The sequence below is a fragment of the Temnothorax nylanderi genome, unplaced genomic scaffold, assembly GCF_030848795.1.
Source record: "Temnothorax nylanderi isolate EJ_2023f unplaced genomic scaffold, tnyl_v1.0 TNYL_tig0204_pilon, whole genome shotgun sequence".
Classification (NCBI taxonomy): Eukaryota; Metazoa; Arthropoda; class Insecta; order Hymenoptera; family Formicidae; genus Temnothorax; species Temnothorax nylanderi.
This window is the reverse complement of record NW_027249266.1, coordinates 83,569-331,381: the sequence shown is the minus strand read 5'-3', so window position 1 is coordinate 331,381 and position 247,813 is coordinate 83,569. Positions and strand designations below refer to the sequence as shown.

Here is a 247,813-nt window from a genome sequence, read left to right as displayed (position 1 = left end):
TCTAGCGCGGCCAGATCCCCTTTTAAATGCGGACAGAACGCGGCGGGGATTTTTATCGCGAGCCGGGCGAGCTTACTTACGTTAATCTACACTGAGAAAAAAATTTACTAAAATAAAAAAATTTAGCTTAATTTTAGTAAATCGCGTGTTTGCATGCAACTGTGAACGCGTTTTTTTTAAAATAAGAAACTGTATGTATTTATTTGAACAACATAATTCTTTTATAAAGGAAATAATTAATTAATTATAACAAGTATTTACTACAATGCAGTTAATAATTATTGAAATATAATTTTATTTTTACTAATTAGTAATTTTCTAATTATATTATTACTTTCAACAAAATGCATTTTTCATTAAATAAAGAATTCATAAACTTTAAGAAGTATTTTGTATACAATATAGTCAATATTTATAGAGATATGAATCTTATGTTTTATAAGTTAACAATTTTCTAATAATATTTATTTAATTTAAAAAAATAATTTTTCTATAAATTATTTTTACCTATAAGTAAAAACTTTAAAAATTTTTTCTAAAACATATATAAATTGGCGTCCAAGCGCCAAGAGATATCCTTGTAGAGAGAGAGAGAAGGGATTCTTCCACTTATATATAACGAGTCTTCCGACAGTGGACTCTGTGGTTTTCGCCTCGCAGGGAGTCTGCTTATATATTATGGTGGATATATTTTAAATTTGAGAAACGTTTCCCATCATACGCCACCTAGCAGCGTCGCGCGTCGTTGCGAACTTATAGGATTCCGTCGAGTTAAAAATGCTTACAAATAAATATTCTTTTCCTTTTTTGTCGAATATATAACTTTATTTCAGTATGCGTTTCCTTAAATGTAATAAATTGCACTAAAGAAAATATTATTTCTTATAAGTACTCCATTTATTATTTTTATAACTTTGGAAACGTGAAATTAAGTAAATATTTATTAAAGTGCCATTTCTAAATTAAAAGATTCGGATTTAGTATTTTTAAAAATTCATTTACTATATTTCAATAACTATTACACTGTAATATAGTAAACCTGAATTTGATTCAAGTAAACGTTTCAAGAAGAAAACATTTTCTGATTTTAATGCTTTAGTTTACTATAATCAAATTAATAAGTTTTACATTTTAACATTATTTATTTAAATTAAGTAAATCTAATTTTAGTAAATATATTTACTAAAAGTAAGCAAATTTTTTTTTCAGTGTACTAAAAATAACAGAGACGCCACCGGAGTGGTTTTCGCCTTGCGTATCCTTGCCGCGCGCATTAGTATGCGGCATGGGCAGAGATACCGAGCCTCGAAAATGGGACATTAATCTGTTACATTACCTATGACAGTGAGAAACAGTGCCTTAAGTAGCTCCAAGCTGCGGGCAAACGGTGCTATTTATTACGTAGAAGCGTTCCCTGTTGAAAAATATATAGTAATCCAGAGACACGCGCGCAAAGGAGAGAAGTTATCCTATCATTGCTTTCTTTTATGATTACTGATGTTATTTGGTTACTGTGACTAAAATGGCGTGGCTTTACGTTCTCTGCTGTATAAAGGAACGCCAGTCAACATTTTAGAAGATTTTATCGTTTTAAGATTTTATTTCGTTACAATAACAGTTATCGTATAAACAAATTATTTCTAAAGAATTTAGAAATTTATTCAAATTCCGAAAATAAAGCGACAACGGTATATAATATATTTATAATATTACGTTTGTGTGTGATTCTTTTTATTTTTATTTTCCGTAATTTAACGTTGTTGTATATGGTTTAATGAAAATAGACAAATATTTCCAGAAAGGCAGGAAATAAGTTTATTTATATTGTAAGATCTATTTCTCCGAGTTATCCGAATGAACTTTAAACATTAAATTATAGAACTGAGATTTCTAAATAAAGTACGGAATCTTATCGGAAATGTTATTTAAATAATTGATTCTTTTCTAAATGGAAAATGCTGAATAGCCTTCGCTATAATAATATAGCCACAATTATTATTTCAAAACAGTAATGAAAATTCATGTAACATAAATTTCTGCAATTTTTTATATCTGAATATTTCAACGAGACAAAAGAATCTATAAATTCCTTTCTTTTATTCCATTTTTTAAATCTAAATTCCTGTCTCTCGATTTATGTTTTGGTTTTTCGTTTTCGTTCTTTTTATCGCTTCAAATATAACTCCTTGATTGCGATTTTTCATAACAAAATCTATATTGTTGGTTTGCACTTTCCGCACTAGTTCCATTTGCGAAAGACGTATTAACACACTAATGCTCTGTGATTGATTTTCTATACAAACTGTTTTATATAGATAATATAAAATTGATAAGCTTATGGCTGCATTCCAATATTCACTGTCAGTACTGAAAATCTATATTTTTCTATATTTTACGTCACGTTTACTAGATTTTTAGTACTGACAGTTGCTGACAGTAAATATCGAAATGCAGTCAATATAATATAGTATAGATATAAATAAGATTGTTCTTCGTATGTTTTTTAATAGTATCTTTTGGACCTCTCGTCACTTGCTGTTTTTTTTCACAATTTTTGTCATTTGTTCTATTACCTTGTTTATTACTTTTATATGTGGTATTACTGCTTACGAGAGATATTCACAGCACACACTTCTTTATTTTTACTCGCGTACATTTGTCTAGCTTATCTCGTTACACGCGAGTCAGAATAGCATAAAAATTCATATCTAATGGACGTGCTACTGATAAGTATTTATTATTCAGCAAGTACATAGGGATACACAAATAGATGCTATCAATTATTGAGAAACAGATGATATTTTAACTTTTTTACTAATATGGCGCGGTTTCTATCTTACATATTAATTTGCTAATTATACATCTCTCACTTCTGTAACTTTTTTCTCACTGCCATTTTTCAATTTTATTCTATACATACATTATTGACGAAAAACTTTCTCTTTAATTGATACTTTCTACGATAATTTTCCATTATTTCGCCGCAGGTATGTCATGAAAATGCAAGCGAGCAGCTTTTTATCTGCTAAGCAAAACTGATGCTAGCGCGCAAAGTGTCCTTTGATCCTCGGTCGTCTCGAGGCCACACGCTCGCCAAATTTAAGCGAAATTGGGTGGAAAGAGGCTACAGAGATCGGTTTTAATGTAAATATTTTTGACAGCTTTTGAGAAGAAAAGTCGTTTCGCATTTTCTTGTTTAATGACGGATATGCAACCAAGTTTACTATATCGATTTATGAAATGATAATTTTTAAAGGGATGCTTGTCTTTAAAGAATGGGATTTTGAAAGAGAGAGTTGACGTAAAAAAAGATATACAAGCAAAAAAAATAAATAAAAAGAGAACACTTCCGAATAATATTTATTTATTTATTTTATTTCTAGTAAAAATATATGACACACGTCTCTTTTTGTCTCTCTATTTTATGTAGCATTCATTGTATTTGATGAGACATTTTATATGTTAAATATGCACACAAATTCGATTCTATATATATTGAAATATTGTCAATACGATCGTTTACGCTCCGTTAAATGATTGATACGAATGGATAGAATATAGGTATGTGCGCGATGGTAACTGGTAGGGTAATGCTGCTGCCAGTTGTCGTTACGGAGATAGTTTGTACCAGTCAAGTTTCATGATACTGTTAAGTAAGTTTGCGAAAGCCTTGGTTTCCGCGATGAAAATCGCAGCAGCGCACCCCTGCATATGCTTAAAACAGATATGCATATAGTGATGTTTCAGCAATTCACGTAATCATGTTAGCGATCTTGAAACACAACGTTTCCCTAAAAGTTTTACACTCGATACACACAGAAGTTAATATTACTTTTACAAAATTGTTGATTCATAATCATAAGTGAAAATAATTGCAATTAAATATTGTAAAAAGAAATAAATGCATATCTGGATTTAATATTCTTTATAATAATTTCCTTTTATAAGTAAAATAATTTTTAAAAACATAATTTAAAAACATAACAAATTATCTACTTCACAGATTCTAATATCAAATGGAGATAATTATAAAATATTTATAATTATAAAATAATTATAAAATATTTATAATTATTAAATAATTATAATATAAAATATTTTAACACTGCATATATAATGTGCCATAAAAAATATGAATTATTTATTTTACCCACTTTACTAATAAAATTAACGGAACTTAGACTAACATAGATCGGCGTTGGCGCAAAAATGTACCTTCAAAAGATATGTTGCACAAAGCGATACTTTTCGCCTGTAATTAACACCGCTGCGTCGATGTTAAGTGGAGCAGTAAGCCGGCGAGCTGGTTCTGAGCTATGCGAACCCTTCCTGCGGCTTCTCCTCGTTAAAGGCGAAGACACTCCGAGCTAAATCGGAGAACCGTTCCACTACCTCGTCTTGTCCCACCTTCCCACCGCCTTTCGCCCTCTACCCCATCTTCCGCAGCCGCGTTTTCGGTCCTTATTCAGGCGACCGTTTGACATCTGAGAGACCAGGGACACCGGTGCCGAATACCAGTCGAATTACCGTAAATCGAACTGCCAGCTACCTTCCAGCAAGCGTCCCGAGAGACGGTTAAGTCCTAGCCTTAAGTCCGTGTATTAGCGCTCACTGAATTCCCGCTCTCTAAAACGGGGATCACAGATCATTGCGTGTCGGGGTACATAGTCTACATGCCCGAATATAAATGCAAACAATTATCGGATCCGACTTTATTCGATCCTGCGATGAATTACGAATAACCTTTACGCATTCGAACTGTTATTAATCGATACGATTTTAGATCCTGCCTTTTTTTAAGATATCAATATGCGGAATTAGATATCGCCACACTTGGCGATAACAATTAAACGATCTATTGTCGACGGCAATCTTCCGACGATCGGTCTCTTATAGGTGACAACATCACGATAGTGGACGAGGCGATTTGAAATCACACCTGAATAATACGCACAATCTAGAAGGAAGGAAAGCCATCAGCCGGATTAAAGGCAGGACCAATAAAGTAGAAAACGCTACAAAATCGCCAGTATGAAAACCGACGGTACAGGGCCGCGCGCTTGCCGTGATAAATCGATTTCGTGTGAAACGAACCGTGAAAAATGGCGGGCAGTCGCACGTGGAAAATGTGTTTCGGCTGATAGCGCTTTCGACGCACTCTCCCTCTCTCTCTCTCTGTCTATCCGTCTCTCTTCCTTACAGGCCCCGTTGGCGCCAGTTAATGCAGTTGACCCTATGCAACCGTAAATCTAATCCCGCTGACTGCCGGACGCCAGTTAGGCTGGCTAAACGATCTCTTAGGGGTCGCCGAAAAGGGCTAATGTAGCGTTAAATTATTTATAAAAAGTAGGTCGAAGAATCTTTCTCAGGTAGATCAAGTTTCGTAGAAGTTGCCTGCGCACTTTCGGATGCAACTCTCTTTTTCCACGTTAATTTTTCCCCTTCTTCTTTCTCGGCTAGCGTCGCTCGCGTCGCTCCGCAACGATGAAATTCATACTACCTCCAAACAGCTTGAAACGTGAAGAAGGCAAGCTATTTGTGATGTTGAGCAACATTGGTTATTAATCCAATTAACATCTCATTAGGCAGAAAACAGAGGTTTTTAAAACAAAATTTTTCATTAGGCATCAAAAATAGTCGGGAATGAATTCGTTGGGATTATTAACATCTTTCTTAAACAAAATTAAGGATTGGCCGGATAATCTTTCTTTAGCTTTGCTATTATCGAGCGTATGTGTCTTGGTTTTTAAAATTAAGGATATTTTATATTGCACAATGATAAATGGATACAGGAATCCATATATACAGTAAGTTATATCGCGTAAGTTGTATACTTTCTAAATCTGAATTAGTGAAGTCACTGGAGTGGCATACTTTAGACTGACGCATCAGTGACTATTCACTGATAATAGTCACTGATGCGTCAATCTAAAGTACGCCACTCCAGTATATCAGTAAATAGTCACTGATGCGTCAGTCTAAAGTATGCCACTCCAGTAACTTTTCACTAATTCAGATTTGGAGAGTAATGAAATTAGAATGTAGATTATAACTGCGTGGATACCCTTTTTTAGAATCTAAAATTTAAATCATAAAAGTATCTAATGTATGATAGTAAAAAGTGTTTGCAAATTAAGACGAATGATTATGCAGGAAACGATTACAAGCGATTACAGCTTGAAGGAACCGCTGTTGTTTCACACGATATAGAACGAGGTCAGGAGAGCCTCAAGATTGACGATGCGGAAGCATTAAGGAAGGGCAAGGTCAACGATAATGTTCTTATCGCGCTTGCGAAACAGCTGCTTGCTTATCGTGGCTCACAGGTTCTCTCTCGTTAGACGTTATGCGCAATGCGTTCAGCCAGATAATCTGATCGAGCAAATAATCCTGCGATCCGGCACAATTTCACGAATGTCTTGAACGTGTCTCAGTAGCATTCCGCATACAGTTATTTTTAATTCTACCTTGGCTAGAATTGTGTTACTTTGAGTCTTTAACGCGTGCCGAAAGTACCAACTTCAGTACGGACTTAAAAACTGTTAAATCGCTGGCGTGAAAAAAGGAGGAAGTATACGAGAAGGTAAATGAAAAGTGGCATCCGATAATTAACAGCTTTTAATCGTTTTATCATTTTAATTATTTTTCATCGTTTTAAATTTCAAGTGATATTATTCGGCGATATTTTACAAACGGATAATTGCCTTTTAGCCCCCGAGAGCATTGATTTCAAATCTGTCACATATTACACATATTTTACATACAGGACGTTTCATATCCGATAATATCTCAGAGAAAATATAATGATTTTATACACAAAAAGAGATAGAATAAATTTTCATCTTTGTTTTTGATAAAAATCACTGTTGAAAACTGGAAAATTAGTAACGTCTTTTTCTTCCTCTGAGCGTACATGATCTTCCTGTTACGAGGTTACGGTCGTGAAGCATGTTGGAAATAACGGGAGGTAAAGGTATAGTCTTGAAATTCGCAATTATTTCCCTTTAATATAAATTTTCATAAAGTTAGAGAAAAATTTTCATAATTGATAAGCGTACGCGTCTATTTTCGTTTTCCTTTTCTTCCCTCGCGCGGATAATTTGACGGGAAAGCAGCGCGTAGCGGTTCGGCTGGAAACATTGGGGCAAAATTTTATGCGCTGCACACTGCCTGAGCAAGCCAGCAGCGCGCGTCCAGCCATTCTTTATTAAAGGGCATACCGATCTTCAGGCTTCAAGGCCTCTTGCGTGATGAATGTAAGGCCAAACTCTCGTAACGTAACCCGTCTCGACCTAGCCTCTGCCTACCCTATATATACCTAAAACGTACCTACGTACCTTTAACTCTGTTTAACTTCCACCTGAATTAGCTTTCATCTACCTTGCGGGTCGTTCCACACATTGTTCTCCGCAATCTAACTCGACGTCGTTTACATTTCGCAGTGGCCCGTGCTAATGTTTAAACCCTTCACCGTTCACCGCGGATCACTTTGCTTGGTAAAACATCTATTACCTGTAAAAATTTCCCGCTTGAGACACGTATTGTTATAATATGCCGAGGGTTGATGAAATAAAATTCTGTGAGATGATTATATGATTCTTTAATTTCTTGGCATCGAGCAATATCTCTCTTCTGTTTTAACAATAACGCAATAATTTTACAAATGTAATTACGCGTTTACTTCTGTATCTACGCCGTTAATTAAAATTCCGATAAAGTGGAACGTTTCTTCGGACTAGATTAAAGAATAGGAATATTTTAGTAGCTTATACCTAAAGAAATGGATCGTCGTCGCATTCTTACTCACAATAAAGTAAGAAAGAAGTATTTCTAAACTAATCAATGAATACGAATGTAAAAGGAGACGCAAAAACGTTTCAAAAAAGTTTATATCTCTTGCAATTAATTATATGTAAAGCCCGTCAATGCACGCGAAGAAGTGTCTTACGTTGAAAGCACTCCGCTTCCATCGATCGAATTTGACATTGCGCGCAAAAGACAATTTGAGAGAAAAAAAAAAGAAAATGAACGTAGGACGTCCAACGGCTCCGGTCAGAGGCCTTCGTCTACCAGGAAAGCCCGAGCTTGTCTGCGCAATAAGGATCCGAAGCATTGCAGACAACCTAGGTTGGTCCCGTCCCTTCTCACCCTCAGACGGAATGTTTTGCATTTTAAGAAGGTGTCGGATATCCTTTGCGTTATCCGAAGACAGGCCTCCCTCGTTGCTTCGCGCTCGTTGCGCGGCAGGGGGGAAAGAAGGGAAAAAGGGTGCGGGGAGACGACACGAGAGGCACAAGAGCGATCCCTCCCTTGAAATCCGTAGTAATTCACGGTCCTGTATTACGTGGCAAAAAGAACACCCACCCCGGCGAGACGACCGATGCTAGCGAGGTCGCTTTACAGTGAACGAACGGGGAATCCGCGCGAGCGTGTTTAGTAGAAGCGTCCGATGTTATACATTTAACGATATTTATTTTACTTGCACGTTACTTTTTTTTCGTCACTAAGAATTATAGTTGCACGAAATTTCTCGATTTTACGTAACATATATAAATGCATTACTTATTTTAAGAACAAATTCAACTTTTTGTGTAAAACACTGATAGAATAAGTTTTTTCTTTTTTTTACAGTTGATTTTGATTCCTGCATTACAAAAAATGCGAGAAATTATGGAATTTTTCCCCAATATGTTTGCTTACAGCGTTAATAATTTTTTATAAAAAAATAGACTTCTAACGTTTTACAAAGTATAATCGTGGATAGGAATTGAAATAATAAATCATACTGTTATAAAAGAGAATATTTCTCAAAGAGAGAGTTTTAAGATTTTTGGCATATTCAAGACTCCCGAAATATTCCAAGATTTTTAAGACTTCCAAAAATTGTTTAATTCCGAATAACATTCGAAATGATTTGAGATTCTCGTCACATATTCGAATAGATTTATATTTTGAGTTAATCACTATTTGCAGAATGTCTCGCCTAATAAATAATGAAAGAGAGTAATATTCTATTCTATAAGCAGAAATTAATAAACGCTTAGAGCGACGAAAATTCGAAAGAGTCGTCGCGAATAAGCGAAAGAGTTGAAAAACAGTCGCCGGAAAACGGATTGGTTGGACTCTCGTGTGGTCATTTTCTAGAGGACTCGAAGGACAATCGCATTTAATCGAGTCGCCGTTTACCGAGGCTCTTGCTTAAAGGAGATCCCAGATGAAACGGGAGCAAACTCGATCGTTCCGGTATCCAGGATCCGACAAACCCTGTTTTTCTCTTTTTCTAGGGAAACTGTTAAAAAAAACAGTACTTTCTCTCCTCCTTAAAATACATTTTTCAAGCAGTTTTTTAATGGCTTTTATTGAATAATTAAAATTAATTGTTAATTTGCGGATTGTGGATCGTGCAATAATTGTGCAGCAAATTATAGAAAATTACTGAAATCGAAGAAAAAGATTGTAAGACAAATCTTATTCCGAAAGTTGTTCGAGAGATTTGCGACCGTACCGAGAAGAAGTATCTCGTAAATCAAGAGATATGATGTATTCGAGGAAAAGTAAAAATAGAGATTTTAACTCATTGATAATTAAGTTATATAATTTCGTAAGTACAGCTTACAATTAGTAAGTATGCGAAATTTATCTATCCGTTATATGCAAAAGTCTTTTGTTCTATAAAATAGAACTTCTATTTTTAGCATGAGAGAAGAGAGGAGAGCGCATTTAATTCTCTGTGGAATTTGTGAAGTTAGTTTCTCCATCCCTGGCCATTCAACGAATAATCGATATTATTTAAATGCTGAAATTATTTACGCCGATTTTGAGCGTTGTACGCATCAAATCAGATTTTTCATGCACGATTTCAAATCGACATCTTCTACTTATTGATCTCTTCCGCAGGAATAATAGGTTTGAACAAAAATAGTTTGTTCGGGGAAACGTAGTCGTTTGCCCTTGTTTATATATTTTTATCGCTTATGCAATCAGCTGTCATTTGTATTCGGCTTGTTTTGCGTGATATTTTTCTCGCGAATATTGTGGCAGTTTGTGAGAGAATATGGGTTAGGGGTTAGGTATATTCTTAGAAGGTTAAGTTAAATTGAAGCGCTCTTACCTCGAGGAAATGTTATCACCAGCCCTGACAACAAGGGGCAGGGGGTTGTTCATCGAAATGGGATTACTTTTTTATTAAAGGGCCGCGTGATACGCATTTAGGATTCACGATATATAGCAAAAATTAAGCCCAGCTTTCCATGTTATGTTTGTGTAAAACTTTAAAAAGTGCCTCTCTCTCTCTCTCTCTCCTTCTCTTTCAACTCATAAAAATGCGAAGTTTTGCGCCCATTTTTTATGTACGTAAAAACTTTTTATTTTTTTAATTATATTTGTGGGACATTGAAAACATTATCTTAATCTCGACGTATTAACTTAAATTATATGAAAAATAATTTTTATATTTTAATATTTTATATGCATATACCACCAACTCATCATTTAGTATAATTTCTTTTCAGTAATTATTTTATATTCATTAATATAATAATAGAGAGACTGAAAAGGTTCTTGACCGTACCAAGAAAATAAAATTTTTATAGGAGAAGAAGAGATAATAAAAGAACCGGAAGACAATATTAATGCGTAAACATTTTTATCGATATATATTATGTATATAATTGTTTCTGTAATAATCCTTCATTCCGTTTCTATAATGGTTAAAGAGATAACGATCGCAAAGAAGATGAAATATCTTAATATAAATATTTTCAACATCCACATCCGCATTCTGGCGCCTTTTTCTCGTACGTATGATCGAACAGATCGTTAGCGGACTGATAGTTAAGGCCACGTGCCACAACGTTCTGTTATCTTTATTGGCCTTTCCTATCGTGCAATCACCAATACAAATATTTAAGTAATAACGTCGTTAAAACTCCGATCCGAAGTTGACAGTGCAGAGAGTCTTAAACTTGGTGTCTTTATTCTAAGAAATGTAATTCATTCAATTAGTACATCGAAAAAAAAAATTCGCAATCGTCTCGAGTTATCCCTTCGCACCGGCTCGCAGCGCGCTCGTAATCGAGCCGGGCGAGCGAGATTTATAGACGCGTGGAAGGGATATCGATCGTAGGCCCATCGTGTATTGTTAGTAATTGGAACATTTATGAGCCAATCAATCACTTCTGCTGTTGCAGTCCCCCCTATGCTCTGGATACCGCACCAATTGGTCGGCGCGCCCCTGGGTTACTCCGTTACGCTGGAATGTTATACCGAGGCTCATCCGACTTCTTTGAATTACTGGGCGAGGGAGGACGGCCTAATGATTCACGAGAGCAGTAAATACAAGACTGTGTCGTCGCCGGACAGGCCACCCTACAAGACGCACATGACGCTTACGATATGCGATATACAGGTGAGTGAAGGCATCATCCCTCGTGCATCTTGCCGATAATCAACAATTCCATTTGTTTTTCGAAAATAACCCATTTAAGAATTCTCAAATAATTCTTCGCGTATTTGCAATTGTATAAAAATGGTTTTCGAGAAAAGAAGAAAAAAAGGATTTCTTCTTTATTATATATATGTATATATAAGAATTTATCGTTAATTATATAAACGGTATAACAATATTTTTAGTTCTTCCAATACACATTACACGAAAATTGAGCGTAAATTTTTTTGCATATTTAATGAATTAAAATTGCACGATAATCGGAACACGAAAATCGCGACGTAATCGCTGTTAAAAAAGCGCGTGACTTAATCATGTATACCGCGTTAAAATTCACGATTGGGTAATAGCGCCATATCGTAAATCACGATCGTTGCAAATGGACGATGAGCGCGACAGACGATGAACGTAATAAAGCACTCGTCTAGAATATCCGTACAAAATAAAAATGCATAATACACGGCGCTATACGACTACATAGATATCAGAATAATTTACGATTATTTAGTAATAACGGTATTAACATTTCAGAAGATACAATAACAATAACTATCGATTATCATTAAAAGAAAATACTTTGTACATTCGCGTGATTCTATTATAAAAGAATAAAATTCGTAATGAGCAAATAGTCATGAATATACGGGGGAATTAAAACGTTTCGGTTTTAAATATTAAGTTTGACAATTAATAAAGAATATTTTATTGTGATTACTTCATTAAAATTTCCATGCATTTTAGAGAGTAATTTGCTTTCACCGGTTTACTTTCAGAAAGAAGACTACGGTAGCTACAAGTGCATCGCCAAGAACCCACGTGGAGAAACCGACGGGACGATTCGTCTGTACAGTAAGTATCTCTCTCGGTTTGCCTGCATGCGCCCCGAGCCATCTCCCCTCAGTATCGTTTACTAAGGTAATGACGGTTCGTCGCGAGCTGTTTGGCGCGTTTATGTCGTTCTGTCATTCCCCGGTTGTTTACAAAGTCGACGAAGACGGTCGGTTCTCAACGAACTACGTAATTTCTACGGCACACCCGTTGACGGATACCGTGGTTTCTTCGGGCAACGCGCGCTCAGCGCACGGTTTGACACGGTTAAACTCCGCGACGAACGCGCGAGCGTCACGCGATCTTCCTCCTAGACAAATATAGCCATGTTAATTACCTCTGCCTAATATTTGCCAACAGATCGCGATTCGCAGTGGCACTTTCCTTGAATTAAATCGCAACATTAGTTGGCTGCAGTTTAACGCGGTTTGTATAAATACTGAAAGCAGCTCCACATACGTGTATATATATATATATATATATATATATATATATAGGAAAGTATATATGTATATACTACTGTTTAGGCTTTACCCCTGACTGGGTCTCAATGCTCCCACATTTTTTATGTGACACGCGTTCCTTTTTCTCTTTTTTTTTCTTTTCGATTCGTTAGTTTTCGCCTGCGCTTTACGTTACCTTCGCCGTGTGAAGGAATATAAAATGCATACAATCAAGGATTTCATCTGCGGCTTACAGCCACGATAAAACTGGAGATATGGATGAAACATGGGGACGAAGTACGACCGTACGTACCTCATGAAAAAGAGTATGAATCGGGATATGTAGAGAGCAAATAGAATCGACGGCGCTTACGAAAACGAATGCGGGGAGATCACTCCATTAGTATGGATCGGTTTTTCGCATTAGCAATATTCAAATGAAGCAAACATTTAGCATAAAAGACTACCGATAAGAGAAAGAGTGGTGAAATGTAAACCTTCCTAGTTCGATAAAAACAAAAGGCGAAAACGATTGTTCGATATATATAGAATTTTTCTTTCTTGCCGTCAATCTCGCTACGGACCTCCGCGCGTAAATGTTTAACAAATTATATATTTAGAAACAAAACGCGCATCATACATTTTCTAGATATTTTTCAATTAATTACATATATAAAAATATCCCTCTTTTAACTAAAACGGTCTCTTTGTATTAAAATCGTAATTGATGTTACAAGCATAGCTATGCGAAACTGGATAGTTGCAAATTCGCGCGTGCCGCGCATACTATCCACATTGTGGCGCAGACAAAATTAAAATTTTTTGAAAGCACCTCTTTTTAGCTTTGCAGATAAGCGACGTCTTTTTTAGAAGAAAAAAAAATGATTTTTTTTTCTTTTGCGCGAAACAAAATTAACCGCGATATATCGCGATGGTAAATCATGGCGAAAAGCATTTTCGACGGAATCCCATATTCCGACCGGATGAGTCGTTGGACTATTGGTGTGGCGCTAATGCTGAATTATTGGTATCCCCGAAAGGGATGCGGGATTAACCGCGCGCTAAGAGTCATGCTCCGCAATCAAATGCGATGCGGAGTTATATACGAGCGTCGTTATATATTCTATTCTAAGACGCGTAATTATTGATAATTGCGAACGCTTAAGGCCGGGACTATTGTCTGTACGATATGCACAAACGATTCTCACGATGCATTTTTGCCTTTATATTGATGTACATCATAACGTTGAAATTGAGACGAAAAAAATATAATAAGATATTCAATAAATTGACATATCTTGAGATTTTAGAAATTGAACTCCTTTGATGGGGATTAACGTTCTCGCCTTGCGCGGAAAAGTAAACAGCAAATAAAGAGAGGATGTGTGCGCCCTTTTTCCGTCCATTTAAAATCGTCGATTTAGAATCGACTGTGACCATCCCCATTGTTCTGTCTACGAGCGAGAGGATGAGAATACGAGGAAAAAGTCAGACCAGAAAGGAATTCGAATTTCTCGGAGCTCCTCCAAAGAGGAAGCGGAGAAATAACTTCGAAAAGGTCCCGCGAAGGCTTGGCGGAGGTACACGACGGCCCCGGGGAGAGAAGCAAACAAACCTACTTCGGTACAGTCAGTAACAACCGGCAGAAGTAACGGAATCCGTCGCGTTCCTTGAAGATGGTCGGGCGGGCTCGAAATTAAGTGGCGGCAGTTAGAGATATGTCAGACAAGTTTTATTAAGCGACATAAAAAAAGAGATTTGTAGACTGACTGAAGGAAACGAGCGATGCGGGAGAAGAGGGGGGGGGCAGGACCTTACCTCACTCCGCGGGGGTAAGTCGTCCCGCGAAGCGAAGAGGATGCCTCGGTTGCGGAGCTACAGCAGCAGTAAAGAATAGGGGAAACAGACGAGGGGTCGAGATATATGAATTTATTATTAAGGCCTGCCTAAGGGGCAAAGTACCCCTGTTTCTTGATATCCGAGCGCGTTTCGTGCCCTCGTCTTTACCCTCTTGAGGCCCCTTTTTTCCTTCGCGACAGAGATCCATCCCCTTTCCCTTCCGATTCCCCTCCGCTCTCTACTCGAAAAAGCTCGAATTTCCTGGCTAATTTATTCCGCGGTCGAGTCAAACTGCTATTTGTAGCGGTGTTGAAGCGCGGGCTTAGCGCGCGAAGAGTGACAGGTGGAACGGGGCAAAACTTACGGCGTTCGCTCGGATAGTAACAATATCGTATTCATTTGGCTCCTCGTCTCGTCCTTCGTCTCCCTCTGCCGCCCACCGCCTCTCCCCTCCCTCTTGTGATTTCCTCAGCCCGAGCGTCGTATACATAATGCAACGTCCACCCCTGCTGCATCCACCGGTTCAACCGCTCTCTGTGTCGCTGCTAAGACGCGGATTTAATAAACGGCCGTTATGCGGCTGCTTTGTCGGCGTCCATAATGTCATTTTTCACTCCCCTTAATTCGGACATGCTTGTGCATGGGACATTATCCTTTTACACGGGGTCTGCCGGGAAAAAATGTGTAACACTAAATTAGTATAAATAATGTATCTAATACTTAAATAGATACGAACGTAATATTTTTAACATCGTAATATTTTTTTGAGATAGTTGGTAATTATTATTTCTTATTGATTTTACACGATATACATATATTATATTAATAAGTTACCTCTCTCTTGATACGAGTTTACAAGGATTATTGGGTCTGTCGCTATATATGTTGCAGCATCATATTCATCGCTTTGTCGTGATAATTTGATTGTTTCTATCAAGAGTCAATTAATCATGATTGTATATATCTAAATTTTATTATCGCACTTTTTGGCAAAGTACATCGCTTCAACGATTGATATGTTACACTCCTAAAACCGTGTTTTTACATCTTGTAAATTTCGATACCGTAAAACGTCCTCGCAAGGTAATTATAATGCGACTTGCGACAGTAAAAATCTCTTAACGCTTAACAAGCTCTTGATAAAATTCTTGCAAACGGAAAACTTCTTGTTGTACTCAAATTCCTCCTGCAAATCCATACTGAGTTGTCCGGACTTTGAAAACTTCCGCGGTCGCGTGGTATCGTGGCTCGCAAAGTTCTACGAGCTTTTCATTTGGATTTGAGAATTTCACTAACGAATTCTTCAGCGTAAGATGCAAACGAAGTCGTGGCCCGGCGTGACTTTGATAAATTTGTTGTGAAACTCTTTCTGCACATGCATTCCGGACGCTGGTAACGCAGCGGCACTTAGCAATTTTGCCATCGGAGTTACACGGAGGAACGAGTTTCACCGAAAATCTCGTTTAGATTTTGAAACGTTGCCGGCAAGCATTTTCTCGCTGATATTCACGCAGATAGTATCTCCACGAAGTTATATTCTTAACTTATCCGAGAGGTGTGCTCCGAAGAAATATTCATTTCCAGCTGTATTAGTATTCCTATTTCTCGGATAATTTTGGAATATCATGAATATTACAAAATGCAATTGTTCTATAAATATCAATCACTCCTTGCTACAATATTAATGCAATTGAACACTTTTGAAAGCTTTTAGCGAGAGGTGTTAAGTTATTGTTACTCACTTATCAAGTAATAGATCCGTGAAAAAAGGTGAAGCGAGAAAGAAATATATCATTTTTGAATAATTTTTAACAATTATAGTACTACATATATATATATATAGTATTTTATTTCTACACGGAAAGGACGGTTTTGCTGAAGTATCTAAAAATTTAGCTAGATACAGATCTGAAAATAATTTTGTTGTACCATCAAAATAATTATAGTAGGTCGCTGAAGTATGATGATAATGCTGTCAAAAATATTGACATTTTAGCAATCAGTTTGAGTGTTCTACATAATTATTTTGACGCAACAAAATTATTTTCAGATCTGTATCCAACTAAATTTTTAGATAGGTACTTCAGCAAAACCGTTCTTTCCGTATAATATTAAAGCTAATTGGTACCTGCTTTTTATAATACACTTTTTAACTATGTTTTTAAAAGAAGCAAGAATGAATTTCTCATTTTTGAAATGGAGCAATTTTTAACAATTATAGTGCTGCATATATATATGTACCTTAGAAGTAAAGAATCGTGTGTCCATTTTTAAACATTTCGAGAAAGAAATAATACATTTTTTTAGATATAAAATAAAAGTAGCAACTTGATTTATTAATGATATATTTGATTTATTAAGTTTTGAATAAAAGTATCTTACATGTACAATAGTGCAACTGCCAATAACACGCTGTACCTGGTTTAAAAATTAAGTACTATAAAAATTTTCAATACGACATTTTGTAAACATTGTATCTTAGGAACTAATAATAGTAAACATAAGACGTTTTCTACACTTTATATTATACACTTTAAGCCCCTGTTATATTGAAAAGTGAATTAGCTCCATTTTGATAGAAACTGGAGATACGATCCTTTACTTTTAAGGTACAGATATAGTTTTTTAATTTATAATATTAAAGCTAACTGATATCTGCTCTTTATAACACATTTTTTAAACTATTTTTAATAGATTCGTCGTTTATAACGACGGGCGAGTAACTCGAAATTCCGTGTACATATCGTGTACTATAAATTCATAGGTTTAAAACTGCAATTCTCCTCTCCGCGGAATGGGTCTTGCAGTATAATTTACAATAGAAATCACATGAGATTTCACGTCGAAGAACTCACCGTTGAATTCTTCATCTCGAGAGGCGGGCGAACATAACTGCTTGCACAGTGGGCACTTTTCGACGGCGTGATATCGCGAAGTTCTCTATTACCTCCGCCGCTTTAATTATGAATTGATCAGACTTCCGCAAACTCGGCAGACACAAAACGGGACGTCCCACCGATGGCACACCTTTCTATAACTTCGTCAGCGCGCGGAGGCGTAAAAATTTTGTACCGGGTTGTATGGAGACCCCGCTGTCTACCTTCGGGGCATGAGTTCGTACCGCACGGCCGAAACTTTAACGTGGAGAGCCTCGGGGTCGCTTCGAAACTTTTGTCCTCCTCGTTGAGTCGCGATTCTTAGTAACCCCCGATTCAATAAATTATTTATGATGCAATGGACGAGCAATCTTACACCCCCGTTTACTATACCTGAGATACGAAACTGCGTCTCGCTCCGGCAACTCTGTATCGTAACTTTGCCGATATTATTCCCGTCAACACTGATATGTGCGTGCACTTCTTCCCTCTTCTGTCTTTCGTAAAAACGAGTTTAAAGATAAATTAATATAATTCATTATTTCATAGAGTTTGTAGAGCTGTAAAAATTTTTCAAGACCTATGAATTGTGCTTCAAAACGCGATAACGAGACACGCATTAAAAATATTCTGTATTCTGAAATGCGGAGATAATGATTGCGAAAGAAATGTTTTGCGCATGTAACGGTGTAACATATATATATTGTGTAACCTAAATGAATTCATTTACGCAAGAGATTACGACAGAAAAATAATTTCACGTTATCATAATGCGCTAATGCTGCATAATCGGGAATAATGTGCGCCGTTGTTACGGTACGGTGTATTCTCGTCGCTGCCATGCTCTGGAAATTGAGAGTCTATTTTTAATGGGCGCATTTCTCCATATATGTGAAATAATTATGGACGGCGCGACCTTGTTACCCAAATTCATTACATGTACTTCATTCTGATTGCGGAACAAAAAAGAAGAGAGCCTGCGCTTACAGCGTAGCTTTCGAGCTCTATAAATACAGATTGAGTCGCTCACAATAGCGGGAACGAGCGCTCCGCGGGATGAGCTTAAAGCTCGTAAAACTGAATCCCGAAATCTGTTAGTGCGTCTCGAACGATTTTCCACATTCTCAGAACGAATGATGAATATTCATGGCAACTTTGTGGCGTATTACGAAAGTGAGAAAATCTTAGAGCGCCGGCGAAAGGGTAATTAACTTCACGCCTCGATGCCGGCGCGACGGAAAGAGTTGCCGTTTCCCGACACATTTTTGTCTCTTTACTGTGCAAATTTCGCGTGGCGTATTTTTAATGGCCGCACGGTTGAATTAATTGCGGAGTAGCGGACACACTGCTTCGTTACTTCCTGAAAGGTAAATTCGTTAAATGTCTCGTTCTCTCGCCGTACACGCGGACAATATGCGTGCACACATATTTGCCTATGTATAAGCGTGGGAGCGGGCGACAAGTACTTTTTATGAGAGACCATCCCAGATTTACCGCCATGCAAAACCATCGTGAAAATAGGTCAGCGGAAAAATCGGCGGGGAATATCTTCGGAAAATAACAATTGCCTTGAATGTATCAATACGTATTTAGTTGTGTTTCGCGTATATCTTGCTTTTTGTTAAGCCATCATTGTTTCTGATATCTAGACTGCGTATTGTTTGTACGTTTATTATTCTTTACAATATAAAAAATTCAATGCGTATACACATATATCTTTTATTAAAACTTTTTAAAGGAGAAAGATTGACACCTTCTCGCGATCGAAATATTGCAATTATTCACTGCGAAATTTAGCGATCAGTTTCTATGATTTTACAATCTTAAAATTTAATGCTTTTTTAAATTTTAATTATTGGAGAGATCTCGCTTTCGATAATAGTAACAAAAAATTCTGAAATCTTATAATTAAGTAACCGAAAATGAATCTGCTAATTTGTTATTTTGATTAAATTAGCGTGTTAATTCATTTATTCATTATCAGAACGATATTCGTAAATAATAAAAACAGTTAAATATACATTTTCGATGCGATATCATCGCTGGATAAATCAGACTGGATAGAGAAAAAAAAACAAATAACGACGAGAAAACGGGACTTACGTTCTATTGCGGCGAGTTTCACGCAAAGCGAGCTAATACCTATAAAAGCCGTTGCAAACGGCCGAAACTCATCAATCTAGGGATCCTGTCTGCGACTTCTATCAGTTTGTGTGCGCCGCCAACGAACGTGCGCCGGGGATAATGAAAGAAAAAGTGTCGACGTCCGTGTCAAGCTTTAATTGTCATCCTTTATTGGATGGTCACTCGTTGCCATGTCAAGGTAGTCGCAGTGATGTGTAAGCTCAGATCACTCTGGCACGCGTCTGCGTCTTTGGCCCTCCTCTCCTCCCTCCCCATCTCTTTTCTTCATCGCAGGGAGGAGGATTTCAGCTACCGCTTCCTCGTCGTTCGTACCTCTTGTCGGCACCACGGGGGATATCTCTGAGAAAGAGATGCCAGATGAGAGAGCAATAGAGAGTCGCTTGTATAATTCATGGGACCGCCCGGCGTTCGTGGTCGATGGCTCAACCCCGTCCGTGCCGCTACGCCTCCTCTCTCGTTCTCCCCCTCCCTCGTCCCCGGTCTCCCTGCGATAGTAACCCCCGCAGCATCTCAATGCTGACCGACCAGCAGATTAGCCCAAGGAAATTGCCAAACTTCTCTTCGCTCCGGCAGGAAAGTCGATTCCGAAAGTCGTCCCTCAAACGGCCAGTAACATCGGTCCGCCGGGCGACTGCGCTCTCCCTCCGGCGTCTGTCTCTTAAACAAACTAATGCGCCGTAACTTTGTCGCACTCTCTGTGCCGATGGGCTTTTGCGCGTCTCCTTTTGCGTTTGCGCGAGCGCTAATTCGGCTAGGAAGATCCCTTTCGGTATTGAGACCGAAGGAACAAACAATAATATTCGATTTGTGAGACGGGAGAATAAATCGCTCGCCGAAAGTTTCTACACTAATTTCATAATATTCGAGCACAGCTTGATAACACGCAATAATGTAATATTTGGGACAATCTTTTTAAAACCTGGTTTAAAAATTTAACAGCGATACATCGATTAATCAAAATATCAATCTAAATAATTAATTAACAATACCTTCGCTGTTTTTCACTAGCATTCCGATCTTGCGTAACAAAGTGTCCCAACAGCACTTTGATTTGCATTATAACGAGATAAAGTATACAATTAATGCGCAAACGATTCAGTTATGTCGGAGATTTGCTGCGAAATTGCCTTCACGCTCATTTAATGATACCGGCTTCCAATTACCATTGGTAACGGCGAAGGTAAGCAAGCGGAAGATGAAACGCCACGAAGATGGTAAAAGAACCGCCTCAATCGGCGTCGAACGAATGGAACAGTTCGACGAATAGAAATATATATATCTACGTACGGTAATGCGATTAAAGGGGGTGGTCTAGGAGGGCGCGAGAGAGAAGGGAAGGAAAAAGGAGAAAGAGGGAGAAAGAGAGAGAGAGAGAGAGACGGAACGCGCGTTAAAAAGAAAATCCCGTGAAGGAGGAGAAAATATTTCCATAAAATCCGCGAAGACGATGCCTTCGAGGGAAAGCCAATGTTAGTTCTCGTTCGGTGGATTCGTCGGAATCCGAAATCCGTCCTTGCGGTTTGTCGCAGGCGGGTTTCAGACGTCAACGCGATTTCATCCCGCCGTAAAATATATAACTGCTCCACAGACCCGCCACGAGAGGAGTAGCTCTGCGAGCTTGTCTTTCGAAAACTTTGAGATTATAACGACACGTCAAACCGATGAATTTCTAGCCGTCCATTAACGTTTATTAACACATCATCGTAATAAGATTATTGTTAATTCGTACCTCTAAGATCATATTGAGAACGCTCCGCGATGTTATTCATCGTATTTGTGATATGGGGCATGAGAAAACTTTATTGAATTCGAACAGCGTAAGCAAAGAAACTCGAGCTGTTTAGGTCTGGTCGGGATGAATAGTTATCCCAGTAGTTAAATCAGCCATCTCGCCGACGTACTTCATTAAAGTCGGCGTTCCGTTTACGCTCTTGCCGATTACGCTACGTGTTGCGCGAGTCTTCACGACAGGATCCGCCCCGAGGCTGGTGTCGAAAGCAGATAATATGGATAGGAAACTCAGACAGTAATAATTCTCAATACGCGGATAGAGAACTCTCGCAATTGTTATTCCGAACGGGGGACGCGACGGTTGCTTAACTGAAATAACGAAAGTAATTCGTCGAATTACTTGAATTTCAATTAAAATAAATTAAAATTGAATTAAAAAAGAATAGTATTATTGTATACTTTAAATGTATACTTTAAATATAGTGATACACGTAGTGCTTAAAAAAATGTTCTGCGCTTAAAACAAATCTAAGAACTTTAGAGATTGGTTTTAAATCTGCATTCAATAGAATTTAGATTTTTACATAAATAACCTATTATTCGCAAGGATTAATGTATTTTTAAGAGTGTTAAATTTACCAATTTAAAGATAATTACGAGATAACAGATCGGCAATAGCATAAAAAAGTTAAATCGATTATCGATTTAAGTATGTGAATTTACTGTTCCAACAAAGAGCTGTATTTTAAAGACCGACAAAAAAATCGGCACACAGTTTACTGAGTTTGGAAAAACGTATAAAATTTACAACATTATTATTAGGCTATCAAGATCCAGCTCGAACCGTAAATGGCATTTTTCCCGGCAATAATTATAACAAAAATAACGCGAAACTCACACGGCGATAAACATGAGAATGAATATCAGGATATAATTTATTTGCAACGTGAATAATCTCTAACAAACGAGACAGATTTTTTTCTTTATTTTTTGCTTCGGGTAAACGCATTATGGATCTCGGGAAAATTGTTGAAAAATTAATTTCTCTGCAGACTCTAATTATGTCGATTCGAGATCTTTACTGGTTGCCGCGATTCGACCGGACGCTCGGCTACCGCGCGCATCGGGCCTTTCGCGTAAACGACGGCCCGATGTATTTAGTAGTCGCACATCGGAATCGGGAAGCCGGAAATGACAGCGGCTGGAATCCGAGGTGGCAGACGGGTAACGTATCGAGAGCCAAAGGAGAGAGAAAGGGCCACGGGGTATCGCCATAAGGGAGACTCGCTGACGGCGGTAAGATTGATTGGAGTCACGGGATGGAAAATTAACGGTCTAGCCCGGGTGGTCCAGGGTTGGGCAAAAGGTGCAGGAAGGCGCCGCGCCGCAGTCGAGGGATGGCGCCGTGACAGCCGCCGCATACTAATTCCCCACTTCCCCTCACCCTTCCTCGGTCTGTCTTTCTCTCGGTTTCCTTCACCCTCTGTCTCTCTCTCTCTCTCTCCGTCTCTCCCCCTCGTCACCCTCGGCATCTACGAGCTGTTTTAGCCACCCTTAACCGCGCGCATCCACGCCCTCCCGCTCGGACGACCGCGCCGCTCCGCGAGGAAATGCCTTCCGGCGAACACCATTGGCTACTTTATCGAGATCACCGTTTGGAAATACGGTCCCGAACAAAGGCAGCTCTGATAGAATTATAACTATGTTATACCGGCCACCGTAACCCTTTCTGATCGTTACGGGATCTAACTAGAGACCCGGGGCAAGCGCAGGAAGTGAAATGATTTCGTGGAGAAACTGCTCTCGGAGCCACTCGAAGATCTGTCGAGAGAAAATTCGCAAACACAACACACCTTTTGTGCTCTTTTGTCACGTGCGGCACGTGCGGCGACATGCCGCGCCGCGCCGGTAGGAAGCCAAAGATGGTTTGGGAGCAGTTCCCAACCAGCGGCATTGGTAATCCCCACGGGATATCAGCGCGGATCGTCGCAACATCCGCCTTGAGACTTGCCCGGTTGGCGCGTTAATGGATCGATGCGTCACAAGGCGCGTTAATGTGACGAACCGTAGGTCGGTAATTATCAAAGAGGGCTTTGACTTCGTGTTTGCGGAAGACGCGCAGGGGCAAGGGTCGACGGGGGATCGAAGATATATCGGCCGGAGAGCTTGCTAATACGGCCTGTATATCTGCCTCTTCAATCGCTAATTGAATCAAACGGTCGAACGTCTTCGATCGATATGCTAGTGAGAGATTTCGGCGCGAGTAATTACAGACATGTAGCGGCAGCTGCTGACAAAAGCGGGTCGGCGCCCGCTACTACCATTGTTTCGCGCGGAATTGGGTTACGCGATCGTAACCCGACGAAGCCTGGCAATTTCCTGCTTGTCGTACCGCGCCGAGATTCGATGACGCCTACGGCAAATTATTTCCTACGGATCTGTCGTCGATTTAGTTAATGATCGCGGTCCGACCGCAATAATGGCAGCATTGACGATTGGTGGCCATCGGCCTGGTCGCCTGTTCGTACCGTCAACGATTTACAATTCAGACCGCGTGTAGTTTAATTACGGCGCGCTGGGACACGCGAGATAAAAAATGTACGATACGACGTTACGTGGGTTACGGGGCCCGAACCATCGAACGTTTGTTGCCGATTTTTTGACTTTCTTTTGGAATTGATCTTTTCTCGTATTTCTCGTATCAAGGATACTGCTACAATAATTTTTGATAAATTAAAAATTGAATATATTGGAAAACTTTTGGCAAACTTTAAAGAGATCTTGAGAAAAGAAAGTAAATAATTTGATTGAAAAATATCATCAATCATATTCTTCAATCAATTTTAAATGAATATTTATTAAAATATTAGCTTAAATTAATGTATATTAACAGATATTAATGGATATTGATTAAAATATATAAGCTTAAATTATTTTCAAAGTTGGGGAAATCAGAAAAATATAATAATCACGGTCGATATTTTCGCGAAAAAGAAAAAGATTCTAAAATGATCTAAAGAAGTTGCATTGACAAAGATATTCCAAGTAGTTTTATTCTTCTGGAGTACCCTGTATTTTAAAATAATGTTGCGTATTGCAAATTTTATGATTCAAACATCACTCTTGAAAGCACTCGTTCTTATGGCTTTGAATAACATTTCGTTGAAATTCACTGTCGTCATTATTTAATTTTCAATTTTCTAATGTGTGTCTTACTCTCCTGAATCAACTTTGATACTTTAAACTTATTGCATGCCTCGATATAACTGACGTTCTACGTTCTACAAATAGATTCATTGGTTTTCTGATTGTATGTCATTCATACTGTGCTAGGATACGCTGCCAATTACCCGCGCGGTATATAACATGAATAACATTTACACTAGACAATATATGAAGATCTTGCATACTCATCGCACGATGGAAGGAGAAATTGGATGGAAGGTATAGATGAGCGAATGGGGGAAACAGATCGTTTAGTGACGTACCGATGAAAGGGGATGATGCTATTAGGTTAATTAAGGCGTCTTAAGATTTTAATGAGTTCTCCTCGCTCACCGACGATGAAGCTAAATCAATACATTTCGGGATGCATAAATTTGGCGAACAATAGATTGCAACATGTTTCGTTTCCAATATCGCTACTAGATTTTATTTACGATTTTTCTTTCGACAGAATGCTAAATTGAAAAGAAAATCTCGACATATCTACATCTACAGCTAAATATTTTTTATTCACGGTAAACTTTCGTAATAATTTTTTATAATTATTGATGATCAGCGAATTCTTTCTTGCAAAGTTGCAGCAGTCTCTCCTTAAATTAAACTTTGATCGGGTCGGCTACCGAATCTCCAGATTTCAGTACGCTACAAACACATATATATTAATCGGGCATAATGAAAGAGTTGATTTGTCGGCGAAGGCCGGCGCGTTAACCGGTCCAATCATCAATCAGCCCAGTGAAGCTAAATGGTCAGGACAACGGGTTTTAATATCTCCTGAGGAAAATAAAAGTTAGCGCGATAAATCAAAGGTGAAAAGTCGCTGCCTTACTTTCTCTCTCTTTTCCCCTTGCCCTTTTTTCTTCCTTTCTCTCCCCCCCCTCTCTCTCTCTCTCTTCCTCCTCTTTCCTTCCTCCCTCCCTCCCCTCTCTCTCTTTCTTTTTTTCTTTCTCACTTTCTTCCACCATCTCGCTTTTTCCTCATTGCGTTCTCAGCTTTAATCTCTTCGCCTTCCATCGGTGACTTGCAAAAATGATAAATGAATTTCATCCACCGCGCGTGCCATATTTATATCTATAAAACTGGATGGTAACCTCATAATAACCACGATGACGAACGACGACAATTTCTAATGATAACATTCGTATTTTGTTTCGACACACAGATATCGAAATATTGATCTCTATAGGTGTAGAGAAGCTTATGGATGACAATCGCAAATTTAACGTCTCGCCGTCCAATTTTCGACGACAGAAGTTTTATTGATTTACATTCGCATCCCCTCGTCTCGCGCGTGTGTACGGCGACAAACGTCGCGAGATAAAGTTGCACGTCGGGATGTCGTTGTTGCAATTTTTGCGGCAAACATTACCGCACGGGCGAGTGAAACGGGGGTTGGAAGTCATTCAGGTATTATCTTACGGAAAAGACGGCGGGGCTACATATTTGCATTACATTCGCGTGTGTAAACACGTCTGCTGAGGCGCATACTTTGTCATCCTATCCTATTTACCTTGGGGAGAAACGCACCTCCGCAACGTGCATCGCGTGCACCCTCTCTACAACCTTGCCACTTAGTAATCGCTCAGGTGCTTGTGACAAATAGCAATGACCTCTTTCGCTGCGGGCACATCCTCCACATCGAGGCTATCAATGGATATTACCCTTTTAAATTATGCCGTTGGACGCGCAACAGAAAGAAACACGGAACACCGCGGGAGAGATAAGCTATTTAATTCCATGAACAGCATTTAACCTAGAATTTGTGTTCGTGTTCATATTAAAGGGATATATTTCTCACGCAAAATCTAGCTTTTAATCCCTTTGTTCTGTTCCCTATTGCGCACAACCTACATATCTCGAGTACGCTCGAATTGAAATGTATGATACATGTTTCAGCATAACTTTGTTTTTTATACTCTGCAAAAAAATTTAGAAATGGAGAATTGATAATATTAAAAAAATATTGTTTACAGCGCCTACAGAAGGAATATATAAAATAATAAAAATGGACTAACAGCGCAAGTGAATTTTCTGTGATCAGATAAACTTATTATAACACTGCTAATGCGACAAAGCCAGCGATAAACGTAACAATTATAACGAAGTCATCAAGTAATACTAACTAATTTTAATTAATGCCACATCCTGCGAAATTTTTAGCAGATATTTCCGCAGTGAGTACGCCCAGCCGCGGACAGCGGCGGTCAGTAATAAATCCGGCCTACGAGGCGTTCGCTAAAGACAAATTATGAAATTACGAATAATTATTCAGGTATATATCCCCGGATAAGTTACGCGTGGAGGCGCGTGTAGAGGTGGAAGGCGCGGATGTCGGTAGTACCGGAGTAAAATATGATGTAGAGTTTGGCCGGCTTGGCCGGCGCTACGGCAGCTAATACGTTCCGGGAGAGAAGTTAGTAACAGGTGGCGCGATCCATAATATCGCGCGGTGTAGAATTCGCCCAATCTGGGAGGACAAAAGTATTTTGTCCGGTTGCGTGTAAATATATAAGTGTAACACGTAATTCCACACGGTACATTTTAATTTCATGTTTGTTTCATGTAATTTCTCGAATTATCTCAAAAGTACACGAGGATTCAAAGTGATGCACATCATCGTATACCTTCCTTAGATTCGCATAAAAAAAATGTAAGCAATCGCAGGCGGCCTCGGTAACAATAGGAATGAAAACAGAAAGAAATACGAGCGGTACTATAGATTGGAATCGAGGGTGAGGGCTTGAGAGAGAGAGAGAGAGCACATCTCTCTGAAACACTGAAAATAATTGTGTTTTTTTTCCACGAGAATTGCGAAAAAATGATGAATGAAGAAAGACTGAGCCTTTTTGTACGATTGGGAGATATATGAATACTTTGCCACAAAGCTCTGCAAATAAATTTCGCGTGAAATATGCGACGTCAATGTAGATCCGATTTTTGAAGATGGAAAATTGTTTTGTTGCAGTGTCCGCACCGCCAAGCACCAGTCCTAGCCCGTCTACCACAGAGGTCCCTAAAAAAGGTAAGATATTAAAGACAGATGATGATACCTCATGATGATTTTATGTATATAATATATATATATATATAAAATCACGCAGTGCAAAATTAATAAATACGCATATATATTATAAACTATTATAAAGCATTGCAAAATTAGTAAATTACTGCGTATTGCGTATTGCGCTATTAGAACTACGTAATAAGATTTAATGCTTCCACATATATACCACAATCGATATTATTCACGTCGTACTCGCTAGCTTGAATCTAATTTTCCCACGCGCGTTTACTTTTGCAGATTGGGAATTCATGGCGGAGATGAATAACTCTGTTTACGGAAATCCAAGTTCGCTGACAATTCAAAATGAGAAGAATATCAAGACAGGTGAGTACTCGAAGTGGCATATATCTTCTTTTTACGTAATTTTCCAACGTACATCATCGCAATTTCGCGAATTATGGGATTGATTCTGCAACTTCGCATTTCGACGAAGTGATGCAGTCGTCGGCTGTCACGCGAGCGTATACGAAGAGTAACAAGCATTTTAGATATATTTGGAAGAAGTATTCTCTTGGATCTTTATATATCTCTATCTGAAGAAAACACATCAATCATTTAGATCTTTCTCACACGTTCAAAAAAAGAAAAGTAATAAGATACGGAACAGAATTTAGACGTGACAATGTCAGAAGTAATATAAAGGAAGAAATCTATTAAGCAGAATATTTTCCACGAGTTTTGGAGAAGTATTAATTTCCAATGAACATTAAATGCAACGTTAAATGCGTGTAATCAGAACTTTTCAGACGTATTTACATATCGTTATTATTAGTATCGTTATGAATCATTCTTGGCGAATATGAAGAAGAGTCAAAGGTTTCAACTGCAACCTGTATACTCTGTACGTTAGTAAAATCTCAATCTAGTTGGAGCGGATTTACATATTCAATCTAGCATCACGTATAGTCAAATGCCATCCCATAACTGGATTTTCCAGCAACATACTTTGAATCTCCGGTGCGATTAACTTCGATGTTAACTAGAGCCAGGGGACCCACCAGAGAATCCCGAGAATCGATTGCGGCTTTAAGAGTGGTTTGAAGAAGGGTAAGCAACTCGCTTTAAAGCTCTCTATGGAGGGCGAAAGAGAACCACGGAAATGAGGTCTATAACGGTATAACAATTGGAATTTTCCGACGACGCGGCGACGGATCTTCCTTTTGTAATGTAAAATTATATCGAAAAATAGACATTACTGTTCACATAATGAATTACGTCAAATAACACACGCCCATTATCATATACGTAATTATGAATATTATTGATATCCGCATAATCTCCAGCAAAGGAGGATTCGCAACATTCTAATTGCAAAATTCTATAGAGATTAAATCTATTAAAAATTGAAGACAAAAGATTTTTATTTGATGTATCACGTTACCTTGGAAACCAAGCGTTTACTTAAGAAATCAAAACGCAGCGGTAACTGTCAAAAAAGTTTAGACAGAACGAGGGTGGTGAATAAAAAGAATGGAAGAATAAACATAAAGGTAACAGAGAGGCAACTGAAGTGCTGTTCGTAACAGAAACACATGAGTGGTGGTTATGTGAGAGAAAGCGAAAAGGATAGATGAATAGACAGAAGCTAGAAAGAGAAAGAGAGAGGGAGAGGGAGAGAGAGAGCTGGGAACAAGGTTGACTGAGGTAGAAGAGATCCGTGTAACATCAATATTTCATGTATGCTAACACGCCGGAACTAATAATGCTCCAGCGAGGAAGACCCAAGAATAATATCAGCCGCCGCTGTGTAGACCGCGGCTTCTCCGTCCCTATCCACGCCTTTCCCCCCTCGCCCCTCTATTTCTTTCTTTGTCCTTCCCTTTGCTCTATCACCTAAAACAGCAACGTGCAGCGCCCTAGCGTCCTTTTGCGCCCTGTGTTAAATTTAATCGAAAATTCGTGTCTCGTTGAGCTTCGCCGTTTCTCTACCGTCTCTACCGTGTCTACCGTGTGTCTCCACCCTTCCTTTCCTCCACGTATAACCAATGTCATCGCCCCGGGGAGCGGGTTGAGAGACGGCGGAAAGGTGAGAGTGAGAAAAGATGAGGGCCGAAGGGGAGAAGCGAGGAGGATGGTGAATGCGACGGGATGTGGTAAGTTTGAATACGGCATATGTCTCCTTGTCTCTCCTTCTCTATTTGCGAAGGCCGAGAGGAAGGAAAGGACGGGCTGCGAAGGAAGGATGAGGTTTGTAATTGGTGCAACATCTGCGGTCTGCAAGGTGGCATTAATGTTTGCTCCCTTCGTGCTCTCTCGCCCTCATCTCTGTTCCCTCCTCCGTTTCCCCCCCCTCGATCTCGCCGGGGCTCCGAGAGGGAATCGTCTTTTTCCCTTATCGCGTTGTTTCTTTTTCTCTTCTTCCTTATCCCGGTTACATTTAACCGTGTCTGCTTCCATTTCTCCCTCCTCCCCTCCCCCCAGTTCTTTTAAGCACTTTATTTTTATGTCATCTTCTTTCCTTAACATATCTGTTTGACTTATTCCCTTTTAGTCCGCCAGCGTCTCTTTTTATATCCACGTTACGCTCGTTACGATTCCAACAGTTCTCTCTCGTATATTTCGCAGTACATTTTTTCCCGGTTAATTTATCTCGATCTCCTCCGCCTACCTTTCGCCTTGTCTTTTTGCAATGCCCTCTTTAAACAATCTAGCGGTCGCCGCCTATTTGCGCCGTTGTTTCTCGTTATTCATATCGTTGGAAATTCAAGGGCGCAAGTGTACGCTTAAGATTAAACAGAAGATTTGCTTGAGTTTCCTCCATGCGGACGGGAAACTCAAGCATAAACAAGCCTTATTTGCTCGCAGTAACTTACGACAATCTGTTGTTGAGAATATCTAAACATAACGCGGCGCGTTTTAACTTTCCCTAGTGTGAGGTGGTGTTATTTGTTATACAGAAAGGCAGGTTTGCTTGCAAATGCCACAATATAAAGCACAGACAACATAAAATTATTTTTGAGAAAATATTTTCAGAGCTTTCTCTCCTCAATATCTTCTCTTTTCTTTCTTTGCGCGTGGATACTATGCGATGCCGCGGGTTCTCGCATATTCGTGTGTGTATCGGTGTTAAGCCGCCGTGTAATTGCCATTGCAGGCATTTGTCCATTTCCGTTTCTCCCTTAAGTCGCGCCGCGCGCAGCTCGCGCGAATGGCAAATTACATACAGAAGCCACGGTACACGCGGCCTATACAGCGATAAGTCACTTTGAGGCTCCGATGGGAAACGGGGCAAGTATTGTCGCGGTATCGTGACATCTCCCAGAGCACATATGCCCTTAGGTGTCGCTTAATTCCCCGGGGCACCGTTGTCCGCCTGTAATTCGGGGAGAGTATGTATAGCGATTGGTTTAGCCGCGTGCTTTCGTACGATTAACACGTCCCCTATTCTACCGTGCGCGAGCACGTACAGAGTAGGAGCGGAGGCGCGTAAGAGCGCCGTTCAACAGCGCAGCCCTTGTCGCTCCTGTTGTCGTATAACGTATATAAAGCGAGATCAAATCGCTTCGTCAAATCGCCGAGTCGAAAATCATTTTATCACGTTTATTCGACGATGCGTCCCGCGCGTCGCGCGTCGCTGTCGCTTCCGCGTGAAATTATTTACGACCCCGAATTAACATCGTAAAGGCGCATTAATTAGAACGGCGCTCGTGACGCCGCCGTGACAATATTGCGCGCCGCGTGACACGGCGGTATAAGTTTAGATCTCAGAGCGTGCGAGACGTTAGACCTCTGTTAATTTTCTTGGGGCACAGTTAGCCGAGCCACCTGGGACAAGGAGTATCATTGACTTTGTCGCGTGCACGGCCAACATCAGTCCGCCTGATAGCGCAAGGTAAATTGTATACGTTGACGCCCCCGCGCGCGCCAACACCGAGACAGTTTGATATTAACGGAATGCAGAACGGAAAGCTAAATTCACAATCTCAGCGAAAATAGTTAAATGCGTCTGCACCGAACCGTCAGCCTCCGAACCGCGCGCGAACGTGTGAGCAGGAATATCATGACCCACCGGACGTAAAATCAATGAGGGGTAACTGCGCGAAACGGTAACTTTTTATATGGGGGACTTATTTGTGCAATGTCCCCGACAACAGTTCCTCTTTCTGACAGCAGAGTCGCGAGGATTACCAAATCGAGGATTATCAAATCCAAACGGAAAGTCGAATCAATGCGTGGGCAGTTGGGCACGAAGCTTTATCTTCTATTTCTCTCTTTTTTTTTAACCAATACAATCTTCTGTACGCACGATTCAGTCAGTCTCGAGTGAAGGACCATTCTGGACAAAACATTTTTGTATAACAATAGTGCCCCGCAATATTTTACTACCGAAATGTCCAGTCGTGGGAATCTTATTAGATATCAATGCACCCCCTTCATCATCTCGTAAATGACGAATTGAAACCTGATATCGAATGTATCGACAAATTAAGTACAAAATGCGATTCGTCCTCTTCCCACTTTAGATATTTCAAAATCCGTATTTTGATCCGAATGGACACTGGTGCAGATGGACGTAATGCAGATGACGTTGCAGTTTTATGTGCGATAAACGAATTTTCGATTCGGATTTTCTGAAAGCGTTTATCAATATTTTTATCTTCTCTTATTCCAACCTGTCGCGCAAGAGCATCGGATTTTCGCGCCAGTTTAATAGCCACCATGTGTTGATCAACTTCCAAATAATTACGTACGTTTCGAGCACGTTTATTTTTCACGGGCAGTTAATGGTGGAGCGAGGATTTTAATTTGCCCGACCATTCGCAGGGACCAACGATGTCAGGATGCAAATTAAGCATAAATTTCATCGCTATATTCAGTTCTATTGATATCTGCATTTCTGCATTAACCACGCTGCGCTTTTCTCTCTTTCTCTTTTTCTCTCCCTTTCTCTCTCAACCCTTTTTTTTCTTTTTCGGAAATTTTCTCACGACTAACTCTTGCTCGTTGCTCCGCAACGAAATCCTGAACTACTACATATAACGAAGCTTACGCGCTCCCGGTGGAGCTTATACGTGTCCATACTCGCGCGATGACGGCGGGCTATACGTCTGGTTCCCTAAACACGTCGTCGCCCCACGTCGTCGCCCCACGTATACAGAAACAGCCGCATCGCGATAGAGATTCTCGCATATAGGAAACTATGGAACCGGCCCGGGCGCATGGATATACGTATAGCGCACGTTACACATTGTCACTGCTAATGTTTGGTCGAGATTTGCATACGTCTGTCTAACCTATCCATTGCGTCGCCGTACAACGGTTGTCTCACCTCGGTTGTCCGGAGGGTGTATCCGGCGGTGGCGGCGGTGGCGGCGGCGACCTTACTCTGTACTATCAGCCTTGGTATTATACACACGAGGGTACAAGCGGCCTACGCAAGCGCGCTCGCGCGCGCGTACGCCGTCATGATCACCCATTACCTTATCCGAAATAGGCTATCGTGCCAAGATCGTGTGCCTCCCCTTGCGCTGCCTCACAACCCTCACCTTGTCCCTTACCTAAACTGACTGGCACCGCCTCGGGGCTACGAACTTACAAATCTAATCGCGAGGGAACGAAGACACAAAGCGATATTCACAAGCACCTCGCTCCGTGGGTACTCCGAAATTAAGCCGTAAGTACAGGTTGCCAGGCTTCTGCGGCTCCTGCTACCTACTGGTTCTCCACGTTAGTGAAGCTGCGTTTATTAGCTTCAGTCAACTTGACGTGCTATCTGCGAATCTTACGCATGTTTACGTAGGCTTAGAAGAATAATAGAATGCATATGGATACGCAATAATTGGTTATAGTTTTGCGATGAGAAATCCGCGATGTCTATTCGAGTGCAGAATATGGATAAACTTGAAAAAATTATAGAACTCTGGTGTGTAACAATTGTTTATAATTGGTAATATAATGTGCTATTGACAGATATTATAACATTTTAGTAAGTATAACAAAAGAATACGATTCGACTGTACAACTTTAAATAAATTTGTAAGTTAGTTATTATTATTATTTCCAACTAGAATGAAGAGAAATAAATCAACTTAAACATAAAGATGTAAATTTAATAGATATGGAGAAGCGAAAGCTTACTTATTAAAATCATAAAAGAAAGCATTATTTCTTACGCATTACTATATATTTTAAATAATTACCGTGTAAAGAGGTAGATACTTATATTCGAGCAATAAGATATGACTATTTATTTATGTATGTCGTGAGATGCGCTTCACGCGACAAGCACGTACACGCTATAACATGACATACATAAGGTCTGGTTGTGTAATTTTATCAAAATATATACTCATCACGAGCTGTTTCGCTGCAAGAATGTAATCCAAAACGCGGTCGGGCTTGCGACAAGCGTGTGTCGTGACACGGATAAAATCTACTTGGCGCGGATAAGGGAATTGTGTTTACTCGGAGTTTGCATACTAGTTAACGCGTTTGCCACCCACTTTATGCGTAACAGGCTCGTAAACATCTTCAGTCGAAAGGGCCACTCGTTGTACGTCCCTTTGTCCGTGGTTCCGCTATGTGAACCACGCAAGTCTCTCCTTTCGCTCCTTCTGTTCTCTCAGATCTCATCTCCTCTGTCTCGCCGACGGCTTTGCGCTATAATGTCTCGAAGCGAGATTGAATTTTTAATTTATTCCCATAACGTCCGGGATTCATTCCCATAACATCCGGGAAACAAATTGTCGCCAGTCCGCGGTGGACTTTTCAACGCGGAAAGATATTTTTCTTGGGGATATCCTTGTACATTTCATTTATTATTTATCATCGTCTACCGTCATGTCGATATACGTAATGTTTTCTCACAAACATGCGTTTCGTGTTTTTCTCTCAAGGTACCAAGTTCCAGTCGAATCTAAACGAAATTGGAAAATCGGAGCAGAAGTCGTCTGAACTGGACAGAAAAAGAAATTACAACTGGCCCCCTGATAAAGGTGAGTATGACATAAAATTTAATTGAAGTTTTACGTATGTATAGTTATGTATATACATAAGTAAATAAAGGTTTCATATTAAATTTTAAAATCTATAGAAGAACAATACACTCGAGATATACATATTAATAATACGTGGCATATATCTGGAACAGAAAATTAATTTTTTGTATAACATTTTGAATAACTTATCGTGCCAATCGCATTTACATTTTTTACAGCATATTTGCTTTTTATACGACACAAATAGAACGGCATTTCGCATAATATAGTGGAGAAAAATATTCCGCAAACGCCGTACATTCGTGTAATGTGACCGTATACGCGATAAAATGTCCGATACCGGACATGCGTTGAACAACAAGCGCGACCGTTCGTTACTTTATGAATTTGAGATTCAGTTTCGACGAGCCCCCGTCGTCGCGGTGGGCAAACGAACTTCGCACGAGGGGGGGGAGGCAAAACGCGAACGAGTTTTCCCGTCGAAGATGCGGTTTATCCGGCATTTCGCGGCTCCGCCGTGGCATTTGATCGGCCGCGTCTACCGCATTTCCGAGCGCGGCCAGGTGTGTAGCACCTTTCATAATTCCGCCGAGCCTTCGGCATTATCGGATAATTCTTTTCCACCCTCGCATTTTTTCCTCCTTCCACGATCCGTCTTCACCCCCCGCGTCTCTTCCGTAATTCGATCCCTGTCCCGGCCGCCCTCCCTCCCTCCCACCCTTCTGTTCTTCTGCGCTACCGTCTCTCTCAATATCTCGCTCGACCGCGGTTACTTTTAAGAGGAATTTGCATAATGGCGTAGTGTGAAAATCCGTTTTCTCCGCGGGGACGATCGCGATAGTCTCGGGGAAGTAAGGTAATTTCGCATGGAAAAAGGCGGGTTGAACTAGTAACGAGGGAAACTGCGTTGCAAGCTGCCACACGTAAGTGCGACGGAAAGAATGCGACAGAAATATCGGGGCGTTTCTATGGAAAATTCTGCTGCGAGATTAACGTTAAATTGCTAATGGGAACTGTTCGACGAGACAGCGATACGATTGCGATGAGTTCAATGTCCGATGTTATTTCGATATCGAATGATACAAGAGACTGTATACGTCGCGCGCGTCATACGTTGATTTTTCATTATGCCGTGTAATCGTAGACGCGATATCTCTCTCTCGGAATCTGAAAAGCGTGTAAATCTGAAGATCGTACCAGCGCGAGTATGGATCTCGAGTTACAGATCTAATGAGACGAGACACAGCAATTTACAATTCTCGCGCAGCAGTGAAATATAAATATTGAATACAATAAATACATAACACATCTCCCTCTCGCAGAGATGAGGAGAAGACGAGCAGGGGTGAGGAGAGGGAGAAAGGGGGAGGGGGGGGAGAAGGATGGGGTAGGGCGAGAAATCGCGAATTGAAGGAAGGTAAGATCGCACAAAAGTAGCGAAGCGAAGAATTCTCCCGGGGCAGCGCCAGGGACCGGATAAAAGAAAAGGGGAAAGGAGGGGGGAGGAGAAAGGGGGTCAGGGAGGCAAGTTACTGCTTGCGAGCCTTTGGATGAGAGTCGAGAAGACTCTAGAAAGGGCCGTGGAGAACAGAAAAGGGAGTGAGAGGAGGGGGGGAGGAGGGGAGCGATCCAGAGGAGGCGACGGCTCACCAGGTTGTTTCTGATTCGTAATTAGAGATGAGTGAGGCCAGGAAAAGGCCGGAGAATACATTTCTCTCCAAGCGAGTAATAGCTAACGGTACGGTGCAAGCCAACCGGAAGAATAACTGACTTCCCATTTTTTCCTCCGTTTTTTTTCTCCCTCTCTCTTTTTTCTTTTTTTTTTTTTTTTTGCCTCCTCCTCGTCTACCCTTACTTCTCCCTTCTGTATCTACTCCGCTTGGACCGTCGACTAATCGGCACTCACCCCTTTGCACCCGTCTCCGTTTTCTCGGCATATCCTCCCTCGAAGGGAGAGAGATTCTTCCGTGGCAACCTTCCTGCAACGGGGTAACGACAGATTCTCGTCGTCCCAAGCCCCTTGATTGTGCATTGACCTCTCGAGACTACCGAGAGAGCCCTTCCCTTCTTGTCCCGTAGCATCGCGAAAATGAACGTTCCATGCTATGGTTTTTTCGATATATTAGAATCTGGTACTATATTATGTTCTAAAGGATATATTTCATATACACTGTTAAATTCGTAATGTCAAATTATACTCAATTTGAGTCATTTTCAACCATTCCTATAATATAAGTCGCCACTGCTGCTACTCAATATGTCGTTAATTTAACTAAACCAGTGAAGGTAAAATAATACTGTTTTGTGTTAAAATAATCGACACACATGGTAGTTAAAAATAACAGATTGTTATTTAACTCAAAATATTGATTTAAATTTTATCCTTTAATATTGTACAGTTAAGCTGTTTGGAAAGATTTAAATGATTTGTGTACAGAGAATTATTAATGTAAATGTCGAAACTTGATGTTTATTCTAAAAACGGAGCAAAGACATTATAATATCTATAAGCAAATTATCGATTCATACAAATTAGGTTTATTTAAATTCAGAAATGTAACTTCTGTAAAAAATCCTTATATTGATCGGCGTTTTAATCTTAAACAATGAAATATTTTGTCTAATTTCAGATTCAGCAACGGGCGTGATGACGACCGTGACGCTATTACTAATTGCTCTGGCGGTAACGATAATTCGATAAGCAAGACCCGAAAAGAAAAGAGAAAGCGAACGACGACCTCGTCATTGACACGCCGTCGGTGTTGGCTTCCCTAATTAACGGACTCAATTAAAAGGAGAATAAAAGGAAGAAAAAATTAGAACTCACGACATGAAAGACAGACCACACTCACACACAATACACGTGCGCACGTGCACGCATACACACACACACACACACAATTACACCGCGGTTACACAAAGACTGACTGGAGTAGTTAGCGTCCGTATTAAATGACGGAGAGTAATTTACGCGTGCCAAGTTTAGTGTAGCGACGACAGTCCACGAGTGGCCAAGAATTACAGGAGCACGAATCCTCGCCGATCTCCCCTTCACCGATCGTGCGTTGTGTGGCCCGAAGGGATGAGGGGCGAGACACACGCCTGGAGGTGGAACAACGAGAACGAGAGGAAAGGGTATTAAACAAAGTGCAACGACTATCGCTTTCAGTGTAATATATTGTATAACGCCGTAACATAATGACGCTAATAACAAATACCAGTGGTCTCGTCTCCGCGAGAGAGAGAGAGAGAGAGAGAGAGAGAGAGAGAGAGAGTCCGGAACGTGTGTGAGAGAGTGAGTCGTTATGTTTTTTAACTATATTATACGGGAGTATTTTAGTCGCGCAACTGACATTTCCGGAATATCAAAACGAAATCGTTCGAGTTTAATACTGAATTAAAGTTTCACCGAGCCAACTAGTTCTCCAACATTTTTTAAACTCACATGCCCCTCTCGAAATAGTTTTCTTCCCTCGTTCGTACGATCGATGCATGAGGGTTCTCAATTTCGTCAACAACGTAAAAACTCTTGAGTTCGAAGATTCGCCATGACGATACGTATATCTCGAGGAGAATCGTGAGTGTTTGTCACCTTTCGAGCAAAGTTAACTCTCCATCGACATCTGAATGAGAGTCCACCGTAGTCACGCGTCTCAGTTTCGACTGCATGCATCCCTTAAACATCAGCCATTTCTTCCTTCTTTAATTTGAAATGCATAAAAGTGCGAAAAAAGTGCGTGTATTATCTCGAGCATCGATTCCACTTCTTTATTCCGTGGCAAACTTCCGCCAAATACATTTTAAATTTCTCGCTTCTTTCCATCCCGTTCCTACCCTTACCTCCTTATGTACGAAATCATGGATCCCATCTGGATACTTGAGATTAAAACGTCAGATTCGGTACGGAGGAATTGCTCTCATCTGGAGAGGCAGTCGAAGGAGGTACGGACAGCGAAGGGGGGAAAGAAGAAAATGGAAAATTTGCGGCGGAGAAAGAAACGCGGATATATCGTAACAAGAAATCGAATACTACTTAGTTGCAAACGTTTTCGAATCAATCCGGCATTGCTCCGGGTTTTCTGATAATAACGCAATTCTTTCTTCACATTATATGCAGGCACGTGTCCTCATTTTATTTAATTATAATTCCAATCACTCGCTTTGTGCGCAATTATATAGGACCAGAAAATGTCGAGGTTCGTCTTGAATAGAAAAATATTTATTGAATGTATCGAAAGCACAGTTTTCGGCCTGTGAATTAATAAATAGTCCTAAATCTCGTTCAATCGTTGTAAAATCCATTTTTTCTCGAAATATTACATATATTTATTTATGGCCAATTATGGCATTTTATGCAATATTGCAAAAGGAAGTTTTCATATTTTACTATCAACGTTATATAGCGGTGCTGTGGCAATTTGTGAGTAGTGTATGAAGAAAATTTATTTATATGCAAGCGCGATCTACGTGTTTCTCGCCTTTGACGTGATAATTCCGGATGACCGGATGGCAGCGGCGATCAGAAGCATATCATTAAAGCATTTTTTTTTATTATCGGTTATCTTTTATTCTTACGCGTGTTAACGATAAGCGATTTATATAAGCAGAAAGAAATGTGCGCTTTAAGAAGTAACTTTTCACGTGCGATACTATACGCAGTATAGTAAAACGTCGCATATAGCAAAACGTCAACGTGTGTTCATTTCGTAATCAGATATCAGATTCATAAATCGGCATCAAAAATTTTCCGGCTGACTGTCCAGACTCGACAGAATCAACAGGAAATAATTGCAAGGTAAATTACATATTTGCTCGAAATATCGGTTCCGTTTCACGCCGTTGCGTCGCGCGATCAATTTGTTTACGTGTTAATTGATCAAATCGGGATTTATTCGTAGGCGGTCGCGGAGAGGCCGGCCCCGGCTGTGCCGGGTTTTAAGCGGACTTCTAACTACTTAGGAATATCCATTATTCAGCGTACATCTTGTTTAAAGCAACAGGTTCGAGAGAGAGTCCCTGCACTCGGCGCGCAAAGGAGTTAATGCCCGCCATGGATTAAAGAAGGGAACGGGTCGACTTAGGGATTACGCAGACTTACTCTGATGAGGTCTGTAATCGTATCATTCGCGAGACTAGCGATCTTAAAAGTCATAAGCATTTAACATGAGGGGATCACGCGTCTTTGCAGCATCGCAGCGTTCGCAATCTGTGGAGATTACGGCAACGAATTCAAATCCCGATCTGGTCAACGCTACGAACGATTGTTTCTCCACTTGTCGGTTGAAGCGTATTGATCGCGGGCATTTTGATTGAACGCACGAACGATTGACCAATATTTCTCATTAAAAAGCATTTCCATAGCATTTCCACATTATAAACAGTTTCTGTTCGGTGAAAATAAAATTGTGAAAAAATCTATTTAAAAAAGCAACTAAACGCGATATATTGCGTAGCAATATATCGATTGCATTCGACGATACGTCGATGGTGCTTAAATGAATTTTTAGACCAATACTGATACTCGCCATCAGAATGATGCATATATATCCTGAGTTTTTTTTATTAATATTATTAATTATTACTGACTTTGGTAATTATTCAGTTGTATGTCAAGGTCAAGATCTGAATAATTACTCTGACGTTCTTTATCTTAGAATGGTTTAATCTAATCATACAAAGTTCTGTTTATTAATTTTATATAATTTTGCAGAGAGATAAATACGAATGGTTTCCTTTCGCGAACACAAAGCATGATTGAACTCATCTATTATCTTGATGCAGTGAATCTTTATTACAACACTAATAAGCACAGTCTGGTTAAATAACGCTTAAAAGTTTTGTTGTGCAATGGCTTTAATTGGTTAACACAAGCACACTCTGTATTTTATATGAAATTTAATTTTATGCGAAACTTAAAAATCCAAAAGTATTATTTTAATATCTCGAATAGTTTCGTCTACTAAAAATTCAGAATTAAGCAACAAAGTAAAGATCGTTCTTTCCGGGCACGCTCAAGAACTCCGAAGCTATCCGCCTACTGAGAAGCGATCACTGCCCATAATGCAAGTAGAATCTATATTGCACATGTGTATGTACGCGTGTATGTGATTGCATGTGAAACAACTGTGACTTCTTGTCTGTAATATCGGTGCGTAATGCCATTTTCCGTTAGCATCGTAGTCGCGATAGAGTTGATTTTCAGTTCTTTTAAATCTCAATTTAGATCCCATGAATTTAATAAGAATAAAAAAATATGCTGTCAGACTCACGAATCACACGCGGAATCAATGAAATTGAGAGACAGTAGATTAGTCAAAGGTTAAAAAAAAAGGAAGAAGAAATAGTATTCGAGAGTTACCTCTAAACTCTTGCTATAATCAAACGATTTTAGTGAAATTTGTGAACGGCTAAGGGAAAATGGTGACGCGGATTATTCGAATTATCGGTCTAAGGATGCTCGAACGTTGATTCGCCATTGGCGAAACCCTTGTAAATAGAAGTACACCAGTGATAAGAATTGCACGTAGAGTAAGCTTCGCAGCCAGCGATGATAGTGTACGACGTGTCACGTACGCTACCGGCATCATTAATCCGTTTTTCCGTTTCGCGATTTTCCGCCTTTAAGTTCTTTCGTACTTTCGCCGTCGTCGTTTCTCACGCGCGGAGAAACGCGCAAGAAGGGTAAATCTTAGCGAGAGATATTTTGACCGTAGCCTCTAAAGTAAAAAAAAAAAGAAAGAAATGCGGATCGACGTGTGTGAAGAAAAAGAAGAGAAGAAAATTCGCCGTCTTAACGTTGTAAGTGCGTGATGAGACGTATTAAACGCGAAGATATATGTATACATAACGCAAATTATAAATATGAAAATACAAATATATAAATACAAATATACGAATTACGGGGGACTATATTGGGTATACATATATAAATATATATATGTTATATAATATATATATTATTATAACATTTATGCTTTGCGACGTTGATTTGAATGTTGTTATTTACAAGAAAACCAAAAGAAACGAGACATTCTTATGAATATGCTCGACGTATGTAATAAAAGAAGGGTTACGTAAGAACTCTATGAATCGCGATTATCTTCTCACCCAATGCCCCATTCCTCATCCGCCTACGATTTTTAACAGATCCTTTCTTTTCATAAACATATCGTATATCGACATAAGCGGAGTCAAATATTTCATTTTTTAATTTATCTTTTATTGTTGTTTAGGTAGGATACAACAAGTGAAAGGTATATAAATAAATATATCGCGATCGAAAAATGAAGAATAAAGCACCACTCTGCTTCTTTTGGCAGAAACGAGAGGCAGCTATTCCTAATTGATGATAAATTAATTGATTCGTTATTAACAATCGACGATCAATAATATTCATTTATTGTTAGGTACAATTTTACTTTCCTATTCTGGTTAAGCACCCAACTCTGCTACCAACCACAGGTTGAAACGCAACGGATTACGCGGGGAACTCCGCAAACGTTTCATCCCCCCAACGCATGATTCTGTTTGCCATGGGTAAGCTAAATAGAGGGATCGGCGGGTGAATGCGGGGGCGTATGCAGCGAGGTGTTGAGGAAAAGGTACCGGGTGCTCGTAACATTTAGGTCGCGTGAATCCGCGAAGTGAGACGCTATCTACCATCGACGGATTAAATCAGGCCGACTATGTGTTTATGCGGCAGTCATAGGAGGATGGCATGAAAGTTCAACAACGTCGGGATACGTCGGTAGAGCGAAGATAGCGGATACACGTCGCTCCGTATAACGGGGATCGGAGGGGGCGCGCGGGGACGGGGGGGGGGAATGTGTCAACCTTTGCGCAATATTTCGCCGTTTATTGTCGCGAGTGTTGTAACAAGCCGCGACTCGCCGGTCGGCATACTAACCGGGGGATTAATTACGTGTGCGGCCCAAGGCAGCCGGCGGAATCATTTTACGCGTAACACGGCGTTCCCTCCCCGTCGACAAGTTACTATCAGTTTATAAGCCCCGTAAGCTCGCTCGGTAGTCGCTAATTAAAACCACGCTATTCCGTCCGAGAATTGGGACGGGACGGCGGCGAAGTTTAGCGGCGGGCGCTTAATCGGCACCGTTCGTTTCGTTCGGTTTCAATATCCCGGAATCCTTACCACACGCGCTGTGTGTTACACGGTTCTCTTTCTATCGTCCGTCATTCCACCGTGATTACACATCCATAGACGTAGATAGCGTGGATTTGCGGGAGTATTGATTCAAATGCAAACATTTCCTAACAGCCCAATTTTAATGCAAAAACTTCACATTATATTATCAGAAATCAGATCTAATTCTCTCAGCAAATATCGTAATGTAACGTCTTAACGTTGGGACGAAGAACAAGCTGGCAATACTTATCTTACACAGCCGTTTAAGCATTGCATTATTTAAAAATTATACTAAGATTCAAAATTGCATTGACTATATTAATAAAAAATTGTTATAAGGACAATATTGTCATTATGTATGGCGATGTTGTAGAATAGATTTATTGTCATATCGATTTTGCCACAACGAGGTGAAGTTGAAAGTCTATAAGATATTCAGAGAGCGAACTTGTCACGGTTTCGAGAAGGAAAAAGAGAAAGACATTTTTGAAATCTTGATGAGCTGAGTTGCCGGCAAGTAGGCATTGCAGCAGATTATGAATTAAATTCACTCTCAACTTGTACTCTCTTATTCTCTCTCTCTCTCTCTCTTTCTCTTCCTCTCTCTTTGGTCTCTTTTACGTTACTTCATAATAACTACGGTCCATGGCGAACAGCCGCCTCGCCAGGCATTTTCGTCGGCCATTCATTCGAGCTTCTCTTTCCCCCAACGGTCTGCTTCTCTTTCGTTCAGCCGCATTGTCGGGGGGTGTTCTTTTCTCCTTGAGAGAATTGCCGGAAAGTATTCGCCGTATCACGAAATGAATAAGTATGAATTAACCCGGTAAATTTTAATTAATTTCCCAAGAAAAACTTGCTATTAGTAAGTAATACATATAATCTTAAGTTAAAATTTTTTTAAAGTTTTTATTAAATGCTGTAATATTATGTAACAAAATCTTCATTTATCTGCACATTTATATTTACAGCAGTAATTGCGTGGATTAAGAAAATTAAATACTAAAAAGAGAAGATTCTGATTTTTTTAACTGTTTTATTATATTAGCGGGAAGATAAAGAAATATTTATCTGTAAAACTTAGCTTTGTTAATTAATCTTAAAGATGGATGAGCAGTAGATTTTCCTGATAAAAGCCAATGGATGAAGGTACAGGAAGACGTAAAGGGGCAAGGTGCACAAGACACGAAGTTACCGCATGTCACGTACGATGAAATGATCGATATAATCGTGCTCCCTCAGCGAGGATTCGTTATCTCGATTATGGTAGAGGGAAAGAAAATGTCTTTACCGTGGACGACCGAAAGTTTCATATACTCCGCTATATTTGATATCAGAAGAAGTTAGCGCGCCATTCCATACGGATAGGCTACATTTATTTTCCGGACAACGAACAAGTTATTCCTAATGATACAGCAATCACCGCTGAGTGAACAAGAATGGCCTTATCTAGGGGGATAGTCTTCTTAAATATCAGAAGATGACGAAAATAACTCGTATTATATCTTAATACCTATTGTAGTGTTTAACATCATAGATATTTAATAAAATTCTAATAGAAATAATTTAATGAAATACGTTTTCTTATTGTCTAATATTAATACATCGTTTACAAATCAAAGAAAAGCAATATATATACCTACATACATATTTCATTATTCACAATTATATAAAGGACTTACAATTTTTTAACATAGGAATAATTGCCGTTCAAAAAATGTTTAAACCAAAAATCAAAATGTCACACTTATTCGTGTAAAATTATGATATAAATTATTTTAAGAACAATTATTAATTTTTCTTCAAAGCAACTGTAGAAAATAATAGACAGATAATGTATGTGTACGCTGATTTCTTAAATATTTCTTGTATTAAGAATGTATATGAAATTGGAAATAGATTTTTTGTTGCAAGTTATAGATTGTCTAAAGAGAATATCATAAATATAAATATTTACTTAACATGTATCTCATAGAAGATCTATCCGTTGTGTATGACGCGAATATAAAATTATTAATATCATAAGAGAATTTCTTTTTTTTTAATATCACAATTGATATGACGATTTGTTTGTTATTTTAGCGAGTATTCTTGATTGATATAATTACTAAAGTGCCGATCAAATGGCTCGTAGCTCTGATAGTAACTCTGATATAGCAGTGAATACAACGAACGGTATTAAATAATAGGGGTGCCATTAGTGTGATGATTGGCAAATAGCTACGTCACATCAGTGGGGGATGTATTCACGACCTGAGAACGATTTTGAGCACGGCGATGAATTCGCCGGGAAGCATCTCGACGGGGGCAATGACGCAAATACGAAATGCCGCATCGATACAACTCGAAATATGACACAAGGCGAGCGATTGCCCGAACGAAAAGCCCCGGTTCTCGGGCGGCACGTATCATGCATATTCGGCACGGAAGCCCCGATGGGATGGATTCTTAGTGCGAGCCGCGTGGAAGTCCGGGAATCCGCAATCCGTTTACGAATTTCGAACGGCAAGGTAATGGCTCGTGCGTAGTCGCGCGGTTAGAAATTACAATTCGAATTCCATTGCCGTAGCCGACGACGGGGGTGAATAAGAGAGAGAGAGAAAGAGAGAGAGAGAGAGAGAGAGAGAGAGAGAGAGAGAGAGAGAGAGAGAGAGAGAGAGAGAGAGAGAGAGAGGGAGGAGCTGGACAGGGTGAAGTCGCGGAAAGGGGGTATATAGGTACGGATATTGGAGTAAGGTAGGGCGCCAGCAAACGGATAGAGAAGCGGAGAAGTAAACGGAGCTAGCTCTCGTGCTGGCAGTTGACCCGCGTGCGAGCGGATATAACCGGTTTTCGACCTGTTCGGCAGCATTCTGGAATTGTAATCGCAATCCTCCCATTCGACCGGGGATGTTCTACGCACGTCGTAGTCACCCCCCTCGACCTCCGCCCCCTGCCTCCGCGGGCGGTTACGATGCGGTCGGATTCCATTTTAATTACTTACCTTCGATCCCTGTCGCCGTACCTATCCTGTACCCCGGCGCGGGCGCGGCGCCTCGCGTCGCTTCGCGTCACGTTGAGCGTGATGTGCTCTCTCTCTCTCTCGTGATGTATTACTCTTTAGTTAACAACACATAATATCTGAGGAATCGATGCGCTTTTTGACCGTAAAAACAGCGGCAGTGTCTTCCAACGGTCGTTGAAAATAAATCATTTCTTTCGCGAATTGAATTCTGCTAGGAATTCATAGTAATGAAAATGTACGAAAAAAATCTTCCATTTCTTGCTTTCCAATTCAAGCGTAACTTGATGATTTGTTCATTTGTGATTTGAAAACTATTATTGCGGGACAATTTTGAAAAATCGCGAAATATTACTCTTCGATATTTTTACTAAATAACAATTCTGACCTTTAAAAAATTATTGAAGATTGTAATAAGCAGATGAGATTATCTATAATGTACAGCGAGAAATCAATCTATATGAAAATGTTATTTGTCTTCGTAGCATCTCGTATTTAATCCTTAATCCTTTCGGTCACCTGAGGAATCTCTTTTCGAGGAAGATTGTTTTAGAACGTGTCTTATGTTAAATAGAATTAATGAGAGATAAAAATGATATATTTCTCTCTTTTAACAGCAAAAGTATCAAATTACGATATTCAGATTATAATTTCCAGATGTAAAATGGAAACGGAGGAAATAATGAAAAGCCTGCATGCAGAGACTGTAACGTTAATTGAAGTAATGTACCATATATAGCGTACAACGAGCGTAAAAGAGTTGATAAGCCGGCGCTTTTTTAAATTTCCTCCGACTTGACGTTGCGCTGGATCTTCATAGAGGGTGAAAACCGGCGTATTCTCGCGAGTCGGAATGAAAATTGCAGAGCTATGATGCCGAAATAGCCACTATTTGTATACGTGACGCAGATTTTCCGTCCACGAGAAGTGAGAAAATGAGAAAATACTTGGAAAGATACGCCCGCATAGAATCGGGTCCATGTATGCCGGCAAAGAGAGGCGATACTGTAATCAAACTCGGTGAATTTTTGAAGGTCTGCTCGACTTACGGCATTATTTCACTCGGATATCTCGGAGAGAGGTAGATCGCAAAACGTTATATCCCATGTACGCGTGTTAATTTAACGCGCGCAAAAAAAATTCGAGCGATACGCGATTGAAGGGGGCCGCGTGAATAATAACACACCTCGAAATTTTAAAATAATGTAAAAATTCCCGCATTCTTGATCTCAAATAATGTCATACACATCCATCATGCGCGATTTATGATCGTACAGATAATCTCGACGATAAGATTTACTACATCGACATAGAAATTATTGGCAACGTTTATCTTTCCTGGAAATTGAAAACATTGTACAACGATTATATGTTATAATCCAATATAATGCTTGCACGTGTAACTTCGAGCTTCTTCAAAAGAGTGAAGTACAATATCAATAAGAACTCATCTCGGCGGCAAAACATATATACGTGTAAACGAGAGAATATTTATCAAATTACTAAAATACGGCTTATATCGAAATAAAGATCTTTCAATCGTTCAAGCTACTTAATAATTGGATTCTATTCCAGAAATCTAATTCGTTTGTTGTAAAAGATGTGCACGCATACAAGCAAATACGTGTACTTTTAAATCACATTAATACATTTAAATAGTAAAGATTTTATGCAAAATTCCACTTCGTAGTCGATTCTTCTTTTTAATAAAAAAGTTAAGAATATCAAAAATAATTGAAAATAAGTCATCTGTGACGTAGTGGCTAGAATGTCGCGGATGATGGAGTCGGAAATTCTTGAGAATTCTATTATAATTACAAGAAAATACGAATTCTCGGGAACACGATTAAGACAGAATTTATCAGAGATAAAACGGTTTAAGGCGAAGGAGGATTAATTGTATGCGGGGGAGGCGAAGAGAAGTGCGTGGAAGTTGGAAAACGTGCGATATATACTAATGTAGATACGATATATATAGTCAATTGATAGCACAGGTCGTCAAAGAAATCGTCTATCTTGTTACATGAAAAGTGTGAGAACTCACAGTCGTAATTCTCATCATTCTCGATCTCACCAGTGTTAATCTCTCTTCAATTTTCTTCAGAATTTTGAGGTAAAGACTGAAAAGACGCTTAAAGATGTTTAAATAACTTAATCGTCTCGTTCGATGTATTTAACGAAAAAAAGCTAATTCCGCTAATTTTTTTCACAGCATATTGTACCCTACGTGGCAAATATCGTCAATTTTAACACTGACAGTTTTATTAAGAATTTTTATTTTATTTGCTGAAAATAATTTCGCAAGATTCTGTCATGGATGGCTCTATTTAATTCGTTTTAGCGGCAAATTAGATTTGCCTTACAAGAGTGCCTTACAAAATTAAAAAAATTTGGAAAAAAATTAATTTAAGCTAAAAATAATGTCAAAGTATAAAAAATAACAAATTTTTTATACTTTGACATGGAAAACAACTGTGAAAAGTTTGAGAAAAATTAACGTCTGACGTTCCGCGAGGTTTACCTGTTAGTAGCAAATTCGGATTTCTGCGAATATAAATTTATTCAACAAGATTTTTCAATAAAACAAGTGTTACTATAATATATGATATAATTGATTAATAATGATGTTTGATTGTTTTTACATTGAGTATACAATAGAGCATTGGCTACGTTTACACCCAGCGACCTGATCGCAGCCATTGGCATTCAATGAATAACAAAGACAGAACGACACTTGTGTCGACTTGTGTCACTAAAAGGAATTGGCCTATTGTGATCCGAAGTAGGTCATCGTTCGTTTACACCGAAAGAGACCTAAAAATTGACGGGATCGTATTTGGGATCGCCCTGAATTGCAGCAAATCCGAATAAGCAAATAAAGCTTTTAGGATGCGTTGCGCGTGATCGCGTGTTTACATCGCAAATGATAACGGCCTATTTCAGGTCGGGTCACTAAAATACGCGGCCTGACCTGAAGCCAGATCCGATCGCCTATCAAGTGTTTATAGTTTATAGCAGCCAGCCTAAATAATTTAGGTTAAATTTGAGGTATAGGCCGCCTAAATTCAAGGTGTAAACGTAGCCATTAATATGATGTCTCTGCGACAGCAAAATCTTTTGTTTCCACTTTTGTATTTCATTTCGAAGAGAAGGATACTTTTTTATGTGTGAGTGCGGTTAACTATTTTTTTATCGTCACATTTCTTGTTTCTTGTCTTTATCTCTCAGCTTTTTAGCTACTTAAGTCAGTCGAACGTCTGCAGAGTCTTAAGAAACTCGTCGTATTGTAGAAGTGCGACAGTCAATTCGTTGCAAACAAGTAGTCGTATCGCTAAAGAAAATTCAACTTTTTCTTTCGATTCTTTGTCGTTAATATTAAAGTGGTAATAGAGCAGACATCTTTATGAAGAATAAATTATTATAGAGATTCTGAATATTAAAAAATTAAAAATTTAATATTGCAAGTAAGTATACACAATATAAATGAAATATTATTCTATGTAATAGCGATAATGTTTTGTGAATACCTTATGTATATTTCATTCTTGCTATATTATTTTTTAATAAATTGTAATTAATTTAAAAATATCTGCGTGTTATTAAAAAATAACACAATAAATGAGATTATTATATAAAGATATAACGATAATTAATTAAATCAAAAAGCTAACAAGGATAATTATGCTAATAATACTCTATCTATCTAATAATACTTAAATTTTCATTTTTAATAAAAATTAAGATTAATTAATAAATAACAAGCAAAATAAAAAAGATCAAGATATTTTAACTCTTAAAGTCGTCGGATAAATATGGAGCACATTGATTTTCCAATGATAAATTAGTAGATAGAATCGGATAAGAGACATATATAAATTTACTTTCACTAGACGCTAAAACGTTCTCAAAATAGTGCAAAAATGGAATAGTCGAGAAAAGAGCTTTAATTAAAAATAATCGACTTCATTGTCTATCTCTATATAAAAAAGACAACGATTTTACTTTTTTTTGCAGTTTTGCCGCGTATTATTATTACTTTTACATTTTTTTTAAATCTTATTGCAGGTACGTGTTCATCCATTTATTCGGTATTCATATTCTTATTCGAGCATTCGCGTAGTTCATCAGTATTAAACTTCGAAGGAAAGTTAGCCACTGTGCGGTCCGAAACTACTTTATACTTTTCCTCATTCGCTTTTAAACTCCTTACACGATAAGTTCTTCTAATGAGAGGTGATATATTTTAAATTCATTGAATTTAAGTTCGATTCTTTTTACTCTTTCGAACATTATGCGCTTAAAAAGTTGTCGGAAGGACTATTACGTCGTCGCTGCCGGTAGTGTGACCTCAATTGTAAATTGTCGCTTCCAAGTTGTCGCTACTAATAACGTGAATCTAATTTTCTATTGTAAGAATTCGTATGTTAAATCTGAATTGAATATCTCTCCAAAGGCACTTTACACAAAAAATTACAATTTAAATATTCTTTTCTTTGAAACATTTGTGAGGATGATCCAAGTCGAGTGACAGGTAAAATTCGTGCATTATTTAATCTAGAGAAACCATCAAGTTTTGCAAATAATTGTTCCGTTTTCACTGGATAAATCTAATCCACGAATAACCCTTTTCTCAAAACAAATTGAATGCTTAATCTCAAAATCAAGGGAAATCTCTTTCGTCTTATCTTAATACGGTTTTTCTCGCGACAATAACAATTTCATCATCGACGCTATTGTGGGATATTGTCTCGAGAAATCTGGCATGACGACTGTGTAATCAGATTAAGTTTATTTTATTATCATGGACAAATCTGTTTGCACATGATCTACGTAGTGTCTGTGTAGCATCACATTTAGTTGTACAACAGTCAGATAATACACTTCTGGTAAACAAAGCATTTTCTTAATACGTTCAAGATATTTTTAATCTCTCACAATAACATTAGAATGCGATATCTCATACCTCGTTCTAATAATAATATCTCGCTCTCTATATGTGTTAATGCTAAACAGACTCTCTTTATAGATATCAAACGAGACAGATAAAGACTGCCTCGTTACAAGTTCATCAACGAGAATTATTACACACATTACATTAATTAATACAGATTGTGTGTGACAAAACAGTAATTCTACAAAAATAACTCTATAACAGCAATTCTAAAAAAAAAATCGGCATTAAAGAGTTTACGTTAAAAAAAGTTACATGCGCTTCTTACGGACATTAGTAATTATATAAGTTACACTATAATTTTTAACTTTTATATTATAATTAACATTTTGTAATTACATTAGAGAACAACTCTGATGTTCTGAGATGAGAATGTTGCATTAATTTTGAATTAATCCGCGGCTCGCATACAGTTTTAGAGATACATTTATTAATAATATTATTAGTAATATTATTAGACATTAGTTTTTAAGCAATTATACTCATGTAATTACTAAAAGAATTCCCTCTCCGTCTTTTGTAAAATTTAATGAAAATCTAAACGCTAATCAGCAATAAAGATTAGATGCTTGGAATTTTTGGACAAGAACTTTTAGCACGTGCAAATCGACATTCGCGCAAAAACATAGGTTAGTGGAAGGTGAACCATTTGCTATATAATGTTTATATATTTCAAAATCCACGTTGATAAGCGCCAGTTGAAAGCCAACGTCCAACCCGATATCATTACTTCTGCAGTCTATGCTAAGATTATCGGAAGTGTAATGTATAAGTGCCAAGAACAATTTTAGTTATAGATTCGTCGCCACGGAATATCTGAGTTTGATTTACGCCGTTCAGTCGAGAAGATGGGAAAATTTCAACGTCTCGTAGACATTGTCCTAATATTTTATTTCTGTTCATTAACGACGTCAGGGATCTCGACGCCGGCTCCCTCCGAGCCGAAAGATATTGACGCAGAAAATGATTATTTGGAGTTACGATTAGTCAGCGCGGTAATGATGTGAAAATGTCACAGTACTTTACAAAAGATATATCTCCTCGAGTGTATGTAAAACTAACACAATTGGAATTTGGAATTTTTAGGTGTTTAGACACGGCGATCGCACAGTAGACAGGACGAGTCGAGAATCTTATCCAAATGACCCATATAAAAGTAACAATTTCTATCCAGATGGCGACGGGCAGTTAACTAATGTAAGACACGTAACGTAAGATTTACATGATGGTACAGCATAGACATATTACATTGTTTTGTTAATCCCTTTATCATTGAGACCATCTTAAGACCATCTTAAGACGTGATGCATTATGCGTATTTGCAGAAGAAATCTTTAAAAATTACTATCTAGCTTATCTGTCTAGCTTATCTCATTTTTCACAGATTTTTTAACGATAGATTTCTTATCAATTCGGAGTTAATTTTTGCATAGCAAAAGAGTATCAAGAGATAATTAGAATTTTCTGTAACTTTATAATTTTCAACATCGTATATGTTTTTCAATTGAGTCTCAAATTAGAATTCCATTCGGACTCCCTTTGAAATTAAAAAATCTAATTTTGTTATTTATTTAAAGTTCAATTTGACAAAAATCCATTCTTTCAATTACTTGCAACACGAAAATTGTAAATATATCTCGACATAGTCGCTAAGAAAAAAAATCCCTCGTTCGAAATATAATGCGCGAGAAGTGAAATATTCTGTATATATAAATTAATATTAATGCATGCACATTGCGCCTTCAGCTCTTCGTAAAGCTTTTCGTAGTGTGTCATAGCGAATGCACGGGTAAGTGCGCGAGTAAGTGCGCCCGCGACAACGGGAAGATTGACATTTTTCTCATTTCTTCGTTTTCGCGTGGAATACATTGCCCCGTTATTTTCAAGTTTGCGCTATCTCTTCTCGTAAGAAATATTAATGCGGTCGCAGTTCCCTCTTCCACTTCTATATCTTTATTAACGACGTTCAAGGCCGGCAAGAAAAGAGCGTACAAGTTAGGGCTGATGCTGAGAGACAGATACAACAGTTTTCTCGGGGATGTGTATTATCAACCGAATGTCCACGCACGTAGCACGTGGCTGACTCGATCCAAGATGACCCTACAGTTAGTTCTCGCGGCGCTTTACCCGCCTGTTGACATTCAAAAGTGGAACTCAGAGCTTCCTTGGCAACCGATGGATTTGATATATATCCCACAGCATGAGGATGATTTACTGGTTCCAATTGGGTGTCCTACGTAAGCAAGCCTCTTCTTTTAACGAATATTACTGTTATTAGTCATGTGATTGGATGCAATAATGATTCCGGTTGCATTCGCATTCGCATTCTCAAGAATATTTTACGACACGAATGAGTCGTCAATTATTTTTATTCTTTGTGAGCGTGAAGCAATTAAATAATTAATACAATTAATCTATTGTGTATAAAAATATCTTTTTGTATATATTTTTATATTATTTCAATGCTCCCCTGCTTTGGTTATAAAAGATGCACTGTATTTTGAGAATATGTAATGTAAATTGTATCATCTATATCGTCTATAAATATGTTACAAATTATTGTAATTATTATGTAGATGACATATTTCTTGTTTAAGTTAATTCTCGACAATAATATTTAAAAATTCTTCTTGTGTGTATATCTCTTTCCAATAGATACGTCGAAGCTTACAAGAATCTGCTACAAAGTCCAGAAGTGAAAAAGAAAATAGGAGAGTTTAATAATTTGATGGAGATAGCGTCAAATTATACAGGACGAAACATCACTAATCTCACCGGCCTCGTTCTCTTGTACAGTACTTTATATGCGCAATCATTAATGGAATTGCCTTTGCCTCAGTGGACGCAAGACATATTTCCGGATGGCAAACTTTTTGATGCGGCTCTCTTATTCTTAGACCTACTTAGTTACGACCAGTTAAATAATCTCAATGGAGGCACGTTTAAATCAAATATAGATAAATATTGTTTATAAGTTATCTAATTATTAAGAAATAATCTCAGATTGAAAAGTCGGAAAAAGAAGCCTAAATCAAAAGGCCAAGGCTCAAATTAGACTATAAAGACATTAATTAATTTTTTATTTATTTTCAATCCCAGATTAGTGACGTGCATAAATATTATACGTTTTAGCTAATAACATTTGTTATTCCTTACTCTTTTTTCATTATGTTTTTTGGAATAACATGACTAGAGGAGAATTAAAAGTTCTTAGAATTCAAAATTAATAGAGTTAAAATTTTATTTCTACTGCACTATATTAAGAGCACACGTAACAATTTCGTCATTATCAATAATAGCAAAGCGAGTCATTTAAGTCTAACACAAATAATTCTGACTATCAAGAATTGAAGTAAATTATCCCAATTATTAGAAAATAATTGGTTTTTCTAGTTGTTAAAGAGCGAATCACTTATATTTAATATATTATTTATCGTTTATGAACAGTGCTTTTATATATTTATTATAAGATATACATATAATTTTTTGCAGGTGTATTATTGAGGAGACTAATTGACGATATGAATAAAGTGATCAACGGAACTCTGGGCGATCGAAAGATTAATCTTTTCTCCGCACATGACTTAAATGTGGCTGGAATATTACACGCTCTAAATATATCCGAACGTCGTTTACCGGCATATACGAGCAGCGTTATCGTAGAATTACATGAAAAAACCGGGATGTATTTTGTCAAAGTAAGTGTGTCATTTCCATTTGTCAATACGTGACGACATAAATAACATCACTTGATTAATAAATAACTGACAGAAAATGCTCGCTTTTTGCAGGTGTTACATTACTTAGGTATTCCAGGGGAAATACTAGAAATTAGCATTCCCGGTTGCGAAATATTATGTCCGTACAATAAGTTTGTCGAATTAACGGCGTCCACTAAAGCATTTGAACATACATGTCGTCCAGCGAATGCGAAAATAAACAGAACTTCTAAAGCGTTTGCTCTGTTTGAAATTTAACGGGACATCTTTGACTGGAGCTTCAAAGCTCCAAAAGCTTTTATAACTCACAAAACTGACTATCCACAGTGATTTTTCATTTACAAAATACATGCTACTCGCTTATTATAAATAGAATCAAAATCAACCGAGATTACATTATGTCGAATGGAAAATGAGGAATTCTATTTTAGCATATTATCATTGACAGCTCAATTTTATTTGAATTGACATAACAAATAGTCGATAAAGCAAGAACGTGTTTTGTAATGTCTCGTTTTAAAATGTCTTGAATTTTACAATGGGTAAAGCGTCACGACGAATATCGTCTCCTATCTAACATAATAAAATCGGCGTGGCAGACGGTTTTATTACATTTTCCTCATTATATCCGGTATCGTACCGTCGAAAACTAGATGCCCATACGATCGCGGAAAGTTAAGTTCGTTAAGTATGCTCAGAGCCGTGTCTTATCGAAGACACGGAGCTCAGATCCTCCGCCTACCGTGCCGTAGCATAACAATTACCCTATTATTTCGCACACACCACCGCGCCGCGGCGATTCGTTGGGCCTATACACCGCACATTTCCGTTCCACGATATACTTCCCCAACTTCCATTAAGGCTAAATCTTTTCGGCCGTCGCGTAAGCAGATATCAACGCTGAAGTTTAATTAGCTCTTCTACGTTATTACCACTTACGGCCGCCGACGAACATTATTTTAATTTGATTTTATATAAAGAGTCGATCTCCTATAATGCGAGGAAAATTGTTACTAGAATAGATATATTACTTTTATATGCATACATATAATTATAATAGATATAATTATACGAGATACACCGTGTAATATAAAATATAAGATTTAAAATATTCTTTACGTACATGCTTAGCGATATATTTATATTATTTTACCTGTTGTATTCAACATGATTGTTGTGAATCTAAATTTTGCAAATAAAAATGTATCGATTGACCGATATATCTCTTTTTCTATTTACAAGTTGAGAAAACTGCTTCTACAAAGAAAAATCGTATTGAGAGTTTAGAGAATTTTTGCTAGAGAGGTAGAAACGATGCCAAACAACGTAGTTTGTCGTATACCGAATTAGCCGCCGTGTTCTTTCAATTTTGAAAATCATTGCCGAAACTTGTCGCCGGAAAAGAATAGGGTGGTCTCAGCTATTCTAAAGACAAAGTTCATCTTTCCTTTTTCCCCTTTTCTTTCGTGCCGGGCCGTCCTTTTCTGTTACCCCTTTTTCTCCTGTAATCCCACCCACGCTCCGTCGGGATAAACTCTTGAAATTTCCGAGAGTTGCCCGGATGAGAGAAGAACCAGTTCCGCACTCCTAATTCTGCGGAATTAAACTCGCGAAATCGTTCTAATTGCGGATACAGAGCATCGGGGCACTTGCATCGAACCGAACTTGCATTGTACTTTTAACGATGTAATACCACGATTGAATTAATCACTGTTCAATTTCCATTACACGGCCGTTAAATTGCATTTATGCCGAAACGTCGTGATTATGATCACGTTAATTTATTAACCGATGGAAAACACGTAATTTTATCGGATACATATTGCATGACGCGCCGCACCGCGAGAAAATACAAACCCCCTTTCAATAAAATTAATTTTGTCAGTCTCTTTATAATTAAACCTCGAATTGCAAATTCGTTAAAAGTATGAAATTATAATGGATTAACTTACAAAAATTAGTTCTTAATTACGAAATTACGAGTTTGCGCTTTCGGGATGTAAGTACACGAAATGTGCGTGGGGAAAAGGTTGAAATAGAGCATTCCTCAAGTTCCTAGACGGGCGCGCGTGACACAATGGCCGAGAAAATGCAAAATTTGCCGAAAAGACCGCGGGTACGGAAGTTAGTTTGAAAACGCACGATTTAATTGAACATTCGTAATAATTTGTCTGCGCGAGAGAGGGTGCTAACTGAAACTCCTGCGGTTCGCGTTCGCGTGCGATTCGTCGGCGGCAAGGAATTAGCACGAGCTGTCGAGTAGACAATACGGAATTAATTATAATTAACTGCCATTCACAAAAGTTTCCGCGAACAATTTTGTGGTCGCACCATGCCGGTTATAATGAACTCTCCTCCTGGCAGCTCCTATCATTTACATACTCTTACATTCAAACTGGGTTTTCGTTTGGCTGCCGCGCTGGTTCGCGACAACCCCAAGAGAAACTTCTTTAAATTATGCCCTTTGGAATATACCCTCGGCATGACGTGGAATATAACGTCCGTTGAAAACTTTCCGCCGGGGCACGAAGAAATATTGTTGCAACATCGTAAAAATGCATACGACTGATTCTTATACCGTCATCCAGCAGGGATTACACATTTCGAAAGAAAAGCTCTTTAGAAGCAGAAAAGTTTGAGAGAAAGGAGCAAATATGACCCGATATCATCCTAATTTTGTTATTATGCATTTATATTACATAAATAGTAACCACGCGACTATATAGTTAATATTTATTTATTATATCTCCTGCCAAATGTATCGATTAATTTAGGTAGTTACGTAAACTTACAAAAATTATTAGATTAAATGATTAAAAGAATTAATCCTTAATTAAATTTTTAATATAATTATAATAGAATAATAGATTTCTCAGAAATCTTTATTAATTGTTTTACATATTATTCATGTACATTGCCATGCATTTATGTGTGACAACACTGAACACTTGAAAAAGCTTAAAAATAATTAGCTTAATAATGTTACCATTTGACAGTTTGATATTAATATTGCTTTAACGTCAATTAAATGACTAACACTTTTTACAGCTCGATACCCTCGCATGCGTATCGTCGTCCTACGTTGCAGGTTTCCTTTATTTCAAGAAGTAGCGCGCTGGCCATGTGGTCCTCGTATTTACGACTTTGTCCTACATGTAATAATCTCTCCCGTATTGCCCTACCGTGTTAATCAATTTCGCGCGGAGGCTCGTAAGATCGTGACGATGATGTGTCAGCTGTCATTAAAAGAACATGAAACAGGAGACACTACGGTCTCGTAAAGAAAAAATAAAGAACACCCACGTGTGGGCACGAAGAATACCAGAAAGTCGAAAATACGATTCTTTCTACTTGCTGAAACATCGATCTCGGTTAAGCTACGACCACCACGGTAATCGTTAAATTAAATTAAATCGGCTAGTGTCTCAGTTTGTGAATAACGACGATTTGCAAACCACCGTGAAAGCTTCAAGGTACACCGAAAGAAAGTGATAGCCTCTCTCGTTTCCGCAACGCAATCCGGATTTTACCGACTAATTTGTGAATCCCGGGAGGGGGGGAGGGAGGGGGGATAAAAAAAGTCAGCGATTATCTCGCGTGTGTGTGAGCGCGCGCGTGCACGTGCGCGCGTATAATATTAAGGGAATGTAAGTGTGGCACCGCGAGCTGACGGTTCGGCAGTGCATTATCAGTTCGCCTCGCGCGCTCATAGGAAACCGCAATTTCCACAAATTACACGGATGAAAACTGACTCTTGCGACTGTACACCATCGGCTACAGCGCGGTGGAATTCATGGGTCGCGGGTTATGCCGCATTCGGTGGTATGTAGTAATTAGCAACATTGCTCCCAGGATCTCCCCGTGGATGGGAGGATCGGAGCGAGGACCGTGAGCGAGGGGGGTGGGGGCGCGGAGGCCGGCGAATCCGCCGGCACAGATTTCATTTCGAAGGAGTATAGAGCGCAACGGGCGGCGATATTATCTTGCCCTTGCTTGACGTTTAACGATCGGTCATGGCCCGGAGACCCTCGACACCGCGTCGGAAAATCGTGAACAAAAACAGAACGCTGTTTCGCATTCTTCAGCCTATAGACATCCCGTCTGACTATTTGCGAAATTTTTGGCGAAGCTCGTGTAAAAATTGTCGTAATTTAAGGCTCGAAATTCTGATTCTGTTATAGTGCGAAATGCATAAGGAAGAAAACTCGTTCGGGTCAGAATGGATCGAGCGGTTAAAAGAAGATTGATCTTTTTTTCTCTCGTGACTGACGCATCAAGATGTTTGGCTGAAGATCCTCGAAAACGAAGTATTCTTCTCTAATTTTTTTCTCTTTTTGACATATCGACTGCCACATCATACGTATCGTTCGTATATAAATGACACTCTTTCAAAAGCGTCCCATCCAAATGGAATAATCCCAGATAGAACAGCTAGTCACAATGCTGTCGAAATGACGGTAAAATGACCTAACAATCATCATTTTGCCGTCATTTGGACATCATTTTGACTTTATTGTGACCTGCTGTTATACACCTGGGATACTTTATAATTCTTGTAATGATCTTCTCTGACACAAAAGAAATAAATTATATTTGGCTCCTGGTTATTTGTGAAATTGGATACCATTTGTAGTATATGAACGACGTGGCGATCAATGTTTCAATACATTTACATACTAAAATGTATCAACGTCTTGGGAGATAATAATAATCGAATGTTCATCGCTGGGATATTTTTAATCGTCAAACATATTGCTGCTATCGAGCACAGCGCAAGAGAATTGATCAGTGAATTTTGTTATCGACGGGGGACGTAATATCATTAATAATTGAAAACACAATTGTTATTGAAGAAAGGAACGTATCGATACGTTCCTCGTGATCAATTAAAGTGCGGCTGCGCGAAAACCGTCGCGACTTCTCCACAATTTCTCTTCCATACGACAGAAAAGTCGAAACGAGACGCGCCTCGAGTTTTGCTTCTGCGAAACGTCTTCCCCGCCGAGTTTATTAAAGCGTCGTGCAGCTGCAGCTGAATTATCGCCGGAGTTTCCTGTCACGGCTCCCCCGCGGCAAAAAGCGCGCGCGGCGCGCAGCGGGAACGAAACAATTTGACCGCCTTATTCGAATTTACTTTTCTCCCGCGCGCTCGCTATCTGCGCCGTAACTTTCGCCAGACGGTGCGAGGGGGGGGGGGGTTGCGCCATTAACCCCGAAGCTAATGTACCCTCACAATGATCATTATGTAAATTCAAGTGTGATAGAGCGCCTCGTCGGCTATAACGCGAGCGAAACTTTTTCGCGGAAGCTGGATCAATTCATTTATCGTGTACCCGATGTGTCCGCCATCCGTCGAGTACAATTAAATATCAAAAACGTACGTCCGTGAGAGATTGAATTTCCCGGGGAGAAAGAATCCGCGAGGGGTGCCACATATACTTTAGAGTCACCTATATTTTTATTCAGAATCTTTGCAGATAAAAATTCAACTCGATCAAACAGCTTATTTCCAGACTGTCTTAAATTCACGTAGGAATTGAAGCGGAATAAAAAGGGACAGCCATAAAAAAATTAACGCTCTCATAAATATCCATAAAATTAAACTCGCCGATTTTCCCCATCACGCCGGAAGTGCGCGCGCGTCCGTCTGACAGGCCGGTAGGCCGGAAATCTCGTTATCCATCCGCATCCGCGGTTCCGCAGAGCGGACAAAAGTGCGACAGCGGCGCGGCGCGGCGTCGGACGAGCGCTCGGCTCGATAGCGCGGCGAAACTTTCCGCGTTAATGAAATTTCTTTGGGCGAAAACTTCGTTGCGCGGGGGAGAAGGAGGAGGGGGGAGGAGGGCAGCGCGAAGAAGCCGCCGCAAAACCGCGCGCAGTTAACCGCAGACGAAATAAAGGAGAAGGCGGGGAACAAACGGCCGATTATCATCCGTACTCGCGCGCGCCTCAAGTTGACTCGCGCCTGTTTTTCAACCCGTTCGCGCCGCGGCCGCGGGGAAGGATCGATTTCTCGCGGCGAGGAATCGAGTCGTCGCGCGTGCGCGTCGCGACTCCCCCAGTCGTCTGCTACTCTCGCTCCGCGAACGTCGTGTTTACTTTACGTTCATGGACAGTCCTCCGAGAACGTCCGGCGGGGAAAGAACGCGATAAGGTGAGAATATTTTGTGATATTTTGCTGTACGATAAACCGCGATGATAAGGGACCGTCCGAAACTCACCGACAATTCCTTCTTTAACATCATTTGCGTAACCTCTCCCCCTCAAGATGTACTGTTTGTTCTGTTTTCTTACAATATTACTTGTTCTACTTACAGTAAAGTAGCACAATGCAGGAAAAACGAGTCATGTTTAGTTCGTTTTAAAAGCGCAACGTGCGATACTTAAGAGAGCGTTTTGTGTTATTACTTTATTACATACATGTCTATGTTTTGTTCAGGTTGTATCAACATTTACAATGGCTCAAAGTGCTCAAAGCGATCCCAGAATCCCGAATTTGCAGGACACAGCTACTCCTTTTGGTGTGCGACTGTCTGGAATATATAAACGGTAATTTGCTGAATTGCTTAACCCTGTTCGCTCGTTATCTACTCACTGACCTTTGACAGGAGGATATAGAAGTTGTATCTTTTATTTGTGTTCCAGAAGTTACGCTCATGTGACAATCAAAGACAGATTGCCAGTGATATTAACGAAAGTCGTTGATACGCTCTGTCAGAATAAAAGCAAAATTACAGCTACGTATAGTGCGGTAATTATACATATACACATATATATGTAGGCCGATATTCATAGTCAGATCTTATATTTAAGACCATCTTAAGTACAATCTGAAGATGTCGTAAAACCAATCACAGACTTAAGACTTGAAATAAGATCCGACTATGAATACCGGTTGTACAAATCAATTTGTGTTCTATGCCGTTGTACCTTAGCGCACAAAATATATTATTAACTTACAGGATGCCGAAGAAGATATTAAAGAGATCATAGGATTCATAAGTCAATTGAAAAATGAAATGGTTACTAACAAAGTCCTAAAGCCACTGCGTCTAAACAAAGCAGTTACTAACGACGCGGAGGAATGGAATAAATATTTAGAGTACAGAACGTCCGTAGAAGGCGAAACACCTACATGGTTCAATACAATATGGTTATATTGCGAAACCTACATGTATCGTGTATTAGCTCAAGAAATTAGTTTGATGTAAGTTTTGATATATTGAACGAAACTTAAATTTATATAGAACAAGTACTAAAATATCGTTTTGCAACACTAGGAACACCATACACGGTTACGATCCGTTCGAGTGCCATAAGCAAAATGATTTTATTAACTCCCTTGACTCTATAGACTTAATAATTACCTACGTAAAAGATATAATATGTAATAAGGAATACAATATGGAGAACTCGAAGAATGATTTTCTGAAATTTTTGGAACTGAGCTTGTGGGGCAACAGGTTGTACTATTTCTATCTAATTCTAATACATCTATCTTTTACACAATGCATCATGAATAAGCAATGATCCCTATATTTACAGGCATGATCTATCTGCAACTGCAGGCTCCCCTTATAGCAAAACTGGTAATCCACTCACGATAGTGGATCTTTTAAAAAAGAATGTAGTAGTAAACGATTGGGAGGTGGTGTGGGATATTGTAAACAAAAAGATGAAAGAAAGCGATGATATTCATATAGTACTTGACAATGCAGGATATGAGCTCTTTACTGATTTATGTTTAGCAGCTTTTTTGATTACTATCGTACCTACGACCAAAATAACGTTTCATGCAAAGCTATATCCATGGTATGTGAGTGATACAACTATTCACGATTTTCTCTGGACGTTAGATTATATGAGTGGACTAAATGATCATCCAAATATACAATTATTGGGTAAGATGTTCGGAAATTTAATGGACCGTAAAGTTTGGTGCGTTAAGGTATTTAATTTCACATTTTCTGAAACCATTTAAACCATCACGTAAAATTAGGTTAAATTTAATTTAAACTATTTTTATTAAATAGGAAGAGCCCTATTGGACAGGACCGTATGACTTTACGCAAATAAAAGAAAAAGCGAAAGATATATATGCCCAATTTTCCGACGCTAAATTAGTAATATTTAAGGGAGATCTGAATTATAGAAAACTTCTGGGTGATATGAATTTTGAATATAATACAAGCTTTGCAGCTGCACTGGGAAATTTTCAACCTACGAATATTTTGAGCTTGCGCACTATGAAATGCGATATTTGTGTTGGATTACCAAATGATATGGTTGAATTCTTTGAAAAGGATAAAACTAAACTGACAACTGGAGAATATGGTCTTATTCAAGCAGCTATATTTAAAATTTAAAATATTAGATCTTTTTGCAAGACAAAAATAAAAGTACTTTTGAATTATGATAATCGTAATTGCTTATGTTTGTCACTGTATAAATATATAAAGTTACATAGCACAATATTTGTACATATACAGAGATGCACGAAAATATATATGTAAAACTGATTTATACAAAAAGAATCTTTATATTTCTCGCAACATATCTATATTTATTCGGTATCATGTTGTATATTAATTATTTAAAATCTGTTATGGCCTGTATATATTTCTATATACATAAATAAAATCTATATCTAATTACAACTTTTTTCTGGTATTTTATACTGTAAATTTTCATATATTTTATTAGTGTATATTTTGTAGACTGAACTATTCTGTGATACTACTCTGTAATATATATGTAGTTACCTTGAATTAAATTTTCCTATGACAAATCCAGTCATTAAAACAAATATTGCTGATTTGTAACTGAGTTATGTAGTATAATGATTAAGACACAATAAGGATAATCTCTTACTAAAATGCTTAGTGTTAAAATTTTGTGTTTTATCCTCGTCATAATTAAACGATACGCTTTTATATGATTATTTAAAGTTATCTTAACTCGATTGTTGATTGCCTATTCAGTAAGTTATGATACGCTCTTATACATCAATTGTTATACAATTTAAAACACTGTGTTCAATCTTATTTTATATCAATTATTATCAACGATAAAACTATACTTTTTTATTTGTACATATTACACACATAAGTCGAAAAAGAAGTTTAATAAGAAGTAATAAATGTTGATTATTTCTTATTTATTGAACTTTAATCGGCGATATATTACATACCTATGTGCACATAAAATTATAAAGCAAGCCTGTAAGAATACAATACTATGTTTATACAAAGTATTCAAATATATAAAATTAAATTCTCTGCGTTTGGATTTAAATAATTTGACATTAATTTGACGCTTCATACATATACTTTAAGTATAATAAATTTATCACACTAGGGCCTGGTTGCACCAACGTTGCAATAAGTTTTAAATTATAAAATGTAAGAAAAATAATTTTAACAAGTATGACCCGATTTAACGTTTATCTAACCGTATAACGATTAGTAAGACAATCTTTTAAATTGATAATTAGACATTTGCAAGAACTCGATAGAATTTTTGATTCACAAATTTTTGTAACAAATATTCAGATATATATAAAGATATGTTTTTTTATTATAAAACTGCAACTGCGAATAATGCCATGTACGTTTATAATTGATAGAATTCGAGAGAGATTTGGATCTCGCACATAGCATTAGTGGCAAATATTTATTTTATCATTATTATATATGTATATATAAAACATTGTATACTCTGCTCCATACTTAAGTAGAACTTATTTCATTGTATTCGATTTTCCACATCAGAACATCATGAAAGAGATAGGTGTTTTACCAAGTGGCAATAGAGTTTCCTCATCAATGGATTTTCACAGACTAAATATAATAGAAATATATGGTTAGTATATATGTATGTATTCACAAAAAACTTTTCATAAAACTTTTCTAGTTACTTGTAAATGTATCTGTTGGCTGTAGTAAAAGCTAATAATATTAACAATAATTGTAATAAATTATAATACATGAATAATGAAGTAATAACAATAATTATATAACTATAATACATTTTAAAGCAAACAGCTTATTCAAGTAAATTACTTGAATGCATTATAGTTTATTATTATCATTATGAATAAACTTGATTCATGTGCTGACATATGCTTGTCCAACAAGCTTTTAGATGAAATAGCAATGGATTAATAATATATTTGACGATTTCTCCACAATTTTTAATATCCATTATAAAAATTTATAAAGGATATATATGTCTGCATTACTATCCAAGAACAAGTGACAAAGAATTAACATTATTAGATATATATTATAGGTATTAGAATCAAATAGTAAAAATTGGATCTTAGTTAAAATTTGATGATAGATAAAACATTATCTATGTAAAATGATGATTGCAAATCACTTGATATCCCACCATATTATTGTAATCCAACATCTTTCTATTCATGTCAATCTAATGTGCATTCTACAAAGTTCATTTGGAAAGTAAGTGCCGAGATCGTAAAGAATTAAAAATACTTGAAAAAGAATTAATTAAAAGTGATTTTGACTATTACTCTGAATGACTACAATTCGTTCCCGTACTTTATTTTTAATAAAGAATTGAAAATAAAGTATAAATGTGAGAAGGAATTTTTCTATAAAATACGCCCTTTTTTCTTATGGCCGATTGGCACCTACTTCTCAAATGATCTATTCATGTTCTTACTATATCTGTACATTTTACATGCATATCTATATATCAGCGATTAATAAAGTACATGAATAAACAGAAATATTTGAATTTATATTACAATTATTTTATGACAAGTAACTATAAGTCTTTTTCGATACATTTTATGCTGTTCTTATAATATACAGGTATATATTATATCCAACAACAGAATCCAATATTCATTGTAAATCATCATGAAAATTTATTGACAAATAATAATCTGAGAAATTATTTTCACAATAATTATTTACAAGAATTTACAGTGATCTATTCTTGTTTGGAAATAAAGATAGAATTATTTAGATAATGCTTTCATGTGTAGGGTATTTCGCATATTTATTTTTATAAATTTTAAAAAATGTTTTAGACACGTTCTTTTAAACAAAAAAAAAATGAAAAATTAATCTTTTAATTTAAAAATAAGGAAGCTTGACCCCATGCACTTTTGGCCCAATAAATATCTCAGTTATTGCACAAAGGACATTAACAAATTTCAACTACCAAAAGTTGATTTTGTTATTATATTTAATAGTCTCAGGACAAGCAGCTGTAACACTATACATGGACTAATTTATATATTCAACTATCAGATTACAATAAAATTATCACTTATCTAAGAAATTTTGAATAACAAAAAATATCGGTAATCAATAATAAATAATTCATCACTTTTTCCTTTTAAATCTGAATACTTTACTGCCACATGATAATACTATCAGTACAATCTGTTTATATATATATCAGAAGACATTGCATCAATATAATGGTATGAAAAGCGAACATTTCTATAAAAGCAATTGTGCAGAGAATTTCTTACAAAAGTTTTAATAGTTAACAGAAATGTGGCACTTCGCGTAAAATCGCATGAAGTCAGCCATGTGTAAAATCATATCTATCAGTATTATTGACATGAGTGAAATAATTAACGGTTTAAAAATATCTAAAATTCTTTTCTGGAGAAAGATTTAAAATGCATGTATAGATTAATTAAACTTAAAATATTTAGAAAAATGCTGTTTAACCTAAATGACTCGCGGATGTAACGCGAAATTCTATATGACATAAACAAAGAGGCACATGTATATACTATATTAAAAATTAGGATTTAAAGGAATATATGTACATACTTGTATATTTCACAAAATTATGGCTAAGAACATATAATCCAGATTTCTTCAACACTACCACACCCAGTATCCATTTTGAGGCACCCCGCATAGTGTCCTGCGTCTTATGTTTATGAACAGATACACATTCGTAAACACAATGGATAAGCAAGAAAGTACAGACTTTAATACAATGTGATCATTCTTTCCTAAACGAAATAGTGCTACCCAGCACAAGGCATACATTCACGCTTCTTATTATTTCATAATATTTAAATACGAATATTCGTTATTTAGCTATATCAAATATGCATTAAATAACAATAACGGAAATGAATAAAATTTCTTAAAAGTTTCCTATGTAGTCGAATATGGATTATTTGGTCTGAATAATTTTATCATGTAACAAGGATTGTATCTATTTTGCATAATTGTCGCGACTAAAAGAAATCATTAAGTTCATTATTCACATTAGTATAAGAATAATAGTATTGTATAATACATAATAGAATTTAATAGTATAAAACTATTCCGCGTCCACGAAATTTAAGAGTTAGTAACTGTTACTTGGTGAATGTAGCAAATACAGCCCAAAGTACCGGATTCGCGTTACGTTTAGCGGCTTCCGCCTCAAAGTCGAGGTCTAATAATGTCCGTACTCTTCGCATCGCTACTTCGTAATCGTCGTCCGACAATGGCGCAAATGCATTTTCTAGTACATCAGCTGCATGAGCTAAAATAACTAATGCCAATGTTCGTCTATCCATCCGAGCGGCATCATTCACCCAACGGCCTAATACAGCTTCTTGGATCTGGAAAACAGAAAGTAACATATACTGTTGTTCTATTCATATATTATGTAACTCAATTCAACATCAATATTCTTTCATGCAAAATGTAGAACATATTTTTATCTTTCCCCATTACCAATTTTCATTTCTATACTCTTATACTCTTATTCTAAAAACACCTTAATATCTTCTGTTTAGCATAATTAATAAAAAATATAGAAATATTTAATACCGTTACAAAGATTTGTAAATTAAAAACTTTTATATACAAGTATTTTTCTTTTCCAATTAACATAAACTAAAATTTATATAATAAATTAAATTTATGTAATAAAATAAAATTTATTTATACAAAAATTTCCTTCAAATATATATATTATTATTTTTATACGTATGTTATTACAATAGTAATAAATGTGTTATAAAAACAGATAATAAATATATATAATTAGGAGGCATGAAAGAAGATAACAGCCCGTAAATTGAATACATATATATGACACCATTATGTGTATATAAAATCATATTGTATTATATACACATAATGGTGTCATATATATGTATTCAATTTATGAACTGTTATCTTCCCACATGTCTTCTAATCAAAGTAGGATATAAAGCATAAAGATAAGATATTACTTCCGGAGATGATAACATTACATTAAACATAGAATACTGTTGAAATAAATCTCTGAATATTGAGAAGCATTTTGTAAGTGTATAAGACAATAGGTCATATCACAAGTTAAGTGAGTGATCTTTTCTTTCTGAGTCATAAACACTGCTTATTTTCGCAAGAATGTGGTAAGAAGGTCTAACAAACTTTCGATTTTAAACAATAATATTTATGATCCGATCAGGCTTAATACAATTTAAGTGATGTCACAGTAAATATATACATAAATATTTTTATCAGTGTGAGATGTATTGTGTTACATGCACAGAATATATTCTTGAACATATCTGTATTATCTAAATCTATACTGTACGAGTCTCTCATCCTTGAAATAAGGATAGCTCTCAAATTAATTTCATAGGCATGCTATTCATGTATCGATAACCAAGAAGTAGTACTGTAGAAAAATATGTAGAAGATAAATAATTCACCTTTTTCACGAGACGACTTTTGGCAAGGTTATCGGTAAGAGGATGAGTCGTCATATCAAACAGTAAGAAATTTTGTTTCTCCGTAGTTAAGACACCTTTCTCGACAAGATTTTTCGCTAGCCGTTCTCTCACATTTTTCAATTGATACCTTAATTTCAAGGGATTCCATGTTTCTCCTGCAACCATACGAGACATTTTAGGATCAACATCTCGTACACGAGTACAGCGATAAAGGAACTAACCACTGAGGTACTCTATCCAATTCTGCACAGTTTCAGGAGGGTCTGTGTCCTTTAAGTGTTTCAAAGCTTCGTCCAACAATACGTCACCCGTAGGCGCGTCGTTTTTCAACAGAAGCTTTCTGGCCAGCAGGCTCTTCTTACGCATGCCAGCCTTCTCCAGCTCCACCCTACCCCGAAAGGCAAGTTCTGCCAAGATACATCCTCTTAATCCGGAACTTATGCAATCGTTCCAGAAGGACGTGTATCCCTACGAAAGAGAGGACAGTGTCAAACGCCAAGTGGAGTTCATAGAGGAAAGGGAGTTTCTAGGATGGTAAATAAACCTCTTTGTCCTTGAGACCGAGCAGCAGGACCTCCTCCATGAGGGTCAGACGCGTCTCCTTGTCGGAGTCGTCGTCGGTGGTGGGATTACAGTTGAGATCCTTCTGGGACAGGCAGTCCGAGTCCGGGCTTTGCCCGGACACCTTGTCGTTGTGCACGAGGTCCGCGTTCGGGCCGTCCTGGCCGTGGCCGCTGCCACCGCCGCCGGCGCCGCCGCCGCTGTTCACCACGCGTCGTCGCTGCACCAGCCCGTCACCGCGATTCATCGTGCGGCTCAGGTACCACGACGGGCCACCACTTGGGGGGAGTACGTCCGCGTGTTCCCGGGGTGCGATACACCCACCACACCGCGAATCACTTCGGTGCTGACGGTCGATCGAGCGCGGGGGATCGCCCGTCTCAGACGGTGTCGTTATTAGAGGGAGCCAGCGCGGGCGTTCATCGCACGGTAAACACTGTGCCGTTGACGTTTACCCCAAAGCGACATGTCTCATCCAAGATGGCCAGGCCCTCTCTCTCTCTCTCTTTCTTTCTCTCTCTCTCTCTCTCTCTCTCTCTCTCTCTCTCTCTCTCTCTCTCTCTCTCTCTCTCTCTCTCTCTCTCACTCTCTCTATCTCGTTGACTCGTTGACCTCGTCAGGCTCGCGCGATTACTCGCGGCGGGTCGAGTTGAAGCGGCGAAAGACGCGCGGCGCGACGCGACGACCGACGTGACGAACGACGGGGATGTCGGGGGTCGACGTGCGGAGTAATGCACTCGTCCTCGCTCGTCTCCGAGAGCCTGCCTTCTGTCGGCCGCGTTTAACGTATCACCGACTCACCACGAGGAACGACATGTCCGCGGGAAAGACATCGGGGCTTTGAAAAACACGTGCGAGATCGCGTGAAAGATACGGGACGGATCGAATCCGTATCGGTGGTCCAGCCACTCGTGTGCCCACGGCAGAGGCCAGAGAAACCGAGGAACGGAAAGGACGAACGTATATCGCACTCGCGGCAACAATCACGAATCAGCGAGCAGCGAGCGGAGCAGTCAGCAGTGTCGCCAGGATGCAGTGGTACGTCTCCCGTACCAACCGAGCGCGACGAGGATCTATTTACCAGACTCCGAAATCGCACCGGCTGATCATTGGCTCTCGCGCGCGGCACGTGACCGCCGCTAGAGAATTAACGCGAGACGGCCAATCGGCTCTCCGCTTTTCCGGAAGTGGCACATTTCCGGTGTTTGGAAAGCGCTGTATCTAAATACTTGTGCGCGCTGTGTTAATTGGAAAATTAAAAACTTCCAATTTCAAGGATTAATTAAATGTCGCAATAATCGATTGCTTGTATCATTTATATTTAATTTTTTATATGAGAAATTTATTTGTCAAATTTTTGTGCTGGCATTGTCAGCGATATCTAGTAAAAAAGCATGTAATTTTATATAATTAAGAAATTTTAGATAGTGAACAATTTTTAACTGAAAACTTTACTCTTTCTTATTCGTTAAATAATTAAGTATATACGGAAAAGTGAAGAAAGTCACAATAATGAAATTTAAACCAATACTTTAAGTTAAATTAAATAACATTTTGTTATTTTTAACTACTATGTGTGTATGGCAAATGATTTAAAAATCATTTTGCCAATATTTTGACTTTATTAATTGTAATTTTGTTCTACCTGGGTTTCGATTAAAACTTTAATATTGAATTAATTTAAATCGGTCAGATTATTTCGGTTGTCTCTTTAACAATCAGGCACATTATATAATTTCATATAAGACGATTATTATAGAAAATATAAATATACGTATTTAATTGAAAGCTTATAATTCATTCTCCCGTATTTATTAAATATGGGACGCTTAGGTTTGATTGTTACAATCTCTCAATAGAAGACTTTTAAGCATCATATGTCTGAACACATATATCGATCTTGTCGCCGGCAATCGATATATGTTATAACTTGAGAATATTTTATTACACAACAACACGATAAACGAGCTATACTATTACGGTTTTAATTTCCGGCCACGAAGCAGGGGATTCTCCCGATACTTGATCGAGATATATTCATATTTCATTACTTATAATTTGTCTCTTCTGCCTGCTTTTCTTTTAATGTAACACAGCGCGCTCCGTTCTATTATCTTTACAATTATCGCCGAACGTGCGTTCACAATTGGAAACCATCTGCGAAACATGTTCAGGTGTATCATCGCGAAGGTCTTATCTCTTCTGTGCAAATAACGTGCTTATCAAATGTTTAAGAAAGAAGTTAATATGATTATCAAGACAAACGTTGTAAATGCGTGCGAGAATTTGCTGTTGCAATAATTTATGTTTAAAACCAATAAATAAAATCTGTCAATCCTAGAGAGCTATTCCGATTAGAACAATTCCGTTTCTTATCAGTTATTCCATTATGAACACTCGGACGTTAGCAGAAACGATCGAAAAGGGCACTTTGTGAAAAATCTGATTCCGATCGGACGCAGTTGTTCGATCGGGAAAAATATACATCGTTAAATTTGTAGTGTCAAATTTATATTCAATTTGTGTCACCATAACTCTTATAGGTCGCCACTGTTCAATATGCTGTTAATTTAACTAAACCAATGAAGTTAAAATAATAAATTTCGACATGATAGTTAAAAATAACAAAATATTATTTAACTCAAGATTTTGGTTGAAATTTCATCCTTTAACATTTAACAGTGTAAGACATAAAATAAGATAATGATAACTACAGATCTATCTGATTTTTTATTCCGTTTTGAAGCTGCGATCGAAAATTCGCAATCGGGAAGAAGAAAGAGACCGTCTCTTCGGTTTGCGGAGTAGGAGACCGACTCCGGAAACTCGGACGGATTTCCCGGAAGCATTGCGTGTTTCGGAAATAGCAGTCTATTGTCGCGATCGGGACGTAGAAAACGGAGTAGCTCGGTCGAGGGCGCCGATCGGGCTTGTCACGGTTCTGCCCCGCTCCTTGCGTCGACTGTCGAGGAGCAAGACGCGGTTCGGACTTCGGCGTTCAGTTCAGTTCTCCGTGATCGCTCGATCGGGTGGGATCGAGCTGGATCTGCTCGCGCCTCCGTCGCCGTCGCGCTCTCGCGATCGTACCCGCGTCAACAATAAAAAAAAAAAGACGAGGAATAAAATAAATCGCACACGTCACACCGGACATCGCGACGTTGTGTTCACCGAGGGAAACGAGGTTGCGGGATAATCATCGGGAAGGGAAATCGACGATAATGATTCAGCGGATTCCTCATTGAATAGATCAGTACGTCGGATCGGCTATCAGGTGAGACCGGCGAAAGGAATTTCTACGGTCACTACCGTCGCGCGAGAATTCCTCTCCGCGAGTACGCGACGCGCCGCTCGTTAATATCCTGGGATTCTGGGATCCTGGGATAGCGTAATTGCCTAGGAATGAACGTCCACGAATGACTTTTAAAATGGTCTTTCGGAGCTGAACGGCGCTCTCGGGTTCGTTCAAAAGCGACTTTATCTGCGGGAAAATTCGGATTTTCCGGTGCCGCGCAGTTGCGCAGGCGGAACGTTTTGCTATCGGTACATTCGAAGGTTTTTTTATTTTATTTTACTACCGTTCAATTCTGTGACCCCACGCATGAAACTCATACTGTATTAAATTTGAGAGAAACGATAATACGTTTAATTTCAGAAATAAAATCTCCGAACTAAATAATTTATTTAACGCTGTCCTAGATTCTTGACATTATTATGTTGGACATTGTGTAAAAATAATCACCTCCCTTTTGGGAAAGTAGAAAACATTATTAAAAAAGTTCTGACTATGTTATAATTATATTATACAGCCGCGATTTTTTGATATACTTTAAGATTTCTTCCACGTCTCATTATTTGACATAAAGCGATGAATTAATTTATTTTTTTTTAACGTTATTACTGTTTAATTCTGTGGCATAAGTGAATTCTCCATTCAATCGATGTATTAAATTTGAGAGAAACGGAGTAACACATTCAGAAATAAAATCTCCGAACTAAATAATTTATTTAACGCTGTCCTAGATTCTTGACATTATTATGTTAGACATTGTGTAAAAATAATCACATCCCTTTTGGGAAAGAGAAAATATTATTAAGAAAATTCTACGTTATAGTTATACTACAGTTGCAATCTTTTGATATATCTAAAGATTTCCTTCACGTTTCATTATTTGACATACGAATACGATGGATCATTACGTACTATTTTTTTCTAAACATTACTACTCTCCAATTCTGTGACCTCATGTAATCCCATCTAATCCATGCATTAAATTTGAGAGAAATGGAATAACACATTTTATTTTAGAAATAAAATCTCCGAAGTAAATATAATTTATTTAACGCTACTCCAAGATTCTTGACATTATTAGAGATTGCGTAAAAGTAATTGCATCCCTATTGGAAAAGAGAAAATATTAAGAAAGTTCTGACTATATTATAGTTATATAATACATCCGCAATCCTTCAATATATTTAAAGATTTCCTCCACGATAGATTATTAATATGTCTATTGATATGAATAAAATATTACTTCATTTATTTTTAAATCCTTTTAGACAATATAAGCATTGTTTATTTAAAAAAAAATTGCATGCAGAGAAAATAACAAATAATATGAGTCAGATACTAGATACGAGAGGAAAAATTATCAGATTAGCGAGATGTTATCGGTATCGATATCGAATGATATTATTATATTGTTAAATATTTCCTGAATTCAAATATTATTGAACAACTTCTAAATGTATTTCTGAAACTGTCACGCGACTGCGTGAGAGAAGAAATCGATTTTTAACTTCCGGACGCCTAGATTTAAAATTCTAGAGCGAAGCGACACGATCGCGGGCACGGTCGATGTTCTGAATAGGTGTCTACAGGTGTCCACAGTCATGCAGCAGCACACTTAAGAATTACATCACGATTACATGTCCCCCGGCTGACACGATTCTAAATTTCACACGAGCTATTATTTCAATCGCGCATCGCTCGTCGCCGGCGCTCGATTCTCCCCCTCGCGCGGCCGCGGTGAATCGTCGTTTCGTCGGCCGCTCGCTCATTCCGCCTCATCGTCGATCTCACACAAAAGGGAAACCATGGGAATCCCGCCTAATTATATTATTCATAATTAGCTGGGATTCGCGCGCGGAGCAGAGCGGAGCAGAGCGCGGCGCGGCAGCCGAACGATGCAGTCCTAACGATGTGAAACGACGGATTATCACGCGGTTATCCGAAATGCACTCGGCTGTTCCGAGACGAAGTCTGAACGCACACGAGCGCGCGGTCGGCTATATTTTCTTTCCTTTTTTTTTTCGTTTTCTTCCGAGAGAACGTATTTACCTTGCTACCGGTATCCGCCGCGTAAAGTAGCAGCGAAGTAGTAAAGTGAAACGGATAACACACCTGTGCAGTTGTTTGGTTCACGGATGCGATTTGGTTAACGGACTTCAAATTACACGGTTCTGTTGGAGATGGAAATACTTCGGTCGTGCTTGTACGAGTCGCGAAGCGCATTCGCTACGATCCCGACATATGTTTGCGCATCGCTCTTTTTATTGAATTAGTGGGACAGCGACAAATACGCGTCACGCAGTAACAAAATCTTCGATTAGTTTTCTCGAGTCGATTTCACGCAGCTATTTCGCCTCGAAGAATAGCCAAACCCATTTCGTTCGCGTGATTACCGTTTGCTATTAAATATCTCGGTATTTAAGTGCTGGGTATTAAAACTTTTTTTAAACGGAACACACTTAGAATTCAAATAAGCGAATAAATAACTATAAAAACTTTCGATAATGAAATTAACAATAAGTAAAGTAAAAGTGGGCTTTCAGAGTAAAACGCGGTTAATAGTAAGTTAATGTTAAAACAATTTTTAATTACTTAGATAAGGTATATAATTATAAATCGGACGCGATAGATCGAATCGCTGATGATGACTCAAAGCAAAGTCGAAACGTCCGATTTATAATTATTTATATTACCTTGTTAGTAATTAGAAATTGTTGTTACATTAACTTACGCACTGTTAACCGTGTTGTACTCTCAAAGAACATTTACTTTGTTAAATTGGTAGTGTCAAATTATATACTCAATTAGAGTCATTTTTAACCATTTCAATAAGTCGCCACTACTTATTCAATATGTCGTTAATTTAATTAATACAATGAAGTTAAAATAATACTGTTTTATGTTAAAATAATAAATTTTGACACACACGGTAGTTAAAAATAGCAGAATGTTATTTAACTCAAGGTATTGATTTAAATTTCATCCTTTCAAATTTAACAGTATAGAATTGACCCGTTCGTCTTCACCTAATTTACATTTTAAGAAGCTTCGATATTTTTGCAAACAAAAATTCCCTGTAAATTGATTACGGAATACTATTGCGTGGAACATGACCGCGAAACGATTTGTATATGCGTAATAATACCGCGCGAACGCAGTTTTGAATACCACGGATTTACCTCTGTGTTAATTTCTGTAAACACGCCGTCGCATCGATTTCATAATGAATTTATTCGCGGCAGAGTTGTTTGGGAACGCTCGCACATATTCCCGCGAGTGCATATTTCTCGCCCCTGAAGAGACTGCTCCCTTCAGCATACGCGCGGGCACGTTTTAGGACGTACTTAACGTACGACCAGGAAGCGGATTTCAACAGCGTTTTTAACGATGTCTCGTAAACCACGTCGTCGATAAACACCGCTGCTTCCAGCCGCGTAAGAAATTACACCGCAATTATATGTGGGTTAAGCGCAAATTTTAAACGGTTACGAATATAGTAACATTCGGCAATGAAAAAGCGAACGGTATCTTTAACATTCCTCACCGAGATACGTGTTCGAAATAAATGTGTAAAGGACCGGACTGACAATTTGACGACTGAGGGGATTCGACAGTTCTCTTTGGTCTCTCGAAAAACATATATGTCCCTGAGACTGCATCTCTAATGCTCTTAGGTAATTCTTACTTTCAAAAAAGATTTTTGCTTTTAACCGTTTCGCAAACACGTCCAGAGTCCATCAGAATCGTAGAGAGACACATATCTTTCTGCATAAGTAGGTATATTAACATTATTAACTGATTTGATCTGCGATTTGACTCGCTCGTGCAACGCGACTTTAATGCAGTTCATGCCTTTCGATATGTAAAGAGATTTGCTAAGATAAGTTCCTTTCTTTTCTCGCGCCCGTTTAAGTTTACGGAGCTACGTATAACATGATTTTGCAATCGGGATATTAACGGGGCATATAGGCCGATCGCTTTTTTTCTTAAGTCGCAGGTTTAAACGCGTAAAGAGCATGTACTGGAGCGCGTATCGCGAATTCGGTATCGCACGCTTCATAAGTCGAGGAAGAGCTTTCGAAGCGAAAGTACAACGCGGTGTCCGCTGAAAAAAGATGTAATTTGATAGCGTTCATCACGGATGACCGACCACTTTCCAGCCGCTTAACGCAAAAAGTGCCTTAACGACAGCGAAGGGGGCACGGAACATTCTCATCTCAGCTTATAAAAATTTCAATCCTCGAGCGAGATCGTCAACGGAGCGTCCTCCAGATTCTGGCGTTAGAGGGTCGATTGTTATTTGAAAGCAAAAATCAGAATCGCGAATTAACCAAACGCTAATTAATTGCGCGAATAAAATCGCATCGTTTGTTTATATCATCTAATAAGTTTAACAAATTTTGGTTTTTTTTTTTTTTAAGTAACCCCGTACGACGAGCGCATTAATTACGTATTAATTACGCCTCGCGTAGTCTTCTTTAAGAATACTGAATGAGTCACGACAAATAAAAGTGACCGCCCTCCTCTCCCCTCTGGTCGCAAAATGTTATGTATGCGAAACGACATTAATTATCTGGAATGCATAGCAGGTATCGGCAGCGAGCGCACTCGTTACGTTCGAAACTTTCACTCCACGCGCTACTTGAACGATATTATCTTTTCTTCTTTCTTTTTTTCTTCTTAAATGTGCGTAAGCAACCGTGGCGAGCGAACAGGCAAGTTGCGTATATACGTTTTTTTCATGCATGGTATAAAATGCACGTTTAAATCATTTTCTATATCCGGACAGCGAGGTAGGTAAGACAAAAAGGCAGGTAAACTTTTTTTTACAGATAAACCCCGAGTATTCTTGCATGATAATAATATTGCATAATAAATACGATTTCGTAAGCGAATTTTGATACGTCGCTTAATTCCTGTTATAACTTTGTCATCAGAAACGTAAAATAAAAATTGGAATATTTATTGCTGTTTGAAATAATTATTTTATTTTGTATCGTGTTTTATTAATAAATATGTTCTCGATGAAGGCATCGATGCCAAATAAATGTTATTAATACAAGATCATAAATTGTGAGAAATTCTAGCTATTAAGTTTTAAATATATGTATATAGTAATATTATTATGCACATCTGGCACGCGCCTTTTATTCTCAAAAATAACTATATACTGGAATTCTTTGATATAAATTTGACATTTTTATGTTTTCCCCATTATACGAACATACCGGATTAATTTATAAAGTTTTCGAATTCTGTTACGAACGTGTAAAATGTAAAAAAGGCTCTTAAGATTTTTATCGGGCGTCCTTTTGAACATCTTTACGTACACGGTTTATGCCCCGAAATTCCTCAGCGATTTATTCCGCGATAGAACTTTGAAAATATATTTATATCGGTCTAGTTGAAGCGTTACGCTCGTTCGAAACGCGCTGGGGCACGAAATAGCTTGTAAGCTGCAATGAATTCTCGATGAAAAATGCCATTTAACTCAGCACCAACCCGGACTAGTTCTGTATCGTTCGATTCGATCTCGATCTAAGATGCCGTCACGGTAGAAAGCACGCAGATACTCGCGGTATCGCGGTATCCCACTGTGTATCACCCCGTCGTGCGTCGTGGTGGTGTGTCTCGCACACCGGGTCTGCATACGCGCGTGCACACGACATTCCTCTTACGCTCTGATAGTGATCCGACGCGACGGACAGTTCAACCTCGAGCCGACCGACCGGGGAAGGCCACGGCTGACGGACACGGACACGCGGGACACGTTCTCGTGTCCTGACGCGTGAATTTCGTATGACGTCGCACGAATTACGCAATCGAGAAAGTCGAGGCATCGCCGGCCCTAACAGTCCGCTAAATTCATCGCCGACCTCGCTTCAACGATCAATCGCGTCAGTAAGAAGCGATTATATTCAGAACCGGGATCCGATGTATCCCGCGGCCATCACCTGTCCCGATTTTCTCATCTTTAAAATGACGAACTCCGAGACTTGAGCCGCGTGTGTCAGACTTGGGTCTCTGGATAGAGACTTGGTCTCCGACGAGGCGAACTGCATCGCGTCGTACGTAGCCCAGGGTGGGGTTTAACCCGGTAACAAGTGAGCTTTCATGATCCCGTCCCTGTTCGCGTGCGACCTCAATCGCTATCAGCGCGTTACCCGGCCATTTGTCTATACGGCGGACATTCTCCCCGGTACAAAATTCAGGTGTCGACGACATCGCGACGTCGCCGAGGGACATCGGAAAAGTCTCATTGGGTATTCCGTCTTGTCGGCAACACGCGACCGCAATATGTAGCAGCTCCTGGACGCGAAATGTGGACCGTCGACGCGGATATACGCTCGAAACGCTCCGTATCGTATATTGGCGATCAAGCCAAGGCTGCGCGATTCGGTAAAGCGGAAAAGTTAGAAGTACTCGTATCCATGCTGGACAAAAGTTTTGGACAGGGAAAATGAAGAGAACTCTTCGAGAGTATATAAAATCGCGAGAGAGTAAAAACCCGATTGCTGATTGACGATCTCGCGTTTCAAAGACCGAAATAAAATTGAGTTAATACATTCCAAGAGCAGTAATCTGTAGTTTTCAATTACGACCCATTCATGAATTCGCTACATTTCGAAGAGTTATGCGATGACACGAACAAAGCAAAAAGCGCCGGAAATCGTTTTCGTAGATCGCGAAGCGGCGTCCTTCCCCGGATCTCGCGAAAACGGCTTCAACGCGGTATAAAATGGCTAGGGCTCGCGGCTCGCTGGTGGCTACGTCTCCAGGTGCGTATGGAAGACCAAGGACGAAAGGGATCGACCGACAGGAAGAGGAGCGATTAGAAGAAGGAGCGGTTAAACCGGAAAGTCGAGCGCGCGCGGCTGAAGAGGGTCGCCGGAGCAAAACTGCTACATCGGATTGTGCTCCGTTGTGGCGGATAGGCCGGCCTCCACGAGCGGCCGCGATTAATCGCAGCCCGCCGGGCAATTGTCCGCGCACGTATCCCGCTTCCGGTCCTGCGACCCACGGCGAAGGCTATTCCGATATCCCGGGGATGACGTGCCTCCGCGAGTGTCGGGTCGCAATAACACGACCGCGGCGGTGTCAGATTACGCGCATTTTAGGGCGCGGATTTAGCGTCGCGGCGAATCGAGCCGACCGCAACCTGGGTCGGTGACACGCGACCCGACGTGAAAACCAAGAGGATATTATCCTTCTGGTGAACGTCCGATCGTTTGCCACTCGGATGACATCGGAATTTTGAGATAACAGAAACGACAACATGGTATCAGAAAAGTGCACAGGCTTTCTAGATAAGTTTTCACTATGACTAGATGATATAATAATGTCCAAGCTACTTGACAGAAGATAGGAAACTCAACCAGAGTACCTATAGCTGAAAAAAAATTCCTCTTTGCGGTTGAAGAAACGTGACAATCGGCGATATCGTCACTGGAGATGTAAGTCAGTGCTGAAGGCAATCATTACTCAGAAATTGTCTGAAAATCGTACGCCAGATTTCTCCGGCTCATTGTCTCTCCCTTTCTCTTTCTCCTTCCGTCCCGAAGCGAGCGTCTCTCGAAGTAATGGCGGAGGAAAGGGTTGGCCAGTAATCGACCTTGGAGCTCCGTCCTTTACGCATACGCGCCGCGCGCGTGTGTCGCGTGTCTTATTTATATGAGCGCGCGTGCGTGTGTGTACGTACGCCGGTACGCGCGTATCTAGTACGTATATGCACCTATACACACCGTCGTGCATGCCACTTGGAGCGCACGCGAATAAGCGGCGCGCGTTCGCCGCGACCGGGGCCGCGGCCGCGGCCGCGCGGCGCGCATCGGCCCGATAGCGTACACGCTCGAACACACACAGGCGGGCCGCAATGCCGAGGGCATAGTTACACGGCTATTCCGGCGAGGAATGCTCGGCATGTCGCTCTCGTCAAATGGCCAGAAAATAAAAGGACTACCTCGCCCGCGGCCTTGATAGAACGCGCCTAGTGGACACGGGGCTCTTCTCTCTCTCTCTCTCTCTCTCTCTCTCTCTCTCTCTCTCTCTCTCTCTCTCTCTCTCTCTCTCTCTCTCTCTCTCTCTCTCTCTCTCTCTCTCTCTCTCTCTCTCTCTCTCTCTCTCTCTCTCTCTCTCTCTCTCTCTCTCTCTCTCTCTCTCTCTCTCTCTCTCTCTCTCTCTCTCTCTCTCTCTCTCTCTCTCTCTCTCTCTCTCTCTCTCTCTCTCTCTCTCTCTCTCTCTCTCTCTCTCTCTCTCTCTCTCTCTCTCTCTCTCTCTCTCTCTCTCTCTCTCTCTCTCTCTCTCTCTCTCTCTTCCTTTGACCGGTTACCCGCGAGTTACCCGCGAGATACCATTCAAAAGTCATTTCAGGAGATTAACTTGATGTCTGACGATCGTTGAAAGTGGTCCGTGTCGCGAATCCACGGGAATTCTGGACTTGTTCTGTATTTTGTCTCGTTTCTCTCTAGGCGACACGCGGAGTATAATCTCGAGTTAATCCTTTTGGTGCAAGAAAATGGAATATTTAACTTTGGCTTCAACATATGGTAACATATGGCACTGAATATTTCTTTCCTTTCTCACAGAACGTCGTTTGCATGAAAATAATTAATACTTTCCGAAGAAAGTTTTGCGTTATAACAAAGATTAAAAAATTAATGCTACAGTAGCAGTTCACTTTTATGAACTATTTCGTTTATAATGTATAATATTATCCTGCGATAATATTATAAATCATAAATGAACTAGTTCACAAAAGATGAGAAAAGTTTGCAGAGTACTGTTTGCAAACTGCGTTAATTATAAAAAATGAACCGGCTATAGCTTATAAATTATGGATGCTATTAGTACGTCGAATGTACAACACTTGGACGCTTCTTATTAGTATCGAGTCCCAATTCAGATTATACGTATTGTTAATAATAAAACACGGCGTTTAATTCGCGAGATGACATTTACCTTTTATTTCGCTATAAAACATTCATTAAAGAATTCCCGTCGTAAAATCCGCGTTGTCGTCGGCCAAACTGAGCCATCAAGGTAACGTTATGCCGAACCGGTCCCCGAACATTTTTTTATCGCTATCTGATTCCCTAAATTACGGGTATAGACCTCTGTACACACACGCTTCTTAATGCATCGTCGGACTCGGGGTCCCGAGGAGCATTCCTCCGCCAAATATTATCGCGATACACGCCGCAACGTTACGTCGTTACGACCGCGGTATAATTTATTGCATTAATTGCGCGCATTAGAAAAATTTCTCGATAAAAGGCAAGGATAAAGTTTGTAGAGGGATTCGAAAAAAGCATGGAACGCGCTCGAAATCAAACAAGTCAGATCGCATCTGCAAACAGATAAGCGAGGAAACATATACATAACAGATAAGCGACGAGTCTCGAGATAGCGAGACTTGGGATGCTGAGAGATCTTGGCGAGATTTTTGCTATCGTATTCAAAAAGGATACATGTACGATACGAACACGAAATGTTTATGTATATACGTGACGGATGCTCGTATTTTCTCGGAAACAGATTGGAAAAGAGACAGGGTCGATAAGATTGTCTCCCGAGAGAAGCCTGTCTTTAAGCGGGTCTATTTATAAGTGATCATATCCGAAAATTCGTTTTCGTGCTCCAAAGAGTACGTGCGGATAAGCTGCGTCGTTCCGTCCGTAATGGGATGCAGAGCCCAGAATCCCCCGGGTACACGATAACAATACCTAGGAAGCGGAGCGAGTTACGACTCGATAGCCACGCGGCGGAGAATGTTTTTACGAGCATCCGGGGCACGTCACGCTTTACGTACGCGTTATACTTTGCCTCAAATTGCATTCACCATACAATGACGCGCGCGCCGATTCCCGTCGAATGATAAATTCTCTGTCCGGATAAATCTACGAGTCTCTGTCGCTGTTTTGTCGTTGTGTTTTAAGTCGACATCTCAGTTTAACTGTTAAAGACGATTGACATCTAATCGGTATTTTTCTAATCGCTTTCTAATACTATACATATACATATACATAATATTAATAGAACCAGAGATTTGTAAAGAGATCAGAATTATTTTATTTACATTTTGAGAAATAGAATATATATGCAAATATTTTTCATCATATTCTAATAAAAAAATTGTAATTGAAGCAGATTCATCAACTTATCTCACTAAAGTTGTGTGCGTGAATTTAAAAAGAAAAAATGTTACGGATTTTCTGATTTAATTTTCTCCAAGATAAGGTGCGTCGCATTCAAAATCTTCTTTCCTTATTCTACATTTTTTACTTATTTTTTCCACATAGAACCAAGACCAATTCCTTCCTGGTTACACCAACAATAATGGCATTGTATATTCAATGTATTGGCGACTGAATAATGTTCTTCACGTAAAACGGTAGTTGATCGAAAATTCACCCGTCGTCTGAATATAATTTGGCCGAGTGCGTTACACCTTCGTGCGCCTAATTGCGCAATTACTGTAAAAGTACAAGTTTTAAGGCGAAACGCAGTCACCGCAGGCATTTTGTTTTTACCGTTTATTGCGAGACATGCTCGACAGTATTTTGCAACTGAATCACTTGTAATTAGAAAGAAAACGCTGACCGGCAGCTGCGAGTGCAACTCGGATTCGCATTGTTGCGGTTACGATTTCCAATAAAGGAATACAACTCAATCCGATCGACAAAGAAACACGCAACAAATAAATAACGATCGAGTACAAAACGTTAAAATTGCTCTGTGAGCTTTGTAGGAGATGTATATGAAAAAAGTTATAATTCGGTTCGTAAAAGACGAACTTAAAATACACGCGCATTATTTGGTCGCACGACATTCACGTTATTAATTCACAATTCGTCGGTTCAAGAAGTATCTGAGTAGGTACCGTGCATAATTACAAAACTGTCTCACGCATCTCTTTTCATTTCTGGCGAGAACGAAGCTGTCGAATAGCGCAATTGATGCCAACGAAAAGTTACGTCTCTCAAGAAATTAAGTATTGAGGCATCGGACATTATTACGAGTTCTGATCTCTCACTATGTGCCCGCGTTGGATTACGATGTCGGGAGCGAGAAATAATATGGATCTCTCGAGCGAGGAGCGGGTGTAACGCGCGACGATAACAACCGCGTCTCGCCGCGCTGCGAAGATTTACAATCCGGAGCTGCAACACGGCGGCCTAGACTTGCCAACGAAGTAAAGTCCGGGCTGCCGCCGCGCCGGCAGCCGTAGCCGGAGGAACAGATCGGCAGCCACGAAAGTGGAACGATAAATCTATGCTGGAATAACTGGACGCTTAGCTCCCGCATTCTTCGAACGTTTAACAACCGCGACTTTTCTGCAACATTTATCACGACGCGCGCGATAGATCCATACGTTCTGGTCAAATTGGCAGATTGTATTAACGGCAAATCTTATCTTCTGAAAAATTGTATAATAAAAATCAAACAACATGAAATTGCGGATTGATAAAAGTTGTATAAAAGATAAAGAATTAGAATTAAATATTTTCAGCAAATAAGCAGGTAATCAATGTATATTGCATTCTGTAAATACATATAGATAAATCTAAATAAATGTAATAAATGTAAATAAATATAAATAAATGTGTCACCGAACACGTATAATTATAAACTTCTTGATAGACAGATCCGCGAGCACGTTCCGGAGTGATCTTATCGCGTCTCGCTCTTGATTGCGAACTTAATTAAGTCTGACGGTGCGCCGTGATTGCGCGTGGGTTGGATCCACGAAAAGTGAAAAGGTGGAGAGGCGTAGCCTCCGGAAAGGAGCTAAGAAGGTGATGGCACACATATTTTGCATCGGAGAAAGTCGTACGCATACCTCCCCACCCCTAATTTTTCTTCCTTCTCCTTCTCGTAGCTGTCCTCGTAGTCAGCGGTTACGCACACTTACGCAGACAGGTATAATGATTACCGTGCATTAACATCTTGCATAACGCACCGCGATTTAATTAAATGTACGAGGTATCGTATGAACCCCGTCTGTCGCTCGTGCAATGAAAGATTGCTCCGTTCAATATGTTCATATGGCCTTTATCTTTCTTGTAATAGCTAAGTACCTTAACATTAAATCATAATAATGTAGATATATAACCACCCATAATTATATTATTCTATGTGTAATTATATATGTGTGTAATTATTATTACAAAGTATGTCAATTCAATATTCCCTTTCCAAATTTTTTGCAATGCAACATTGCAAGTGTCGCATTTTTCGTGGTTTTAAGGTCATATTTTGATTAATTTGTAATTTCACACATAATAATTAAACGCATATTTAAATTAATTATTATATATTGTACTAAAATAACGTATGAATTTCATTGACAGTTTTATATTGAATATTTTCAAGTTTAAACCACTCCGTGTAAGATGTAGCATGTGTCTCGTAACGGTATGATTATGGAACATTTATTGGCCAATGTCCACTATTTTTCTGAGTGCCAATCGATTCTATCTGTGCTTGTGCAGCGGATAACATATTGCGCGAAACGGAAATAAAGTTGTGAAATGTACAATCGAAAAGATATCTAGAATCGCGCGACTTAATCCGCGACATTGTTTACAATTGCACGTGATTAGATAAAGTTCCACATTAATTATAAAATGTAAGTTTTAACGGTTATATAGAGATGGTATTTTCTTTCGACTGCGAATTCCTCGATCATCTTCAATTTAATTTTTCCTTTACGAATGCATCGATCGAGGCTTTCTAGTACTTTATGGGCCATAAAAACAAATTAAAAATATATAAACTGATTGTAAACTCCTTTTTCGAACTAATGAATAACCAAAGAAAAAATTAATTCAAGTTAGTCAACGAATCTACAATTAAAAGAAAATTGATTTTGGACACCGTGTATAAGATTAGTCTAGAGAAATGCACATTTTCTTTATGCAAATATATTCGACATAAATGTGCACCTATGGTAGAATATTCTACTCTTTTGCGCGTTTTGTAGATAAGCGTTTTCCAATTGCGTTTGGTCGTTATCAGCATTTCTGCCCACGTAATTTCATCGTGCACGCATTCCTCTGGTCTCAAATTAACTCGATTCGACAATGTCACACATTTACAATATTTACAACTATATCCTATTTGCCGATTGGTAAGAAAAATATTATGAATGCTATACAGGTCAGACGAACGGTATTGCATTGCCTCTCGCGAATATTCCAACGCGTTTATTGGGGAAAAAGGTGAACGAATTACCGTTCCGCTGCTCGCAACGGTATCAACGGATTAATTTCTTTATCGGTCCAACTGTAGGCAATAAAACGATATTACAAAGTACCGCTTCCCATGTATTCAAAATCAATCCGATTTGCAAATTAATAACAATTAGCTTGATGTTATAGCGTAGTAATTGCACTTATTACAACTACACGCGGTGATCTGTGTACATACCGTAAATGACATGCAGCACAACATTTAGTATAAGATGTATGTAAAATCCTTCGAAGAAATCCTTCTAAGAATTTCTCTTCAACTGTACGCGTGCAGTTGGCATGGAATGCGCCCGGCAATTCCGGTCGCCGACATTCTTGGAAGATAGAAAGATCCATAAACTCGAAAAAATTTGCACGAGCGTTCGTGCGAAGGGCTTGAATAAACGTCCCTGAAGAACGTAAAATGTTTCTTACGGAGATAAAAATTTATTGCCGCGTAAATATATAAAAAAAGTAATAAGAGCCAAGAAATCTCTCATTTGTACTTCTCTTTTATTTCTTATCGTTCGACATGCATATAAAATTTCTTTTCTTTGTACCGCGAAGGGATAGCGAATGATTGAAAATCTTCAAGTTAAGATACTCGTATCATATAGTGCCGCCGGCATGAAAAGTTGTGAGCTAGACGACGTAGATGATGCGGCCTCCTTGTCTTGGAAGTACCGTTGGGAGAAGCGACGGTGATGCTGGATACTCACGTACCACTTCGTTCGAACGCACAAGCATAAATCTGGCATCGATATTGAATGTCATACGTATATACGGTGGCTAAAGAAAAGTACCTACATTTCGCATTTTTTAATAATAATAATTATTATATAAAAAATAATGTAATAATCTTCGCAAGAATTGCAAAGAGTTTTATTCAATACAAACAAATGCAATATATATTAATAAAACCTAATTTGCAATGTAATATTCTTCTTTCCTGTAAAATTATTTCAAACAAAGATATATAAAATATACATCATGCTTTATTTCTCTTTTGTGATTGTTTAATACCTGCCGTTAAATTAAGTGTATATAATGTATTTATTTTTAAATTGTATTATGTTCAAGCTATCCTACATTTTTTTCGACAGATTCAAGTTGAAGTATGTTTTTTTAAACAAAACTTTGAAAGAGAGATTATTTTCCACAAATTTTCTACTTCTAACATTATATATTAAAATATTTGTGATTAAATCTCAGATTAAGATTTTATTAGAGTTTGCGTGAAATTAACGGAGGAATATGCTCTCGCTATCTGTTAAATTTATCAGCATTTCTATCACATGTACATCAATAGAATCATCACGATGCGATTTTCTCTATCTCGTTACTAGATCGTATCAGAAACAAGTGCAACATAAAGAAGTGAAAAGAGATAGCCTGGATTTACAATGATTGTCGCCATCGACATCCACAGTGAAGTCCGTTCACTTCTCAAGATTTACCGTTTCACTTTTACGCAGTTAATCTTCAAAGCGCTTACATCTCACATGTAAAATCTTGATAAATAGGAACGCTTTCTGATTGCTGGAGAATGATAAATCTACGGAATATTCCATTCACAATTTTAATTTTAATAACACATTCCCTGACGAATTCTCGCCAGAGGATTCTTTTATTCCTAAAATTGAAGTTGTAGAAGCATCGTTTATTTGCTTGGCGAACATCAAAAGAATTACTTGCTTATACTGATGAAATATTCATCGGAATGCTTTCACGTACGAAAAAAATCACGCTCTGACTACTTTCCAATTTGTTACAGACATGCGTTGGTTTCGCGGCCACGCCGAGGCACCGAGACTCCTGCGCCTAAGTCCCCTTCGAGCCGACGAAGACGTCAACGAAACGTCCTACCATTTCCACGCGAGGTCTCGATGCAGAGGTAAGAGTCGCGTGAAATGGCGGTGCGATCGTCCGATCATTATGGGAAGAAGTAAAGTACACGTCGCCGCGCGAGAGAGTCGGTCCAATTTTTGCAAAAATGTCGTATCGTCTTGCGTGCCGCGAGTATACACGCGTCTTTGCGTGCCGTCCGGCCGTGTGCGTGGCGTTGGACTTGAATCGGGATTCCATCCTGAATGCAGGGATTACGACTCAACGTTCCGTCAGGCTGAGTTCCCGAGTGACTGGCTGGAAAGCGAGAATAGAAGCAAATTGACACTACGCCGGCCTACGCGAATGCACGTTAATATAAAGGATCATTGTCGAGGACGCGCAATCCGTAGGCTCATATATGCGTGACCGTGTGTACGCCGCGCGTCCTGTGGGACCGTGCGGTGAAATTGACGGTAACGGCGACAGAGACGGCAATGACAATCCGCAATGAATCGTCCGGCTAATTATAGTAACCGCTAATTGAAACGGTAGCCCGGAAAACGAGATTGTGGGCCCTTAATTAAAAAATTTCATCCACCTTCTGTACGATACTCATCATGCACCAATTTGCTGTGACGTATCATTGTAAAGGAATCGAGTTGTTCTGCCCTCACTTCTTCACTTTTGGAAAAATTGAACATGTCAGTTTTGTATTTAATTGGGACGCAAGAATGAATTTGACGATCAATTTTTTTTCTATTGTAGTACGCAAAATGTTAAAAATCTAGAAAGTATTTCTCTTTCTCACGTTCATAAAGTACGGGATACAGGCAGTTAACAACGCGGATAGCGATATATTTGTTTAACCACATAATTATGAAACATTTTACATCAGGAAACACAATCCGCTTCTAAGAACTTACACGTGAGCTGAGCGTAGTTGCGGTTTCAACGTCAGACATGACATAAAGAACGATAAAATGTTACTCGAATGTCCGATCTATTTTTACAGTATCCGGTTTACGCATTCCGTACGATAACGTACACACAAAATTACTCACTTCACCAGCTGTTTTCAGCCTTGCTCGACGAAAGGCAAATCTTATCCTTATTCGTTGAGAACCTTCTTGCTTCTTACTTGTTAAGGATAGTCGATCGAATGATTTGACTGTTTTCCGTGCACGATGACGAACTAATTTAAAATGAGCAAATCCCGCGTGCTCACCTTGGAGACCGAGGAGTCTAGTCGCGATAGCGACTGTCGTTACTGGCTGCATTATCTCGATTGCTGTCAGGGCCTCGTTTCGTAAAGCTACAGCTTGTAATACTAAGGAATAAATTAGTATCAGTGTAGTCAACACATATTTTACAATGACACGCAAATCCGTGTTCTTACTTTCGCATCGGTTAATATTGCGAGACTTGCGTTTTTTATCGAGTGGAGTCGGGTTCGAACGAGGGAAAAAAACATGAATAATGATTTTATACATTCTACTGATTATTATTGATTATTATTAATTGCAAGAAGTCTTTGTTTTATTTTAAATATTATTTTAAATTAACTTGTAGGGCTTTGAATTTCTTTAAAAAGTATTGTAAAACTTTTGCATTTCTCTCTCTCTCTCTCTCTCTCTCTCTCTCTCTCTCTCTTTCTCTTTAGACGAAAAAAATATATTGATGTCTAAGATATAATTACTTTAATTAATAAATAGTTTATTAATATTGTGTAATTTGATTTTCAGTTTTATTTAATGAATGCGATAAATCGCTGGCTTAATGTATGTAAAAAAATATATTGTCATTTTCTTAATTAAAGGCTACCGCTACAGGGCGTCCTTAATTGAACAATATATTAGTATTATTAGTAGTACAAACAAATTGCTCATAGGCGCATCCTGTTTTACGCATATCCTGCACAAGACGAGTCATGCTTCACGGAACCCACAGATTTGTCAGCTCTGTCATCAGTATCACCGCGGCTGGCACCAAAAATGGTCACTTTCGATCTAGAAGTCGTAGAGTTCGGGTCTCATTGTGTTCTTATTCGTAAACAGACCGGCAAAAATGAGGATACGCAATCTACTGTATTTTATTACCCATCTGAAATTTTGTACGGTGCTCCATTTATAGAATATACTATATCTTTTAAAAATATAAAGATATATAATTTAAAAGAGTTCATGTAGAGCCACAAAAGTTATAAGTCTATTTTAAACAGAGTGATCAATTATTCTGCTATACAGAAACTATATATCTTTTAGCTTAATATTTATTCTACCGCCTGCTGTGCGCATTTATTAATACCATCATCCTTATCTCTCAGACATATCGCCAGTGCGATGGGCCCGGAGAAAATCATCGAGTTCCGAATCCGAGAGGAACTGCTACAACGTGCAGACCTCCCAAGTGACGACCGAGCGAGCCGCCAACAAGAAGGATAAGAAGAGGATCCAGGAAGAACGGCGGCGAGTGTGCGAGAAGCGGAATCCTCTGCTGGACCGCGTGAAGAGCACCAGACTGAGCTTCTTCAAGGATCGCGATTCTGACGAGGACGAGAACGAGAACGAGAACGATGGCGACGACGAGGAAGCGAGACGGGTCCAGTTCCGTTCGATGTGCGAGCTGAGGCATCGCGGTCTGACCAGGAACGAGTTCCGGCGCTCGGTCTGCGAGTCTGACCTGAAGGACATCACGGAGGAGGGGAACGGCCACGCGAAGAGGAAGAGACGCGCCAAGTCGCAGAGCAGGTTGTCGTACAAAAAGCAGCAGGAAGAGCGGTTCTCCTTCTTGGGCTTTCGCACCTCGGCGCCACGGAAACAGCCCGAGTGGCGGCCGAAAGAGGGGGATTCGGTCCGGGAGGACGCGATGCCCCACGACTACCGATGGGAGAGGACCGATCGGAGCTTCCTCGAGGCGAGCCGCGCCGCCGATCGACCCGGCGTCGATCAGGTGACGATGGTCGACACGGGGGTACCTGGACACGCCGGCGAGACGATTTTCAAGAAGGACGCGACGGCGTTCGACAGCATCACGCCGTCCAGCTGCCTGGCGGCGAAATTCCGCGCGATGCAGGACAGGTACCTGAAGAGCTCGACGAACAGGCTGATCGCGAAGATCTACAGGAAGGACTGCAAGGACCGGGAGAGGCGGAGGCTGCGCAGCTTTTCTTACGGTACGCTGCCGGGTCTCGAAGAACTACGAACGAATCCGCTGTACGAGGATCAGGATCAGGACGACAATGACTCCGGAATCTTGGACAACGATTCCGCGACCAGTTCCCTCCTGGACGACAGGTGTAGCAGCGGCGCTTCCGGACCGCTGAACAACGGTAGCCACAACGACTCCTGTTTGGGATCGCCCCCTCAGCTTCCGCCCAGAAGACCCTTCTCGTCCGCCACGGATGTCGACGGAACCGCGCGACTCTTCGCGAGTTTGGACGTGTACTACGACAAGACTAAGGACAAGGATTCCGGGATGAGTCTTCTTACCGAGGAGTATTCGAGCGTCTGTCAAGCCGCGAACGGAACGTTGATAGATCGTCAAACGGCTCGAGTCTCCGCGGAGAACAATACGGATCGGGAGAGAGAGGGAAAAACCGTGGAAGAGGACTCTAAACGGAAGCAACGTGGTGCCGGTTTACAGGCAGTGAGGAGTAGAGCCTACACCACGGAGACGATGGTCGTGAAACTTCTCAAAGAGACGTCCGACCAGTGTCTTGGTATTTTTATCGCGAAAACCGCGGAGTCCAGTCCGGGATACTTGGTGGCTCACGTGGTGCCGAACGGACTGGCCGATAAGGAGGGCACTCTGAGAATCGGCGACGAGATCCTGATCGTTAACGGGAAGAGACTACGCGGTCTAAGTATGACGGAAGCTAAGAAGATCCTGGGTAGCGGCAGCGGGCCCGGTGACATCGACATCGTCATCTCGCGGTTCTCGGACGTCGATCAGCAAGCGAAGAAGCTGAAGGAGAGCAGCGTGGATTATGAGAACGTCAGCATGGAAGACGGCCACGGGGTAATCGTCGAAAGTTCACCCGGATCGCATCACTTCAGAAAGCATCAGAGCAGGTCTCACCGGGACAAAAAGGACGAGTCGAACAGGTCGATCTCGTCCGAGAAATTTACGACAAACATGGATACCGGATTAACGCAGAGTGTCTCGAAGTTCTGTACTCTTCCCAGAAGACCGAGGAGTACGGTGTCTACGTTCCTTACGGTGCTTTTCGAAAAAGGCGCCGGAAAGAAGTCCTTAGGATTCACCATAGTTGGCGGAAGAGACAGCCCGAAAGGAAGCATCGGTAATTACGAGTGTATTTTTGCTGTATACTTTTTTCAATTAGCTAAACGTGGATTATGTAATAAATTAGAATATTTCAGCTTCGTTGTTCCCCATAAAAAACATTTATAAGTTCTAATTCTTTCCTAAACAGTTTTGATTTATAATAAAAAAAAATTCTATATTCGTTCTCTATACTTATTTCTATATTCTATATTCTTTAATTTGTCGCAGGTATCTTCATAAAGTCGGTACTGCCCAGCGGACAGGCCGCCGAAGATGGCCGTTTGCGCGCAGGAGACGAGATTTTGGCTGTGAATGGCCAAGTCTGTCACGATTTGACGCATCGCGAAGCCGTACAACTTTTTCGCAATATTAAAAGTGGGCCGGTCGCTTTGCACCTATGTAGACGCGTGAAAAATCGTGAATCACAGTAAGTAATTCTCAAATATTTAACATTTTATCGAATACATAAACCAACGTCATTGCATTTTTAAACGCAATTAATTTGAATAAAATATTAATTTAATTAACATACATGATGTATTTAAGTATTTGAGATAACATTTGTAATCAATATTTGATTTAAACTAAAATAGCTATTAGAGATTTTTACAAAAGAAAGTAAATATTATTTATTTATACGTTTGAATTAATTACGAATTCCTTTTATTTCATTTTTTGCCTTTCTGTTTCAGAATATTAAAAGCCAAGTCGTGCGCAGATCTTTTGCTGATAGACACGTGAGAGCGACGTTGAAAGAGAGGCAGGGGACATGGCAAATTATGTAAAATACGAATCGTGTATATACTGTACATTTTCAGAATTCGCTAGAAATAAAACAGTTATTTAATAACAATTATTTAATTAATAATAATCTGGATACGGTACCCCGTTCGGTACCTGTAAAGAACATTATCTTTATTGTCCTCTATGATTAAAAAATGCATATAATGGATTCTACATTGTCGTAACGTTATTCGACGTATAAAATCTTATTGTTAAAAAGACGTGGTACTTAATAACAATTATAATACCACAAAATACGCGCGCGCGCACGAATATAGTCTATAATAATAAAACCTATTAATCTACCAGACGGTTGCGAGATATACCGCACGAAATAAATTACGTAAGAGAAGAACGTCAGAGAGAAGTCATAGATTTCTTTTGATAGACTAGAATTCTAAAACGCCGTTTTCTCCATGCGAACGATAGTAGATTAGGCCTAAATCTAAAGAGCACTTCCGGTGGGCAGTTTCTTCTTCGTCCATACTGTTTAGTACGGCGCACTTTTTACAGTACTTTTGGGATATCTGCAACAATTATTAATAATTTTCATTAATCACGTCACGTCTACAATATTTCATTAATACAATGCTCGCGTCTCCTTACAGATAAATGTTAATTTAAATTTTTACCTGTGTCTTCTCGTAATCTCTAATTCGACCGTACCCTCTCTCACCGTCTTAAACAACTCGATGACTTCTTGGTGCGTGCGGCCCTTCAAAATTTGCCCGTTTAGGCTCAAGATCTCGTCGCCTGAAAAATCGAGAAAATATACTTCTTCGGATATGTTCAATTTCTCCGAAAATCCTTGGCTAATTTGATAATAATTAATGGAGGAATGGGAAAAAATACTCTCACAGTCTCGCCGCTTGAAGTTATCGCGGGATTGCCCTCATTCAAAAAGCATCCTGATAATATCAATAAAGTTTAACGACCAAAAAGTAACCCTCGAGGCTGCCAATGACCCCGTGACGAGGACGTTCTTGCGGGATGCTATCTCCTGCGCTTATGCAAGCCGATCAGCTACCAGCCCGTTACTCAAGTATGCGGTAAGGAACGGCGGGCAACGAGGAAACCGCGATGCAGGCGTAAAAAGCGGTGGGATCGGTTGAAATTCGAGACATGAGAACGCGAAACGCGTCTAACGACCTTCCTGGTTATCGGCACGTCAACTTCCCGCGAATACCTGGCCGTCAGCGTCGAACCGGACTTCTCTGCCCACCCTTAATATCCATCAGGACGATCCCTCGCGACTAATACGACTCACGATAAATGTGAAAAAGTACCAAATGTAAAGAAAAAAAAATGGAAAACGATATATATAAGCATCTTGTATACGTAAAACGTATACATAGACTATAATAATACGATGAAGATATCAGGAAATGGTGTATTAATACCGGCGCTGTCAATGACACGAGGTATTTCACCGTCTTCCGATGAAAGGAACCGAGGACGGAAAGGGGAAAAGAAAAGAAAAGAAAAAAACGCAGAAGAAAAACGGTGGAACATGCCGCGACTGTTTAGATATGCACGCGGCGTTAGCTGTCGGATTAAAGATTCGACAGCTGTCTGGCGGGATCCTCGCATCGTCGTGAATACACGAGGCCGTCCGTCGAACCTGCGTTCGACGCGTCGTCATGCGCGTTCCCTTATCCCCGCGATTGATAGCTCTCGAGCGAAAAGTATTTGAGGCACGTCGACGTGTGAAACGAAGCGCGCGATATTACGCCGCATCGAGGCGCAGCAAAGTGACAGGCTTGACGTCCCTAATTACAATGTCGCTAATTGCAAAGTAGGTAGGCCATGTAACAAATATCGTACGACGGTTTAATTGCCATTAATCTGATTTTTTCACATCCAGATTATAACGACGGACGATAAATGCATACGGCATGTTAATTGAAAGCTACTCGATCTCGCGTACGGTTATTACGCGTGGAAAATGTTTTTCTTTTTTTTTTTTACGGAGTCTAGAGTCTACCTTGAAACAGCGATCTGGAAATGTCGGCCTGCCCGCCGGGGAAGACCCTCCTCACGAAGATCCCCATGTCACCCCGGGGACTATCTCTGCCACCTACAACGCTGAAGCCCAAACTGGGCTTGCCGTAGCCCTTCTCGAACCTGGCCACGTGTCTCGACAGGTAGTGTTGCGATTCCGCAGCGGGCTCCACTCTGCTGCGGATGTCCTTTTGATTTTCAGATAAGCACGAAAGCGGCAGGCAGTCCGGCCTCTTTCTCGGTTGAAGTAGCTCCGCGTCGCCGTCGGTTGCCTTCTTCTTCTTCTTCTTCTTCTCGGCCGAGGAAGAAACGTGATTCGTTTCGGCGTCGATCAACGACATGCTGGACAGATTCTTCGCGTTTTCCAGGTACTCGTACTCGCCGGGCACAGCTGGCGGTGGATCCTCGTATACTTGCGGCACCGTCTCCTCGTACGCCGTCGTCAGTCGTACTGTGTTGCAAGTAAAAGACCTCAGAAACTCCTGAACTTCCTCGAGGGTTTCCAACGTTTTTAGCTCCTTGCCTTCGACTTCGACGATCTCATCACCTAGTCTCAATCTACCGTCCCTACGATCGAAGAATAATTTGTTGTTAGACAAAATTTAAAAATAAAATCTACTAGAAAATAAACAAAAATCAGATAGAATAATTAAATGCTAGATTTTCATTACAACACGCATTCTTAATAAGTTGAAAATATCTACGATAAACTTCTCTCACCTATGAGCGATGCCATCGCTTTCGAGTTGTACGACGATGTACCGCAGATCTCCCAGTCTCTGCTGCGCCAGTCGAATCCCCAGACTTTCCTTGGGGTCTCTTTTGTGCAATTCTATCAGGCAACATCGCCGTACCCTGGTTAACGGCTGGATAATATCGCTCAGGAACCTCGTTTTATCTTGCTGCAACCTCATGCGGTGGGGCAAGACGTCCAGCGTCTTTGCCGTATCTGACAGGAAGTTCAATCTATCCTCGCAACTTGGAAGCGGAGTGTCCTCCAGCCGTGACACGGCTTCCTCTTCGAAGGACGTTCCGTGAATACTGGGCAACATCCGTCCGGATCCGCTCCGGTGCCACCTGAGACCATCTAGACCCTCGAGATTCATCCGAGAAATCGCGTCCGGCCTGTTCTCGTCCGCGTCGGAATTCTGCCTGATCCTGCCGGCGTTCTGGGCGTTCTCCTGATCCTGGCACTCGCTCGGGGTCGAGCTTCTTATGGGTTTGTCCGCCTCCGAGTCCACGACGCTGCTGGTGTCCGAGCTGCACTTCAGCCCCTCGTTCTCCAAGGCCGCCACGGATTCGCCTCGCGGCCCGTCGCTGTCGTAGCCGGACTCGTTCGAGCTCACGTAGTGAGACGACAGTCTTTGCTCGCAGCTCGATATCGAATTCCGTCGGTTGCTTCTGATGGCGGTCATCATGTCGAGATCGACGTTGCAATTCTCCGTTATCCCGGTCTCGATTCTGCCAGCAGCTAAGTCCGCCTTGTCACGCGTGGCATCCTCGTTATGTCGAAACTCGTTGTTCTCCCGAAGGGACAGCAGACTTCCGTCGAACAGGCTGTAGCAACCGGCGATTCCGTCCCGCTGAAGTCCGGCTTCGATTCGCTCGAGGCGACTGGCATTCAGGCTGTATCTGTCCGCTTCGTATCTACTGGAATTTCTTTGGAATTCCGCGTAGGAAGTCCGACCCGGTCGCGAGACATTTTCCTGATTCCTCGCGGTGTCGAGACCGCAGCCGGTGTTCCCGATCCTCGATCTTTTCCGTCCGAGGGTCGTGGTGCTGATGTAAGAGTCCTCGATCTGCAGGGTCGGGAAGTGCTCCTCCGACACGGTCTTGAAGAGCCTCTCGTCCTTGGAGACCAACGATCCGTGACGTTCTTCCGGCAAGACGGACAATTTCGATCGCAGGAAGGCGTACGGGAAGTTGGATTTCTTCGCCTCTTTCAGGTCGCAGCTGCTGCTCTTTCTCATAAACGACTCGTTTTTCGTTTTCTCGAGGTCGCAGGTACTGAAGCTCACCGAAGGACTACCCAACGAATACGTGGAGGCGCAAGGATCGCCGCGCGCGCGAGCCTCGAATATCCCTTGATCGTTGCCTCGGTGTCCCGCCAGATCGTCGCAGGACATCGTCTTGTCCTTTCGCGCGGCTATCTGCAGGTCTATACCTTCCGACGGATCGTCTCCCTTCACGTAAGTCGGGCTGTTGTTCAATTGACTGGTACTGCAGCTTCTGAACAGGCTCTCCTTGTCCGGCATCGTCGATCTCTCCTCGATATTTTGAGATCTTCTGTTGCTTCTAGTCGAGTTGAGCATACCGGTGGAACCCATCCGGATGAAGAATGATTTGAAGGGAGACGGGGATCGCTGACAAGCTGCCGGTAACTTCCTATTCGTTCTCTCGTCTAAGTGTATCTTATTTAATTGGTGAACGTCGATATTATTATTGCTGGTACTAGTATCATTATTGTTGATATTATTATTATTATTGATGCCGTTGTGCTCGACACCGTCGGACCTTTCCGTAATGGAGCAGATAGTCTCGCGAGATCTAGTCCGCCGAAACGAATCGATCTTCTTGCCCATCCTGCGACCCCAAATTCCTAGACCCAACACTATAGAACGAAATAATATTAATACAATTATTGACAATTATTTAATTAATTATTACAATAAATATAATATTGTTTTGAAAAAAATCTATCAAATTATTTATAAGTCAGCAGAGTATCTTATAACTTAATTCTTAAGAATTTTCGTGCGCTTTCAAGATCAACGAAGATATTTCAAACCCTATAAGTAGTTCGTCCTGCATAATAATAACAAAGATGATAAAATGTTACCTTTTTGTTACCCTTCAATAGTGTAATACATTATTAATATGACAACGCTGGTATATAAATTATAACAATAATAAAATTTATTTATTTACATTTTTTTTATTTATTTAATTTATTTAACAACTATTCGATAATGAGTCGAACGGAATCGTTTTTCGCGTCCCGGTCCTCAATGGGAATGGGCGGAAGGTAGAAGGGAGTAAGACATTGAAATGGCAGCGTGCCATCTCTCGCAGAACGTACAACGAAAAACCGCCCGGTGCCCACACCCGCGTGCGACATATGGTGGTTCTCGAGAGAGCCGTCGCCATACACGAGGAACTCGACGGCAGCGGTTCCGCGTAGTTTGGGACTACTTTTTCGAGGTGTCACCCCCGGCTAACGGGCCCGCAACACGGACACGTCGCTTCTACATAACGAGAAACGATTAAAAGGCTGCTCGAGTATCGGGCACACGTGTTTTGTGATCGCGCGTATACGGCGTGATGCGCGTGCAAAAGGCGGGTTTATATCGCGTCGCGTTGTAACAGCCTTATTTGTCGTCGATCACTATAATCCGTGTCCCCGTAATCAAAAATATCACGCATTTAGAATATCTCAGCATCTGGCATGTTTTACTCGCTATCGCTATTGCAGGTGCGTCGTTGCGTCTGTGGGGAAAAGAAATGACAGGTAAAGGAAGACAGGTATCATTAAATAGACGTCTTGAATTTTTTAATAATTTTTTCTGCTATCAACTGTAAAAATAGCGTTGTATGTTTTATTTTGTACAATAGCACATTTTTAGAATATTTTATATAATTTACACGATAAATAAAAAATAATATTCCTAGGTAGAGATTACAAGATTCAATAATTATAAATTATATTAAAAAATATATTATATAAATCGGAAAATAGAAAATGATATGCTGTTAATATAAATGTGAAAAATTAAAGTTACATTGCCTATTGCTGATTGACCTCGTATTCTACACTGAGAAAAAAATACTGTTGCTTCAATTAAATGTGGAATCCCGGGGTGCCAGAAACATAAATAGTTGATTCAATTGTATAAATAGTTGATTCAACTATTTAAATAGTTGATTCAATATTTGAATTATTAAAACGACTACACTATAGAAATATTGAATCAACTATTTATACAATTGAATCAACTATTTATGTTTCTGGCACCCCGGGATTCCACATTTAATTGAAGTAACAGTATTTTTTTCTCAGTGTATTAGGAAAGGGAAATGTAATCATTCTTCGATGTTTCTCTTTCCTAAATATTGTGTAATAGAAAATAAATCTATTTACGTACGTTCTCTAGCAAATGTATAAAACATTGGAGTTTAATTTTTCAAAAAGTGATAGTAAAACAACCGTAGCTAATAATTCCACGAGCGAACTTTCTATTAAAATACAAACAGGAAGGAGCAAAATTACTTCGCTGTGATATTATCATAGCGAGTAGCGAACGCAAGTCGGCGTTGGCAAGTATGTCGGACGACGGGGGCTCTAACGAGGCAAGTGCGCCAAGCGAGTGATTAGTGAAAGGATGCGATGTTTTCCTGGATTAGCGGTAATTCGCGGCCGTTCGGAATAGGAGCAAGATCAGTGACGCCGACAGCCAAGTGGCGGTACTTTTTTGCGCATTTCGTTGACTGACCGGCGGGGGACAGGAAAGTCACCGGAGCATGGAGTCCAGCTTGAAAGTATTGTATTTAGACCCGCTACAGGATGATGTCCGCGTGTGCTGTATTGTTCGACGCAGCAGTTTATACAAGCTTTTTTACGGTAGCGTACTCTCTCGCTCGCAATACGCACAGCTGTTCGACGAAATTAAGACTCCGATGTTCTCAAAATCAACGTTAATAATTTTATATACATTTTTGCTACCCAATACGTAAAAATTCGCTATATTTTGTAAAGGAATGAAAATAAGTAGGGGAGACCGGGGCTAAGCCGACAACGGGGCAAACTTGACACTAGGCTTTTTGCCAATTTAAATCTATCGTAGAAACTTGCCTTTCCTACTGTAAATGCGTCTTTATGTGCCAGTATTATCAACGGAATTTGGTAACATTCTGAGTTATAGTGTAATTTTTAACGCGACATAAGCGTTTTTGATAGTGAAAAGTAATTTTTCTGATCTCTCGAAAATGTCTACTCTTTCATCGAGCTTTACTCTTGCGAATCTACCGGTAAGTGATTTTGATGGGAAATTTGATGCTCTATATGAATCCGATAATCGTTTTTGCATATTTTCAAAATTTTCATGTTTTTGAAGTGACAAAAGTGAAAAACGACGTCCGGGGCAAAGTCAACACCACGCCGTTTCGTCGGCTCCCAGTAACAAACGATGCTTGTCATGCAGCCGTATGGCTCATGACAAATGTATGCGCACGTCCGATCGCGAGTTTACCTGCATTAATTGTTTTTCAGACATGAGTTTAGATGAAGATAATTGAAAGTTCAACAATTTTTGTTCTCATTATTTTAAATGATTGTTCTAGCTACTTTATTCCGAATTTTTGTACTTTTTAAATACACAATAAACAATGTATTTTCATTTTCAGACAGTAAAAAATAAGTTCCAGATTAAATTGTGTCGATCAGACAAAGTGTTGAGTTTGCCCCGGCAGGGTGTCGAGTTTGCCCCGGCATTTTTCAATTCGAAAATTTGTCTTCGCGTCACTTTTCCTTTCCTGGCGGCAAAACAAAGCGACGTACAGCAAAACTTCCTGAATCAATTTTGTACCTGAAGAAACACTCTTTAAATATGTACCATTGAATTTGCCTAAAAATTTTAATTAAATATTAAAAATTGCCTTTGAAAAAATAGTGTCGGCTTAGCCCCGGTCTCCCCTATTAATGAATGATCACGTACATTTTCGGAAAAAAGCTTATTAAAATTTATTAAGTGTATAACGTCATAAATTAAACATCTTAGTGGATTTGATTAATGTGAGAAAAATAATAAAAATGTAGAAAGAATGAAGAAATCATTGTTGAAGCGCGACTTCGAATTGATTAACGCACCTCATTGTCGAGACACGATGGAGATTATCGATATAACTTACTTCGTTGCTTACTCGGATCATGCTCGACGATGAAGGCCGGCACGGCCGTGACCGTTTGATAGTCAGCCTCGATGACATCCTGCTCGTTGTCCTGCTTCGTCTCGAGCAGCGTCTGCATCGCGGCCGCGTCGCCGCAGCTCCTCCGGGTGTACTTGGCCCGGGAGATCTTCAGCAGGGTGGCGGTTTCCAGATCCCGGCTGTTTGTCCGCGGCATTGAAGTCGCCGATAGCTCGTCCAGCGGGGCCGCCGAGCTCGACAAAGAAAGGGCAACATCGTCGGCGCTGTGGCGCCTCGACTTCGACAAGCGTTTAAACATCGTCTAGCTGTGAAAATACAAAAAAGATGTGACGATAAAATTTGTGCGGCCACCGATGGCATGCCTATATCGGTATAAACGGCTGAAATTGATGCTAAATAACATTTACTTGAAGCAAAGCTTTTTATAGTCTTTTTTGCTATCTCTTACTACTTTCTAGATTATTTTATACTATTTTTGTACATCATGATTAGCCTAAGTAGATCACGGATCTCATAAAATTTCTAGAGAAAGGATAAGATACATGCTTCAAAACATCCTCGTAACGAGGACGAGATGCGATAAAAATGTTACGATCCTCCGCGTTGGAGCATGATTGGATGTAAGAGAGGAATTACTTACATCATCCTTTATCCGCGCGTCGAAAAGAAATGTGAAGGATTCGTTATAAAGTGTACAGCCGATGCGATGCGACGTACCGCGCTCGGCAAGTTTCCAAGTACGATTTACCGTTCAATCTCTGGCGATCGGCGTACTCGGCGAACGTTTTTGCAGCCGCGAAAAGATACCGGTGGATGTATCACGATCTTTCATTTATCACACGAATAATGATATCGCGATTCTCTCGGGAGAGAAACCGACGTCCCGCCAATCAAAAGTAATCGCGATATCGAAGAAATGTACTGACACTGTAATATTATGCACTGATATAATTGATACAGTCGTCGTTTTCTGACTTCATAATATCTATTAAATAAGCAGTTATCGCTCTTAACGATCTAAAAAGGTATTGGATACATCATAGAAGATGCGCTCGAGAGAGAAGAGACGAAGTGAAAGAAAAAAAGAGAGAGAAAGAGAGAAAGAGTAGAATTAACTTCTCTTACGCGGATCGGCCCCAACGAAGGCCGCTTGTTATTATTTATTTTTTTCCTCGTCAAGGTTCCCGGATTTCAGTCCCATACTCTGGCGGTGACGTGTACGTGAATGATTTACACACACGGGTAGCAAGAAGTAGGCAGGCGAAAACAACTTTCTTGGAATGGACGTTGTTGCATTTCAACGCCTTCTATCCTCTATCCTTATCTCTATCTTTCCTGCTTCAAACTTTTTGCAAGCTTGCTTTTTTTCCTCGTTCGGGTTATTTGTTGTAGTATTTTAGACGGTCACTCTTACTGTCGGAACTCAATGTAGAATTAAATTTGCCGTTTCACATTTTCCATCCCACAATGACGCCGCGATATTGAATATTTTAAATATATTAAATTCGATATTCAATATCGAATCATTCATTTATTCCGCGCGCGTTTAATTTCGCGTTTTGCGTCCCGCGCGGACGCGGCCGTTCCGTTATTCTCCACCGCGCCGAACGCTCGTGAGATGTAGGCTCGACGGAAAAACGCGGATTACGTCGTAACGTTACAGATCCCCGACGCAAGGTATATTAAGCTATCTAAGCCAAATTATCAGAACACAAAAAATTTTATATGGAATTAATTTGCTATTTTTTGCTTTTAAAAGTAATTTTTTTGCTCCAGCTATTAAAAATTTACAAAGGGCTGGATAACTTAAGATTAAGAAGCTGCCACGCCATTGTAAAAAAACAGCATATAAGTCAAAGCAATAAATTAATAATACCAAAATTATTTGCTACTTTTTTGCTATTTTTTGCTTGCAAAAATAATTTTTTTGCTCCAGCTTTTAAGAAGACAATCAAGATCAAAAAATAGCAAATAATTAGCAAATTAATTCCATATAAAATTTTTTGTGTTCTGATAATTTGGCTTAGATAGCTTAATATACCTCCCGACGCGATAGGAAGAAAAATGCTCGCCCCACGCGGGCGAATAAGCAAAACTTACGATAGACACGTGTGCACGATGCATATGCTAAGAGTACGCGATATACCCGAGGCATAGAGAAAGTCTCGTGGCGCGTGCAGGAACTGCACGCTCGCGTATGCATTTTTGCAATCGTCGAATATCGCACGATTTCACGTAATGCATATGCCACAGCCGCGATGTGCTCGCGCCATGTTCGCGCTGCATCAGCATCACCGGAGAGGTGTTCGGCGAGGATTATCGCCGCCGGAAGAGGAAAGATCGACCGACATTCCTGATTTCACCGCCGCTGACAGCTGAGTGCTTTCTAGGACGTACTTGCGATATGTGTAACAGATTTAGCTGAATAACTTTTGCTAATCGAAACGACGAGATTCTTATCAAAACTCGAATTTTTTACTCAACCTCGAATTAGCGCTTTTTAATTACGCTCTAACCGACGTACGATATAATATCTATTTCTTAATTATAGAATGTAATCGAATATGAGTCCTCTCTTGTTTCCCTTTCATCGGCGTCGCGACATTTGGGAGATACCCGGTCGGGACGGATTTGCATTTCATGAGCTGCACTTCCGCAACGAGCCTCGTGTCATGCAGATACATTAGAGGAATCCAGGGGTATTTCCGGCGTACGCACGCGCGATTAAGTTCTCAATGAGGTTCACATAGTGAAGCGGAAAGAGACGTACATATGTAGATGGACGACATCGCAGAATAGGATGCGTGAAACGTATATGTCTCGTCTACTCTATACATATCATCCATTCTATTCTCATCTGTCTGGAATTCAAAACATAGAATTCAGATGCGGGACGCTTTCTGAACTATTCTCATGTAGCTAAAACATTTAAAGTAAAATATAAATGTATAACGTATACCATGCTATGTAATAATGTAATAATAATAATTGCAAAAAGTACAATTTAATGACTAGATATTAAGGTTTATTATCGCGGATATCTGCTACGTTAAACGTTAAACGTGCAACTAATTGGTAGTAGAACGCTATTAACTTTAACCCTTATTTCCTCCATCCGGCGTAATAATCCTTCCGTTTCTAATAAACAGCTATTCGCATCGTGAAAAGGTGTTATCGACAGTACATTATTCATACTCCTCTCTCACTCTTTCTCTCTGTGTTTCTAGAGTTATATTTTTGTAACTATGTACGGAGTTTACGTCCTATTGCCGACTTATGCACGCCCGTTATGTACAACTACGCGTCTGTGTTTCATGCTCCGTTATGACTTCTGCTTCCGTGACTTTTTATTCGAGTCAGCGTCAAGTCGGAAGCTATAATCGGGCGTCCAAATGACGATGCATTCTCTTACGCCTTAAGAGAACATTCTTCTGGTTTCTATTTTCAGCGGAGATCGGCTCTCTCAAGTTTTTTTACATTCAACATTTTTAGGGGTTGTCCGTGAACTGCATATGTGCGCGCAGGACGCACCCGTGCTGATCGCCAACGCGGATCGCTTCATTTAAGCATCCTTACTATATCGTGGGTGTTACATTACATTGTCCACGTACAAGCGAGTAGCCGACGGAAGGGTATACGTTGCGCGGCATAAGGGCGATGTTACGACGGCTTATATTCGTTTTTCGAAGAGGCTCGCCCTTTGACAAGTATCGGCTATCTTGGCTCGAGCACTTCGCTGCTCCTCTCTATCGGCGTGATAAAAATTTTGGTAAGACAGTTTTGATAAATATATACGCGCCGAGCAGATTACCGTTTCTTTTTAACATTATTCTCTTTACACGAAGATCTCGTGTTCTCGGCGTAAAGTAAGTCTTGAGAGTGAAAAAAATAACACAATCTTATTATAATTAATTCTAACAGAATAACTGAAACAATCTTACTTTTTAATGTAATTTTACGCTTGATCTGTTAGTGGGATATGAAAAAACAAACTCAATGAGTAATGAGAGATGTTGACTCCACACACACACACAAACACACACACACACACACACACACACATTTGTCGTAGCGTTTGTCGGAGAAACACGCGTGTTTCGCCGCTTTGAATCACCTTGCGCATGTTTGTGCGAACGCAAAAGTGTCTGTAATATTACTTAATACAACTTACATTCCCGCAGCCAAAGATACTATACTTGTACGAAAGAGATCAAAATGCTAATAACATGCCCGTTACGCTTTCCACGTTTATATCCCTTTTTATACTACCATAAAATGCCGGAGGTAAGCATTTTGAGGATTTCGCGTAATAGTACGGCTCGTGTCGTAATGCCGCACACGTTTCACGCGCGACGTAATTTTCAGAACGATTAAAGCCTTGTTATTTTACTCGTTCGCGCCCCTTAAGAGCGCACACACATACACTCCGGCCGCGCCGCGGTTCTAAAAAAGGTGCGGGAAAAGTATCGACGTAAGATAGTATCTTGCTCAACGCGATAAACTTTATCCCGCAGTGCTTGCAGTTCCGCCGAGGGATTTTCGTCGGAAAAGCGACGGGGATTCCCGACACCGAAAAAATTGTACTCTTATTTTAAGAGTATCCCACTTATTTTAAGAGTATTTTACTCTAAAATAAGCGCTGAGAGGATTCCTCTTATCTTAAGAGGGAAATCCTCTAAAAAATACTCTATAGAATATACTCTAAAAAATATTCTTAATAATAAGAATATATATTCTAAAACGGTTTGTAGGTGTGTGAATGTGTGTGTGTGTGGTATTATTGAGGTTATTGGGGTTATTTGAAAGAATTTGACACATATATAATTATAATTAATTACAATTTTATTTATTACATGGAATATAAAACGAGTTTTTCAACGTTACATATATCGTATTTAATATTTCTAAGTGTATGTAGACCAAAATAATCGTTTTGAACAATTTATAAAGATATAATTATTTATCTTATAAAATAAATTATAAGAAAAATATGCTTGTGAGAAACAATGAAAATAAATTGCCTTAAATATAATTATTTATCTTATAAAATATGTTTAGTAATGATAAAAAATACTGATATAAAATAATTACTACTCTTTTTTGGCTAACAATCCATTTAAAGAACTAATTATATTTGTGACTCGAGAAATATTACAATCTTCTTCCAGATATAGATCATAAAAATACCTTTGAAGAAACAACCAAACTGCTCGGCACTCCTCTTGGTACGCAGCATCTAACGCAAAAAAAGCTTTGAAACACGTGTCCAAAGCTGTTAATGGTGTGTGCAGTTGATACCGCACAGTATCCACTTGAATGTAACTTGCAATAATATTGCATAAAGATGGTCCAACAAATATTAATGTCGGCTGTAAGTTGAAGCCACGATTAGCTAGCCACTCTCTATGTGCCTTGATTCTTCGATTTAAGTCTCCCGGAATCTGTAAATATAAATATATTTTTAAATGCAATAAGTTTAAGTACTTATAGTAATTTGTAAAAAAAGTAAATATTCATATTTAAAAATAATTATTACAGGAACGTGAATGATAAAAGCTTTCCTAGCTTCTGCAACTGACGGCATGCCGCTTACCCCTCTTGTTTTTTTGCAGCACAGTGATGGTAATAAATTAAGTAATATAACATCATTTTTGTCTAAAAAAGAATAATTACAATAAAATAATGAAAGTTTAAAAATAATGACAAAAGATGAAAATGTTACAAATACAATATAAATACCTGATTCTGTTGTAGTCAAATCAGCGAGTAATTTTTTACCATATTCATCTGATTGAGCGACTTCGATATTAAGAAGATCAATCAATACATCTTTGATTGAATCCCATTTTGCTATTAAGCCATCTTCTCTTCCAGGATATAATTCCTTAAAATCCTGCTGAATCTGTGAATCAATTCACTCACCATGTCAAAATGTTCAACAAAATAAAAAATAGAAGACCATTAATTAAAAATAAAAAAATTCAATTTTCTCACCAGTAAATAACCATTAGGCAATGTAAGTACAGGCCAATTCTTGAGATAATTATTTACTAAAACTTCGGACTCTTGCGATTGCACAGAAGACGTTGTCCTTTGCGCCTGCAAATCCGGTCTGCTTTCTTTAAGATACAGAAAGCGTAATGGATGTGTTACTGACCAATTTCGCAAAAGTTCTGGCCAAGAATCTGCAGAATCATACTTCAAATGAGCAATTGCAGTTTTAACTGCAGAGTTGTTTGGATCACTGCTTCCTGTAAAATGGAAAAAAAAACCAATTAAGAATTTCCGTATATAAAATCTTATAAAAATAGAATAAAAAGTTATTTGTATAATTTCGTTTATTTCTTACATATTTCCTTTACCTGTAAGTTTTGCAGAACGAGTAATTCGATTTTCACTCGGGACAAAAGATTGAGATCGAGATGTTACCCAAGAACCAGCATTTCTTTTTTTGATCCGATATTTTATATTACGTACTTTATCAGGAAGTTTTCCTGTTGCATTTCTGTGCTTACCGACTGGCGGGCAATGATACGTTTCCTGTAATGCAGATAAAAAACATGTATCAACAATTTAAAAAATCAAATAAATATAATTTTAAGAATATTTTTATCGTAGACATTACTTTTTTCTCGCATGGAAATAATTCGCACAATTTAGTTGCTGCAATGTTGTATTCTGCACCTGTAGGCCTATTTAAAGAAAAACATAGTTAAAAAAAAATATTAAAAAAAGATATATTTTTATTTTATAGCAAAGATTAAATAAAACTAATATTTACATGTGATTCAGCTGAAGCATAGCATTTGCAATAGCTTCTGTTATAGCACACCTATCTGTATCGCTGAGCATTCCCCTTTTCTCAAAATTAAGAACAGCCGCGTTACTTTTTAAAGAGTAATCTTTAATAACTTTTTTAAATTCCTAAAAAAAAGATAAATAAAAATATAGAAATATGGCTGCTAGCTTCAGCGACATCAATTAAGAATAGTTACCTAAAATAAGAATTACGAACCAAAGCTGCTAAATCTTCAACTGATTTGAAGGAAAGGATGTGTCGTCCCAGCTTTCGATTGTGTGAATCAGATTTTCCCTCAATGGAAACGCTTTTTTGGAACTGGTTCTCTCGATTTTCTTGAGTAGAATTACTATTTGATGTAGACGGTAAAGATTGTATTTTATCCACATCTACATCCGTCTGCTGAAAAGAATGGTTCTGAAAATAATAAAAATCATAAATATAAAGTTTTATTTCTATTGAAAATAGAAAAATCGTTGATTTGAGTAAAAAGTTTAAACTTACCAAAGCAGACTCCTCAGAATCAGACTCAAATGGATCAGATATCTGTAATTGAGGTGTTTCAGATAGAAGATTAACGGTTGCCTCACAAGCTTCAAGTACAAATACAGCTGTACTTGAGAATACAGATACAGGCTGAGATACAGATACACAAGATAGCGGTGATGAATTTATTATTACAGGCGTATCATTCGAAATCGTTATCAAAGGGGTTTCTTTACACAATGCACGATCCAATACACGCGAATCAAATTTTCACTCGAAGCACACAACCGCACAGTAAAATGGATGTTTTCACCAACAAAATGGATGCTGATGAGTCCTTAGCCTAGCCCGCACGCAATCACACGCAATGGCGATAGATCATGTCTTCGTGTCACGTGTCACCAGGTAGATCGTCAATTTGCTACATAACCGCTGCGCCGGCTGCGCGCGACGGTAACGCGCAACAGTAACGCGCGCCCCGATGCCACTCGCGTCGGTAACGCACGCTCCGATTAAGAATATATTCTTAATGTAAGAGGATATTCTAAACAACCTTACGTTAAGAGGAAAATATTCTTATTTATTAAGATTATTTATTAAGAAGATTTATTAAGAATGATTCTTGAGAATATAATTTTTTAGTGATCTCGCGAGAGAGGGAGAGAAACGCGGCAAGAATCACGAGAAACGGGAGACTTACTGAAGCTGGAACGCCGTGTTTCGTTAAGATGCTGATAATTGAGTTTACTGCCGTGTTTTATATCTCTAGTACAGAATGCCCGACGCGTACTTCCTGTCCGGAAGGTTCCCCATCCGCTATCGCGTCTTCTGACTCACGTGTAGAGAGCAGATACGTGCTTTCGTAACACTAATCCAGCAGTGAACAAAGTCCACTTTTATTTCCCAAAAGTTTTCTCACGAATATATACGGCTTTGGAAAAAAAAAATGAAGACGGAGAAAGGAACGCCCAGTAAATCGCGTGGTATATCGACGGGAAAATGATTCCTCGTAAAAGAGCTTCGAGTCAGCGATTCAAATTCTAAGCGCTTCTGACGTATGTAAATACATAAAATTGCACAAACGTATCGTGAAAGTATGACAGTTGTCTTAACTGGCAGTTTCTTCTTCTCTTAACGCTGCTACCAAGTAGTTGCGGTTAGATGACCCCGCTTTCAAAGAGAAAAGCCCATCAAAGATTTACAATAGAAAATGATGGCGTATTCCACGTCATTACTATGTCCAACGTCCGTGTTCAAAGGTCTTCCTGCTTCCTTTCCTTATAATACATTTGAATAGCGTCGTAGTATAAAATATCTATCGTTTATTAATCAAATTCGCGGTTGGGTTCTTTTCATGAAATCCTATTTTAAATAAAGCTAAAAATTTTGACAGATTTAAGAACTTTTTTCTTAAATAAATATGGAAGTATACTGAAAATAACAGCCATGCGGTTTTAATAAATATTATTTCGACGTTGATTTCGCTTTTTAAAAACACCCGATGAATAGGATCTCTTGTATCAATCTAATAACATTTTTTCCTTCCCTGCACATGCTGTTGCTAAACAAGCTGGTCTGAGTACCGAGTAAGGAAATACAAACAATGAAGTATTTACGATAGAAGATAAAGGCGTATTTCACGTCATTAACACCGTCCAAGGAGCGAAGCCCTTCCGTCTCCTCATCCTCTCTTCTTACGGCGCGTTTAGATTCGCGCGGTGCAGCACGACGCGGCGCGGCGTGGCGGATATAATCGTATAAGGTGGAGGGTAGTCCGATGCCTTAGATGGCTTGAAATACAGCAGCAGAGGCCAGACTCTCTCGTTGCGACTTGGTCAGGTCTAGGCAAAAACTAGGATAGGCTTAGATGGCTCACGTACCTCGGGAACGGCCGACAACGGCGGCGCGTAGAAAAACGCAGCGGTCACGCGGTGGAGGGACAGAGGGAGAGGCGAGAGAGGAGAGAGAGAAGAAAGGGAAGAAAGAGAGAGAGGCGTAGAGAGGCTTCTGTCTACGTGTATACGTGCGTACACGCGCGTGTACGCGCGCACGCATGCACGCACGTACGCGCCGCGGAAGGGAAACCGGGAGAGGATGCGGAGAGAGAAAAGCGAAGCACACCACGAGAGAGAAAGAAGGAAAGAGAGAGAAAGACGCGGCTAGACCTTGGAAGGAGAGACGCGAGAGAAGCAAATACTGCCGGGATAGGTATATTCAGCGTAGTCGGCCGGACAGTGCACTGAACTTGGCAAGAAACCCAAGGTTGCATGGCTTAATGATCTAGTTTCTTCGGCGAAGATATGATTCACCATTATGCATTCACTCATCGCGCGGCATACGCCTGTACCCGCATCCCGCGTGGTGGCGGGTCCTCTTCCTTTTTCGCGGATACGACTGCGCGAAAAATCCGCAGTCAGTATATCTCACCTAAAAATATCCGTGTGATCTATGATGGGGATGTCGGACTCGGTCGGTTCTTACCTAAGGCCGTCCGAGGGCGAAAGCAAAGCCCGAGAAAGCCGCGTTTGAAACAGTCAAATTGCTTACATATGAGAGAGAAAAAGAGAGAGAGAGAGAGAGAGAGCAAGGATCAAAGAGGATATATTAGATTCATGTAATAAAACAGATACATTTTAAACACACTTAATTACACACTAGACGAGGGAAAGCGTCGGCATCGATGATTAACACCGTTCGAAAATGGAACGCTTTCCAAACCGATCGTACGAAATCCAATACGTCAGAAATTTGTCATCCTTTTCGTGAAACCAGTTTGATAATGTCAGGAGCTATATATTTCTGCGGTGATGCAATTTCGGCGCATACCACATCGTCGGCAAAGTATTGCATTCCGAAATGTATGTGGTCGCGCAAGTTGGAGATTGGTCTACTGTCATTGGATTACAACGTTATACAGTAACCAGAAAGTTGAAACATCGAGTCGCACGACGAGTTACTAATGTCTAACTAATTATAATGTTGTACGGTAATCAGAAAGTTGAAACATCAAGTCGCGCGACGAGTCAGTAATTTTCAGTGATAATAATAACGTTTAACTAATCGGTGTATGATCGATCGACGAAAATGATACGATACTCTTTATGATATGATGCTCTTTAAGCACTCATTTAGAACGCATATCTCGATAGAGAAATTGTCGCTGAATGGAAGTGATGACGGCTTTTCTTATCCAAAGTTGACCATTATCGAGGCTTATCGAGGTACACCGGATCGCAACAGTCATTGTAACTGTTCCCTCTAATCCACCAGTGTACCGCGTACGGCTGCATCATGCACGCAAACACCTCGAGGAAGCTTCTTACGCGTGTATGAATGCGCGATTGCGAGGATGCAAAATCAGGTGAATCAAAGACAGTGCGGACCGAATCCTTTGTGCAACGGTGCGAGGAACGCGCTGCATCATCCATCTGGAGTATACGCAGTGCGCGAGGAAAAACCATATACCTACACGCACACATACACACGTGTACATATATATATATATATATATATATATATACACACACGCGCGCGTAAATAAGCTTTTCTATTCCATGATGTAAACCCAAGTGCGTACATGTAATAGTGAAAGATACATGAGCATCACGCGTCTTTTTATGTACGTTTAATACCGATAAGGTTTTATTGGCCAGCGTTATCCGGTGTTCACCGGACCGTGCCGAAGCGACGTGCTGAAAACACACCTTGTTAATCCCGGGAAATAGTCGAAAACAAATGTTCTCCTTCGATCTGGATATCCTAGAGGTAGTAGGATCGCGTTTTTTACGCTTTAGAGACAATTGAGACCTCCCTGCGTCGAGTAACGACAATGGAAATCGATGCGAACTGATATAGGAGATACGCTGGATACGTGACAGACTCGCCGAGAGGCAGGCGCATGTTGTTGCGCAAAGCAATTCCGACGGTAACGATACGAGCGAGCGCGAGGATATATCACCCGGTGGTAGATACCGGGCACCGGCGCGGGCGCGTGCCGGTTGACCCTGCGCGTGGGGGTCAGCAGGTGGAACGCGTGTTTGACGAAAGATCAGGTATACGAGATGTGTGGAAACGCATGCTGCCTTATTTATGCGTACACGCCCCTGCATCCTGCGCGCGGGCTATTACCCGCGGCTCTCTCGCATGAGGTAGACTGGTAAGATTCACCGCGGCCGGGGCCGCCGCGCCGCTGCCGAGGAATATTTCCGACACGCGTGACCTGTTCGGCGCATTTTCTTTTTCTGAGTAAAACAAGTTTGTCCTTTGCTTCGAGAAAACTGATTTTAGACCGAATGACGCAAGTAGGAATATTCCAGGCAAGTTGACCAGCTTTGAATACATATCTGTTTGTTAATGGACCGATGCGCTCGTCCGTTCGTTTCGTAACGTCGAAAAAAGATGCGTCTTACTACACTGTTGCCAGCACGCATGTAACATCAGATTATTCAGGACGACAAAAATTTGCATCGGTCCGCTAACAACGGAAATATCCAGGGTGGTTAAATTATACGGTTCACCCTGCATGTATGATGAATGGAAGACGGGGAGAGGAGAGAGGAGAAGCGTGAGAGAAAGACTTGGGAGGAAGGGTGGTATTGTGTTCCAGCAGGGGCGGATATCCATAATAAAAGGGAAGAAAAAAGGTTGTATGATACCACTAAAGTTTCCGATCGAGCACCATCGATGCGGATATGCCAGGACTGGATAACTTAATTCTGACTTCTATTGATGAAAAGTAGAATTGCGTACTAAGAAGGTCATAAAAAATAATGTTGCTGCAAAGTGTCGGGGCAAATATTTCCCTATACGTTACGGTTAATATAATCCATATTTAATTACAAATTACATAGCCGCGGTATGTAACGATGAATAAATTAGACCTTTCGCAAACGGCGGATAGCGCGAAAAATTATGTCAAGGAAAATAATCCGCGCAAGAAACATATTATCACTTTACGTTTTGCAACTGATCGGGTTGGGTAGTTCACTACCAGATCCAGTATCCGCGAGCGATGATTAGTACGGAACGGTTACCCATAGCCGGTTTGCGTGATATCGCAGATTCTGTCGCGACGTCGGTCAGTCTCGAGGAAGGCATCCCGATTTGCTTCGTGTTATACGTTTTGTTGTTAACAACGACATCGCGTTTTAGAAACGCGTGGCGCAACCGAGGCGCGTCGCGTCGCAGGCCGGCGGAAAAGTAAAGAAGATTTGCTGCCGTGGGAAGGAAGACAAAGGTCCCGTGTCCCGTGAAGCGAGAAGGAGGCTCTCCCGAATCCGTGACGATCCTCTCGGCATTTATAGAGAGAGAATCGAGAGCGACTGAAATCGGCCCATTCGACGTCTGCTCTCTCCGGTTCGCGTACGTTCCTCCTCGGCTCCTCCGGATCGCTCCTCCCTCCTTCTCGCTCGGTTTCCTCTTTCTTTCGCTTCTCTCGCCGTCTCGACATCAGCTTCGCTCGACCTCTAATTCTCGAGCGAACAAAAACTTAATCGGTCGCTTCCTCCGTTCGCTCTTATGGTTACGGCGAGAGGAAGAGGGAAGGAAGAAAGAAGGAGAGAAAGAGAAGAGGAAAACGAGTGAGAGGAAGGGAAGACAGGACGAGGGCTGGCCCTCGAGGGCTAGTGCGACGATAGCGCGAGGGGAGGAAAGAAAATCGAGGAAAAAAAGGATGGAGTCGAAGGCCGGCTTTTCCTGCAGAATACGATCGGGATTACCTTCGGCGTAATCTCCGTATCCAGTAGCTATAACCGTCTGAATTCATTTAGCCGCGCGGCGATACGTGTAGGTGCAACACCGAGAGAGCTGCTTATACCAGCCGGTTTTACTTCGAGGCGCGCGCGAACTTGAATCCCCCGTGCGTGTAAAAGTACGCCTCTATCGAGGCGTGTAGGTACACCCTCGGATCGGCGGTAAGAAGCACGAAGAACGAGCGCGACGAAAGAGTTGATTCGCGCTCGGAACGATCGAGGAAAGCAGACGCGGCTAATTCATAAAAGCGAGCTCTCTGGGCAGGTAGGTAGGTATAAAATGGCCGGAAGCTGCGATAGTGACAGCGTGAAAAATAATGCCAGATGTTCACTGCTTGATTGCTCATCCTCGACCGAGAGAGTAAAAGATGATACTGTTGGTTCCGCTTGATTGCCGCCTGCCTTTTACACGGGATTGCAAATTTCTAAAATTACGCATCCAGAAAAGGCCGGTTGTTTTTTGTACAGTATTTCAAAAAATCGCAAATGTTATATAGAATATTATTCATAACAAATATCGATTCTGCGTGATGAAAATAATTTGTAATAATAATTATATCGCAGTAATAGTTATTTTCTATGAAGCAAATATTATTTCTGTATAGTACGTATAGATTCTTCCAAATATCAATAGTATAAAACATTTTACATGACATTTACATTAATTTCAATTTAAAAAGAAAATTTTTCAGCAATATTAATCGACATTTTTCCGTCCGAATGATTAATTCAAACAATACTTGTACAAAAATATCGATACTTAGGTAAATACCTGAGTACCAACGACGCGAATAGATACAGCCGTACGTGCGTACACTTTGGTGCATCATGGAGGTGTTAAAGGCACGACGTTGATTAAATTTATGTCTCTGTCGGTCATGATAAATGCGATAGTTCGATCTGGTTATAATTTGGGCCCGAGTAAAAGGAGTACTTAGGAGGTGTACGAACCTTTTAGTACGTGTCACGCTGGTATCTTCCCGCCACGATTTACGACGACGATAAAGCAATGACGAAAACGAAAAGAATGGAACGAATTTACTTCTCGCGTATTCCTGGCTAATCAATTTAAATACCGCCATGTAACGCTGCTTGATTAATCACCCTTGTAATACTTTGGATATAATTCTCGAAACTCGCAAGCACGATATTAGCCGGGAGAATTATTGAGGTGGGCGGTTGAGTCGAGAGTTGCTGAAATGTCAATTCGCAAAGTTAATCCTGCCGTAATATTTTAAAGATAATTATATAACGTATTACATTATATTTTACACTGTGTACTACACATTATATTAAATTATATATAGAATGTTGATATTAAATTAGATAAATTAATTAATTTTATTAAATAACTACAGAGCGAAGATTTATTTGCTAAACTCATTTTCCTTAATAAAATATGCCGTTTGAGTAGCAACGATTAAACGTTAGCGATTATTTATTTCGTTAATAAGAGTATATATACTTAATAAGCTGGGATATTTGTTTGTTGCATGCAGTAGTCGATACGAGGACGTATTATTCACGTCGACGGGGAAACACTTCACCCGAAGCGAATTATATTTAACTAACGTGGCAGCCAATGAGGCGAATATAATATTTAGCGGACGGGCGCATGAATGGTCATCTATTTATGTAAATAAACGACGCTTCGCGAATACTGCCGGCGGGCGGTAGGATGCGCGGTCCACTTTCCAGCATCCGACCGCCGTAGTCTCGGATGGATGTCCGTCGCATCGAGAGTACATCCACAGCACGTAGATTTGCTTTTCCCTTCCCCTCCCGACCCTCCCTTTTCCTGCTTCCTTTTCATTTCCTCCCTTCCTTCCCGCCACGGGATTCCGTTACTGCGCGAGTTCGAATCGAGAGAGAGAGAGAGAGAGAGAGAGAGAGAGAGAGAGAGAGAGAGAAAGATAAATATTCGCGACGACCGAAGGAAAGAAGGAAATATAGACACAGTGAGAGAAAGAGATGAAGAAAGAGAAAAATCTATGAGGTCTAGAAGCGAGAATTAAGAAGAGGAAGGAGTGAAAACGCGCGCGTGCGTTGAAATGAGCTCAAGCAGAAGGAAGAGGAAAGAAACATACTCGTTTCGCATTCTGCAGCGCGCTAGTCAGCGGCTAACTATAAGAGGAGCTAACTATAACCCGAAGTTTCTACCCCGCGGCGGCTATTTCGAGGTTCCCTCGCGTGCGTTGTCGCACCGCCAAATCTTGACCCCGTCCCGAGAAAGAGAGAGAGAGAGAGAGAAAGAGAGATCCGAACGTCGGGAGAGCCCGACGACGCTCGGTACTCGTAGAAAAGTGCGAATACGTCACAAAACGCGGTAATGGCACGATTCATACGTAAATGCGAATCCGTCCATCGCGGCGTTAACGTATAGGGACCCGTTAGGAATGTAGCTACAGTGTATTAACGCGTAATTAACCGCGTGGCTGACGCGACGATTTCTACCTACGTAACGCCCGCTAATCTCCGTTAATAATTCACCCAGCGAACTCGAAACACACGCCTCGCAATTTAAGGAAAGAGGCTCTAAGCGGTGCGCGTTTATACCGTAAAAACTGCACGAAATTATCGCGGATTGAAATTATCACGAGTATTATTAGTAATTTAATGGCGCGTTACTGTATATCATTAGCGAGAAAACATGATGATTTAACGTCCAGGTATTTCACAACATTTTGCAGTCGGAGCGTTTTGCACCTGAGCGTACAGTTACGTAGATATAATCGTGCACGGGCGATAATGTACATATATATATGTATATATAATTCTAAGCCGGTTCGCATCCAGTTCTATATGCGCTATGTTTAATTACGTTTGGTTAACGTCGCGGCGATTAAGCGCTCGCTCGCGGATAACGACAGGGGGTCAATGCACGGAGCCGTTTCGATGACGCTTACCGCCTCACCTCTCATTGGCTAAATCCTATTATTTATTTATGAACTGGGAATTCTGTTTGAACGAACAGGACCGGCCGACATTTTCTTGGCTTCGTATAAAGTTACGCTGTTAATGGCAGCGCAACGAGTGTCTTCGAAGTACGGCGTAAAGAAAATACACAAGTGCCTCTCACCCACGTAATAATCGCGGTTTAAATGATCTAAATATAACGAGCTGGATATTCCGGATCATATAGCGATAAGGAGGATATTGATATTGATATTAATACGCATACGTATTACAGCAGCGAAGCGATTAAAACAAATTATATCCCGTGACATCTAAGAAATCTAGAATTGCTTAAAAGTGTTTCCACGAAGAAAATCTCGAGGTACGAGTTTGAGTGAGCAGTTTTGCACCTGCGATCAACATATCGAGCGATTTTCGAGCGATTAGCGAACGAGCGAACTGGATTAACCTTGCGCTCTCGTCTCGCTTGAAAACGCAAGCTTTCTCGCTTCACTCCGCTGCGAAAACAGAACCGAGCCACATGCTCGATGCATGTCGAACGAGAGCCGCGCCGCCGCGCCGCCGTGATCGCGTGCATCCGGTGGATCAGCGGAGTATCCTTTTCGTGTCTCCTTCGAGACTCTCGGATCGCGCCACGTTTAACCTTGCCTGGTTTCCTGAACCCGCGTGAAAAACTGATCCCGTTTCGCGTCCCTTTATCTGCGCCGCGCGATGTATTTATACCGTGCGGCGATCGTAACGACGCAGCTTTAGCAGCCGCGTCCTCGCGAAATCGTGTAATCGTGAAATCGCCGTGAATTAGCCCGAAAAGATTTCTACCCGCGCGCATTTTTTCCTCCGAGCGATGTGTCATCGTCCTGACGAGCGTACAAACTGTAACGTTAACTCCCGATCGCCGCGGCGGTGGCGAATATCGAGTTTCCCGAAGGTGAATTTCACGGAGGGATGCCTCTCGACGCGGATATTCGATTATCGACGTTTGGTTACGTCTACACGGGGGTTGTTTACGACGGTATAATTTATCAATTACGCGCTGATAACTCTCTCGTTTCCGAGGTGTCTCGCGTCACGTAGCAGTGGTGGTGGTAGTAGTATCCGTTCCGCCCGTGAGTACAAACGACCTCTGGATCCCTCCAGACACGTTATTGCACATGCAATACACCTGTTACCCTGTTACTCTACGGGTTGCGTAAGTCTCCTCGGTGGCGAGCCCGCGAGTCAAACTGACCGCAAGAATTCCGAATACTTTCACTCGTTTCATGCGCTGGCGCGGCGCACGAATGTCGAGAGACGCGAGACGGGCCCGAGAAAGTATCCCAATATGTGCAGCACGATCTGATAACCGCAGCATGAGAGCAGCGGCGAAGACCACGGAGAAGGAGGAGGAGGAGGAGGAGGAGGAGATGGCGAGAAAAGGCGACGAAAATAAAATTCCCGACTTACGCTCGAGCCTGAATCGTTACGTACGTATAAACAGATGCATTAATAAAATGCACTCCGCGTTTTTCTTCGCCGATCGTGAACAGGTGCGACGTTATGTCGTCGCGGAGGCGTTATTGTCCAAGTGTCACGCTTGGCAACGACTAGGGGACGAAGGTTGACGAGATCTCGCCGTGGACCGCCCTACTCGGGTGGTCCGAGATGCATTTAGGCAGAGCGAATTCCTCTGACAACAATAGCGAGTGCAGGGCGGACGGGAGATTTTGTTTAGATCGAGTGACGCACGCGAAAACGATTGCACGTTGACCACTCGTATAACGTTTCTAATGCCATGAGCGATTCTAAAAGAAATGATTTTTATTTCGTTAGATAGAACTTTTAATCTATATGAAAAGTCTTTCACTCGCTTCTTGATTTCCTCATTTAATTAATCAGATCAAAATCTGATGCTAATTAAGTAATAATAAAATTATCATTCTATATTCTGTACAATATACTGGCATTAGACACAATAACGCATAAATAATCTCGATAGAAGCAAGAAATAATAGATAATAACTATAATTACACAATAATATATATTGATAGCAATTCTGAAAATTGGATACGCTGCTTAGATACCTGCTTAGGATAAACAAGACAAGCCGCTATACGTATATGCGCGTGTGCAACGCGATCGCGTTCTACAGTTATGTACGCTATGCAAACCAACTCGACCACGCTAACTAATTCACTGATATTATCAATTTATGATCACGAGCGTGCGTGATTCGGTACAGGCGGGACTGCTTCGAGCGGGAACAAAAGCGAAAGCTGGCGTTTGAAGCCAGGCGCATTATTCATATAATTATTTGGTGTGGTCATATCAAGGCTACCCGAAGCGTAAAGTGCTAAACAAGAATTTCTAACACCAACTTTGTAATATAGTGAAGTATCAGACAGTATATCTCGCTAAGTAATAACACACAATCAAAATCAAATTAATGAATATTAAAACACTTATGGTAAAATATCGCTTATAATCGAAAGTTTCGATATTATTTCAACAAATTGATCAATATTTCGTCTGTATAACAATTTCTGTTAATTTCTAGATACGTCTCAACCGTGAATATCAAAATTTCAGGACGATCCGCCCCTCGAGGCCATCAGCGAGACGATGCGCTCTGCATATATCTAGCCTATTATCTCTCAAATCTGCGGAACCTTGGGGGATATCTCAGCGGACGTATCTATTTAAAATTGCAAACCGGTGGCCCCGCGTGCACGATAGGATCTGTCGAAAAATGCATAAAGCGACCAAAATGTGTCGCACAAAAGCCACTAAAGAAGGTCAACCGGACTCAAGGGTCAAGCCGGAGTCAACCGATGCGATTTGGTTTATGGCGCGCGCTCGTATCCCTTCCCTCTAGTATTATTGTATTTTCGACGATGATTTACGATAGGGGCGACCGCGCATTTGTGTTTCCCTCCAATTTTTTTTTCTCCCTTGCTCGAGCAACGTACTGCGCTCGACAGCAATGCAGCGATGCGTCGCGGGACGTCATCAGCAACACTCCGGAATTTCCGGAGCTGACGGTCGTTTTCGCGTCATTCAAAAACGGCAGTATTTTTTATCGGATGTAAAGCGATAAACAATATGTCAAACCTAAAGCGATATATATATATAGATATATGTATAAATTAAAATTTATATATCGTTTTAGGTTTGACATATTGTTTATTGCTTTATTTTAATTTATTGAATATAAAGCAACAAACAATATGTCAAAGCTAAAACGATATATAAATTTAAATTTCCTCTGCTTTAAGCATTTATGTTCCTGCTATTTATTTGCTTTTTTCATATACAAAATAAAGATATCGCTAAGATATAGTTCGTTTTACACTCAAACTCATTGTTTTTTAAATTTTAGAGCTTTCTTCACGCTTACCTCTGTGTTCACTTTATCCCATATTAAAGTTTCCAGTTCATTACCGTGAGCATTGACTTGTTTCACAAAACGTTATTACTTTTATTTATGCGCTGAATTTATAATACGTTTCCCCATTTACACTTGGTATTTAATCATTTTCACTACTGCCGGAATTGAGAAAAGATATGTTGCTTATACATTTTCTTCCAACGACATTATCTGTACGGAAAGTTTTGCACGAGAGCATATATGACGTAATCCGTAAATCGTGTAAGATTAGAAATACGCAATGAGGCGTATAAGGTTGTAAATCTCCCGCCAGTGGAAGAAAGTAACCCTCGTAAAAATCTCTATAATGAATCCCACACGTAACAGTGACCTATCGTTGCGCTTACTTTCGATGCGCTGAGTTCGATGCACCCGGGCTTCGCCCATCTCAATGGATGATGCTAAATTGCCGCTCGCAGAAGGAAAGGAGGAAGGTTAAAAAAAATAAGTAAATTACCGCAGAAAACGGTTGCAAAATCTGTTGCATAACTGAACGCTGTTGCATAAAAAAGGGTGAAGTCACCAAGTAATAATTTTCGGTAAATTAAATTTAAAACGCAAAATTGCCAATCCAGGTCGCATATCTCAAGTAATTTTTGTAATTTACGTTATTTGAGATTATATCTTGAATTCCCTTGTGCGTGATTATATATATATGTGCTTATATGTTACATAATGTCATAATATTTTACAAAAATACTATAATATATAAAAGACGCGTATCTTTCTCACATTGTATTTCATAATGCATGAATATGATTCGTTTCGTTCAATGATCAGGTTGAGGCGGACAATGTATCACTGATGATATAAGGTCTAATTTTATTGAGGCTAATGGGAGGGCATGCGTTGATTTAAACGATTTCAAGGATTTCTCGAACCGATTAAAACCCTCGAGAGATATTGCCTCATCGTAATGTAAATCGCGATTAACGCAATTAAAAACTCGAGAACGCGTCGAGCAGGTTTAACGCGGTTATCGCGACCTAGCGAGCGGGGCGCATCGGGGCACACGGGAGCGGAGTGCCTCTGACAGATGGCCACCAGAGATTTCCGCAAGAAAATAACGTATACAAAAACGTTGACGAGAGAGATACAGCGTGAATATGGCGCCGCGCGCTTTGGAGGCTGTGCGCGGCGATTCCTAGAGAGCGACGGTAATCGTTAAATCCTTGCGAAAGCGACTCGTCACGATTTAAGTGGGACCATTCGCTACCTTTGCATATTAAACACGAGATACGCTCGTACGTTAACTACGCTGTTCCACACGAGTCTATTAGGCCAGGCCTTGTCGATGGGGATTAAAGATGAAAAGATAATAAGATTTCGCATCTAATTTGCATTTTTACTCGAGAATACTGACGTATTTAAATTGCCCCCGTGAAATTATCGCGCGACGTAAAATCGACGAATGCGCGTTACATATTACACGGTACGACGTCGTCGTCGTGCGTAATTTCGATACCGGAGGATCGCGATAATACTCGTATTGGAACAAGGAACACTTTGTCGAACAAGCCTGTATACACGCATACTTCGCTCCAATCCGCCTGTAACTTCATCCGTTTCTTTACTCCTTTTCAGATTCACGTCTGGCAGCAGCAGCTTCTGCATTCAGCGGAAACCCTTCCACAACGCTTTTATATATTGCTACGCAATAAATCTAAATGTACGCGGGGACGATTACATTGGAACGTAAACTTGCTAAATTACGGTAAATTAATATTACACGTTCTGGGACGTACATGACGTTTATATGGATGCGCTGAGCGTGTGAAATAGCGTTACGATATAGGTAAAAGCGAATCGACCGCTTTCACGTGCTTTGCAATTTATACGAGCGCTTATAGTTCAGTGAATGCGTCGCTATCGATCTTTCTGTAATTCTACCTTTATTCCTAGTTTAGCGTAGGACGTGTGATTTATTAAACACGAGTTTGAAGCCCTCACGACGAATGTGTAACGCAGTGAAAATACATTGTGAGACATTGCGTTTTAAGACACTTGCAGGAGACCGAAAACAGACCGGCAATGTAACAGAGACGAGCAGAGACAGAATTTCTAGGAAATAAATCTCGAGTTAGAGATCAAAAGTCCCGTTCTTAACTATAGGCAAAATTTAGAACGACAAGCGTGAACTTTCGTGCGCCTTGGGACAATTGCTTTAATCAACTCTTGTAAAATAAATCTTTTTAGATGCAGATGATGCATGGAAAGTGGTGGTTTCGTTTTAAAATGTGTAACTTTTTGCTCTTTCAGCCTTGCTTGGAAAATACAGCCAACTTTTTATATCAATTTAATACCCCTATCTAATGCAACAAATAATTTTTTGATAATTATATACTGTTAATAGAGTGATTGTTTGTAAAAATGGGGAAATATTTTTATCTAACTCAGATCGTCTTTAATATTCGCAATACGTTCTTCTTGCGCTTCTCGAAAAGGCATAAACGCACACGCTCCCGTCTTATTGCAGACGTTATTATCAATTAACCATTATTGTCGCATATCACCAGTGCTAACGGAGCCGTAGATGTTTCGTAATCATGTTCGAGGTTGCGAGAACGTTGAAATTATAATCGTTCCATCGCGGCAAAAATATCTCACTTACGAATTTTCACGAAGGCGTTGCGGTAGATGCGATAAATTGCGGAATTCTGCAGTATCGTGAAAATTTGCCCGTCGTTCCTTAATGACGCCATTATTCTTAGTAATTAATTTCGGCATTATTAAGACGATGTACAAGTTGTCGCAGCAATACGTCCTTTAATCTGAGATTCATGTCTGCAGTTCTACACGCCATCAGTTGACGTGACATTAACATTTACACGAAACACATTGTAAAAGAGCTCCGTCACTGTGGCATAATAGAAACTTTAAAGAGACTATTAAAAAGGTTATGAAACAACTATGTTTTATGAAAGCGTATTCAGAAACAACATAATTGCTGGCGATCGATTCGATTGCTCTAAACTGCTGTTACGGACACTCCAGCGATAATACTGTATTGCGTTAATAACATTTGTTGACACTGTTAATTATTATATAATGTAATCTGTGTTAACAGTTGTACTGTTATTGTATTAAGGGCAAACTGAAATAATTGCATTACGTATATATAATTCTGCAGTAATGGTTCATTGTAATTGGAGTAACGGAAGGGGGATGCAAAGTTGCATTAATTCACTGTTGCCAGCGCGGTGTTTAAATAATCAAAAAATAACGATAGGTGGTAAATTAATCGACACAATAAAATACCCCTTTTATTTCGGACACGCGATCGTTGTCGCGGATGCACTTACCTCTGCCGAACACGAAGAAGACAGTGGCGAACCGACGTCTTCCGGTCGCTGTACAAAATTCCTATGGTGCGGCGCGGAAAAACACCCCCACATCTGCAGTACTGACGGTTCGTTCCTCTCGGAAAGGCACAGGTGTCATCGCACTGTCACGGCGCACGCAATTCACGATTGCCGCATAGGATACCGCGGTGTGTGTCTCTCTGTCTCTCTCTCTCTCTCTCTCTCTCTCTCTCTCTCTCTCTTTCTCTCTCTTTTTCTCTCTCTCTTTCTTTCCCCCTCCCTCTCTCTCTTTCTCTCTGTTTCTCTCTTCCCCCTTCTATTTTTCGTCTTGCCGTACGTGACGTATCGGTAATCGCGACTCGAGAAACAATCGGGAATTTCGGGGAGTGGATGGAACGTGAACCTCGATCGATGTCCGTGCGCAGACTGCCCGCACCATCGTCGCCGGTTGCCTCGCGTTCGTCATACTACTACGGTCCCTCGTTCCGTCTTTCTCCCGCGCGTGTTTCCGCTCTTTCGTTCTTACCCCCACCGCATGCTCTCTCGCCTCCCGTCTCGCTTCCACATGCGCGCGGATTTCCCTTTAAAATTAATTAATTAACAATACGTTGCATGAGGAAAAAAATCACGTAACTTTACGTGCCTATGTATTTAATACACATTCATTTATAGAAATCTCTAATAAACGTTATATAGAAAGGGAAAGCAGAGAAGGAATTGTAATGAAAAAATGTTTGGCATTATCTTTTCTGCTAAAATTTTGTCAATGTTAAATTTGATAAGTCATTTATCAAATTTTTTATGCCATTGATAATATTACATGTTGCCATATGGCAACATAAAGAAGAAAGCCATTCAAGAAGGTTTAGGAGTAATTCATTGGATATTGCCATGTGGCAATAGCAGAGATTCACTGTGGGTTAATTGCATTAAAATATAATAGCAATCGCACAGCTGACAGTAATTTAAGCTTCTTCACGTACCTTTTAAGCCGATGACACCTACAGACTTTTCGTAGGATGTCGCTTCTTTCATCATTTTCTTCCCCGGTATTCAGTTCACCATTCTCTTCGTAAATACCTTTATCGATGTTAAATAGCAACGTTTATATAGTCATTATTTAATGACGTTATTCATTGTTTCTCTTGTATAATAATGTCACAAAAATTTTGCCGATTTTTAAGTTATCAAAAATGCAGATACAAATATGAAATATAAATGTGCCGCATTTTATTTAATGCAAAACTGATGTGCGGCATATTTATATTTCATATTGTACCTGTATTTTTGATAACTTAAAAATCGGCCAAATTTTGTAAGTAAGAAATTAACTTTTACCTGTCTATCGTTTATATATTCACTTAATGTAAAAGTTTCTTTTATCTGCTCAGTGTAATACGTTATTAAAGTATTAGTTATATATCGTACTCATAATTTAAACACACCGTTTAATAAATTGTACGGTCAGTTTATGAAACACCTGAACCGAGAAACATCTGTTTAATTAATAATGTATAAAATAATTACGACCAAAATTTTCATTTTTAGCGAAATTAAACGCATCATCGTTACGGACACGCTTGAAGTCAGTAATAAATTCATATAAAAGTTAGTAAAGAATCCACATAAAAAATTATTTCGCCAGCGTCTTTCTTTCTGGAAATTATGTAATGACCAATAAGTGAATCGGATGATTTTCGTAATAGTACGTAAAGTGCTTTCATAATCGAGAAAAGTTAACTTAAACTACACGGTAAATTTCGTGCCACTTGGAACTCTCGGAGGTCCAAGTCCGCCGAAGTCCGTTGTCGAATATGTGACGAGACGTCATTAAGATTCCGTGCGTCGGTTTCAAAACCAACTGGCATTTGTTCTCTGTAAGTGTGAGATAGAAAAAGGGCAGCACACCCGAGGCTGGCGTTTTCCTTTTACACGGCGATCGATAAACTCCGTCTGTGTCCGAAAAACTAACTAAGTATATTCTTTAACGCGCCATTATCCGCGCTGTTCTAGCGTCGATAATAATAGAATAATTAACGCTACAATGAACGAACGTTGATAATAGATTTAGGAATAGGGTATTAATTAGCGTAATACGATGCAACTTCCGCATCGCAATGGAAAGATCGCAGAAACGATTGCTAAAAGATATTTCATCGCAAGATCACAGTACAATAAGTACATTGCGGAATAAACGCTTGCGAAATTTTCGGCCTCAGTCTTTATAGGAACTCACAAATCTTTCGGAGATGAATTTTCTATTACTTTTAAAAACCTTAAAGCGAATCACGCTTACGATAAAGATAGAATAATTTCGAGAATAACCCGAGAGAGAAATATGAGAGGCGCGGACAAACGATTCCGTGGTCAATACAAAAACAAATGAAACGAATTAAGGACAAATAGCCGGCGAAATTATGAATAGGGTTTGCACTTGCCGGCATCGCAATTACGTTTCGTTCGAGAGTGACGAGAGGCGTCGCGTTTCGTCATCTTTAGAAGCGGTCGCGAACTAAGGATCGGAAAGCCTCCGCTATTCTATATGAGAATCTTAGCTCGTTTAAGGTAAGTAACTGCCACGCAAAAACTGGACATTCCGCTGGTGTTTGTCCTTTTTTCATTCCACCCGTGTGTTTTTCCCCTTCCCACTTTTCATCGCTCCGCTCGAAGAGCGATGGTGACACTTCAGCCTCCGCTAGATGCACGTTGTATATAATCCCGATGCAATCATCTAAAAATATGTGCGCGCACGTTCGTAAAGCTGTTAAGAGATAATTATCGCGTCGCGAGTGCACGCGAAGTGCAACTCAAAATGCAACGAAAGAAGATACATTGAGATAAAGTAGATGGCACTTCGGATCCGAGCTTTCAATTTAAAAATACTTATACTTAAGTATTCGGTCAAGTAAAACTGAAAGGAATTTATGGTCTTGTGAAACTGAATATTTTTCAAATTTTCACGAAATAAGAAATCGCGGCGTATATATTTAAAATTTTAATATATCACACTGTCGTTGTACTTTAATTTCGGAATTTCAGAATATATATATATATATACATATACATGTGCTGCATAATTAGAATATTGAGAATGTAGTTAATCACAATTCATTTTTTAGCAACCTTAAATTAAAATTATAATAATTATTAAATAAATTTTTACTGTTCTTGTGGACGTAAAAGAATTAATTTGAATCTAATTGAGAAAAATTGTGTTTTATTTTTAAAACATTATATGTAAAAATATCTAAAATTAAAGAAAAATTTCACGATTAAATACATATATTTAAAGGAAAAATGTATATAAACGCCTACAAAGTGATTACGAAGTATACATATACTTGTATATATTATTGAAAACTATAATAGCCTCGAGAGAAACTTGACTATAATTTTATAATTATCAAGTGTCCCAACGCGAGTCCGGGGATAATTAAAGAGTACCGACTTTATCGATTATTCTCGATCATATATCCAATATAAATATTTAAACATTTAGCGTACAGCGCAATATTAATTTTACAATTTATAGAAATGCAATATATACAATTATGTTTTTACAAAATTGCATTTCTGTATTTATCATCCATGCTAACTTGGCTTCCTGTTCCTTTCTTTATCCGCAGTATTTGTGAGAGGGCGTTAGCGTACGGTGGATTTTTTAAATTATACAAATTGTAAAACTTTCGGTTTTACGAATTGCTGAATTCAATAATAAAACGGATGCGCACGTCTTTGTTTTGTTTCGATCAAAACCGCGCGAATAATTATCTAAGGTCAAAATTTTTTTTGTGCTTGATTAAGATATATCTACCAATGTACTATTGGTTCTAAAAACATTTATTTTTATTTGTTAAAAGATTTTTTACTTTAAAACTTAACATATCTTCAAATAAGATTATACTCTTAAAAATTAATACACGATAAATTGTAATACTGAAAAATTAAATTGTTGAAGTGTTTAATTTATCAAAAATCTTTTCAATATATTTTAAATACTAAAATTGATACAAGATTTCGCAAAAAAAGGGAAAGAGAGATTACTTTTTAATACTGTATATAATTTTCATAAATGCATTGCATACGATTGAAATAAAAAATAATTAAACACTCACCGGTACGATGCGCAGCGACGAAGTTGTTGTTACACGCTCTAATCTGTAAAATATAAATATATCTAAATTAAAGTCCCGTTCAAAATAATTAATATTTCAAAAAATAATTACTGAGCGCATCTTATTTTTTATTTAAAGAATATCCCTCTATTTAATATCCCTCTATAAGGGATATTACATTTAATAAAAATATTACTCGAAATACATTGTTAGTAAATTAGATTTAAATTCTTACAAAAGCATCTGATAAATATAAATATTTAATTGTTATATAAATAATCTAAACAATTGTAATTTAATCATTATAAGCGTAACGAAGCATTATATACAACAAATATTTTAAGTATTTTATTAAATATTTAAACTCTCGAGATAATGTAAAATTTTATTACATTGTATAACATAACGTTGCAAAACGGTTGCACAGAAACGCGCTTATGCGGTCGTTGCGATCGAATTTCCGCGAAAACGATTAATTAGGCAAATAAATAATAAATTACTCACCCTACGGTTGCCTCGTCGTTGCCGGACGCCTCCTCCCGGGCCCCCTCCTCCTCTCTCGTCCCAACCATGGCTGCTCCTTCACGGCACTCACTCGTAATTAACACTCGCGAGATTAATTGAGATCGCGCACTCCCACCGCGCACTAATCACCAAAGTTCAATGATCGCACGGCATTATACTGTCGGCACTCCCGGCGTTATAATCGCACGCGATCCGCGCTTTGTCACGTCGCGATAGAGGATCAACGCGAGAAAAATACGTTCGCGCGAAGCGAAGTCGTTGGCGATCAGTGCGCGAATCTCGAGTAGCGGAGGAAATTCGAAAAGCGCGCGGCTAACTTCACGCGTCAGGAGCAAACGATGCTGCACCTGCTGCTTTCAGACTGCACTTCCGTGCACTCTCGCGTTTTGCCCAACGAAAATTACGTATGCTTATGTTTCGATGCTGTATTGTAATATATACAAATATAAATACATACGTGAATTAAAATGGAAAAATAACATCCGCGGAATGCGAAAGTATATAATCGCGTCGACTTTTGTCGATTATGTTCGCGCTCGACGATCGGGCTCAATTGTCTCAATCTCGCGAAACGCGCGTCTCAACACGTCGCTGCAATAATGCACGAGCGCCGAGTACTCTCAACAGATCGATTAAATACGTACGGTTCTCTTGATTATGATAATTAACTAATTAAACGCGTCGCCGTGACGCCGCTCGATCTCATCCATTCCATATCCACGACGCTCAATGACCGAAGTTAGTAACTAACTGTTCGAATTCGGACATGTAGCGTCGGCATGAACTTCGCTCTGATCGAAATAGGCGCCAAGTGTAATATTCTTTCAGAAACAGCGTTCTAATTTCGAAGGCACTAATAGTTTGTTATTCAATAATTTACAAAAATATTCAAGTATTTAAAAATCGGAAGGAAGGAGGACTGAATCATTGGTAAATTTTATTAATTAGCTATTACTGAAGATATATATGTACCACGCAAGCAAAGCTTAAATCTACAATTTCCCGCCGCTGGACACGTGATCCACTTTTAGTTCAATGCTTCCGAGAATAAAGCTAGAGGGTGCTGAAAAAATTGTGAGGACTCTGTATGTATCCCATCCCCTTTAAACTTTACATGCATGATATGCGTACGATAATATAAACCTATTAATATTTTTATCGAAACGCTTAATTATTACTGTTACTATATGTTCACGCGAGTGTTACTTCTGTATAACTTACGATAATTCCTCCGCGTAAACGAGTGAATCATCGTAAGTTACTGCAGAAGTAACGCTCGCATAAACCGTAGTATTGTAGTATATGTGTCTCTGGGCGTATATGTGTATATGAATATATATCGTTGCACTTTGCACTTTTTAGATAGTAGGTTTAGATAGTTAAATTTATGTCGTGTAATATAGGTACAGTAACGCACGTTCAGCTTTATACTTCACGTTCAGCTTCATTTCTGTCTGTCAAACACTTGGGATGGCAATAAATATTATGAAGAATAGATTATCGGGATCAATTGGGAAATGTAAGCTGCATAGATGCCTCATCCTTTGTTTTCAAATCTGTTTAGCGTACTGTTTAAAAACTTGCATATTTTTGTACATCTTCAATCAATTATATGATCAGATGTTCCTCTTCCACGTCATATTTTTTTAATTAAACAGTTTTAATCAGTTGAGAATCTTAGTTATAGAGATCTAGTTGTTATGCGATAATTATAATCTCTTTTTTATTAAAACATCCTTAATTGCAGATTTACAAGCTGCCACCGCGCTGAGATACTCCACAGAAATGTCGCCGACGTACAAAACACTAGCAGTATCTACTCCAAAACCGTTTGTTTACATGGTCAAGTTGAATAGGCCGGAGAAACTGAATGCAATGAATCCGACTATGGTGAAGTAGGTAATCTCTTGTCGTCTCCCTGTTGTTTCATGACTAAGCGCTTATGCTCTCATGGATTGTTTTCTTTTAGAGAATTTAAGGAGTGTTTCAAGGAATTATCAACGAATCCAGATTGCAGAGTAGTTATTCTGTCAGGTGCTGGCAAGGTGTTTTGCGCGGGTAAATTGTGAAATAAATATAAGGATTATTATGTATGTATTCATCTGAGTGCCGAAAGAATTTCATTTTGTAATCCGACAATCTGACGTTGCAGGAATTGATCTGCAGGGGATGATGGAAATAGGTCAAAGCTTAGCGGAACACGAGGACATCGCGCGCAGATGCAAACTTCTAGAGCCTAAAATTAAGGATTTTCAAGATTCATTGACTGCTATAGAAGAGGTATCTCAAAGTTATTCACAAAGATATATATATATAGTAAAAATGTATTACGATTTGCATTTTCTATAGATCTAGTTTTCACTGATAGATTGTTTTATTGTGCTTCTCTTTTTAATTTATATGATCAAAATAATGGACGCAATATTATTTTGACAGTGCTCAAAACCTGTGATAGCTGCTGTGCACGGTGCATGCATTGGCGCAGGTGTGGACATGATATCCGCGGCTGATATACGCTACGCTTCTTCCAATGCATATTTTCAAATAAAGGAAGTTGATATAGGTATGGCGGCTGATGTAGGTACGCTTCAGAGATTTCCAAAAATTGTGGGATCTGACAGCTTGGTAAGAGAGCTTGTTTATACGGCGCGAAAGTATCCAGCTACTGAAGCGCTGGAAAGTGGATTTATAAACCGCATGTTGGATAATGAGGAGAGGTAAGATAACAGATACATTGAAACAAGAAATATAAGCTTGTAATGATTATTCGAACAGAATGATATGAATTAATATGACATTTATATTTTCTACTTAGCTTATTGAATAAATCAATAGAAGTTGCTGAAGATATCGCAAGTAAGAGTCCAGTTGCAGTGCAAGGTTCAAAAATGAGTCTGGTATATTCCAGAGACCATTCTGTTCAAGAAGGATTGGATCATATTGTGAGTGCTTTTTTTCTGCTTATTCCACCTGGAAATTATATAATAAAAATTTATTATTTGCTATAAATATATGTATGAAATAATTTCTCATACTTAGAGGGTTGTTTCGATAATACGTTTTTGGGATTTATTTCAATAGGCGATGCAAAATAAGGCAATGCTTCAAAGTGAAGATTTTTTGAATGCAGCTATGGCTCAAGCTGTTAAAGGTGATCCTCCAATATTCTCCAAGTTATAAATTATTTTCATTCTTGGTTTTAATATTTCTAATATTCCTGATATTCCCAATATCACATAGATATTATATCAATGTTATATTAATGTTAGATATAAATGGGTACATGTATTTTTTGGAAATATATTTATAAACAAAATATAAAATAAATTTATATAACTTTTCTAATCACAGATTTGAATATTTCTTATATTGATATCATATCCTTTTCATATAAATTATTGCCACTAAAGTAATATATTTTGTGTCAGGTAATATCTTCCTTAAACAAAATGCTTTCCCATCTGCGCCTTTTAGGCAATTCTGCCAATTTTGCAGTTTCCATTTCATCAACAATATTATATACATTAATATTTTCGGGAATTTTTACCTGTAATTTTTATATCTTGAATGATGATTTCAAACAATATATTTAATAACGCGACGATTATTTAAGATAAAATGTATATTCCTGTTAAAAAAATTTTTTTTGTAATATTGCAAATAAATTTATATTTTTACGCACAATTAGCAAATTGATGTAATGCTCATAATTAATTTTTCCAGTTTCGGCATCGCAGGCTACGGCCATCATATCGGCCACTTCTTCCTTTGTAAATGGTTCCCCAATTTCCATAATTGATTTCTCTAAATCATCTTTCATGATATATCCGCGATTTTCAGGATCTAATAATTGGAACGCTTTCAATAATTCTTCTGGTTCTGCTGGTTTAAACCTAAATACCGAGCAAGTTTATAGTTACTATGTTATATTATCCATTTTCTGATGCATCGACTACTTATTTCGATAACGAAAAAGGTTTTACTTAAACATACTTGCGTTCGTTAATCGCTTTGCTCATATATTCCACAAATCTGTTCAGTGGCACGCAATTATTTTCGACATCTTCTACTTCTACTTGTATTTCTTGTAACTCAGCTTCCGTGATGACACATCCTGTTAAATAATGTAAAAGAATTTGAATTGTGTGTTCTACAAAAGAAACTTATTAGAATTTTTATAATGTGAACATTACCTAATGCTCTAATTATAGTTCCCAAATCTCTAACATCTACCTCTCCACTCCTTGCATTATCAAACACATCAAACGCTTCGCAAAGTCTTCTTTCTAACAATGATGGTTCAATAGGCACTGAGTAATAACATTAAAATTGTTAAATATTGTTTGTTAAATAGACAGAAATTAATACTAAGATACTTACTGATACTTCACAAAATCTAACTTAGAAACTTTTTTAAAGAAATATGAGAAAAAGAGAAGAACGATTTTCAAGGAACTTGACAATACAACTAGCTTTCAAGAATTGTTTGATCAATAAGTAATATGAAATTGTGTAATCTCAGGGAAGTTTTAGTCTATAATAGAGCTTTCTCATGTAACTATCTTTATATGAATCGTTCATTTATTTAAAAAATTGGTAAATTTTATTTTACATCTGTACATATTAATTACAAGATCTTTGACTAGTACGTACATTTTTGAGTCTCTCTTCGTAAAGTTAACCGTCTTTCGACGATACTCTTTCTGGCCAATGATGAAGGCGACATAAATGATTGATGCATTTTTGAAAAGATATGTCGTCACAGTGACGCAATATATTTCTATTACTTAATTTAATTGTGCATAAATAAATTCATGAGCCTATGTGGCAAAAAATTATCATAAAGCACTCATTTTTTATGTAATAAAATACAATCAATTATATGTCCGTTTGGTATTGTTTGATATTAAAGTGCAATAAATTTAGGTTCAATCAATAATATAACATGATGTATGAGTTAAACAATTGCAAGATAATTGTGCAATGCTGTGATCATTTCAGGATGTACATACTATTCATACATGTAACATTTAATAATGCTACAGGCAGAGTTTTATATCTTATGCTATTTTCAATATAAAAATAATAAATTGGCTATATAAATATAATACAATTGCAATTAAAAATGGGCCGTTTGTCGATCAATCTCAGTAATATCTTCAATAATCTCTTGAACGCGCGTTCCAATTTTCTTTGCCAAATCTGCTTTCTCATTGTTGGGTAAGAAAAGGTAACGCCAAACCAAATCGCCATCAATGATGCCCCTTGCCGGATTCCCTTGATTTCGTACGTAACTTTTATACGTGCTGAATAAAAGAAAGGATTTCATTTATGTTAATAATATTCTCAAATATTCGAATAATTAAAGTAGCAAGTAAAGTAATTAGCAAATGTGTAATGTCTATATAATTTTAATTGAAACTTGCCGATAAGCTTTTGGATTCAAGCCTGCAATGTGACAGATATGTGTGACCAGCACGTTTTGTAACATAAGTAATCTCCGATATGTTTTTTCTGGTACTGGTAGAATGTAACCAAGGCTGCCGTCCAACGATGCTAAAATGTAAGAAGAGATATATTCGCATGCAAAAAATACTTGAATATTTCAAAAATATTCCATTAAAGGGTTATTGCTATTTCTAAAATACACGTTTCGACTTACCGTACATAGTAACATGTCTTTTATCAGCACCGGAAAACTGTTTCTTTTCATTTGCAGGATCGGTGACTCTACATCTAATACGAAAGAAAGTGTTTACTTTTTGTCCTAGATGAAAATCCGCCTTTCTAATTAGCTTTTGACCTCCCAGACTTTCTCTGGACTCCGGTTGATACATAAATAAAGCTAAATTGCTCTCCCCATCAGCCACAACAAAACCTAAATTTGTATTATCAATTAAATACTCTATTGTGTATACTTCCGCAGGTCTAAAATCCTGTAACAAAATAAATTATATATTTTGAATGCATTCATAAATATATAATTTATGTACATTCAAAATAAATCATACTCACTCTGCTGACAAGAGAGAGTGTCCTATATTCTTCCTGAAATCTCAGCAAACTAATGGATTTGTAAACGTCGGCTATCAGAATAAGACTTTTAATACTTAGCATTTGATGGATGTAGATTTGGGTATCAATAAAAGCGACTCCAACAAGATCGTTATCTTTTAATTGCCAAATATATATCTGCAACAAAACAATGTTTAATGCCATTTACAATGGACGCAATTCTTGTAGAATTGAATCAAAAGGGAATACCTTTTGTCCAACAGCTGAGACTAAGAATCCTGATACTTGTGTTATAGCAGTTATAGGTCCCTTTTGTTCCTTCGCATAAATCTGTTTAAATCTATTTTTAGTTAATGGCTGGCCAGGCTCAGGTACTACTTCAATTATGTCGAATATAAGTATCTGAAAATTTTAAAAATAAGATCATTAACTGATAAAACTTGAAAATATTTTCTATATAAATATAGAACTCACTCGTCCTCTGCTTGTGATATCTTCGCCGTAATTATAATTTGTTCCTAATACTATGTAACCTTTCAAACCAGATCTTGTTCCTTCGTAAGCCAGAGATACATTCTTTAAACAAGTGACATGTTCCCATTGGTCCAGCTCGATTTTTGTATTGGGAATAGTTTCCCATGAAACCGGAGAAAATAGCACAATGGAAAATTGTTCTTGAGATGGATAAAGAAATCTTTCTGGACGTTCCTCTTCCGTAAATTCCTAATTGATAAAAAATGCATTTGGCAATATTAATTTTTAGTGTCTCTAAATTTGGTACTCTAAATATTTGATACGTAGATATTGATAAATATTCTGAAAAATTGAAAAAGATAAAATTTATTTGTCAATACCTTGTCTTCGCCGTTAAATCTGTAGTAACTTTTCAAAGGTTCAGCTGTGCTTGTTATAACGCAGTAGGTCTTGCTTTCGAGATGGTACGTAACAAAATGCGGGGTACATCGTAAGGGAACTTTTCTAACTGGCCACGGAGCGTCGTACGATAAATGAGTTGGTAAAACGCATATCCGTAGCTCTTCCTGGAAAATGAGATCTGTGTCATCTTATCTTACTTATTATGAAATATATATATTGAAAACAACGTTATATACCTTTCTATTAAAGTACAGGAAACCTTGAGGGCAATTAATATTATTAAAAGCAGCGAAAGATGTGACGGAGCCATCAATGCCCATTGGATGCGTGCGTAATTCACCACGTCCAGTCAAAAATATCCAATGTGGATAATCGCTGCAGATAAATACTCCATTATACCCGGCGATATTGCTAAAGTAACGCATCACGCAAATGCGAGAGTCGCTCGTGTTCCTTGGGATATCTTCCTCCTTGGGTCTTGGACTGTGGAGGAAATTCAGTTAAAAATTGTTTTACTTAAATAATTTAAATAAAAGAGCTTTTTTTTAAATACAAGCTCCATTTTAATGGAAATAAATAGTACAGTAATAGTTATTTTTTTAAAGATGTTGTATATAATGTAGTAATTATTATATTAAAATTACTATTCTATATTATATTAGAAATGATAGTATCATATATGTTAAAATTACTCGAACCTTAAACGTCCCGGAATTATTCCATGGTCCAATTTCTTAAACCTCAGTTTTAGATATCCCTTTGGATACCTGTAAGCTTGATATATTTGCAATTCTGAGTCGAGACGTACTAAGAGCATCGGCCGACTTCCATGATGTCCTAGAGCAACCATCAGAATTTCACGGACCTATAAAAATATATATTTGTTAAGAGCACAAGATTTTTAAGATTTCCAATACAAAGAGACACATTTGTAGATAAATTACCTGCATATCAGGGTGGGGAATTTCATTGAGTGGCGTTGATTGCAAAGTTGTGGATTCCATACTGTCGTGCAATACATACTGGCCGAAGCCAAAGTTGCGAATAAGATAAGATAATCGTAAATCAGGTAAGGAGTAGATTTCCAGCGTCCCACTGTCTCTATATACAAGTAGCCAGTACGTGGACTTAATTTCTTGCAAATGCCTTTGCCACCTATTACAAAAATTCGTATCACAAAAATGTATATTGATACGCTATCCTTTTTATATCAGAGATATAGGATGTACTTAAAAAATATTTGGCCGAATATTTCGTCTCTTCTAAAATTCTAATTTAATAATAATAATAATAATAATAATAATAATAAACGTTTAGAATATAACAACTTCAGCCAAATACTTTAGAAACACGCTGTGTAACGAATAGCTAAATAATTTTACCAAGGTAGTTTTTTAGCAGTTCCATCTGATGCTTTTGGATATGATGGTGCAGGCATTTGGAATGCTGGGGCATCGCCGTACAATAGATCGTCTTCATTATCGATATTGCTAAGTACGGACGGTTCCTCTACATTGTATTCTTCTTCAGTCTGCTCATCGTCTGCATTCTCAAGTAATTGCGTTGTAAAAATCCCGCTTACGTCTCTATAAGCGCATAATGCCTCTATCTGCGGCCGCTAAAGATATACACATACAAGTAGTATAGATTTCAAGAATAGTTCGTGTATTATTTATGTAACATTAATTATAAAACTCAACTTACAAACAGTAGATTGGCAGTTTGAGCATGCAATCTTGCTGTGCCTCTGACTTCTCTAAGTGTCAATAACATCACTTGTCCGTCTTCCGAGAGTAACGCTACGTATGGATCGGCACAACTTGCATGCACAATTGGACAGCCAAGATCTATAGGCATATGTTGAATCTGTAATTAATAATAAATATATAAAAGTTAGTATTGTATAAAAATGCAAATGTATTTATTTAACGGTAAAATTAACGAAGAAATAAACGCATAAATCAAAGAAATAACATAAAAATATCATTTACTTTGCTTCTACGTTTGCAAAATTTGTATTCAATGAAATATTTAAATTCACAATAAATTATATCTGAGGATTGTCAATTAATAAAGATATTGAGTATTCTATTTCCAGTTTATAACAAAGATTTTATACACAAGATTAGTTTTCTTCATTAACAAAATGATAAACAAAAGCAAAAACCGCTCAAATAAAATCAACCTAATGAATATGAGGATTAATGTGCGTACTTGTTCAATGCCTTGCAAAAGACGCACTCCCATTTGAGTCACTTGTACAATGTATCGGTTAGCACCAAGATTACCGGCGAATACTGTACTCCCCTGTGTACTGAATCCACTCTGATCTACCTCATTAATCTCTTGACCGGTTTGCAGAATCTGTGAATGAATTATATTACAAATTAAGTATTAATTATCATCTAAGACATAAAGCAACACTTAAATGTTATATTAAAAATATTATTATACCATAGTTGAATCTTCTTGACTCAATATCAAGAAAGCGTGAGATCCTTCTGCTTCCGTCTTGATTTCATCGTTATTTAATGTGCCAATGACAGTCCACATGTCTTCACAGCCAGGTAGTTCAAATGTTGTCACAACCTATTTTTATTAAAGAGATTTATTAGAACACAATTATACTTTCAACAAATGTGGCGTCTTATAATTTGTAAGATTAATTTTAGTAATAGATAATCATCAACTTTCTCTGGTTAATCTAGAATTGTTCTTTCCTAAAAATGTACACAAGTTCTACAAATTCTATAATCAAATGTTTTCCTCTCGATTAAAGCAAGCATTAGCTTTGTCTAAATTAAATATTCAAGAAACTTGAAAGAAAAAAATGTATAATAAATAATATAAATTTAATTTTACTGTAGCAATCAATATATTAAAATTTAGAATAGGAATTGTCTACACATATAATATGTAAGTGTAAGTATGCTTTAATATTACCTGAGGACGTATAGAACGTTGCAATACGCAAAGTGCACCATTCTTTCCATATCCAGATGTCGTCACAAGTTCTACATCAGGGTCTTGATTCTGTAGAAATTCTTCCGACAGGAAGGCTGGTTCTCCCATAGAAATATTTCCACATGGTCCAATGTTCAATAAACTGTCACATACCTACGAATAAAAAATTAATTGCGAATGATACAGAAGAAATAAACAATTGAAATTAATATACAACAGAGGATATATCATGTATAATAAATAAGAAAAGTTGCTGGTATACCTCAAAAATATATGAAGTGATCTGAATAGATGTATGAGTTTCGCTACCATACACTTCTAACTCTTCTGGATCTTTGATATCCAATACATCCGACGCCATCCAGTCGCCAAGAAAGTCTTGCTTCGCCTTCTTAGCTGGAGTTTCTTCGCTTTCATTTTCTTCAATGGTAATCTCACCACCATTCAGAGTTTTCAAAGTTTCCGGTTCCTTCTCCGTGAATCGCAATAGTAACGAATTACCAAGTCGAGAGCCGAGGAAAAGATAATTATCATCGCACATACATACCTAAAATATAACAAATATATAACGTAAGCATACATGCTATCGAAAAGATAGATATTTGCATACATATATAGCGATTAAAAATTAAAATCAAGTACAAATGCTTACACATGATGTTAACACACTAGCAGCAGCCTTGTCAAAGTGAAATCCACGCACAGATCGCATACTGTCGGCAAAGAGAGACAAAACATAGAGTTCTCCACTTTTCAAAGAAATAACTAAACGATCCGCAGATATAAATGCTACCTGCGCTCCTTCCAAACTCATCTTTACTCCTTCCTGCGGCTCTGCAAAAATAAACCAAAGTAACGAGTACATATTTAATAATTAATACATGGACATCATAAATTGTACATAAGACTACTAGAAATTCTGCTTACTTAATGGGAAATTTGTACTTGTGTCTGCTAAACTGTTAAGTGATACTCCATAAGGTGGTATGCTTTGATTCAAATAAATAAGCGAGTTGACTGCCATTATCAAGGTGCCACCCAGCGGTTTCTTCACAGGTACAGCTTGGTAACAGTCAAACGGCAAATTGGAGACTGACCAAATGATAGGATGAACCCTTTGCTGAATATTCAAAGATATGGCAACCATTGCGCAAGTATCCTGTCTCACTGCGATACGCCTGTATACACAGATCACAATTATTAATGATTGATGGATATTAATCTCTTATTTACTTGGTTAATATAAAACTGATCCTTACCCTGAGAATGTTCTTACTGGTTCGTATAAAATTAATAATGTAGGTTCATAATATCCATGCAGAAACTGTAAGTCTATCACATTATCCATCTTCTCCTCCAGTGTTTTCAATACTATCATGTATGAGGACAATATTGGAGTCTTATTGGAAGACGATAATTTCGCGGTGTCAAGTAGGTCACCGTCATCAAGACTAGGGTCCTTACGAAAAGGTAGCACAACTAGTTTTCTACCGAATATCAACATTACTGCGCATCTTCCTTCAGGATCCACTCTTACTATCGGTATATGATGATGATTCGTCCATCCATCCTAGTCAAATAAAATGTAAGCTAGAGATATTTGTATGTCGCTAAGAATAAAATTTGGGTTGGATAGCTCAGCGTTAGGGCAATCGCTTGCCAAGCAAGAGATCCAAGTTCAATTCCTAGAATTGTCATCCCACATATAACATTAGAAATTTTGAATCAAAGAATATTGATAAAAACAAAGTATCTAAAACACAAATTTAATCTCTCTGTGACTGAAAATAAACAGATTGTGTCATTCCTTGAAGAATAATATATCTCCAAACATTAATAGCTTCAAAAATAAAAAGTTTATTTTTCCAGAATGAAATAAGCTTAGCCCGTTCCTGTAAAAATTGCAACCTTTATCTCTTCCTCCTCAAAGTAATGCAACGACACGGTCCTCAGGTCATGAACGTCCTGATCGTACTCGACAACGGACAGTTTTGCGTCGCGGAAGCTGAGCAGCAGAGAATCCCTTTGCGATCCGATGAGATGAACGGCCTGCATGGACATGATGTTCCCGTGCAAAGTATACTGCGCCAAGCACTCCAGTTTCATTTTAGGGGGGCGCATTTCTGCAAGAAAAAAAATATACAAATATGTATTCTGCTACTTTAGAATAAGGTGTTAAAAAATTGAAATTGAAAGGTACCTGTGTATTTTTCCCTTCTTGTCATGTCGACGTCGGGAATTAGGCGAAACACCCGTATAACATCCGCGCCGGCAACAACGAGACATTTCTCAGTACGGTTGAAGAAGTGACATGTGATCGCGTGCTCGACTCCCGTTGCGGGATGAGTACTTTTGCATATAGAATACATGACCGGGGGTCACAGATCGTCGCAAATTGTCGCGGATATATCCGCGGAAAGATGTTTACTTCGAACAGATTAACTCCGGAAGGCTGGAGCGTAACGTGTACAAATCGCGGTCGACGCGGTCTCAGGAAGGTTAGGTCACACTTTAAACAACAAACTGGGGTTAGGTATGCACCAAATATTCCTTTTCGAACCGTTCGAACGAGTTTCAGAACGCACCGATATCCGTTTTAACTACACTCTCTGCACCAGGAACGAGATTATTAAACTCCGATCACAGATTAATAGATTAATCTTTATCTTTTTCTTGGTCTAAGAATTTAAAAAAACTAGTTTAACTTTTTATCTTTTTCTAGTTCTATGAATTAAAAAAAAAAAAAGTAATTAAGTTAAATAATCGAGATTAAAAGTAATTTACAATTGATATAGAAACAGACATTTGCCAATTGAATTAATCACCGATTAAATTAATCCGAGTTTATTAATCAAACTACATGCATTGAAAATTGAGGACTGCGTGTTAAACGTTCGAATTCATCCGATTAGATTTTAGAACAAAATGGATAGAGATTTAAGATAATCTGATTGGTCGAGTTTCTCAAAGAGTCAGACAATGGGCCTTCAATGCGGATCTGATACGGGCTTTAGGCGTCAGCGCGAGAGAAAGACACGAAAGACGAAACCGACCCGAATTAACGCGTAAACAAACCGACACATGTGACGGAAGAGTGAACTAGAGCCTAGAGGTGAATGTGGGTTGACGTGGGTGAGTGCAAGAGAGCTCGGGCTCGGATGCAATTCTTCTTCGAGCCGTTCGCTCCCTGTGCAGTGTGCAGTCGCCGTCGATTCCTCCTTCGATCGCGTTTGACATGGACGTGAATATCGCGTCGCGACGTGCAACAATTGACACCTAATCAGATCGTCGACTCCGCCTTCTCCACTCCGTGTCTCCTTGTCCTCTGTCCCCTCATTGTCTTGGGCATTTAACCAATATGTCAGACGTGAAGAGCCTCGAACACCCCACGCTGAAGGTAAATTTTCTTCATTACACGGGATGCTTTCGAGATATTTTACCGTTTGGAAATTTTATCCTGGCACCCCGTATAATTCGTACATACACACATACATATTTGTCAAGTAAAGTAATAATCTTTTATAATATTTAAAGAAGCATTTCTCTAAAAATAAATCTAGGTATAAAGGTAAACAGAATGTTTTAAAAAGTGTTACATATTTTGAGAGCAGGTAGTATTCATTAAAACGTGAGGAAAATGTCCAGTAAATATAGGTCTTTAATCAAATACCTATTGAGATATGTGTGTGTGTGTGTGTGGGCCAGTCTTTATCGTATACTATACTATAGAAAGTGCTTTATGTAGTTCCCATTCATTATTATACATCCTTCAGCCTTACGTCTCAGAGAATCACTCACCCTTGCAAATATACCTGGCTGCTTTCGGATTTGCTGACATGCATTAAATACAATGCAATGTGTAAAGGCCTTGGTATATTCAACACCCATCAATGACGTACGAACATTGCATTGAACCACATAGAGCACTTCATATAGTATATGATAAAGATTCGCCCACATCTTAATATGTATTTGATTTAGGTCCTACGTTTACTGGATATTTTCTTGTTTTGATGAATACTATCTGTTCTCAAAATATGTAACACTTTTCTTTAAACATCCTGAATAATACTTTTTGAAATACAAATCTTTAAAGAACAAATAATATCTGAACAAATAATCTCTTAAAATTCTTAGCAGAGATAAATATTTTATGTATAAATATATACAATAAATGTGTAAATGCATTACATAGTCTGTCAATTTTCTATATTAAATGCATGCTTTATTTCATATTTATTCTAAATTCCTGTGATAGAAACTTTGATGAATATTTATACAGTGTTTAATAAATGTTTTAATAAGAATATATATCAAAATCTGCTTAATCTGTATTTAATTAATGCAATTAAAAAAAAACAGGTTCCATACGAGCTTCTGAATAAGAAGTTCCGCTCCGCTCAGAAAACTCTCGACAGAGAAGTGTCCCATGTCCAGGCGGTGTCTAACGAACTTGAGAAAAGTCTGAAGACCGACGGATCTTATGTGGCAACAGGAGAAATCAGCAAGTTGCTCGGTGGCGTGGTCGCCAGGCTTCAAGTTCTAAAGCGTAAAGCCCAGGAATCAATAGCGGAGGAATTGCAAGCCGGCATGGTGTGCAAAAGAAGATTAGATCACTTAAAGGATCATGCTAATACCTCTCCGAGTGCCGTGAATCAGTGGAGACGACAGAGATTAGACAGAATGCTAGTGGAATATTTTCTTCGCAAGGGATATTATAAAACGGCAACTAAACTGGCAGACAGCAGCGAGCTTAGAGATCTAACAAATATTGGTATGTTGTTTGATACAATGCACATGTCGCATTTCTCTTATCTTATCTGAAATAATGATCTATCAATATTGAAGTTATATCAGAAAATCACATCTTCACAAAAATATAATTTTTGTAATGGGAAAAAAATAGGATTATAGAAATATTTAGGCATGTAAATTTTTAAGTAAAAATTCAAAAAACTAATAAAAGAGCCAATATGAGTTGAAAAAGTATCCCAAGAAAGAGAAATTTAAGAAGATATTTCTTTGAATTGTCAAGTTTCTAAAATTTTATAAATTTTTTATGTTTACCAAGTATTTTGGAACATTTACAGATGTATTCATGGTATCGAGGGAAGTAGAGAAATCTTTAGCCAATCACGAAACTGCGAGATGCATCGGTTGGTGTCACGACAATCGCTCGAAATTAAGAAAACTAGGCAGTACTATGGAGTTCAATTTGCGCGTGCAAGAATTTATCGAATTAGTGCGAACCGACAGGCGGCTCGATGCGGTGAAGCATGCTCGCAAATACTTTGCTAACTATGACGATTATCAGCTGCAGGAGATTCAGTGCTGCATGGGCCAGTTGGCCTTCCCGGCCCACGCATACTTGAGTCCTTATAAAGATCTACTGGATGAAAAGAGGTTTGTTTATACATTTGTCATTTATAAACTGACATTGTTATCGTATTTAATTCGTTATACAAAGTTGAAAAATCTCGTAATAATATAAAAATTATATAATAATTTATTCGATTTATATAAATCAATAATAATTCATAAAAATTTGTCTACAGATGGGATAAGCTGATCGAGACATTTCGGCAAGAAAACTACAGACTGTTTCAGTTAGCGAGTCAGAGCGTATTTACGGTAGCTCTGCAAGCCGGTCTGTCAGCTCTTAAGACTCCCCAATGTTATAGTGCTAATAAGGAAGGCCGAAATCCTAGTTGTCCAGTTTGCAACGAAGCGTTGAATGAATTAGCCGCACCGTTGCCTTTCGCTCACTGCTCACAATCACGACTCGTTTGCAGTATAAGTGGGAAACCACTAAATGAATATAATCAGCCTATGATGATGCCGAATGGATATGTATATGGTGAACAAGTAAGTTAAATTACTAAAACATTAATAAGTTAAATAATAATTTAAAAATGTTATAACTCTTAAAATATCAATATTTCAAAGTATTGAAAAGAGTAATGCTAGTAAAATAAATGGCCTAAAGATAATATAATCAATATGACGTCAATGTAGAGTATTAAAGTAATTTCGAATAAAAATATTGATTATTACAGTATTAAACGTATTATACAATGAAGATTTATGCATGCACTATGTATGTACGTGTGTATTTGTATTGTGTTCTATACATGTTAATTTTAGTCAATTGTGCATATGTATTAATTATAAATATGCATTTTTTTTCAATGATTTAATTTTTGACAGAAATTTAATTTTAATTATATATCATAATTAATTTTAAAATTTATTTTATAATATGTATTTGAGAAAATATTAGATGAGTGTATTTTTTTTAATATACATATATTTGCACTTATAATTTTTGTTGTAGGCATTGGAAAAGATGGCTCAAGAAAATAACGGTACAGTGATTTGCCCAAAGACCAAAGAAGTATTCCCATATAAAAAGATCGAAAAAGTTTACGTAATGTAAAAATTCCATATTGACACAAAGTATATACATACGTTGTATTATATGCTTAACGCTTATGGCCCTCTTCTTGCTCCAATCTCTCTGTTATTTAATAATAATAATAATTGTATACTACTGATATTACTGGAAGGAAATAACATCTATTTTTAAGGAAAACTTGATCGACTTATTCACATCTATAAAATCCTGTATTAAAAAAATATGCAATTAAAAAAATATTACTATTATTATAATTTGTTGTACGGAAATATTAGCTGATTATTTGTTAACGGGGATAGTTAGTCCTTATTCATTTATTTAACGTTCTTTCTACAATAAATTGAATGGTTCAAATTGTTTCCATAAATCTACTTATTGATAAAACGCAACCGTGAATTTCTTATTTTACAAGGTCTTTACTTTTACATATCTAAGGTTATCAGAAGTTGCATTCTCAATCGTGGATTAAAAGAAGTCGATTTTCCAGATGTCGAAAAAATGATGCGCAAATGTAATATTAAAAATTTTAATTTTCTGATGTTCAAAATTTAGTGAATTACAAAAGTAATTAGTGAATTATAAAAAGTGAGAATTTAATTGACTTGATTCTTCAAAATAAACTTCTCTTTTCCAAAAACCAAATCTTGGAAAAGATTCAAATGTAGGATCGAAATTTTTTCAATAATAGTTTAATAAATATTATTGAAAAATATTATTGAATATTATTGAATATTATTGAAAAATAATTTTAAATAGCTTAATGTATTTACGATCGAGAGATCTGCAATTCTTTAAACTTGGATCTTTATAATTAATATATTGTATAATTAATATATTATGCATACATTCCAACATAGAAATGATAAAGCTCCTAATATAGCGATGATAATGAATGAATCAAACCTTACAACTTATATCATTAAAGGCTTGTACCATTTTTATGTGGAAATGAATGCGTATTTAAATCTTATGTATAAATGTGTAATACTAATGCGTGAATATTTTTAATAAAGATTGCTTATATGTATAATCTAAATGGTACGATATGCGCGAAACAATCCATCGAATGAAATTTACTCGTGTGACTGAGAATCCACATATAAAAATATTTTATCTACTCTATCAATTTCTTTTTCCATTTCTCTTCCTTAAATTCAATGAGTCTTCCGATTTTATTGGATTATTTATCGAATTCCCTTGATCATTTATTGTCTGTTGGTTTATATGGAGGATTGTCCTTGTAGGAATTCAGAATGCGTTTTAGAATTACCATTTTCGCCAGTAATAAGATAACGCGATCGAGGTAAGAAATTCCATTATTATTTTTTTTAATAAGTAATGAATAGAAAATATTACACATATTTTCAATTGCAACGCAATGATTCTATGAGGCAACTTATTTATCATGTTATAACTATATTTTCGTGGAGATGATTTTCGTATATATAATGTTATAATCTATTAAATCAATTAAATAGATTAATTAAATTGGATTACATATCCATGTAATCTAATTTTTGTTAAATTCTTAGAATCATTGCATCACAAATGAAAAAGTCCCTTTTCTTCAAATACGTTTTTAGTAAAACTGGTTACGTTTATCGATTAGTAAAAATTAAGTCGAAAGATAATAAATTGATTATGATTATGCAGAGTAAGTTGATCGAGATAATAAATGTGTTATAGAGAGTTTGAAGATACTATATCAGTATTCCGTCTTTTAGAATATCTGACGAAGAAGTTATTAATTGTTCATTTGTGAGAGACGAGGGCTCACGCTAAATTACATTTTAGCATAATTAAAAATGCATGTGTAAATGCGATCAAATAAAATTCGCACTTCTGCTGAATACATCCCACATCTTATACAGTATTCCTAAAGTACTTCGACATATTATATTCTGTATTGTGCGGATTTAATAGTGCTTATCAGTACAGAGTAGAATACAATTAATAGATGAAATCTGATAAAATCAGTAAGAATAGAATTTGGTAAAATTTAGTCAAACATTTTAGGAACATCTTGTTTGTATCATAACGGAGCATAACATTTGGATGAAATTTCTGTACAAAAATATAAAATTAAAAACACTTATAAGCTGTATCAAAATGTATCCTGTACTAAAGTTAGTTAATATAATGTAATATAAATATTACATACACTGTTATAAAATTGCTGTGAGGAAGTTTCAGTCGGAATAAATAATAGATTTTTAAATTGGTGTGATAATAATAACGTGATTATGATATTAATGTATATGTTTAGCGTAAGCTTCAAAAAACATTTAACATTAGTTATTTAAAGCTATAATCTATTTAAAAATCCATTTTTATTTAAGCAATGTGTGCTGCAATTAAAAAATTGTGGAGATTGTCCAGGTACAGCTTAATGGAAGAGTATTGTATAGCTTAATCTCACGACCACTTAAAATGCGTAAAATACATGAATTTTATCGACATACATAAAGCATAAATAACATAAGCATGTATACATATGACAATCTTGTATACATATGATGAAAAAAGATTACATAATTATTACAAATACAACATAATCATAGCCCAAAAAAATGTAACTATACTTCCAATTTCTAGAATCGTCGTTCATTAATCTATAAATATAAGGTGGAAAGCTCGTCGTCAAAATTGTGAGGGGACTAGTATCAATTAAATGGCCAACAGTCTTAACTCTCCTGCATCATTTCTCGTAACGTAGTATAATTTATTCTAACTGTTGCAAAACAGAAAGTTTATAAAAGCATACTAAAATTTGATAATTTTAAAATTTAATTGAAAGTATCATGAGATCAAAAAGTAGCAAAATTGTTTTAAAATGACTTCATTATGACTTCTAAAAAAAAATTCGAGATACTGCAAATCTTTATGTAAATACAATATATATCAATATGTAGTAAAAATATTAAATAAAGTACCAAATAGTACTAAAAAAGTAAAAAAATACAACCTTGTAATTGCAGAGTAGAATATAAATGCTACAAATAAAATGAAAATTCATTACAAGACTATTACATCAGATCTTGTTACATTCTATTATGATGTAAAGAAATTATCAGACTTGGCCTTTTATTTTGTATTATTTGTAATTATGTTGACTTTTAATTTTACCAGATTCAAGCTGCAGAATTTGGACAATTCGAAATTGTAAATTTAGTTTTAATATAATTAAGTAAAACCATATATATAATTGTTTAATTTGTAGAATGCTGAGAAATGTCATTTAAAATTATCTCGTCTTTAAAATTAGTTTCATACTGTAACATATCTATGACCAGACTAATTTAAAAACGAAATATTCTCTGTAGAAAAATTCAGCATGGCAACTTTAGCGTAAACTCTATTTGAAAATGTAATGCTTATCCATTAAGAGATATATTCTCGTTGCGTGTTTAGTGCTATATGAGAAATCATTCGATAATAATTGTATTAAATGTTTTCATTCTCTTTTAAATGTGATCGTAATAAATAAACGTTATATGTATATAGTGTTAAACGCGCAACGAATTATACAGATTTTATACGTGATCTTCCTGATAAATTTAATGATTTAGCGATTACTATTTGAATATGAAAACTGAAGCGACGCATAGCTTCTTTTTATTAATAAGGCTTATTGGTCCGGTTTTAGTAATAGGGGCAGTAGTAATATAGTAGACCTAGTTTCTATCATCTTCATAAAACCATGGATTCCGGTATTTCCTATACAAATCTGTTGTAAGACGATCAGATTGTGTCATTAATGCACTTTACATGGTCTTAATTTACTTTCGTATTTCTATTTCTCCTATTAACGGGACTTTAAAAATCATCAATCAATAGAAACTTCAAGCCACACACCTATAAAAAACACGCATTACTTCAAACGGCTTTTACTTAAAAGTTTATCCTTATAATTTGTTATTTAAAGAATTGTAGATTAGATATATATATATATATATATAGATTTATACGTATATGTTTAACGTATATATAAGCAAACGAGCATTCTCCAAAACACTTCTCTCATTCGCGTCGAAGAAAGTAACTTCCGTTTCTGAAATACTATTTCTTTTCTCGAGCTGTTCTTAGAAATAACATTTTACATATCCTCTTCGACATTGTTCTTTCTCCAAGTTTTTAAATTATTTTATATTAATTTGTAATTGTGAGAGATAAACTGTGCATTCTTAATTTTTAATCTTTTTTCTAGCTCCTGAGTTAATATATAAGCATATCGCAATGCTGAATCTTAACTTTAAAACGATCAAAATGTCACGTTGGCCACGAGAGAAGGCATCACCATGGAAAATAGAATTCCCGTGAAAATCCCCGTGATCAAAGACGCTGCCCCAAACATGCCAGCTGTCGAAGCGTACTGCGAATCCACCATTCTAAATACAAAATATCATGTAGTAACATTGTATGTATATGTATATATTGTGTACAAAGTCACATAAATTTCGTGTATCTTTTAATTTTTCTCTTTATTTTTCATTAATCATGCTTACCTAGGGCAATACATCATCGATAATGACGACAGATAGCCGCTACTAAGGCCCATAGTAACGGCAATGACGAAGAACACCCAATCATTATTGACGAGTATCGGCAATATTCTTTTTGTTTCAGCCGGCTGATAGTTGCAGAGCAAGAATAACGGTATGTAAGCAAGTCGCAGAACCACTGGGATTATCAGATATCTCTTGCTCGGCTGTGAAAGAATTAATAAATAAATAGAATTTATACAGTATCAAAGATATTTATCAACTATAATTTTGTAACAATATAATAAACCATGCAAGAAATGTAAAATATAAATATGATATTATAAAATGTGATATATAAAACTGGAGCCTACATACCCACTGAACTAATGACGCAATCGAGCTTCCCAGCATGGCGGTGATATTGAACGTTAAAAAGCACATAACGCTGCTATAATATTCAGATGGAACCACAAAATTCTCATCTGAAGAACGTATATCGGATTGGACAGATGGGAAAAGCGCTAGAGTAACGAAGAAGATTAAAAATGTGTTGAAGCATTGTGGGAAACACGCCTTGAACACCAGCCAATAAGCTGGTTTAGGTTTATGTTTTCCTCTTGAACTGCTCTCTAATTGTCTTTTATTAATCTCTTTCTGATGGAGAAGCTCGTGATATCGATAGAACCTCTGCAATACAATTTATTAACATTAGTTAAACAATTTCTTTATATACTTAGTTCAAAAGTTAATAAACCACTGTATTAATTAATAAATTTATAGATGACTAATTTAAAAATTCATTTTTAATAAGAATCTTACGTTAATTGGAAGTGCAAAGTATGTGTCAAAGCAAGCCAAGAGGATAAACAAAGCCGTGATGAAATAATATATGGCGGCGGTGCGCGCGTTCGGAGCCATTATTTGCGCTAGGAAGTTTATTATAGCTGTAAAAGTTCCACTGATATTCTGAAAATAACACATTACAAATGTCTTTACATTATACAGCGCTTTATAAGATGTGATTGATGTGATACTTACTGAGCCTAAAACAACAGCGCCCGTGTACTTAGTGGGTAATTTAGCTGCCATTCCAAACACCGAGTTCTGGTAAATGCCATTGGCAGCTAAAACATAAATTTTCAATTATGCACAATTTAAATATCAAGAATCAATAACGTAACAATGTTTATTAATAATTACACATATCTTTATTTATTAGTTATTATATTAGTTTTAATATAATTTATTAAACATTTAATCGTTTTAAATACTGATAAATTAATAATAAATAAGTTACTTACTATTTAATATAACAACGGATACCATAGTAATCCAGAAGAATACTCCGGACCAGTCAGAACTGTCAGTCATGGCCAAGACGACAGTAAAGACAAATATCAAGACCAGAACAAAGATACTCCATACTATGCGCGTCGTCAAGTTACCTCTGAAAAGTCAGAAACATCTCTTTAGTAAAGCGCATTATTATTTAATAATCATTAATTAAATTATCATTAATATTATAACAAAGGTGTATATCAATTAGAGAGACATAAAATATTTTTGTTGCAAAATGTATATTTTATTTTGTATACATACCCAAATTGTAAAAATATATTTAACCAGTTGAATAACAAATTCGGTACTTGTGATGCAAATCCCAGATATGCTAGAAAATTCGTCGCATAGTTCGTATCTACACCAGTATATTCCTTAGACAATTTGTATCCGACAAAATACTGCAAATATATGGCAATTATGTAGTGTTATAATTTTAACTAGTGCAATTATTATAAATCATTATACTTGGCTTACTTCTTTAGCTGTTATAAACATATTCCATGGCATCAAGGCACCGATTCCATGAAGTACCAATATGAAAAATACTAAATTTAATCTAAAACAAAATACAAAATAATATAACTTTACTTAAATCAACTATATTTTTACGATATTATTACAATATTATTACGTACAAAATTTTCTACATTATTCTAATAATATAAATTTTACGTATAATTTTGTAATATAAACAAGTAATTTTTGTCAAACAAATATTAATAAACACATAATTATACCTATCTCTAGGAGGATTCAATTCAAGATCTGCTTGATCCATTGTAACGCCTTTAAAATTCAATTCGTCGTCAGGTCTACCTGTACCTTCCCATCCCGGTGAAAGACGTACAGGTTCTGAACCTTAAATGCAAATTAATTCGTCAATCTCAAAGATTTGCTAAATATTTTATATTACGTGTATTATTTATAATATTAGATCTTGCTGCCAATATCACTATTATTACATTAATTATAGATTCAAAAAATAATTTACATTAACTTAAGGGGCTACATCCACCTAAAGGCCCAAAAAATATTTCGAAATTCAGATATTTTTTTTTTCAAAAACGATTAGTGGGAATGAAACAAATTTTTTTGTACTCAAAGATACATGTTTTGAGAGCTTTAAAAAAAATTTTTATCAAAAAATTTTCAAAAACAAAAAAATTATGGCCGCCGGCAGATGATGATGTTTTTTCGGCGGTGGACATCATATCTAGAACACCGCTCGATGGATCGTTTTCAAATTTGCACAAAATACGCTGAGAAACATTTAGAGGTCGTTGACGATCTTACTTTTTTTAAATCGATCTTTATTTTTTAATAATTACGTAAAAATGACGACATTGTCTCACAGATTTTCCATATTTGAGTTTCAATTTGTTGCCATTTTGTAAAAAAATCGATTTTAAAAATCGGCGATCGTCAACGACCTCTAAATGTTTCTCAGCGTATTTTGTGTAAATTTGAAAACGATCCATCGAGCGGTTTTCCAGATATGATGTCCACCGCCGAAAAAAACATCATCTGCCGGCGGCCATAATTTTTTTGTTTTTGGAAATTTTTTGATAAAAAATTTTTTTGAAGCTCTCAAAACATGTACCTTTGAGTACAAAAAAATTCGTTTTATTCCCACTAATCGTTTCTGAAAAAAAATCTGAATTTTGAAATATTTTTCGGGCCTCTAGGTGGATGTAGCCCCTTAATTTAAAAAATAATTTTTTATTTAATGTTAAATTAAAATAAAAAAATTTCTGTTTAAATCAAATTCAGATTTTTCTTTCTTAAATTTTCAAATTAAGAAATTAAATTACCTAAGCTAATATAACATTCTTAAATCATTCTTCTTAAATTTAAGACATTAATATCTTACTATATATTTAAGGTATATTAAATATATCTATTAATTTTAAAAAGATATATTGCAAATAAATTCAAAATTTAATAAATTCTGACTTTAATCACAAAGAATTAAAAAAATAATTCTAATAAAACAATATTGAGGTGTTTAAATTAATATGGTTCTTAAGTATAAAAGGCAAGAAAGATTTGGATATAACTAGCACACCGAGAGATATCTTAAAGAGAAAAAGAGTAAGAGAAGTAATTGAGATAGCTGATTACAAAAAAAAAAGATAATTGCGTACAGTCGCTATAATGGAATGTCACAATCAATTGACTCATTAAGATCAATTGATGCACTATGAGGACGTAATACATAAATACACGAAATATTAACAATTTATACAAAAAGATAGATAATAATTAAAGTAATAAAAAGTAATATGTATGTATAGTACAGTAATTGATTATCAATTACTAACAAGCAGAAGAAAAGTGTTATAAGATGAGCAAATAAAACTTGTAAAAAAAACGGTTATAAATTATCTTTTACAAAGCTAGTATTAGCAAAATTGCTAATATAATATACAATGGTATACAAATATAGCTATAAAACTACATAAATATATAAATAAACTAATAAAAATCTAATATATAAATATTATTCTCAGTAAGTAATAAAGTAAATTCAATGTATAAGACAAAAAGATTTGATTATAATCATTATATAGTACAGAATTTATGTAAATATAAAAAATTATGTACTTATGTCAATTATATATGAGAAAGAAATTGTCAACTACCTGTTACAGCCATTTTCCTTGCACTTAATTATTTAAATGGATGTTAGCAAAATAAGTAATAAAGGTAAAGATTATATCATTGCTCAGTGGATTATAAATTATTGATAATGATTTTTTACTGATTGCCGTGGGAATTAGAAACACTGCTTCAAGTCTCGCGCTTATGACTGTTAGTGACTACAGAATAGGCTCTCATATTCATTTAGCTAAATCAGCATGTCACATCAGCAAAATAAAACTTTATGCACAAGAGAATGTGATTCTCTTATAGAAGCTACAATGAAATATATTTTAACGCTGTTAGTAACACTATTATTGTATATATGTTTCACAATTATGAATAATACAGAGTTATTAATATTAATAATTAAATATACAATGTAATGAACAAGCAATGCAAGAAAGATTGATAAGTTACAAAAAGCTGTATGCTAAGTAAAAGTATAAATAATGTAAATATAAAAGATAAATAAGAGAATAGAGAAGAGAAAAAGATACATAAATAAACCAATATGTAAAAAATTATGAATAAACATATCGATTATTTTAAATCTTCTACATTATTTTATAATTATTTTTTTATATTTTTAGTGAGTTTAAAATCGATTTTCTCTTTATATTTTGCTGAAATAAAACTTCTAAGAATTTTAAATGTACTTATGGTTATCTGCTACAAAGCAATAAGATAGCAAGTAATAAACATGCATTCCAAAATGAAAAAGACCTGTTGTCTTCAAAATATCTTATCAATCTTCAATTGTACTGTAATAGAGTTAGATAAATGATAGCAGAAAAATTCTCAAGAGTCCAAGAAAATGAACATGTTCTCTTGATTTTCGAAATTTAAGATAATTCAATTTTCAAGATTAAAGATAATTTATTAACTTTATTAAAAATGAATCAATCTATACGAGTATATTATTAAACCTAAAATTATCTCAATAACATAGTTAATACAATTATCAGTCATACAAAATACAATTCACAATATGTTAAATTCAATCTAAACATTTGGATGTAGATACAATAATATTGCAATTGCAATTTTGTTCCATAGATTGAACTATTTAAAATTTATTTAAATTTCTCACCAAGAATAACTCAAAATCAATTATTTAAACTTCACTGAATTATCTTAAATCATAAGTATTATATATCTATCATGCATCAAAATGATAAATTACTAATTTCAATTAAACCAGTTTGTTCAGCTGTCGCATGTTATACAATTATTATCAGATTTAAATTAATGAGATATGTTTTTGTATCACGTTCAACAAACTACGAACCAATGTTAAACCCACAAATACGTCACTGTCAATGCCAAGGATGCCAAGTCCACAGCCTGAAAGCTTCTTGTACAGACTGGTTTGAGCAACTGTACAGCGGGAAAATAAAACTACAAGAAAGCCGCTGCATTCCCCCGTAGCCATGACGGCGGATGCAACAGACGGCGTACTGCGGTCTCATTACCTTTCGAAGGTACGATGCGGGTCCCATTGGAGTCTTTCAGAAGAGTCTGCTCCTCAGGCCCCGCACCAAATTCCTTCTTCGTGTAAGTGCCCGCCATATTCCTTTTTTGTTGATTTTGTTTTCGTTACGAAAGAGGTTCTTCAAACGCTATTGACTTCGACGACGACAACTTCGGTAATAACTGCGACGACTTTAGTGCATCCCTCAATGACCGGTCCAGAAAGAGTGTAATTTTATAAGCACTTTCTGCACTCCACTGCACGATTTTGTCCTCGCCTGGAAAAACAATATTTATTTTAATTGTGGTATCTTTGGTGACATTGTATATAAAATTTTCACAAAATCGTTGAGGTTTATCGTTATCGCAAGTGTCAAAATAAAATTTAAAGACCCTTAAATCATAAAAATTTGCATTTTTATGAATCACAAAGAATATATGAGGCAATATCAATGCCAAATTTTCTTAGAATCTTATTATTGCAGAGATTAACACAAGAGTATCAAAATATAAAAATATCATCAAAAATATTATCAAAAATATCAGTAAATAATTCTAAAAATTCGAATTCTAAAAATAAATTATATTTCTTGATTTTAAGCAAACTACAAACACTAACATAAATATTAATATCTTATACAAATATGATCATAGTAGTTTAATAATTAAATCTGAATACACTCAATATTTCTAACATAAGTAAATTAAATAAAGAAGAAATTAACAGTATCAGTGTAACATCTTTATAAATCGCAAAAATGAATTAGAAAATAAAATATCTTCTATTACGTACAATGACCCAGATATGATATCAATGTCGCAATCAAGGGATTGGATATACCTCGTGCAAGTACTCTTGATGTAGGTCAAGCAAGCAAAATATTAAAGCGAGCGTGATAAACATACAAATTCTCCTCTACGCTAGTCTAGATTACGAGACAAGTCGGACGTGTGTAGGTATTCCGTGCGCGTCTCGCAGCAGGGCAGGTAGGTTAAGGGAGAGTGTGCGGGAAGAGCGTGGCCGACGAGAGAATAGACAGACCTTAACGCCGGGCGAACCTTTTTTTGCGTTGCTCGTTCTCGCGGTCGACTACCGGAGTAACCGGAGAGCGATTCGCCAGGCTTATTGCCGGCGATTGACGTTAATGGACCGCCCGAAGGGTGGGTGCGTGGCGAGAGAAAAAGAATCACGTGCCAACGTCCATCGGCCGACGGTTCGAGGTTCGAGCGCGGTTCGTGCGGTTTTGTTTGTTTGCCTGGCTGGCCTCGCACACTGGGCGCGAGAGGAAGAGAGGGAGAGAGAGAGAGAGAGGAAGAGAGGGAAGAAAAAAGGGGGTTGCAGTCAGCGACGGAGTAAACGGAGTTGAGCCGAGATCGTACGAGATACCGGGAGCGGCGGGAGCACTGCGGGACGGCGGCACGCGAGCGACCGTACCATGTTTCCGTACTGCACGGCAGCGGCACTACGTTTAGGTTAGGTCGCGAGAGGGGAGGTTACGAGTTCATCGAGATATTCGAGATATACGGCGCGCCGCGCCGCCGAAGCGCGCCGAGGAGCGCCGAGCGCCCACGAGGGTGCGACGTGCGACGTTCGAAATGGACGAAAGGTAAAAGGCGTAAAAATAGCCGCGCGACGACGCGACGTCCGTTCGTTTCGATCGTTCGACGGGACGAGGAAAGAAAAAGAAAAGGATGAAAACGGATACTCACACTCGCGTGGACACTGGACACGCGACGGCCGTCGAACGGCGATTGCCCGCGAACGCGGTTGGGACTGTTGGGAGCGCCGATATATTAATAAATCATGCGCGATAAATCGCGCTCGATGGAGCGTGACGTAACGTTCCCCCTGTTTACGCCCGCATTCGTGATTTCACTGATTTCAGCCTGTGTTTTTCTCGTCTTTCGAGTTCTTTTTTTCCTCCTCTCCCCCCCCCCCCTCCGGGGTACGATATCTCTTTCGCGAATGCAAGAAGCGCGGCTAAACTGAATATGCGATCGAGCAGCATCGATAATTACGAGTCTCGCTTCTTTTAAGGTCTATTCAAACGTGTTTGCATCGCGGCGTGAATTATACACGTGGGAGAAACCAGCCAATTAGGCGTGTAATACGGATGAGCATACGCGCTGTGACATCGTTCCGCTTTGGACCGACGATTGGTCGATTTTTTTTTAACATGAACGCGGCTGTATGGATAGACCCAATAATTATATGGAAGCTGGTGACCTCGTGATTGTTTAAATAATCGTGATGAAGATAAAGCAATCAACGGCGCTATAAAGAATGTTACGTAATTGCATCTAATGCAAGTAGCAGCGTATCTATTTCGAGTCTTAATTAGATCTTCATGCTTTATTAGATATCGAATCTTTTGATAAAAAATTGCTTAGCTTGCGTAAATAATTTTTAGTTTTATAATAAAAGCTGTTAAAAGCCTTGCTAACAACCAGGAAAATAATAGAAAATAATAGGCTTAATTAATATAACAATTCAAAAGATAATTATACATATTTTGATATTTGAATGTATATTAATCTTCATGCCTCTGTGTAAAACAGAGACAATATATATTTTTATCACATACATGGATATATATGTATATACATTTATTTTTGTACAAAAGAACACATTTTTTTAAATTAAATATTTTCCCTAAGCCTCGGTGATTTTTTACGTTTTGTCAACCCCAAGTTTCAGTTTGATATCGATTGCCCTTCTCCAAATGCTTAATGAATGTTTCTGCTTGCTCCTTCGTCATTTTACCGATTTCTTTTGCTAAACTAACGAATTCGTCGCGCACGTTGTCCGGCATATTCTTAGAATTTCCCGCTAAATAAATACTGCCATTGTTTTCTAAAAATTGCCAGCACAGCTCCCTTTGCTGGCGGATAAGATGCTGCACATATCTGAAAGAAAAATGTTAAAAAATACAATTAAGAAAGTTAAGATTTAATGCACATATCCTATCATTTATTATATATATTATAATAATCAATTCTAAAATAATAATGAACTGTAACTTAATTTCGTATTTGAGATAATAAAAAAAAAAATTAAAATTCTAAAACAATTTTATTTTAATTACTTACATTTTATGATCCTGATCTCTGGAAAACGCGCAGAACACTTTCAGATTGTTCTCCCTCGATAAACGCTCAAAATCCTGCCTGCAATGATAATCCTTATCCTCATTCCTGCATCCAAAGAACAGGATGCATTCTTTCAGGTCTGTTTCTTTTTTTGCTCTCTCGAAAAGCAAAGATCTAAACGGAGCCACTCCAGTTCCAGGGCCAATCAAAATCATCGGCTTGTCATTGTTGAATCGAAAAGTTCCTTTCTGCAGCCAAAAGATCACTTTGTCGTTATTTTTTAAACTTGCTAGCCAGTTTGAACATAACCCAAATCTTGGCTCCACCAATCTAGTCTTAAATTTAACTACCGCTACCAAGACTTGTATTCTATTTGGAGTAGCTTCTAAGCTGGAGGCAATGCTGTAAGGACGTGGCTTTATTGGCGACATGATTTCAAACAATAATTTAATGTTCATCTTACTGGTCGTGTGAGGGAAATCTGTGAGAACCTCCAAAATATTTCGTCTCGGTCTGTTTATATAATCATAAAGCTCTTCTTGACCAATCGGACTGGCAAATTCGCACAGTTTTTCTTTCTCCAACTCATTTTCGCTGATAAGAGATAAAGTGTGCATGGTAGATCTTCGTGGCTTGAAATTCAGGTCCCAGTATTGCTCAACGATCTCCCTTAAAGTTAAATTTCGTTTTAAAACAAACGGAACCTTTATCTCCTTCTCCGATACTTGGATCACCGTATCTGGAAACAGTTTTATATCGTGTTCGCGTAGTATGTCGAAAAATCGTTTCACCTGTTCCACAGTATTCTTTGGTCTAATGTAGATAACGTCTCCAGGATCATATTTAATATTATCCGCTTGGATGTTTATTAATCTAACATCTTGAAAGTGATCTTCGGAAGTGGTTCTTATATTTTCAACTATTGTTCCTATTCTAACATCGCTATTTATGAACGTTTCTTGCGCATAGATGTCAGTATTTGATTGATAAGGACTGCCTGTTAACCGTTCGTCAATACGTATCGGATTTAATTGATTTATTTCTATTATTGAAACACCAAATCTCTCGATTATTAAATTTTCTTCGTTCGTTTTCTCTTTCACAGAAATTTCAAAAACGTCTACAATTTTGTCCCATAATTTTTTGATCCAGGGATCAACTACAGCGTCAATTCCCAGATCGTGCTGATCATCAGTAAGTCCAATGGGCAATAATTCTTCGCCACCTAATTGCGCAAGGCGTTTGTTTAACTTCTTCGCAGCAAAGTTGAATTTTGAATATGAACTGTCGCCCAATCCAAGTACGCCGTATTTTAGATTTTTGAGCATGGTTGCTGGAAGATTTTTGCGCAATAGTTGTCTCCAAAATTGTTTCATGTTGGCTGGAGGGTCTCCTTGTCCAGTCGTTGCGACAACGAAGATAATCAGTTGTTCGGAAGGGAGATTTTGAATATCATATTCATCCAGAGATGATACGGTGCTTTGCAATCCTTTTCTATAAAATAAAAAAAATCATATATATTCTTAGTTTTAAATTAGGATATACATATTTACATAAGCTTCAAAATAAACTGCTTCTTCTGTTTTTTACATAAGAAAAGAATCAAATATTGTTTATTTTTCAAATATTAAAATGTTAATATTATTTTTTTTTTAAATCAAAAGAGAATATTTTCTATTTTTGTTTTAAAATTCAAACAACGTGTAATAAGAAATTCTTGATAGGATATATAGGATAGGTAGGATTTACATGGATAAAGATGGACGAAGAGTTTATAAGGAGACTTTATTCGTGTATAGCCTAGAAGTAGATTATCAAGATAAAATATCACTTAATTGTTATCACTTAATTACATAATTAAATGATTTAAAATAAACTTTATATATAAAGAGTTGGAATATAATACATTTGCTTTCTCTGTCTTTTTTTTCTTTATTTTCCGTTTTACTTATTATATATATATATATATATATATATATATATAATTGAAAATTATTCTGAATAACATAAATGCCGAAAAAGAGATATGACAAAAATGTAGAATCTTTATCGCTGATTTCTTTCTTCTGAATATTGTTAGCTAGAAAGAAAGGGTCACATTTATAGCGAAGCTAATTATATAGGAAAAATAACAAACGTTAAAGACATAAAGGTGAATCACGTCTGTTTAAAGATCATTTAAAGATATGAGAGTAGGATTTGTGTGCCAGAAATTTTCCCAGAGGAGAAGGTTCGTGTGCCAGAGGGGAACAATAACAAAACCTTTTGGCGCTCTTCCAGATCTGCTCGGCGACGTCTTGAGCGGTTCCGGTCTCGCTTCCGTACAGCACCCGGATAACCATTTCATCCATTTTCGTCATCGCAATTCTTTCACGTCGCGATTGAATAAACTTTTCGGCGATGACGGGCAGTCCACGTTACTGAAGTGTCTCAGCTGATTCGAACAGTGATGTCATCGCGATCAGACGAGTGTATTCTTTTTAGCTACGTCACGTTGCATACACTTTGCATACTTAAAATAAAACATCTGGCACTGAAAGAGAGACGAAGAAAAGTTGTTATATTGCTTCTTTCGAGAACGATTGACAGCATCGTAGTTGTAACATCCAAATTACATGTCTAGCTGAGTGCAAATTCTTGAAGAAGTCTAATCGCTCCAAATCCTTTAATTCCGTCAATCAAAAACATTATAAAACAAACAGATAGGTCTTTATATTCGTTACATTGATTGCATCCCTTGTATTTTATTTTAATTCTCTATTGCTACATTATTTTAAATGCAGACTGAAATGCGGAAATAAAAGCAGTTGTAACGAACAGACTCGCATTAAATGCCGTAAAGTGGAGTAGACATAAGGATGTGGTTATTTATACGTTTGGAGCAACGCGGGAAAACCTTCCGTGGCATTTGCGACAGCTAGCCGACAGATGCGGAACAATCTCGCGATCACGTTGATGAAATGTCAAGGATAAACGTTTGGGCAAACTGGTCCCAATTGGCAGCGGGCTCCGAGAGATTATAAATAAAAAAATCGCCCCGTCGGTCGTGCCGATGCAATCGTCTTTCTCGCGGTTTTCGAGGGAGATCTCTAAACTCGGTTTCGGTGCAAAGCTCATCACAGTTATCACGGAGAGTCATCGAATAGAGCGAAAGTCATTCGGATTCAAAGGCAGACGTGCAGATTTAATTCGAGGGCGTTGTTCATGAGAATCGGAGTCGAGTTGCCGAAGGGTACACGCGCGAAAAGTCGAATCGCACGTTTGCTCGTCCTTCTTCCGGAAACGGATGTCTCGAGGCGCACCGTCGACAATGCCGAGAGCGAAAAAAACGTCTCTCGAACGATCTTCAATGGCTTTAGTCCTGCAACGAGACGGGAAAGTGAAGGAACACGATTACACGCGGAGTCGCAACATGATTTTGAGGTTAGCCTCATGTGATGTAACGGTATTAATTAACAAACCAGCTGGGAACAATGACGTCTTCATTCGTATAATTGAAGATTAGATAAAACCGCTCTGGATCTTGCTTTCCCAGCGAAATCACTGGTTCATCAGCGACTTTGAGAGCGTTTTTTTCGCGACGGGACGAAAACGGAGTTTGAGGTTAGATTAGCTTTCCAGATAGCAAATCGTGAGAAACTGCTCAATCGTGTTCAATATCTGATCTTTTTTTCGGCTAGATTATCTAAGAATCTACGTCGATTTCTGCGAAGAGGGAAAGAAGCGTGAAAACAGCGGGACGAGAACTGAAGTTAGGTTAGATTATTCACACGCGTGTTTTCGACGAAGACTCGGATCGGGGGGGTTCGGCTGACTGTCGAGACGCTCGAAACCGTCGAAATTACGTTTTTCCGACGAGAGACCCGCGATCCACCGGCGACCGGCGACTTCATCGTCGCCGAGCGAGGGTTCGAGGCTCGAGGACTTTGAGGTTAGCGGGAGTCGGGAGTTCGGGTTCGAGGTTAGCCGCGGCGCGCACTCTCGACGGAATCGCCATGCGGTCCATGCGCGCATGCTCCCGTGACGTAACGGTAGTCGGCGAGAAGGGGAGGTTGGCAGTACTGGCACCCGTCTGTTTGCGGATGACTGTCAAAACCTACTTCCGCAGCCAGCGAGCGAGATCGCCGTCGTCGTCGTCGTCGTCACCGCTGCCGTCGCCGTCGTATTCGCGGAGCAGTTCGCCAGCATCGGGTGACGGGCGGGGCAGCACGCCGTGGAGCGCGCGCGAACGCTCGCGGACGATGTCGTGACGTCGTGACGCGGTGACCAGCGGTGACAGCGACTCGCGCTTCTCGTGTCTTCTACCGTGTCTTCGTCAAGACGAGAGAGAGAGAGAGAGGGAGAGGGAAAGAGAGAGAGAGAGAGAGAGAGAGAAAAAGAAAGAAAGAGGGAGAGAGACGTCGCGCCGCGGTTTGTCTTTCTTCTCCTCGCTGCGTCTCGCGTTCCCGATTCCTCGTCGTCGTCGTCGTCGCCGTCGCCGTCGGATAATCCCGAAGGAAAGGAAAGGAAAGGAAGGGCCGAGCGTCGCGCTCGCGAGAGATTGATCGTGCGCGTACGTGTGCGTGCGCGCGGGCGAGTGAGCGAGCGAGCGAGCTTAACCTGCCTACCTGCCTGCCTACCTGTCCGTTCCCGCGAACGCGAGCGGCGCGCTGACGAAAACCTGCGCGCTCGCTGGTGCATGAATGGTACATGAGTCGGCCGGACAGTGCCGAGCTGCGGGATCTCTCATGGAGGACAGCCGAGTGTGACGGTAGCTGGCGACGCGCGGGGCTCCACAAGGTGGCACGGGATAACGTCAAGGTTACCGCAGTCCAACCACCCAGAGGTAGTCGCGCGTCTCTCGACCGTCCGAAAAAAAGAAAAAAAAAAAAACGAAATTAGCACGAGGCTCCCGATTTCCGGAAATTTTCCTGTCGTTCCTCGCGCCCGTCGAGAGGAGGCACCTCCGACCGGGGGAACTCGCCTCCGCCGTTCCGCCAGGTTAGGTTTCCCTCGGGGACGCGAAGGAGGGATATGGGGAGATCGGTCACGCGGTGCCGCGTGTTCTCCAATTTCGCAAAGTGCGGCTGAAAAGAGCGAGCGACGCATGACGAACATTCCAATGCTCGAATAAAAGTGTACCTACTTATATGTATATCTGTGATTTCGAAGTCATGAGATATCGAGAATGAGATAGTCGTACAAGCGTTACGCTCGGTATAGAAGGGAGACACGTGTGCAAAAGATGGGATTAAAGAGACTTGCAGTCTCCCTTTTACATTTGAATATTCAACTTCATTTGTCCCAAATGTCTGTCCCATTAAGCTGCATTTTATGCACCTTTCTATATACATATCTATATACATATAAGTTTCGTACATTTGGCTTTGTTTTTATCTCAGTCATGCTTTTCTCAAGTTTTCTATAAAGGGAGTTAGATGTAGAGGAGTAAAAAGAGTAAAAGGGAACAGACAAAGAATAATTGAGATAAACAGTTTATCAACCAATGTTTCTTTCTTCACTAAATGACTCGACTTGATAGCAGTGATTCATTATTTTTTTTATCATGCTTTCTGTATATTTTCTCATCCTTTTTTCTTATAATTTTAGCTCTTTCAATATCTTTTGCTCCTTTTGCATACTTAGATAACGAATCCTATTTTGAATGCAAGAAACATGAGAAAATATAACTAGGAGCAATATAATATATATTCCATATCACATATACAATATATACATCCTTTTATATTTTATGTAAATATTACTATTTCTTTTTTTCAGATTCTTCCACTGATGGCCACATTGGCACATCTCTAGCGGCATTGTTTCACCACAATCAAACATAATGCTGATCACATAGCGTATACTGGGCTGTAAACCACATACTTGGATGCAAATCTCCCCGATAGATTATGCGCTGCGCGGCATAGAAAATTCAACTAGGATATTTAGGATATTTAATGTACTGGTGCACATTTTGGCGTCATTTTTCAACTAAATATTTTCTTCCGCATCGAGAAGTACTGCATTCCTCGCGGCCAACGATACCAAAACCTCCATTGATTAATTCCTCCATCCATTGAAGATGACCAGTAGACTCGAGGAAACAGAGCAGAAATGGACTTGCGAGTACTGCACTTATGAGAATTGGCCCTCTTCTTTAAAATGCACCATGTGCAGGGGCGCCAAGCCTCTCCTGGGCGAAGACATTTATCGTCTTCGGGACCCCAGCCCCCAAAGAGGTTCCTCCAACGTCGCTTCCGGCCCCGTGTCCCAGATAAGTCCTACGGACAACTTCACTTCGCAAAATTACAGCCAGAATCTGCCTTCGGCGGGAAAGTGGGCCTGCACCATGTGCACTTATCTTAATTATCAGAATACAACGCGGTGCGCACAGTGCAGCAACCGGAAGCCTGTCAATCAGTCTGTCAATTCATTAGCATCGAATCTACATGAACATTTAGCGCCGCTGCGACTGGCCGATGGACCACCAAACTCGGGATCGAATTCTCAGCTGAATCCCTCGCCAATTAATCTCCATCCGGAAAGATTGTACAATATGCATCCAGAGAAATGGTCCTGTCATGTGTGTACTTACGAGAACTGGCCCAAGGCGACTAAATGCGTCATGTGCGGTCATCCGAAGGAGAAGGATAAAAGGGATAAGGGAACACAGGGAAATGTGGGGGTGATTTTACCAAGTCCCGAGAGAGAACATAGTCAACGGGGCTTGCCATCGCCTCCACACGCACCTTATATTCATCAGACGCAGAGAGAGGATAATTTAGCGATAGGAAGGAGGTAATATTAAATTACATATTTTATATTTTATATATTTTGTAAAATGTGAACGCGTTATATAATAAACAATATTTATATAACAAATATAATATTCAGAAAAGATAAATAGAAGAAATATTTAACGATTAACGATATTAACAATTCCGATATTTTTTTTTTAAATAAACATAATTTCTGACTATATTTTCTAAATAAGTTACAAATATGTGCGTTATGATATACTTACACAAGAATATTCTTCTGTTAATATATTATAACGTGTATTTATAACTTATCTTTAACATTTCAGAGGTCCACATAGGTATGCGGAGAGCCGGAACGATAGTTTATCAACTCCTCAATCTCCGAATAACTGTGATTACGAGCGCCGATTGAAGCAGTTAAGACGCCACACTGATTGGTGTTGGTTAAACGCTTGTCTCGGTATTGTCGAAGGTGACAACACTCCTGTTGAAGCTTACCTGGCGAGCGGTGGCGATCCTGCCCGCCAATTGACGCATTCTGAGGTTTTGCTCCTCAATAGAAGTAGCGCGTTTGACGTTGGGCACACCTTGGTGCACTTGGCTATTAGGTAAACACAAATAACTTGAATAAATACTTCTATAAGTTGATATTATTAAATAAAGTACAATTCTTAACATTAATAGATTAATAGAATTTTAATTGGGATTTCCACAGGTTTCAAAGGGAAGATATTTTAGCAACATTGCTGTCGCAAATTGAAGGTTCGGGCTCGGGGGTGAAAAGGGTACCGAGTTACGTCGCACCTGATCTCGCGGTACAGATTCGCCGACATGTCACCAATAGTATACGCTTACGCAAAGGCTCATTCCCCTGTTATTTTGTTACCGACATGGCCACCTTCGCGTTGCCAGCCGAGGTTATTATGTATTATGATTTTAATGTAACCTAAATGAAAAGTAAATCTTTTAATCTAGTTAACGTTCTACTTTTAAGTATTAAATAATCTTTAAACTTTTCTTTAAATATTTAACTTCTATTTGTAATATATTATAACTTACTGAAGAGATTGTATAAAAGTGTGCGAGTGCTCATGTATATACATATATATGTTATTTTTATATTTAAAATTGGATATATATTTTTAGGTTGAAGATCTGCCGAGCATTGTACAAGAGCAGATGCTAGAGGAATTGTTAGATAAGGAAGCTCAACAGCAATTGGAAGGCGGTGGTGGCGAACCGCCAGCTCTAAATTGGTCTTTAGAAATTACTGAACGATTAGGTAGTCGTTTACATGCGCTCTGGAACCGATCGGCCGGAGATTGTCTTCTGGATTCTGCTATGCAGGCTACTTGGGGTGTTTTCGATAGAGACAATGCTCTTAGGAGGGCGCTCGCCGATACCCTGCAACAAGCTGGGCAATTGTAAGATTTGCGATTAAATAAATAAATATACAATGTAATTTTCTATTTTAATATAATTAATTTAATTAATTCAATATAAATTCAATATTTTCCAATTTATAAGATTGATCAGCAGATTAATCAATACATAGAATAATAATAAAAAGAAAAATAAATACAAATGTTTGAAAAATATAATTTTGAAAAATTATATTTAAAAAATAAAAGAATCTCAATTTAGTTAATAAATATCTCATTTCTTTCAATTATTCAGTCGAAATAAGCTTCATGTATTTTATACGAAATGTTATTTTTCAGCTTTTATCCTCGTTGGAGAGAGTATGAAGCCTCGCAAGCATCTAGGATGTTAGATTTTACTTTAGAAGAGACGCAGTGGCAAGAAGATTGGGAAAGCTTGCTAGCAACGGCCGCTCAACCCGGAAGCGCGTTAGAACAATTACACGTGTTTGCCCTTGCCCACATTTTAAGACGACCCATTATAGTTTATGGAGTTAAATATGTTAAAAGTTTCCGCGGTGAAGATATAGGTAAATTCTAAAAAATACACCTATAACATTTGCTTTCTGTTTTCTTTAATTCTTTAAGATTTTTTCAAGACTAACTCAAGAATTAAGATTTCTATGATTCTTTAAAAGTCTTTTTTTACGATTTTAAAGTGTTTTTTTTTAAGACTTGTAAGATTTAGAATAATACCAATTATTTTTATGTATTTTGTAGGATATGCGAGATTTGAAGGCGTCTATCTACCACTATTATGGGAACCTTCATTTTGCATCCGTTCACCAATCGCATTGGGTTATACCCGTGGCCATTTCACGGCGTTGGTTCCAATCGAGCCCTACGCCTCGTCCAGAATACCGCCCCTCGCAACTCACGGGGTAGTGAGTGGGAACAATAGTCCACTCGAGCAGCTACAGATTCAGATGCAGACCACCTTTATGCCACTAATGGATCGTGAGCATAAGCTTCTGCCAATACACTTTCTCACGACCGATGAGATCGGTCGTGAGGAATCCATTTACAAAGAGTGGTTGGACGTATGTAGAACTGAGGGTGGAATTCTGGTAGCGCAGCAGAAACTCCACAAAAGACCGCTGCTCGTTGCGCAGATGCTGGAAGAGTGGTTAAATCATTATCGTAGATTAGCGTGAGTAATTTTTAATTTTTTTGAGCTCTGTGTTAATGAATCATAACTGTAATATAAAGCAGTTAAAAAAAATAATTCTAAATTCTAATAATATAAAGAATATAAAATGACTAAAATTACAATAAATGTGATAATAATAATATTATAATATTCGATAATAAATAATTTCTTTTTTCTCTATATTGCAGTCAAACCAACGAGGCACCTTTCTCGAGACCACCCACATTACAGGATTATAGTAGCGATGGTGATACCGAAGATGAGTAGTGCAGTAATTTTAAGAGAGAAGTGTTACGACTGACATGAGAAGCATCTCCATTTCTCACAAGTTGATTCTCAACCGAAAATTATAAAATGGTTAGTATTATAAAACGAAAACTATACGTGAATGCCGTACTTTCATGAATAACTCGATACAGAGAAACTACTACGTCCATACACTGGCAATGTACCATTTAAAAAATTGAGAACGCTGTCACATCGCTATGGATCACTTTGCAAGCAAAAATTATAAAGTTCGAATTAGGATTTACGAACTATATCAAACTATAATGCACTAATTATTGAGTTATTGCCATTATTGGGGAAAAAAATCCTTTTATAATTAAATTACCTATACATTTCTCAGAAATGTTTAGTTATGACATAGCAAGACAATGCCAGTTTGTTGCAAAAATCTTTCTTTGCGGAATGAATTATTTTTTTATCACATTATTATGCTGATGTTAACGCCACTTAAGAAAATGATGTAATACTTTTTTTATCGTGATAAAACATGGGAAGAAAATACGAGTTTAATTTTTTGATATGGAAAAGGGAATGTTGGATATATTATATATAAGTATGGAGATGTGTGTTTAAATAATACGTATAGGTGTTATACAATTCATTGCCAGTGACGGTGAGCGAAAGTGGGAAACATTGTCGTTTGTTACACATTGTCGAATCGTTTTGCATAATATTAGAAATTTAATTGTTAGGCTATTGAAAATAACATTTTTTCACAGATAGTTTGTAAAAATATAGTCTCGGAGGAGGGAAAGAATTTGAAACTTCTTTTCTCGCAAAATATTGTGGAATTTTGCGAAAACGTTCGGACAGATTTTTGAGCATTCGTTTGTCGCGTTCCATTATAATGACAAACGAAATAATAAGTGTGATTTAATGGCAGACTTTTTAGTCTTCTCTCTAAGAAGGAAGAAAACTTAGATTATCAATAACTTTTGAATAACTAATTTCGAGATATAATCACTTAAAAATTAATTATTCAGATATTGATTGTCGATTGAAAGTTTCTTATCTTCAATTTTAAGAATCAATAAATAGTTGAATTTCGAATAATTGAAAATAAGGAATTTTTCGTGGATTTATAAAATTTTCGACTACAAAAATCTGCCACTAAAGATCGATATAAAATATCTTATATAGTGACACGAGTTCCGACATACCTGAGACGCAATTCTTCAGGATAGTAATCTAGAAAAGTCAACAAATTCCGTGTATAATCGTCTTTAAGTCGTTTCACTTGTTATAACTTAGAACTGCGTTAAGGAAATCAAGCAGTCGAACACAAACGAACAACGATCTGTCCCTTTTTAATGATCGAAATCGCGCGGATCTAGAGCGTTTATCTCCAATGGTGTGTTAATAGGAAAAAATATATAACTAACAGACTTGTGAAAAACTGTGCTGTTTGCTCTGTAAAGAGAAAAAAAATATGGTTTCATTTTTATGCGAGGGATATAATATATTATTATCTAGTAATAATAATATATTAAATTTTTCGCGTAAGTGTGGTTCACAATCGTGTTAAATATTATATATAACACTGTACGAACTTTTATAAGAAGCGATGAGAAAGAAATTAAAGAGATGAGTAGCACATACGTTTAAGCGTTAGGATTATTATCGAACAGCCGACACATACACACACACACACACGCGCACACACACGCACACGCACACGCGCGCACACACACGTATTCACACATCTAACAACGCATAACGAACAAGCGATTGTAACAAATCTTTAATCAAAAAAGTACAAAAAGTCGCTAGAAACGTTTCTTCGGAAATACTTCTTCGTTTTTTCGACGTAACAATAATAGTCTTTATTTCTTACTATTTAATTCTGATAACAGCAACAATGTAGCGTCTAGTCCTTTTGCATATAGCACCACATCGCGTTTTTTTTTCCTTTCTTAATTATGAATTAATCATTGCGCGATCGGATCACGTGATAAAAATTAATGAAAAAGGCTTGAAAGGAGAGATCAAAACCAGATCAAGAAACCGGTGTAATTCTGTCGGATTTCGAAATAGATTTCGGAATTACAGAAAAGTGAAAACTTTTATAATATAAAATGTAAAATTTTGCACATGATGTGATATGAAAAAGGTTGTATTATTATTAATTTCGACTTATTATTTTCGTTTTGTCTTTACGCGAAGTATCATCCCTTTTTCCAATCGTGTCATACATAATCCCTCCATACCCTGTATAGTTGTATAGATTAAAAATTAAAGGAAAAGGAGAAACAGATTTTAAATAATCATGAAGTAATTCGAATTCGAGAAATAAGTTCGAAGTATAGCGTAGAATATTGGAAGAAAAATTGTATATAGGTCTACACATGAACTCCAGGAACATTTCGAGACTTTATTTTAAGTCATTTTTAATTTATTGTACAATGCCAAAAATAAAGTCGAAATATTCCTGCAAGTAATCACACATTGCTCCAACATTCTGCGTTATAGTTCGAATTCAGACCTGTGTTGCATTTCTTAATCTACGAATCATTGTTTTCAATATACGATTTTTAATTGATTTATAAAAAATCAAAGGAGCTTTTTCGTTCCTGTTTAAATTACGAAATAATTGGAGCTAATTAATGATCTCTATTAATCATCTATTTATTACAAATTAATTACGGATTATGTAAATAAATTAACTATTTCTCTCTCCCGGAAAAGAAAACTTTTGACGGAGGTTACATTTTTATAAAGCCTTCGATTAAATTCACCGAAATTATATCGGTTTCTAGATCCCTAATTTTCGAGAGGGACAACAGGTATAAGTCAATTCCACAGTGTCCTGTCTGCGAAAGCGGCAGAAGCGAGGTTTATCGCTATGATTGTAATTGTTAATGTTATATACATCGACGATCGTTATTGTTATGATTATTACATTATTACATAGACATAGCATAAGTCCGTGACTTACAAGGCCCATTTTAAACACGAAATTGCATCTTTAGAACGAATTCTATAAGTTATGCATTTAAACTTATGTTACTGTAAATTCTTTTTTTATCACAAAAAATGCGATAATGCTGGCTTCTGCGTAAAAAAAAAGAAATGAAAGTAAGGGACTTTTTCTTTATTAATTTTCGATATTAATTGTTATTGATAAAAACCAGCTATTTTTAACGTATCATTGATAATTAACCTAATTTTGGTTTCTAATTATTTAATAGAAACTATTATTTTAATCAAATTAATTAAATTTAAACGTAAATTATGCATTATTAATAATAACTGATATCGGAAATTAATTCTGAGGTTAACTTTTAATTAATTGATTCTCAGATTATAATTCTCGATGGACACGCAAAGTTTTTTCGGCAAAATAGGGAAAAAATGTTAAAAAAAATTAACAATGTTCGACGGAGGTGTGTTTTCTTTTTAAGCAAGTATAGTTTTCTCGATTTCTTGTTGCCAGAATTTGCTCTTGGCAGGTGATAAAGTATAGAGTTTTAAAAATCTATTCTCTAATCAGAAAGCAGAATAGAGAAGTCTATAAATATATAAATATAAATATTAATATTAATATAGAACATATATATGAGATATAGATATTATATGAGATAATATATCGATGTACAATAATTCGAAATAACGATTTATTATTATTATTATTATTATTATTACATGATTCTGACGATAATGATTATTATAAATAATATAATAAGAAAACATCGAGGTGTGAATCAATAAATGCTGAAGTACTTTATGTCATTTTCATCTTTATTGAAATAATTTTTCAGGGTTTACTAAGTGAAGATTAATTTTTAGGATAATGATTAATAATTCGATCGAGTACTTATCCCTTCCAAATAACATATAAAGATATGATAATTGTCTTTTAGATAATTTAAAATGACTCCGATCATTTCCAATAATATTGATATTATTAAAATTATTTTATTTAATGCATTTTCTTCAGTTTGTATTTAATATTAATTTTTTCTATATCATTTGAATTTCTCTATTTTTTTATGTAAGCTGTTTTTTCTAAAAAAATTATATTTCTTTAAAAAAAATAGCAATAAGTTTATTAAGTCATAATATGAAGAATTTTAATTGAATATTATAATTGTTTATATTTATTAATGATCTCATTAGTGCCAGAATTGTTAATAATTTAATATTTCGAAATTAGATGGTTAATGAATTCAAGATTATTTATTTTTCAATTTTATTCATAAAGTCTATGTTTCAGAAATAAAATTTTATAATTTTTCATGAAATTTTTTCTGAGAATATATTAAACCACAAAATATTTTAATATATTTTACCACTTAATTTTCAAGTTAACTTACCTAATTGTGGTAAATAAAGATTTTGTCAATGGCCTGAAATCTTCATTGAGAAATATGTGAATTCAGTTAAAGATCCAAGGTTGGAAGATGATGCCGTAGATCCAAGATACTTTAAATGTAGAAAATTAGTTAATGCTTTTGTATTTTAACTAATTAATTTTTTGAATATTTTTAAATTATTTGTTAGTAAACTTATATTGACAAAAATCTATTTTCTACATGTCATTTTTGTGCAAACGCAGTTGTGTAAATCTGAGATAGCTCTTGTAACAATATTCTTTCTGCAACATGAGATGGTAAAATCGTTCGTCTATAACGGCATTAGCACGACTACGTGTAGTCTCACCTTGCAAGTAAACAGTAATATCAGTCGAACGGATTGTTGTTCGTGCAGAGTACGTTATTTATTGACCATCGAGAAGCTGCGACAGCAACTGGGAGAATAATCTTTAATACATCATATTGTGCGAGACATAAATAATAAATTTGTGTGTGTATATGGTATGACGTGAAGTACTGTCTATTTTTGATAGTTTATGTGGAAGCTCAGAGAGAATATTAGCAGAAAGGATAATAAAGGAAACAAAGATATGTAAAAGGAATTATTCTGCGAGATTTTTCACATAGGTACACGTAGATTTATGGAACTGTGTTAATAATTTTTAAAAGTACATATTTTTTACACTTTTACACTTAATTAATTAAATTCCACAGTAATTAATTTAAAAAATTAAAGGAGACAATGGAACTAATTTTTACATAGAAACTAATTTTCATTAAATAGGAAATACTTATTTCAAATATTCACTTTTGTGAAATGAATTTTAGGTGCTCAGAACAATCTTTTACACAAAAAACTCTTGAAAAATCGATTAAATTAAGCAGAAATTAAAATTACAACTATGCTTCTCGCATGTGTATTAGTTACAAGAATGCAATTGTTTGGAAATAATAATTCGTATTATATAGCACACATATGGCAGGAAATATTGATTCTAACATTTAATTTCTGTGGACTGAAGCTATATAGCTATAGTAGTGAATAGCTTAATCAGTTATTTAGATGCAGGGATTCAACTTCCGGTTCGAGGAAAGTTCCTCGAAAATGGAACGCTCGTCGCACAAATAAATAGTCTGAGTATTTATTGCACGGGTCATCGTCAATAAATCCAGTCACGTAGCTATGTAATGTGTAAGAACTGTCGGGAAGACAAGTAGTCCATCTCGTCCGGAGTCCTTCTCGGAACCCTTCGTTGCCGAGGATACAGCCTGGAAAAATGAGATTTCCCTCGGAACCTGCGTCACGCACAGCTTTGGATGCAGGGATGTCTTATTCTCAAACTCTATGTAAGTAATAATAATAGCAATAAATAAATAATTCTGATAACGATAAATATAAAAATCATCGTTTTTTTTCTCTTTCTCTCTCTCGCTGCTGAAAGAATAGTCTGGAAAAACACATAGGATTTTCGGAAAATTTACACATCAAATATTGCTGTGCGAAATTTTTTTATTTTTGCAAGCTGTATAATAATCAATAGAGAATGTTGATAAAAAGACTAGAATAAAAATAATCTCATTATTAATAATAATAAAAATAAAAATTATATTTTTACGAGCAGTCAAGACTCATAATAATTCCAGTCTGATTTTATTGATCACAATAGATCCTAATATGTTATCAAACGATTTTTACATAGCATGTGTTACAACAAAATCGAGAATAAATAACACGTTAAGATTCATACAGACAGCAAAGAATACGTGGCAACAGACTGTACGCGAATCAATATCCGATCTGCGAAACGACCTAAATAACAAAAGAGTGATTTTTTCATAGCTGTGTAACGGAAATGTGGCAACCCTTTTTATTGAATTAATAAAACGAAAATCGGAGAGTCTATCTCCAAAGTTGTATTCCTAAGAAATGAAAAAAAATTACTTTGTATTAAATAATCACAAACTTAATTACAGTACAATTTTATAAATAAATGAATTTAAGATATATCGGTGAAATGTGAAATCTTTTTACGTTTATTTTCAACAATTTTAACGAAATTATGACGACGCTCGACAGATATCGAAACATTTATCATCCAAGTCGTTTAATTATTCGCGATTGACGCAATCTACAAATAATTTATGATCCCAATGGGGTTCTGTTACTGTATATACCGTTTATTTGTAGAGTATTTTTGTTTGACACAAATTCGCGCGTTGATTGTTTAATGAATGGGATATTCTTGCGAATGGATAATATCGATTATGAAACCTCGCCTAATTGTAGGCATTCGTATTATTGCGTTGCATTGAGAAACAATGCTATGATCGAGTGTATTTATTTTATTTGAAAATTCTTACTTCTTCAATTTTAACAATTTTTTTTCCCTTCATGGAAATTAATCTTCTGTGTGAAAATTTATTTTTCACAAAAATTTTATCTCGAATGCATTTATATGTCCGAAAAGTTGAAAATTTAATATATATAAATTCGCGTTGTTGTTCATATTGCAATAAATTTGTTTATTTTTCTTTTAATTCGCGGTGAATTCAAATTTAGTTTAGTATATAAAATCCGATTTTATTTCTCCAACCAGTGTTGTCGCAGTTTTTGTTATATTTCCGTGGCAAAGAACTTCTATGGAAATTAAAAATAAATTTCCAGTGAGAGAAAATAATGTATCATTAAAAGATTAACAAATCCGTGAGCATTACAGCATCTAAAAAAGTAGATATAATCGATCTCGTAAAGGTAAAGAATCGTTTCTCTTGTATTTATTTTACATATTTTTTGTTTTCTCAGAAATTGAGAGAGTTGCTTGTAAAATACACGAACGCTTTGTAACAAATTGCAATTACAGCGATAATTATATAATAATAATAAATAATTATACTTATATGAAAATAATTATGTATGTAATGTGTCCGTATTATTTCCGGATACGAAGTTTACGGGATCTTTTTCGAGACTCGAAAACGTTTTCATTTCTCTCTAATTTGCGGAAGTAACAAACCTCGTTATCGCTGTCGCTTTGTACACACATATCATGACGGATGAGGATCAAATCGATTGGTGTGATTAATACTCTTGAGATGGATTAATTGTCAGGGTTCACTATGACGCGTCCAGCAGAGAGAGAGAGAGAAACTCCTCGATTTCACAAGAGACGCAAACGCAAGATTTATGAGAAACCGCGACGACAATACAAATCTTGATAATCGAGAGAAAGCATTTGCTAAATAAATAACTATCCGCCGACATTATGAGAAATGGAATATAATTTTGTCTCCAGCTTTTGATTTATTAAATCTTTAACTCTCGCCAGACCGAAGGCGCTTATTTTAACGTAGCAAGATTAAATTATTTACACATCGCACCAAAGCGGTATTCAAATAAGGCAATCTTCGTTGAAATTACTATATACATTATTTCGCATTATTTTAAATTTATTTTTGACCTTTGCCCGTTTGTTATTCAGGGGAAACGTGCGACTGCTGTAACATTCGGTACGGACATTTTATCTAGCGGTCAGTCCAGTTTCTTCCGCGCGTTCCTCTTTATTTTACCCCAGCTAAACTTTTTTCTGTTCCGCCACATTTGCTCGATACACTCGTTACATGACGTATATGGATGCTTATACGTCTGTGTGACAAGAGGACAGGACAGACAGATACATGTGGGAGGTGAGACAACGGGGGAGATGATGGATCCACGCTTCGCGTCTCGCGTCAATTTTTACGCGATTACGGAGACACCTTGTCAAACGATTGACACTGTTGTCTTTTTCCACGAAAAATATTAGGAAAATGATAATCTGTGAAGAATCTTTTGGAAATTAAAAGGATTAAAAAAAACAAGAAAAATAATTTTAATGAATCAAATTTGGTCTGAATTTTTATTTATAAAATTCATAAAAACATCTTACTTCAAGATCCTTAAGAAGCCAAAATATTTTAAACTGATGCTTCAAAAAATAAGAAATGATGATAATTTAATTATGCCCGATTTTCAGTTTGATTTAAAAAAGTCTTATTAACGTTGCTCAAAATTTTGAACGTTAGAACATTACATTTTCTAACGATATCGATATCAATGTGCCTCGGAATAAAAAATTCTTACAAAATTATATCATGTATTAAACTATGCGATATATTAAATTGTAATTAAACTTTTAATGGGATTTTAATGAGATGATATGAACGCTCCCGAAATAGTTGATAATCGCAATAAATATCCGATCCCCGACTTCGATCTCACGTCCCACGTCTCGCTTTTCGCGAATTAGATTCATTTTCACCCTCGCTCTCGCAGAGGCGACGGACGCGCGGGCGTTCGCGCGGGTCGCTGAAGAACCACCCTCTTCTGTGCGGATGACGGAGGCGCAACGAAGAGGGTGAGCTCGAAGATGAGGGAGAGAGAAAGAGGGAGGAGGGAGAGAGGGAGAGAGAGAGTGGGCCGGGGGTAACGATGGAGGGATTCGGCCGAGAAGGTGGAAGTTGCTATGCTATCCGATGTAGAGAGGGCGAGAGGGTGACGGTGAGGGTGAGAGAGGTAGAGACAGGGTGGCGCGGTGGTGCGTCGCTGGTGGAAAGCGGGAAAGCCTCTCCGAAGCGACCACCCACAGTTCACTGCGGCCTCGCGAGCCGTGTGAGCCACAACAACGTTGTGCATTCTTGTATCCGTGCGCCGTTCAGTCGATCGCGCCAACTACCCCGGACACATCAACCCTTTCCACCATGTAAACAAAGCGCCAGGGGATGCGCGTCTCTCACGGACGTGGGATCTGGAAAAACGTCCGCGATTAACACGTGGCGAGGGAGATCCAGGAGAATGGGGGGGCTCTTAATTTTGGAGCTCGCGGAAAAAAATGAGAAAATAAAAGTGACGTTCTCCACTTTTCCGTTAAGAGTAATACGTGGTGCCGAGTGCTAAAATGGAGATATTTCGAATCCGGGACGCGGCTTTCCGCTGGTCTCTGCAAGATCAATGATGGAGTCCCAATCTACTGTGTTCCCGTGGACATCATGATGTTATTATGAGTTACCGGAGTTTCGGAAGATGTCTCGCTCGAGACTGAGAGACAAACTTCGATCATCTCCTCTCGGACACACACCGCAACAATCGCTGGATCCCGCAAATGTTCCCGTCGGACAAATCCACTGATGGTCCAACTTTGATTTACATAACAACTTCAACCTGCTAGACATCGTGACGATCATCTTCTAAATGCGTCCTGGGTCTCTCCCGAGTGGATCTCGTTGATCGGATTGTTAAATTTTATAATTCGCGACGATTCTCCATTGGCAATCCGTGGCGGGTTTCAAATGAAAAAAATTCGAAGTCATCCAAGCTGAAAAAGACCGCCGTTCCGTTCAGTTGGAACGTTTCTCTCTGTTTAATCGAAACGAACAATTCGTCAATCATTTCTTTCATCGCCACGGCTTTCATCGTATCGATGCTCCGTGTGTGCACTCACCGCTCGTAATCGGTGATCAATTGTTGCGACCAGCTCCAATATTGCGTGACCTTCGGATATACGGCCGCTGTTAAACACTTTGATGAAGTAACACGTCGTCCTTTCGCCTTCGAAACTACCGGATTGTAATTACATCCTTTCCGCTCGCGACGCTAAGACGGATAACGGATGAGGGCGACGAGGATTCTGTTTATACTGACGACGAATTAAAGTACACGGTTAAGCGGACACTCGAGAAGATAAACCTTACAGAACCTATCACCGCTGGATCCTGTCGACCACGTGTTTCGTGTGATCTTCCTGGTGGGTGTCGAGTGTTATGACAAGGTGTAACGATGTGCGAGGTCTCGAGATAACGATGCTTTAAGTGTTTGCGCGATCATTGGAGGAGAGGTAACTATCTCCTGATAACACACTTGGCGATCTTGCATGATTATTCATGTAGATCACGTGTTATCGTCTCAAATTTTATTACCCTGGTCGGAAAGGCGCCCTTTGCGAAGATACATGACAATTACCGAAAATTATATGCTTAATAAGATTTCCGACGAAATTAATTGAGATTATCAGGTTTAGATCAAAGGCATTAACAAACATGTTGCAACAATGGCACGTTAGAGGTATCTTGTAATTATGCAAACTATAGATACGATTATACGCCACACGGTGTCTAAGCTCACTATCATGATTGCAGATATGTCAACTACGGTGATATTGATAACGTTTCAGTTTTCAAAGTGATAACGCGTACAGTTAATTGCACAAGCATGATTTCGTATAATATTGAGCGTAATAATAATTAACACTTTCGCTACCGCTTTACTTCTGGAAAAGAATCGGTAAAAAAGATCAAATAAGATTATTTTTCTTCATGTAATCTGTCTTGAAATTCATGTAAGAGAAAAAAAGTTATTTTATGTTACTTGTAAAACTATTTTCAAAAATCTTTCTCTGATTATGCTATCCGTATCTTTTAATGTTATTCATTCCTGAAATAGGATAATATAAATTACTAGAAAGAGGATTCTTCGATATAAAATCAAAACGCGATAAGAGATAATCATTGATCCTTCATCAATGCAACATTGTGATTTCAGCTTATAAACTATTGTTACATATGTACAATGTTGTCATACAGATAATCTGCTAAACAAATTGTGATGCTATATAGATATAATACGTGACACTTGGTGGCGAAAGTGTTAATAGAGTTTCACAATCTTATTAACAATCATAATCAGAAAAATGCTACAAAATTAGCACATACTGCGCCGATGAAACAAGCTAACAGCTGTAAATTCACTGAGCCAGCCGCGTGTTTACACTAACAATAAGCAAGGCAAATAACACTTGACATAACATAGGCTCATGATGAAATCAACTATATATCGCACAATGTCTCATTTTCCCACGAACTTTGCATTAAAAGACAAAGAACGTTACTTTCTTAACGAACCGCAGAATGTGATTAAATAATCTCGAACAACTGAAGAAACAATCAATATAATGAATGAAGAAATGATAATAACCGATCTGAACGTATAACAGCTTTGAAGATGTCATCACCGGAAATATCTATTGATCAATGTGGAAAAACATTGTGACATTATTTTCGTGTATCGGCGGAGTTATCATGAAACTGAAACATTGCAAATTAACTTTTTTGCGGTGAATAAGATGCGCCGGAAGTAACTTGATCGGGGCACGAGCGTAGCTAAGAAACTCGGAGGTAAGACTCTCTCTCTCTCTCTCTCTCTCTCTCTCTCTCTCTCTCTCTCTCTCTCTGATACAGCTGGAATATCGATGGGATACGAGTGTATTGAATGTTTGTTTAGCTTTGATGGGATACGAGTAGGTTTGCGTATTTATTTGCTTCGAGCTAATATGTGGTGCTTATCTTTGCGATCGCATGATCCGCCAATCTCAAACGAACGATGGTAATACGATGATGATGGCAACGTTAGTTAATTCGATAAGCCAAATATAAATTCATATATACGAATGCATTGCTGAATTAATAACCAGCATAATTGCGCTACGTTTTGTGAAACGCCCCAGGTAGCGGAGTGATGTCGTATGACGTATTATTCATGTCTTAATGACGTCTCTAACGTCAATAATACACGTCATTAAAACGTCTTTACATCCTGCTACCTGGAGCTATAGATAAATCAACATGTAGCATAAATCTACATCTAGCTATGAGACACAGGAATAGTTTGCGCACATATTTCCGAGTCGCTGGAATCAATGTTGTATAAAAATGACTGAAATATTTGCATTCCTTACGAAAATATTCATAAGAATTCACAAACTCGCAAAACGAAACGTACAATACGTACTCGTACATTTTTTCCGTCACAGGAAATGTATTTTAAACTTTCAAAAAGAATAAGAGTAATCGTGTTTAATGAGTATTTAGTAGAATTTTAATGTTTTTTTGTGGTCGTATAATTTTAGGCATCAAATTAATTATATTTTCGATGCGTTCTTGAATGCAATAACGCTCCGTACAAGAAATTCTTTCAAACCACCGTGTTATGCCGCGACTCTGACATTCGGATCGATTTTCAAATTGCTACCGTCGATAATTGCATTTTTTCTTCACGGTTACATCAAACGTATTTATACGCCCGGTGAGCAAATGCGTGTGCAATGAGTTAAATTATTTCGCGAAATGTTGAAATTTTCTGCCAGATGCCGACCGAAACAATCGCGTCGCGTTCATTCCATACATGCCGATCGATTTTCGATGTGGCTGACATAAATGTGAGAACTGCTTCCACCTTGAAACTCATTATTACTCATAGCTCATAGCTATTCTCATTATTATATCTCACTATTGTTATTGCTATTTTCATTTATTACTCATAACTCATAGCTATTTTCATTATTTAGTTGCCGAGAATAAACAGTTGCAGTTTTTACCATTATTCATACCATGCAGTAAAGTTCATCTTCTTGAATGAAATTTTTATCTTTCTTTCACAGTTTTTAATATCAAGGCAAAATCTAATGCATAATTTCATCTTTAATTTTAATTTAATATTAAATTACCTTTTATTTTTCATTTTAAACAATAATAACTAAAAAATAAATTGTGAATAATTTTAGATTAATCTGTATAATTACAGTCCAAATTATAATTAAAACATTTTTTGTTCTGCCCATTATATGACTTCTAAAATTCGTATAATTATACATGTTAACTACTAATCTGGCATGTAAAATGTACATATATATAAAATTCTATTTACAAATTATAGCTGGACTTCGGTTACAATTTCATAAATTTATCTCACAATTAAAGCTGTCATTAAATTGTAAAAATAAGTTAAGAAAAATTGAAAAGATAAATTAACGAATCTGCTTTACTACATTTCGTAATGGGATATATATCGTACCGTGGATTTTAAATTTATTTGGAAATAATTTCACGAAGCTGCAACGTGTGGCTGAATTACGTATGCTTCGAGGAAATCAATTCGCCTTTGAAATTTTCATAAGGTTACGGTCTCACGCGGTTGTCAAAGGTGTCGCGATGCCTGTCTGCGATCTGATTAACGTTACATACACGTACGATACACGCTCGACTGCTCGTACGATAGTGGTAAATAGCAAACTAAATGTAATAATAGAGGCAAGTTCATCTCTAAGCATAGGACAAAGCGTGCTTCAGCTTCATTGTAAAGCTTCTCGTCTTATAGATGAAGATGCAACGGGATTACGACAATCGATGCCGGTGATCTTGTATCGCAGACAAAGACCTGCAAATATGATTCGAGTATTTATAACACCATTATTATATATTTAAAAAAATATATTACCTATAGTTATAATATATATTCTTTATAATTATTACATATATAATATAAATTATATTGGAGGATATGTAACATATAATGTGCTAATGTAAATATCAGTGGATATAAATTTAATCACTTTAATAATATTGTATTAAATGTCATAGAATATGTTCTCTTAAATTCTAGTAAATGCGGTATAAAAGCTTTTCAGGATAGAATTACAATTACAATATTCTCATGTATTTCGTTGCATATTGCTAATTAATTCCGACCTCTGTCCTCTCCTAATCTTTTCCTTACATTAGCATATTTGTATGCCTTTAGAAAAATGTAATTTTACACGTGCTCGCGACGATATTCTGACAGGAATATCACACGAAGCCATTTAAGATGGTTTCGACTTTCTAACGAGTTCTTGCTTTAAAATTTGCGTAAACTTTCCAAGTCTCATCGTGCATTATTCACTTCTGCAATTTCTTATTACGAGAGTTCGGCCGCGTTTTACACGAAGATTCGGTCGTAAATTTCCATACTCGAATCTTATTATCGTCATTTGAATAAAGTTGCGTACCACACGCGATTGGCGATTGGTGATTGGCGATTGGCAATTGGTTTTTTATTCGCGAACAAAAATTCGCCCTTGTTTGAATTCGAAAATCCGTAGAATTTCCATTCGCGATTCATCGCAAAATATCACCTAAATTTCGCAGCTATTTTTGCCTGGCGTAAAAATGAGTAATTTTATATCCGAATATATAATGAAGATATTGAGAAAATATAGGATTATAATTAAAAATTTTTTTTAGAATATATAGAATTATACAGATTTTATTAATTATATAACACAAAAGATATATATAATTCTTTAAATATTGCATTTATATGAAATATTTTTATCTCTCTTCGGACGCCGTATATCGTTTCGATTCGTTCGCCATTCTCATCACAAATTCAGCGATGCAGTTCGCATGAAAAATGGCGCGAAACGCGGACGGTCGTCGTGCTGCTTGATGCGAGAATCCGAAATATTCCGCGGAATTGCGTCGCGGAAGCAAAAATCGGAATTCGCGAACAACGCCTCGTATTTCGCGGCAAAAACGCAGAAATGGCCTTTTCGGCAACGGCATGGTACATTTACGGCCGGTATTCATGGGCAGTTCTTATTTCAAGACTGTCTTGAGTAATGTCTTAAGATGCTAATACGGCTCTGTGATTGGTTTATGACATCCTAAGATTGTACTTAAGACAGTCTTAAATACAAGAACCGACTATGAATACCGGTCTACGACCACGTCAGTGAAACATCCGCACGTTTGATCCGACGCGTCGCGCCGCGTGAAGTTGCTCGATATCCGCGCGCCGTTCGAAGTCGTCGTCGCAGTTCGCGTCTGAAGATGGCGGGGGTACACGCGCGCGCTCCTCGCTCCTTTCGAGAATCCAGAATATTCCGCGGCATCGCGTCGCGGAAATGTAAATCGCGGATCGCGGACGACGCTTCGTATCCCGTGCTCGTGTTTTGCGTTCATATTTCGCGACGTGGTGGCAGAAACGTGGAAATGGCAGCGAGACGACGGTACGCTTTGCAGCCGACGCCAGCGTCGGAACATCCAGCTCGATCCGACGCGAGGAGGGATATGTACGTACATATATAGATTGTGAAATCAAGTTTTATCCGCAATTAGAATTATATCTGCACATCGCCCGCGCGACAGAGTACTTCTATTTCCTCTCGGAGCAATTTCACGTCGCGTCTCGGCGCCTTCAAGTCGTTCGGTACTCGCTTTGAAGTCGATGGCGACGCGGTGGTCAAATAGACGGGGCCGCCCGTGGCGGTTTGCTCGCACGCTTCCTCGGTTCGCGAAAATCCGACGGAAAATTGTCCTGTAAACGGAAGTCGCGATTTACAAACGACGCCTGGCACTTTGCAGCGAGACACGCGCGCGCGCGCGCTCATGTCGTACTCGTGTTTCGCTCTCGTATTTCGTGGCATATACGGGAATGACGGCCACATCGACGGCGACGGCGACGGCGACGGCGACGGCGACGGCGACGGCGACGACGACGGCGGTGACGGCAATACTTTATGTTCGCGCTAGTGGAATATCCGTATATACGCTTGTGCCGACGAGAAGTGAGGTAAGCCGGCTTTACGACGTCGACGTACGTTCATTTTCCCCTTTCGTGTTTCGTATTACGAAGCCTTTGCTCTGCCTTCAAAGCTACCGGATCTTATTAACTCTTGGTGATTGTTCGCTTTTTGAATTATTCTCTCTTCTTACTTCTCTATGAGAATATCAAGAAACGCAATTGCGTTTCGCGATATATATATATATATATATATATATATATATATATATGTATAAAATAATATCTATGTATCTTGTACATTATTATCCTTCTTAAAATGTAATATAGAAATGTATATTCAGCTTAAGTATTAAAATATATTAATGATATAAGTAATACTTAACTTATTCGTTCGTTTCTTGTATTATTTTAAGACTTATTTCAAGAATATTATAAGAATTACTTTTAAAGAATGTTGGAAATAATATATAGGTATTATTTAAGCAATACGTTTTGAATAAATAAATACCTTTTAGGATCGAATTTTTGATAAATAAATATTCTACATACTTTTTAGTAGAATTATATTAAAAATTTAAAATTAATTTAAAATTTATTTATTTCTTTAATATCGCCTCTTTTTATGCATCAAAAATTTATCAAAATATAATTTGTAATGTACAATTATAATTGATACGTAAATATATACCAACATAAAATTAAAAAAAAAATGAGACAGATAAAATTCCGGAATATTAATATAAATACATATAAAAATCCCAATTAAGAATTTCAATTGACTATATACTGGCAATGATTATAATCATGGCAACGATTATAATCGTCGTGACAAATCGTCACCGCATTTTGACCAAGGATTCTGGTCATTCTAAATTGATGTAATTTTAGATGTTTATAATATAAGCGTCTTAATTAAATAATTAAATTTATTGCGAAAAATATTACCTCAGCCAGGGTTCGAACCTGGAACCTCCCTCATTCCGTGATGGGTGTCGTACATATAAAAATAACAAAGTAATTGTAAAAAAAATTATTATAAGTAGTCGGTATAATTCTCTCGTACAATTTTAGAAATTTATGACATAATATTATTAGTGGGTAAGATATAATTGTAAAAAAAGTGCAGGGCAAGTTGTTTTCAAATAACGATCGTGATTTTCGTAATTATTCCACGCTAACAATTACATTACACGTTTCGTGTTCCGGGAAATTATTAGTCGAGTTAATAACAAGCCGAGCGATTTTTCTCACGCGAGAAAAATTACTCGCGAACCATCAACTTTTCCACCATCGCGAAATTTTCATCATCACGCGATGGAGCGAGTGTCCGCGTATATAATTTCATGGAACCTTTCTCTCTTTTTTCCATCGAGATTGTCGTTGACTGTCGCTGAATTTTTCAGGACAGTTCTGGAATTCCAACGGTGACATTTCGCGCGTTTCGCGAATATGATTAGCCCAACAATACATCGCAAATGAAAAATTTGCATGCATTTCTCACACAGGTCATTTCATTCAATTTTATCCCGAATTTCCGCAATTTTATTTAAGTATAATGTCAAAATTTATCGCAGAGATTTTGTGTAGAAACGTTTTGTGTAGAAATGTTTTTTAAAGCTTTTTTTAAAACTTTTTTTAAACAAGCGAAAACTAGTACTTCAAGAATCAATAACTCACAAAAGAGTATAAAATATTTGACAATAATACACACATTGTTTGATAATTATACATCAAATAATATGATCATCATATTTAATTATATGAATCATATAGTATAATATGTAATATAATTATATATTATATTACATTATTGTTTGATAGTACATGCTGTTTGAATAATTATATATCGTGATCAAATTATTTGATATATTATTCATTATACGTTTACTCCATTGAAAAATTTCATAGTGGTTTTCCAGAGATTGAATATCAAAAACCAGAATTAAGAATAGATTTTTAATTAGAAAATTGATTATAAAATTATTTAATTAAAATATTGATTAAAAAATATGTAAAATGTTGGACATGAAAAATTCGCTAACGTACTGCACAGATATCTTCGATGAATTTGTCAAATCGACAAATTATTTAGAGAATTCATGGAGATGAAAACTCGCCACAGATCTAGGACACTCTGTATTGCCGTATTGGACAGATCTATAAATATCGAGAGAAATATTTCACGTTACGGTCGCAAATAAATATTGCGTCCGATTTTAATCTGGCTTGAACCGAAATAGATAGGACAGTCGATAGAATCGGAACTCTTTAGAGAGGAAAACTTCTTAAGACGGCGTTGCGAAGAACGTCAATAATATAATATATATTACGTCAGCCTACATATCTCAATCCGGTTCGTCTTACAACGGTGAAGGATTTTCTCGCTCTTCGATCGTAGGAATCGTCCGTTTTAGACGTTTCCCTGTACCTTCTGCATATAAAATGACAGGCACGTATAAGCATAGAAGATAAGTGGCGTAGATCGAGTGCAATTAAAATGGACGATCTTATATTTATAGAACTATATTTTTGAATCAAATAGGTTCTATCTATTTTGAGGACATATTGACGTAGTAAGAAGAATATATTTATAATAATTATAGCATCGTATATATATATATATATAAAGTGGCCACAATATATTTTCAGTAGCACTTCTATTTATCGCATTTAATTATTAAATATTATATTTCCTATTCTTCGCTATCTGCGTATTTTTAAAGTATTTATTTATAGAATACTACGTCGTTTATAGTTGCTCACCTTACGTTACTATTTTAAAAAATATTATTTGTATGTCGTCCATGGTAATTAAACTCCCACGAGATGACATCGTATGATTAAATTCTAGATTGTGCGAATTTCAAATAGCATTTAGGCATTCTACGGATAGTAGTTCGACCGCGTGTTCATTTGCGTTTGTTGTTTCTATTATGACTGATATACATATCGTTTTAGCATTAGATCGTATTGTCACAACTTGTTATCCGCGTGCGCCTCTCGCGAATCTTCGTGTAAATCCAATTTCGACAGAACATACGAGCATATTCCTGCGGTAAATCAACGGCCTTTTAACGCGGATTATGTGCTCGTACATCACCGGAATACATCTAAATACATTGACTGTGGATAATCGAAATTATTTGGAATATTTACGATGGAGGGATTACCCAGTGACAAATTTACAATCAAAATTATTACGATTCAAATAATGCAAATTTAAATCTCAAGTCTCGAAACGTTAAAATTCGAATATCAGAATTTTTAATAAGCTAGACTTGTAAAATTAGTCAATTACAAATGTAAAGTTAAATTGTTTTTATTACTATCGTGCACTTCTTTGGATGATAAAAAAATCAATAAAACTTGAATTTAAAAATCCCCAAGTATTAAATAAATTTTAATTAATAAAATTATATTATTAAAATGTAGAAATGTTTATTTTTACAATGACATTTTTAAAATTAAAAAATCGACTTTAGTAAAATTATGTGACTTTAGTAAAGTTATTATGATATGTAAAAGAGAATAAGCACGAAATTTTGATAATAGGATTATGAGAATTTATATCTCAGACTTTTATAAATATTGATTAACCTTTAATTAGCCTTAAAATAACAGTATTACTGCTTGAATAACGGGAACGTAGGAATACCTTCAACAATGAAACTATTGGAATTTCCCAGTTCCCCAAACATTTGCCAGTTTTTAATTAACCAATTTTGATGAAGATATTATTTTATATTATTGCAAAGAGTAAGCGAGTAATCTATTTTTATCAATAATGACGTCATTGAAAGTAAAATGTCATGCTTCTATAAGTGTAATAGAGCATTTTTAATTAACTATCTTTAATAATGTATTATTGTTACATGGAATAAATAAAAATACGTTTTCTTTAGCAATAGAATCACTGAAATGGAAAATTCAGACTCAGAGATAATAATTAATTTTTAATTAATTAACTTTAATTAACTAAGTTATATTAAAACGCGCAGAATAAACAAAAATACGTTTTTTTCTAGCAATGCAATTATCAAAATTAAAAGTTTTTCATAAACTTAAAATACTCACCAAATTTCTTTAAATAACTTCTAAATGTGATAGGCATAATTTTCGAGATTATTTTTAAAATTCATGCAATATGACTATAATAAGAGAACCCGTTATTTTATCTTTTGCAAAATCGGTCTTGTATAATATTATATTATTAGCCTACATACACATTAATTTAGAACTATTAATTGGAATCGTTGCAATATATTGCGAATATAGTAAATATTCATTTTACACAGAACTAGATACGCAACTGTAGATATTTACAAAGCTTGTAAATATGTAGGATTAAAATTTTGCATACATATAACATTGTTGCATTATTTATTTCGTTTTTTATGCATATTTGTGCATATTTTGTTCGCAGGTTATCGTTGCACGAAGACATTTCAAAATCTGTGAAAAATGTGCCGCATGGAAATCCTGTTTGGACGTCAGCTCGAAATTCGAAAAAATTTTAACTGCAACTATGTAAAAAAATTGCAACAGCAAAATAAAAGAAAATAAATCTACAATCGTGTTTATGATCGCAAGTAAAATCCATGTAAACGGACAATCATCAACTCAAGAAGATCCAAGTATACGAAACGCCTAGAAGCTCAAGTACTCAAGTACCAATTTATCCAAGTAGGTTAACGGAGCATATTTTCCGAGATGCACTCTCGCCTAATTCCCTTATTTTGGACCTTACTGACAAGTGAGTCACGAAACACTCTAAATAAACCATCTTATATAGATGCTGCAAATTAAGAACCTTGCGATCTACGTTTCACCCAGGTGAAACGATAACTTGATCTTCGTAAATGGATCGATTGCATGTTAGTCATATCAAGGAAGAAACGGAAGAAGACGAGAAAGAAGTCATCGAGCGACGGTAGTAGCCAGTCGAGACGTGAGAAACACCCCAGTTCCTCAAGATAGGTTACAACGAGACGTCAGATCAGAGATGAACTCGGACAATACCACGAATCTACTGAACAATTTCTCTCTCGATACCGGTCAGCGCAACAACAGCAAAAACGATCACGATATGGAGTATGTCCTTTTACTAACTTGCAAAGCCTTCATTATGATATTCATTATCCTTAGTGCTCTCTTCGGTAATCTATTGGTCATCGTTTCGGTCATGAGACACCGGAAGCTCCGGGTAATCACTAATTACTTCGTGGTATCGCTGGCCTTGGCCGACATGCTGGTGGCGTTATTCGCCATGACGTTCAACGCTTCCGTGGAACTTTCTGGCGGACGTTGGTTATTCGGGTATTTCATGTGCGACGTGTGGAACTCGTTGGACGTCTTCTTCAGCACCGTCAGCATCCTCCACCTTTGCTGCATCAGCGTCGACAGATATTACGCGATCGTCCAACCGTTGGACTATCCGTTAATCATGACGAACGTGAGATTGGGAACCATGTTGAGCGTCGTTTGGTGCTCCCCGACTGTTATGAGCTTCCTACCGATCTTCGCGGGATGGTATACCACGAAGGACCACCTGGAGTACAGAAAGAACTCTCCGAATGTGTGTGAGTTCAAAGTCAACAAGTTCTACGCTATCATCAGTTCTGGTGTCAGCTTTTGGGTACCGGGGATAATCATGATCGCGATGTACTACAAGATTTATCGCGAGGCCGATCGTCAGGAGCGCATGCTGTATCGGTGAGTCGTTTCTCCAATCTCTTGTCAGTAATTATTACGGATGAAACTTTAGGATCCTCATAATAAATCCTGATTAATTAATATCTTTAGAAGATTAAGATCTTCAGAGAGCCATAAAGCCCTTATTTTTATAAATTTTTAATTAATATTAATACTATATGAAGTGTGAGACAAGAGATTACGTTCTTATCTTTTTTAAAACAATTTATCATTAATAAAATTTCCCTTATCGATATAAGTGTAATATAGAAAAGCGTGAATGAAAAAGAACGAAAATCAATGTTTTGTCATAGAAAAATGGAGTCTAAATTTGTATCCAAAATATCTTGCTACACGTGGAAAATGGGCTTACATTTTCTGCTACATTATGCAAACAATGTAATTTGACAAACGAGGCGTATATTTGAAATACGATCGCGCATTTATCCGCGTATTATCGCGTATTAGCCGCTTTCTCAAATTGTCCGTTGCCAAGTAACTTAATGTATAAAGATAGCGAGGTTGTTAGCGTGTTGTTACAATGGTCGAGCGATACATGGTCGTTAAATCTCCGAAGATACTTTTGTATTTGGAAGAGGAAAAAGGAGAGAAATAGAGAGAGAGAGATAGTATTCGCCATTAGTTTCTCTTCCAAAAGAATTCTATTTCCATCCAAAAGATGTTCCCGAAAGCGGCTTCGTGCCGTTCTTGAATGTCCAATTAGGGTAAAAGGCGCAAAAGAAGGTAGAGACGAGTGGCCGACTAACAACAAATGTACTTTTCAAGAGGGAGAGAAAAAAAAGACGAAAAGTATTCCGAAATAATGCTCCGCCATTCTTCCTCGTATTGTGCAGCTTGCGCGTCATTACAAGCTTTAAATCCCCCTTTTTATTCTACAAAATTCTTAATATATAATAATAATAATACTATGATAATAACGTTTATATATAGTACGACTTGCTTCGGTGTGTCGAAATTGTGCAGTTTCATATTTCGTACATTTCAATTTCATTCGGCAAATACAATCAAGTGTTTTAGCAAAATAAACAATTAAATCTCAATTACAGATGCAAGGGACTGATTGCCAATAAAAATAACACTTTCCAGCAGTTATTTTTGTCGCGAGCGATGCTATCTCTGCTTTATTATAGTTTTCCGCGTTCGATCGATGAGGCTGTCGGCTCTCGGTCTTGCGCGACCTTGCCGTAAAGTTTTCTGTATTTTCATAAATTACATATCCGCGGTACGTCGCGTGTTCGCTCTTTATATAACGCGGACCACGTCGCGCTTCGCGCACACACGTCATTCCGTCGCACTTTGAATGCGCCACCGAGACACCCCGTTCGTTTATGAACGCCAACGGGAAAATATGAACGCAGAATAAAATGGAAATTTTGCGTTGCTCCCGAATTTGGTGTATTAACTGTCAAAAAAATCACCGAAACGTCAAAATGTAAAATTATGGCTTAATATTCAACAGTAACGAGTTTATAATTCTAATTTTATTTTGATTCAACAAGTTCGTATAAATTAAAAAGATCCGGGCACAGTTGGAGGATTTTTAATATATTAAAAGTTGTGTAAATAGCTTTATGAAAAAGAAAAGCATTTTAATTTAAGTAATATTTATTTAAATATAAAAGTAATTAACATGTATCTGAGTATTCAATTCATTAACGTACTCTTTAAATATTGCTTTTTTTGAAAAGTTACGTCTATCTAAAGTCAATATTTCAATAATTATTAATACTTCAACATTTTTATAAATGATAAAATAGCTATCTCTTGCTCTACAATTGCGATACTGTTAATTAAAAATTTTTATGAATAAAGGCTTTATGGCTGATTAAAAAGGCAGTTAGCGATCGAAGATGACGTAAATAATTTAAAAATAAAATCTAGACTTTCGTGATTCTGAATTAAAAATCACATCGCGCAAAACTTTTAGTTTTATGATAGTGATGTAAATAAATGCAAAGTGCCAGAGTTTTAGTTTCACTTTAGTATATGAGTGACAATAGGAAAATGTGAACGGAATGAAATGGAAATTTCATGTCGTTCTCGAATTTGCTGCGTTCGCAAATGCTAAAGGAGTCGCTGAGGCTTCGGCAAAGCCGCGGTTCGCAAAATGTCAATTTTAAAAAGAAAATTAAGTACGGTTTCCACATTATTCATTTATGAATGATGAATGTGAGCGCGAATAAAAAGAAAAAGAACCACAACGAAGATATAGTATTATTTTAAATTTGATTTTAATTTTAATCCAATTTGATAATTAATAAAAGTGTCATTTATATGTACATGTGATGTGACGATCATGAGATTATCGTGGCAATATCGTTATGGCATCATATTTAGCTCGAAATCAAAGTCACGCTGGTCAGTACATTAAATTTACGCGCGCTAACAATAAGTGAATCTGACGTTTTCAATACCATCGCGAGCTGCAATCTTCGTGCAGGATTGTCTTGTCTACTGACGATTTCAATCTGGACTAGTCCTGGATGCGGTGCCAAAACTGATATCGTTCAGCGTCGCATTGAGAGACGAGTATCAGTTTTGTATTTCGCTTTTGCGGGAGCGTGTCGTAAATTTCGCAAAATCGATTGTGACTGGCGAGCTGGAAAGCCACATTCGGTTTACGAATGTATACAACATGTTTGCAGCATGTTATAACGGGTTTAGAAACAACGCACTACATAATATTTACAGAATATCATAAATGTATAGACCGAACAAAATATTTTATCCGAATGTTTGTAAATTTTCTGCAGTTTGTTTTGTTTTGAAGTTGTTCAGCTTGAATATATAATCTAAAATTTAAATCTGACGAAGAAAAATCGAGAGATTTGTAATGTCGAATGATAAAATTTATTGAAAAAGTTTTCAATTTAAAGTGAAAAGAAGTTATTTCATAGAATACGAGAGAAATATTTATCTTGCTACCTTACACTTTAATAAAAAATGGCATTTAATTTGGAAACAATTTAAAATAAAGTTGAAAAACAAGGGAGACTATATGTAGGACCTATATTTGAATTTTCATTTACTTCGAATAAAAAGTTATTATTGTAGTTCACATATTATTAGAAATATAATTAAAATAAAAATAAAAATATAATGTTCAAATATAATTTAAAAATTTTAATTCAGAATGTACGTATATGTATCAAACATTTTTAAAATTTTATAAAATTTTTTATGCGATAAAAACAAAAAAGAAAACAGATACGTATGAAATTAAATGTTTATATAATTATCAGAAAGATTACAAGCAATATATTTTTCTTCTCTCTTCAAATTAATATATTTTTAAATAAAACTTATCTGAAAATTTTAAAACGTTTAAACAGTTTCGTGAGAGTCACTGTACATGTACTTCAATTTTACTTTAACGAGTGCAATTTTGGTGCGCGTCTAATACGTTACTGATTGATCGGTTCCCATTTCCGCTCCCGTTCCTAAATTCGTAGGAAAGCTCTGATTGCGCGAGACAAAGCTTTAATGAGCAGCTTAACTGCATCTTAAGAATAATTTCGTGTTGAAGTTTACGTTCAAGAGGCTCTTCTTCGTCGAGAAGTGCTTCGGCTTTCTCGCGATCGAACTCATCCCGTGCTGGCGGCAATCTCTCCGACTGTCATTGGCTTTTGCGCGGCGCCATGTATATATATGGCGTCCAATTATTCGTACAATTAAACTTGAGAGACCGCATCTCTCGTCACGATGGTGTGCTTCGTCTATAATTAATGTCGAAGATCAAACACATAACGGAAATATGATGATTCGGCGAAATCCTAATTTCCAACCGGGGCGAATATTAGGGTTTTCTAATTTTTCGACACAAAATGCAATATTGGTTCGATCTTCCCTCTCTTAAAATTTAGTTGGAATTATTTCTTTTAATTTAGAACTCAGATTTGCTTTTAATTAATTAATGTAATAAAAAAACATTTTTCAATTTAATTACTTTTTTTAAATCTTGCCTTCTATTTTTTCTTTTGGATTAATAGTTATAAATAATTAATTGTTTAGAAGGTACAGATATATTAGCCTTTTCATTAAAGAAAAGTCAGTTTTAAATCCGAAAAAGATATTCGGTAATGTTAAAACACCCCGTGTAGATTCTACATGAATTTTGAACGACATAAATGCGTAAAACATATAAAAACATATTAAAGATTTAAATTACTTTTTCATTAATTTACTTTTCCACAGATTTTCCAAATTTTTTAACATTTTTGTATTCTTTATGAGATATTATAATCAAAAATAAAGAATTATTTTCGTTGGCATAAAATTTTGTGTTTGAAGATGTTATATTAACAAACATACCAATAAAGGTGAAAGGGATTTATACTGTATATGCGTGGAGAAAACCGAACATATGTCGGCACGTGTAAACATGCTCAGATAGGCAATTTAAATGCATGAAGGTGATTGAAGTTATGCAAGCGATGCCTAATTTAACTTTAAAGTTTAACAAGATGTAGCACGACAAAATATATATACGTAATTTACACAAATTGCCACAATTTCATTATTAAAAAATCAACTTACTAAAGATAATGAAAAATAAAAGATATATAGATAATAAAAACAAAATATAGAAACATTTAGTATATTTCTATATATTTTATCTTTATTATTTGTATACATTATCTATATCCCATTATCTATATTAAAATAAAAGAAATGTATATGATATAAAAGAAATTAATTTTTAATTTGTTTTTTCAAATATAATTAGAAAATAAAAACTACTTTAATATAAAAATAATTAAAGTAATTAAATGTTGGAAAATAATTGTTAATATTTACTGTTTAAAAGAAACAAAATTGATTATTGCAACTATGTATAATCACAATCTTTTACTGACAATAATTTTAATAAAACTATAATAGTAAAGGCTCATAAGATTATAAATCAATCAAAGAAAGATGGAGCGTGGAGCCGTAACAAGGTGTTGGTGTTCATATATTCTATACTTCCGTAAAGAATTAACGAATTGTAATGTACATACTGTACATATATATATATTCCAATTTAATAAACTGCGCGCCGCTTTGTCGGACTTGAAACACAGCTATCTTGGAAAATTAATACCCTTCCCTACCCCGGAATTACAATTCATTAATTCTTTACGGAAGTATAGAATATATGAACACCAACACCTTGTTACGGCTCCACGCTCCATCTTTCTTTGATTGATTTATAATCTTATAAGCCTTTACTATTATATTTATACGCGGGCGTACATACGTTTCTTCAAAGTTTATAACCGGTTATTGTGAAAAATATTACCACATGCCTCGGTAGTCGAATTGGTACGACGCCCTTCACGGAATGAGGGAGGTTCCAGGTTCGAATCCTGGCTGAGGTAATATTTTTCGCAATAAATTCTTTACGTTTTTTTAAACAATTAAATCGTTTAGATTTAATTCCGGGGTAGGGAAGGGTATTAATTTTCCAAGATAGCTGTGTTTCAAGTCCGACAAATTTGCGGCGCGCAGTTTATTAAATTGGAATATATGTATATGTACAGTATGTACATTACAATTCGTTAATTCTTTACGGAAGTATAGAATATATGAACACCAGCACCTTGTTACGGCTCCACGCTCCATCTTTCTTTGATTGATTTAATAAAACTATTATAGGTAAATAAAATTGTTAATAAAATAATAAAGCGATTTCCTTCCGCTTTATCGGGTAAATGATTCTATGTATTCATGTACTGAATTGCTAAGAGCGATGGATTTTCTCGTCAATCTCAAGCTCAGAATTTGGATCAAGATACTCTTGAGTTTTTCCGAATCCTGCATCGTATCAATGACGCTTCCATCCACCTTTCATCTTCCTTCCCCCGATACCCTTAGGAGACCTTTGACGCGCGAGACAGCGCATCGATATTCCGCTATCGATACTCTATTCCTTATTCGTCAGTCCATTCGTGGAATCTCCCTAAGGAATCCATAAATTTTTTATTCATGCGATTCTTGCGACGCCTTGTAGAGTTTATTCATTTCGCACTGCCAACATTCTCGGAGTCTAGGATCTATTCGTTGAAACTTCCGTTGAAATACGGAATAACAAAAGAAATCGCCGATCTCAGCATCAACTTGTCGTCCGAGAAAAATGGTGACGGTGACTTTTTGGCAGCTGATTTCCCGGGACGCTTCTCGCATCCCTTTTCGTCCTATTTTATTCATTGTTTCGAAGCTTTGGGAGTCCCCAATAAAGTTTCTAGGAGAGAGTTTCATACGTTTTGCACGTCGTGTAAAATAGAGGCAGAAGTTCCCTGGTTTTCGGAACGTCTCTTTTTCTCTCTTTCTCTCTTTCTCTTCGACGTTTAATTCTTTAGAAGTGGAGTTTAAAGACGCATTCAACGTCATTTCACCGTTCGCCGTTTCTTTCGCGAGTTAATTCTATTTTCGCGCTAGAAAGAGTTATCGTGAAAAGAGTTGATTTAGAATGTTTGATTATACTTATTTGAAGATTTAATATTTAATTTTACTATTAATTGCTATTAATTTTCATTATCTTATTGTACTAAGTTAAATAAATAACATCAAGTATATAAATTTTATTTATTTATTGTTATATAATTATCTTACTTTTCTTATTACAATTGATCAATATTACTCAATATTAAATTTTAATTACTATTTTTCTCTTTCAAATTCAATTATTTTATTTGACAAATACGACAGGTCAGGATACTATTTTTCTCTTTCAAATTCAATTATTTTATTTGACAAATACGAAGGAAGAAAGTTAATGATTTCTAAATTGTAGAGCATATATAAAAGTTACACAAAAAAAATTCTTGATTTGAAAATATATTTAGTTTAAAGTTCCAACAACATGGAAATCTTGAAATGAAATTATATTGCGTTAAACGAAGAAAATTTGCTTGAATGAAGTCATTATATAGTTCAACCAAGAAAAAAAATGTTGAAATAAAAAGTTGAAATTCTTATAAGAAGCTTATAGTAATCTTGCGTATATACGAAACAATCTACATCTTCTTATTAGAATTTGAACTTTTTATTTCAACATTTTTTTTCTTGGTTGAACTATATAATGACTTCATTCAAGCTAATTTTCTTCGTTTAACGCAATATAATTTCATTTCAAGATTTCCATGTTGTTGGAACTTAAACTAAATATATTTTCAAATCAAGAATATTTTTTTTTCTGTGTATACAGATGTAGCTCAATTTTTCTGTGAAAAAAGAAATGTTTATGAGATATTTTTATCATTTCGATAAGCATCACACACACACACACACACACACACACACACACACACACCTCTCTCTCTCTCTCTCTCTCTCTCTCTCTCTCTGTCTCTTACACTCTAATATGATTTTGCAAGTTTTTAGTCTGTTTAAAGATCTTGAGATTTTTTTATGTCAGTCAATAGAGAAAGGCACAAAGAAGGCTGTGTTTCGATATTCACTGCTAGTACTGAAAATCTATAGTTTCCGTCACGTATACTATATATTTTTAGTACTGGCAGTGAATATCGAAACGTAGCCGAAGACGTGAATAACCCTCCGTCTTTTCTTTATCATCCTATTCACTTGTTTTAACAAAAGACATGACGCTGTCACTTGCAATTATTGCTCGTAAATATCCTTTATTTCGAAAAATATTTATTCAATTAAATATGTTTTGCACATTTTTTAATCGAGTTTTATTTCAGTATAGTTTATTTGTGTCCCCTCGGGGTTTACAAACGCGTTTTTTACGGGGAACGTTCCCAAACCCCTTACAATTATTAAACAACACCCCTGTGCTCGTCCTGGCCGTAAGCGACCCTTTACATACTAGTACCCTCCATCCCTCGAACCCGTGCCCTCGCCCTCCTCCAACCTCTCTCCCTCCCCTAGCCCTTCCTTCCTATTCCTCCTTTGCGCTCCTTCGCCACTCCTCTGCCTTTCTTCCTTTGCCCCTGTAACTCCTTCTTCTCTCCACCTCCTCTCTTCATCCCTTCCTTCTCCTATCCATCGCCACCTTCTAAAACTCAGAAAAAACAACTTACAAAACCGCTCTGTCAACCCTCTCCATCCTAAATCCTCGCAGCCTTTCCCTCTTCCCCTCCTCTCTTCCCTGCAGCCCTTCTTCCACCTTTTTTTAGACCTACTACTCCTCCTAACCCTAATTCTCTTCCTCTTCTCCTTCCTGTCTTGCTCGTCTTCCTCCTCCTTCCTATCCCTTTACCTCCTCCACCCAGCCGCTCCTATTGTCACCCTCTTCCTCCTCCTTTTTCTTCGTTTTCTTCGCCTTTCCCTTTCCTCGCAACCATCCCTCTCCCCTTGTCCCTGAGATGCTCTCACCCTCTCTCTCTCGTCTCCTTAATCGAGTTTTATTTTATGTTATTATTTTTTAATATTATTTTATTTTGTGAAAGTTATTTTACTTTAATTTTGTTTAATTTGTATAATTTTGTTATTCTTTTATTTTATTTTTTATTCCATATTCACTCCATTTTATTAATTTTTATATTTCATTTACCTATATTTAAAGATAATAAAAAATGTACGGATTTTATGGATAACATTTCCGTGGATTCATTAATGATTCTATTGGTATTGTATTTGCTGTTTGCTCGTTAACGAGAGAAAAATAATCGGTTCGGTGTTTTGCAAATTTTTAATCAAAAGGTGTTCATAAAAGCATCTGTACGTTGCGCATTGTGATAATCAATTTCCCGTTCCGGGCGCTATCTCGTTATCATGGTACCTCGTAATACATTTTGCATCTTTTATTATATAAAAAGTGTGAGAGAAAAAGAGAAAATGATATTATTTGCAAAAGAGAAATGGTTGCATAATTATCTGCAAGTAATACTAAATAAGTCAAAACTTCTAATCTTAATTGATAGCATATTATTATAGATAGATTGTTATAGATTATATTAAGGCTAATCTATCTATCTATATATATATAATTCAATGTCCCGATTGACTCATCAACGCCCAGCCCAAACCTCTAAACCTAGAAACATGAAATTTGAGGAATATATTCCTTCCATGGCGTAAGCACTCATTAAGAAGGGATTTTTAGAAATTCGACCCCTAAGGGGGTGAAAAGGGGTAAAATGTGTGTTACCGTAGCGAAGCACGGGTATCAAGCTAGTTTTACTATAAATTTAGAATATTATATAAAAATTATATTTGAAATTTGATTTGAAATTACATTTGAATCAATTTGATGTATAAATATATTTATATAGAACTATTAATATTTATTTGGAGCATTAATAATTCTATAAATATATTTCGGAATGCAAAATTCGATGTAATTCTTAATAATGAGATATAACTTGGATGTACACGGTATTTTATTCTGAAAGAAATCTTACGCGGTGTGGAACAATTTCATGTCGACAAAAGACTGGATATAAGCTACGATTCTCAGCAGATATCTCGCTCGCGATGTTGATGGCGGTGATTCATGGGTTATTCGCCGTTTCAGCGGGGTCCACAAAACCCCGAGGCAAGAAGCCTCCTATTCTTCGCGATATCGAGCGCTATATCGTGCACTAACAACGTCATTATCCCCCCAGTCAGATAATTTCGAAATGCACGCCATTTCGACGATTCTCTCCAAGAGGGAACGAAGCGGGAACTAAGAGCAAAACTATGTCACAGTATTTTCATTGTGAGTGACATACGTACAGAGTGGTTCGTCAGAAATAGAATACTTTCTATAACTCTTCTAGATTGAAGAATTATAGAAGGTACGGAACTTCCTCTTTGAAGGTGTGGAAAAATAAACATAATTTGTATAATTTTACGAAGTATACGTACAATGCAGGGAAAATTTTTACGAAATTTCAGTTGAAATTTTAATTAATATTACTAATTAAATTCTGTTTTTATAAACCTCTTAAAAATAAAATTCAAGCAAAATACATTTCACTTCGCTAAGAAGAGATCGATTTAAACAAAAAGACGAAATTTATAACGTCAATCGTAATTATGTTGAAATTATACACGTCATTAACGCGTACATGCACACGCATGCGTGTATTGATTACCAGAGAGCACGTCGTTATATCGGGTGTCTTAGAAGTAATATAAACATCTTATGAATTAACTAATTGTAAATATAAACAAGAAACTCGTAGTGTGTAGTATTGTCGCTCGGAGTATTTGATCGAGGCGAGTTACCTGGGCATTATTTCATATTTCCGACACGATTATTTTAGTCTTTGTTAATCAGAAATGGTATATAATAATGTACAAATGATATATAAGCTTGCGGTTACGTTATGAAATGAAAAAACTGAATTGCTTTCGTCGGAGTGATACGGTTGGGTCGAAATTTCTTTGTGGAATCGAATTTCTCATGCTGTCGACGATTATTTTGAGAATCGAAATTTCGCGCGGGGAGACGACTTAGGATCGCAATTTCTCATTGGGGGACGGAAACGGCCTCGTTTTTCTTCCTTATCATCATTATATATACGGCCTTGATCGTCATGTGACGTCCATTCGTCACCATTTATAGCAATATCGTGGCGAAAGCTCGACGCAGAAAAAGAAATAGAGGAAAAGAAGAGCCTGGGGACTTTCCACCGACATCGCGGCACGCAATGTCATTTTCCAAGACCCTGGTGACAGGTGAAGCGTAATGCGAAAAATATGAGAACCACGAGATGAAAGCTGACTTTTATGTGGTCAGGAGATTCCCTCAAAGCAAACCGGATTTCTTTTAACGAGCTCGTCTCGAGGGTCATCATCGAGAATTCGATGTCGATAAGCGGATTTATTTATATTGAACCCATATAAATAAGCGAATTCACGGGTTTTTGGACCACTGAGGATTATAGTTGCTATCTCGAAATCGGAAACATTATATTCCGTTAAAAAAAAAAGGACATCCCGTAATATTCTCGAATAGTGAGGAAAATATGACACGGAAATGTATTATTTTAAAATGCGTTATTTTTTCTAGATACATTTTCAGATATACATTTTTTTTAAATATCTTGAAAAAATAACGAATTTCATAATGCGTTACTTTCGTCCCATATTTTTCGCGCTTTTTGGGATATTTTTCTTTTCGTGGCATTTTGTACGTTTGCGTGTGCGGTAATTACTACAGTGTCCTCTCGTAAGTCGATCGATCTTGAAGCTATTGAATTTCGCGTGCAGGTCAACGTAGCGCGGTTTGCGGGTCACGTGTCTAGTGGCAATGATCAAAAGATCCATTAGGCCTCTATGGTGACCGTCGTGATTACGGCGATAGGGCGCACGATATCACAGCTTGATCACGACGCGGAAACTGCGGTAGATTTGCTTTGTGGCGGACAAGAAACTCTCTTCGCCAAAATTTCGTTAATTCAAATTATTGTTGTCGCATTCAGCACTTTAATAAAGCAACCGGAAATTTCCTTTTACTTTACCTTTCAGCTGCGACACGTACGTTAAATTAACTTTTCGAAAGTTTGTAACCGTCTCTATTGTTTCATTTAAATTATTATATGCGATGGATTGTAATTATTAATAATGTTATCAATTAATTGCGAAAAGTTTTAGGTCCATATTTTTAGTTTTCAAAAAGCGTATTAGATATTCAAAATACATATGTAGTTTCATATCTTGTGACGCAGATAATTCAACAATCACGGTTTGATATTCATTCCGAAATCGATAACACAAAATCCTATTAAGATGATTAAGAAAAATATCCCAATTTATTAAGGCAGTCGCGCGAATAATATGAAAAAAAATACGAGGCTCTATGATTTGGTTGACACCCGTGAATATAAATTAACACAACGGACAAAATTTCTAAGGACTTTAAATAAATCACAAACGATGTACAAACATCAATGCTACGCAATTTACAAATATTCAAATACGGGCTTACGTTTGTGTTTATTAATTAAACACATCGCGATTAAACATATGGTGCTCGATTTAACATTGCATATTCAAAATATTTTGAGTATATAAATCCAATAACATATATGTATCATTAATAAATCGTTACTATCATCGCTTTCCACTACTTCAATCACTCGATCGACATATTACTCCGTCCTCTCAATCCGAAAGTGATGAGCAAATTATATTTAAATCAGCAAAAAGTATAAAGCCCTTTTTCGATAACGACGCAAGGTATCCTCGCGAATCGAAGCATCGTTATTAAAATCATTATAGCATAAAAATATCGCGATGGATCAATACTTTATAATTCCTATCCTTTATCGCTCCGATTCGCAAGTGAATAAATCGTGCGAAATAATTGCTCTGATAGAAATAATCGATGAATTTACAGTTATCATTTGCGGAAGTTAATTAACCGCGCGCGCCGATGGTCGGGCGTCGGGCTAATTGTTCGTAGGACCTAGCTAAACAACGTTTCGATGGATAATGCCGTGATATGCGGCGCGGCATGTATCGAATGCCGGCTTGACTGTCGCCGCTCGAATGACCACACGGCGCGCGGCGACCTTGCGTACGCCGTAATGCGTGCCGCTGCTAAACAAATATCAAGGCCAGTTAATCTCGCTTTATGATATCTAACGTTACTATGAAATAATTGTGACCGAATAATTTCGTTCCTTGTTCTTTAGAATAATTTTAATTTAATAACCAAGTTATTACTGCGTATTATAGATTTCGCGTTTTGTTTTGAGGATTTGTTAACATTTGCTTAAGGTTGGTGTAAAAATCCATCTTTGGACTTTAAAACTTTCAGATTTTTTTTTAAGTAAGTGGCTGTTTTCTTTTCTTGAATCACCTCCTGAAAAATACAAGACAATATACGTCACTAATGTATATATGATCTCTTAAGACGATTTAAAAAGAATCAATTATAGAAATAAATTCGAGACAAGTTTCATCTGAGTTCCTAAACTGCATTATGATACGTTATGTAAATGTAACGAATATCAAATTGAATTGTAAGATTTATTTATTAAACCGTATCATGTCTCAAGACCGAGCTCAAGACTTCAACTGAGTTCTTCAATAAAAATGTAATTATAAATAAGTCTTATGCCCGTTTTCACCAACGTCGTTCAATTTTAACCTTAGTTTAACTCACTCTTCGTCTGTTTCTAAGGGAGACTGTTAGAAAGAGACAAAGAGTGAAATGAACTAAGGTTAAAGTTCAACGACGTTGGTGAAAACGGGCATTAGTCAATCGCATTATTTCTTTCCTGGATTCCATATATTTATGTATTATTTTCTTATTTCCTCTTACTTTTTAATATTTCGTTTCATTTGCGAATAAAATAATAATTTTGTAACGAATAACAATTTTGTACCATTTTTTTAGGTGACTTAAAAGGAGAATGATTACTTAAGTGAAAAACCTAATTTATTAAGATTTTCCTTCTGAATTGTTTATCTTATTCCCTGATTTTATTTACGTCATTTACGTCGTCAGATAGAAATGATTTCATCATTAGATTATATGCTTGTATCATTATTGTGATGTTACTATAATGGATATGCAGAGAAATATGTGATTTGGCTAAATCGTGTAATTAATTTAGCATTAGCCTATTAATATTCGCATGAACAATCAAAATCCGAATTACCGAATTTATGCTAATTGTCACTATTATATGCTAATTATTAAAGATCTACGCCATTAATTATGGCAATCGTATACTAACTAAATCTGACATGCAATTTAGAATTGAATGTCTCAAAAGCCTAATTTGATGTGCAATTTCCATAATTAATTTTACATATAGGTCTCTAATAATATAAAGTAAAAATGATGACGCAATCGAAAGAAGGCGAAAGTACTTGAAAAATTAAAGTTAAGCGAGCGGCATCTGCTATTCGTGATTCCATTTGCATCGATTATGTATAATTTGGTACGCCGTGATTATTTAAAAGTAGCCAATTTTATTTGAATGCTTATGCATATTAAATTTCTGCTCGGAATATTTTAATAAATTAATTCATTTTTCTCTTCTCTGATTCGCGTTTGCTCTATCGATTTCTTCTCTCGAAATTGAGCGGGTTCCCTATTAGAGCACTTGTCAGGTCTCCCTCACGGGCGTTATGACCATGTTCTTGCTGATAATCCTTTTAATTATTCCGCATTAGGTATCCCTTATGATTCAGCAAATAATTATCAGGTATATTAATTATTAAGTAATTGCTACAAATTTTTGTATGAGCATATTTTCTTTCAAAAGCTTACTGTCAAAGTAAATTTTCATATTTTATATATTTATATTAATTATCACATTTTAATTGGATTCGTAGTAATACCTCTTTTATATTAATAATGTTATCTTTCAAAGTATTATGAAAGTGTATAATAATATCGAGGAATATCAATAAGTCTTATCACTTTTTAATTTAATAATACTAATTAATATTATATCCGTCATATCGTATGTATGATGTACGTATCAAAAATAAATTTTTCAAAAGTAACTCCGGAATATTTTCATTAATATTTACAAGATGCAAGAAATTAAATATTATAAAATAATGATAAATATTTGAACTGGTTTATAATTTCCACATTGAAATTGACTTTCTCTTTCTCTCTTCCTAACTTAAACAATAAAAATATTTACAATAATTTTTTATATGAGAACAAATATGTGTACAAAATACATATACATTTGATTTTATAATATACTAAAATTAATATACTAAATTAATCTATTTTGTAATTGTGTAATTTCCCTTTTTCAACACAATCATCGTATATTATATGAAATTCTTCGCAATAAAGGATTTATTAATATAATATGATATTGATTAATCGCGCAATAACACAGCAAATGCGCATTCGCTCTACACGTTAGTAGTAGAGGTAATAGGTCAGTGAAAGAAATCCGAAGCAGTGGCAGCGAAGCAAATAGAACCCAGTTAATAACGACGCGAATGAAAACCGTGCCCCGAATTACAACAGCGCTGCCTTAAGCTGCAGCTTGCAGTATTTGCGATCAACGAAATACCGTTGATTGCGGAAGATCGAAAGCTGTTAGTTGCAAAAGCTCGCCGCACAATCAAATGGCACGTATCCGATCGATACGTACGCCAAATATATTCGTATAAAATTCCAGTTAATATTTTGTATTTGTTTAAAGTAATAAAATAATATAATAAAATTTGTATAACATGCACAAATGAGAATGCAAACTATATATGACAATGTAAATTACGCGATGCAAAGTTAATGGAAAGTTACGCAAAACGTAAGCTCTACTTTTTTAAACATAATTTGCAGATAAGCTTATTAATTATCGCCCATTAATAAAATTAATATATAGTTAATATTATTACGTAATAAATATACAATAATAATAATTTGATAATTTAGTTAATAATTAATTAATGTAGTTATTTGATACACGTAGAGAAAGAGAGGAGAGTAATATTAATATGTAATCTGTTTATAATATTTAACAAAGTGAAAAAATAATTTAATAATTTGGTTAGTATCAAGATTTAAAGTAAAATAAATATTAATAGGAGGGTGATACGGAAATATATTATTTATATTTATTATTTAAAGCCCTTCAATTTAATTCGTAAATTTAGAAATATTCGATCGTAATTAAGCGACGTATTGAAGAGTCAAACAGTTCTTTGATCTCCTAACAATTCGAGATTCAAGATAGGTGTCGACTTGTCGTTTGCGTAGCAAATGGAGCGACACGGCAATCGCGCGAAACTCGAGAATCACTATACCTATTGCAAAATCGCAATGCCGGTTCGTCGTATTACGCAATACAGAAAGTCTCGTGGAAGCTGTTTAAGTTACAGCCAATATGCAGTGCGAAAACGAAACATTGAAAAAAAGACGTAAAATGGATAAAGACTCCCATATTGAAGGTTCGAGTTAATCCTTTCAAATTTGCAAACTTCATAATTAAGAATTTAAGAATTATAGACGATCTAAAATTTGCGATGGAATGGAAGATTTCGTGTTTGCAAATAATATCATATTCAGTATTTAAAGAACTTAAAAATAATTAATCAAACTAACGAAATAATGAAATGTCAACATAACAAAACAAAAATAAAATAATATTACAATAAATATATACATATATATATATAATTATTCCCATTTTATATAAATATTAATTTTTCTTGAGAAGCCATGGGGAAGGGAAAATTTAATGATATAGATTAATTAGGAAGCTCGTGGAGTTTTGAGTTTTAGATTTTCGAGCCTTAAATTTTGTTTTTTGGAATTGTAAAAGTTAAAGCTAAAGAATTTTTAATTTTAAGTCTATTGTATTTCAAGATTTTATTTAGAGAATAACATAATTATGTTAAAAAGTTTGGAATATTTTGAGTTTGGAATTTATGTTAATATTATAGTTCAGTTTAATTTAAGTTTAGGATGCCGAAGCCTGATTTTGTTATAGGTACTTTGAACCTCGAAGCCTAGAATAAAAAACATGTTGCAATTGAAAAGCGAAAAGAGAACTATGTAATAAACGATGTACTGCGCGGAAGGAAGCCTATCCAAAGCCGCAAGACATGGATCTAATAAATGTATAAATTAATTTTTCTTATTATAAATTTTTATCATTAAAAATACAAATATTATATAAAAACCAAATTATCACTAGACGAATGGCAGTGTTATTGTGATTTTTCAATGTATTTATGGCCGTTATTCATAGTCGGAGCTTATATATAAGATCGACTTAGGCCGGTCTTCATAGTCGGATCTTATATTTAAGACCGTCTTAAATACGAGCTTAAGATGTTATGAACCAATCACAGAGCAGTATTAGCATCTTAAGACATTACTTAAGATAGTCTTGAAATAAGATCCAACTATGAATACGGGCCTTAAATTCATCTTCAGATAATCCGTAGTCAAACGAGTCGTACAGCATCTGAAGATAAACTATGAGACGATCTTAAATACAAGATCTGACTATGAATACTGCTTTATAACTTCTCGAAATAAAATCTTATATCACATGCGGAAGTTGTCACATTCATATCAGTGCGGATCATCATAACATTTTCTATTATCTGTCGGAATAGAACAGCGCAGTGAAAGCAACGCATCACGTACCATCTCTCTTTGTCGAGCATCCCCATTCTCTCATTCCGGTCGCCGTGATGTATTCGGTGGCGCGAAACAGCCGTATATAAACACACGTTACATACAATCGAGTTGCAGCGCTATTTGCTGCTGTATTCCCGAACACCGTATGTACGTACGCGCGTTCCAGTAATTTTCATTTGTGTGCGAATGCCACAGTTTCCGAGTGAAGTATGAAACGTTGCAACGCGGCGGATTTATCCAACAGACGAATCCCTTAAAGCCAGAGCTATTTGAATTGAGTTCTAACAACAACAGAACATTTTTGACTGGCATTTGTTTATTACTTATTTACGTTAATTATTTAACTTAGCTTATTTACCTAGTAGTTATTTTTTGACTTAAAAATGTATTACTTAGTTATATTTTAATCAAATTAGTGACCATCAATACATTTCATAAATTAATTATAAATATCACAAGAAATAAAGATATCAATATGTAAGAATAATGGAATAATGCGTGGCTGTAATTCTTAAACTTTCTAAATTACACGCCAATTAAAGAAATTAATAAGGAAATGTTTCTTAACTATTACTAAATCACTAGTTAATACTGTAATCTTATTCTAAAGTGTAATTGTCCAATATATTGAATTAAAGAAAGAAAGTAATTATTGAGTAAACGCATTAATCCATATACATAATAGAAAAAAAAGACAATGGGAATTGTAAATCAGGCAGGTCGAATGAGAGGCATCGTATTCGCAATATTAATAGTTGCGAGGAACGAACGCTCGCTCGATAATAACGGAAGTAATTCGAATGAACGCAAATTCATATTATGTTAGTACTAACTTCTACGCAAACTAGTATTTCTAGTATACTTAAACAAATTAATCTAATATGAAAGGGTAAAATGACGCATTTTAACTTTAAGAGATCGAATTGTATGTACAAGGTTTATATCGTTATTATAATAGAGAATACCAATAACGCGTGGTTGCAACCGTAAAACAACTGTTTTTAGAGTACTCAAATGTGAGAAAGGCCTTTTTTCTCGTCGTAAGCCCGGCCTCATCAAGTATGCAGCAAAGGCGCCGGCAAGGGATCGAAATGCCTTGCGTATGCAAAGGCGAGCCTCAAATGATCCTGATTCATGAGTAATGAGAAGATCTCGAATGCTCTGGAATCAAAGATCGTCATTTGCTAACTGTAATTAGCCACTCAAGATCGATCAATGATTCTCATCTCGAACACCGAGATTTACTTAGTAATGAGAAGATCTCGAATGCTCTGGAATCAAAGATCGTCATTTGCTAACTGTAATTAGCCACTCAAGATCGATCAATGATTCTCATCTCGAACACCGAGATTTACCTTAGCCGTGACTTCCACTATGTGTGGAAGTCCTTTCCGTATTGGATGAATTCGGCCTCAAAATTATACATCCTCTGATGTCTTCTCATGGCGGTGGATTGCATCATCCTTCTTATATTCTGTAATGGCGGACATCTTTCAGCTATCTCAATACTGGCGGATGCCTCTCCTTTTTTCTCGCTTCGTGTCGGTCAGCGTCGTATATCCTTTAGATATTTCCTTTCAATACTAATTAATCCCGAGTAATACTGTAAATCGGGATATGGATATCGTAATTCTGATCAAACAAATTATCAGACACAAGAAAATACTGAAAACGCTTGACTCGACACGCGTGACTTCTGATTACGAGAGCCGGATGCGGAATGCCCTCGCTTCCTTCTTCGAGAAGCATCTCGCTTCCGTCCGGAAGCCGGAAATTAAGCAGCGCCACTTCGCCACACGACAGCGCCGCTGCGCGCGCAACACGTTTACTGCCGGTTACTATGGGCCCGCACTGGCCTCTCTAGAGACTTTCACGGAATCGGTTGCTGACTAGATTATGCAATAGGTGGCAGCACACCACCGCTCGTACATCGATGCAACGCGGCATTTCAAACAAATTAATTATTTATATTAAATTAATATTTACTTTATTAATTTATTTAGAAATTTATTAAAAATATTTGAGCAATTATTTGATAAAAATGTTTATTAAACTTTTTATATATTTTTTTACATTCTTATATTTATGTTTTTATTTTTTCGATTTCTATTATTTTTAACGTTAATCCGTTTACGTGACTTATCTGGTACGTCATAGCTTGTACTATAGTTTTGAGAAATAAAGCGCTAAAATAAAAGAGCAAAGAAAGCGGAAAAAATAAGTAAATATCACAATGAAAACTCCCGCGTTGGGAAACTCTTGTTTCCGTTCTGTTTCATTAACCGAGTAAATAAGAGTATCGAGAGTTAACTGATTTTACTGGGGTATATCGCCGCCGGCAACGCAATCGGAAACACGCACTTCCAGCGTTGGTCGGCTATACGCTGTAGAATTACATTTGCAAATAAAGTTGCAGATTTTTTCAGAAATTTCTCCGATATATAATATTTGTCGTCGAGAGACAGATCGTTAGAATAATCTGTAATTATACTAGATGCTACTGAAAAATTCTTTGACTTAAATGCAATATGTCTTACTATTAGTAGTAAAAGTTTCAATTTTGTTTCATTCTCTTCGTAGAATATCTGGATAATTAAACTTCGACTAACATTCTATTGAAGAAAATTAATTATGTACCTACATATTTTTGATAGAATTTTAATTTTAATTTTTTATATATATACATATATATTATTTTGTATGAAATATTAAGGAGATTATTTTAGAATTTAAATAAAAATATATTACAATATAATACTATATTAAGACATTATTAAAAGTATTATTAATTTGAAATAATTCGTTTGAACAACTTTTATTTCAAATATCGAAATTTAATTCAATCGCGTGATTGCTTTCAATTATTACTATCAAACTCCTATAAAATACAACGCGCTATTTATATGTGTATAAATCAATGCGCATAGATTAACGGATACCAGTCTCTAATCTTAAGAGACTTGTTTGTGTGAGAGAGAATATTCTCTCTTTCTCGGAATTTTATATATAAAAAAGAAAAATACATGCACACGTAATAATGAAAAATTCTATAATCCCTGGCGCGACGCCGCGTGAATTGACTGTTATGCACATTATACTTACAGTTTACAGTTATATAAAAATTTGGAATGGTGACATTCCGTCTTGCTTTGTGCGACGCGAAAAAACTTAATAAACGTAGCGTTTGTTTTAAACGCGTTGTAGAAGTCAGAATTACTTTCCATACACGTATATAGCTTTCTCGTCTCGCCTTTATCGCGTAGAATTCTTTAAATTAAAGCCAAATGGAGAAATATGTATTTTGATCGTAATCTTAAATTGCTCATGAGAATTATATTATTATTAAAAATATAAGGAATTCGCGTATCGGGATCACATAAACAGAAAAAGCACTCTTGAAAAAAAATAAAAGACGAAAAAACGCGAGAAATAGAAAGTACGAGGTCTCGGAGAAGCACAAGTTTGGAAAAATATATGAAGCACGAAGAAAACTGTTATTTATGACGTGAGCCTTAACTCCCTTGCTCGCTCAATGAATATTTCGAAAAATACGCGATAGCCCCGAGCATTATTTTCCAATAAATATTTGATGTAATAAACTTTTCGTATTTTTGGACATTAAATTGCGAAGGAAAAAAGTAGATTCGTGGAGTTAATATCAAACGTTTCACATACACAGAAAAGAACATCTTTGTGTAATAGGGAAGAATTATTATTTAGTGATAAAAATTAAATGTTAAATATTATGAATAAAATAAAACTTTAAAGATAAATTTATGTACAGTATCAGAAAATATCTGAAAAAATAATATTTCGAAGAAGGAGGGATTGAGGAACGGAAACAAGTCGCTGCAGCATCGATTTTTTTTCTACTTATTCACGATAAGTACTTGCCTATTATATTCCATGAACCCTCTTGTGAACATGAGTGTATCTCTTTTGCGCGGCAGTCTTTTGTAGCATGTTTCGATTTTTGCATCTCCATTGTGCTTTCATCTCTAAGTGGTATAACAAAATCGACTTCTAATACGCTTACAAAAACGCGCGTATTCGTTAAAATGAAATACGCCCCAATTTTATAAATACAATTCTGATTCTATAAATATTTTACGCATGCATTAAACGACGTATATTGATCAGCTTTATGCAAAAGGATTACAGACATACAAAAAAATATTTTTAAATAGAAATATTATAAATTAAAAGCACATATATATGAATAAAAAGAGTTCTGACTCTGTAATTATATAAAGAATAATAAGAATCTCGAAATTTTATATATAATCTCGATCAATATTATGCAATAGAAATCAATCTCTGATACTCTTTTTTTTATTTGGTTCTTCTTTTGTAAAGAAGTACAAATATGTCTTTAATCTTTTAACATATAATCTTCCTTTGGACTTCTTTGGGTTAATTTTTCAAAAAAAGTTATAAAACATTATTTGTTAAACTAAATATGTGTATTAATAATGCCGATTAAAAAATATTATGAATATTTTTAATAATTATAAAATATTGTATATTAAATAGAGAAATAGTATAAGAAGCAATTAAATAAGAGAAAGGATAGAGAGATTTAATGTTACTGAACGTAAAGTGTGGCAACATAAAATAATTTAATAACAAAAATTGCAAAGCTATATCATTTTTAATATAATGAGAATACAGAGATAATATTCTTTATATGTATCAAATAATACTTTGTAGATAGTTCATAAATAATTTATAATATTCATAATCAGTTAAACAACTTGTAACGTATGTATAAGAACTTATCAGGGTGTAATACCCGCGTAAGTATATACATAAGTTGAGAGACTCTAGGTATAACGTCTCGGCGTGTCGACCTCCGCTAACGTTCCAGTCAAAACAGTCCTTGGCCTCGAGGTTACACGCACTTTACGATAAGACGCGCGTTATATTCCGACGAGAGCGAGGAGTCGAAATAATCCTTGGCCGAGATCGGACGTCGTCGTTCGCGACGAGTGCTACTTGGTTTTACGATCAAAGCGAGCGTGACAATTTGAAACAGGCGGGAACAACAATATCCAGTGCGGTGAAGTAATTAAGTGGGACGATACTTAAAAAAAGTGACGTTCCATTTCGTACCTATAGTGTGATAAAGAGAATAAAGAGATTCTCTTAACACATTGCTTCGCAGTTTTTACTATGACACTGCGCGTGTCATATAGTAACTCACTTTATCGCCTACGTGTCGGAACAAATGGAAAACTTTGTCGATTTTAGCTCGCTTATAATAGTCAATGTACGTTAAATGTAACATGTCGAGATAAGGAATATATTAGATTGTAACACGCCTACTCGTTGTCTAAATTTAATATACATTGGCATACGTCTCATTTAGACGATTACCTATATTACGTGATCGTCCTACTTGGATTATATTTTTGTTACGAGTGCGACTCCTTAATTGTAGAACAACGAGTTAACTAAAACAGCATTTAAAGAAAATTGTACCGTCTTCTCAAACTTATAATATACTACTCAATTATATGTATTATATCTCTGTGTGAAATTATGTGAAATGTATTTTCTGTCTTCCTAAGTTGGGCAATTAGGACTGGCTTTAGCATCTAGACTTAGGGATTTAGAAAGTTCGAAGAAACCCGCGTTTCGACCGTCTCTTCCTTAACGAACCGGCGATAAATAATGGCATCGCGATAAAACGCGACCAGCATCTATTATTCAGTGACAGTTCTGTCTTTCCCTCTCGATCCTCGATAAATTTTCCGGCCCGAAAGTAACATAAAGCTGTGAACCAAAGGTGACGACCCGGTCGGAATTTCAATGAACGTTTAACTTCGTTATATACCTTCGGTATCTTCTGTGAGAAACTGATATGCTCTGACAAGTCAAGGCTACAAGGTGATCCGTACAGAACTCATCACATGAAAGAGACAAAGTATTTATGTGGAAAAATTTGACACATTTTGATCTCTTCATTACTTTACATTATAGATTATCGAAATAATTAGAATATAACGGTAATAGGGGAAAATACAAGGAAGAAAAATGGATGTAAGAATTGAATTAAATTAATAAATTGATAAATTATTGAAATATCGATACAATGGTATCACAATAAATTTGACTGGACAAATCGATATAACAATTGTTTTGCTTATATCTCTTTTTGGAATTATTTCTACACGTGCACGCGCAGAATGCTGTATACTATATACGAGGGCCTAGATATACTCGCTCGACGGCGAAGCCATTTTCGCTAAAGGCACACGCGTTATCGCGTTATCGACGATAGCTAAAATGCCATTTTCTACGTGCCTGCATCTTGATAAAGCCGGTAACGGCAGCAGCATGTTACGCGAACGGCTACATGCAATTTTCATCGTAAAATGATTTCTACGAAAGATCGTGACGGCCGCGGCGGCTTAAAGCCGGTAATTTTTGTCACACCGCGAAACATCGCTCACTTTCCGCTTTCGTGATCGTGTTTGTATCGCACGGTTTATTCCTCAACTGCAAGAAAAAAAAAACAGATAAATAAAAGAAATCTCTCACAGCACAACAAAATTGGGAATTAAATATTCAAGACGAAATTTTTATGAACTCTTACATTTTATCACCTATATATATTATACTTGTTATCTCCTTCCTTTTTATTATATATATAAAAAACACATTTATTATTAAAACGGATATTGGCAAGGACCTTTTACTCTCGTCTTTCGAAACAGGTGCAACAGTTTCGCGATCAATGTCGATAATGCTCTTTTCTGGCTGATCTCCAAAAGTATTATTTTCCCCTTCTCTTTACCGTCCTCTCATTTATTGACGGTGGTAGCGGATGCTCGCGAATGACAAGCAGACGGAAAAGAGTGTGTTAAAGCCTTCAGAAGTCTGACGACCGGCAGCCATCACGTATAGGGGATCTCTTGACTCGAGACCGAGACTTTCAGAAAGTTAAATTGCCCACGAGAAACTCCTTCTAAAATTCATCGAAAGATATAACGAACCGAGGAAAAGAAAGTTATATTCTTTTCTAATTTTAGATATAAACTTAAAAATGATGAACGATGAAAAAATTATTGCGAATTGAATTATGAATGGAAAATTGACGTATATCGCGAAAATACAAAGAAATATGACATTTAAATAAAATTTTGTTTGATCAATTTTGAGTTTAAATAATCGGATAGTATTATTTAACTGTAGCGCAAGACTTTTTTAAAATAAAACATCTTTTCTAAATATATATAACTAGCTGGTTACCCGGGCTTTGCTTCGGAGGACATATGTAATAAGACACGCAAATAGTCTCTCTCTCTCTCTCTCTCTCTCTCTCTCTCTCTCTCTCTCTCTCTCTCTCTCTCTCTCTCTCTCTCTCTCTCTCTCTCTCTCTCTCTCTCTCTCTCTCTCTCTCTCTCTCTCTCTCTCTCTCTCTCTCTCTCTCTCTCTCTCTCTCTCTCTCTCTCTCTCTCTCTCTCTCTCTCTCTCTCTCTCTCTCTCTCTCTCTCTCTCTCTCTCTATCTCTCTATCTCTCTCTCTCTCTAAAATGCTATAAATTGAAAAATATTACTTCGTAATTTCGTAACCGATTTCCAAAAAGATACCGGTTCCTAAAAAGATCGGTAACGAAAAACTATACAGTTTATAGCACTCCCCGGGAAATTCTACCCCTGTTTTATATACAATTCTTTAAAATTCGATCAATTATTTCCCAAAAAATTAAAAAAACCGGTTTCCAAAAAATCAGTAACAAAAAACTATACACATAGTGGCACTCCCCGGAAAATTCTACCCCTATTTCACATACTTTTGGTAAAAATTTGATCTGTAATTCTTTGAGATTCGGTCAATTATTTCTCGAAAAATTAGAAAAATTAGAAAAACCGGTTTCCAGAAAATCGGTAACAAAAAACCATACACATAGTGGCACTCCCCGGAAAATTCTCTCTACCCCTATTTCATATACTTTTGGTAAAAATTCGGTTCAGGAGTTTGGGCTGGGCGTTGATGAGTGAGTCAGTGAGTCAGTGAGTCAGTCAGGACATCTTCCTTTATATATATAGATTTGAATAATTAAGCTAATAGCGAATTCGGGCGCTTGCACTAGTGCACACTGAGTGCGCATTAGGCTTGTTTATAATTTATTCTTATATTTAAAGTCATTTAAATACACATTTAAAAACTTTTTATAGCCAATATAAAACAACAAAATAAAACATTCTGTATATGGATCTATATGAATGCTGTACAAATCATTTTACAGACTAAGAAGTATTTGAGATGATCTGTAAATATAACAATTGATTAAGAACAAGCCTTAGTGCGCACTCAGTGTGCACTAGTGCAAGCGCCCGAATTCGCTATTAGTATGGTGAAATCCGTGTATAAATAATGGGGGGTATAATTGTATCACTACGGTATAATAGATCGCCAATTTATTAAGATAAATTAAAAATAATTTGAGAAAATAAAAATAAAAGCTAATAACATAATAGAACGATAAAATAAAACAGAAAATAATATAGTATAGCATAAGTAATAAAATAACAAAATAATAAAATTTAATGTTATGTATAAAAAATCATATTAGAAAACAATATCAATATTGTTTTTGGTCTTTCCGATACGAGAAGGCCAGATTGGTAAACGTGAGAGATGTAAAATCGTACATATGTCTTCAATCCGAGATTAACTTTTTATAAGAAGCAATTATATAAAAAGTTATACACGTTTCTCGAAGGTTTTTCTTCAATTTGGACATAATTTCATTCTCATTATATTTGAGAATTTTGCATCAGCAGAATACATTAAATTTAGTAACTATTTTACTAGAGATTTTAATAAAAATATTTTTATTATATCAAAAAGATAGTTTAGAGAAAGAAATTTAAGCGTGTAGGAATATTGATATAGTGAAACAAATATACAAAAATTTGTAAGAAACTAGCCGCTGTATTAGTCTGTTGATGAAACTAAACGACAAGGAAATAAAATTTAAACATCTACAAATTATAGAAAAAGATTCTAATTACATTAATTACATAGATAAAGAAACAAGAAAATAAAAATTGCTATTATAAGAATTTTCGATAAATATGTCACACGCTAATAAGTGGCGCGTTAATCTTGCACTTAACGTCTGCTATCGTCGAGCGAATCTATTTCGGACTAAGTGCACCATTACATAGAGCTGCATAATACGACACGATGTACGTGCTGCAGCATCCTATTAAGTTTTAATTAACAGGCAAGGGCGCAGATAATGCGTCCCTGTAAGACGAAGTATTTCCGGTTCACTCGTATATACTTTTATTTCTCATTATATATCGAGAGAAAGAGTTTGTATTCGAGTAATCGATACGTACACCCGCAGGTGCAATTAGAACTTCGCGCGATGCACATAAGTCGGTTAATTAAGCCGAACGCGGATAAAGCACACGTTAATTATGTGTTCATATAATTATGACATTACTTGAACGCTTCGAAAATTGTTTAATACGTACTGCAATAAGTTGTAATTACTAGATTTTTTTAAAAAGTGTTTATTTGTCTGTGTTGTAAAATTTTCAGATAAACATGGTATTTAAAAAAATATGCATAGCTTGAATTGAATCAGCTTAGCCCCGGTCTCCCCTACAGATTATTTTGATTCTATTTAATTTTTATTATTCCTTTATCCAATTTTCTATAACATAAATAAAATGATCAGAAACGACTTTTTCTTTGCAAAATTATTGGCTGTGTACCTTTAAAACAATGCTATTCATGATATAAAGGGAGATGCGTAAACATAGTGTAGCCAACTAAACTTCCAACGCAATTTCGGTACAAGCTCTGTCTCGAAACTTGAGGCTGTAGGTCACTGCGTGTAGTTAGCGGTAAACAATATAGGTTCAGAACAACTTTGACAAGAGTTATGCAAATTGCGGTCGGGGAATCTCGAGTTAGTACTGCCTCTACATTGTCTGTACAAGTATAGAGGAAAATTTTCAATGAATTACCTGCAGTACATTTTAATTACATCATTTATATCTATTATAACAAATAAAAGAGTTTAAAATCACTCTCTTTTATTATCCTTTTCCTATGAAAGTAACCAAATCTTGTTAAAGAGTTTAAATATCACTCCATTAAGTTTTATTAGTTACTTAATTACATTTGTTGCTATTAATTTGTCGGTGATAATATCAGATATTAAGAAATTTTTTAGTAATATAATAAAATATCACAATTAATAGTGTATTAATTGTGATGAGAATAAAATATAATAAAATTGAAATAAAATTGTGATTAGAAACATAATAATAACTCCTTTTTTTAACCAAATTATATATAATAACGTCTTTCATAAATGTGTAATTTTAATGAATAAAACGTGTAAAATACGTTGAAACCTAAGAATCTGTCCCAGTTAAAGCATACCCTCGAATATCCGTGTGTCAAAAATTTCTCAATTCCCCTTGACAGAAAAAAAAAACTTCGAAATGTCCGGAAACCAGGAGATTCCGGAATTCGTGCTATATTCCGAAGTGAGTGCCGACGGATTTGTGCGATCAATTTTTATCGCCGGAGGTTTTTCGATACAGCCAGGATGAAAAGAAGCAAGTTCCGGCTGAATTTAATTGCCATCGATAAATCATTCCCCCGTCGCTGGATTTGTGTCGAAACGGAACGCGTGCTATATGAAGAAATGATAGCTTTATCTTTTACGTCATCTTAAACACGTAAACATCGCGATTGTAGAAGGCACACCGTTTGTAGAAAGCGTGAACAGAAGACAGAAAAATGAAGGGAAAGCGATGTGAAGAGTAATTAAATTTTTTCTATTTTCTATTTTCTCGTTTTCGGTTGTTCCGGCCTCTATTTTACATTCCGCGGAAATTTATACGGCGGCATTTACTCGTATATGAAATCCATTCGGAAACGGGATACCGTAGAGAATTCTATGAAAATGGCTGCGATTCTAATTGGTTTAAATTTCGCAATTTATTATTATGCCGGATTACACATGTTCGTGTGGCCGAGCTATCGAAAAAAAAAATTAGAAATTTATATTCAAACAGAAGCAAGTTGATAATTTTTAAAGAAATAAATTAGTGAGCTTAACTTAAAATATATATAATCGAGAAACTTAATAAAAATAGCCAGTAGTAACTCGAGAAAGAGAAATGGTTAATAAAAAGCTCAATTTTTCGAGTAAAAAGCGTTCTTTGTCCCTCGAGATCAGTTTCGAACGCGATTTTCTCCACGTGGGCGAGTTTTATCTGGACCGTTCTTCCTTTATCGAAGATTAAGTTAACTCGCGGATTAAGGCTACTGCGCGAATTACAGCGAAGCGTTTTAAATTGCCGTGGCAATCCTGAATCCGTTTCTCCTCTTGGGATGAAGTTGTTACGCAATTCCGCGCCTGACACACCGTCATTAATCTCACCGTTGTGGGTGTTTCTATAGTTTAGCCAGGTCCAGGTGAGTTTCAGGTGCAGACATGACCATCCATCCTCCGGCCGTGAATCACACCTCGGTGTTTCGAATGAAAATGAGAATTTGTCGGGTCCGGACGATGTTGTAAATAAACGTTTTCCTTACGTACAATATTATCTAACCCTCGTTCTCGCGATTATTTGCTGAACGCAATTCACTTTAATCGTTTTAATCACTTTACCATTTTAAGCAGTAAGATGAAAAGTAAATAGACTCCTCACCAGTCTCATTAAATGCTAAAATGCATCTTCAATTAATCCTGTGAATATATACAATGCTTTTAAAAAAATCGTGCAGTGTATTATTACTTCTCTGTCAGGATTGTCTTTTTATACTTAAGATAGATATAATTTGCAATATTCTATAACTTCTACAATCGGAAAATATGCTCTGCGGTTTCTCTACGATGCATTTGACTGTACAATAACAGCGATATTGTCATATGTTTTGAGACAACGTATTATATATTCGAGGCAAGATATCCATTCTTGATTCTCGTCTCTTCCGCCGGTAGAAACGAGACAAAGCGGGGCTTCCGTTGTTGTCGACACAATGTATCCGTGAAAGAACCGTGGTTGCAATCATAGCGGCCTCGTTTTAAAGTTCCGTCTGTTTCTTAAACATCGTGGGGAAACTCGAACTATATTTCCCGAGAAATGCACTACGCGCGAGGAAGAACATCATAAGATAAAGTTTGCAAATATCTAATTATACCAAAGAAAACAGAAAGTTTTTTTAACGATTTCTTCTATTTACTAACTTCCTAGTAAGATTCCAACTTTTTTAATTTATTTAATTTATATTACATTTCTTTTAATATTCATATTCATTAATTTATATTCAGAATTTTTTAAATTTATAATTTATTTCTATAGTTTGTTCTTGAATTTACTTCAACCTCTCTAATTGAATTGCAAATCCTACTAAATAAAATCGATAAAAGAATCGCGCTAAAACGTATAAAAATAAATAAGATATAAAATAACAAGCAACGCCAATAAAGCCAGAAGTCATAAAATTAGATAAAAATTTAAAAAAATATTCAATTTAAAAATTCAGAGTTTTGTTGAAAAGATCGTTTGTGTTAATAATAATAATGTTATTGTATTTTTATATCGCAATCGTAAGCGCGTAAGAAAAGAAGCGTATTGTATATAAATATATGAGTTATACCAGACTTATCGGTGATAAGCTTTACGTCACTGGCTTTACATATAGCTTTTATCATTGCTATTAATCGCGCGTAATTATTACGCTCATAACGAATGCAATGCATCTCGCGTCGTATTGTCGGGAAATCCATGAATATCGCGAATATCATCGCGATCATAGATTATCCATATGAGGAAGTTCAGTTACAGTTAAATTTATACTTTTGATAATATAATACTGATTTTCGACTTTGCAATTTCAAATTTCAAATAATTGAAAAAAAATAAACTCGAACACAATTAACGAGGATATAATATATTGTTATACACTGTAGTATTCGCGAATATTGTGATCGACGCAATTATCCGTCAAGTATCCAGCTATCACACATATCGCGTATCTAATTAAGAAATACAATTACATGACATGATTTATAGGAAGTGTTCTAATGAAGGAGCAATCCACAGCAGTTGTTAATTTAACATAATTATGCTTCGATGTTCTTTCACCTGCAGTGAGTTCCATTTCACGAGTTCCATCTCTTTGTAAGGCCTTTCGAATTGGCAAGAGAAGAGGGGAAAGATGGCTCCTTTAGCAGCTTGAGATTGAACTTTCCAGGATTATCTAGCAGTTTCTCGGGCCTTAATCTAAAAGATTATTACTTACTTCGTGACCCGTCTGCCTTGTCACTTTCATTACTCCTTGCTTTTCCCCGTCTTACCCTTATCCTTAAAAAGATACGAACTTGCAAAGGACGACAGCTTGCACGGAAATATCCCGGAAGGAAATTGGCCTAGCCATACGAAATCGACATTCGATGATTAGATTACATTGCGCTTTCCCGATAGTTATTTATCTCGATTACCTTAGATTGCGAGCTACGAACGTTTAGATCGTAATATTTTGTGTATTTCTCAAGAAAACTATAAATAAATAAATAAGTCTAAAAAATAATAAAGTTGATAATAAGATGGATAATTATATGTTTCTATGGAGACTATATATTGTTAATTATTATTATACTAATCGATATGTTACGAAAAAAAAATATACATATGCCTTAAAAGTATAATCTCTAAAAAAAGGCTTTATATTATAATTAATTATTTAGATACTTTGATGTTTTTTTAGAGAAGTAATATTTATTCCAAGATGAAATCATTTACTTATCTATAACTGTGACATACAAGAATAAATTTTCTATCGAATTTCTTTCTCTCTTTCTCTGTATCTTTCTTTTATTTTTGAGAAATTCGTAAATTCAATAGAAACTTTATTCTTGCTTATCAGTTTCCTCGTCACGATGCCCTGAATTGTTCACTTTGACGACGAAACTTTCCTTAGTACAATGTTTCGAGTTGCAACTGTAGTTACTGTAGTTACAGCCACTATAACGGAGCACGTGCTGCTCATCTACAACTATATGCAGTCTAATGACAACAAAAAATTAAGTTAGGTATATTGATACAAATTTCTCACTGCTAATAATGTCGAATGGTCAAACAATGTCGCTAACAATGATGTTTGAGATTAACATTAAACCCTAATTGCATCTTAAATAATCGAGAATTAAAATTCTAAGCTTTAAAAGGTCCAAATTAAAATATTCTGTTAAATTTTATAAGAAATGAAAACAATTATATTTCCTAATTAATATTAATTTTGTACTAATATGTAGATGGATAGATATGTATATAGAACTTAATTCTAAAACTTATTGTTAATACTTATTATTAATACTTATTGTTAATACTTATTATTGTTAAAACTTATTGTTAATTGTTAGTTCTACTACGAGTCTTTTATTTTAAAATAGACAAATAGAGAATTCCTTGACATTTCCCTTGAGAAACAACCAACTATAAATCGATTGTAGAATCCCTATGGAAAGAATAGACGTTCTGTATGTATGTGTGGTCTAAGTTTCCGCAAAGTTTACGACTAGGAAGACGATACGCTCTATAGAGGTCGATCGGAATATCAACTGCCGCATCTAACTAGCCGTAAGTAGAAGAGACCCGACTGTGGTCAGACACGCAGCGCGACGTCAGCCGCCACTCGATAATAACACGTGTCACGAAGAGTTCGCCAATTTTGCCCGTGATGCATGAAATTAGCGTGATCGAGTTTGATCGACGTCAAGTATAACTGATGGCCATTATTATTAGCGGCTTTCGATCCCGCGGATCATACGATTATTCATTTTTACGTAATATATATATCTATCTTATACATAATATATATGCTCTCTAACGAACACTTTCATTAACTGATTTAATCCTTTCAGGGAGAAAAGTATATTTAATCTAAAGTTTAGAATTTCAATTAAAAATTTTTAGAGTTTAAGATATTTATCTTAAACTTTATCTTAAATTTAATTTGAAGTTTTAAAAGCTTAAAATTTTAATTTGGAGCTTAGTATAATTTACATGCTATCAGCTTGTTTTATTTTTTATTAAAAATTGTTATATTATTGCAAACAAATAACATTTTCAAATTTATAATTTATATTTTCCAAAATATTTTACGTTTTTTGTGATTTATTACTTATATGATAAATAAAAATTATTTTTTTTAACGTAAAACTTAAAAACCATCTCTTTGATAAAATATGTGTGTGTGTGTGTGTATATGCGCGCGCGCGCACGCACAGACCTTTTTTTTAGATAGGACTGGATAGTTTTTATTTTCAAGCGGAGTTTCTCGTTGATCTTTCGATGAATCTTGGTCTTTGCGATAGAGCAACTTCTTTCCGAATAAAAAGAAACCAGGGGAAAATGCAGATGTACCTCTCGTTCTCTTTGATATGCTAAAACTAAGGAATCGTCGCGAAAGAAATTTGCCATGCACATCTTTAAATCAGACCCCGTTTCTTTAAATCACTTTTTGAATCGCGAGCCAATGAAGTTCATTATCAATCGGAGACGTGTACAAATTGGCTTTTGACGTTTCGTCGTCAAAAGAATTATCGGAGTTTTCTCCGGAAGCCGAACGTTTTAGCTTAAATCCTCGGTAATTGAGCTTTAGACTTCGTCGTCTATATTGTAATCAAACACCGCTGTTCGAAGTTTGAGATCCAGTTCCATTATCGAATGAGTTATTCCTTTTGAACAAAAAACATGTGACTTTCATTTCATTACTATTTTGTAAAATTAAAATTTCTTTTACTATAATTTTATTATCATTATTTTCATCATGTTTCATAATGTTTTTAAAAACATATACAATAAATTATTAAACTAGGATTAATTTAATAAACCCTGGAAGATTCTTGACTTAAAAGATTCTCAACTAAATTTGAACCTCACTATGATCTTAATACGCATTTCAACTGTTTTTTTTTACTGTAATTTTCCGCGAAAGAAAAGTATCTAACTTTTAAACCGTTATTTGCACAACTGCGCACGCATTACAATGAAAAATATGTGCATGTATTTCCAATAAAGCGAAGTCGGGAAGATAATCTTTTGTGGGCCAGACTTTCAATCGTGAGAACCCTGTGCTGGAGGTCCGTTTTCCATACAATTCACCCTATCTTCAATTCGAACCAGCGGCAGACTGCTTCTAGCCTTCAAATACCAGTCGCTATTTCCTCCTAGTGCTTGGAATATATACGGTAACTCACGTCCCTCCTCGCCTCAGAATTGGTGGCGGAATCGCTTTAGCAATTCCGATGTCGCTCGCCAATTTCCAAACTCATGCGCGGTATCCGCTCTATCGATGACTACTTTTTCCTCAATGAGTCCCGGTGGATGCGTTTGCGAATCGCGGAAAATGGAAAAAATGCGCCACTTTAAAAGGGCGGTAGTAGTGGTGTTTAAGCATATTGTTCAAACCGCAATAAATTTATGGTCAAATTCACAATAATTCATATAATTAATATAATGTTTGATACTTGTATTTTGTAATATTATAGGTATTATCTATCAAATAAATTAGTTAATTAAAATAAATAAATTTAAAAGGATATATAATGATTTTACTCATATCGCTTTTCGTTAATACTTTAATTTTTCCTCTATATTAATATATTTGAAGTTTTACATTCCATGTTGTATTGATTATTCTAGTTTTCCCTTGATGTTATTACATAAAAAATTATTATTTCTCCTTTCGAGATTCGGATTATCAATCGCGATTGTCGATGCGACTGTATTAATTATGAACGAGAGACGAACTTTAATATTTAATGATCTTAAACTCAGTTGCGCATCGGATGATTATCGAAGTTCAATTACGTGCGGTTGTCGTTAATGGCAATGGCGAAGATTGCGGCCTCGACAATATGAAGTGTTCGTTATCGCACACTTTAACAGACGATAATTATCATTGCACTAACAATAAACTACACTAATACTATCAAGTACAGCTAAACCACTCATTATACATTTCGTATAAGTTATAATAGATAGTATAACCAATCGTAATTTTAACCTAATTTAAGTACTGGCTAATTGCTCTGACTGACATAAAAAATTAATTTCCTTTATTGTTCTTTTGAGAAAAAAATTATTTTTGACTTGTAGAAAAATTTCTAATTTTTACTTAACTTACTACAAATCTTGTCATGAATTTATTGTGAAACCGAAATTATATTATACATTGTATAAAAAACGTCTAATAAAATTGAAAAACTTAAAAGGATATTTGCATAATCCACCTTTCATGGAAGAAAAAGAAAGGAAAGAAAAAGGAGGAAGAACTTCTTTCTTTTCTTTGCACGAAAAGTGTATATATAATATAATATATTCTAATAAAAAGTCTTTTTATTAGAATATACTGTTTTCATTTATTTAATACATTTTACAGCAGTGTTTTCTTTTTTATTTTTTTCACAGATTTTCACAGATTCACAGATCACATCTCAAGAAGCATGGATTATGCAAAATACTTTTCTTCCACGTAAAGTTTTAAAACGAAACGTGGCAAAATCTGTTTATTACATACGAGTACATACACACATACACTATAGGTAGTGTAATTACACTATAGTCTAAACAGGCCGCATGAGATTTCCAGACGGCCTACAATTCGCCATCACGAGCTAAACTCCTCGGGCTAATATCAATTCGCCATGTGTGTTTGTGTGGGATTTCGTCGAGATGTGTACCGAAGGCTAGCAGCGAAAGTAGGTCACGCGCGCCGTGAAGATTTGTTGAAAAGAATTGCAAATAGCGCACGTGGCATAGAATGTGATGTGTGTGCGTTTTAAAAAGGAAGCGAGGCGCAGTTTGCGACGCACTTGTTTAAATCGGGATAAGCCCTCGCTCCGGAAGACCTCGAAACGTTACCGAATCGCTCCGAGGGTTGGCTAAAATACCGACGCGGTATATTCCCAGAGCGATAAGACGTAACGTAGCAACGCATTAATTTTTCACGTTCGGATTATTACGTCGGACATTGATGTAATAATCGTATTATAATTTAAACAATAATGACCTAATTCGCAACAGTAAATGAGAAAAGAAGCATTCGTAATTTTTTTTATGATTTTATTAAAATATAAAGGAATAAATACGATGAACAAAACGACGAGAGACATTAATAAGAAAATAATTGCCTAATTATGGAATCTGCTAAAAACATTATATAAATGTAAGATTTTTGTTTTGTTTCGATGTATACATTTTTATCGTTTGTGATATTAACATATTTCATATATATATTATATATATATTTTAAACTTTTATAGACTTTCTAAGGTTGACTAATCCATTAGATAAAAATTTATATATAGCCATTCCTTTATTATTACCCTTTACCAGCCATAAAATCCGAAATACTTTCGAGCGCAGCATCATCCTCCTTTTATATTTTCTGAAGTGGAAGTCAAATTTTCTTTTACTTCGTTTTCTTTACTAAAAATCTTGGACGACCTGGTTTAATCGGTTACTGATTTTCGCGAAAAAGGAAGAAAAAAAAAGCGAACACTCGCATCAAAGAAAAGTTGTAATCTAATCTGCAAAAAGTTTCGAAAAGTAAAGTCGGGTTGGATCAAAGCAAAGGATGAAGAAAGCTTTTACCCTAACTTCTTCACTGTGTGAGCTTACAGCTTATCGAATCGTGTTGGATGCGAGTTTTCTCGGTGAGATAAGATTCCCATGAATTCGTCGCTCGTACACTTGGCGAATCGGAAAAACTGGGTGTATCAAAACTTTTTATCAATCTTTTAGTTCTTCAGATTCTCCGAAAGAAATAAATAACGTTACCTTTTTTTCGAGACAGCAGTTAAACAATTAATTAAATATATTAATTTTATTTTATATCTTTTAAATTTTAATTACTGTAATATTTTCTATTATTATTTTCTTATATATTTTATATTTGTATAATATTACGAAATATATTTTAATACTGTAATTATATTTCCGTTGTACCTTTTATTCTCTTTTTTCGCGAAATATTACATCTTTTCGTTGGTATAATACCGTGATTTATTTGATACTCTATATTCCCAACTACATCTTCTCTCTCTCTCTCTCTCTCTCGTTGGTTATATCGTGATTTTATTTGATACCCTATATTCCCAAATCGCCCCTGTCGACTATCCTTTAGTGATTTTTGCCACTTTCCGCGGCCATATATTTTATTTCATATCCTTGCTTCGCAATCATAAGTTTCATCCGTCTGCTTCGTTTTCATGACCGACCGACTGATTTTCTATTCTATTGCCTGTGTATACATAAAGTATACATAGGCTCCGTTTCCTTTCCATCAAGAAAACGATGTCTCGCCGAGATCCATTCTTTGTAAATATATATAGATCCATCGTTTCACTACTTAATAATTTTGAGGTCTTTCATCATATCAACAAAAATTTGCAAAAAGAAACGCGATATTCTTTTACAGAGAATGTAAAAGACCCTTTACCCTTACAAAGTTTCGAAGTTATAATAATTATTATAAAAAAAATATTAATAAAGACTGTAAAGAAGAAATCGATTTTTGTTAAATAAATGCAGAGTTAAAGACGATTTTTATTATCGGTTTTTTACGTTACATCTATTTTATAATATGTACATATATTAAAATGCATTCATGGACTGCTTGTTAAACATTCATTTAACGTAACTGCATAAGACAGACGATAAATGATCTCGCCGTGGTAATCTTGCGAAGGATATTTCATCACCGTCGTCGCTATCGGCGCGACGGCCTTATTTCGTGCGAATTACGATCGACTATCCGTATGGCAGCGAAATACTGCGCATAACTAGGCAGCGGTTAAATGTACCTACCTATATTCTAAATCGAGCGTAATGCAGCTGCGATTTTCGATTTAATGAAGATGAATATACTGCGCATTGTTTCAATGAAGCCGCATGTATTTACTTAAGTCTTGAAAACAGCATCTCTCTCTCTCTCTTAGCGATGCTTGTGAAATCATAATATTGAGAAAAGTAAAATTAAAATGGAGAAAATAAGACGAAATTAAGGTTGAGTAAGAAAATTAAACATTAAGATAGATTAGATTTAAATAATAATAAAATTGAAATAATTAATTTTTGAAATTGTTGTGATTCTGATAATGACAATTTCAGAAATTAACACATCGTCTAAAATTCTATAGTTGACCAGATATAAATGTGATAAATCGAATTTCGCGAAGACGAAATATTTTTACCGACGAGAATGCCATGATCATATTTATTTATTAGAATCTCAGAAGTTTCCAACCTTTTCATACTCGCGTAATATCAAATTTAGCCTCGATCAATGCTTTTCACATTTTCCTCATGCTGTAGAGAGTGTTTATGAAAAAAAGCTTAGTCGAGAAGCATCTTCCAAGTTTGCGCCTGTTTCGAGAACAAGCGTATAACTTCGAGTTTGCAGTTGAAACAAGAGGTTTGTGCAATATTCTTTTTGTTAAAAGCTATAGTTGTGTGCCGAAGTCCGAAGTAATACGGAAGTTGATCTCGAACTTTTTAATTGTACAAACGTTTCATCGAGTTTATGAGATCAATTTTGGATTTATTGTTTAGTTAAACAATAAAACATAAAAATTTCAATTTATCTTATAGGATTATAAGGAAAGATTCGTGTACTGTTTATTGCAATTATCTGTATTGTAATTATCTATTAATTAGTGAGAGAAAATTTTATGACTTATATAATACAAAACATATATTCATAGTATTGTATATTGAAGAGACTCCCGCCCCCCCTCTCTCTCTCTCTCTCTTTCTGAATATATTAAATCAAGATATTAATATCTACGCTCAGTATCTGCGCGGATTTCTGAGCTGATGCATAACAGGATATGCCGGTGAACTACCAAAGTTTAATTGCGTTTGCCTCCAGTAATGAGGGAAACTACTTATTTGTAAACTACTTATTTATAAACTACTTATTAGGATATGCTAATTAGTGATTCAGCATTCACAAACTTTGATATTCCAGCGTTTTGTTCGTAATTGCATCGCCGATATTCTCGGAGAGAATTTTTATTATGAATGCAAATCTTTATTATGAACGCGCGCGTATAATCTAATATAGTAATCTCCCTGTTTACGAGATCCCAGAAGATTAGATGATTATATTGACGATGTTCTTGATATTACCAATATTGTCTGAAAAAAAAATTATATTTAAAATAATAGATAAATAAAATATAATCAATATAAATATTTAAAAAATATAAATATAAAAAATATAAATAATGAAATAAAATCGAAAAAATAAAAGTAAAAGCGATTCAGTAATAAAATATTCCTTTTAAAATTTTATCGGTATATTTTCTTTCATAATAAAATAATAAAATACATCAAAATATTTCTTCTCTCGATTTATGGATATATAATTGAAGTCTGCATATGTTTTGCAAATATTTTGCGATATTAATTCTTGCGAATATGAGTTTAATTCAAAGTTGCTTTTGCTCGTGAATCAGTCGTAAGTGCGATGAAATGAACGTTGTTAAATCGCGCGGGCGAAGTAACTAAATCGAATAACGAATGCAATATTTGAATGCAAAAGCTCACCAACAAGTATATGCGACGCGCAATTTTCTAGATTATACGTATATATATCAAAGCAACATGTAACAGCAAGCGCATACTGTGTACATTATATTTTTTCAGCATCGAATATAGTGTTATTCCAGTTGTAATTCAGGAATTATTCTAATTTTCGAAAAACAAGGAAAAGCGTATATATGTTTTATTTTTTCTATCTTAATCTTTTGTTGTATATAAAATTATTATATTATTATTACGTATTATATTATCGTCCCATAATAACGGTAATAATAAAATAATCTGATGAAAATAATTTAATACGGTGAACGTGAAATAATTCTCACGGCTTATAGCAATAAAATTTTAAAATTCTTTTTAACTTATTTTAATTCTTCTAAATTCTTATAAAATTTTTCATCAAGCCGCGATGAAAAATCTAGGTCGGAAGGTCAGAGTTCAAACCTGTTCAATTGTACTACGGCGAATTCAAAGTGGAAGTAACAATAAAATAATCGTATGTCGGGAAGACATTAAATTCATGCGGTTTAGCAGGCCGAAAAGGTAGCATGAAGTAAACTTGGATAACGGCCAAGACATAAAACTACAGTGCATCGTACTCGCGGTCGAGAAGGTCGAAGTTGAATAAACATCGGTGACATGATTTCAAACAGAGAAGAAAGAAATCGAAAGAAATGACAATTTGACAAAAAGCAAGTAACGCAATAAATGATGGAATCTAATAAATAAAAATTATTATTAATTTTTATAAGAGTTACTTAGGGATTATTCGTGTCCAGATATAATTTCATCTAATTTTTAAATCTGATTTTTCAATTAAAGAACTCGAATGTTAAAACAATATTGTAGTATATAAAAGTATAGTATATAAGTGGCCTAGGATTATTGATAATATTTTATGTGACAATCGATAAGTTCAAATTATTGCAACACATTATTGTTTCTTTTTCTCGAAATTGATATTTGAAAATTGCTTTTGTTTGTTTGTTTGTTTGTGCAGCTTAATGCTTCGTTGCCTATCATTTTGCACGAGATTATAAGAGATAATTCAATATTAACTTTGGAGCAAAAGATTCAATATTAGGAAAACTAATATTAGGAATAGAAAAGATATTTATATTTAATCTGTCTGTCTATTTGTACTAAATTATTTACTTAACATTATTTGTATCTATAATTTATCAAATTTTACTCTTTAATATATTAATTGAACCAGTTCTGAAATAAAAACCAATATTATATAAAGTTCTTCCTGAATTAAATTCTAGATTATAAAATAGAAAATATTAATAAAACGAAAAACGTTATTTAATGTAAAATACGATAAATATTATATTTCACAATTAAATTAAATAATTATACAATTGTTATTTATTATATAATAATTCGATATTTGTCTTACTTATGTTTTAGGAGCAAAGTTGCGGCCGCTTTGCTAAATAAACATCTACAGATTAACGGGATTTCAGCTGGTCTGACATCTCTGCCGACCGTGGAGCAATCATCACCCGAACCGCAGCCGGAAGAGCCGCAGATAACTAGTAGCAGCAAGATGAAAAGAGAGCGGAAGGCAGCTAGGACGCTTGGCATCATCATGTCGGCGTTTCTGGCTTGCTGGCTGCCTTTTTTTCTTTGGTAACGTATATTCAGTATTATTTCTTTAAGTTTATTCGAGAAAATATCTATTATTCTATTAAGATGCAAGTGTAATATCAGCCTTATTTTCATTTCCTCTTTCTCTCTCTCTCCGCCCCCCCCTTGCCCCCTCTTTCTATTTTATTATTATCATTTTACTTTTTCCCTATTTTTATTTTCTCTAGAATTATAACGTTATGTTTTTGATTTTATTAAAAAAAGATGAAAATTGTGTGAGAGAAGTTCTGATTATAGAGAGAAGATTGCCCTTAAAAAAAAATAATTTTTAACAGTTGTCGTGACGTTGCATTGTCTTCTTAGAGGATTCTTAAAGAGGCTTTTAAGAGGCACGCACATTTATTGGAACTTGTTTAGTTAAAATCGATTTATAAAAGATTAAGAAAAATCACAAAATTGCATTAAAAAAACTCTACTTAGTAATTAGAAAAATAAGTTATTGTTTCATATAGAATTAAATAGAAAAAAATAATAATTTCTTTCGGTATTTATTAAAGTCTGAATTGCAGTTTCATAATTTGGTCAATAATAAAACAAGATATAGTACGTGCGACGAAAATGCTACTTTTCTTATCAGTGTGTATGACACACACAGGATACACGTTGTGCACAATCTGTCACGGTAATTAACGTTATTTTCTCCTGCTAAATAGCGTACAGTATGTTAGCTTCGTGTTTGCTTCGTTAATTACATGGGTGGAACGTACGTGAGGTAAATTGTTGGCGTGACGTTGCGTTATCTTTGAGAGGATTCTTAAACGCTTTTAAGAGACACGCACACCTATTGGGACTACTTGTATAATCCTCTCACTTTTTTAAAACCTTTTAATTATGTTTATTACATTAAATTAGTTATTGTGCTGCAATTTAAAGAAAGAAAACGACATTACCTATCTCGTTTTAATATACATATTATTTTTTAACACTGCTTGCATTTGTTGTTAAGAAAAAAAAAAGAAACACTCATGTTCTGTTTCACTTCAAATCCGATGAAAAGTTCGTCGAGAGAAATATTTCGTTCAATGAAGCATCTTAGAGAATGGTACGTTTTCAGCGAGAGAATAGTTTTGAAACTCGATAATTAATTTTGAGAGTGTAAATAGAACTACGTGAGGTGTAGAGCGCGTAGGATGCATCTTCATTTCGCCTACTCGTTTTTGTGCAAACAACTTGAGGTATAAAAAGCAAAAAAAGAAGAGAAGAAAATATTGTATGCACCAACTGCAACGTTCGTTAATTGTTTACTATAGAGCAACTGACAATGAGTCAATAACATTTTCGAATGAGAAATATTGTTGTCGAATCAGATATATAAACTGTAGGAAGGTATCGACACATTGATAAAAGTATAGAGCAATTCTAGATAGATAGATCAAAATAAAAACAAGAATTTTACATAATTATATATTGGCGAATATAATAAAAATTTGAAATTAAGCGTAATCATTGCTAATAATATTATGCCATCGCGAATTATCAGTAATTCCAATTAATTCTTCTTTTGAAAGAATGATCGCGGTTTTGTAAAATTATCGTAATTTTATAAAATTATATGTGATTTTATGAAATTGCAGATGATTGTATAAAAAGACATTCGAGAATTGCTTGCATTCATCAAAGTTCTATAGAATCGTCAGAGAGATTTGATATAAGCACAGAAAATTAAGTATTCTTTCATCGTAGTAAATATATTACATGTTACGGATACACGCATATTACGGAAATTTTAATAATTTGGTGATTGTGCATAATAATATTAAAAGGCAATTTATTCGTAATTTCTGATATAGAGATTATCTCCATAAGGTACTCATAAATTTCCGTGTGCACAAAGAATTGCAATCATAAAATCGAACACATACTGATGGTAGATTTAACACGATTACACGATAGATTTAATACATACATACGCCTTTCAAAAACGTATTTTCTTTCAACTACTTTCAACTAATCAATTCTTTGATCAATTTGAAATAGTAGCTTATTGTTAGCAAAAACACACACACACAGAGAGAGAGAGAGAGAGAGAGAGAGAGAGAGAGAGAGAGAAGAGAGGGAGAGGGGAGGGAGAGAGAGAGAGAGAGGGAGAGAGGGAGAGAGGGATAGAGAGAGAGAGAGAGAGAGAGAGAGAGAGAGAGAGAAGAGAGAGAGAGGAGAGAGAGAGAGAAGAGAGAGAGAGAGAGAGTAGAGAGAGAGAGAGAGAGAGAGAGAGAGAGAGAGAGAGAGAGAGAGAGAGAGAGAGAGAGAGAGAGAGAGAGAGAGAGATCATGATTTATCGTACCTTTCAGTATTTTACATTTTTTAACAGTTTTCAACAAAACTTTTCACTCTTCCTGTCTTTGTAACTCAAATTAAAATTCTATTATATACCTATACTTGCAGTGTAAAGAATATTTTATTATATCGATTTCTATACGAAGCTTAGTTTTTCTGAACTTCATACATCAAATGCTTGCAACTCAAAAGCAATTTTACGATATTATTTTTTAAATAAAAGATAAAATGAGTTTAAGATTAGCAAAAAATTGCAGTTTAAAGGAAGTGCGCTTAGTAAAGGACGATCTATATATTACAAAGAGTTTGACATCAAATAAGTTATATGTTATATCATATACTAATTTCCGATAGTATTATATAGCATATATAACTCCTGAATTATATTTGAAGTCTCTCTTTATAATACACATATATACATAGTATTTTCGTAACATATATATAAGCTACATATAGTGGCCAAAAGTTCCTGGCAAGGATACGCGTCAATCGAGGTCAATCTCGAGGAATCGTCCATTTGACGATTATTATTGAACGATATCCGAACGAAAGTGGAAGGCCGAGGGATATTACGCCGTGTCGCCCCAAAATTCCTGAGGGTGCAGTAACGCGGAAAGGAGGTGAGAGTCGGTTGGTCGGCTATATAGCGAGCCGCGATCGATAGAGAAAAGTAGTGTATGCCGCCGCGATCTCCGGAGATTTGCAACGGAGAGAGTTTGAGGGTTGTGTGCAGCCACCTCGAAGCGGAGAAAGGGTGGTTCCGCTGTGTGTCAAGTGCCTCTCCTCGAGATATAACGCAGTTGCATGACGAACATATCACAATAGACTTAGTGACGACGACGAAAGATTAAAAGTCAGCCATTTCTAAATTTAACTTCTTAGTACAGGACTTTTTCAATAAAACGCCAGACTTTATTATTAATGAAGGGATTGCGCAAACTATGCGTGTATATTCAAAGCAAAAATGTTTTCAGTGAGAAATTGTACATATATAAATATGTACGTATTTATATTTATCATAAAATTTATATTTACATATTTTTCTTATGTAAAATATAATATTAATTAATTTAATCTAATGCAAAAAATTTACACTTTAATATACATCTTTTTTATATTTAAATTTTATGTTATTTAATATTGTAATGCATCTATATATTACATATATGCGAAAAATACATTTAAGACGGGAAATATGAATTTATATCTTTTCTGGTTGGTTATCCCTCCAGTTTTCAGAACTTTTATTATGGGCTTTTAGCACGATAAACATTCATCGCTCGTATTTAATGAATATAGATGGTTACGTTGCTATTTTACAAGACACAATATATTGTGCAAAATTTCGAAAAAAAAAATACAAACAGTTATATCTGTTGCAAACCAGTTATATTGATATCCGATAAAATCTATTGGAACATTGAATGAAAAATGGGATGTTTTTTCTATTTTTTTCTTATTTTCTATTTCTCTCGTTTTACTAAATTGTTAATTAATATTTACAAAAATATCTTATAGAAAGAAATATATATGTATATAATGATCATTTATACAGAAATATTAATAATTTTAATTTAATTTCCAAATTGTATATAAAATAAAGTTTAATCTGAAATGCAAGTGGTCGAATTTTAGTCGAATTATGTTAATTTTTAATATTTTCTAATATCTAATGTTCAACATGTTAATATTTTCTAGTGAACTTAAATTATGTATAAGAGAATAAAAAATTAACATAAGAAATTAAATACATAGTTTTTTATCGATTAATATAAATTAATATAAAAAATTAATAATTTTGTTGATTTTAAGCAAAATTATAAATAAAATAACATTTCTTAAGTCGAAAACTGAGATGGATTACATTAACGGCCTCCCCAAAATAGACGCACCAAAGTGTTTTTCCATGTAATCACTTAGTGGCGCCTCACTTCGTGAAAAATTCCCCACGGGCGTCAAGGAAGTTCAATAATTCGGAAGACAGCTGAGGGAAAGAAAAAGCGCAGTTGTCATATTTCACGATAATCCGAATTGATCCGAAAATCAGCGAGCTTACAAGAAGGAAAGCTAAATGCTTCCGTATATACTTGAGTTTAATCGATTTTCAGCCAGTTTCATATTTCGAGTCCTGTTGCACTTTCGCAATCTCTTTGATCTCTCAAGTGATCCACGTCAAAGTAAAGTGCGGTAATCCGCGATGTTTCATTTGAGAGAATTTTTCGTAATTGATATTTGTACCTACTTTTGCATTAAATTTATATACTTCAAGCAATATTTATAGCAATATTTTTGTAGCATTTTACAACTCTTTTACAACCTTCTGTAATTTCGTACATTATTGATATTATAAAACGTAACATTTTCTATATTTTTTACATTTCGCATTTCTTTATAAATATTTTCTTTGTTTTATATTATTAATATTGAAGATTATTAATATTACTTCACAATTGCTATATCAATCCTCTGATGAAGAAAAAGCCTGAACTAGGATACATAATCGCGGTAATAACAGGTGGCATGATACCTTGGGACGTATGAAAAAGAAAACACGAGGAAGAAACGGGACAATTCAGAGCTTTCGATTATTTGCTCGTTATCAATTGTTATTACACCGTTGTTGGTAGGTCCACCAACTCTATCACTTCGTCGGAAAAACAATGGAATTGATTTCTCGTCGCGCGATTCCAATAGTATATCGCCGCTAAATTCACTATACGGCTATCAATTTTCCTATATATTCGAGAATCGGATCTCTGTTCCTATTATTCCGCCGAATAATACAAGCCAATACTCTGCTTCTCTCTCTCTCTCTCTCTCTCGCTCTCCTTCTTTGCCTAGCCTCATTACGGGGCAAATCCTTGACCCACTTTTCCATTCTTGCCCACCAAGCTTTTTCAATTCTTTTTGTCATCGTCTGACACGTCTTAGAGTGTTACTACTCGCGCTACGCGAATATTTTCTTGGACAAATTGAATCTGTCAACGTAACAGAGACACAAATAAATTTTGTAAAGACTACCTATACCTATGTATATATAGGTACTTTAATCAATCTACAATATATAATACAATATATAATATAATTACATATTATACATTCAGAAGAATTTATTTATAATTTTATTATATGTATTATCAATTTTTATTATTTAACAATAAATTTTGGAATGAAATATTCTCAACCGTTGTATATACGAGATAATGTATGCGATCTTGTGCTATATTATTATTGACTATAATTTATCGATTTAATACAGAGACCATATTGCATGAAAAATCGTCTTGAATAAATTAAGGTGCAGGCTATTGCATAAAAAGTAGGCAAAAGGAATCAAGTATCGATTTTGTGTAGCAATTATGTTGCGCCGGTCATCGTTAAAGAAAGAGAAACGCGGATAAAAGTTTTAAAGGAATTGAACGACACGACGGTCAATGAGGAACTATCTCGATGTAAAGAACTTTAGCCATTCACATGGGCAGAGAGAAAGAAAGTTGACCTTAACCGATAGCCGTTCTATTCTTAGCTAGTGAACCTAATACACTAATACGAGACACATAGTTTGATTTGTATCGATCAACGATGTAAATGCGCGTAAAAAGACAATGATGCCATATCGTTCTATGGAAGTAAAAAGTTATTCTATGGAAGTAAAAAGTTATTCTTTCTAATTAATTTTCATGGCTTCTTTTATGCACAATGTACTAAAAATTAAAGAATAGTTAAGCGTGGTATTTGTCTGAAATTTTATATAATTAATAACAAATAAAAATAGAAATAGGTATAAATAGCTCCATCGATATTGAAAATCATTTGTTTTAGAATATTTTTTTTTACAAAAAACCCGCTTATATACATATAAAACGGACTCTACCTCTGATTGTATTAATCTACTCTCATTTTGTTTAGAAATAAAAATTTCAAGTAAAAACTTTAAACTTAAAAAAAATTCACAAATATATAAGTACAGTCTGCTTTCCAAAACTTATTTTGAATTTACTTAAATTTTCCATTTCCCCGAATAAAAAGAGATCTTATTCGGAAATAGAAAAGTTCTAAGTGGATTCCCAGTAGATTTAGAGCAGATTCTGAAGTAGAGACGGTTTATTTTTAGCTTCATAGAATCGCGGCATTTTAACATTGAGCGATTCAATACAGTTATTTCTTGCCCCCTTTCAAATCGATAATAGGGAGGGGGGAGGGAGGGAGAAATCACATATAACAATGCGGTTCAAGAGAGATCGCGTCTAGGAGGAGAATCGTCCCCCTCCGGAAGCCTGTAAATCCATTCTTCTCTTGTCGATGGAAACAATTTCGACGTCAGGTGCATGTAGGTCACGTCGACAGAAAATGAGATACTTCGTTTCTTCCTTTCCGCCGCAATATACGGATCATTACTACGTACACGGATATACTAGATACGGATGTTCGCAACTAAACCTTACGCGTTGTTTAGAATTGAAAAATATATCCTTTTTTTTATTTTTGCATTATTATAGTTTATTTAATACTTAATCATGTCACAAATGTCACAAACATATATAATAAATCATATTTATATATATGATAAATGATTGTATATATGTCAATACATAATCTGCAATTAAAAACTCGTTACGAAAGATATGGCGTAATATACTTAAGGAGTTATAGGACTCTGACAGAAGTAAAAATGAGGAAAAATTTGGGGAGTTGTAAAAAATTATGAATTAATAGGAGTATGAACTTTTCTTGTTATGTATGTCCACTTGTTATGTAGGTATGTTAACTACATTTAGCAATATATTTTTGTGTAAAATAATTAGATTTTATGATACACATTATAATTAACATCATTGTATCAAGGTCCTGTATATTAATAGAGAATGCCCCTTAATAATAAATGCAACGTTATATGAGTTCTCGGTAAAGTAGTAGTTTTCATAAAACGTAATGTAGCAGTTATTACGTGATCTATTATGCAGTATAATTTATTATAGATTCGAATGTGATTAAAATTGTGTCATACAATCTTTTGTATCCTATTATGTCTTCACTGAACTAATTTATGTATTTATAAATCTTTCTTAATTTTTAAAAATTGTATACATAGCAGGTTTATTGCATAATGCATGCATTAATAAATTAAAGAGAATTCTCTAATTTAACGCGAAAAAAAAAATTCTGAGGAAAGCAATTTTGTTTTTCAATGCATTAACACTGCGAATGTCTCTGCTTGATACAGGTATATCATCACGGCTTTATGCGATTCGTGCGAGAGCGGCGCCGTGGTGGTAGCGGCGGTGTTCTGGGTGGGCTATTTCAACAGTGCCCTGAATCCGCTGATCTACGCGTACTTCAATCGCGAATTCCGCGCGGCCTTTCGGAAAACCCTCGAAAGCTGTTGCCGCGCGATTGGACCGGTGCGCGATCTGCGCCAGGTGCATCGCAAACAGGATCTCGTGCACAGCAACGCCTCGTCCGAGCTGCACGTCAACAATCAGTTGCGCAATAGCGAGATGACCAACGTCCACATCGAGGCGTGTATTTAAATGGATCATGCGATCCGGTGAAAGTAACAGCGGAGTCCTCGAAGAATCTTTTGAATAAAAAAAAAAAAAATGAGTAGGAACCGAAATGGCAGGTAGGACAGATGATTTCAAAAGTAAAAATTAAGCCGATCAAAAAATGTGTTTCTTCCTTTTTCTATAAAAAAATGTTTAATAATTAATTCAATACTGTAATATATTCTTCCCTGTACGAAATGTTAAGAAAACAAGGAACTTAATTTTTGAAATATAAGAAAACGTATAGTTTGACAAAGTTCTATTTTTTTGAAAAAATAAATATATTCTTTTTATGTTGATGAAACAAAAAAAATGATCGAAATTTTTGATCAATTTAATATTATGGAAACGTTGATGTTATATATATTGTCTTATCGTGTCTTTGTATCTCATGGTCTTTTTTTATTATCTCTTCGAGATAAGGTCTGAAAGAGAAATTCAGGGATAAAGTATAAAGAAGAATAAGAAAGCCAATATTTTAAAGAATTTATCATTGAAATTAAGACTGTTCAAAGAACACACAAAGAATTTATCACTAAAATTAAGATCGTTTCAAATTCGTCAAAAGAATTTCAAGTCGTCGTTAAAGCTAAGGTCATGAAGGTGTGCGACGTCATATATTTGCATCAAGTATTCGCAAATATCAAATATTATTTGCGAGAGGAAAGGTCGTAATCCCAAAGAGAGCGTGAATAGAGTATGTACGCCATACTCTTGCCTATAATTTCGTCCTGCGGCCGACCTATTTTAGGGACATATTCGCCGCTCGTCCCCAAGGGTCTATTTCTGTTCCGGCAACGTTCCATCAGGTCCGTAAATAAGGCTCCTGTCCGTCGGCAGATTGATGTTCCGATTCAGCAGTAATATTTTAGCGGTGGTCCGATAACGTCGAAATGAACTTTCGAACTAACATTTGATTCGTGCGCGAGCATCTAGTTTGCCGTAATTGGCATCATATACGTTTGTAACTAATTAAATTTGTCTGAAATTGAACAAATAATATGGTAAACACTAATAGAACATTTTAATGTTAATTACATATATGTATAATATTAGCAAATTCGGATCCTTAAAGTGTTTGCGTATAAAAAATCATTTTCTTCATCCTGTTATTTTTGCCCCTTAATCATTTACATTTTTGGATAGCCAAAAATTACTGAAATTAATCAAAAATTACGTACGCTTCAAGGATTTTTTCTGAGGAGAGAAATTAATTCGAAACTGATAGAATAATTTGCAAGAAAGCATGAAAGGATTAATTAAAAAAACGGCTTGAGGTGTTTCTGTAGACCCGCGAAGGAGAAGCGAAGGGAAAAATAAAGAGACCAAAGAAAAGGGTTTGAAGGTGGGAGATAAAGCCGTTCTACTCGTTTAGGGGATCACTTTGTACATAATTGTGCTGCGACAGCGCGTTTCGTTATAATCAAAGGGATTTATAATAATGAGCTCTTAGAATTAAACGAGGTATCATTGTAAATACGAATCTGCGTTTTAGGCTCGTGCAACTTCGTGTATAAATGTTAAAGCGTATCATCCCTCCCGCAAGACAAATCATTTTATCGGAATAGATAAATTTATGAGGGCATCTTATTAAAGAGAATCACTAAAATGCCAAAGATGAAAAAGCAGAAATATATATTATATATACACATATACACAGTATATATACTTATATGTACAGCAATAAGACGTAAGAATGTTGATGATGTTCCGTTATTCGTACATATATTATATATATTTATTATAATTTATTGTATATTGTTTATTGTAACGAATGCAGAATGTAGCGAATATTCGATTCTAATTTGGATCGAATTAATTTTTAATCTTTGGAAATATTTAAAAAGAATGGAGAAATGTGAGTTGTTTTTGTTGATATGTTATCGTTCTCACATCATCTAGGTATTTCTTTAAAATCTTGTGGATAGTCTTAGAAAATAACAATGTCGTCGAAATTATATTGGATCGATTTATCTCAGAAAGGGCTTTTTGTTTATCAAAAAAAATTTTTTTTTTTTTTAAAGGAGTAACATCTATTTTAGAGAAACAGTATTATTTCAAAAACATTATTTTACGCTACTAAATAATTTCTTATGTGTAATACGATTTGGCACATGAGAGTATTAGTAACAAATAAATTAACAATAAAGGAATATAATACATTTAAATATTGTTTAATCTTATTGTATATATATTATTAATCAATCAATAAAATATTCTATAATATATTTTACTGAGATACTTATATCGAAGCATATGTCAATAAAATATGCGTAATATATATTTTTGACATTTTTTTTAAAATTAAAGTCCTCTCTCAGATTATTTCGGTCTATTATTAGATAGAAATATATATTTTTGGAAAAGATTGATAACGAAACGCAGTGATCACGAAACAATCGATTTTACGAAGGTGTAACTGGTTTTTTAGTCTTTTTCTTTTTTTTTTCTTTCATTAGTTTCTTTATGTCACTGGCTGGCAGATCAAAGAAGACGGTATACGTATATAGTTATGTATACTTCAGAATGCAGAACAATCACTAACGTAAATACGTTCGAGCGTGGACGATATCGTGAACGTGTTTTTTTACTGCAGTTTATACAAATTGCAATTCGTAAAAATTGGAATTCAAATTATATGGATAGCAGTTCCCAATAACTTCAATGCGTTTAACTTTCAAAACTGTAGAAACACGGAAAAGAAAGGGATTTATAAAGAAATTTAAAAAAAAATTCTATAAATTATAAGATTAAGTTTATTTAATTTTAATTATAATATTCTAATTTAAAATAAATTGGAAAAAATTATTTTAATTTTGACAGTAGTATATATTTTTGCACCGATAAAAAATGAATTTCAGAAGATGTATAAATTTCAACTTCTTTTAGTTTTTTTTCTTATTGATCATCATTTATACATATTTCAGTTTCTAATTTCTTCCCTATATATATTTACGAGGAACGAATTATTTACGGGGTACGAAATTGCTACGAAATCGTTTGCCAGCTCGATCTATTCGTATATCACGTATCTGTTAGGCTACGGCTATAAAGGCGGCTAGTGTCCTCCTAATGTAACGTAATGTGCAACGTTGTAAATCGATGTTTACGAGACGTCTGGCGTTAAAGCGGTTTTGCAAACGATCAAGACTTGGCAAAGCAATTTTACCGTCAGAGAGAAAAAGGAAAACCGATTTCAGACGATTTATAATTCGCGAGAGGATTACGGGAAAATTTTCAAGTATTGAAAAAAACAAAACAAGAGATTAATAAATATATAAAAATTTATATATGTGATGTGTCACGAATTATCGATCGTCTGATATAGGCCTTAGACAAAAAGACATTTCCAGTGGAAAAAGAAACACGTAGTATTTTAATGACAATAGCGTGAATGAGAAAATTTATCGTTCGTTTTATGGGCGCGCAATTTCCGTAAACTTCAGGTTGATAACAAGATCGTTCTGCGAGAGATTGTTAACCTGGATGCATGATCGTATGCGTACGAAATTTACAGGTTGCATAACTATATTTACTGCAGTGTGGTTTCATGGATCGTGGTGATACGTAACGAAGAGGCTAATTCGCCGCGAGAATGTCGCATGTGACTAATTTGTGGCGAATATTGCTAGATTAGGGAAATTAATAGGCTAAAAAATGGATGTATTTTGATGTAATAACTTGTTATGCATATTTCTTATTTCAGAATATTAACGATTATTTATTGCATTACTGAAACGACTCTATAATTGACAATATTATTGTATATTTTAAATTTTAAAGCAGCATATAATTATTATCAGTAATAACTTTATCAGTAATCAATATTTAATGTACCTGAAACGGAACCAGTCTGTAAGTATATAGATACAAATAATGCATTTTATTTTAACAGTACACAGTCTTTAAAAAAAAAACTATGATTTAACTATTACACATACATACACATACACAAAATTCATCATTATATCAATAGTAAAAATACTTTTTAATTATATATATCTTTTCAAGTATTTATATGACGTATTCATTCCATCAATTACCATTCCACAACTATTAATTATCAATTAAGTTTATATCATCATTAATAGCGATAATTTAATTAAAAGTTGCTACGCATCCGCCATAATGAGAGCCTAATGCGTGATATATTTGCAAAATGTTGCAAATAGCATTTTTATGCCATGACGGAAGATTATGTATGTATGTGTACGAAACAAGATCTTCATGTATCGCGTGATGGGTACAGAGCGCGAATGTATAGACTAGGTTTGGAGATGTGAATCTACTGTGTAGAAAATTAATAACAATGTTTTAAAGAAACATGCATTTCTCTTGACCCCCCCATTTACTTCTCCCCCCATTTACTTCCATGAAATCTACCACTATATATTGTTTAAATTCTGCAATGGTTTCTTTCTCCAAAACTGAAAATAATAGATTTAATTCTTGTTTAAAATGAGATTGTCTTTTACAACTTTGTGAAATGATTCTAATTAAATTTTAATCTTCTACAGTGCTGTTCTACATTGTGCAAGCTGTTTTTTTTTTTTTCAGAAAGCCTGATAAATTCGCGAAAGTAAATATTGCGGCAATTTTTCAATCTGTTAAATGCGTGCAGAATGAGGATAATTTAACGACTTGAAACTAAAAACGTGTTATTTCAAAATATTAAATTTTTGTTATTAAAATAAAAAAAAAACCAATTGTGATCACAGATAAAATTTAATAATTAACACTCGAAAATCAATAAACGATTAGAATAATAAACAAACAGAATATTAAAAATTAGAAAACTTTTTATTTGTGAAAAGAAACTATATATAATACATTGTATAACTTATTTAGTTAGAGTTTTATTTAATTTAGATGGAAATTTATAAAATTTATTCGTTTTGTATCACTTCGTGGGGAATTTTCAGCAAAATTGGAATTACACCTCTATAAATCTCATAAATTCATGGAAATACACCCTTTTAACGTCGAACGTTTCGATAACATGTAACATTTTAAACATTTATGCTTACAAAGCGTGAGACGCGACACCCCGTTTCAGAAAGCTTGTCAAGATTTCATGGGTAGTCAAACTGCGACGTCTGCTTAGCATTCGGGACAATAGCACCTCTCACTATTGTTACAGAATGCACGTGACTGCTGCATCGAAAGCTGCATTCGTGTTATCGTAGAATATTTGCAAACGCGCATAAACGTTTATTTTCATTTTGAGTAAAATTGAATCAAAACAATAAACCGTAAAAATTCCTGCCGGCTCCTCTCTCTCTTGTACGTTCATAAATATAAACAAATTTCCTATATATTTTAATTTTACACATCACTGAGAGAAAATATCATCAAAAGATTAATAATAGTTTAAGCTATATATTTTACATGTATTTCACATTTTATTTATACAATTGCAAATAACTGTTGATGAACGTCTACTAATAGCCACTTTAACTTGTAACTTGTACAGCGAAAAACGATTCAAAGTTGTTTTTTACAAAGGATTTAAAGTTGCTCGAAAGTGCTTGTATTTTACCTCCTGAGTTTTATTACATTCAGAAAAAGAGAAAAGTTAAAGTTTTATAAAATATATAAAGAGAAACGAACCGTATAAACGAAACACATTTCGAAGCAAAGTTTTGTGTATAGTCCGCGATTTAATATATTGCTTATTCAATTTAAATGCAATCTCTTTTTAGCATCGATACAATAAGGATAATTTTTTATTGTTATCGTTAGAAAGAGATGACATTAATAAAAGATTTGAGTTAAATAAAACAATACTTAGTTTCCAAAAAAAAAATAAAATAAAAATAAAGAGTATAATAATAAGATTGGATATTTAGAAAGGAAACTTTCAAGGTAGTCATTTTTTCAGTTCTTTAAATTTATGTAGATAAAAAACGGTATTATTGGTATTATTGCTTCGTTTTCTGAAAAATGTGCATTGCACAGTAAAATCCTTATCCTTCTTTATGAAACGCGCGCTAGCAAATTATTAATTACGCAAATCGTGAATACGGCGCGTCTACGCCGTAATAAGAGGCCCGGCAATTAATTTGTGGAAATGAAACTGGGTTAATATGATATCGTCCCCGAAGTGAGCCAAACGTTTGCCTCCCGATTCGTGTACCATCGAACGTCAGGATGTTCTCGAAGACGCTACCTCGTTGACGTCGATGGACGTGTAACACGATAGAATATTCGCGTTCCGTGTTGACGAAGGAAATTCAATTAAGCCCTTCTCTTATTATAGAAATACAATCGGAGTCTGCTAAAAAATCTTGACTAACAAGAATGCTTCTCTTCCAATAACATTGTTTGCTATTTTTAATTTCATTTTTTCTTTGGTAACCGTAGAAATTTGATTTTATTTTCCTCTTAAAAAAAATTTTCATTTTTATTTGTTATCAATTATTTTATGATTATTTTGTGAATTTCAAAAATTAATCTTGAAAATCTCATGCATCACATCTAGATTATAATTTTTGTCTTGACAATATTAGAAATTCGATTCTATATATCCCTTAAAATCTATATCCAAGAAATAATCTCGAGCATTTTATTGATTAGAATCTAATACAGAGGAGAGATTTTTCCTCCTTAAATAATTTCAAGTACCTAAGTCAAATTCCTTTCTCTGTGTTTTTCATTTTCTTCGAAAAGCGAGAGCGAGGAATGTGGGACATACACCCGGTGCTGCTGTTGTCCCGGTTTCGATACTGGTTCCAGCTTTTTCCAGCTCGCTCCGGGTCTCTTCGCAACGCGGACGGCTGCGTTCATGCATATGCGTCTCATAGATTTTCTAAGGATCGCTCATAAATGGGAAAGGTCGAGATAAAACATCCAGGTCGCCGCCTTTACTTATCGATGCACTTCCAGTGCAATTTCGCAAGAATTAGTAAAATGTCATAGGGTGTTTGAACGTGATAAAAACTCATTGAGGCGATGCTTCATTATGTGTTTTTTGTTGTATTTATATAAATAAAAAAAGAGAAAGGACGAGGGAGATAATAGAAAGTAAAATAATATATAAAAATTAAAAAAATATATAATTAAATCTTTGTTTCTGTATATTAATATTTAGAGTAGGGGAGACCGGGGCTAAGCCGACAACGGGGCAAACTTGACACTAGGCTTTTTGCCAATTTAAATCTATCGTAGAAACTTGCCTTTCCTACTGTAAATGCGTCTTTATGTGCCAGTATTATCAACGGAATTTGGTAACATTCTGAGTTATAGTGTAATTTTTAACGCGACATAAGCATTTTTGATAGTGAAAAGTAATTTTTCTGATCTCTCGAAAATGTCTACTCTTTCATCGAGCTTTACTCTTGCGAATCTACCGGTAAGTGATTTTGATGGGAAATTTGATGCTCTATATGAATCCGATAATCGTTTTTGGATATTTTCAAAATTTTCATGTTTTTGAATTGACAAAAGTGAAAAACAACGTCCGGGGCAAAGTCAACACCACGCCGTTTCGTCGGCTCCCAGTAACAAACGATGCTTGTCATGCAGCCGTATGGCTCATGACAAATGTATGCGCACGTCCGATCGCGAGTTTACCTGCATTAATTGTTTTTCAGACATGAGTTTAGATGAAGATAATTGAAAGTTCAACAATTTTTGTTCTCATTATTTCAAATGATTGTTCTAGCTACTTTATTCCGAATTTTTGTACTTTTTAAATACACAATAAACAATGTATTTTCATTTTCAGACAGTAAAAAATAAGTTCCAGATCAAATTGTGTCGATCAGACAAAGTGTTGAGTTTGCCCCGGCGGGGTGTCGAGTTTGCCCCGGCATTTTTCAATTCGAAAATTTGTCTTCGCGTCACTTTTTCTTTCCTGGCGGCAAAACAAAGCGACGTACAGCAAAACTTCCTGAATCAATTTTGTACCTGAAGAAACACTCTTTAAATATGTACCATTGAATTTGCCTAAAAATTTTAATTAAATATTAAAAATTGCCTTTGAAAAAATAGTGTCGGCTTAGCCCCGGTCTCCCCTACTATTTTATTTGAACATTTGTTTAATATTACGTATGGTAAATTAAATTAATTATAATTCATAATTATAATTATTTATAATAATAAATAATATTTATTTATGATTAAATTTAAAAAAGCTGCTCCAAATTTGTTTTTTTTAAGTCACCTTTAGTTTTCCAAATTAAAGAATCTATGATTTTACTGTGTCAATCATACTTTTCGCGAACATTGAAAAGTACGTATGTATTCGATAACGCAATAATATTATTGCGACCTTCGGAACCAAAAATATGGATTATTGACCAATCGCCGTGGTAAAAATAACATAACACGAAGAACGTGTCGCACGTGTGCTTCATTAAAACTTACGGGTCGTGAAACGACCTCCAGACTTCGCTGTTCTCGCTTTATTACTTTATAATCGTTTATTTAAAGAACCTAAAATAGAAGTTATGCCCCAGTATTTTAAAACAATATCGTTGTTTGTTGATAAGTAGGAAATTATTACTTTGAAAAGGATCCTATTTCAAGAATATTTTCACATTATTAATAATCGCCATCTATATCTAGTCCGAAGAGTGTCTTTTTACATAAATATCTTATAATTAGGTATTCTCTTTTGAAAAGAAATTTTCTTAGAAGAAGAAATTACTTTATGGAGAATTCTTGCTCTTCTGCTTTATAGCAAGAGTTGAACGAAGTGCACCGATCGTTCTTATAATACCGTGCAAGATGGTTATTACATATTGTAAGAGTAAGAATAAAGATACTTTATTTTACAGGACTTTATAGAAAGATTCTACAGAACTTTTCAGATTTAAGATATTTATTGCAAGATTGGGATATTCATATTGACCTTATGTCGTAATTCGGTCATAATTCGGTGAATGTCGCTTCCGATTCCTCGGGAGAAACTTTGGTCGAAAACTTCGGATTTATATCAACTGCGCGGTATCCCTAGAACGAAGCTATATAAATCTCGATGGAAAAATTCGCTGGAAAATAAAGAAAAATAATAATGACGAAATTCAAAACTTTGTGCAAGAACTTTGAATAATTCGGAATAATTCGAGGATATATATACGTTAATTGCTAGGGCGAAATTAAAATCGATAGCGAAAAGCTTGATCGCGAACTGCCACTTTAACGTGACCGTTTAATTAACACGGGGTACGTTCATGGCAAAGCGTTAAGTTTTATTAACCTTTGCGCAGAGATTGATCACAAACAAAATGAAGGAATATGCTTTTTATATTAGCGTTATAATCAGAAAATGCATAAGATAATTAGAAAATAACTCTTTTTGACATATCTTTAAATCCATATTGCTAAAAAAATTAATATTGTTGCAAAGAAAGATGTCTATAGAAAGCTTCGCTAACTTTTAAATTGTTTTGTTAAAAACATATTTTTAAAGATTAGCTAATAGATTTAGATTAAATTAGAGAGTTAATTATCTAACTCTCTTTTCCAAATCATAATATTTAAAAGATTAGAATAGTTTGCAAAATGTACAATTATAATTATATTATAAGCTTTTTACTTTTTAAAAACATGAATTTAAAATAAATTGGAGAAATAGAAGCAAAATAGTTTTACATATAATTTTGTAATATACATAATTCTCATTTTCTAAAAAAATATAGAAATTTAAAACATCTGTCTAGAAAAAAAACTTCGATTATTATAAAATATCACGATGTTGCAATTACAAGTTATTTAAAAATTTAAATCATGCGTAGAAATTTCGCAAAATAAAATACATCGATCTTGGAAAATATGGACATGTTTTATTAACACAGCGCACACGTAATATCTCGGTGAAAGGTTATCAAAACAATGTTATTCTTTCAATTAATTTTGCGTTATGTTTAAAAATAATATAAATCGGTAATGGACCATTTGGTACCAAATAAAGAAAATTAATTCTACTCCCATATCTCAATTACTGTATTTCAATTTTATTTTATAGTTTATTATTTTATATTATATTTAATATATATAAAATATTTTTACTTTACACCCACTTTATTTGTATGTATTTTATATGTTTTCTCTTTTATCTGTTCTCTTTACTATTTTATACTTTTATTTATTTCGTCTCTCATTTTCTCACTAATTATTTACATATTCTATAATTTATTATGTTTCATAATTGTCTTATTACATTAATATAAATCTTTATTTTGTACACATATTTTGTTAATTAACTCTTATCAATTTAAGCTTAGAAAAATTTAATGTATTCAGTTTGTATTCAGTTCCAACACAATGTGATTTTATTCTATAATTCAAGAATAATAAAAAAAAAAAACATAATTGATAATTCTAAGCCTCTTAAACTATTGGTACTTATTAACAGATTACCGATGCTATCTGTTAAAGACGTTCGGCCGCTAATACGATATGCAGTGTGTATTAATGCTCTTTAATCCGGCGCATTTGCTCGGTCCAGTGATGCGACGTTACACTGAGTTCCACGTTCAGCCTTGCGTAAATTGAATTAGGTAAGTTGTATTCCGACAATTTCATTGTCGTCACCTGGCATATACGTAACTGGCATGTCGTCCTCGCTGTCACATCCGGTTTATTTATTGGATGAGTAACTTTAGAAATAAGTAGAATTTAATATAGCAATTACCAATAATTTTATAAGGTAAATGACAAGGCATGGCACATGGCACTAATTGAGAAAGATTATCTATCTTGTAAAATATACTGTAATGATAATAGCGGAGATATCTTCGAACCTTATATGAGAATTTTAAAAATAATTTTGTGAATTGTTTTAATATATATGCCGCGTTTAGAGTTTTAACAGTTTTATTCAATATTTTCCAAAACATTCAAAAGATCTCAAAATGAATAACAAATAAGAAATGAGAAATTAAATAGCGAATCAAAGGATATATAACATTCCATATAATCTGTACTTCGGAGTTTCTAGTAAAAGTAAATACTATTTATTGCATTGGCTATACGCGTATCCGTGGGAATATCAATCCTCCCCAGCTTGATTTAATAATTCAGATTAGAATTTGTAACTGGCTGATATTTCCGCAATTAACGCAATAATTTAATTTAATTCCTCGAAATTCGTCCATGAAACTTAGGACGTTATTTAATACCAATATCTTACACAAAATTATAAAATGATAAATGATAAATGATAAATAACTTTAAATATCGACAATAGCTCTCTCTCTCTCTCTCTCTCTCTCTCTCTCTCTCTCTCTCTCATTCACTCTCGCTCTTACAACTATAGGATAAATTGCAAAATTATACATAAAATAATCCAAAATAATAAAATATATAATAATATTAATAGTAATATAGTTTTATGTTTTTACTTAATATGGTAATATGAATAAAATCTTTTGATAAGCAATTTAAGTATGATACTTGAATTTATTTAGTACAAGTAAATTTATTAAATAAAGAAATTTGAAAAGGTTTTATGACATAAATATTGATAAATAAAATTATAGTAGCAAGACTTAATATTATTATTATTATATTCTATTAATTATTATATATTCTACCATATTTTTTCGATTGAATTAAGACAGACAGACAGACAGACAGACAGAGAGACAAAGAGAGTTATTCCACGAATTAAACATTATATAAAATAAAAAAATCTAGTTGAGAAAATTTCGTACATTTAGCAATACCTATGAGTTTGTAGAATAAGTACCTTTTCTCAGTTTTCTTTCTCATTCCATCTTTATTATGTCACGACTAAAAAATGATAGTGAAGTAATGGAAATTTATTTTCGAGAATTCGGACTTCCGCACAATGAAAAATATAAGGAACAAGGAACAGATATTAGCGATTAGAGATAAGAAATCAGGAATAAAGCTGGTATAACATTAATACACGGCTTCCGTTAGGTTAAAAATCTATTGTCTGTGTTATTCCCTGTTTCCGTTGCCTGTATTTTTCATCGTGCATCAAACTTTATTCTCGATTCTTTAGTCCTAATCTCTAATATCTGTTCCTTGTTCCTTATATTTTTCATTGTGCGGAGGCCTTTAATCTCTTATATCGATTTTTCGTAATTTGGAAATCTGAAAAATGAGATTGCCAACAGACGATAGACGAACAGAAAAAAATGGCGAATGAAATTTACGTTACATATTTGGGATTACATATCCAGAGTAGGAAAGTGCC

General features: G+C 36.4%; 14 protein-coding genes and 2 long non-coding RNA genes across 36 annotated transcripts; 8 read left to right on the top strand and 8 right to left on the bottom strand.

Moving 5' to 3' along the window:
* Positions 1 to 6,404: 6,404 nt before the first annotated feature.
* On the top strand, positions 6,405 to 41,620 carry LOC139778975 (lachesin). Its single transcript, XM_071717157.1, has 7 exons — positions 6,405 to 6,583; positions 11,190 to 11,407; positions 12,220 to 12,295; positions 27,499 to 27,555; positions 27,835 to 27,921; positions 34,434 to 34,532; positions 37,166 to 41,620. Exons 2-7 carry the CDS (start codon positions 11,198 to 11,200, stop codon positions 37,234 to 37,236), a joined length of 600 nt encoding a protein of 199 aa, XP_071573258.1. The 5' UTR covers positions 6,405 to 6,583; positions 11,190 to 11,197; the 3' UTR covers positions 37,237 to 41,620.
* Positions 41,621 to 47,667: 6,047 nt separating this feature from the next.
* LOC139778984 (venom acid phosphatase Acph-1-like) lies at positions 47,668 to 55,566 on the top strand. 2 transcript variants are annotated; one of them, XM_071717175.1, is made up of 7 exons: positions 47,668 to 47,789; positions 51,419 to 51,622; positions 51,714 to 51,824; positions 52,599 to 52,864; positions 53,283 to 53,563; positions 54,120 to 54,325; positions 54,419 to 55,566. In XM_071717175.1, exons 2-7 carry the CDS (start codon positions 51,476 to 51,478, stop codon positions 54,602 to 54,604), a joined length of 1,197 nt encoding a protein of 398 aa, XP_071573276.1. In that variant the 5' UTR covers positions 47,668 to 47,789; positions 51,419 to 51,475; the 3' UTR covers positions 54,605 to 55,566. The 2 variants fall into 2 exon arrangements, with proteins under 2 accessions (XP_071573276.1, XP_071573277.1); XM_071717176.1 differs by lacking the exon at positions 47,668 to 47,789 and adding an exon at positions 48,962 to 49,140.
* Positions 55,567 to 60,400: 4,834 nt separating this feature from the next.
* Positions 60,401 to 62,865, top strand: LOC139778994 (damage-control phosphatase ARMT1). Its single transcript, XM_071717190.1, has 7 exons — positions 60,401 to 60,500; positions 60,786 to 60,895; positions 60,992 to 61,097; positions 61,309 to 61,553; positions 61,627 to 61,809; positions 61,892 to 62,294; positions 62,380 to 62,865. Exons 2-7 carry the CDS (start codon positions 60,804 to 60,806, stop codon positions 62,710 to 62,712), a joined length of 1,362 nt encoding a protein of 453 aa, XP_071573291.1. The 5' UTR covers positions 60,401 to 60,500; positions 60,786 to 60,803; the 3' UTR covers positions 62,713 to 62,865.
* A 621-nt stretch (positions 62,866 to 63,486) lies between these two features.
* Sau (Golgi phosphoprotein 3 homolog sauron) lies at positions 63,487 to 69,638 on the bottom strand. Its single transcript, XM_071717192.1, has 4 exons — positions 68,608 to 69,638; positions 68,285 to 68,531; positions 68,043 to 68,218; positions 63,487 to 66,956 (listed from the first exon to the last, which is right to left on the bottom strand). The coding sequence occupies exons 1-4, from the start codon at positions 68,869 to 68,871 to the stop codon at positions 66,708 to 66,710; spliced, it is 936 nt and encodes a 311-aa protein (XP_071573293.1). The 5' UTR covers positions 68,872 to 69,638; the 3' UTR covers positions 63,487 to 66,707.
* A 2,009-nt stretch (positions 69,639 to 71,647) lies between these two features.
* Positions 71,648 to 92,106, top strand: LOC139778973 (uncharacterized). 2 transcript variants are annotated; one of them, XM_071717154.1, is made up of 5 exons: positions 71,648 to 71,895; positions 86,917 to 87,036; positions 89,293 to 91,269; positions 91,482 to 91,680; positions 91,946 to 92,106. In XM_071717154.1, the coding sequence occupies exons 2-5, from the start codon at positions 86,919 to 86,921 to the stop codon at positions 91,992 to 91,994; spliced, it is 2,343 nt and encodes a 780-aa protein (XP_071573255.1). In that variant the 5' UTR covers positions 71,648 to 71,895; positions 86,917 to 86,918; the 3' UTR covers positions 91,995 to 92,106. The 2 variants fall into 2 exon arrangements, with proteins under 2 accessions (XP_071573255.1, XP_071573256.1); XM_071717155.1 differs by lacking the exons at positions 71,648 to 71,895; positions 86,917 to 87,036 and adding an exon at positions 88,193 to 89,079.
* LOC139778974 (uncharacterized) lies at positions 85,639 to 88,172 on the bottom strand. Its single transcript, XR_011719753.1, has 2 exons — positions 88,031 to 88,172; positions 85,639 to 87,284 (listed from the first exon to the last, which is right to left on the bottom strand). It is a non-coding gene; the product is annotated as an uncharacterized lncRNA (long non-coding RNA).
* On the bottom strand, positions 92,047 to 123,124 carry LOC139778972 (uncharacterized). Of its 2 annotated transcripts, none has more exons than XM_071717153.1 (6): positions 122,617 to 123,124; positions 99,954 to 100,264; positions 94,758 to 96,648; positions 94,021 to 94,604; positions 92,669 to 92,789; positions 92,047 to 92,563 (listed from the first exon to the last, which is right to left on the bottom strand). In XM_071717153.1, the coding sequence occupies exons 2-6, from the start codon at positions 100,255 to 100,257 to the stop codon at positions 92,527 to 92,529; spliced, it is 2,937 nt and encodes a 978-aa protein (XP_071573254.1). In that variant the 5' UTR covers positions 100,258 to 100,264; positions 122,617 to 123,124; the 3' UTR covers positions 92,047 to 92,526. The 2 variants fall into 2 exon arrangements, with proteins under 2 accessions (XP_071573254.1, XP_071573253.1); XM_071717152.1 differs by having other exon boundaries at positions 99,942 to 100,264; positions 122,617 to 123,123.
* LOC139778989 (uncharacterized) lies at positions 104,784 to 107,872 on the bottom strand. Of its 3 annotated transcripts, none has more exons than XM_071717180.1 (9): positions 107,263 to 107,872; positions 106,955 to 107,175; positions 106,741 to 106,883; positions 106,585 to 106,651; positions 106,322 to 106,499; positions 105,954 to 106,210; positions 105,699 to 105,861; positions 105,496 to 105,614; positions 104,784 to 105,400 (listed from the first exon to the last, which is right to left on the bottom strand). In XM_071717180.1, the coding sequence occupies exons 3-9, from the start codon at positions 106,809 to 106,811 to the stop codon at positions 105,050 to 105,052; spliced, it is 1,206 nt and encodes a 401-aa protein (XP_071573281.1). In that variant the 5' UTR covers positions 106,812 to 106,883; positions 106,955 to 107,175; positions 107,263 to 107,872; the 3' UTR covers positions 104,784 to 105,049. The 3 variants fall into 3 exon arrangements, with proteins under 3 accessions (XP_071573281.1, XP_071573280.1, XP_071573282.1); XM_071717179.1 differs by having other exon boundaries at positions 106,975 to 107,175; XM_071717181.1 differs by having other exon boundaries at positions 106,975 to 107,160.
* A 5,265-nt stretch (positions 123,125 to 128,389) lies between the features above and the next one.
* On the top strand, positions 128,390 to 130,606 carry LOC139778981 (delta(3,5)-Delta(2,4)-dienoyl-CoA isomerase, mitochondrial). Of its 2 annotated transcripts, XM_071717172.1 has the most exons (8): positions 128,390 to 128,509; positions 128,660 to 128,775; positions 129,004 to 129,151; positions 129,226 to 129,314; positions 129,409 to 129,536; positions 129,693 to 129,973; positions 130,072 to 130,198; positions 130,338 to 130,606. In XM_071717172.1, exons 2-8 carry the CDS (start codon positions 128,727 to 128,729, stop codon positions 130,434 to 130,436), a joined length of 921 nt encoding a protein of 306 aa, XP_071573273.1. In that variant the 5' UTR covers positions 128,390 to 128,509; positions 128,660 to 128,726; the 3' UTR covers positions 130,437 to 130,606. The 2 variants fall into 2 exon arrangements, with proteins under 2 accessions (XP_071573273.1, XP_071573272.1); XM_071717171.1 differs by lacking the exon at positions 128,390 to 128,509 and having other exon boundaries at positions 128,526 to 128,775.
* Positions 130,006 to 132,045, bottom strand: LOC139778982 (dynein regulatory complex protein 8). Of its 2 annotated transcripts, none has more exons than XM_071717173.1 (5): positions 131,910 to 132,045; positions 131,450 to 131,566; positions 131,250 to 131,370; positions 130,939 to 131,149; positions 130,006 to 130,226 (listed from the first exon to the last, which is right to left on the bottom strand). In XM_071717173.1, the coding sequence occupies exons 1-5, from the start codon at positions 131,995 to 131,997 to the stop codon at positions 130,218 to 130,220; spliced, it is 546 nt and encodes a 181-aa protein (XP_071573274.1). In that variant the 5' UTR covers positions 131,998 to 132,045; the 3' UTR covers positions 130,006 to 130,217. The 2 variants fall into 2 exon arrangements, with proteins under 2 accessions (XP_071573274.1, XP_071573275.1); XM_071717174.1 differs by lacking the exon at positions 130,006 to 130,226 and adding an exon at positions 130,681 to 130,803.
* Positions 131,816 to 139,916, bottom strand: Cpsf1 (cleavage and polyadenylation specificity factor subunit 1). The gene is made up of 21 exons (XM_071717158.1): positions 139,312 to 139,916; positions 139,020 to 139,234; positions 138,371 to 138,681; positions 138,039 to 138,289; positions 137,764 to 137,945; positions 137,374 to 137,658; positions 137,091 to 137,264; positions 136,602 to 136,736; positions 136,362 to 136,511; positions 135,852 to 136,013; positions 135,530 to 135,765; positions 135,092 to 135,302; positions 134,846 to 135,012; positions 134,384 to 134,630; positions 134,126 to 134,311; positions 133,746 to 133,994; positions 133,521 to 133,673; positions 133,272 to 133,448; positions 132,919 to 133,192; positions 132,683 to 132,812; positions 131,816 to 132,562 (listed from the first exon to the last, which is right to left on the bottom strand). The coding sequence occupies exons 1-21, from the start codon at positions 139,478 to 139,480 to the stop codon at positions 132,376 to 132,378; spliced, it is 4,251 nt and encodes a 1,416-aa protein (XP_071573259.1). The 5' UTR covers positions 139,481 to 139,916; the 3' UTR covers positions 131,816 to 132,375.
* A 235-nt stretch (positions 139,917 to 140,151) lies between these two features.
* Kaz (E3 ubiquitin-protein transferase Katazuke) lies at positions 140,152 to 144,556 on the top strand. Its single transcript, XM_071717170.1, has 5 exons — positions 140,152 to 140,508; positions 141,474 to 141,885; positions 142,202 to 142,514; positions 142,667 to 142,976; positions 143,446 to 144,556. Exons 1-5 carry the CDS (start codon positions 140,470 to 140,472, stop codon positions 143,545 to 143,547), a joined length of 1,176 nt encoding a protein of 391 aa, XP_071573271.1. The 5' UTR covers positions 140,152 to 140,469; the 3' UTR covers positions 143,548 to 144,556.
* Positions 143,826 to 159,523, bottom strand: LOC139778978 (NADPH-dependent diflavin oxidoreductase 1). Of its 6 annotated transcripts, XM_071717168.1 has the most exons (12): positions 158,817 to 159,523; positions 156,555 to 158,048; positions 156,289 to 156,371; positions 150,089 to 150,206; positions 149,826 to 149,907; positions 149,610 to 149,749; positions 149,312 to 149,457; positions 149,049 to 149,134; positions 148,830 to 148,976; positions 148,386 to 148,697; positions 148,032 to 148,234; positions 143,826 to 147,914 (listed from the first exon to the last, which is right to left on the bottom strand). In XM_071717168.1, exons 1-12 carry the CDS (start codon positions 158,912 to 158,914, stop codon positions 147,788 to 147,790), a joined length of 3,036 nt encoding a protein of 1,011 aa, XP_071573269.1. In that variant the 5' UTR covers positions 158,915 to 159,523; the 3' UTR covers positions 143,826 to 147,787. The 6 variants fall into 6 exon arrangements, with proteins under 6 accessions (XP_071573269.1, XP_071573264.1, XP_071573267.1 ...); XM_071717163.1 differs by lacking the exons at positions 156,289 to 156,371; positions 156,555 to 158,048; positions 158,817 to 159,523 and adding exons at positions 153,467 to 153,742; positions 155,175 to 155,462 and having other exon boundaries at positions 150,089 to 150,209; XM_071717166.1 differs by lacking the exons at positions 156,289 to 156,371; positions 156,555 to 158,048; positions 158,817 to 159,523 and adding exons at positions 153,467 to 153,742; positions 154,900 to 155,096 and having other exon boundaries at positions 150,089 to 150,209.
* A 318-nt stretch (positions 159,524 to 159,841) lies between these two features.
* Positions 159,842 to 169,880, top strand: Trbd (ubiquitin thioesterase trabid). Of its 4 annotated transcripts, none has more exons than XM_071717162.1 (8): positions 159,842 to 159,977; positions 162,315 to 163,334; positions 163,624 to 163,905; positions 164,013 to 164,214; positions 164,444 to 164,721; positions 165,019 to 165,248; positions 165,439 to 165,868; positions 166,057 to 169,880. In XM_071717162.1, exons 2-8 carry the CDS (start codon positions 162,619 to 162,621, stop codon positions 166,133 to 166,135), a joined length of 2,217 nt encoding a protein of 738 aa, XP_071573263.1. In that variant the 5' UTR covers positions 159,842 to 159,977; positions 162,315 to 162,618; the 3' UTR covers positions 166,136 to 169,880. The 4 variants fall into 4 exon arrangements, with proteins under 4 accessions (XP_071573263.1, XP_071573261.1, XP_071573260.1 ...); XM_071717160.1 differs by lacking the exon at positions 159,842 to 159,977 and adding an exon at positions 160,643 to 161,354; XM_071717159.1 differs by lacking the exon at positions 159,842 to 159,977 and adding an exon at positions 160,643 to 161,379.
* Positions 169,881 to 175,814: 5,934 nt separating this feature from the next.
* Positions 175,815 to 239,964, top strand: LOC139778992 (octopamine receptor beta-1R). Of its 6 annotated transcripts, none has more exons than XM_071717188.1 (5): positions 175,815 to 176,339; positions 177,311 to 177,675; positions 186,264 to 187,552; positions 227,582 to 227,803; positions 235,320 to 239,964. In XM_071717188.1, exons 3-5 carry the CDS (start codon positions 186,843 to 186,845, stop codon positions 235,624 to 235,626), a joined length of 1,239 nt encoding a protein of 412 aa, XP_071573289.1. In that variant the 5' UTR covers positions 175,815 to 176,339; positions 177,311 to 177,675; positions 186,264 to 186,842; the 3' UTR covers positions 235,627 to 239,964. The 6 variants fall into 6 exon arrangements, with proteins under 6 accessions (XP_071573289.1, XP_071573288.1, XP_071573287.1 ...); XM_071717187.1 differs by having other exon boundaries at positions 177,207 to 177,675; XM_071717186.1 differs by having other exon boundaries at positions 177,188 to 177,675.
* Positions 195,843 to 204,978, bottom strand: LOC139778993 (uncharacterized). Its single transcript, XR_011719759.1, has 2 exons — positions 204,576 to 204,978; positions 195,843 to 200,297 (listed from the first exon to the last, which is right to left on the bottom strand). It is a non-coding gene; the product is annotated as an uncharacterized lncRNA (long non-coding RNA).
* Positions 239,965 to 247,813: the final 7,849 nt, after the last annotated feature.

Excerpts from the sequence above, each read along its gene's own strand:
- LOC139778975 (XM_071717157.1), top strand. The coding sequence starts at position 11,198 with ATGCTCTGGATACCGCACCAATTGGTCGGCGCGCCCCTGGGTTACTCC. Across the intron at positions 27,556-27,834 it reads CACAGAGGTCCCTAAAAAAG|ATTGGGAATTCATGGCGGAG; the intron begins GTAAGATATTAA and ends TTACTTTTGCAG. Across the intron at positions 27,922-34,433 it reads TGAGAAGAATATCAAGACAG|GTACCAAGTTCCAGTCGAAT; the intron begins GTGAGTACTCGA and ends TTTTCTCTCAAG.
- LOC139778984 (XM_071717175.1), top strand. The coding sequence starts at position 51,476 with ATGGGAAAATTTCAACGTCTCGTAGACATTGTCCTAATATTTTATTTC. Across the intron at positions 52,865-53,282 it reads GTTCCAATTGGGTGTCCTAC|ATACGTCGAAGCTTACAAGA; the intron begins GTAAGCAAGCCT and ends TCTTTCCAATAG. Across the intron at positions 54,326-54,418 it reads CCGGGATGTATTTTGTCAAA|GTGTTACATTACTTAGGTAT; the intron begins GTAAGTGTGTCA and ends CGCTTTTTGCAG.
- LOC139778994 (XM_071717190.1), top strand. The coding sequence starts at position 60,804 with ATGGCTCAAAGTGCTCAAAGCGATCCCAGAATCCCGAATTTGCAGGAC. Across the intron at positions 60,896-60,991 it reads CTGTCTGGAATATATAAACG|AAGTTACGCTCATGTGACAA; the intron begins GTAATTTGCTGA and ends TTTGTGTTCCAG. Across the intron at positions 62,295-62,379 it reads GTAAAGTTTGGTGCGTTAAG|GAAGAGCCCTATTGGACAGG; the intron begins GTATTTAATTTC and ends TTTATTAAATAG.
- Sau (XM_071717192.1), bottom strand. The coding sequence starts at position 68,871 with ATGAATCGCGGTGACGGGCTGGTGCAGCGACGACGCGTGGTGAACAGC. Across the intron at positions 68,532-68,607 it reads TCGGTCTCAAGGACAAAGAG|GGATACACGTCCTTCTGGAA; the intron begins GTTTATTTACCA and ends TCTCTTTCGTAG. Across the intron at positions 66,957-68,042 it reads AAAGTCGTCTCGTGAAAAAG|ATCCAAGAAGCTGTATTAGG; the intron begins GTGAATTATTTA and ends TCTGTTTTCCAG.
- LOC139778973 (XM_071717154.1), top strand. The coding sequence starts at position 86,919 with ATGCGTTGGTTTCGCGGCCACGCCGAGGCACCGAGACTCCTGCGCCTA. Across the intron at positions 87,037-89,292 it reads CGCGAGGTCTCGATGCAGAG|ACATATCGCCAGTGCGATGG; the intron begins GTAAGAGTCGCG and ends CTTATCTCTCAG. Across the intron at positions 91,270-91,481 it reads CAGCCCGAAAGGAAGCATCG|GTATCTTCATAAAGTCGGTA; the intron begins GTAATTACGAGT and ends AATTTGTCGCAG.
- LOC139778972 (XM_071717152.1), bottom strand. The coding sequence starts at position 100,257 with ATGTTTAAACGCTTGTCGAAGTCGAGGCGCCACAGCGCCGACGATGTT. Across the intron at positions 94,605-94,757 it reads AGCGATGGCATCGCTCATAG|GGACGGTAGATTGAGACTAG; the intron begins GTGAGAGAAGTT and ends CTTCGATCGTAG. Across the intron at positions 92,564-92,668 it reads GAGATTACGAGAAGACACAG|ATATCCCAAAAGTACTGTAA; the intron begins GTAAAAATTTAA and ends TAATTGTTGCAG.
- LOC139778989 (XM_071717180.1), bottom strand. The coding sequence starts at position 106,811 with ATGCTCAGCGATACAGATAGGTGTGCTATAACAGAAGCTATTGCAAAT. Across the intron at positions 105,862-105,953 it reads TGCCTAATGGTTATTTACTG|ATTCAGCAGGATTTTAAGGA; the intron begins GTGAGAAAATTG and ends ATTGATTCACAG. Across the intron at positions 105,401-105,495 it reads CTTTTATCATTCACGTTCCT|ATTCCGGGAGACTTAAATCG; the intron begins GTAATAATTATT and ends TTATATTTACAG.
- LOC139778981 (XM_071717172.1), top strand. The coding sequence starts at position 128,727 with ATGGCAATAAATATTATGAAGAATAGATTATCGGGATCAATTGGGAAA. Across the intron at positions 128,776-129,003 it reads ATCGGGATCAATTGGGAAAT|ATTTACAAGCTGCCACCGCG; the intron begins GTAAGCTGCATA and ends CCTTAATTGCAG. Across the intron at positions 129,974-130,071 it reads ATGTTGGATAATGAGGAGAG|CTTATTGAATAAATCAATAG; the intron begins GTAAGATAACAG and ends TTTTCTACTTAG.
- LOC139778982 (XM_071717174.1), bottom strand. The coding sequence starts at position 131,997 with ATGCATCAATCATTTATGTCGCCTTCATCATTGGCCAGAAAGAGTATC. Across the intron at positions 131,567-131,909 it reads ACGAAGAGAGACTCAAAAAT|TGCCTATTGAACCATCATTG; the intron begins GTACGTACTAGT and ends GTTATTACTCAG. Across the intron at positions 131,371-131,449 it reads AACTATAATTAGAGCATTAG|GATGTGTCATCACGGAAGCT; the intron begins GTAATGTTCACA and ends ATTATTTAACAG.
- Cpsf1 (XM_071717158.1), bottom strand. The coding sequence starts at position 139,480 with ATGTATTCTATATGCAAAAGTACTCATCCCGCAACGGGAGTCGAGCAC. Across the intron at positions 133,995-134,125 it reads GATTTAACGGCGAAGACAAG|GAATTTACGGAAGAGGAACG; the intron begins GTATTGACAAAT and ends TTTATCAATTAG. Across the intron at positions 132,563-132,682 it reads TTGAATCCAAAAGCTTATCG|CACGTATAAAAGTTACGTAC; the intron begins GCAAGTTTCAAT and ends TCTTTTATTCAG.
- Kaz (XM_071717170.1), top strand. The coding sequence starts at position 140,470 with ATGTCAGACGTGAAGAGCCTCGAACACCCCACGCTGAAG. Across the intron at positions 140,509-141,473 it reads TCGAACACCCCACGCTGAAG|GTTCCATACGAGCTTCTGAA; the intron begins GTAAATTTTCTT and ends AAAAAAAAACAG. Across the intron at positions 141,886-142,201 it reads TAGAGATCTAACAAATATTG|ATGTATTCATGGTATCGAGG; the intron begins GTATGTTGTTTG and ends GAACATTTACAG.
- LOC139778978 (XM_071717168.1), bottom strand. The coding sequence starts at position 158,914 with ATGACGAAAATGGATGAAATGGTTATCCGGGTGCTGTACGGAAGCGAG. Across the intron at positions 149,908-150,088 it reads TTGAATCCTCCTAGAGATAG|ATTAAATTTAGTATTTTTCA; the intron begins GTATAATTATGT and ends ATTTTGTTTTAG. Across the intron at positions 149,135-149,311 it reads ATCCGTTGTTATATTAAATA|CTGCCAATGGCATTTACCAG; the intron begins GTAAGTAACTTA and ends TTTATGTTTTAG.
- Trbd (XM_071717162.1), top strand. The coding sequence starts at position 162,619 with ATGACCAGTAGACTCGAGGAAACAGAGCAGAAATGGACTTGCGAGTAC. Across the intron at positions 164,722-165,018 it reads CTGCAACAAGCTGGGCAATT|CTTTTATCCTCGTTGGAGAG; the intron begins GTAAGATTTGCG and ends GTTATTTTTCAG. Across the intron at positions 165,249-165,438 it reads TTTCCGCGGTGAAGATATAG|GATATGCGAGATTTGAAGGC; the intron begins GTAAATTCTAAA and ends TGTATTTTGTAG.
- LOC139778992 (XM_071717189.1), top strand. The coding sequence starts at position 186,843 with ATGAACTCGGACAATACCACGAATCTACTGAACAATTTCTCTCTCGAT. Across the intron at positions 187,553-227,581 it reads CAGGAGCGCATGCTGTATCG|GAGCAAAGTTGCGGCCGCTT; the intron begins GTGAGTCGTTTC and ends CTTATGTTTTAG. Across the intron at positions 227,804-235,319 it reads TGGCTGCCTTTTTTTCTTTG|GTATATCATCACGGCTTTAT; the intron begins GTAACGTATATT and ends TGCTTGATACAG.